Source organism: Eublepharis macularius, chromosome 1, assembly GCF_028583425.1.
Source record: "Eublepharis macularius isolate TG4126 chromosome 1, MPM_Emac_v1.0, whole genome shotgun sequence".
NCBI lineage: Eukaryota > Metazoa > Chordata > Lepidosauria > Squamata > Eublepharidae > Eublepharis > Eublepharis macularius.
Window position 1 is genome coordinate 13,090,338 of NC_072790.1, and position 262,112 is coordinate 13,352,449.

The 262,112-nt window shown below is 45.4% G+C and overlaps 1 protein-coding gene across 1 annotated transcript; it reads left to right on the forward strand.

Annotated features, from left to right (window-relative positions):
- The first annotated feature begins 57,909 nt into the window (after positions 1–57,909).
- On the forward strand, positions 57,910–212,075 carry PAK5 (p21 (RAC1) activated kinase 5). The gene is made up of 9 exons (XM_054995493.1): positions 57,910–57,947; positions 120,300–120,514; positions 162,088–162,873; positions 181,940–182,434; positions 187,555–187,688; positions 197,128–197,254; positions 203,970–204,095; positions 209,085–209,219; positions 211,644–212,075. The coding sequence occupies exons 2-9, from the start codon at positions 120,311–120,313 to the stop codon at positions 211,797–211,799; spliced, it is 2,163 nt and encodes a 720-aa protein (XP_054851468.1). The 5' UTR covers positions 57,910–57,947; positions 120,300–120,310; the 3' UTR covers positions 211,800–212,075.
- The last annotated feature ends 50,037 nt before the right edge of the window (positions 212,076–262,112 follow it).

A 262,112-nucleotide genomic window follows, 5' to 3' on the forward strand; every position in this document is an offset into this window, starting at 1 on the left:
GTGTTTCTCTTCAGCTTTATTCTGATTTTCGATATTAGCAACTCATGATCTGTATCACAATCAGCTCCTCGTCTTGTTTTAGCAGAGAGAATAGAACTTCTCTGTCTTCTGCTTCCAATTATGTAATTTATTTTGTTCCTGTGTTGGCTATCCTGTGATTTCCACATATACAATCATCTATAAGGTTGGCTGAAGCATGTGTTAGCAGTGAACAGGTTGTTGGCTTCACAAAATTCTGTGAGTCATTCTACTGCTTCATTTCATAACCCAAATTTTCCAACAATGTTTGATTCTGCTTTGCCTCCTGCTTTTGCATTCCAGTCACCTTTGATTTTCAGTGCATCTTGTTTAGGTATGTGATCCATTTCTTCCTAGACACTTGCATAAAATCTCTCCGTTTTTTCCTCTTCTGCATCTGCAGCTGGGCTATAGACTTATATCATAGTTATGGTAAAATGCCTTCTATGAAGTCTGATTGATATTAATCGGTCAGACTTTGCATTTGAAGTCTTGACCATTTGTGCTAGTCTCGCCTCACTATTAGAACAATGCCGTTTATTCTGAGAGCCAAGCTACAAGTGACGCCTGACACAGGTTGGACACTTGTCAGCTTCCCTCAAGTTTTGATGGGAAATGTAGGCGTCCTGGTTTTACAGCTTGGCTCTCCACTACAGCTGCAAGACCAGGACGCCTACATTTCCCATCAAAACTTGAGGGAAGCTGACAAGCGTCCAACCTGTGTCAGGCGTCACTTGTAGCTTGGCTCCGAGTTTGTCATTTCTGAAGTAAAACACTTTGTAATTTTCTGACTGAAAATGCCCTAATCCAGTCCGCATTAGTTCACTCACACCCAGGATTACAATGTTTAAAGATTCCATTTCTCGTTTCATGATTTCAAGATTACGTGGATTCATGTTCCTATTACATGTGAGTAACATCTTTGGACTCTCCTTTTGCATCTGTCCAAATCAGCCACTGGACGTCCTTTCGGCTTTAATCCTGTCTCATCATTAAGAACAGTGCTATTTGTATTTTTCCTCTGCAATTCCCCAGCACCGATTAAGTGCCTTCTGACCTGGGGTTCCTAGCACTATATCTTTTTTTTTTCATTTCAGATTGTCTCACCCCATGGTTTTCAAGGGAAGAGATGATCAGAAGTGGTTTACCCTTGCCTTCTTATGCACAGAACTAACCAGGGTTAGCTGATGTGACACTGCCGTGTGAAAGATTCTCCACAAGTGTCACTTTCCACGACTGCTGCTGCTCTTCTCTTGAGTCCAGTGGCACCTTAGGAACCAACAAGATTTTCAGGGTCTACAGCCTGCAGAAATCCCCAGTAGCCGGATGTGTTGCGGCTGCTGTTCCTACCTATCCATATTTAGGCAAGTCCGGGTATGGTTGCTTTGGAGAGGCCCCGAGAGACTATGAGCCAAGCTACAATTGACGCCTGACACAGGTTGGACACTTGTCAGCGTCCCTCAAGTTTTGATGGGATCTGTAAGCGTCCTGGTTTTACAGCTTGGCTCTCCATTACAGCTGCAAGACCAGGACGCCTACATTTCCCATCAAAACTTGAGGGAAGCTGACAAGTGTGCAACCTGTGTCAGGCGTCACTTGTAGCTTGGCTCTACAAGAGAAGGCAACAACGAAGGGGCAGGAAGAGAAAGAGGTGTCAGAGACTAAGGAAGTCTCAGGTTAGACAATGAGATTAACCCTATTCAGTAAGGAGATAAAACACAAAACCTGATTCTAATGCAAAGAGAACTACAGTGCCCTTCCCCCCACCCCCGTGTCCAGTCATGCTGAGTCGACTTTACTCCAACATTGTGGTCATGCATTATCATGGCTAAGAACGCAGGTCAGTACTGCAAAAGCAACGATCCACTGCTGCCTAGGGGTGGACTGGCCATTTACAGGGGACTTTACTCGTGGGACACAGCCCGAGAGGGCCGCTGGTGGCCAGCGGCAAGCAGAACCCAGCCCTAGCAAACCCTGCCAATGCCTGAGGGACCACTTGGCCCGGATTATTTATCCAAAGATTAAAGAAGCTGTTACTCTTGAGAGCACCACCACTTAAAGGTACAACAAAAAGCACTCTCGTGGACGCTATTAAGCAACAATGAATTTAAAGTGCTCAGTGCTCAATGTGCAAATTCCAAAGAATTATACAGTTCTTTGGAATTTGCACATTGAGCACTGAGCACTTTAAATGAGAGTAAATTAGTTCATTGTTGCTTAATAGCGTCCACGAGAGTACTTTTTGTTGTACCGGATTATTTTTTATCAGCAATGCCAGTAGGTGTCAGCTCACAAATTGTTTCTTCCACTCAGCTGCCCAAGTGGGGGGGAATGCAGTGGGTGAGCTCACGCCTGCTGGTGGCCCCACTGAGTTGAGTGGCCCCGAATTGTGGCTTCTCTGGAAGTCTGACCATTGGATTGAACCTGACTTGTGGCTTGTCTGGAAGTGTACTGTAACCGCAGCTTAGAAAGCCTCAGTATCTGAGTAGTCAGAACTATGTGCTATCCCTTTAACAATTGGTACTCATGGGAATTGTAGTCCCCCCCTCCAATATAGAAGTTTATTGTAGGCTTCCTGTGGAGGTGTTAAAAGTTGATGGTCCTCTTCCTCCCTTTGTTCGGATCTTACCCCCTCAAGCAAGGATGCAACAGCTATCATGAATTCACCGCTAGTCTACAAATAAATCTTGCTTCTGTATCTTGCTTCTGATTGAACCATGTGTCGTTCACTGGCTCTAACTGTAAATAAGGATTCCTTTAATTCTGGGTTGAAAGAGGCAGCACATTAGAACTACCTGGAAGCCAGCATCTTTCCCAGCTGCTTCCAGAATAGGAAGTCTGACCCTTGGACTGTACTGGACTCTTGGCTTCTCTGGAACGCTGACCCTTGGACTGGACCGGACTTGTGGCTTCTCTGGAACGCTGACCCTTGGACTGGACTCTGCTTATTCTTTGCTTTCTGGTCGTGACTGATCCCTGCACTCTGGCCCCTGGCCAGTACAATTAGAAAACAATGCAATAGAAAAGAGGATAAGAAATACATTAAACAGTGTAATAAAAAGTGCTTAAATTTTTTTTCACAGACATTTAAACTACAGCGCTACTCTGTTGATAAAAATGCCCTCCTGAATAATTCCATTCTACATCTGCAGAATGCTACAAGTGCACTATCATTGACCGCACTGGGCTATTCCACCAAGTAGCCCCAGCTGGGTATGACCAACTGTCAGGAAAAGTACGTCACAAGGTTAATTAACCGCCTGGCCTTTTTCAAAAATGAGCATCACAGATGCTGTTTTGTCTGTCTGCATTTTTGGTTAATGTTACCTTCTGTGATAAGCAATGTGCAAGTGGCGTACCTTTAAATAATTAGCAAATGCAAACAGCACACCCTCATTTGTTAGTTTCTTTCACGCCATAGTGCCGTCTGTGGCTCGGCTAAAAGTCATGCTGTTTTTCATGACATTGTTTACAGGTGCACAGTTCTGAGCTCTAATTTCACCGTCTTTGAGGGACTGCTTTAAATTTGGAAGGGAGGTAGTCATTTTCAAAAGGCATTACCAATCTTGCAGAATAAAAAGAACAACAATAAAAAACTTGCACTGAGATGAGAACTACTTGTACAGGTCTCCGTTGATGAATGTGTACATCACAAGTGTTGTGTGGCATCAACCTCCAGTGCTGGCACAAGCAGACAATGTTAGCACCACAAGAGAACAGCCATTATAAGCAAAGAGACAAGAGACAAAGAAGCTGAGGTCGAGTGCAGAAGGATCTGTTTGATGCACTGAAGACCTTGATTCTGAATGGGTCTTCTCTGCCCCCCACCCTGCCCAATCTTTACCAGCTGGTTGACCGTAAGAAAAAGACACGGTGTAAAGTTTGTGAGCTGAGGTTGAGTAAGTACAAGTTTATTAGGGTATCGTATTAATAGGTTTATTAGGCGTGGGGTGCTATTTGCGTTATATTTGTATTACAGATTTTGAGAATTTCCCCCCTGAGAAAGTGGTGACGAAACAGGAGAGTCGCTAGCATCCTGTCGGGATTCTGGGACTCTTTGATGAGTACTAATATGAAATAACATCAATTTGATTGGATAACTCATATACCACAGAGGAAGAACATCATTCGCCTCCACCACCCCTCTCTGGAATTGTACACGAACTGTGGGATTTTCTGAAGTACTATAGTATATTCATTACAAAATTGTATACCCTGTATTACTGTTTCATTGATGTATATTTATTATTGAGCTATAGCCAATAGGATGGTTTGTACCAACTCTTTAAATAAGCTCCGAGTAATATGAAATATTGAAAAGTATTTGTGAATTGGCACTTATCTTTTGCACTTGCACTTTAGTAGAGTTATGAATATTGCTGCATGAAAGCTATTTGTGTAGTGCAGGGGTGGGCAATTGTTTTGGCTCGGGGGCCACTTTGTGGGAGCGGAGGTTAGCGGAGGGCTGCACCTTTTAAAATGATTGCATTCATTAGTTAACTTTGCATTTCAGAAAAAGGTATAAATTGTATCATAAAAATCAATAAATATAAATTAAAATAGTGGTAGTTTTATTCAATTTATTTATTGTGCTAATTTCATATCATCTATAGCTGCAAGCACATTTAATTTTAGGAAATCTCGGTTCAAGGTGGATTTTTCTGACTGTCTTGGCGGGCCACAAAAAACTCTGTAGTGGGCCGCATGTGGCCCGCGGGCCGCAATTTGCCCACCCCTGGTGTAGTGTGTTAATTACGGGGATCAGGATCTTTGTTGGTTAGCATTCACCTGTTTTTTGCATGAATATTGCAGAATATTGTTTTGCAGAATATTGTTGACAGAAAGGAGCTGAACTAATTTTCCTCTGTAGACAACTGCTTGTATGTGACTTTAAGACAACTTCCCTTTTTTCCTTGCTGCACATCGGGAGGGGAAAAATACCTTTGTGTCATTCCAGTAAGTGTAGTATAAATTTATAATTCATCCTGGTATTCCACAGTGTTGGCCACTAGATGGCACCCTTTTTGTTGAGAGTAGAAAGCAAGATTCCTTTGGGTTACTCGGAGCTGGGGGAGGGGGTCATTAATGGACTCAAATTAATTTCTTATCTCCATGATCATTTTAAGAAGCCTCATTCATTCAATTATGCCATCAGCAATGGAAACTTCCATTCATATGCATCTCTACTCGTGAGTCATAATAAAGCCTCAAAATTCTTTCGGGGGGTGAAGGAGAATTAAATTTAGGGGGATTTTCCACAGCTATGGAGATACATGCAGCACAAAGAAGGACATTATCTTGCACAATCCCAGCTACTCTGATTTCACACTGCTCAAAATGCTTTATAGCTCCATACATAATTACTAAACGTTAACAATAGTTCCATTTAAATGTATTTATAAACAAAAAGTTTTAATTATGACCTCAAAAGTTCTACCAGTAACTACACCAGATGTCTCAGAAAAGGAAACATTTCACAGAATCACAGGGTTGGACGGGCCACACAGACCTTCTGGTCCAACCCCCTGCCCAATGCAGGATGAGCCTAAAGCATCCCTGACCAATATTCATCCAGCCTCTTCTTGAAAACTGCCAGTGAGGGGGAGCTCACCACCTCCCTAGGCAGCTGATTCCACTTTTGAACTACTTTGACCGTGAAAAAGTTTTCCCTAAGATCCAGCTGGTACCTGAGTCCCATGTGGAACTTCTCACTCAGCAGAAGGTCTAGATGGTGGTGGCCATGTGTGATCTGTGGAGCATGGACCGCCTTTCCGAGCAGGCCAGCCAGCGTGAGAGACAAGTTCCCTTGGTGGGCTGAGCATTTGCAGGCAGAGAGCTGCACCCTGCCAACAGAGAGGGAGGAGCTCTCCTGTTCCACTCCACTCCTCCTCTTCTTGGCAGGGTTCCCCCACAGCCAGATGTCTAAGGAGATGGAGGAGATTGGGGTGGCAGTCAGCCCTTCTGGGAACGCAAGACGCACGATCCAGGATTCAGCATAGCCAGAGTCTATCTCTTGGAGCCCTGTGAGTTGTGTGCCACCTGTCCTCTGAGCCAAAAATTCACCAGAACAGGAAGACAGAAATGTTAGGGAAAGCAGAGAATGGGTGACATGTACATATCAATGTATAAAAACAAGCAAAAGCAAAAGCCATGGAAACACCTAAAATGAAACGAATGCATGCTGTCGTTGGCTTGTTGTTGCGTTTCCTGTTATCCTGGTAGAGGAGGGAAAGAGCACCAGTGATGAAGAGTAGCTACAGCTCTTCCTCTCGGCTCCACCAAGATAGTGACAGTACAGGCAGCAGATTGTAGAGAGAGAAGAACTTGGGTGGGCACCCCCAAAACCCCTCCTCCTCATGTTCTGAGGCCTTATTTTCTCTGTGTGTATTTCTGTGACTGTCTTGCTTGCCCTTGCCAGGTCTGGCTCGTTGTGGTACTACTGGGTTCTGCCAGGTTGGTTCTGCTGGTACTTTCTGGTTTGGTGCAGGCTCTGTTGTGTTGCAACATTTGCCTGGGATTCTGCCTGGCTTCTGTGAGTGGCACTGGTTCAGTTGGGCTTGCGACACCCTCCTTTGCTTCAATTCATTTTGCTGGGATTCTCTAGTTCAGAGTGGTCACCGATCCACAGACGTGCAGCAGAATGAAAAGACAGAATACACCGTACCATTTCAAGCTGTAGTGGTGGTGGTGGGGGTGCTATTTCTGAATACTTTCAAATATACAAATCATCCTGCAAGTAAAACTCAAGGGATAAAGGGTTTACTCGAGACCACTCCCTACTATGTTTAGTGTCCACTGCTTTTTTTTAAACATAGGAGAACATAATAAATATGGCGCCCCTTCCTGCCCTGCATTAGCACAGTCCATTCTGACCTCCATAAACAAGAACCACACTGGTGAGAGCATGTGCTCAGATGTGCCAGTTCCAAGTCCACCTGCAATTTATTGAACTAGCCCGAACTAAATCAAGGGGCACACATGGAAAAATGGCTTTAGCCGCTCCCCCCTGCCGTTTTCCAGCCTGAAATGGTTCTGGGGGTGCTGCTTATCTCTTGGGGGAAACCCGCTTGTGTCCCAGGGTACATAACACACACACACCCCACCCACACACACAGAAACATACACCATTTCAGGTCAGGAAGATGGTGCATGAGGTGGGAGCATCATAGTTGTCATCCAAATCAGGTACCACACGAGAAAGGAAGAGATCCCACATGTCTGATAGGCACTCAGGTGGGGGCGCCAGGCCCTCCTAGCTAACCTGTAAAATGTGAAATGACCCTCATGACATCCAAAGGGGCAAAGGGATCAGATGCTGCTGGATCCTTGGGAAACTATGGGAGCGCGTCCAGCAAGACACCTGCAGTGCAGGAAGCCTGCCAGATCTATGCTGATTCCCCTGGCAGCCTTGGCCGCTTCCACACACGTCGGATAATGCACTTTCAATGCACTTTAGTTATCCTTTAGAAGTGGATTTTGTGTTTCACACACAAAAACCCAGTTCCAAATGATCACTAAAGAGCACTGAAAGTGCATTATGCAACGTGTGTGGAAGCAGCCAAGAGTCAAAGTGTCTCTGCAGACCAGCCCTTGAGCTTTACAGCTGGCTTATAACAACAACAACAACATTCAGTTTATATACCGCCCTTCAGGACAACTTAACACCCACTCAGAGCGGTTTACTAAGTGTGTTATTATTATCCCCACGGCAATCACCCTGTGAGGTGGGTGGGGCTGAGAGAGCTCTGGAAGAGCTGTGACTGACCCAAGGTCGCCCAGCTGGCTTCAAGCGGAGGAGTGGGGAATCAAACCCGGCTCTCCAGATTAGAGTCCTGCTGCTCTTAACCACTACACCAAACTGGCTGTCATGAAGACTCCAAGGTCGAGAATCATGGCTGCAAATGGATTCTGTCTCCAAAATGTAATAACGCTGCAGTCCCCTTTCACTCCCTGACAAGCAGCATTTGGAAGCATCAGAATAAATAGTTGTACTTTTTATCACCATGACAACAAGACGGACAGGATGAATGAGCTTTCTGGGCTTCACAGTTCCAGGCATGCAGCACTGCTTTGCCTCCGATTGCCTGTTAGTACCAGGCAGAAATACTGCTAGTGATGTTTCCGGGGAGAAAAACAGGCTGTCTTTCTCTGTGGCATGCTTCTCTTACCCCTTGTAAGCCCCCCCTTCGTTCAATCCCTGTACAGAATCTCTTTTTAAGTTAAAACACCCTGGATCTTTTTAAAAAGTTACATTTCTCAGGTCCACGGGGGCCTGATTCAGAGCGGTCCCACAATATGGAATGAAGGGCCTCCCCCCATTCTGTTTCCCCTACTTGAAAAGTCCACGGAAGTGCGTAGGGGTGTTCATAAGCTGAGCCCAATGAAGCAATGACTGGCTCCCTTGCACTGTTTTTGATTTTATTTATTTATTTTACTTCATTTATATCCTGCCTTTCTTCCCAATGGGGACCCAAAGTGGCTTACATCATTCTCCTCTCCTCCATTCCCCCCTCCCCTCACAACAACCCTACGAGGTGGGTTAGGCTGAGAGTGTGTGACTGGCCCAAGGTCACCCAGCGAGCTTCCATGGCAGAGCAGGGGACTGAACCTGGGCCTCTCACAGCCTAGTTTGAAACTCTAACCACTATGCGGCATGGATTCTCAGTGTGATTTTGATTGATGGTTTGGCAGGAGAGGGGGAGGGTTCAGCCCCTTCTCCCAATATGTTGTGTCCCAATCTGAATGAAATCTAAATGCAAAAAAGACAATGACGTTTTTTTTAAAAGGCTGCACATGTTTCTGCTCTCCCACACCAATCCACAGGCAGGTGTCAGCATTTTGCACCAATGGCTGCTTCTGGGTAGTTCTCAAGGGCAGCCTCGACAGAAAGATCATGGCAGGAATCCAACCTGGAAGGGACAGAAGCATGGGTCAGCATGCCCAGGTGGGCCGATATAAAGAACAGGACACCCGATTAATCTTCTAGTAGAGCCTTCTCCAGAGCTTTTTTTCTGGGAAAAGAGGGGGTGGAACTCAGGACAGCACAATGATGTCACTTTGGGTCAGCTGGAACAAGGGGGGAGTTTTTTAAAGTTTAAATCGCCCTCGGTGAAAATGGTCACATGGCCGGTGGCCCCACCCCCTGATCTCCAGACAGAGGGGAATTGAGATTGCCCTCTAAACTCCCCTCTGTCTGGAGATCAGGGGGCGGGGCCAGCGGCCATGTGACCATTTTCAAGAGGTGCTGGAACTCCATTCCACCACGTTCCAGCTGAAAAAAAGCCCCAGCCTTCTCCAGCTTCCTGGGCAACCACTGACTGCCAGCTCCTCCCAGGGCGGCTTGCTTATCCTTCGCCAGGGCATGTGATTTCTCCCTTGTGCCACCTGTAGAATGTCCTGCCAGAGGAGGTTAGGGTTGCTACTGATGGGCAGATTTTAAGAAGAGGTAGAAATGCAGCCTGCTGTCTAGAGCTTTTAATGTCTGAGTTCCTTCTCCACCCACCCCCCTCCAATTTATATTGTTGGCTGTACTATTTGGGTGTGATAAATTATTTTTATTGTTGTTCGCTTTGATTTTATTGTTGGTGCTGTTTTATGGGTACTGTAAGGTGTTCTTGTTGTCAGCTGCCTGGATCCCATCTGTGTAAACAAACAAACAAACAAACAACAACAATATACTGCCCTCCCCGCAAGCGGGCTCAGGGCGGGTCACAACAGAAGATAAAATATACTTCAATTTGCACAGCATTTTTTAAAAAACTTTGAGCATGTTTAGTAACATTTCTACATTACTACATCTTCTGACCGACAAGGTCCCCTCATGCCCCCCTTCAACCACTCACCCCCACCCACTCTTCCAAGGGTTAAGGCACAGTGGGGGGGAGCAGACTCATACCCATCCCCGGCTCAGCTGAGATGCGCCGAGACGTGGCTTGGTGGGGGCACCCGCTCTCCTGCTCTGTGAGCTGCCCCAGCCAAGCCCCGGCTCGCTGCATGCTCAGCTGAGATGCACCAAGCCACAGCTTGGCTGGGTCGCCCACTCTCTGGGTCTGCAGCCTGCTGTGGAGCAGGAGAACGGGCACCTCAGCCTAGCCACAGCATAGTGTATGTCTGCTGAGCATGCAGCAAGCTGGGGCTCAGCTGGGACAGCTCTTCTGCTCCACAGCCAGGCTGCAGAGCAGGAGAGCGGATGCGCCCAGCCAAGCTGCAGCTCAGCACATTTCAGATGAGCTGGGGGTGCATATGAGTTTACTCCCCCTCACCGTACCATACCGCTGGGAAGAGTGGGGTGGGGTGGGTGGTTAAATGGGGCATGGGGGGATCAGAAGATGTAGTAACATAGAAATGTTGCCACACATGCCGTCCTGTCTTACCACTGGGAAAAGTGGGGTGGGAGTGGGTGCTTGAAGAGTGGGCATGAGGAGGGGGCCTTGTCGGTCAGAAGATGTAGTAATATAGAAATGTTACTATGCATGCTCCAAGTTAAAAAAAATATGGCGACGTGCACTGCAATGCCCCAAAAACCCAAAACTGAACAGAGGCTTTGAGGCAGGTCTGAAAGGAATCACAAGAGGCCAAATCGAAACTGCTGGGAACAGTGTGAAAGGAGCGGGTGCCGAGACGATTGCCCTGACTGCTCAAAAATGGCACTTGAAACTGTAAGTGCGAAAGGGACCTCAAGAAAGGGATGGTTGTTGTGGATTTTCCGGGCTGTATAGCCGTGTTCCTGGCATTGTAGTTCCTGACGTTTCGCCAGCAGCTGTGGCTGGCATCTTCAGAGGTGTAGCACCAAAAGACAGAGATCTCTCAGTGTCACAGTGTGGAAAAGATGTTGGCAGGTAATTTATATCTACTCAGGAAGGTGGGTTTGGGCTGAGTCGTCCTGTAAGAGTTTCCCAGGGTGTGGAATGCTAACGTCAGGAACGACAATGCCAAGACCACGGCTATACAGCCCGGAAAATCCACAACAACCATCGTTCTCCGGCCGTGAAAGCCTTCGACAATACTTAAGAAAGGGGATCCATCTGAAAGCAGGGAGTCAGTCCTTTCTCGATCATCTGCCTTTCCTGCCAGCTTCATCTCCATTTTGCTCAGATTTGATTACTTCCAGGCCTTTTTTTCAGCTGGAACGTGGCGGAATGGAGTTCCGGAACCTCTTGAAAATGGTCACATGGCTGGTGGCCCCGCCTCCTGATCTCCAGACAGAGGGGAGTTGAGATTGGCGCGGAGGGCAATCTCAACTCCCCTCTGTCTGGAGATCAGGGGGCGGGGCCACCAGCCATGTGACCATTTTCGCCGAGGGCAACCCACTGAGTTCCACCACCTCTTTCCCCGGAAAAAAAGCCCTGATTACTTCCATCCACTATCCTGAGCAGAGCATCCAGGCTCCGGTTCAAGGATATCAAGGGGAGTATTGTTGTGCGTTGCCTCCCTAAGAAGGCCTCCCCACACCTGGGAAAGTAGGAATGACTCAGTTTCACTTCCCTGCCGGGAAGCGGCACAAACTGTTCAGAATCAGCCCAGGATAGTCCTGGGTCGATGGACAAAAACAGCTTTTAGTTTATTGTTATTGCTCCTTTTTCAAGCCAAGTTATCTGCCCTGAAGTTTCGGTCTTAATTTAAAAAAACCCAATAAGTGAAAGGAAACTGGTTGTTTGTCATTGACCTGTGCATGAGCTCCAGCTCCAGAGCTCCAGATGTTCTTACTCAGTAGCCCCAAAGATATTAAATATCATTGTGGATAGCATTGAAGCTTGAGGAATCCTGCATCCTACATCCCAACAAAAGGAGCCGTTTCCACACGACTTACCTGCCTGTGGAACATTGCGCAAAAGACCTGGAAGACAGCGTCTTCTTGCATGAAATCACGCCAGGAAGACACGATTTCGCGCAAAACTCCCAGATGACAGCATCTTCCTGGTGCAATTTCGCACGAGAAGGCACTGTCTTCCGGGTCTTTCATGCGATGTTCTGCAGACAGGTAAGTTGTGTGGAAACGGTCAGGGTTCCGCATCTGACAGGAATCTTTGTCCTTTTAGATAGAAAAGACTGAAAGCGCCTTTGCCAAATGCTTCAAATGATGCCAAAAGATGATACCTATCTGAAGAAGTGAGCTACGGCTCAGGAAAGCTCATACCCTGCCACAAATTTTGTTAGTCTTATAGGTGCTAGTGGACGCTTGCCCTTTTCTACTGCTAACACAGCTAGCAGAACAGGGCCAGGATAAGGATCCCAGATCCCCTAGTGGGGGTGGGAGCACCCCCCACTCCCACCCTCTGCCCCTGCCACCTCTCACCTGGCGGGCAGGGAAAAGGTGGGGAAATAGGCCTTCTGAACACATTCCTGGGGCAGCGCGATGTCACTCCTGGAGTGACGTCATTGCACAGGGGCTGGGAGTGTTCCCGCACTTCGCAGAGGGCCGACTTGGGCCCCAAACATTGAAGAAGATGAGTGCCAGCCCCCCCCTTTCACTGGGAGGATAAGGGGACCTTAATTTCTTTTTCTAACGTGTTGAAACAAACAGATAAGCAAGGAGGAATTTGCAGTGAATATTTTGTTGCTCAGGTGTTTTATGGTAGTCTTGCTTTCAGTCAGGGCCGGATCAAGGGGGGCAGGGGGGTAGTCTACCCCCGGTGCCACCAGGGAGGGGGTGCTGGGAGCAGCTGCCAGCTGCTGGGAGTGTGCGGGTGGCAGCGCGGGCAGTCTTGCAGCCCCCCCGCGCTGCCTTTCGCCTGCCCCACAGGACAGGGGGTGGCCGGCTTGCCGCATGCCCCCTGTCCTGCAGGGCAGGCAAAAGGCAGCATGGAGGGCTGCAAGAACGCCCGTGCCATTCACTTGCCTTGCAGGACAGGTGGTGGCCACCCACCCCCTGTCCTGCGGGGCAGGCGAATGGCGCGGGTGGCCTCGCAGCCCTCTGCATTGCCTTTTGCCTGTCCTGCAGGGCAGGTGAAAGGCAACATGCGGGGCTGCGAGGCCACCTACACCATTTGCCTGCAGGGAGGCAAATGGCGTGGGCGGCTTCCCAGCCCCGCACACTGCCTCCACCACTCCGCCCTGTGTGATGACGTCACCAAAATGACATCATCACGCAGTGCTGGGAGCATGCACGCACTGTATGTGCGCCAGAGGAGTCGGACTAGGGTTGCCCTGTGCACCAGCAACCCTAGATCTGGCCCTGCTTTCAGTTATTTATATTGCTTTGGAAGTGTACCTGGAAAAGTATCGTGAAAGCTTTGATACAGCATCTAGTTATCCACAACCCTTCCAAAATATTATCTTTTGCACAGAGATAGGGCAAATATTTCCTGTGCCTGCAAGATGCCTATGTAATGGAAAAGAAATTATAGCAATATTAAACCAGGGTGGCATTTGTGTGTGAGTTCAGTCATGTTGGGCACAATTCATGTTGTGAATGTACAATCAAATATTTTTTGAAGTCAGATTTGCTGCCAGACTTTTAAGCATTGAGTTAGTAATTAGATTACAGGGCACATAATGCATGGTTACAGTGGACCTAAACTGCATATTGCAAAACCCAGTAAGATTTGCAAAGCAGCTCTAAATCAGTTTCTAGAAAGAATTATGTAAAAATATGTTCTTGGCACTGAAGTCAAGATTTTAAAAGTGGGAAATTACTCTCTTGATTATGAAACAGGAATATGACCAAATCTACGTTTGCGTGAATAGATGTTGTGAAATGAAAGCACTGTTTAATGTCTCCGTGTAGTGGGGAATTTTGGTTGGTGGCATTTGAGTCCACATGTTGCAATGGTTAGAATGTCAGACTAGGAACTGGGAAGAGAGTTGTCAACCTCCAGGTGCATCCTGGAGATCTCCTGGAATTACAACTGATCTTCAGACTACAGAGAGCCGTTCCTCTGGAGATAACGGCTGCTTTGAAGGGTGGACTCTATGGCATTATACCCCACTGAGGTCCCTCCCCAGGCTCCACCCCCGCCACCCCCCAAATCTCCAGGAATTTCCCATTTGAGGTTGGCAGCCCTAAAAGAAATGACCTTCAGAGCATTCAAAATTTCTGAAGTGTCTTTGTAACCTGATGCCCATACAGATTCTTTCAGGAACACTAGTGTCATCAGACTAGGTCACAAGTCACCAGGAGACCTGTCCACAGGGATCATTTGGAGGGGGAATGCACCGGAATGGCATTCCGGTAGAGCTGAAAAGTGGTCACATGGGTTTTGGCTTCACCCACGTGATTCCTTTTCCTCCCCTCTGCCTCCCCTCCAAAGGAGGCTAAGCTGCTTCAATTCATTCTGCTGCTTTATTTTCATTCGTGACTCATGAGAGAGAGAGAGAGAGAGAGAATGAGAGTGAGTAAGTGAGTGCAAGCTGGGCTACTGGGCTTGGATCTCCAAAGGAAGGTAAGCTGCTTCAATTCAGTCTGCTGCTTTATTTTCATTCATTCATGAGAGAGTGAGAGTGAGAGAGTGAGTGAGTGCAAGCTGGGCTTGGATCTCCAAAGGAAGGAAAGCTGCTTCAATTCATTCTGCTGCTTTATTTTCATTCATGAGAGAGAGAGTGAGAGTGAGAGAGTGCAAGCTGGGCTTGGATCTCCAAAGGAAGGAAAGCTGCTTCAATTCATTCTGCTGCTTTATTTTCATTCATGAGAGAGAGAGTGAGAGTGAGAGAGTGCAAGCTGGGCTTGGATCTCCAAAGGAAGGAAAGCTGCTTCAATTCATTCTGCTGCTTTATTTTCATTCATGAGAGGGAGAGGGAGAGGGAGAGAGTGAGTGAGTGCAAGCTGGGCTTGGATCTCCAAAAGAGGGTAAGCTGCCTCAATTCATTCTGCTGCTTTATTTTCATTCATGAGAGAGAGAGTGAGAGTGAGAGAGTGAGTGAGTGCAAGCTGGGCTTGGATCTCCAAAGGAGGGTAAGCTGCTTCAATTCATTCTGCTGCTTTATTTTCATTTTGTGTGTGTGTGTGTGTGTGTGTGTGTGTGTGTGTGTGTGTGTGTGTGTGTGTGTGAGAGAGAGAGAGAGAGAGAGAGAGAGAGAGAGAGAGTGAGAGAGAGAGAGAGAGAGAGAGAGAGAGAGTGTGAGTGCAAGGTGGGCTGCTTGTCTTGGAGCTCCAAAGGAGGGTAAGCTGCCTCAATTCATTCTGCTGCTTTATTTTCATTCATGAGACAGAGAGTGAGAGTGAGTGCAAGCTGGGCTTGGATCTCCAAAGGAGGGTAAGCTGCTTCAATTCATTCTGCTGCTTTATTTTCATTCATGAGAGAGAGTGAGAGTGAGTGAGTGAGTGAGTGAGTGCAAGCTGGGCTGCTCGTCTTGGATCTCCAAAGGAGGGTAAGCTGCCTCAATTCATTCTGCTGTTTTATTTTCATTCATGAGAGAGAGAGTGAGAGTGAGAGAGTGAGTGAGTGCAAGCTGGGCTATGGGCTTGGATCCCCAAAGGAAGGTAAGCTGCTTCAATTCATTCTGCTGCTTTATTTTCATTCATGAGAGTGAGTGAGTGAGTGAGTGAGTGAGTGAGTGAGTGAGTGAGTGAGTGAGTGAGTGAGTGAGTGAAAGCTGGGCTGCTTGTCTTGGATCTCCAATAGAGGGTAAGCTGCTTCAATTCATTCTGCTGCTTTATTTTCATTTGTGTGTGTGTGTGTGTGTCTGTGTGTAGATCGCTGAAAAGCTACATTTAGAATTTTGACCCTATTTCTGTCATCTTTTGCTTTTGCTTCTCGTCTACCTTTAGCAATTTTAAGAGTCTCCTCAGTCATCCATTTAGGCTTCTCCTTTCTTTTGGCTACAGGAATAGTCTTTGCACATTCTTCCTTGATGATACTTCTGGGTTTACCCCATAGTTCTTCTGGCTCATGATCAATTAAACTTAGTATTGCAAATCTGTTCTTTACCTGGTCTTTAAATTCTTCAGGAAAATTATTTAGATTGTTTTTTGGCACAATGATTCTTTTAGTCTTTATCTTCGGCTTTATTCTAATTTTTTATATTAGCAACTCATGATCTGTATCACAATCAGCTCCTGGTCTTGTATTAGCAGAGAGAATAGAACTTCTCCATCTTTTGCTTCCAATTGTAAGGATCTACCAAGTAACTTCCAAAAGACTCCACTGTTTGCTAGTAAGAGCTTTATTGAAAAGTTACTAGTTCATGATTTTACTAGGTTCATTATCAGGAATGAGGCACACCCAAATATCAAGAACATATATCATTTACAGGTTAATATTCCCGTCTCCCCGACCCCTTCCTAGAGGCTGGCTAATTCTGCTGGGAACTATCTGTACAAGGGACAACACATGGGCTCTTTTCCCAGTGCCTAGGAGCACGAAGAATTCACATCCTGGGAGAGTAAAGAAACACAGCTGCAACAAACAGTCATAACATCATAACCTCCAGCCCCAACCCCCCAGGTATGGGTATGGCAGATGCAGCCAGCATCTTTACAATGTAATCTATTTGGTCCCTATATTAGTCACCTGGTGATTTTCACATATACAAAGGGAAGGTAGCAGAGAGAAAGCGAGAGCTGTCCTACTCCTCCCTCCATCTTGGCAAAATGGATGCAGGCCTTGCCCTGCCATCCATGCCCATCCTTAGACAAGATAAGTAGTTAGGATCTATTTCTCCTCCTTTCCTATCAGAGTATGGAGTTCCTGCAATAAAGAACTCTTATTACCTTTCTAAATATAAACCAAGTGTATGCTTTTATTATTTTCATTCCTGCACAACAGCCAGCAGAATGAGCTCACAACCACCTATAATCACGCTTCCTATGCAAAACGATAGACTCTGCTAACACCCCAAACAAGGAATCCTTTAATTAGGTTTCTGGGGCCTCCATAACCATTTATTTATCACAGTGCTTGTAAGGAAAGGGTTAAAAAAAGCTAAAGTTCAGTATGAGCTCAAGGCTAGCAAGAGATGCTAAAAACAACAAAAGGGTTCTTTGCTTATGTTCAAAGTAAGATGAGCCAGATCTCATCAGATCTCAGAAGCTAAGCAAGGTCAGCCTTGGTTAGTAATTGGATGAGAGGCCTCCAAAAAAAGACCAGGGTTGCAGAGGCAGGCAATGGCAAACCACCTCTGTTAGTCTCTTGCCATGACAACCCCACCACGGGTTGCCATAAGACAGTTATGATTTGACGGCAATCTCCACCACCACCAAGAAAAAGAACAAGGACTCGGTAGGCCCATAGCAGGGACAGGAAAGTGAAATTGTAATAGGTGATAAAGAGAGGGCAGAACTGAGTTCTAAAAGTTAATTAATTATCATGTGAAGAAGGGATGCTGTCAGTTGGTCTGAATTCAATTGCCCATCAACTTCATCGGGTGTCACCAAGTTCTAGTCTTTTGTTCATGTTCTCTGTACTATGAATAATTTTATAACCTTTGATCATGCCCTACCCATCCTATTAACAAATGGCCATGTGTGAAACATCGGGCGAGAAGTTCTTCACTTTTCAACAGCTGCAAGTCTGAAGGGATTGACAAGTACATAAAAAGAGGAGGCTTTCCCATGCCCCATGGCGCAGAGTGGTAAGCTGCAGTACTGCAACGCAAGCTCTGCTCACGACCTGAGTTCGATCCCTGCGGAAGCTGTGTTCAGGTAGCCGGCTCAAGGTTGACTCAGCCTTCCATCCTTCCGAGGTCAGGAAAATGAGCAAAGGCAAACCACCTGTAAAAAGTCTGCCAAGAAAACGTGATGCAATGTCCCCATGGATCAGTAATGACTAATGACTCAGTGCTTGCACAGGCGACTACCTTTACCTTTTTAATAACATTTGATTTATATACCGCCCTTCAGGATGACTTAACACCCACTCAGAGCAGTTTACAAAGTATGTCATTATTATCCCCACAACAATAATCACCCTGTGAGGTGGGTGGGGCTGAGAGAGCTCCTAGAAGCTGTGACTGAGCCAAGGTCACCTAGCTGGCTTCCAGTGGAGGAGTGGGGAATCAAACCCGGCTCTCCAGATTAGAGTCCCGCGCTCTTAACCACTACACCAAAGTGGCTCTTAGCTTGCCTCCCTTCTGTTCTGAAATGTTACAATTGTGGGAGAAGAAAAATAGCTGTTAAATATTATGGCATTCTGTTGAATAACAAAGCAAATCTTGTTATGATTTTGTTCATGTTCATGTAGCCGGCTCAAGGTTGACTCAGCCTTCTATCTTTCCGAGGTCAGTAAAATGAGTACCCAGTTTCCTGGGGGTACAGTGTAGATGACCAGGGAAGGCTATGGCAAACCGCCCTGTAACAAAAAGTCTGCTAAGAAAACATGGTGACATGACGTCCCCCCATGGGTCAGTAATGACTCGGTGCTTGCACAGGCGACTACCTTTACCTTTCCAATGCTAAACTAGGATAGCTTAACAAATGAAAACAAACGAAGGGATGTATAGTTCAGACTTTTAGAATTCCTGCCCTGGGGCGGGGGGGAAGCCAAGTGAAGGCACAACAGCTTACTATTGCATATGGCATGGCCAAGCAGTGTGTGCAGTGTGTGCACACCTTTACTTGCAATATGGCATGGCCAAGCAATGCATGCACACCTTTGCTTGCAATATGGCTGCTTGCAATATGGCATGGCCAAGCAGTGTGTGCACACCTTTGCTTGCAATATGGCATGGCCAAGCAGTGTGTGCACACCTTTGCTTGCAATAACTGAGCATGTTGCCATGATAAGGCAAATTTCTTGCCTGCACATTTTTGCCAAGGGATGCCAAAGATTTTGTAGGAGCCATGCCAAAGAGATAAATAACTAGCATGACTTAGTTCAGTTCCTCTCAGGGTGACATTTGTATCATAACATAATCTGAAGGTTTAATGCACAGAATCATAGAATCATAGGGTTGGAAGGGATCTCCAGGGTCATCTAGTCCAACCTCCTGTGCAGTGCAAGGAATTCACAACTACCTCCCCCCCCCCACACACACACAGCCAGTGACCCCTGCTCCATGCCCAGAAGATGGCAAAAAACCTCCAGGATCCCTGGCCAAACTGGCCTGGGGAAAATTGCTTCCTGACCCCAAAGTGGCAATCGGCCTTACCCTGGGCATGTAAGAAGGAGCCACGAAAACTAAGCACTGATGTAACCCTTCCTGCCCTCCCTCTCATGATCTGCATAGGAGCTAAACTACACGAGACACTCGGCGATGTTCTTCACATGTTGGGTTCCCACAAGTTTACCTGGGAAGTGGTGTTGGTCCCTGCCCCCAAGCTCCTGGAGGAAATCCGGAGCATTGCTGTCAGAGGGCCATCTAGCCTCTGCTTAAAAACCTCCAAAGAAGGAGAGCCCACCACCTCCTGTTCCACTGAGGGACCACTTTAACTGTCAGGAAGTTCTCCATGAGCCTCAGAAGATGCAGAAACCATCCATATGCAAATATCCAATAACATTTTTTGGGTAAAGGGGTCATTGTGGGACGATCAGCATCCCAAGTGACAATTGGACATCGAGGTCATCAGGGAGAAAGTGAAGTGGGAGCCACAGAAGGGGTCTCAAAGGGGCAAGGGTCAGCTTCCAGGTGGTGAACAGAGCCATGTTTGCACAAAGGCAAGGCAAGGCTCAGTTCCCCTCCAGGCACCAACCTGCAGCCAGACAGGCCTTGAATCTTCTAGCCAGAAGCTGCTAAAACTGAAGTTGAGGTTTTACAGGACCAAGTGAAGCAGCGTTTGTTTCCTAGTCCACTCAGCTGGTAGGCTTCTAATGCCAGCTATGTGGCAGCCCTGGGGAAGTACAGGTTAGTTAGCAGAGACGGTGCTTCAGCAGGGTAGGGCTGTGGCTGAGTGGCAGAGCCTCCGTTTTCCATGCAGAAGGCCCTGGGTTCAGTCCCTGGCATCTCCAGATAAACTTGGGTGATGTGAAAGACTTCTGCCCAAGACCCTACAAAGCCACTCGCAGTCAGAGCAGACTATGGATCTTGACAGACTAAGGGGCTGACTCAGGAGAAGGCAGCCTGCCTGGCTTTGAAATGCCTGCCTGTCACCCGTGGAAGGCACAGATGTGGCACTAACTGAGGAGACGGGCATTGGCCCCACCTCAAGGAATGCTGCCCAGCAGCGGGTTCACTGGATCCTGTTTGGTTCTGAAACACGTCTTGTCTCTTGTCATTTTCAGACTAGGCTTTGGGAGACCCAAGTTCGAATTCCCACTCAGCCTTAAAAGTCACCAACTGACCTTGGGCCAGTCCTCCTCTCTCAGTTTTGCCTGTCTTGTGAGGATAAAACAATTCTTCAACCAAACAACTTCACAGGGAGAATCTGTTGTGAAACTACTGAGTCAAAATTCATCAAAATATCCAGGGGTTTTTTTCAGCTGGAACGCGGTGGAACAGAGTTCTGGCACCTCTTGAAAATGGTCACATGGCCGGTGGCCCCGCCCCCTGATCTCCAGACAGGGGAGTTTCGTGGCGCGGAGTGCCAGTGGCGCGAGGGCAATCTCAACTCCCCCCTGTCTGGAGATCAGGGGGTGGGGCCACCAGCCATGTGACCATTTTCACCAAAGGTGATTTAAACTTTAAAAAAACTCCCCCCTTGTTCCAGCTGACCCAAAGTGACGTCATTGTGCAGTCCTGAGTTCCACCACTGAGTTCAACCACCTCTTTTCCCAGAAAAAAAGCCCTGAAAATATCTGATTGTGTTTCCCAAGGCTCAAAGGTCGGGGGGGGGGGGATATCCAGCTGTAGGACTCTTGCCTCTCCCTCCCACTGCTGCCCAAAGGGCTCCCCCCATGCTGCTTCTGGGGGACAGGGAGTCAGAGCTCTGCAGCAGGAGGAGGAACTTAGCAAAAAAACTCTTCCATTTCCATCAACGGAAATTTTCTGGTGGAATCCAACCCAAGGAATATTTCAGCAACTGCAAGTATTGATCAGCTTAGCAAAGCTAGAATGACTTGTGTTATCACCAGGCCAAGGCACAATGCGACACCGGCAGCATCCAAAATCTGCATCGCTGTTCCGCATTCCATGCAGGATCCTTGCAAGAGACAGACCTTAAGCTCATATTCTGAGATAACTTTCTCTCCCCCTCCTTTTCACAGGCCCTCTGGATGAAGGAGAGGCGTATTGGTTTTTGCAAATGAGGCCTTTTTTGGTCTTAATATTAGATGGCTTTTGTTTCTGGATTGCATCACCAATTATCACAATTGTGAATGTCACTAAGCTTGAACTCATTAGAGTATTACATAATAACCTTATGCAATACTCGAATGAGTTCAAGATTAGCGACATTCACAATCAGTCAGTGATTGTGGCGTAGCTTCTCGGAACAGGGGTGTGTCGCAAATTGCCTGAAGTACCTGTAATGAGAGAAATGAGACATCGACACACCTACCCTTGTGGCAACTGTTTTCCATCTTCCAACCCATGGAGTACATGCCTGAGTTTACCTAAGACTTGGAAGAAGAAGAAAAAACAGCCAGGGGTGTGCCTCCAAGCATATCCAGATAGAAGGCAAAAGGGCCGTTTACATGGTGAAGGCTGAGGCCACACATGGTTAACTCTGGACACAGGACTATACACCCAACTATAACTGGCAAAGGGGATTTCCGGATGTGCTGCATGAAGAATAGCAATTTGTTGTTCAGATCATTCACATGAATCGGTTGTTAATATTTATATGAACATGTTTGTATAGCTTGTGAATTACACTTTGTATATTTGCAACTCTGTTTGCCATCATTATTATGTGTCTAGATTACTGAATAAGTTGTTCGATATCTAGGTGGATGATTGATTCCGGGTGACTTCGGAGGGCCACCCCTGTCTCAGCATAACCTACCTCGCAGGGTGAGGGGAGAACAATCTTCTAAGTGGCCTTGGGGAATAAATACATAAGTGAGTGCTGGTTCTGCCCCTGCGGGTGCACATTGGCCGACCCCAAGGCCTGGTTCCCACCCCTCGGCGCTTCTTGCCTGGCCTCGGGGAAAGGGGGGCGGCATTCGAGGCTCCGGAACCGACGAGCCGCTCCCGCTTTGCAAGCTCGCGCGGCAGGTCTCGGGCTCTCCAGGCGCCGCTTCTCCCGCCGCCCCCCGGCCTCCCGCCGCCTCCCGGCCGAGCCGCGCGCCGCCGCCCGGTGCTGGACGCGGCGAGGCGCTGTGGAGCTCCGCCGGCGGCAGCCCGGATGTAGCCGCTCGAGCAGCGGCGGCAGGAGCGGGGCGGGCGCGCCGGCTCTCCTGCACCGCTCGCCCGCCAGTGGCGCGCAGCGGCCGGCGGCGAAGATGGCGCTGCGGGCGCCCTGAACCCGGAGGGCGAGGCCGGGCCGGGCCGCCAGGTAGGACGCGGCGGGGACGGAGGGAAGGAGGGCCGGGCCGGCGCGCCGCTTTGTGGCGTCTCCGGTGCAGCCGCGCCGGGCTCCGCAGCGGCGGGTGGGCGTGGGGATGGCGCGGAGGGGCGAGCCGAGCCGAGCCGAGCCGCGCCCCTTCCTCGCTGCCCCCCAGGCGCCCGGGGAGGGACCCGCGGGGGGCGAGGGCTCGTTCCCACGTGCGCGGCCGCGACCTTGGCCCCGAGGCGAGGCGGGGCAACGGGGCTGCCGGGGCGCCGGGATGCGCGGCGGAGCGGGGCCGGGCCGAGCGGCAGGTCCCCGGCTGGCTTGCAGGGCGCATGACCGGCCAGCGCGCCGGAGGGAGCCGCGGGAGCCGGGCCGTCTCCCGGTCCTCGGGGGAGAGGGGTGGGGCGCCGCGGAAGAAGTTGCCCGGCCGGGCCGCCCCCCTTGCGGAAGCCCCCCGGGACCCTCCGGGTTGTGTTCGCCCCCCGAGATGCCGCCCAGCCGAACAAAGCAGCCAGACAAAAAGCTCCTCCGACGGCACAGGTGCGGCCGCGGGGACTTGGACAGCCGTGCCCGTTCGCAGCAGCCGCAGCCGCCCTCCTCCTTTCCCCAGCTCCTAGCCTTGTGGGTCTGGGTGCCAGGAGAGAAGAGGGTCCTCCCGATGACATATTGGCTCAATCGCTGCTTAATGGGGGCCTTCGTTGCTGCCGGAGATCATCTTGCTTCAAGAGCCCCGTCCAAGAATAGCGATTGGGAGAAGCATCTTGTCCACACCAGGCAAGAAAGCTGGGAAACTTGCCAGTGAAATCGAGGGAAGGCCACGCCAAGCCCCTTGGGTTGCACTGGCGGGCGGTGTGTGTGTGTGTGTGAAGCTTCTTCCCAGCCACCTATTTTTGTATCTGTTTTTATGAAAGTGGAGGGAGGGCGTTTGAGGTGGTCGCCGGCGCTTGTCTTGCTCTCGAATACATAAATGTCACTCAGTGCAATTGTTTGGGCCTGACACCTTTGCCAGCTGAAACCCATTCTGGTCCCCCATATTCTGTCCTGCCAGTAGCTTCTGGTCCAGAGTACAGGTTGCACATCAAAACAATCAGATGTCACTCGGTGCAATTGTTTTGGTTTCTTCTTGTTTGAAGAATATCCAAGGTGAGCAACTCACAGTTGCATCACAGTTGACCAGGCTGTGGCATGGAGAAAGCGTGCAAGACGTTACGCAGGAACGTGATGGAACGACAGGAAGAAAGTGTTGCTAGGAAAGGAGTTCCCTGCTGATTTCCGTAACCCTAAGTCTTCCAAAAACACCTGGGGAAGGGGGAGAGGGTACATTTCTTGTGGGGAGGGGAATCTCCATAACTAGGAGAGGACCCCCACTTTTGCTGGCCGCTTGCAGTGATTAACGTACATGAAAGTAATCTTGAAATAGAGCATCAATTCAATACTTAATGCTCCATTACTGAAGGAGCAGAGCTAAGCTCTGACTTTGTAAGAAAGATCCTGGAAATGCCAAAGTATAAATAAACTGTAATTTATGACCCAAAATAATAGGCTGTACTTGACCATATTGGTCACTAGAAAGGGAGGAGCCTTATAAAACTTATGCAATAAACGCATCCGTTGCATTTATCTCTGTGGAGCTCACAGTGACATATGTCAAAAAGAGTCCAGCAGCACCTTTAAGACTAACCAATTTTATTGCAGCATAAGCTTTCGAGAATCAAGTTCTCTTCATCAGATGCATAGTACAGACATATGCGGTTCTCCTCTACTTATTTTATTTTCACAGCCACCCTGTGGAGATCAGTTAGGTTGAGAGACAGAAACTGTCCCAAGTGAACTTCAAGGTGTGAGCTTTGGACCCTAGTCCAATCCTTTAGGAGTTTCTTTTTGGGTTAGTTTTGGGGGTTTCTGTATCATTTGAGATGGATGTCTGCTGGACAATCCATTGGTTTTTCTGGAGTCTGAATGTGACCCAGATGCACGAGTGATGATTGAATGGTCGCTGTACCATGGGGGAGGCAGAGTGGACTGCAGTTTTAGAGGTGGTTCTGCTGGTTCTGAGGGAGAGTCGTTGAGATGGAGAGGATGGGAGACAGAAGAAATTGTGAGGTGCTGGAAGCAGAAGGAGGAAGTCTGTGCGTTTTTTCTTGTGGTTAGTGTTAGCCTAAGTGGAATCTGAGGCAATTAAGTCATTGTGTCTAGGTCTGTTCAGAAAATGTGATGCAAACCTGGATCTCTCTTGCAGCTAGTTTTATTGACACTATTACACTTATGAACTACTCTGAAACCATTGCACATATGTACTTATAAATAAACTCTGTTTCTGTTTAATTAAAAAGTCTATTTTATCTAGAATATAGGATCCCATTATACCTCACAGCTCCCTCCATGTGTTGAACTTTCTGTCATTCTACTACTTAAGCCTTCCTGTACTACTGGTCAAACTGAGAAATAACTTAGGTGAGAGCCTTTGGTGACAGCAAAAATCTAAGGGAGGGAGGCAGCATAATACAGGTCTCATAAAGGGAGCAAAGCACCACACTATGATTCTCCTTTCCTCCTCTCTTCTTATTTTTATTCTCAGAAAACAACCCTGTAAGGTAGGTTAGAATTGAAAAAAGTGGCTGCCCCAAGGCCTTCTGCATTCTGTAGCAATTTGATAGAGGTTTAATAAAGGCAATTTAGCTGTCAGGTGAGGTGGTAGTTGCAGGCTGTGGCCCACAAACTTTTGAATGCACACATATAGTTATTCCCCACACACAAAAAGCTAGCATATTAGGGATAAAGCTAACTTGGAACCCTCCTTTTCACTACTTAGTTTTTCCTTGCACTTTTTAAAATGGAGAATTTAATTATGGGAGCCACACTTACAGTCTGAGAGGTGCAGTTAGACCCAAATTTCCCACCTTGGGGAGAAGTAGGCCACATTCTGCCCTAAGATGGGAAACAGTGCTGGGGTATTTATTTTTCTTTTGCATTCAGGGCCTTGTTTTGCTGTTATTTTCTGGAGGTCACCTAGGAGGCCAGGAAAGCAAATCATCTTCAGTAGTGAAAGCTGAGATTCAAATCCTAGCAGCTGAAACCTAGATGATAGTTCCCCCTATACTGTGAGTAGAGGAAGGAAACAACTATGATCACCAGGCTGCCCACCGAGGTTCATATAGTTGCTAGAATTGATATAGGCCGTTTCCTCACGACTTACCTGCCTGCGGAACATCGCGTGAAAGACCCGGAAGACAGCGTCTTCTTGCGCGAAATCGCGATTCGTGCAAAACTCCTGGATAACAGCGTCTTCCTGGTGCGATTTCGTACGAGAAGACGCTGTCTTCCAGGTCTTTCGCGGGATGTTCCACAGGCAGGTAAATTATGTGGAAACAGCCATAGTCTCTCCTAAATCCAAGCTGCCAGCAGGGCCTTGGCTTTCTATCCTAGCCAGGAATGGTCAAAGAGAGTGGCCCCTTTCAGACACTATACCCCACATGTACAGGTTTGACCAGCAAGTGTGCAAAGATGTCCAGATGTGATGGTCACCATGTTCTCTGCAACTGCATGGATTTTTAGGTCCCGTACACGTGGACAAGAACCCTGAAACACTGAAAACAGTGTTTTCAGTATTGTGTATAGAGTCTGTAAGCATGTTCTTTTAAAAAGTGGAAGGAAAGTGAACAAAAGGGAGCACAGGGTCTGGTAAAAGAAGTGAAAGTTAATAAGCATGCAAAATGAGAATTTGAGGAGCAGATTGTTAAAAGCATCAAAACAAACAACAAATGTTTCTTTATCTATATGTCCAGAGCAGGAAACCAGCCAGAGAAGCGTTTGGGTCTTTGGATGACCAAGGGATAAAAGGAATGCTAAAGGAAGATGGGAAGATGGCAGAGAAGCTTAATGAATTCTTTGCATCTGTATTCACTGTAAAAAGTGTGGTGCATAGACAGACAGACAGACAAATTTGATTTACAATCTACTCTCCCCATGAATGGGCTCAGAGTGGATAACATCAGTATTAAAATGTTCAATAAAACTTACTATAAAAACCATACACATATAATTCAGGAATAAAACAGTTCTTGATGGTGTTCCATATTTCCAACCCCAAACAAACGTTCTGTGGGGTGGGAGAGAAGTGGCAATGGTCCAGCTGGTGGAAAAAATCAGGGTGGGAATTGCACTAATCCCCCCCCCCCCACAACAGGAGACCGGTAGGAAGGCTCGCCCATAGCTCAGCCTCAGCCATAGGCCTGGCGGAACATCTCTGCCTGACAGGTCTGGTGAAAAGATAATAAATCTCGTTATATCCATGACCCAGTCATTATTTTCAGGAAGGGAGTCTGAAGGACTGAGTCAATTGAAATGACAGGAGATGATGTTCTAGACTAAGTGGGGAAATTAAAAACCAGAAAGTCTCCAGGTCCTGATGGCATATACCCGAGAAGCCTTGGGGAGCAAAAATTGTTATCACAGAATCACAGAGTTGGAAGGGGCCACACGGACCTTCTGGCCCAACCCCCTGCCCAATGCAGGATGAGCCTAAAGCATCCCTGACCAATATTCATCCAGCCTCTTCTTGAAAACTGTCAGTGAAGGGAAGCTCAGCACCTCCCGAGGCAGCTGGTTCCACCTTTGAACTACTCTGACCGTGAAAAAGTTTTTCCTAAGATCCAGCCGGTACCTTTCTGCATGTAATTTAAGCCCATTGCTTCGAGTGCTATCCTCTGCTGCCAACTGGAACAGCTCCTGGCCCTCCTCCAAATGACAGCCTTTCAAATATTTAAAGAGACCAATCATGTCCCCCCTCAATCTCCTCTCCTCCAAACTAAACATTCCCAAGGCCCTCAGCCTTTCCTCGTAGGGCTCAGTCTCCAGACCCCTGATCATCCTCATCGCTCTCTTCTGCACCCTCTCCATTTTGTCCACATCCTTTTTGAAGTGGGGCCTCCAGAACTGCACACAATACTCCAGGTGCGGCCTGACCAAGGCAGTATAGAGAGGGGCTATGACCTCCTGCGATTTCAATGCAATGGCCCTTTTGATACAACCCAAGACTGATTTTGCCTTTTTTGCCACCGCATCATACTGGCTGCTCATATTTAGTTTACAGTTCACTCTTACTCCAAGATCTCTTTGCATACAATACTACCCAGAAGTGTAGGCATATTGATGTGCTTAACCTGTATCTATAACTTATCACTAAAATCATACACTGTACTAGAATATTGGAGAGTAGCAATTGTTACACCAATTTTTAAAAAGAGGTCCATACGGGAACAGGAAATTGCAGGCCAGTTAGCTTAACATCTGTCCCAAGAAATTAGTAGAAACTACAACCAGAGATAGAATTATTAGGTGCATAAAGGACCAAAAGGCTGCTGAGGAAAAATCAGCACAGCTTCTGTAAGAGGAAGTCCTGCCTCATCAGCCTTTGAGAAAATGAACAGTTTTGTAAATAACGGTGACCCAGTAGACAATATATAGATACTTCACCAAAGACTCCTGAGTAAGCTCAACAGTTCTGGGATATGAAGATGCGTCCTCTTACAGATTAAAAGTCAGTTAAATGACAGGAAGCCGAGAACAGGAATAAATTGACAGCTCTCGCAATGGAGGGAAGTAAGTAGTTTGGGGTCCCACAAGGATCAGTATTTGCAACAGGGGTATTTAATTTGTTCATAAATTATTTGGAATTGGGGTTGAGCAGTGTAGTATCCAAGTTTGCAGATGACACAAAACTATTTAGGACAGGGGTGGGGAACCTTTTTTCTGCCAAGAGCAAATTGGGGAGCGCCCTTTCCCCTGCGCGGGTGATGTTCTTGCTCCTGGAAATGACTTCTGGGAGCGACATCATCACGTGTGCGGGAGAGAGGGCACTTGTTTCCCCTTTCTCCCTGCCACCATCACTGCGGCCTGCTCGTGGTGGCGGCTGTAGCAGCTCGCTATCAGCAGCACCAGCACCACCCGCTGTTGCCGTCGCTGCTGCTTGCTCTCACTGCTGCACCGCCAGCGCAGGCTGCTTGTGCCACCACTGCTGCTTGCTCTTGGTGATGGCGGCAGCAGCGGCAGCTCTGTCGCCAGCACCAGTGCCCCCCGCTATCACTGCTGCCACCGCTTTCTCTCACCGTGGCAGCTTAGGCTGCTTTCGCCAGTGCTGTGGGTCGCTCTCGGTGGCGGCGGCGGCGTCAGCGGCAGCGGCAGCAGCAAGCAGAGCTGGCAACAGCAGGCGGTGGTGGCAGCGGGAGCAGCCTGCTTTCACTGCCACTGCCTGCTCTCGCAGTGTGGGAGCATGCCTCCCGGGGATGGGGCACCCCAGGGAGCGTGCCCCCTGCCAAGTGGGTAAGAGGGAGTGGGGGGGAGGGAGGATTGGGGGATCCGCCCACTGCGTTCACCTGCAGCACCACCGCCGCACATCTCTTTCCGCAGCATCTCCCCACCGGCACTGGAGCTGCTGGGCCTGTTGTAAGCTGGACATCTAGGGCCAGACCAAATGATTTTGCGGGCCGTATATGGCCCGTGAGCCGGACGTTCCCCACTCCTGATTTAGGATGATGAAAACCCAAGCTGACTGTGAAGGGCTCCAGGAGAATCTCCACAAATTGGGTGACTGGCCGCAGTGTGGCAAGTGAAGTTCAGTGCAGGCAAGTGTTAGGTGATATACACTGGAACAAAGAATCCCCAAGTCAAGAATAGGCTAATGGGGCTGAACTTGCCTAGACTGAAAAGGAAAGAGGCCATGGGGCCATAGTGCACAGCTCAATGAGAGTAGTAACCCAGCCTGCCACAGAAGTGAAAAACGGCAAACTCCGTCCTGGAGATTATTAGAAAAGGGATTCAAACAAAATGGCCAATAGTCTAATGCCTCTGTATAGATCAATGGTGTGGCCTCATTTATTTATTTATTGGGATATTTGTTTAAAACATTTAATAGCTGCCTTTCCACCAAAAAGGAGCTCAAGGCAGCTTACACTATAAAAGCTGCCAGTTTGGTGGTGTGGTTAAGAGCGGCAAGACTCTAATCTGGAGAGCCAGGTTTGATTCCCCACTCCTCCACTTGAAGCCAGCTGGGTGACATTGGGCTAGTCACAGCTCTCTCAGAGCACTCTCAGCCCCACCCACCTCAGCGGGTGATTATTGTGAGGATAATAATAACACAATTTGTAAACCACTCGGAGTGGGCATTAAGTTGTTCTGAATAATAACTGTTATTATTATTATTATTAAAATATAAACATAATTTTAAAAAATTGGATTACTGTGTGCAGTTCTGGTCACCATATCTCAAAAAGGACATTTCATAGCTGAAAAATACCGAAGAGGGCAACCAGGCTGATTAGGGGATTGGAGCACCATTCCTATGAGGCAAAGCTGAAGAGGCTGGGGGACTTTTCAGTTGAGAAAAGAGATGATTAAGGGGAGGCATGATAGAAGTTTCTAAAATTATGCATGGGATAAAAGAGGGTGGACAGAAAGAATGTTTCCTTCCTCTCTCATAGTACTTGGATTTGAGCACATCCGATAAAGCTGATGGACAAAAGGAAGTAACTCTTTACTCAATAAGTTATTACACTGAGGAATTCACTGCCAGATGATTTAGTAATGTCAACAAACAAGGACGGCTTTAAAAGGTGGATTGGACCGCTCGTAGAGGTCAGGTCTTTCAGTGACTACCAGCCACAGTCCCTGGAAGGAGCCTCCATATGCAAAAGCAGTCAGCCTCTGAATTCCGGTGCTTGGAGGCAACTTCTGGGAAAACCTCAGCCTCGCTGCCCTGTTGTTGGCCCTCCGAAGTAACTGGCCCCTGAGTGAGACAGGGTGCTGGACGAGATGGACCTCTGGTTTCCTCCGGCAGGGTTGTTCCTTGGTTCAAAATCCATACACTGCTCCTTGCAGACAGCATGGCAACCATACCCATTGGGAGGACTGTGGGTAGCGTGTGCTCCTGGTGCATACAGCTGGCAGACACCCTGCCCATGTGATCCTAATGCCTGAAAAGAGAACCAGCTAATGCACTGCTCTCTTTTAAAAGGCACTGGGGTGGTCTTTCCTTGTCCCACTGCCACTGCCTTGTCCCACTGCCTGCTGCTTGAGCGATTCCTCTGCTTGAGTCTTTCATGCATCCGCACTCCCTGCTCTTCCTGGGCATCAGATTCCAGGGCTGGTGCTGAGAATGGGCAGGGGGGGGAGCATGTTTTCCTTCCCCCACAACCCTTGTCCCCTCTCCCATACAGGACCTCTTGCTGGATCTTGGCTTGAAACCAAGGGACACATTTACTTTCCAGCATTCAACATCCCTCCCCTCGCCTTCAGACTCTTCAAGGTTGCTTTAACCGGATTTACCCATCAAGCACAGATGCATTTCTTAGCAAACAGCAGTTGGCATTCTTAAAGGGTAATACGTTGCCTTCTGTTTTACTCCAAAAGTGATCTTTCCAGACACCTGCAGAGGATCTTTTTTCATTTGAGTCCTGAACCAAGCAGGGCTGTTTTAATCAATGGGTAAAAGGGACAGCTGCCATCCAGTGTCAGAGATCCAATGCTGGGCCTGTAGTAATACCCCCTCTAGGAACGTCCCCCCTACCTCCCCAAATTCCCAGCTTTCCTCCTTCCCCGTATGGGTTGACGGGGTGGCACTGTGCACAGCCGCAGAGAGGAGGAGGACAGCACAGGCCGGTTAGCTGTTGTTGCAGTCGTGTGTGTGCGTGTGTGCGTGCTAGCCAATCAGATGCAGGGGGTAAGGCGGGCTTCAAACGGCCTGCGCCCACCCCCTTGGCAACTGTGCAGCTGTCTTCTAGCTGGTAAAGCCAAGACTGCGGCCTTAGCTGGCTGGGCTGAGGCTGTACAAGAGCCACAGCTGGTGTTGAAGGACACTTAGGGCCAAGCTACACATGACGAAAGACACTTGCCTGGCAAGTGGATTGAGTGGAGGGCAAGTGAACAGGGAGAAATACACTTGCCATTCAAGTGTCATTTGTCACTTGTAGCTTGGCCCTTAGTCTTCCCTCAGGCTGGTCTGGCTTAAGTAAGTAAAGGACCCCACTGAATCTGTGGATATGGAAATAGATTGGCAGGGGGGAGCAAAGACACCATTTCCCAGACAGGTAATGGGTCCACACACACACACACCTGGAACACCTGTCATCAGCCTACCTTACAGGGGAGGGCAGAAATGGAGGCAATGTCATCGGAGGGCTGAAGAGATGAGATTACCACGTCCCAACTCGATTTTGACGCATCTTAAATAATATGGAACAAAGTGGGGTAGAAGCCGAAACGTGGGCCAAGTTCATCTTCTGGCTGAGGTATCGAGCAGACTTCGCACTCTCTAAGTCACTTTTAATTCCATAAATCTTAGCGCACATATTGTCAAACAATCATAGTATATTTCTCAGAATTAATGGTTACCAATTGCCTCAGAATTCCTTGAGAACGGGGCTTGGGCTTTTGTGAGCGACAATAGCAAAACATTTGGCATGTTCCTCGTTGCTGGGACAATGAGTCCTTAATCTTAGAAGCCTGTTAAATTTGCCGTCTTGTTGAAGGCAACCTGTCGATGAGAGGCAAATGGAGTTTTGTTTTCCAACATAGACCATGTTTCCAGTTGCTTCCCGTCAAGAAAGGGTAAGACAAGGGAATTGTTCATTTATACGTCACCTACAGCCCACTGGTGCTATCATATGGCTACCTGTGATATTTGTTACCATTGATCCCAGGGCTTTTTTTCTGGGAAAAGAAGTGGTGGAACTCAGTGGGTTGCCCTCAGAGAAAATGGTCACATGGCTGGTGGCCCCGCCCCCTGATCTCCAGACAGAGGGGAGTTGAGATTGAGCGGCACGGAGGGCAATCTCAACTCCCCTCTGTCTGGAGATCAGGGGGCGGGGCCACCAGCCATGTGACCATTTTCAAGACGTTCCGGAACTCCGTCCCACCGCGTTCCCGCTGAAAAAAAGCCCTGATTGTGCCAACCCAAAGGGGCAGTCCTGCTATTAGTTCTCCTGTCAGCGGTGGCATAAAATTGTGTATTTTAAAATGCCAGCAATTCCCTCTCTTTCATGCACAAACACGCACATTTTTAGGTCTCACACAAACACACTTGGCTTTCCCTCACATATGCTCTTCTGCCCTCACACACACATTCTCATGCACACTTATTTTCTGTCTCTCCTGCTCTTCTTTCTTTCTCTCTCCCACATAGAGCTTGCAATCATAGGTTTAGTTCTGACCAAGCTTGTGCCATCAGTTCCAAAGGTCTCACCTTCATGATGTGAAGCCGATTGTGGAGATAATTGTTACTTTAAAAGGGGCTCTGCGTAAAAACTGTTCGATTTGGAGAGCTCCCCTTGAATTTGGAAATTTTGTGCTCTGTTTGTTAGTTCCTGATTACCAGAAACCTTTGCTGCCAAGTTGCTTCCTCTTCTCTGTTTGAAGTTTCTTGGCCAGAATAGCTGTAAATTCTCTGCTTTTGAGACATGTATACCCCTTTTACTTCTTGACTTCACACCTAACTTTGCATTTACATGCTAAATTTACATGGTCGGCTAGCACAGATGTCTGTCTGAAATATCAGGACCAACTTTGCCAGTAAACTTTGAAATGATGGAAGTTGTAACATTTGGAGACTGAATATTGTAACAATAAAGGAAAAATGCCAAGGTTTCTCAGCCCTGGCAGGTATAATTAGACGAGAATATTTCGAGAGGTTATTTGGTTTGTTCACTGCTGCTAATGTAGAGCAAGTGGGCCTATTTTATCTGTCTAGAGTTGAAGGGCACAGAGATCTGCTGTAGATTCAAGGGGACCCTCTCACACACACACACCCCACCAATGTGACTGATGTGTCTTATCTCCCTGCCTCTGCCTGGGCTTGCTTTCCCATGCAACAGCTCGCAGCCTTAACCTTTCCCCCTCAAATCTGTTCTTTCCTTTCTGAGCTCTGCTGCTGCTTTCAGCTTTCCCTTTTTCACTCCTGCCATGTGCTTTGCTCTTATCTGCTGTAGCCACTTTGTTGGATGAATGCCGAAGGTGATGGCAGCAGCTGGGAAGAATGGAAATACACAGGGGTTGAGATCGGGGTGGTGTACACCTACGCCGCCTAGTCGAGCACCGCCCTGCTGTTGTGAGTGCTGGTCAACTCGTGGTGTAGTGAACCAGTTGCCACTTGCTGCAAATGGTCCAGGGCAGAATGTAGGGCTGGATCCAGCCACCTTTCTCATTCATTCGTAACCTCCTTCCTTGCTACCACCCCTTTTCCACCTGCTTTTTATCCATGCAGGTGGGGGGCCCCTTCTTATGCCTGAGACTTACCGAGATACTTGGGGGGGGGATGCAGGGTGCCATCCTGCAGGCGGGACCTGAAGATCTCCCATAATTACAACTGAACCCCAGATGACAGAGATCAGTTCCCCTGGAGAAAACGGCTGCTTTGGAGGTTGGACTTGAAGGCATTATAGCCTGCTCAGGTCCCCCCCCCTCCCCAAACCCTGACCTCTCTAGTCGCCATCCCTCCAATCTCCAGGAATGTCCCCACCTGGCAACCTTAGATGTTCCCTTTTGCTTGCCAGGTGGAAACAGGGCACTCACTCGGTCCTCCTGTTGGTTTCACACAGCAGTGACAGATGTGCTCAAAAGAATATCCATTTATTAGGACAAAGGACCTCATGCAGTCTACCATTCTAACTGGCAAACAGGACTAAGCTGGAACTCCACCCATGAGACTAAACCAATGCACACAAATATCAGAAAGGGAAAGCTGACTGTTCCTTTGTAATGCATACAATACATACGCCGCACAGGAGTAAATGTCAGCCAGTACGGGACTGTATAGAGTAGCGGTAATAAACTGAGCCCCCATCTCCTGCTATGAGCCCCCAAAGACTGTGCCAGTAAGAAATGGAAGTTAATTTCACCCTGGGGTGTCTGGGTGCTCTTGGCCTGCATCACTTCTATCTTTCCAGTATGATCTGGTGGGGAAAAAAATGTGGATGCAACATCAACTAATTTGTTGTTTTTCTCCTACTTTAAGACACAGCTAATGAATTGAAATGGGCAGGGCTTTTTTTCAGCAGGAACGCAGTGGAACGGAGTTCCGGCACCTCTTGAAAATGGTCACATGGCTGGTGGCCCCGCCCCCTGGTCTCCAGACAGAGGGGAGCGGCGCGGAGGGCAATCTAAACTCCCCTCTGTCTGGAGATCAGGGGGCGGGGCCACCAGCCATGTGACCATTTTCGCCGAGGGCAATTTAAACTTTTAAAAACTCCCCTCCCCTTGTTCCAGCTGACCCAAAGTGACGTCATTGTGCGGTCCCGAGTTCCACCACCAAAAGTATATGCTAGAATAAAAAATGTGGTGAAGGTGCTACACAATTCCTGCAAGGTTTGGATTGTGAACTGTGTTTGTTTCAAAAACCCTGGTTGTAACGATGACATCAGAAGGTCGCCCTGCTCTTCACGAATCTGACAAAAATGGGGTCATTTTCATGTGGACAATGGTACCATGAAGAGAATGGAGCACACACCTTCTTGGCATTGTAGAGCTGAGCTTTTAGAACAGATTCGGCACCTGCGCCCACCAAGTGTGCGCCTTAAGTTGTGGTGCACAGCAATTGCCGTGCCGGTGAATTTCTCATGTCCCTGCTCACAAGGGCAAGTTTGAAAACAGGCCTTTCACCCCAGGAGCTGAAGTACCAGCTCTGATCAGCTCATTGAGTGGAAAAAAATAGTTTGAGATAAAAATATCCATTGTGCTTTGGGCCCTGCTGGCACTAGAGAGGTGAAAGGGAACCGGCTGTGGTGTCCCGGTTCACAGCAGTCAAAGCTTAAGTCATTCATTGTAAATTTCCCCCATCCCCTTAAAGGAGTCCAAGTCCTCTAGTACAAATTGCTGACTGTCAAGTTCGATCTTCAGTGCATTTTCATGGTGCTGCAAGCTCTTTGTGATGAACTCTGCCAATGAGTACTTTCTAGAGAAGGACTGCACATTTTAGTTATGTTTTTACTTGATTTGTTTTGTGAAAGGGGGGCGGCCCCTCTCCTACCACTCTGCTGAGCAAAGTTCAAACCCTTCCCCCAGCCTAAGGAAGCTTCCTCGAACTTATATGGCTCTTCCTACAACTTAATTTTATTTATTTACAAAATGTAAATGATGTACCCCGACTTTCCGCCATCATTAAGGCCACTGAGGCAGCTAGCAGATTTAAAAGCAATGTAATAAAGTCTGATTCCGCACACGTTGGATAATGCGCTTCCAATCCTCTTTATAGATCATTTGGAACGGATTTTTTCGTGTGCGGAACAAAAACTCCACCTCAAATGATTGATAAAGTGCATTGAAAGTGCATTATCCAACGTGTGCGGAATCAGCCACAGACGCATCTTTAAAAAACATTAAAACCAAACAAAAACGCTTCATCAAACCAATTAAAACCATAGCTTAAAAATATATACAAAAATATTAAAAAGAGCAATTAAAACACAAGGCAAGGAGGAGAGATCACTGAGAGGACAGACAAAAAGAAGTCTTCACCGATTGGTAGAAGACGGCAAGAGAAGGGGACAGGTAAGTCTCTGGGGGCAAGAGTTCCAGAGTTTTAGTATCATGACTGAGAAGGCCTTATTGCTTGCAGGGGTACCCGAAGCAGGCCTTTGGATGGTGACTCTAGTGGTTGGGTAGTGGTCAGATGAGTCACTTAAGTTGGAGGAAGGCTCTTTGGATTATGGTCAGTCCCTGACAGCTTGGTCCCTCAAGCCCTCCACAGTTAACACGCAGGTGTTCCACTTGAAGCAGCTTTATTGAGATCCATTCAGTACAGGTGTTCACCCGAAGGTGCAGAAATTGGTAGAAGTGACCATTCAAACTAAAGTCTGGCTATTATTGGAAAACTTCCCACCCTCCCGGGTCCATTTGCATTCTGGCGCGAAACCCTAAAGAGATTGCATGGGAACAAAGTAGTTTAGACTACATGAAATACAAAGAAACTCTGTCTCTGTGAAAGTTGCAACGTTTGCAGCTAGCAGCTCCTTCAAGGACACTAGCTGTGAAAAGTGAAAGCACCTATTTGCAACTGATAACGGAGGGGCCCACTGGCTCTCCTGCACTTTATGTCAGAAGTTAAGATACTCTCAGATGAGCACACAGAATACAATATCTTTGGCAAACAGAATATAACTCTGGTAAACAGCATTGATCAATACAAAATGCAGAATTCAAGCATGACAGGTATGCTGGCATACATGACAATTACGATGGGTTCCATGCCAACGTATGTTCCATAAAAGTTCCGTATTTGATATTGGAACAAAGCAAGAAGCACGTATACACACATGGGCATAGAGTACTTAAGTTGGTGGTGCACCTTTCTTATGCATTAGGGCTTAGATACACACATACACCAAGCCTGGCATGTATTTCCATCAGAGGAGGTGCCAGTGTTCATACCCATTAACTTGGCAACCACCAATAAGGGAGGTTCCGGGTGGGAATTAACATAGTGATAGAAATACTAGAGTAACACCCCCTTCCCTTGGTTTTCAGTTTGGTTTTGGAAATCCATTGATCTCTGCCTGATTTGCCTTCTTCATGAGGTCTGCTTTGCTCCTAGCAGCAAAAAAAGAAAGGGTCATGAATTACCACATGGGACTGGCCACGGTCTGTGGCATGCACTGCAGATTGGGCAAATGCAAGGATCCTGTCATGCACTATTGACACTATAGTTGGATCCAGCGCAAAATGTCCATGTGCACTAGAGAAAGGATTGCCAGCGCTGTCTAGGTGGCCTAGTTTGTTGCCTGCCTGTGCCTGAAGTGAAGGCATCACACAATATCTTGCGCCAGCAGAACTGCACTAAGTCCATTTACATTTCTGCATGCACCCCCAAATATGAGAGTTCAAATAATCGGGGTCAATGCCATTTTGCACATTAAAAAGTGATCACTCCACATTTGCCACTTGGCAGTGTGCACTCTGTTGGGAGCTGAAGCCTGCTATGGTCCCTTGTGAGTGTATCTTTACCACACCCGTTTGTGAGCACATCTTAGTTGCATTGCCACTCAGCCTCAATATGCAAGCTCTGTGAAATGACTCTCAGTTCGGTGCTGTCTGTGTTTTTGTATTGACTTGATTGGACTGAGCACGTCTGCCACGTGACCAGTAGTGGTTCAGACCCCGGTTTGCATGAAGGGATCTCCCAAAATCAAGGGGAAGGATTGTGAGAGCATCTTCCGTGCGTTCTAAAACATCACAAGGAAAGTTGGCCAGTTGGTGAAATTCCTGGCATTCGTTCACCTGCAGCCGGGATTTGGCAGATGGTAGCAGCTAAACCAGCAGGGATGAGTCCCTTCCAAACCAATGAAGCTTGAGCATCTTGTTGCATAAGCCTTGTTTTGAAACACAATGAGCAAATGTTTTGCGTGCTTTATTTATTTTATTTATTTACTAGCAGTAAGGCCCGTTGTTTGGAAAAATACAACGGGCCTTAGCAGTGCTTCCTCCACCGCGTCTCCCCCTGTGGCATCAGTCAAGGGGGGGGATTGGGGAAGAGATCAGGGGGGCTCCCCCCTCCTCTGGCACCTTGGTCGCCGCTCCCGAGGCCCCATGGAGGCAGCAGGGAGCCCCGCCCCCTGGCCACTGCAGGACCTTGGGAAGGCCTCGCTGCTGCACTGTGCCTTCCCACAGTGGCGATGGGCTCCTTGGGCTCCATGGCGGTGGGCTCCTCTGCAGCAGCAGAGCTCCCCAGGCTGCAGTGGCGGAGTTCCTCAGGTGCTGCAGTGGCAGGCTCCTCAAAAGCATCCTTGGAAGCTGTGAGGCAGCGGGAAATCTGATTTTTGCATCGCTTGCAGAAAGCTAGGAGAGTGAGGCCTCTCCTGACCTCCTCAAGCAGGCCGTTCCACAGGGCAGGGGCCACCACAGAGAAATCCTCTGTGTGGGCTGCTGTTGATCATGTGCAGGAGACCCTGTTCAGATGAGAGTGGAAACAGAGTCAAAGGAGAGCAGGAAAATTCATTTTCTTGAGAGTTCCTACCCCACTTCTATTCAATAGGAGCCCAGTAGCACCATGAAGACTAAAACAATTCATTCAGACATAAACTTACCACAGTGTGGGAGCTGGGTCTGTCATGCTTAGTACTGGGATGGGAGAGCCCAAGGAAGACTGGGGTTGCTATGCAGAGGGGGGCACCTCTGAACATCTCTTGCCTTGGTAACCCCATAAGGGGGTCACAAAAGTCAGCTGCTCTTTGATAGCACTTATTGATTATGAAGCTTTCACGAACCAGGGCTAACTTCCTCAGATGCAGGAAGTGCACATCCTTCCAGAATCGTGGCCCTGCTTCTGAATAATTGGTTTGTCTGAATGAGGACTGCAGAGTAAAACCTCCCTACCTGTTCCCTGGACCCTTCCTCCATCATCTTGTTTCCAGGCTGCAACCCACCCACCATGAGCGGAATCCCTTCAAATAACTGGAGCAAAGCAGACACGGGGCAGCGGCTGAAACTCTCCGGGCTTTGGAGGGGCCTGCCACTGCACACTGGCAGCAGCAATCATGCCTTGTCCCCCTTTCCTTTTGGGTGGTGGCCCCCCCAGATTCAAACCCATTGCCGCGATGCCCATTGATGCTCCCAAATAAAGATAAATGTAGTTTTCAATCAATTTTCTTTTTGTCAGCTTTCTTCACCATCCAAATTCCACATCCATACATATTAATGGAGAATACCATATCTGGGTGAACTTGGTCCCCAGAGAGACATTCTTATCTTTAAGAATCTTTTCTCATTCCCTCACGGCTGCTCTTCCAAGACTCAATCTTCTTCTGATTTTTTGGATGCAGTCTTCCTTTTGGCTGATGACTGAGCCAAGGAATAGAAAATCTTTTAACAATTTCAGTGTCTTCATTGTCAACTTTAAAATTGTGTAATTCCTCAGTAGTCATTATTTCTGTCTTTTTGATGATAATTGAGCAGAAATGTTGCACACAGGTGTTTTAAATAAATAAAAGAAATGAAAGAGACAATCTTTTCTCTACTGCGCTGGATCAGGAGGTGCTTCAGAAGATGCTAGGAGGCATCATAATTGGGTCTGCAGGGAGTACCCATCCCAGTATAGCTGCCCCCACTTTTGGAGGGTTAGTGGCTTGCAACCCCCTGACCCTTTGTCATCCCCAGGGCTTTTTTTCTGGGAAAAGAGGTGGTGGAACTCAGTGGTGGAACTCAGGACTGCACAATGATGTTACTTTGGGTCTGCTGGAACAAGGGGGGAGTTTTTTAAAGTTTAAATCACCCTCGGAGAAAATGGTCACATGGCTGGTGGCCCCGCCCCCTGATCTCCAGACAGAGGGGTGTTTAGAGTGCCCTCCACGGCGCTGTAGCGGCGTGGAGGGCAATCTAAACTCCCCTCTGTCTGGAGATCAGGGGGCGGGGCCACCAGCCATGTGACCATTTTCAAGAGGTGCCAGAACTCCGTTCCACTGCGTTCCAGCTGAGAAAAAGCCCTGGTCACCCCCGACCCATGGCAGCCATTTTATGGTGGCGCCCACTACTCTTTCTCAAAATTTCATAATTGGCCACAGTTTGCACCAGGTTGAGAACCCCTGGTTTATGGGGTAGGTGTTAAAGGGGGTGGCCCCTGAATTCTCTAGCTCTGGAAGTCAAATGAAATTTGCTTCAAGCAACTAATTGTTTCAGGTCAGGCCTCTAGTTTTGGCAGACGCTTGCTTTGTGCCTTTTGATCACTTGGATGTGCCTGTGAGGAAAAGGTATAATTTGCCTGAGCAGGTAAGCTTTCTGTATAAGTATTCAGTACTGCATGTAATAAAGATTTTACACGCCTGGTTGTACATCTAAATTGGATTCACAAAATGTTGGGGAAGATACTTTGCACCCACAATTAGACATGAATTTTGCATTTACACAGAAGTGTCTTGCCTCTTACTATTCTAACATTCCCCTTTTTTATGCCTCATTTATTGAGTGTAAACAGGAGCTTTCAACACCAAAACAAAAAGATCCATAGGTGGGGGTACAGTGAGTAGGAGAATGTGGAGATTTAATGCCAAACAGGGTTTTTCCCTACACACTGCTATTGCATACACCTTTGTTTGGGTTTTAAAGGTGTAGCTTGGATGTGCTCAATGTGTGGGTGCGATCTCAGGCTAGACGCAACTGTTCTAGGAAACCTGACTAGACTGTATATGCCAGCTGTAAGGTGCCAGGAGGCAGCCCCTGGCAGTGGTGGAGGGAAAATGATGGGGAAAGAAGCCTCTTTGATGTGTGACATCACTTCCAGTGCAAAACTGGAAGTGGCATCATCACGTTGGGACAATGTGCTAGGAGCCCACCAAAACCATAGAGTTTCGAGGGAATCCTAGAGTATCACCTCAAAGTGATGACATCGCTTCTGATTTTGCACATTTCAGTTTCCCTTGCCCCGGAAACCACCTACACCTTGCCAGCACGGCTGTCAGCCCTAGTCAGGTATGGTGTTAGAAGGGCTTCTGTCTCCTGCCACAAACTTCTGCAGATGCCCCAAGCAGTTGAAACTTAGGGTGGTATATTTTTCCAAAGCTTTTTGCCCTCATTTTATTCCTGAGGAGCCTTGGGGCCAAAATTCTTTCATGAAAGGCTACTTTGATGTGTAGCATTTTTGCTGGGGAAGGCAATACTTAGCTAACAAGCAGGTGACTTTTAGGAGCAACCAGATACAAAATGTGCAGCTCAGAGGGGGAAAATGTGCAATCCCAAAATAATGTTTGTGTAATGCAAAGACTCTAGTGACATGTATTGTGAAAACTGGGTGCTTTATTCTTGTTCAGAATGTGTTGAGTTAACTTAGAAAGCACAAGTAACTTGCTGCCCCAGCCAGATCTCTTGGCTCCTTGCAAAGCCCTCTGGGATGTGTAGAACCTGTTACGCACTGCCCACTTAAAGTCATCGTGTCCTCACAGAGGTCCCCAACCTTTTTGAGCCTGCGGGCACCACTGGGATTCTGACACAGGTTGGTGGGTGCAGCCACAATATGGCTTTTGTAGGAAAAGGAGGAGCCATCTACAAAATGGCTACTGCAAGAGGTGGAGCCAACCATAAAAGGTCGGGGAGAGATTAAGGACAATTAACAGGAACTTTTCAAATTTCAGACAGGAGCTCTTTTTAATAGGATGTGTTTTAAAATGAACATATTGTTTCAAAACATTTTCTTGCAAAAACACACAGTAACACAGTGAAGATCCCTTTGCTGTGCTCAAAACTAAAGCTGTCTTGGATAGGAAGAATTTCTGCAATTAAAATGAATATTTTATCAAAACTTAACTTTCTATTTCAAATGTTACCAAGCAGTATAAAAGATAAGACATCCCAAAGCTGGCAAAGACAGATAAATCAATTTATCTGGAATGGCAAAAAACAGAGAGTAAGATTTAAGGTGAAAAAAGAAGAGGAGGATTGGTGGTCCCAAACATCAAGTTATATTATAAAGCAGCCGGCCTGGTTTGGATCACAGACTGGATTAAAAACCCAAATGACAGATTAATACAACTAGAAGCAGCTGACTTACCTGAAGGTTTACATAATTATCTTTGGGTGAAGAGAAGATCAAGGACACAACGTAATAGTCATGTGATAAAAGACAGCTTGATTCAAATCCGGGACTCAGTAAGAATGAGGATAAGCCCCCCATTATCACCAGTAATGTCACCAATTGATGCATTTTGTGATAAGAATCAGAGAAAGTGAATGATTTTATAACTTATCAAGATATGATAAATTCTCAAGGAAAGAAAATCATGACAAGAAAGTTGCGATGAAGGAAAAAAAATACAATGGCTGATATACCTACAGGTGATCTCTAGATTAAAGGAAGCTGTCGAGGATTATAGAGGCCGATTGAGGGATCTTACTGATTTTGAGAAGATAATTACACGGAATAAAAATATTTTGGGCCAAATGTATAAAACTCTTACTTCAATATGATACAGAAACAGAACAAGTTAAAACCTGTATGTTAAAATGGATGCAAAATTTTGGAGAAGAAATAACATTTCAACAGTGGGAAAGCTTATGGACTAAGGGCATAAAATGTACAGCAAGCCAAACACTAAGAGAAAATTGGTATAAGATGTTCTGTAGATGGTATGTTACACCAAAAGATACTGAAAAAATGGATAAGAAATATGTAGGGTCATGTTGGAAGTGTAAGGAAGTAGATGATTCTATCATATGTGGAGGACACGTAAAAAAAAGTAAAAAAAAATTCTGGAAAGAGATACACACAGAGATGCAGAAGATTTTGGAAACTAATTTTGCCATGAAACCCCAGACTATGTTGTTGGGAATAATACGAGATAATGTTGATAGAACATTACATGTCCTATTTCAGTACTTATTGACAGCAGCAAGAGTGGCAATGGTGAGTAAATGGGTAGCAAGTAAGTTGTCTTGAATGCGCTTAGCGTTTTATATAATAGGATTAGTTTTATAAAGATAATTGGAAGAATAGACTGTATAATATTGAAATATTGGCAAAAAGTTAACATGGTTATTGTTAACTAAAGTATAAGTAGAAAGTAATGATAAACTGAGGGGAAATTAGGAACTTTTCCCCCTTTAAGATGAGTTAGAAATAGTTTAGAATCTTCAATAGTACTTTATATCAATACTCTTAAAGGCTATGATAATCAGTTACATTAAGTAATAAGCATTGCTATTGTTAATAACTGTTATTGTTTAAAAAAATTGAAAGGATAAGTTGGAGCAATTTTGAAATAATGAGTTTTTTATCATTAAAATAACAAGTAGAAATTGTTTTGAACCTTGTATGTGTAGTATAATAAACTAATCAGGCTTAAGTATTATTTTAATTACTATTCTAATATCGACAAAGGTTATGATTTTTGTACTCTGTACTTTAACAAGCCTTGTAGCACACAACTTTATATTTGTCTTGTTTGTCCTTCTTTCCCCCTCTTTTTTCTGTTCTTCCCAATTGTTTTAATAATAATAAAAAAGATCTCTTTGCTGTGGGTGGCAACAGTGGTTAAGAGTGTGGGACTCTAATCTGGAGAGCCGGGTTTGATTCCCCACTCCTCTGCTTGAAGCCAGCTGGGTGACTGTGGGTCAGTCACAGCTCTCTCAGAGCTCTCTCAGCCCCACCCACCTCACAGGGTGATTATTGTGAGGATAATAGTAACACAATTTGTAAACCACTCTGAGTGGGCATTAAGTTGTCCTGAAGGGCAGTATATAAATTGAATGTTATTATTATTATAGCCAATCAAAAAGTCTTCTGAGCAGAAGCCCCGCCTGCCCTGCCCACTTTCTAAAAACATTTGGTCCGCCCCAGAAAATGTTCCTGAGAACCTCGTTTAGGCAAGTTGGGCTATCCTTTGGTGGACTGAACCTGGAAACAGCCACACTGATCCTTACTTACCAGGAACGCTTTTATTGTTTTAACGAGCACGGGCTCTGGGAGTCTCTAACCCCAGAAGCAAGGAGCAAACTGCAACAGAGCCTTTTATGTACATAGGCAACAAAGATGCGGGAACAGAGAACCAATAGAGAACATAGGCGGGAACAGAGGTCCAATCAGAAACTTACGACACGGCTTATTTCTAAATATGGAGCGTGGGGTGAGTGAACATTACCATAATACCGTTTACTTTACCTGAGGGCTTGGCACATCTCCTTATATGGGATTGTTTGCTACTTTACCCAGGACCAAATGCTTGCAATTCACTTTTGCATTCAAGGCTCCACAAAATTCTCAGGACAAGGGTCTTGATTCCAGTAGAGAGATCTGGTATCCATTGGCAGCAGGCAATTTTGTCTTAAAGCCATATACTTTTAAAAATCACGTTATTTGGAGAACATATGAAATAAAGGACCCTTCAGACAACTACAGTCCTCTCTTTAAGATTCAAGATTCATAAAGAAAAGAAGGCAGAGAGAAGAAGAGAGAGAGAGCTGTTGCATATTGACTTCCTAGGCAATTATAAATAATTTAGACAAGAACAAAACATGTCAGCTGAGGAATGACTCTTCTCCCTGCAGATTGTGCTTGGGTATAAATAGAATTCCCCCTCCCTGCACAGACTTAGCGGAAGCGGGATTCCAGATGAGTGGTGATCTTCGTGGCCGATTTCTAGATTCTGGGGCCGCTTCAGCCGGCAGTCGTGGCCCCTGCTGTACAAAAAAAGCCCTTCCCTTCACTCTGCAGCTGATTGGTTGCTTGAATTTTAATGTATATTTTTTATAACTTTAAGGAAAGGCGCCTTTTAAAAAACATTTTCCACTCTTTAAGCATAATGGCATGTTTCGAACCATCCGCAAACTTCACAGAGTAGGACTTGTATTTATTTAAAATTTTATACCCTCCTTCTCTTCCCGGTAGTGACCCAGGATGACTTACAACCTCCTTTCCTCCCCTGTTTTATCCTCATAGCAACAGCCTCATGAGGTAGGTTGAGGGTGAGAGAGACTGACCCAAAGACACCCAATAAACTTCCAAGAAGGATTGGGGATTCGAACCTGGGCCTCGCAGATCCTACTCTAATGAATACACCATGCTGCCTGTTTCCCTCTTCCCCCTCCTGCTGCACCCCACTGAACCCTCCCAAATTTTGTTCCTTTGGGTAAGCAGGAGGCAAAGTGGTTTTCTTGTGTGTGTGTTTGTGCGTGTGTTCGCATTTGCACATGCGTGGGTAACCTGTATTGTATAGTTAGATGTTTTTACCCTTTTGAAGCTGGTAAAGATGCTCACAGTTTTGTAACTTTTTGTGTAAGATCTGGGCTCAAATCATTCAGTGTGGGGATGGGGGAGCAAAACTCCATGCTTGGAATAAATCCATGTACAATTGTATGTGTGTATGGCTCTCAGCTTGTGAATAGGAGCCCCACTTTTTTTAAGGTTACCAATTACAGGGGAAGAACGTGTGTATGTGTATATGTGCAAATCCTGTGTGCCAAACCTTTCTTCCAGGAGGATTTGGAGGTTGGAAAGCAACATCATTTCTGGCAAAACCCAGCAGTGATGTCATGACATTGGGAATGACGCTCTGGGATTGGCCCAGAGTATCACTTCCAGTGTCAGACATTCTGGGTTTCGCAGGAAGTGATGTCACTCACTGGTGCGCTGCCTTCCCCCCGGCCTTTGAAATGTTGGGGAATATTGGTAGGGATCACCATACCAGGAGACCTGGCCCCACTAGTGTGTGTGTGTGTGAGTCTCCAACCTTGTTTAGCCTGTGGGCCTTTTTTAAAAAGGCCATCACAAAATGGCTGCCATTGCGGGGCACTTGCAAAATGTCGAGAGGTTCCAAGTCCAATTTCCTGCTTCAATGGGCAGCAGGTATTTCCAATTCAAACCCAAGAGCGATGCCTCTGCTCCAGTAGGGTGGAGGAAAAACAGGATTGGCTCTTTTTCTTTCCCTTCCTTCCTTCCTTCCTTCCTTCCTTCCTTCCTTCCTTCCTTCCTTCCTTCCTTCCTTCCTTTTGGATGAGAGAAGAAGAATTTGGGGGAGACAGAAGCGAATCCCAAGAAGAATACTGGTAGGCACTTTGAAGCCTTCAGCCGCCCTGCTGGAGATCAGAGATGCAGGTTGTATTCTCATCTCCCAGTAAACTCAGAGGTTGGGGGCCTGAATGTGTCATCCCGTCTCTTCCACATGGAAAAGATGTAATGTCGGGGAACTTGTATCAAACTCTTTGTCAGCAAAATTTTAACTCCAATTCAAAACCACAGCTGCAGCCCATCATCTATTAAACATATACGCATACGTTGTCTGTTGAACGTTCAAGTGCAGGTTTGAGTCTAACAGCATTCTGTATTGCTTTTGCAATTAAAAACAGGAAAAAAAGTATAGCATTCAAGATGGAATCCGGCTACTTGATCAAGTGTAAATCCTTTGTAATTATTGGTGGTATTGCAGCCTGCTGGCAAATGTGCTGAATCTCCTTTAGTGAAACTAATAAAATTTTTGCCAACTGAAGGCCTCTCTTCAGTTTGCTGGAACTGGATCTTGGACCTGACTCATTCCATCTGCTGCTGTCAGGCAATGCACTGGGGGAGCAGAGACAGGTGGGGGGAGTGCTGTGAATTGGAGCCTACTGGGTAATTTTTGCTTTAATCAATATATGCTTTGCTTCAGTTCAGTTTCAGACTTCTGGTTGGTCCCAGATTTCTACAGCCCCTTTTGCATATTTATTGAATTTCCCATCCTCTTGATTGTATTGACTCGCTCTTTGTAATCCGTCTTGAGACCCAGATAGAAAGGCAGACTTAAGAATAACATAACTGATAAATAAAGAAGTTCAGTCAAAACATGAGGTGGCAGCAACAAGTAGGGAGTGATGTAGGGTTGCCAGCTCCAAGTTGGGAAATTCCTGGAGATCTGGAGGGAGAAACCTGGAGAAAGGGGGGTTTGGGGAGGGAAAGGATCTTGGCATGGTATAATTCCATAGAGTCCACCCCCAAAAGTAGCCATTTTCTCCAGGTGAACTGATCTCTGTGGCCTGGAGACCAGTTGTAATTCCAGGAGATCTCCAGGCACTACCTGGAGGCTGGCAACCCTAGAGTGGTGGGTGCCTCTGAAAGAAAGCATTACAATTGAGCAAGAAGCAGTGGAAGTAATGCAGGTCCAAAACAGCTGAGCAGTCTAAGATACCTCCAAACAACTTACTGCTTGTGTGTGTGGATGCTTGACTATTGACTATTGACCTCAATTACTCCGTGATTTTGCTGCTTGACTGCATGACTTTGTCCAGCAGACAATTGTTTAAAAGGGCACTCACAAATCATATACGCTGGTCGTAAATAAATGCTGAGTTTTAATCAAATCCTAACTCTAGGTGTTCTGCTAAGGAACATTTGCATCCCTCAGTGGTGCTAATGGCTGCTGATTGGTTTGAATCGGCAGCATCTTTGCACAAGCTCAGTTTTGTAAAAACCTGGTGCAGATCTGTTTGGCAGGCATGAGTGGCTGTTGATCATGGGCCAAACGAACTGGCTGATCTGCTCACATTTGACCAACACCTTCAATCACTGTGAAATTCTCAGCATCCCCATCTTAGACTGGCAAGCAGATCAAGAGCTGCACCAGTTAGTGGTGGTTCATGCTGAGTTCTCTTCATGTAAGGATACTATACTTTAAAAAAAATAGTCATAAAGGGAATTTTCTTGCATGGGGGGTGTTCTCCAGAGATGTTCACTCATACAGTTTCCCTCCCCTCAAAAGAAATGACTACACTGTATACACTTCCAAAATGAGACCGCTGAACTTGGTTTTCAAAGTTGGATGGCAACCTATTACTTCAATATATCCCCAGTCTATACATCCCCAGGTTAAAATGTAAAACCCCACCATAAATGTAATTGGGGTCAAAATGACCCCATCATTTTCAAAACAGTTGGGATTTTGATAAAAGACAAGACATAATAGACCCTTGGGATGGAAAGGAGGATTCCATTCCTGCCAGTTAAAGGATTAACAAAAAGAAGAAATATTTTGCACTCTTTCTCCTAACATTCCTGTAGCCTGACTTCAGGCTGCACTTGTAAGATTCTTGTAACTAACAGCTCTTTCTGTATAACAAAGGGAAACAATCAGCTCAGTTTCAGAGATGGCTAGGGGTCCTTTGAAGTTTTCTGACTGGAAGGTGCCTTTCAACCTGGAAATATGAAGAGCTTGGAAGGATGTCGGCAAATATCTCCAGGCTTTTCTTGTGGGGGACAGAAAGACCCCGCTGAACAAAATTACAATACACTTCAGTTTGAGCTTTTCTCTGTGGCTATGGCACATAAGGGAAGCTTTGATGGAGCACAAACACAGGGTTTTTCTGCTACTACGTACTCAACAATTCAAGTTGCAAACACTGATTTCCCTTGGGGCACTTTCAACCACCAAAACTGAAAGTACTGTAAACCTCAAAGCCAAAAGTGTGATTTTTTTTCCACCACAAATATCTCTATATAAAAATTATGGACAGATGTTTTAATTTCCTCTCTTTGCTCCACCTTCTTATAAAAACAAGATAATAGGTGTTAGTCCCTCTATTTACATGTAGAAATGCTGCTAAAATAATTTTGCGGCATTTGTTGGAGTCACTAGAAACCTCAAATATGATTATTTTTTTAAATCTTTTTATTTTCGTCATTTATAGTCCACCTTTCTCGCTGAGACTCAAGGCGGATTACACAGTATGAGGTTAATACAATCAGTATCAAGTAAGTACGTTTCAATACAATACCATAGGGTAAACAGATACACGTTCAAAGACATAGCATCAGCAAGGATCCAAGACATAGTAGAAAATACTGAAGCAAAACATAATCAGTCCTACGACTAACATGGAGCGCTGGTCGTACATAGGAGTACATATTTAAAGCAGCAGATAATATGTAAGGCAAAAATGGTGATGAAGCCTATAATCCCCAACTCGTTAGCAAAGCATCTGAGACCCCCTCCCTACAATACAGCCTTCCCATTTGAGTAAAAAGCCTTTTTAAATAGTTCGGTTTTGCATCGTTTACAGAAAGCCAGGAGAGTGGGGGCTCTTCTGACTTCCTCAGGCAGGTCATTCCACAGGATAGGGTATGTACTTTCCGTTTAAGCCAAGTCTTTTGGGGGTTAGAATGACCCCCATACACCCTTTTGATGAACCTCAGACTTAAAACTAATTGGGGAGACCGGGGTTCATACCCCCACTCTACCATGAAACTTACTGGGTAGTCTTGGGACAACCACCCACTGTCACTTCACAGGCTGTTGTGAAGATGAAAGAGGTGAGCAAACCATGCGGTCCCTAACCTTGTTGAACCTGTGGGCACTTGTGGAATTTTGAGAACAGATAACGCATGCCGGATCAAAATGGCAGCTACAGATAATAGGTAAGGTCACAAAATACTGGGCAATCTCAACTCCCCTCTGTCCGGAGATCAGGGGGCGGGGCCACCAGCCATGTGACCATTTTCTCCGAGGGCAACCCACTGAGATCCATCACCTCTTTTCCCAGAAAAAAGCCCTGGTCAGGACCTCTGCTTCATGTTCCTCGTGACTAGATCAGAGCATTATCTCCTAGCATCACATTGGCCCCTGCTTGGGCCTCCTTATAGCAAGTGTTGAATTCCTTCCCACATTAACAAACACCAGGTTTATGGAGCACTTTTGAGCAACTATAAGGCAGGAACGATGCAGATATAAACACTGAACAGAGCAGATTTGTACTTGGTTGCCACGGCGGCTTCCCTAGCAGTACAGCGTGTCCTCTGAAAAGCAAGCTGATGGGAGTTCTGTGCCAGCTAATGCCAGCTTTGGAAGCACATGGCATGGGAACAGGCAAGGAAAGAAGCCAAACTGTGACAGGGATAAGGCATGCTCGACTCCGTAGCACAGTAAAAAGGCAGAAGTTGTGTATCTAGCAGAGATGTTCTTTCTGCTTTTATAGCCAAACAAGAAAGTTGGTATAATGACAAAATTTCCTACATTCAGTTGCATGTTTCCTTCCAAAGAGAGTTAGGCTTTTTGCTGCTTTTAGACAATAAGATCCGGTCCAAAGACGTTGAGGATTTTAGAAAGAGGCTGTGTAGTGTAGTGGTTAGCGTGTAAGCCTAGACGGTGGGAGACCCAGGTTCACACCCATACTCTGCTGTAGAAACTCGGTGGTTGATCTTGGAACAGTCATTCTCACATTGTCTCGCCTGCCTCTCAGGGTTTTTGTGAAGATCAAATGGAGGATGGAAGAACTACGTACACCACTGGGAGCTGCTTGGAGGAAGGGGGGGCAGATAAAAATGCACTAAATAAATAATCAAAATAAACAAATATAAGTAGGTTTGCTGAGAACTTGAACACAAGGATGATTGGTAGGAAAAAGTATCTCCATTGAAAATATGGGAGGTGAAGTTCCAATTGAATCCCTTGTCTGAGAGCCAGTTTGGTGTAGTGGTTAAGAGCAGCAGGACTCTAATCTGGAGAACCGGGTTTGTTTCCCCACTCCTCTGCTTGAAGCCAGCTGGGTGATCTTGGGTCGGTCACAGCTTCTCAGAGCTGTCTTGGCCCCACCCACCTCACAGGGAGATCGTTGTGAGGATAATAATAACACACTTTGTAAACCACTCTGAGTGTGGCATTTTGTCCTGAAGGGCTGTATATAAATCAAATGTTGTTGTTGTTACTGTGTGTGTGTAATGTGCTGTCAAGTTGCCTCCAACCTATGGCGACCCCGTGAATGAAAGACCTCCAAAATGTCCTATCATTAACAGACTTGCTCAGATCTTGCAAACTGGAGGACGTGACTTCTTTTATTGAGTCACGCCATCTCATTTTAGGTCTTCCTCTTTTCCTACTGCCTTCCACTTTTCCTAGCATTATTGACTTTTCCAGAGAATCTTCTCATGATGTGACCAAAGTACGATAGCTTCAGTTTTGTCATTTTAGCTTCTAGGGAGGATTCAGGCTTGATCTGATCTAGTACCCACTTATTTGTCTTTTTGGCTGTTTTTAGTCTCCCTTTGGGTTGATGATTTCAATTTCCTCATTAACTTTAAAATTGTGTAATTCCTCAGTAGACAATACTTTTGTCTTTTTGATGTTCAGATGTTGTTGTTGTTGTTTACATTCCCTGGCCCATAGGCTTGCTGGATCCCCGAGGGGCCAAAGCAAAGGGCAGTGGTGTATTCACCCCTTGCATGCAGGTGAAGTGGGTATGGGCGCCTGTGCTCCCCCATTGTCCTGAAAAATGACAGAGTAGAGTGGGAATGTGCGCACTTTACTCCCCCTCAGGTGCCTTTCCCCTCCACTGGACAGGTGAGCAGATGGGGTGGCAAGTGGGGGCACGGAGGCTGGCAACCGACTGGCCAAGTTTGTCTTGAGCATAGCGCCCCACTGAACAGCTTTGCACGTGCTCAGTAGCGACTTGTGCTACAGAGCCAGGGGCATGCCACACGGAGCTTCTTTTGGTCAATTGGAGAAGTAAGCCATCTAATTTACCAGACAGTAAGTAGGCAGTGCACTTTCCTGGAAGTAAGCCCTTTTGAATAACATGGGGTTTACCTCTGAGTAGACATACTTAGGACTGTCCAGTGTGTTATAAAGCATTTAGTTACTTGCAGTCAATCCCCTCTTTTGGGATTGTGTAAATAGCCCACGTTCATCCATTGAACTTCATAGGTGAGTGGGGATTTAAGCTCATGCTTCCCAGGTACTAGTCTCACATTCTCTCCACTACACCGCACTGTCTACACAGAGTAGCATGCTTGTGCATGGGAGCTTTCCCAATAATCGTAACTGCAGGAAGTCCCACGAGCAGAAGAATTCCGAGGAGGGGATAATAAACCCTACTAAAGGAAGCCCATCTTTAGCCTGTGAAACTCTGCAAAACTCTGTAAATGGTTATGCAGAAACCTCATCCAGAAAGTTATAGGATTCTCTGTAAATACTCTACCAAAATGCAAATAACTAGCTCTCGTATTGTACTTCATCTTCCCACAAGGCTATGGCATGTGAAAGAGCTTGTGAGAAAGTTACAGTCATTTGTAGAGAACAAACAAGCACATTTTTTGAGCTGTACAGTGTTGCTGATCGCTATCGGATATTCTGGTGCCCTGCATTTTGTACCGGCTTTATAGGTTCTTGTGGGAGGGTTTTTTCCCCTTGTTTATTTCTGTGTAGGTTAGAGAACATCAGGGCTCATTTTGAGGGGAAATGCACAGGAACGCAGTTCCAGCAGTTCCCCAAAGAGGTCACATGTCAGGTGGCCCTGCCCACCTGACTCTCGGCCATTTTGGGCCTGGTTCAACCTGGATTGGGGCTGAAACTGCCCGGATCGGGCCTCTGACGGGTGGTGGATTACTCTCCCGCTCAGCAGCGGCCCGATCCTGACCATTTTGGGCCCCTTTTGGCCATTTCCCCCCTTTTGCCATTTTGGGCCCAATTTTGGCCCTGAACGGCCAGGATTGGGTCCAAAACAGCCAGGATAGGTGATGTCAGGGGGTGTGGCATATGAAAATTGGTTATACTAATGACACGCTTCCGGTGCTGGCAAGGGGCATGGCATATGCTAATGAGTTGTGCTAATGAGTTCCTCCAGCTCTTTTTCTACGAAATGACCCCTGGAGAACATGAAGTCTTTTAAAAGAAATTCAGATATATCAAAACTTTTGAAATTCAGTACACCAAGACTTTTGAAAAATGGTCTTGTGTAGAAAGCCACCCTATCTTAGTCATGGATGTGCATTAGAAACTTACTTTTCACGATACTTTCACATCAATCATTAATGATTCAAATTCAAGATGAATTATTTCCATCACTGGGAAGTGTTAATCTGGCAAATCACTGTCCCGTTTTCTTTTTCAGGGTAGTGGGATTCAGGAGGGATGAGAATGACTCAGCAGATATGTGCTTGACAGGGATGTCATCCAACCAGAGCAGTTAGCCGATCTCTCGAGCAATCAGAATATCCCAGTTGATGATGTGTGTAAGGTTTCATTTCTTGCTAATCATTGTTCCAGCTTGTTTGGAGGACTTTTTGATTCTATATAAACATGAATCTGTCCATTGTTCTCAGTTGCTTACCCCACTGTCTCCTAATCAGGATCAAAGTCTCTGCACATGCTCTAAGGTGGGGCAGAGTCAGAGGCTTTGCCTGAGATGACATTCCCTCCCCCACAATGATGGAAAGCCTGCCTGTCACAGGAGAAAGAGACAAAGCCTTTGTTTGCACACCCAGACAAAGCTAGGCTACAGAGACCAGCGGGAAATCGAGGCAAGACTTTGTGTTAGCCTGTGTGCTTTGCATACTAAGGTGGGGAAATAGTGGCAGAGACTTAAGGTTTCCAGCAAAATAGTAAAGAGAAAGCAAACAGGCCACTTAAGCAGAGAGTACTCTGGAGGAATCATTGAACATAAGAAGAACCTTTCTGGATCCAGCCGCCTAGTTCAGCATCCTGTTTCTCATGTGGCCCACCAGTTATTCTGTAGGGCCAATAACAGGGCATAGAGGCCGAGGCCTGCCTCTGATCTTGGCCCCAAGCACTCGGCTTCTGAATATGGAGGTTCTCCTTTATTTATAACACTAACTTGATACCTGTGCTTCGCTATGGTATTTAACTACTTTAAATCCAGTTATAATATTTATGGGTATGTAACATTTTTTGGTTTGTGTGTGTGTGTGTGTGTTTTAGTTGGTTTTGTAGTATAATAGCATAGTACCCGAGCTTCACAAAGGTGTTTGAATAAAGTGAAGCGAGTTATCCCTATTCAGGAGTCTTGTACTGTCTTTCTTCAACTGTCTGCAGTTTCCTTTACCTGATTTTTACCTCAAAACACAGAGTTCCACAGCTGAACAATCAGAGAGAGGGGGGTGCAAGCAGGCAGGAGTCTGCCAGCCACACAGGAAAGCCAGGCCCCCCAGGGAGATTGGCAACCCTCATGAACTTTGAGGGGGGGGGCTGGGAGCGGCATTTGACCTCAGAACACATTCAATGGCTCCCAATAGCAACTGCATACTGTTTTGAATGTGGGTGGTGAGGACCAATCAGACTACATATGCAAATGACCTCTGTGTTCCAGCTGTCTCTGGGGGGGGGATGAGGTGTGGAATGTCGTGGGTCCCCAATCAGCCCGCAGATGCAAATAACTTTGAAAGGCTGGCCCAATCAGGGAAGAGTTGCCAAACTGGCAGTGGGTGGGGACACAAGCAGGCAGCAGCCTGCCAGCCACACAGGGAAGCTGTATCCCTTTGGGAAAACACATTTAACCCCTTTTTACCCTCTTAGGGGGCAAATTTCTTAACATCCCTTCTTAGTGGGTATTTACATCATGAAAGGAATGTTCTCCCCAAATTTCATGTTTCTAGGTCCAGGAGTTTGGGCTGGGTGTTGATGAGTCAGTCAGGACACTTGTCTTTATATTAATATATATAGATATTATAATCCTATTATGTAAAAGGCTAAGCATATTCAAGACAACTCACTTGCTACCCTGGTGCACTTCCAGAGGGTGCTGCTGTGGAGAGAATCCCAGATGAGGCAGCCGGACCTCCAGAGAGTGTGCCATGGCAGGAAGCCCAGGCCAGGATCAGGCGCGGAGCAGGCAGCAATGCCTGCCCTTCACCTTCACCCAGCTGGGATCAGGAGTGGAGCAGGTGGCAATGCCTGCCCCCCCCCCCACCTTCACCCAGATGGAATCAGGAGCAGAGCAGGTGGAAATTCCCATCCTCTGCCTTCACCCAGCTGGGATCAGGAGAGGAGAAGGTGGCAATGCCCACCCTCCGCCTTCACCCAGCTGGGATCAGGAATGAAATGGGTGGCAATGCCCATCTTCTTCCGTCAACCAGCTGGGATCAGAAGCAGAGCACGTGGCAATGCCCACCTTTCACCTTCACCAAGTTGGGATCAGGAGCAAAGCAGGTGGCAATGCCCACCCTTAGCCATCACCCAGCTGTTATCAGGAGTGGAGCAGGTGGCAAGGCCCACTCCCCATCTTCACCCAGCTGGTATCAGGAGCAGAGCAGGTGACAAGGCCCGTCCCCTTCACCCAGCTGGGATCGATAGAGGAGCAGGTAGCAATGCCCACCTCCCAACTTCACCCAGCCAGGATCAGGTGTGGAGCAGGAGGCAATGCCTGCCCCCCTTCACCCGTCCTGGATCAGGCACATAGTAGGAGATAATGCCCACCTCCTCTTCACCCGGCTGGGATCAGGTGTGGAGCAGGAGGCAATGCCTGCCCCCCTTCACCCGTCCTGGATCAGGCACATAGTAGGAGATAATGCCCACCTCCTCTTCACCCGGCTGGGATCAGGTGTGGAGCAGGAGGCAATGCCCACCCCTCCAATTAACCTGGCTGGAATCAGTCGAAGAGCAGGAGGCAATGCCCCCTCCTACTTCACCTGGCCGGAATCAGGCGCAGAGCAGGCAGCAATGCCTGCCCCTTCACCCAGCTGGGATCAGACACAGAGCAGGAGGCAATGCCTGCTCCCGCTTCACCTGGCTGAGATCAGGTGCAGAGCAGGCAGCAGTGCTCACCCCTTCACCCGTCTGGGATCAGGAGTGGAGCGGGTGGCAATGCCCTCCCCCCCTTCACTCAGCTGGGATCAGGTGCAGAGGAAGTGGCCATGCCCACCCCCTGCCTTCATCCAAGTGTTATCAGTGACGGAGGAGGAGGGAATGCCCACCTGCCTGCCCCCCCCCAATTTCTAGAGCCCATTGTATTTTTTCTGACATTGGACATTCTGACATTGGACATTGGACTTCATTTGCTACATGGATGCCGACTCACCCAAATCAGAGAGATCCTCCTGCAGCTCTTCATAATCTATTTTGGTTTTCATGAGTAATTTGGTGATGAGGGAAGTGTTAAAAGTGGAGGATTTAACACTGTCCCTTCCTTCAGGTTTTAGAGGCGGAAAAACCAGAAAGTTCGAAAAATAGAGCGCTCAGGGCATCTGTTTACTCCTTACTGCCCTGAACTATCCTTTGATGTGTACATTGCTAATCTCAAAACTTCCTCCTCATGACAGCCTTCTCTTCCTCCTTTGTCACACAACTATCTCTTCTCTTCATCTTGCATTTGCATCTTGAGAGCCAGTTTGGTGTAGTGGTTAAGAGTAGTAGGGCTCTAGAGAACCAGGTTTCATTCCCCACTCCTCCGCTTGAAGCCAGCTGGGTGAACTTGGGATTGTCACAGCTCTTCCAGAGCTCTCTCAGCTCCACCCACCTCACAGGGGGACTGTTGTGGGGGTAATAATAACATACTTCATAAACTGCTCTGAGTGTGTATTAAGTTGTTCTAAAGGAAGGTATATAAACTGAATGTTGTTACTACTACTGCTGCTGCTACTGCTACTGCTACTACTGCTACTACTGTGGATGCAGAACTTATCCTGCAATCCATGCCCATCCTAAGACAAGATAGGTAGATAGGAAACTATCTCTCCTCTTTTCTATCAGAGTATGGAGTTCCTGTAATAAAGAACTCTTATTTCTTTTCTAAACCAAAGCTAAGTGTAAGTTTGTTATTTTCTCTCTCACACACACACCGGCCAGCAAGCTCCAAAACAACCATCATGTTTATTTATGCTGCTCTGCAACCTTCCTACTACTAGTTTATGGAGGCCTAGTTTTAATAGGAAGAGGGGCTGTGGCTCAGTTAGAGCAGGCGGGACGTCCCCGGTTCAATCCTCACATCTCCTGTTCAAAAGAATCAGGGAGTGGGGCATGTGAAAGACCCACCCACACTCTCTTCTGCCTGAGATCTGGGAGAGCATCCACCAGTCAGAACAGACAATATTGCCTACTTGTGACAGCTTCATGTGTTCAAGGAACAGGTCTCCGTTTTACAAAAGAGAACCAACAATTCAAGATCTGAGATCTCTATGATGTCATCATTGTAAGAGCCATGGGGGGGGGGATCAGGGGTCATTTTGTAGAAAAAGAGCTGGAAGAACTCATTAGCATAGCTCATTAGCATAGCTCATTAGCATATGCCACTCCCCTTGACATCACCAGAAACATGTCATTAGCACAATTGATTTGCATATGCCACACCCCCTGACATCACTTATCCTGACTGTTTTGGACCCAATCCTGGCCATTCAGGGCCGAAAAGGGGCCCAAAATGGTCAGGATTGGGCCGCTGCTGAGCAGGAGAGTGATCCACCACCCGTCAGAGGCCTACTCTGAGCCGTTTTGGCCCCAATCCAGGATGAAACGGGCCCCAAATGGCCGAGAGTCAGGTGAGTGGGGCCACCTGACATGTGACCTCTTTGGGGAACTGCTGGAACTGCGTTCCTGTGCGTTCCCCCTCGAAATAAACCCTGGGGGGATCAATGTCCATAACTCTGGGCATTCACACAGAAAGGGAGAGGTATTTATAACAATACTGGAGCCCACTGTGGAAGTGAGAATAGCTGATAGAACAGGAACTCTTCCTTCTAATGGCCTGGAATATGGGAGGGAAATCCCTTCAATGAGGGAGTTTCTATTCCAGCTAGAGTAGAGGGTTATGTCTGAAAATGTATTTTCCACTGAAAAGAATAGAACAGATCACTGGGTTGATTTCATAATATGCAGGGCTTTTTTCTGGGAAAAGAGGTGGTGGAACTCAGTGGTGGAACTCAGGACCGCACAATGACGTCACTTTGGGTCAGCTGGAACAAGGGGGGAGTTTTTTAAAGTTTAAATCGCCCTCGGCGAAAATGGTCACATGGCCGGTGGCCCTGCCCCCTGATCTCCAGACAGAGGGGAGTTGAGATTGCCCTCTGCACCAGCAGCACGGAGGGCAATCTCAACTCCCCTCTGTCTGGAGATCAGGGGGCGGGGCCACCGGCCATGTGACCATTTTCAAGAGGTGCCGGAACTCCGTTCCACCACGTTCCTGCTGAAAAAAAGCCCTGATAATATGACTGTCTTGAATTCTGACATTAAATAATCTAACCCCCACCCATTGCGCACCCCTATTATTGCCCACTTTCTCCTTACTTGTCATAAACTGTGGTGTGACAGACGGTCCATTTGAAAAGGAAGACGGTTGACAGATCATCAAAATGTGCCCCGTAGCTCCTTGCAGAACCCTCTCCTACTCCGCCTTCCCTCGTGTAATACTGTGTTGGCTTATCCTTCCCATTGATGCTCCTTTCAGATGCAACTATTCTGGAGGCGATCCCAAAGCATGGATGCAAGAGATAAGGAGGACCAGGGATCTTGAAACACTTACCTTTTCATTGTACACGGTAGGTAAGTTTCCTTCCCTCGGTTCTCAGGAAATCCGGGAAGGGGGGAGAAAGTGGTGTTGCAGCAGAGTGAGTTTCACCTAAAGGACGCACACCATTTTAAGTCTCTTTTTTTTAATAAAAAAAGTGCTTGGGCTTGACTGTTTATGGGCATTGCATGTGCTGCACTCACCTTATTCCTAACCGGGTACTATTCCATCCCACCGGTATTTTATGGGCAGCATGTGTCCTAACAGGCACAACCCCCTGCCGAGCCTGCATGATCTCAGTTTTCTCGAAAAAATGCTATTGCAGTCCATCTCTTTGCCCTAATGCATCTTAACCACTAATATCCTGAAGGAAGTATTGGATATCACGAGTGGAATCCCACCTAGATATCTGCAGGCTCAAGGAAGCCGTGACGATTTTCATAGGTTGCCCCCTGCTGCAGCAGGAGCCCCCAAACACCCTCCAAATACTGCTGCTTGGAAGGTAGGTCACCCAGGAGTAGCTTGGGAGGATTCAGTAGATTGCACATCTGGCAATCTAGATGGGATCCAAGCCAATGGATCTCCAAGACCTGCCGTCCAGTCAGTAGTGGATATCCAACTACCTGTGGACTTTGTGGTGCAGGATTTTCCCACTTGTTCTTCCTGCTGAAGCTCACTGGGCCCCCCCAGTTTTGTTCTTGGGTTCAGTGGGCTTTCAGGAACAGCATGGTAGGAAATTACCAGTGTGAAGTAGAATGGGGGAGTTGGTAGAAACCACTCCCTCCTGTGCTGTAACCGAAATAACATCCCGTCAGTTTCAAGTGGGTAGCCATGTTTGTCTGCAAGATTTGAGTCCAATAAGATTTCCAGGGTATAAGATTTCAAGAGCTCAAAGAGACATCTGACTCCAGAATGCTTATACTTGGGGAATCTTGTTGGTCTTTAAGGTGCTCGTGGACTCGAATTTTTATCGTTCTGTCACAATTCTATGTGGTTGGATAGAGGCCATTGACTGATAGAGGTTGGTTGGATAGAGGCTAGTGTATGAAGTCAAAGGCATTGCCTTTTTGATCTCAGGTCAACCCTCTTAAGTATCCAGAACAGCTTCCTTAAGCAGCACCAGCAAAACCATAAAGGAAGTGGGCAAAATGTCAGTCCCTAGCAGTTAGATCCCCAAGTTCTCCATAGTTAACGCGCAGGTATTCCAGTTGAAGTAACTTTATTAGAGATCCATTCAGTACAAGGTGCTCAGACAGTAGAATTGGCAGAAGTGACGTATATGGGCCAGCAGTGTTAGTTATAGGGAGTATTCCCGCCTTTGGGAAAAAGGACTGTTAGCAAGGGGTGAGACCTTGTTTTAGACTAGACAGTGAGAAGGGTGAACTTACCTTTCGTTCTCAAGAAGGATACATTTCGAGCCAGTTTCAGCTGGCAGCCAAGGACATTGGCTCAGTGGAGCGAGAAAGAGAAAGTAAACATTTGCAAGATAACCTACTGGCATTGCAGCAATAAAGAACTTCCCATACTCTCAGAGACCAGAGTTAGAGACAACCTACATTCATGGCAGATGTGCAGGAGGCATATATGACACAATCCTAGCCTGAGAAACGGAGGAATGTGCCAGGCGTTTCTGAGTGATTACCGTGCAGGTGAGGCTGGGACGAACAGATGCAATATGGTAATAGTTCTGCAGAGCCTACTGATGAGAAACAGTGGTTCTGGTTACAGAGGCCGTAGTGCTTGAATATTCAGTTTGCTGCCACATGTGATGAATGCAGCTGTTCGTGGTGCTGCAAACTCCAGTCTCTGGCTGCTGAAGCTCAGAGGTTCCTTGCCTAGTGGCGTGCAAGCAAAGCAAATAACAGATCCATCACTGTACAAAGTTAATCCCAGGGATCATGCAGGCCAATGCTGTGAATGTTCTGCTCTGCCTATTGACATACATTATCTTCAGTAGTGGCTCCATGGTGCAGTTTGAGGACGTAAAAACTCGTGTGTGTGTGTGGGGGGGGGGTGTTACCCAAATAGGTGGTCTCCTTATTGGTTGGGGGAATTAGTTTTAAAGAGAAGCGAGAGAGGGTAACTGGGATTCTCTACCTGTGTTTACGGGCTTATTTATTCCCTTAGAGAACTCTCAAATAAGCCAGGCAGATGTTCAACCGGAGAGACTCATTGCTTAGAAACTGTTCTTGGGTGATAGTAAACCAACATTATACAAACAAATATGCACAGCCAGGAGCAAAAACTGAAGAATCCACGAACAAAACGTAATTTGTATAAACAGAAATGATATAGGGAAACTTTGCTTGTCCCTTATATTGGAAAAGCTATTTTTCTAATTATGGGTCCAGCACACTGGATCCTATTCCTTTATATATCATGTGGACAGAACTTAATTATTTTTCAGGTAACATTTTTCAGGTACAGAAATATCATGCTGATATAATCTCACTGTTGACGTTTCATTAAGCTTCACTAACCTTGCTACAAGGGAAGTGAGGAGTCATTTGTTATTTTAAATCTTTCCTCCTCTTTCAGTTGTCAAATGAAATTAAGGAAATGTGTATGGTTTCATTGGGGAAAGGGCAACTAACAAAAATGTTTGTTTTTGTGTTTTGTGGATTTTTTTTTAAAGTCCAGCTGCTGAAGTATAATGATCTCCAAAATTACCCAAGGCAGCAAGCCACTGTAGAGTGTTCACATAGTGTAGTTGTTTACATATTCCAGTTAGAGACTCAGACTGAATTAAGAGAAACTCAGTTATGCATGCAAACCTGGGTCTGAGTTCAAAGCAGGATTGAGAAAACAGAAATTGTCAAACAACCAGAAAGAAGCATTCTGCATGACTGTACGGGTGTGGATTTGGATACACCTGAGCCAAAATTACACCTGAAATTGGCTGTTTGGGGTCAGTTCAGGGATACCCAAAATGAATGAAAACTCTTTACCTGACTGTCTCTCAAGAATGTTACCAATGCACTCGGGTCATTTTGTAGAAAAAGAGCTGCAGGAACTCATTAGCATAACGCATTAACACAACTCATTTGCATATGCCACACCCCTTGACAATCACTGAAAGTGTGTCATTAGCATAACTGATTTACATATGCCCCACCCCCTGTCATCACCTATCCTGGCTGTTTTGGACCCAATCCTGGCTATTCAGGGCTGAAATTGGGCCCAAAATGGCAAAAAGGGGCTGAAAATGGCCGAAAAGGGGCCCAAAATGGTCAGGATTGGGCTGCTGCTGAACGGGAGAGTGATCCACCACCCGTCAGAGGCCTGATCCTGGCTGTTTTGGGCCTGATCCTGGCCATTTTGGGCCCGAATTGGGCCGTTTGGGCCTGAATCCAGGCCGAGAACTGAGCCAAGTAAGCTACATAGGGTCTTGGCTGGGAGGCTTGGCAGCTAAACGGTATGTGACTCTATACTCAATGCAAGCCCCAGAACTGGGGAGCGTGGATGCGTTCATCCAGGCACTTAAGAAACAGTACGAGGACCCTTTCAAGGAGGAGAGCGTGAGGACCTGCCTGAGGCAGACAAGGCAGGGCAACCGTCCAGTCCAAGAGTACGCAGCAGAGTTCCGAGAGTGTGCAGCTAAACTGAGGGACTGGATGGAAGGCATGAAGACAGAGTTTTTCAGAGCTGGCCTGAACTCCAATCTGGTGGCCAAAGCGATGGTGCAAGATGACCCTCGAACCCTCCTGGGATGGATCCAACTGGCTTGCGAAATCGAAAATCAGGAGCAAATAGTGAAGTTGCTGAAGTTTCAGCATCAAACCAGTCAGTGGAAAGGATTGGAGGACGCCTGACCCCGGGAGCAGAGGAGACCACGAGCCAACACTTCCTTGAGTGAGAGAGATCGGAGAATGAGACAAGGGCTGTTTTTGAGATGCGGGGAAGCGGGCCACTTTGCCGCCGAGTGTCCGAGTGAATGAAAGAGCGGCCTGAAAATGGATGTGAAGCTTAGGAGGCTACAAGAAAGGCACTCAAAGGGGCAGCCCCGACCTACTTCCAGGAAGGAAGCCGTGGCGGCAGTGCCAGAGGATGTAAGGGAAACCGAGAGTGAAGAGCTCTTGTCAGACAATGAAGAGGAGCCACAATTGCCGACAGGAAGCAGTGGAGACCTGCTGTGAAGGGCACCAGCTGGCGGGTCGCAGAAGTCCTGGTGCCGCAGAGGGTGAGACCAAAGGGAGTGTTGTTTTTCATAGTGGTCACCTTGTTAAACCCGCGGAAAGGGATGAACATCAGGGTAAGGGCCTTGATTGACTCAGGGTGCAGCAGAGACCTGATTGCCCCTGTGCTTGTGACGGGGTTGGGCCTAGAGGTGACGAAGCTATCTGAGGCTCTGGTGTTTCAACAGATGGATGGGACAGTGATGGAGGGGACCCCCCCCCCAGTTACGAAACAGAGACTGCCCCAGTGGGAATGGGGGGCATTGGAAGGAAAGGACTTTTGTGTTCAGCCCAGCCACCAAGTTCCCTCTGGTTTTGGGAGTAAGATGGCTGTGGGACCACGATTCCTACGTGAAATGGAAGGCCGGGGAGCTGTCTTTCCCTTTTGAAGTTTGCCAAAAACATGTATGGGACGTCAAGTGGGGCTGAACAGAATTTGGTGGTATGAGATAAAGAAGCAGCAGTGGTCAAACTGGCCCTAAGTACATGGAGGCACTGGTTAAAGGGGGCCAAGGTGCCGTTTGAGGTATGGACTGATCTTAGAAATCTGGAGGCATTGCAAGAGCCTCAAAGACTGGGAGACAAACAGCTGCGATGGGCGGAGTTTTTCTCCCGATTCAACTTTGTACTTAAACATTTCTCTGGTATAGCAAATTTTCTGGCAGATGCCCTGTCCCACCTCACTCAACATGACAGCCAACGGGAGGAAGTGGTAGACAAGATGTTTTCCCTCACCCAAATAGGAGGTGCCATGATTACCAGGAACCAAGTGGCAAAGATGGACTGCTTTTCCCTTTCCCCGCCCCCCAGAGTGGGAAGAGAAAATTAAGGCAGAACTGGAAAAGGAGGGGGGGACAATCAGCCTGAGGACTTAGAGAAAGGAGAAAATGCTGGTATAAGAACAACAAAATGTACATCCTGCTGGGACTGAGAGATCTTGAAACACTGTCATGATACCAAATTGGCCGGGCATCTGGGTTATTTAAAAATACTGAATTTAATAAAAAGACATTTTTGGTGGCCAGGAATGCGGAAGGATGTATCGCAGTACATATCCAAATGTCAGGCCTGGCTAGAAGACTCTCTCAGATTCTCCACTATGTCAGACACAGCTGTATAAGTTGAAGGTCTTTATTAGGAATCCATATTAGTAAGGCACGGTACAGAGTAATTGCCTGGAATGCCAAAGCCAAGTCTTCCCTGAGAGGTCATACCTCCAGTCCCCCCAGTCCAAACAAGAGTCAGTTGAAGTTGACGCGAAAGTCCTGAAAGAGATGCAGAGCTGAAATTCCCAAGGTCTGTTCCCACACTGCTCCAGCTGCACTGCTAACACCACTCAGCCCAAGCAAAGCAAGATACAGTGAAGGAGGAAAGCTACCCAACTATCCATTCCTCCAGAAGCAATACATTTACAGGCATGGCAGGCAGGCTGGTTTGTCTGCCTGACAAGTAGTCATAAAAAGTTTTCTGGGACATTATGGCAAGTATCTTAAGTATTATCCAAGGGAGAATTTTCAGCAGGCAGAAGGCTTTTGAGGGAAAGAGTATGCCATTTCAGAAGAACTATAAAAGTGCCAAGATTAGCTGGTTGTACATTCTATCCTGTAGCTAAATCAGGTGCCAATAAAACAACAACTGTGGTCAGTGTCAGACTGTGGCATTCCAGTTAGCTGTCAGACTTGTGGCTAGATAATGTCCTTACTCCAGACTACCCTCTGCAATTAGACAACAGTCCATTGTTTCCAAAAGGTTTTTACTGAAGAATTAGTTCATTATAGTCCACTAGCCTGAATACAATATTCAGGATGGTACATATGCATTGTTACCAATGACAGGCAAAGCATGAGGTACAAAGTAACAGATCCCAGCAGGCCCAACCTCCCCCCACAGTTCTCAAAACAACCCCTTTGAAGTTAGGAGAGCGAAAGTTTCTCAAGGCCGGTTCATGGTGGAACATCGGTAGCCAAAACAATCCTTTTCTGTGAGATAGCTGCCTGGGAACCTTGGCACCTGTGAAGAGAGCACTTAAACACTGAAAGGATTAAAAATGGAGTCGGTTAAGCAAAGGCATACAAGAAAGCATTCTGGACCTGACATTAGCTAGCTACTGCTCTATCCCTTCTGCAAGACGACCAAGTCTCTTGATTTGAAAAGGTTTATTAGAAAACAGTATACAGGCCCTGGGTCCACATTCCAGAACTTTGACAGTTCTGGCTGACCATAGGCTTTGCTAGGAATGAGGTACCTGAGGAAAGCAATTACATTTCAATGGTTGTTGTGGGTTTTCCGGGCTGTATTGCCGTGGTCTTGGCATTGTAGTTCCTGACGTTTCGCCAGCAGTTGTGGCTGGCATCTTCAGAGGTGTAGCACCAAAAGACAGAGATCTCTCAGTGTCACAGTGTGGAAAAGATGTAGGTCATTTGTATCTACTCAGGAGGGGTGGGGTTGAGCTGAGTCATCCCGTAAGAGTTCCCAGGGTGTGGAATGCTAATGGCGGGAGGCTTCACTGTATCCTGAGGAGGTTCTTTTGCATATGGATTGGTACTTGATGTGCTAATCTTCTCTGCAGGGCTATTGTCGGGGATAGAATGTTTTGTTAGCCTGGTGTTTTTCAGAACTGGAAACCATGCTCTGTTCATTCTTAAGGTTTCTTCTTTCCTGTTGAAGTTTTGCTTATGCTTGTGAATTTCAATGGCTTCCCTGTGCAGTCTGACAAAGTTTTGAAATTACATTTCAATCCTTGGGTTCCCATCCTCCCCCCTTGGAGACGAGGAAGCGGGAACATCAAGGTCAGCACTGCAGACATAAGATAACTTGCATTCTCTCCCACGGAAGGAGCTGTCCGGCAATGCTAGGAAGGAAGGAGAGGCTAGCAACTAATACATTAACATGGCGTAACTGTCGTTCAGTACTCAAAACATGAAAAGGAATAAACTAGATGGCTATACAGTTTAACATAGCAAATTCTAGACAGAATGTATAGGAAAGACACCACATTGTTCAGGTGAAGAACTCTGCCAATGAGATCCTGACAGTCAGCCCCAGTCCCAAAATGCAAGACATAGTGGGCTGGCCAGCATTTCACTCAGGGCCAAGCTACAAGTGACTACTTGATCGTGTGGAGCACAAGTGGAGCACAAGTGAACAGAGAGGAATACACGTGAGTCTGTTCACTTGCCGTTCAAATGTCATTCTTCACTTGTAGCTTGGCCCTACGTCTTGCTCCATTCCTCTCCTTACTACAGCTTCCCATTCCATGTGGCTTTTGTCCACATCCCCGGTATCACAGCCTTTTGGGATTGTGAAAGGGGAACTCTCCTTCCTTTTACACCAGCAGAAAAGCCTGCTGGATCCAGCCTGGTGAACCAAAGGGATGGTGGGGCATGGACTTCTTGGAAAGAGTGGAAATTAGTATGTTCTAGCAAATTACTCGGGACTAACGATATCGCCAAAATTTGTGATTACCTGGTAGAGATTTTGATATTTTTTTATATATAAAATCAACATTTAATATATTTTTTTAATTTTTGGATTTTCTACCCCTCACCATAGCAGTACTCTAGTTCAAGTGGAAAATTTTAAAAATCATTAAAATATATATTTTAGAACTCTTACCCTGAAGAGACCATTTTTCTTCGCTACGTATCCCCGGGGAGAAATGCGCCTAGCGCAGTCAGCATAATGAACAGGAAGAGAACGTGTTGAGACCGAGCCCCTTCCCCCGTGAGCAGAGAGGAGTTTGCCCTTCACTGCCATAAAACACAAGAGTGGCACCTCTGCCCTTCCTCTTCCCTTACTGCCCCCGTGATAAACTACTGGGTCATAATCACACAGAGCCTGAACTGCATTGCAACCATTTATTCGATTCTTTGCTTCTCCTGCTCATTCCATTCCATCTTTTCCAACTGGTATATTCTTCAGTAGAACAAAATATGCTGCAGGCCAGATCTGCACTGTTTTCTTGCTCGAGGTATAATGCCCTCGGGCTGTCAGTGAACGTCGAGTGCCACCAGCTTTTGTTTTTCATCCTCACTGAGTTTCATAATCAATGGTCTCTAAAGCTGCAGTGAATGGTCCATTGCATGCTTGGCTGGCGTGTGGTTGTAACTGCTGAAACAGGCTCTGTTCTCTTCCTGCTATTAGCATTTAGATTTCCCAGGCTGCTAAGGAAACTGCAGCCCACTGTTCTCGTTCCCCCGTTGTTCCCCCTAGAGAAGAAATAGGATAGAATCCAAAGTATTGTTCCCCTCAGGCCAAACTAAGTACGAGATGGTGCTAAACAGCCACACATCCTCAGCTGCATTAACGTGAAAGCTCTTGCCTTGCCTTGGATCCTGCGGCTTCCTTCCCTTGCACTTATCTCTGGCCACTGCTAAGGCCGTCACTTCCCCTGCCCCAGCCCTTCCGCTTCTGCAAAATGCATGTTTTCCAAGGACCTTATCATACGGACAGAAGTGCCAGTGGCACTACCCTATAGAGGAGAGTCTGTCAGCGGCTACTAGCCGTAATGGCAAAGGGGAACCTCCATATTCAGAGGCAGTGCCAGGAGGCAGCATCAGGGGATGGCTGTTCCCTGTTTCTTGGCCCTCCAGAGAAACTGGTTGGCCATTGTGTGAGACGGGTTGCTAGCAGAGCACTTCTGAAGTTCTTACGTTTTGGGGGATGATGTCATATGATCCAAGCCTGTATCTCCCCATGGCACTTGATAACTTGGTCCCATGTGTCCAAGGGATCTTCTAATTTCTCAGACATCAGCACTGCCTGCCATGTGACAAATGGAGAGCAGTTTGTCGTATGGCATGGGGGAGGGGGCTGGAAAGACATGGGATCAGACCAAGAGTCTGTCTGCAACATGTCACAAAATAGGGGGTGTCAAAGGCAAACCCACTTCTTGTTGTAGCCCCCCAGCAACTAGCAACCAGACACATTTTGCTTCTGTAGATGGGGTTTCATTTAGCCGTTGTGGCTAATAACCATGGATGGCCTACCCTTCATGAAAGAACATCAGCCGTCCCCTTTAGTTCAAGGAAGCACTTATTGACGTACTTCCTTTGTAGAAACCCAAAGCAGCTTGCATCATTTTCCTCCATTTTATGTCCACAACAATCCTGTGAGGTCGGTTAGGCTGAGATTGTCTGACTGACCCAAGGGGTATGAACCTCAGGCTCCCAGATCCTAGTCCAAGACTCTAACCACTACACCACGCCACACTGGTACTTCACTGCCCCATAGCACCTCTTTAGATCAAAGTACTTACAGTATCCGCTTCTCTTGCTCATATGTAAAGAAACTGGTTATCAAAGTGTATATAATGTTTTTTCTGTGAATGAGCTAAAATAACTTGGGTTTTGCGGGGCAACTCTAAACTAAGGGCCAAACTACAAGTGACGCCTGACACAGGTTGGACCCTTGTCAGCTTCCCTCAAGTTTTGATGGGAAATGTAGGCAGCTTGGCGGAATGTTGGACAAGTGACAGTTGAAAAGTCCATTGGACAGCAGTCGGAGAGCCAAGCTGCAAGACCAGGATGCCGACATTTCCCATCAAAACTTGAGGGAAGCTGACAAGTGTCCAGCTAGTGTCAGGCATCACTTGTAGTTTGGCCCTAAGTTACTCCCTTCTAAGGCCAGTGACTTCGGTGCTTAAGAGTGCTGTGTAAGTCCCGTTGGGGCCTTCAATCTAGTCATGATTAACTTGCTCCAATTCATCGCAATTTCAGAATGCTGTTAGTCATTACTACTTTGAGCTAGGTTGGGGCATATTATATAACTATAAACTCTACACGAAATACTCAGTGTCAAATATTGAAGGCTGTCGTATCTCAAATTGCCAGATAAAACTGAGGAGAGGAGAACAGTGTAAGCTGTTTTGGGTGCTCGTTGGGGAGAATGGTGGGGTATAAAAGAAGTGAAATTTTAAAAATCTAATTTTGGGATCATAAAATTCACAGTGGAATCTGATTATCTCAGCATCTGTCTCCCTCTCCCTCTTATTGTTTTCAAAAGATCTGAGAACTGTGAATACAGAACCTTGGATAAAGGACGCTGCTTGGATCCTCTGCATTGCTTCGGCTCATGCAGTGAAATCTTGCATTACAGAACTCAGTCCTAAGGTTCACAACCCCCACCCCACCTCAAAACCAGGGGACGGGGGGCAGGCGGTAGCCCCTATAATCCAATATCTTGTGCTCACAATTTGTGCACGCTGCTCCAGAAGCCCTCCACTGATGTCACTTCCAGTGTTTGGGGTCAGATTGACCCCAAACATAGTGTTTTTCCTATGTTTGGAGCCATTTTGGCCCCACTGAGACTTCTGTTTTTCAATGGGAAGTGACATAATTGGGGCCTCTGGAATGCACATTTAGTTGTATACTCTGGAGCTTCCAGCCTGCCTCCCCTCCCCTCTTCTCCCTCCGTCCCACCCCACCAGCCGGATGAGTGGGATTGGGGGCCAAAGATGAGGACGGGGGGCAGTACTCTAATAGCTAGTGGTGGAGGGCTGCATTGCAAAAGCCACAGGAGAGCCAGTTTGGTGTAGTGGTTAAGAGCGGCAGGACTCTAATCTGGAGAGCCAGGTTTGATTCCCCACTCCTCTGCATTTAATTTAATTTAATTTAATTTATTATATTTATATTCCGCCCTCCCCGCTTTTGCAGGCTCAGGGCGGATGAAGCCAGCTGGGTGACTTTGGGTCAGTCACAGCTCTCTCAGAGCTCTCTCAGCCCCACCCACCTCACAGGGTGTTTTGTTGTGGGGATAATAATAACATACTTTGTAAACTGCTCTGAGCGGGCATTAAGATGTCCTGAAGGGCGGTATATAAATCGAATGTTATTATTATTATGTTGTTATAAAATGTAAGAGCCAGGCTTACAATGAAATCCTTGGTAGAGTTCCATCCTTTTAAGTCCATTGACTGCAGTGGTCGTAGAAGAGTGTGTCTTTTAATTCTCATAAGCTTTCTGAAATATTTGGCATATTTTCAACCTCCATCATAATTATAATAAAATCAAGTGACATTTCAAATAAAACCAGGACACCCTTAGTAACTGGTAAGCCAGCTGAAATGTTGGATGTGTCACCACTGAAAAGTGTGTTGATTTGAGTCCAATTGTGTGTGTTTTTTTTAAATGTTACCATTTCTAGAAGGCAAACAGAAGGACCTGCTCACAGGCCCCTTCTTTACCGCCCAAGAGCCGTCTGCCTTGGAATGATGTGGCGTCTGTCTTTTGCAAATCAATATCAGGATGCATTTCTGCTCTTTTGAAAACATGCCTGTCCGTCAGCACTGATGAAAAGGGTTTTAGGGTTGGAACTGTGGCTCAGTGAAAGAGCGTCTGCTGAGTATGCAGAGGATCTATGTAGAGTCTCTGGTGGCATCTCCTGATAAGGATGTGGGATACTTCTGCCTGGGGAGCCCCAGCGAGTCACTGCCCGTCAGGGTAGAGAGTAATGACCTTGATAGACCAATAGAAGGCAATACCATGGGTTTAATGTTAATTTTTCAGTGAACCCATCTCATGATCTGGTTAATTCTGCTTCAAATCTTTTTAGAGAGGAGTCTTTCTAACTCGATTTGTTTTTGTTTTGTTTTTTTGTTTAGCCTTTTTTAAGTCCCAAAAGTTCAGCATATTTTGCAATCATAAATTGTAGGATTCTGAAATTATGTCTTGCCTGGTCTACACATTCCACAAAATGGTGCTGGAACCCGGAGGTTGTAAGAAATGGCCCATCCACTTCCACTGTAGGTGAGAGGTGCCATTTTTGAACACCCCCTCCCTTCGCAACCTGAGTTTGATCCCGGTGGAAGTCAGGTTCAGGTATCCGGCTCAAGTTTCACTCAGCCTTCCATCCTTCCGAGGTCGGTAAAATGAGTACCCAGTTTCCTGGGGGTAAAGTGTAGATGACTGGGGAAGGCAATGGCAAACCACCCCGTAAAAAGTCTGCCAAGAAAACGTCGTGATATGACGTCCCCCCATGGGTCAGTAATGACTCGGTGCTTGCACAGGGGACTACCTTTTCCTTTACCTTACCTCCCCTGGTACAAATTGCCTTGCAAGAGGGCATGTAAAAAGTGAAGGGCTGTTACGTTGTCCCTCACCTCAGGATTCAGAGGGGTACTATGAAAGAGACAGAGAGGTCAAGGGTCTGTCCATCCTTCCTTTCTACTCTCCGGGAGCTATCAGTTTGAAGTATATACTGTGTTTTCAGGGATTCCTTCCCTCCCTCCCTTCTTCTCTTTGTCCTCCTTCTCCCTCTTGCCACCATGAGTGCAAGACATGCTATTCTGCAATCCATTGGCATACGAGCTAGAAAGAATCCTCTCTCTCTCCTTTCCTATCCACAATGTTCCAGCAATAAAAGCACTTGTTTCTTTTCTAAAGCATAAACCATGCTCCGTGTGTGTTTGTTCCCCTCCACGCATGCACTCAGGGCCGGTGCTACCATTGAGGCGGTGAGGCGACTGCTGTGGGCGCCGGAGGGTGCGCATGAGGGGCTGCTGGGGGCGGAGGTTCGCGCCACGGAGCTGGTGTGCCTGTCCCGCAGCTGCTTCAAGCTGGCCAGCCCTGCGCCGCTGCCACCGCCACATGCCCCAGCCAGGCGCAGCAGCCACAGGGCAAGCACGGCAGGTGGCCAGGGCGGCGTGCAGAGCACGGGCAGCCTTTGCGCGCCACCCCAACCACCCGCCGGCCAATCGGCCCAGCTGTGCCACGTGATGACATCATAACGTGATGACATCATCATGCAGTACAGGGGGTGTGCGTGCACTGCATGCGCGTGCATGTGGGGCTGGCCACGGGCAACAGAAACCCTGGCACCAGTGGTGCATGCACTCTGCCATGCAGGCACACACCCCCACACTTCGCTGCAACTTCTATACTATTCTGCTTATGGGCTCCAGAGATGAACAAGTTGTTGGGTGCCAGGCTGTAGAAGCATGCAGAGTGATTACTAAACAGCTCCAATAACTTCAAAGTTAAATCTAGCTTCAGCAGGCTTACTAGAGAAACAAGCTTTGACTGAGGCAGTTTAACTCACAGCGAGTGGAGTAAGTGGAGAAAGAGAGCAAACAGTAGGAAGCTTGGCAGAGCAGCTGAGGAAAGAGGAAGGGACGAGCTCACAAAATACTGCCACTGCAAGTGGCGCTGCTCCTACCGCTCCCTCCCTGGCTGGGGACAGGCAAGAGCAGGGAATCCACCCCCCAAAGGAGGCTGACATTGACCGACCACACTAAAGCCAGGGAAGTGGTGCCTGGAAGGCACGGCTGGTTATGGTTCTCAAAGTCGAAGGGCTGTACGAGAGTCAATTGCGGAGGCACCCCCAGCGGACCCCAGTCAGAAGTTGGGATTTAATGGACACAAAAACAATTTATTATATAATGTCTCCTGCGTCGGAGGGTTGTTTATCATCTGACACAGATGGCCAAAGAAAAATACCAACTTGTGGAAGCATCCCACAGATGAGGTGGGTGAGCTGTAGCAAGGCAGCTGCAGAGAGAGCTGGCCGTGGACTCTGTATGCAGGTGGAACCAACTTCGAAGTGCGTGCTGCAAAGCTTGCTTGCTCACTTGAGAGACTGTGAGGTTGCTTTTTTTTCTCAGCCTACCCCCTTCATTCACGCACACCATTCGCTACCTGGAGACCAGGGCAACCGTGTCTTTTCAAGATGCTGTGGTAGAATTGCATCAAGCCTACAGCCAGAAATGAGAAAGATTTTGTGCATGGAATTTGCACACAGGGCTGTTGCGAGAGGCAAGTGTTCAAGCCAAGCTGCGCACAGACAAAACAAAAGTGGAAATCAAGTTACTTTGCGACTCCTCAGAGGGACTTTTCCTGCCAGAGCTTGAAATGTTTTCTCGTGATAATTTTGGCCACAAGATGGAGCAGTGAAACCAGAAACCTGCTAGGAACTGGATTCAGAGCGGGACCACAAGTGTCGCCTGACACAGATTGGACACTTGTCAGCTTCCCTCAAGTTTTGATGGGAAATGTAGGCATCCTGGTCTTGCAGCTTGGCTCTCTGATTGCTGTCCAATGGACTTTTCAACTGTCACTTGTCCAACATTCCGCCAAGCTGCCTACGTTTCCCGCCAAAACCTGAGGGAAGCTGACAAGTGTCCAACCTGTGTCAGGTGTCACTTGTGGTCCCGCTCTAAGAAGAAATCTTCCTTTGAGCATAGATCCAGAGGAGTGAGCCGTGTTAGTCTGTAGTAGCAAAATCAAAAAGAGTCCAGTAGCACCTTTAAGACTAACCAATTTTATTGTAGCATAAGCTTTCGAGAATCAAGTTCTCTTCGTCAGATGCATGGTACAGAAACTGGTCATATTTGACCAGTTTCTGTACCGTGCATCTGACGAAGAGAACTTGATTCTCGAAAGCTTATGCTACAATAAAATTGGTTAGTCTTAAAGGTGCTACTGGACTCCTTTGAGCATAGGAGCTATTGAATGATTCATGAGAATAAAAAACACAATTTCATTTTAGACTCACGACCTCTTATGTCATTAATTATAAAGCTTTCTTTACTGAACTGCAAAATAAACCAAAAGAGACTATATTCAACACAGAAGGAAAAGCGCGTGACGTGTTTAATAGAGGAACTGGGATATTATATTGCAAGCTTTACAAAAAAAGATGGCTCTTGTGGGCTGATCCAAGGGACAGCAAGAGGGGACGTAACAAGTGAAGAACTGTTATATTGTCCTACACCTCAGATTACAGAGGGGTCCAGTGAGAGAGACAGAGAGGTCAAGGGTCTGTCAGTCTTTCCTTTCTACTATCCTAGAGCTATCCCTTTGACTGCACTCTCAAGGCCTTGCTTCCTTCCCTCCTTCCTTCCTTCTTGCACCACACCTCCCTCTCTTTGTCTTCCTCCATTTTGCCATCATGGGTGCAGGGCGTGCTGCAGTCCATCAGCGTCCGAGCTAGAAAGAATCCTGTCTCTCTCCTTTCCTATCCACAGTGGAGTTCCAGTAATAAAAGGACTCTCATGTTTCTTTTCTAAAGCTTAAACTAGGCTCTGTGTGCAAGGTTATTCTTCCCTAAGCATGCCCTCTGCCATGCAGACACACATACCCAAACTTAGATGCACTTACTATGCCACTCTGCTAACAATACATAAGCCACATCCATCCGTAGTCTGCAGTGGTACGATCTTTTCACGTTACCACCTTAGACTGCTGCATGCATAGACCTAGGTCTGTGTCTTTGGAGAACTGATATCTGAACTTCTAGCTCCCAGACAGCACAATTCAAGATGCTCAAGGTCTTAAATGAATGCAAAGAAATGAGGAATAACTAAGTTACTGAGGTTTAATAAAATGAGCTTATAATACTATATACATCAGAAACCCATATAGAGAGAATGCTTATTGAATTTGCAGATGATGCTAAATTGGGAGGGGTAGCAAGTACAATAGAAGACAGAGTCAGAACAATCTTGTCAGGCTGGAAAACTGGGCTAAAACAAATAAAATGAATTCCTATAGAGAGAAATACAAAGTTCTGCATTTAGGTAGGAAAAATCAAAGGATGAGAGAGACTTGCCTTGGCAGTAGTACATTTGACAAGGATCTAGAGGTCTTAGTAGACCCTACGCTGAACATGAATCCGCAGTGTGATGTGGTAGCTAAAAAGGCAAATGTGGTTTTGAGCTGTATCTACAGAATAATGTCCAGATCATGCAAAGTGATGGTATCGCTCTACTCTGCTCTGGTTAGACCTCACCTAGAGTATTGTTTTCAGTTTGGGGTGCCACAATTTAAGAAGGATATAGACAAGCTGGAACGTGTCCAGAGGAGGCCAATGAAGATGGTGAGGGGTCTGGAGACCAAGTCCTATGAGGAAAGGAGCTCGGAATGTTTATCCTGGAGAGGAGAAGACTGAGACGTGATATGATAACCATCTTCAAGTACTTGAAAGGCTGCAATATAGAGGACAGCGTGGAGATGTTTACCACTGCCCCAGAAGCTCGGATGAGAACCAATGGCTTGAAATTAAATCAAAAGAGCTTTTGGCTAAACATTAGGAAGAACTTCCTGACAGTTAGAGCGGTCCCTCAGTGGAACAGGCTTCCTCGGGAGTTGGTGGGCTCTCCTTCTTTGGAGGTTTTTAAGCATAGGCTAGATGGCCATTTGACAGCAATGCTGATTCTGTGAACCTGGGCAGATCGTGAGAGGAAGGACAGAAGAGATTGCATCAGTGCTTGGTTTTTGTGGCCCAGGGTAATGCCGATCGCCACCTTGGGGTCGGGTCACAATTTTCCACAGGCCAGTTTGGGTAGGAATTCTGGAGGTGTTTTGCCATCTTCTGGGCATAGAGCAGGGGTCACTGGAGCATTTGGGGGTGTAGTTGTGAAGTTCCTGCATTGTGCAGGGGGCTGGACTAGATGATCCTAGAGGTCCCTTCCAACCCTATGATTCTAGCAGTAACTACAGAAGGAATAAGGGAGAGCTTGAGAGGGAGGGCAGGAAGGGTTACATCTGTATTTAGTTCTTGTGGCCGCTTCTTACATGCCCAGGGTAAGACCAATTGCAGTGTTGGGGTCAGGTAGCCATTTTTCCAGGCACGGTTGGCTAGGGATCCTAACAGTGTTTTGCCATCTTTTGGGCATGGAGTAAGGGTCACTGGGTGTATGTGGGAGGGGGGAGGTAACTAAATTTTCTGCATTGTGCGTGTGGTTGGACTAGACCCTAGAGATCCCTTCCAACACTGTGACTCTATGATTCTATAAAGTTTGCAAAGATATAAAGGGAAAGGCACATCTCTTCAACAAAAGAGGCTACAGATTTGATTTTTAAAAAAATTAAAGCTAGGAATTTGGAGAAACGAACCTGGTGCACAGACTCTTATAACATTATAGCGACATAAGAATGTTCAGTTGCTGATTTTAAAACAATAAAAGCCTCCCTGTGGTAGGAGGAGAACACAGACACCGAGGATCAGGGAAAATAGCTGCCACAGGAGCAGCAAAATCTAAACATTCCCACCCCCAGAGAGCAGTCATCCAGACTTCACTGTGATCTTTTTCCAAATTTTACAGCATAGCCGGTTTGAGAAACATTGGAGAAAAACTGGGAAAGCCCTGGGAGGTACACAAGGTGTCACAACACTGTGGGCAAGCAGTAAAAATGCCCCCCCCTTCCCAGTGGCATTAAAGGCAGGGCAAACAACCCACGTTGAAATAGCCTGTGACAGATGACAGAAGGAATTGTTTGCAAGAGAGGGGGGGTCCTGTCGCTGCTCCAATGCGGATGACTTTTAAGTTATATCCAGTGCTTTTTTTGTCGAAGAAAAAGGAAGAAAAAGAACAGAAATTGCCCTGTAGAAAGTGGTACTGGTTCCTACCAATTCCTCCTCCCTCCGCAGCTCCCCGTGAGCCTGTTTCTGAGAGCCCCCCCCTTTCTCTGCGGAGTGGGGCAGGCTGGCACATGAGGGCTCTTAAAAAGAGGGGGCCGGTACTCAGAACCATCACCCCAAAGGCCTGATGATATCAATTTCTTTAATCCAAATCAGAATTCTAATTTTCATGAGACTATCAGAACACATGCAAATAGAGAACAAAGACTTGCAAGGGAATTGGGGGTGAGGGGAACAGACAGATCCTGGACCACTCTGTGTTAAGGTTTCCAATACTATAGTTTTCTGAAGATGGACTGAAAAATGAGTTATCTGTGGCTATCCTGTAGCAGCTTTGTAGAACACTCAGACTCTCTCGGATTTATAAAGCTCCTTCCCATTTCTCTCCATCTTCCTGTAACTACCACACAACCATAATCAGTTTTTCTCTGAGAGAAGAGATGAAGGGAGGAGGGGAGATAGTCCGGCCTCCAGGCTTCCTGGCGTTGATCTGTCAATCAGTGTCAAAATGCAGCAAACAGAGAAAGGACTCTGGGCTGTGCCTTAGGGCCAAGCTACACATGACGAATGACACTTGAACGGCAAGTGGATTGAGTGAAGGGCAAGTGAACAGGGAGAAATACACTTGCCGTTCAAGTGTCATTCGTCATGTGTAGCTTGGCCCTTAATCATCCTGGTCAGAGGGAGTGAATTCAATTTGCCAAGACCTGCTCTGCCTGTAGGCCTTTTATTGGTGGCAGGTACACTGAGATTAGTCAAAGAGCACCGAGTCTTGTGTTTGTTTATTTTATATAGGTTGCGGAATGATTTACAGCGGAGTCCTAGGCAGAGTTACTTTGGCCTAAGCCCATGGAAACAAATAGACGTAAACTGGTGTAACTCTGTGTAGGATTACACTGTTGTTCTGCCAAACTATGAAGCCTTGTTGGGGAAAGTGAGAAGAAATTGAGTGGGGAAGGTCAGTTTCAGAATAAATCAACCAACAGAAGGAGGGCTGCCAAGTTTACCGCTATAGCAGGAGACCCCCGACTACCTGGTGCTTTGCCCTCCAGCACCTGAAGCACAGCAGGAACAAATAGAGAGGGGACTGGGATGCTTGCCAGCTTTGTTCCACCATGCTGATGTCACTTCCAGTTAAAACTGGAAGTGACATCACAGTCGCTTTAGAATTTGCAACCTTTGGTGTTTCCATAGAGTTTTTGTAAATCCTAGAGCATCCCATGGTGTAATTTCCAGTTTTTATCTGTTTTACTAGTGATCATGACATCATTTGCAGTTTTTTATCACATTGGCATGGCTGGCAACCCTAAATAGAAGCTAAAGAGAGTTCCCTCTTTCAACTTGTTGATTCGCACAGTGATCCCTGATAGGCTATGATTGATCAGCACAGGAAGTTCTTACCCTAATGGGCTTCATTTGCCTTTGGTGCTCTCCATACCCAGTTAATCTGATAGGCTATGTAGCATCTTGTACATAGTGCCTGACTGGCAGGGAACACTTCAGGAGGAATCCAGAAAAGGTCGAAAAGGGCCAGTGAAGCCGTAGCTGTGGCTTTGAATGTGTATTCTTAGGATTGTAGTGTTACCGGCTTAGAAAAATATATTACATTCTGGGGGATGGGCCAGTACCAGGAGCTACCAGGTTCCCGGTGCCAAATTCCCCCACAAGCCCCACAAGTGGGCTCAGGACAGGTTACAACAGAAGATAAAATATACAAAGATAAAATCACAATCAATTAACACAGCTTTCTAATAAAACACCTGCTCACCGTATAAAAACCATATAGCATCTGACGGAGGTGAAGGTGCAGCTTAACCATCTTAACTTATCTTCCATCACCAGATTGCTTGGGCTGAAGCATGTTTTGTAATTGTTCCTTCAAATGTCCTATCTATTGGAAGAAGCAAGCTTTGACTCAATCGGAATGCTGCTGCACGGTTTCTGTGATTGGAGATTGTCAAATATGTGTGTGTGTGTGTGTGTGTGTGTGTGTTATGTGCCGTCAAGTCGCCTCCAACCTATGGCGACTCTATGAATGAAAGATCTCTAAAACATCCTATCATTTTGGGTCTTCCTTTCTTCCTACTGCCTTCCACTTTTCCTAGCATTATTGAATTTTCCAGAGAATCTTGTCTCCTCTTGATGTGACTACAGTACGATAGCCTTAGTTTTGTCATTTTAGCTTCTAGGGAGGATTCAGGCTTGATTTGACCTAGTACCTACTTATTTGACTTTTTGGCTGTCCATGGTATCCACAAAACTCTCCTCCAGCAACACATTTCAAATGAATCGATTTTTTTCCTGTCAGCTTTCTTCTCTGTCCAACTTTCACATCCAAACATAATAATGGGGAATACCATAGTTTGGATTATCTTGATCTTGGTTCCCAGAGAAACATCTTTATTTTTAAGGATCTTTTCTAGTTCCCTCACAGCTCCTCTTCCAAGTCTCAATCTTCTTCTTATTTACTTGTTGCAGTCCCCCTTTTGGTTGATGATTGAACCAAGAAATAGAAAATCTTGAACAATTTCAATTTCCTCATTGTCAGTTTTAAAATTGTGTAACTCCTCAGTAGTCATTATTTTTATCTTCTTGATGTTCAGCTGTAATCCTGCTTTGATGCTTTCTCTTTTAACCTTCATCAGTAGTCATTTCAAGTCTTCACTGTTTTCTGCCAGTAATGTGGTGTCATCTGCATATCTCAAATTGTTAATGTTCCTTCCACCAATTTTTACTAGAGGCGGGCGCGAACTGAAATAAGAACTGAAGTTCAGCACGAACTGGGCTGATCTCTGTCTTTTGGTGCTACACCTCTGAAATGCCAGCCACAGCTGCTGGCGAAACGTCAGGAACTACAATGCCAAGACCACGGCAATACAGCCCGGAAAACCCACAACAACCAACGAAGTGGGCTGGTTCGGCATTTGCGAACAGGCAGTTTGTGGGGCCACATTTTTGATGAACCATGACAACTTTGGGGCTGGTTCATTCGATTCGTATTCAGTTCATGAGTCCAGACAGTCTGGAACCAGTCACTCAATTCCCTAGGCAATGGAGGGGCTGGACATCTGCAGACCTTCTGCAGCCCTGGGAACACCAATCTTAGCTCTCAAAAGCTTGTTAGGCAATTCTGGCTGCCAACCAGAGAGCTCCCATTCTGCTCTATGAGAGCACGGAATATATGAGACAGTTCTTAGCATCTGGTTTCACTTTCCAGTGGGCAGGGAGAGAGGCAGGAACTGCTGTTGGAAGTTGGAGTGAGAGAGGGAGGATTTTGGAGCGTTTGGCTGGAGTTGCTGCTGAAAAAGAGACTGACAAACAGTCTCTTTCTTCTTTAGAGCAGCTGTCCTGGCTGGAAAGGTGTCTGGGTGCTGGGTGCTCCCCCCCCCCCCGTCTCAGGGCTACTGCTAGGTTCTGGGGCCCAGCTTAGTGAGTTCCTCTACTGAGAGCTCACAATTTTTTTTCTGTTTGTTTCTTAATTAGTATTATTATTCTCTTGAGCATCTCTCCTGGCTAGGAAGGTGTGTGGGTGCTGGCTTAGGGCTCTTCCCCCACCCCAGTCTCAGGGCTACTGCTAGGTTCTGGGGCCCAGCTTAGTGAGTTTCTCTGCTGAGGGCTCAAACTTTTCTTCTTTCTTTGGCTATATTATTATTATTATTATTATTATTATTATTATTATTATTATTATTATTATTATTTTGAGCACCTCTCCTGGCTGGGAAGGTGCTTGGTGGTGGGTTAGGGATGGCTCTCCTCCCATCCCAGTTTCATGGCCACTGCTAGGCTCTGGGGCCCAGCTTACTGGGTTCCTCTGCTGAGGGTTCACACTTCTTTCTTTAGTTTCTCAGTTGTTGTTGTTGTTGTTGTTTTGAGCATCTCTCCTGACTGGGAACGTACCTGTGTGGTGGGTTAGGGCTCTCCTCCCATCCCAGTTTCACAGCCACTGCTAGGTTCTGGGGCCCAGCTTACTGGGTTCCTCTGCTGAGGGTTCACGCTTTTCTTTTTTCTTTGGTTTCTTTATTATTATTATTATTATTATTATTTAAAGCACCCCTCCAAGCTGGGAATGTGTCTGCATGATTGATTAGGGGAAGCTGTCCCCCACATCAGTCTTAGGGCCACTGCTAGGCTCTGGGCCCCAGCTGACTAGGACAGGCTTTTGTCAATATCACATTACCCAGGGGTGGTGTCCTCCTCACTCCAAAAAGGGCACTGCCAGTCGCCTTCTCCAAAGGTGGGGAAGGCTTTCATTCCCTTCTGTTCCATTGCAGCCACCCCATCTGTGAGGTGGGTTCTGACGATGGCCACCTCTTCTCAATGGGGGGTGGGCGCCATTACATCTCCATCGTGTGTTAGGGGAGGTAATAGGACCTCCCCCCACAAGGGGAATTAAAATCACCTTCCCTAAAGGTGGGGAAGGCATCCATCTGTTCTCTTTCCATTGCAGGCACCACTGCGTCGGTGAGGTGTCTTTTGCCAGAAGAAACAAGTGTGAACACACCCTCCCACAAGGGTGAGGGAAAGGTTCTTATTTTGAGCACCTATCCCAGCTGGATGGGGAAGGCATCATCACAGGCCCCCTGTCAGCGAGGTGTGTTTTATTGTTGACCTCCACTCCTCAATAGGGGGGATGGACCTGCGTCAATGTTGCGTCTATGGGTGGTGGTGACCCTCTCACGAGAGGACTTAGAATAGCCTTCCCTGAAGGTGGAGGAAGGCAGGTCTCATACATGCCTGCCTGCATATCTGCCATGAATGTATTCTGTTTGCATATTTCCGTGAATGTATTCTGTGTTATGTACTGGTCCTCCGGGGGCATGAGGAATTTCTTATTGATGTTAAGGCAGTAGTTTATCTCTCAAGTATTTACTTTCTCTTTCCCTGCTGCTTTCAGAAGCGGCCTTGAAGGCTGGTTGCGGCCAGCTCGGACTGTATCTTTCTTGGAAACGTTGATGATTTCATTCTTTGTTCTGTCCAGTCTAAACCTAGCTCTTCCCTGGCAACCCCCCTGGCTCTTTCGCACCCAAAAACTCCAACAGCCCTTATCCTGAAGGTGGGAACGTTCCCTATAACTAACCTCACCAACCCTAGTTACATCACTTCTGCCAATGCAGTTGTCTGAGCACCTTGAACTTGCTGAATCTCTAATAAAGTTACTTCAACCAATACACCTGCGTGTTTGCTGTGGAGAACTGGGGGATTCTACCTGCCAAGGACTGACATTAGACGTCCCACATGGCCCTTTTTCCTGGGGACTTAGACTAGCCTTCTCCAAAGGTGGGGAAGACGTACATTCCTTTCCAGCCACCCCATTGGCAAGGTGTCTTTTGTTGGTGACCACCAGCCTTTCATCAATGTCGCGTCCCCCACAAGGGGACTTAGAAAAGCCTTCCCTGAAGGTGGGGAAGGCAGGCATGCCACACATCCCTTGTAGATTGCTTTCTGCGTGGTGTGGAGGGCAATCTAAACTCCCCTCTGTCTGGAGATCAGGAGGCGGAGCCACCAGCCACGTGACCATTTTCTCCAAGGGCAACCCACTGAGTTCCACCACCTCTTTTCCCAGAAAAAAAGCCCTGGAGACACCATACCACCCTCTGGGTGGACCCTGTTTGACAAGGCTCATCAGTGCAGCGCAACTCTTCCCAGAAGTCTTGGTCATAAGTGTCTGCTGAGGTCCTCATGACATATCATGCAATCCAAGTGTTTTCTGACAACTGGTTTATCATTTTTTCGCCCTGTAAGATAGAAGAAGAGAAGAGGAGTCACATTATACTTATATACTCACATAAAGAGACTGACAAGAGCAGGAAGGCTGTCCTCCCCCTTGGTTCCTCCTGTTAATAATGAGATTGCTTGCCAAGCCTGAGCCAAAAGAGGGGTATGTCAAGCCAGGCAGGCTTTTAGAAGCAAGCGCAGAGATAGAGAGATAGAGAGAGATCAAATACAGATACTTTAACATTTTAAAAATGCCATCCAAAAAGTAAGACCTCTGGCAGGCCAACAAGCCCAGGGCGATTAACCTCCATAACAACAAGTCCCCTCAAGGTCTCTAATTTCCATATAAACCGCTAGTAGTTAGAGGGCAGTTAAAACTAGAGTGTCGTCAACTGGCTAATATTCATGTGTAGACAAAACACAAGTTGGTTACATTTGATCATTCCTTACTCAAGTTCTTATAAACAGCACCAGGAGTAGGTCGCACAGTTGCAAAGGATGAGGCAGACATGAGGGTTGTGTAACGTGTAATGAGGACCTGATGTAATTTGTCCTCAATGACAGCATCACAAAGTAAAATCTGTTTTGCTATGTAACGTGATCATTTCACACCATTCGCTGTGTGATCCCAGGTTGTCTAGGCTCATCCTTATGACTAACTCAGAAGAAAAAGGCAGTAACCAGGAGGGGAGCAGAAGAGGGTGGAAAATGCAGGGAATTAGATTGGAGCAGCAGGAACAAAGGAATCACTTGTACAACTTGTTTTTTAAGGAAATTTTTCCTTCCCTCCCAGAAATTGCCCCAAAACAGAAAGCGGAGGAAATACTTGAGAGCTCAAAACCCCTGTTCCTTATACTGCAGAGAAAACAGAAACCAATATGTATAGCTGGTGCTATTGAAAGCAGTCGAGTACAGCCTGTATGGGTCCTGGTCCCCCCCCCCCAGTGTGTTTTAGTACAGCTTGCCAAGATCAGCATTGAGTGAGTTCAATTAATATTTAGAGTTATTCTAAAGGATCTGGAAATCATAACTGGAAATATCCAAAGGTTTAGTAATGCTTATTACATTCGTCACATGCAGCAAAAATAATAGTTGACATCTTGTCTCTTACCACTTTTAAAATCCCTGATGAGAGACACCGCCGAGGTATGTTTCCTCTTGTGGCTTGGGAGCATAACAAAATTTTTGAGTCGTTTTGGGTGACAAGTTGACAGTTTTCTGCCAGAAAACTGCCATCAAAAACAGAGATGTTGAAATGGGTTCACTGTTCCTTCAAAAGAGATGGCCAACGATTGGCTGAAATTTAGCCAAAATAAGAAAATTGCACATTCAGCTGATAATAATGAGTTTTAGCTACTCAAAACCTTGTTAGTCATTTTAAAGCAGCAAACTGGGTGAATGCATGTATGTACTAGTTTGCAGAGGCTTCCGCCTTCGGTACAGCAACAAAATTCTGTTTGCGGTTTCTCCATTTCTGTTAATTTGATATTTGTGTGTATTTGGCCTGAAGTATTTTATTTATTTATTTATTTATTTATTTATTCATTCAATTTTTAGCCTGCCCTCCCCATGAATGGGCTCAGGGCGGGGTACAATAAAATGCTCAATGAGCATTTAACATAGATAGATAGTTAGAGAGAGAGAGAGAGAGAGAGAGAGAGAGAGAGATTTAAAATCAAGGAAACATAAATACATAAAACAGCACATCAGATGGCGGCCCCCTCCAATTTCCCCAGTCGTAGCATAAACAAACCAAGGGGAGTGGGGGGGGCATAGTTTGATGATATTCTGGTGACTGTGCTTAAAGGGGGCAGGTGACTTTGTAGGGAGGCTCCTAAACAATCAGAAAGTCAAGGACTGGCCTCAACCATATGCCTGGTGGAACAACTCCGTCTTACAGGCCCGCCGAAAGGACATAAGGTCTTGGTGGGCCCGACAGAGAGTTCCACCAGGTCGGGGCCAGGACTGAAAAGGCCCTGGCCCTGGTCAAGTCCTGGCTCTCTGGGGCCGAGGACCACCAGCAAGTTCATATTTGCATATCTTAATGCTCTCCAGGGTACCTATGGGGAGAGACGATCTGGTCCCAGTCCATTTAGGACTTTAAAGGTTAAGACCAAAACCTTGAACCTAATCAGGAACTCCACGGGAAGCCAGTGCAGCTGCTGCAAGATGGGAGTAACATGTGCCCTGTATGGTGTGCCCATCAGGACACGTGCAGCAGCGTTCTGGACCTGCTGTAATTTCTGGGTTAAGCCCAAGGGAAGCCCTGTTTCCCCCCAGCTCTCATTTTGTTCTGCTCCCCACAACTTTCTCTGTCCTGCTGGGCCCCTCACCTCCCTGTGCCCCCCATATCTGCTGTCTCCAGCTCCACCCCCTCCTCCCACCTTTCTGGATACCCTTTTTTCTCATCCCCATCCTTGCTAGCTCCTGATGTCTAGTGAGGGTCACAACTGAGTGTGGATGTCAACCCAGCTGTCCCCATTCCTAATCCAATACTCTAACCACTGCATCAGTCTGCCTCTCTCTTTACTCTAGCCTAAGGAGCCTTCCTCCAACTTAGTCTTCTTCCAATGGAAGAACCTCTTAATTTAGAGGAATGCACTGGAGGAAGGGCTCAAACTTTGCTCCGTGGAGTTGAAGGATCCATCTTACTATAACTTGTAGCCTGGTCAAATAAAAAGTCAGTATATATATATATATATGAGAAAATATATAAGGCGGTTGGGAGTAGGGAGTTGTGTATGAATCCTTCCGTTGCAGTACAAAAGGAGGGATGATTATATTACAGTTGGCTACCTTCAAGGTATTCCCACTCTGGTTTAGACATGTAGTAGTTGCCTTATTCTTTCCATAATCAACTTGGAGAACAGCACAAGCGTAGGATTTATTTCTACTGTCATAATGAAGAAAATGAATACATTTTTAAAACAGGTAGATTTTGCTTTATTGTCTTTTCAGAAACAGAATCCCCTGCTGTGCATAATTAAAAACTCAGTGAGTTGTATTCGTTAATGTATGTTGACAAGCCACTTAAATCCAAAGTGGGCCTTTTAAAGCCTAAACTGCAGGACGCACACATTTATATTATGCAAGCTGGGAAACCAAATTTAATGCTTTAATAAAAGCAGCGATAATGATGACAAATGGTAAGATAATAGAACTCTTGTCCTAGGACTGCTCCTTACCAGCAACTTGATGCTGCTGCCATTTGTGATGTGACCCAGGCAAGTGTTGGGGAGTTCTCTCCACCTCCTTCTCAGGCTCAGGTCTTGTAATCATGTGTTTTTACAGAAAAAGCCAAAGTTCACATTGGTTTGCAATGCTGGGACACTTTAGTGGTTATAGAGTTATGAACGAAGCCTATATGTACAACCTGGGATAGGTAAGCGAGTCCGTGCCTTCCCTTGTTCTTCAAGGCCCTCCTCCTGGAGGCCTTGAAGATGATGGACAGAGGCTCTGCAAGTTCTCTAGAAAGTTCTTTGAGCACTCTTGGGTGCACCCCATTCGACCCAGAGGATTTGTATTTGTCCAGTGCAGCAAGGTGTCTCTCCATAACCTCTCTGTCAATGTCAACTAGCCACCCAGTTATCCTGTCATGTCTTCTACCATCTCTAGATGGGCTCGAGTTCTTCAAGGAGAAAACAGAGGCAAAAAAGTCATTAAGCCTGTCTGCTTTTTCTCTGTCCTCCATCAGAGTTTCTCCTTCTACTCCCAACAGCGGTCCAATTGCCTCTTTCATCTTGTGTTTGCTTCTCACATATTTGTAGAAGTTTTTCTTATTGTAGCGAGCCCCCCCACCCACCCACCCCCGGCCAGACCCAGCTCATACTGAGCTTTGGCTTCTCTGGTGGCTGATCTGCAGTACCTAGTAACCCCCATATATTCCTCTTTAGAGCTCTGTCCTTCTCTCCATTTCCTGAACATTTCCTTTTTCTCCCTTAGCTTATTCTGGAGCTCTCTGTTAATCCACATTGGTTTCTTGGAGCCCTTACCATATTTCCGTCTTGCTGGAATAGTGAGGTCTTGAGCTTGCAAACGCTCATGATTTGAGAAGCGCCTACCCTTCACTTGCTCCTTTCCCTTCTAGCACACTCCCCCACGGAATGCCTCTCATCAAGCCTCTGAGTTTTAAATTTTTTTTTTCAATTTTCAACAAAAAAGACACATATCTACAAGAACCGTAAAATCTATCACACCTCCACAACATACAAAGTAAATAAAGTATACATTCTCCCAGAATAGAGAACTATGTCCTTATCCAATTATCAAGTACAAACGTTAGGGCCATCTATCTCAATTCATAATTGTCTTTACAATCAAAGTCAGAAGTTCATTCATAAACACAACAATTTCCGATAGCTCATATTAAGAGGAATAATGTTTTGTTCAGCCATATATTTCAGAACGGGAAGCCAGGTAGATTCAAAATCAGATTGATAATCTTCATAGTCTAATTGTTTCAGATTATCATTTGTTTTTTCCATAGCGATCTGATCCCAAATTTTCCCATGCCAGTCATCTAGAGTTAACAGGTGGTTGGATTTCCACTGAGAAGAAATAGTTAACTGGACAGCTCCTAGCAGAATAGCAATAAGGTTCCTTTCTTGTTTTGTTGTTTTAAAGTGTTGCCAATAGAAAAGTAGCATCGATTCTGGGGTGAACGGCAGTGTCACTCCCATAATTTTCCTAATTTGTTCCGCAATTTGTTTCCAGAAAGTATTTATTGTTTTACAACTCCACCAACAATGGAGGTAATCTCCAGATAAACCACACTGTTTCCAACGTTCATTTAGGTTGGAGTGGTTTATTTGATGTAAATGCATTGGGGTTAAATACCATCTAGTCATTAATTTAAAATACTGAAATCTAATATTAAAAGTTTTCGACTTGCTGTTTGGTGAAGATCAAATTTCTTCCCAGATGTCATCCAAGAGTTCTTTTTTGAGGTCCTTTTGTCATAGTTTTTGGTATCGCAACATCCCTGTATTATCTAGTGAGATTAAGATTTTATATATTTTGGAGAGGACCCCCTTTGGAGCATCCTCACTGTCTTTAAGCATGAGTTCAAACTCCGTCAATTGCTTATTAAACATTCCTGATTTTTTTAAAGTCTACAAACAGGTGGTTTATTAGATAATATTGAAGGCAGGGGATAGGACATTTTATTATTCTTTCTAATTGGTCTTTTTCAAGTAAACAACCCTTGTGTGTCAGATCCTGTATACGATAAATTGCAGCCTGTTTCCATTTTTTAAAATCATCTACTTCCATCCCTGGTGGAAACCAGGGTTGATTATAAAAGGGTTCATTACATAACTGAAATACCTAGAGCCAAGATTTTTTTTTTAGCATCCCAAATTTTTATGGAAGTGTGTAGAAATGGGTTATCTTTTATCTGGGTTGCTCGGAGACTCGAGAGTTCGCCCATATAGTTTCTAGTAAAGACCATGGTTTGGCCACTTCCTGTTCTATTTGTATCCAGTTCTCAGAATGATTTCTCTTTAACATCGTAATTATATTAGTTAAATTTGTGGCCTTGTAATAGTTTTTCAGGTTGAGAAATCCAGCTGCTGGTCGGAACAAAATCTGGCTTCTAATGCATAGTTTTTTATATGCCCACACAAAGTCATTCAGAGTTTTCTGCCATTGCTGTAATTCTTTATCTGAGAGCATTATGGGCAGAGTTCGAAACAGAAATAACAATTTTGGTAAAATAAATTTTTTAATTAAATGTAAGCAACTGGGCCAAGATGGATTCATCTTGTTCCATTCTTTCAATTGTAGAAAAATACCTTGATGTAGCTTTTGAAAACTGAGGTTTTTTATATCTGATAAATCAAGAGGGACATGTATCCCTATCGGCCTCCAAGAAGTTTGAACCCATTTGTATTGATATAATTGCTTAAGAGTTGAACATGTTTTCTCACATAAAACTATTGGAAATAAATCTGTTTTGTATTGATTCATTTGCAAACTTGTTAGTTGACTGAATTGTGAAATAATGCCTTCTGTTGCCGGTAATGAAAGAATGGGATTAGTTAAGTCATCTGCATGTAGACTGAATTTATGGTCTTTATTGCCTATTTTGACACCCCGTTTATTGGTGTTCTGTTGTATAGCCTCTGCCAGGGGTTCTAGGGCAAGTGCAAACAATAGAGGAGATAGAGGGCATTCTTGTCATGTACCACGTGAGAAATAGAATTTAGAAGAGCGAAGGTCGTTAGCTCTAACCTGTGCTGAAGGATTCTCATAAATTGCACTTATTGCCCTTAGAAAATGATTGCCAAAGCCCATTTTTGAGAGCAGAGATTAAAGAAAGGCTATTTCTAAAGAATCAAAGGCCTTTTCGTTGTCCAAGGCTAGCAGTAAGGATTCCAATTTCTTTTGTCTACAAAAATGTATTATATTAAGCGATCTGCGAATGTTATCCGTCAGTTGTCTACCTGGAATGAAGCCTGTCTGGTCAATATTTATGTAGTTTGAAATGATTTTCTTAAGTCTATTAGCAAGTATTGAAGTAAAAAAAATATTATCCTGGTTGAATAACGCAATTGGTCTATAAGAAGCCGGGCTGGTGAGGTCTTTATTTTCTTTTGGGATAACCACAATAGTGGCTTCCTTCCGTGAATTACGTATATTACCAAAGTTTAGAATATTATTACAAACTTCTATTAATGGAGAGGCCAAATGAACTTTGAATAATTTATAAAACTCTGAGAGCAAGCCATCATTTCCTGGGGTAGTAGTATTCCTTAGATTTTTGTGTCATGAATTTCCAAGGAGGTAATTGGCTCCTCTAAAATTTGTTTGTGAGCCTCAGAGAGTTCTGCCAAATAGGAATTAGTTTTCAAATAAGTATCAATTTTTTCCATATGGAGGCCTTTTGTTTTATATAGAAGTTCGTAATACTGTGCCAATGTGGTTATTATATCATTGGGAGCTGTGACAGTCTTTCCTGAGGAGGCCCTCAAAACATAAATATGTCTGTTAGTTTTCTGTTTATTAACTTTCCAAGCAGATAACTTCAAGGTCTTAGCTGATTTCTGCCAGTTTCTTTGTTTTACATTGATTAAATTTCTTTGTATTTGTTCTGTTTCTATTGCTTCTAACAATTTTATTTTCACTAATAATAATTTATACATCAGTACTCTGATATATAACCAGTTCTAATTCTGATATATCTTTTATGGTTTCCATTTTCATAGTGGTCTTTTCTTTGGCGGGGGGGGGGGGCTGCTATTGAAATGAATTTCCCTCTTACTACCATTTTCATTGCATCCCATGTAACTGCCGGGGATATGTCCATAGTGTTATTTTCAGCAAAATAATCTGTAACAGCTCGGGCAATTTCTTCTTTCACCCTTGTATTAGATAAAAGATTTGTATTAAGTGACCAGGTATGTTCTCGCGTTAATGGTTCTTTACTAATCAGATCACACTCCATCCATGCGTAATCAGTCCACAATTTTGGTCCTATCACAACTTTTTAAATTCTGCCTATAAGTGATTGAGAAAATAATAAATAATCTATTCTTGTTTGGGTGGTATGTCTGGATGAGTAATAACTAAAATCTTTTTCATGGGGGTGTTGTAATCTCCAGATGTCGTAAAGCTGAAATTCATCCAATAACTTATATAATTGGGTTTTTGGGTTTTTAACCAGTTTTTAAAATGTATGTGTTAGATCTATCTAAGGTCTGATCAATAATATAGTTTAAGACCCCGCAATAAGCAAGTCGCCTTCCTGAAATGTTTGTAATTTATGGAATACTTCTTTCAAGAATTGAATTTGGGCTGAGTTTGGAGCATAAATGGATGCCTTAGTTATTTTTTGGTTTTGTAACACCCCTTTAATAAAAATAAAATGCCCCTGTGGGTCGATTTCCTGGTTTTCCAATGTAAAACGTGCATGTTTTGAAATCAAGATTGCCGCACCTCTGGCTTTGGAAGCACCAGGAGCTTGGAATTGAGATTGGAACCAAGGAGATTTTAAAACTTGTTCTTCATGAGACTCTTGTATTAAGAGAATGTCTGGTCTCAATTTTAACGGAGAGGACATAACCCGTCTCCATTTTATAGTATTGTTTAATCCTCTGACATTGATTGAGATCACCTTAAAAGAATGAATCATATTACTCTGCAACAAGATTTTTGTGAATTAAAAAATAAAAATAAAAACTCTTATATTTCCCAGTAATAATAAAATCTAATAACAAGCAGACTTTATCTAAAATACAAATTACAATAAAAATTAATTGTAAATTCAATTTACTAAGTCTATATCAAGCTAACTACATAAAAATTAAATTTTAAAAATCTACCATAAATAAATATTACAAATGTTACAACTAACAGTGCTTCCAATTACAAAATATCCTATTATATGTACAGAAAAAAGGGGGGAAAGTGGGGGGGGGTTGTAATAAAAAAATTAGCAAACAAAATATATAACTATAACGACCTCCCCACCCACTCCCGAAAATCATCTTCCTAGAAAGAAATTTTAAACCAATGTATTATATAAAGTGACTAAGAATTCTAATCCCCACTTTTGCTAAAAACTGGTTACAGCTTCCAGACTATATAGACACAACTTTACTTAAAAATGTGTCCGTTTCAACTTTACTCTTAGGAATAAAATGGTGAATTTTTAACATTACTTTAAAAAAATAAAGAATATAAAATAGGGCCACCAGTCTCTGATATAAGGCCGAGAGGAATTCTGTTTGCCAACAACAATCTCATATTTTAAACTTCTATATTATTGACGGTCTGTTTTAGGTTCTCTTCTGATATAGATAAAAAAAACAGGGGTTTTTGCAGAGACCACAATGTTTGATACAGGATTTCCCTTTTTTATAATGACTGTTGGTTCTAACGGTAGTTGGTTTTCTCTTAGACATTCTGCATGTTCCATCATATCATCTTGAGGGACAGGGTGTGAATTCACTGCTTTAGGCTTGATAGAAGAGGTGTGCTTTATTTTCTTTAAAGCTGATACCAGCTTATTCAGTCTACTTATCAAGGAATCTTGTTCTTGTTTAGACAGATTTCCAAAAGCCGATAATAGATTTGTTTCAATCTCTTCTTCTGGCTCCTCTAAGACCCTTGCTGCTCCATGAAATAAATGATTAATATTCAGTGATGATTAGTTGTTTGTTATAACAGAAGCATTCATCAGCAATGGTAAATTTGACGGAGCTTCTTGTCTTTTCTATTGTCTTTTCTGTTGTCTTCGTCTGAGTTGCAAAGAGTTTTTTAGAAGTCTTTTGTCTATTGAGGTTTGTAAGTCTAATTTTGGAACTATGGTATTTCTAAAATGTATTTGAATTTTAATCCAAATTTATTAAGTCCCTCAGCATCTTTGAAGGAATTTTGTTTGAATGGAAATGTAAGAGAAAACGTTCACAGCACTGGCACCCTGGGAGCCTTTCTAGTTTAGAAATATCAATTTTCGATGGCGTTACCAGCTGTCCCCACTGGACTCTTCACTGGGCTCGTTTGTATTTGATCTTTGATTGCTTCAAGTTGGGTAAAAAAAATTGAATTGTTTGTGCAATCAAAAAAACATTGATGTCCTAAAATATCCAGTTCTGTATTGATTGTGGGTCTAGGTTTAAATCCAGATTCCAAAACAGGCAAAGCGCTTGCTTCTTGGTTCTCTTCATGAACGATCTTTGGAGTTGTTTGTTTCAGTAAACCGTCTTCTCCATCTTCTGTCTCAAGACAAGCATATCTGTTTTGTAAGTTCGCTGTAGTAAAATAGTCTTCCAGTCTAGATTGCTTATTCACTGGAGGAGACCCGTCCCCGTCCCCGTCCCTCCCCCCCCCCCCTGCCGGCGCCCATTGTTACAATAGCAATCCAAGGTAGAGGTAAAAGTCAGCTTTCTTCTTTTATTCTCTCGCCTCTTATCCCTGTTTAGTCTCTCTCAGGGCTTTTAGAGTGTGTTGTTTAATTAACTAGGTATTGGTTGCTCTCTTCCAGTCTTTACATACGCTGAAACATTTGCTCTCTCACAGTCATGTGTTGTCTCTGAGTTCGAATTCAAATGTATTATTACAGTCAAATGACCAGCAAGAAAAAGATCACATAAACAAACCACAGTTCCTATCTACATAAAAAGAAAGGGAGAACAGATTTAGTTAAAATTATTACCATACTCTGCAGATAATAAATCCTGAAAGGTAAAACTATCTTCAATCTCTCCTTTTGTTAAAAACTTCCGCTTGTTTATGACCACAAAACAGTATTTTGCTATTGTCAAGGATACAGTTTTCTTAGTATCTTCCAGCAAATATTTCAGTAGCACAGTAACTGCAGGATTCCAAATGATTATCCAGAGATTTAAACTTGGAGAGTAATGGATTTACTAACTGCTGCCTCTCTTCGGAATACAACTTACAGTGTAAGAGAATATGAGCAACGGATTCAACTTTCTTCTCTGGGCATATGCAACATCTTTGACGAATAGGCCTGCGAAGAAACCTTCCCTACAACACATTAGAAGGGAAGGCATCAAAACGTGCTCTAGAAAAGGCCCATCTGTACTTCAATGGACCTCTGAGTTCATTGAAGTTGGCTCTACAAAAATCTAACCTACGAGTCTGGCTACGAAGTTCCTTGGCCCCCCACAGCAACTGGAATTCAAGGAGGACATGGTCACTTCCCCCTAAGGTCCCCACCACCTTTACCCCATCTACCAATTCTTCCCTTTTGGTTAATATTAAGTCTAGTATGGCCGAGCCCCTTGTAGCTTCCTCCACCATTTGAAAAAGGACATGATCAGCCAGGCAGGTCAGGAAGTTGCATGATTCTTGTTGCTTTGCTGAGCTTGTCTCCCAGCACACATCGGGGAAGTTGAAGTCACCCATAATTATAATGTCTGCATACTTTACCAAACTACGATGTCGGGCCGCTGTCTCTTCTGGCGGCCCAGTGAGCAGTGGAGGTGGCCGGGCCCCACTTGTTCTCCCTGCCTCTTGTGGGGGCTCAGTTCCAGCTCCAGTAGGGCACCCTGAGGCTCACTGTGGCTGCTGGGGGGGGACAGTGAGTTGTCTTGTAGGAGGGCATCCTCGAAGCCGGCGCGGATGCTCGCATTGGACATAGAACAACAGATTAGAAACGATCCCTCTCTTCCCTCTGTTTCCAGTTGTAGACAGCTGAATTATACCAGGGAGCTCTTTGAAAGAATGATCTCTTTTTCTGATAAATGATTTTCTCTGATCTGTTCACACTTAGTATGTCACATCACCCTCGACTGTTTTTTCTCTAAACTAGTTAAAGACTCATTCGGCTACCTCTTCACTCAAAACCTTGATTCTAGCCTCTCAGCTGCTCTGGGGCATGTCAAGGCTCCACAGTATAACGGCAGTCGCAATTTCATGAGACTGACCCAGGTTTTATTGCGCCACCCCCAGTGCGCACACATGAAAAGGACACGTGCCTGATCTACTTTTCTCTACCAAGACTTTTGCTGGTGGTTTAGTTAAAGGGGTTGATCAGGGACCTGCTCAGATCTGTACCTGTTTATTTATTTGTTTTATGTTATTTATAGCCCAGCCTTCTCACTGGGACTCAAGGCAGATTATGCAGTCAATACTGAAGACATTTCAATGAACGTGTAATGAGCAAATACATGCACAATTGCAACCATTTAAAAAACAGCAGAAATTCAGTAACAGAGTTTAAGAAATGCTGAAACAGAGAATGAACAATTCTAAAACAGATACATTAAACAGCAATAAATAACATAGAACTACCCAGTAGGATCATATCCAAAGCAACTGATAACAAACATGAGTATATAGTATTAAAGTCTACAGTCCCTATCCCTCTACTGATGTATCCCTCTGAGACCACATCTTTACAGTCCAGCCCTCCTCCATTAGCAAGCAGAAATAAAACTCAAATTAAATACATTACATGCAATATGAGTCACCTTAGAGGAGAGACCTACATACAATGTATTACAGTAGTCAAGTCTCAGTGTTACCATGGTGTGGATCCAGCTGGGCAATTTTCCAGGCTAGACTAGTTTGTGGAAAGCATTTTTTGCAGCTGCCTTAACTTCCTTTCCTGTAATAGAGCTAGATCCAGTATAACTCCTAGGCTCTTAAGTGAGTCTGCAATTCTTGTCTGGGTACAGTTTCAATTTGTTTGCTTTCAGCCATTTCAACACAGCTGCCAGGCAGTGACCTTAGGTTTCTACTGCAGCCAGAGGTGATTTGGATAGTGAGATAGAGAGCTGGGTGTTGTCTGCATATTGATGGCATCCAATTCCATAGCTACACATGAGTTCTCCTAAAGCTACACATGAATTTTCCTAATGGTTAAATAACATGGGAGCAGGGCTTTTTTTCTGGGAAAAGCGGTGGTGGAACTCAGGACTGAACAATGACGTCACTTTGGGTCAGCTGGAACAAGGGATTTTTTTTAAAAAAAAGCTTAAATTGCCCTCGGAGAAAATGGTCACATGGCTGGTGGCCCCGCCCCCTGATCTCCAGACAGAGGGGAGTCCAGTTTGCCCTCCGCACTGCTGGTGCGGAGGGCAATCTAAACTCTCCTCTGTCTGGAGATCAGGGGGCGGGGCCACCAGCCATGTGACCATTTTCAGGAGGTGCTAGAATTCCATTCCACCGCGTTCCCGCTGAAAAAAAGCCCTGCATGGGAGATAAGATTGCACCATGTGGAACCCCACAAAATGTTCCATTCTGGAGAGAGCTGGTCTACAGCAGCACTCCTTTGAGTTCGTTCTGTGAGAAAACAGTTTAAACCAGTCCAAGGCACATCCTTTGAGACCCACTTATGCCTCCAAAAACTCAATAAAATGACATGGTCTGCTGCATCAAAGCCTGCAGTTAGATCCAGGAGGGGAAATAAAGAAGTACGGCCTTTGTCAATATTCAGATGGAGGTCATCTACTAAAGCTGCCAACACTGTCTCTGTCTCATAGCCTGGCCTGAAACCAGAGTGAAAAGGGTCCAGAGCTCCAGAGCTATCCAAGAAGACATGGAGTTGGTCAGCTACTGGTCTCTCAATCATTTTGCCTAAAAAGGGCAAATTAGAGACTGGGTGATGATTAGCCACTTTATTTGAGGAACAGGTGGCTTTTCTGCTTTTTCCTCCTACAACTTCTCCCTCAGAGTGACTTGCTTGGCTCCTATTCATTTACATGCTTTCACTGGAGTGGAACGAGCTCCCTCTGGAAGTCTGTAAGAGTCCGTCTTGTGCTGTTTCGAAGTGGTCTTTTATGCAGTTTTGTGTGAAAGTTTTTGATGCATCGGTTCATAGGTTTTGTGATCAGATGGGCTGTTATGTAAGGAAGAAGGGAGGGCTCACCAAGGCAAAATGAAGATGGAGAGACAAATGGTCCGCACCGTTTGTCTCTCCATCCTGGTTATGCAAGGGCCAAACTAGATGTTCACTTTTTAAAAGAGATGGATCCTGGTAGACTGGACCCAGCTTGGGTTCCTCACAGCCAACACAGGAGCTGTGGGGAATGGTTTGGGTTCACAATGCCGCAACATGGGGAGGAAGGCTCCTGCCCCCCCCAGCCATTTTCTACATCAGAACACTGCTGTGGTATTATTTCCCTCTTTTTCGGCTCCTTGTGCATAGAATACGTCACACGGAGCAGCATAACTGCTCCTAGTGTTATTTTGGCATGGAAAATGGCAAGGGGCAGGAGCCCTGGAGCCGATATTTACCTCTTCAGTCCTTTCAGCCCTTTAGCACTGATCCCACTTTTTTTTTTTTGAGGGGGGAGTGAAGACAAGAGTTCGACTGTGATTGTTCATTTGTGAATAAAAAGCATGATCAGAGGCATTTATTTATTTATTTATTTATATGACACCTCTCCACCATATTTAGTGCGTGAGGCGGTTTACAGCATGATTTCTTTACCTAAGTAAAGTAGTTTGCTACTAATGATTGAAATCAGATACCAAGCTGAGTGGAAGTGGGCATTCATTTTTCTAACCCTGCTCACCTCCCATGCCCCCCACCCCGCTTGATGTTAGTTGCCGCCATTCCATGAAAAGTTTCTACTGCCCATCCCTGAGAGCGGGACCACAAGTGACGCCTGACACAGATTGGACACTTGTCAGCTTCCCTCAAGTTTTGGCGGGAAATGTAGGCAGCTTGGCGGAATGTTGGACAAGTGACAGTTGAAAAGTCCATTGGACAGCAGTCGGAGAGCCAAGCTGCAAGACCAGGATGCCTACATTTCCCATCAAAACGTGAGGGAAGCTGACTAGTGTCCAACCTGTGTCAGGCGTCACTTGTGGTCCTCCTCTTTTCAAGGGACAGAACATGTTTCTCTGGGCTTGTTGGCAACCCTACTTGAATGTAAGTGGCGGGGCATGACCTATTTTGGTGGGGCATTGCCCACAGATCCCCTTCCCATAACTACAGGCCTAGCGGTTTATCTTCTGAGAGCTGGAAAATGTCCAGTCCTTGATGATACAAAATTGTCCACAGAATATGGAGCTTTTGTTTTGTGCCTTCCATCATGTAGAGGCTATTCCTCAGAGCAAAGTGACCAGCCTTAATGAAGCCTCCCCCCCCCTCCAGAAGCCGAACCAATGAGGCCCGTGCACAATTGATAAAAACACAACTTCTGCATATGAACTGTACTGCCTGAAACCTTCCTGCTCTTCTCTCAGTGGCCTGTGGCCCTTCACTACACAGCCAGTTTCCCCCATGTTAATTCAGCTTATGCGTAGTGGACGCATGAGAGATCCTTTCCAAGTAGATATGCATGTGGAAATTGATAGCGCTCTTTTTTTTTATTGGGAGGTAGAAATGCTGAAACCAAGCCAGGACTATAAATATGGATTCTGTTTCACCTCTCACCTGAAATCCATGTTTCTCATTTTCAAATATGTGATCCTACATAGTATATTTATTACGGTCAGAGACCAAAAGTAATAACATACAACCTACAATCAAGGTAAGTCATATTATTTACAGAGCTGTCCAATAAAATTCCAGAATTCAGATTCTTAAAAAATATTTAAAACCTTAAGACCTGAGTTCCCTAAAACCAAATTGTTAAATACTTGAATCCCTAAAGTTATAAAATATTTAAATATTTCCCCCTGTAAAATACTTCCTGATCTTTATGGCCTTCACAGCAAATTTTGCCACCTTTAAAGTACAAGATTTCCAACAACACTCAGAATTTTGTAACCTGCTTTCTGCCTGTATAGGCGTAGGGTGCTGCATAGCACCACCCTTAAATACAATACTTCCTAAACAAAGGAAGGCCCTAACTGGATTTGTCCAGCCAGTGGAGATGTCAGTTTGCAATCGCGTTTCAGTTTTGCTAAAGGCGCTGTGTTTTCAGCAGGAACTGTGCACATTTGTATCATTATTTTGTCTTTATCTTATACTGAGTTGCAAATAACTGCAAGCTAAACAAAGGAAAGAAAAATAAGAGCTTGTAGCGTTCATTTTGACCCCTGCTGTGGCTGAGGCCAGTACAGAGACTACTTTGATCGAGAGCCACAAAGTGGTGTTCGGCGTTTTCTGATATGGCTGCCACCCACCAGTTGCCTCTAAGTCTAGAACCTGTAACTATTCAGGAGGTAAGTAAAGAAAAAAAGAAAAGAAAATGCCCACCACTTTGAAATAGCTCTTTCATCCCACTCCGCATTTCATTTCCTGAAATAGTCTGTGTTTGATGTCCTGCCTGTAGGTAAAATTATTTCTGAAGAGTTCATGTCTGAGAAAGTTCTTAATTGTTTTTGGCTGGAATTCCATCTCACCAAACTGGCAAAGGTTGTCAAATTAATAGAGTGAAGATGTTTTTGTCTACTTTGCTTGACCTGTTTACAGAATGCCCCCATTTTTGAAAGTTTCTAAGTGAATCTAGTCCCTTAAAGGTGTAAAAGTCACGTCCCCTCATCAAATCAAATATTATTAGCATGAACTAAAATGATTCCTGTGAGGGAAATGCTACCAGATTACCCAATCATTTCACCTATGGAAAGAGGAAGGGAGGGGAAACAAAGTTGCAGCGAGTATCTTAAAAGGCGCCAGACTAAGATGTTGGTTTGAGAAAACATACACAAAAGTAACTAACTTGGCAAGATACTATGGCCCATTCCGCACAGCACACTTTAAGCCAGCTGAGCGTTCACGCCAATCAGTGCTGAAATGGCTTGGGATCCCATCTTTCTGCACTGCACGACCTCGAGGCAATTTGGTGTCTACTAATGGGTTGAGATATGTGTTTGCAGCTGCATTTTGTTTTTATTTTTTTAAAAAAAATTTGCCTGTGTTGGAACTAGGGCTGCCAGTCTCCAGATGGTAACAGAAGTGGTAGCTGCAGATCTCCTGGAATTACAACTGTTCTCCAGGCAACAGAGATCAGTTGCCCTGGAGAAAATGGCTGTTTTGAAGGGTGAACTGTATGGTATTCTAACCCATTGAGGTCCCCCCCCTCGCCAAACCCCACCCTTTCCAGGCCCCACCCCTCAAATCTCCAGGAATTTCTCAACCTGGACCTGGCAACCTTAGTTGGAACATATCCCTCTCCCCCGGTATTTGCTGATTGGGCTGTCCTGTGCCCACTGGAGAGGCATTTGGTGGTGGAGTTCTGGGTTGAAACGTACTTTTTATGCTTGTTCCAGTCTCATTAATTTTTTTAAGCCAAGCCAGGAAAGGGTTCAAATACTGCTGCTTCATTCCTTCCATGCAGCTTCTCTGCCTCTCTGTTTTGCAAAGGGCTGTGCAAAACTCTTGGGTTTTTTCCTCTTTGGCATTAGGAGAAGACACCTGGAGGGAGGGGAAAGCAGCCATTTAACCCTTTCCTGTCTTTTAAAGCCAGCAGGGAATAAGCAGCAACTTTACAACTCATTCCTGGCTTTAAAAAAAACGAGTGTGTGCTCATACCACTGAGGGAGGAAGGGAAAAGCAGCCATTTAACCCTTTCCTGGCTTCTAAAGCCCACGGGGAATAAGCAGCAACATTAGGACTAGTTCCTGCCTTTGGAAAAAAATAAGAGAGCGTGTGCATATCTGAGAGGAAGAAAGCAAACAGAAAAGCAGCCTTATGACCCTTACCTCATTTTACTGATAAAAATGGCAGAAAAGGAGTTCAGAGAGCTGAGAAGGGTGGGAGTGGTTACCAGGGGACAGACCAGTCAGCTCCTGAGAGCAATGAACGGGGGGGGGGGCACGAGAAACAGAATGGGAGTTTTTGATTCTGCACAGACATAGTACACGCCGGCAGCGACTAGGCAGTGGCTTAAAAAAAAAATTCATGGAATGTGTGCCGGGGAAAAAGACAGGGAAAAGACAGACAAAAACTGTTTCTGCTTCCCATGACTCCTTTGCATGTGCAGAACTCTGAAGAACATGAGAAGCAGAATAGATTCTGAAACACTGTAAAGTGACCGTGTGGAAAACATCTAGGTTTAAATTGCAAAGAAGCTGGCGTAAGACTGCAATGTTTGTGCAACATATTGGCCCCCTGCCCTGTTCTTCCTTGGAGGAGGGGAGGAATGCCACCCCCCCCCCAGATCAAAAGAGAAACCCTATTACATGATTCAACCTGAGCAGTAAAGACTACAAATTGTTGTATGTGCCATTCCATCTCCTGGATAGAACAGGTAATGAATGGAAACAAACAACCTCTAAGCCTACAATTACTACTCAAAACCTTTACTGCATAGTGGTTGTAACTATATGGAGAAGCCATCTTCTCTAGTATGCACACATGGAAACTCCACTGACCTGTATCCGGTTGGTAATCCATGGAAATTGAATATTTATTTAAATATTTATACTTTTCACCCCAGTGGGGACCCAAAGCAGCTTATTGCATCATTTTATTTATTTATTTGCAAAATTTATTGGCTTGCTCTGTGAAATCTGCCTGGAGTCTCACTAAGAAAGGTGAATATAAATATATATATATAAATAAATAACCCACCTTTCCGCCCTCATCAGGGCCGTGAAGGCAGCTAACAAATTAAAAACATACATAATGAAACATGTCTTAAACACCATAAAACCAAACAAAAGCACATCATTTAAACAATTAAAACTAAGCTAAAATACACATACAAAAACATAAAAACACTCAAAACATAGGGCAGGAAGGAGGGATCACGGAGGGAATGCCAGGTGAAACAAAAAAGTCTCTCTGCTTGTGGAAGATGGCAAGAGAAGGGGACAGGCAAGTATCTCTGGAGACTTTTGGTGCCATGACCTAAGAAGTCCTTCTCCGAGGTTGTATGTGTGTGTGTGTGATGTGCCATCAAGTCACTTTCAACCCTATGAATTAACAACCTCCAAAACATCCTATCATTAACAGCCTTGCTTAAATGTTGCAAACGGAAGGCTGCAATTTCCTCTGTTGAGTCAAGCCCTCTCGTTTTAGTTCTTAATCTTTTGCTGCTCCTTTCCACCTTTCCCAGTATTATTGACTTTTCCAGAGAATCTTGTCTTCTCATGATGTGACCAAAGTTCAACAGCCTCAGTTTTTGTCATTTTAGCTTCTAAGGAGAATTCAAGCTTGATTTGATCTAGAACCCACTTTGTCTTTTTTTCGGCCAACATTTTTCACCAACATCACATTACAAATGAATCAGATTTCTTCCTGTTCACTTTCTTCATTGTCCAACTTCCATATCCATACATAGTAATGGAGAATACCATGATGTGGATTATCTTGATCTCGGTCTCCAGCGACACATCCTTATTCTTAAGGATCTTTTCTTGTTCCCTTATGGCTACCCTTCCGAGTCTTAACCTCCTTCTTGAGTGCCGTCTTCCTTTGGGTTGATGATTGAGCCAAAGAACAGAAAATCTTTTAGCAATTTCAATTTCTTCATTGCGAACCTTAAAATTGTGTAATTCCTTGATAGTCATTACTTTTTTCTTCTTGATGTTCAACTGTAATCCTGCTTTGACATTTTCTCCCTTAAACTTCATCAGTACTTGTTTCAAGTTTTCACTATTTTCTGCCAGTAATGTGATGTCATCTGCATATCTCAAATTGTTAATGTTCCTTCCACCAATTTCTGCTCCATCTTATATACTCATAACCCCATGGCCCAAATCTGTGTATGCTTAACTCCAGAGACTGGCACCAAGAATGGACAAGACACATCTTCCTACACACTTGAAAAATGCCCCAGCGTTGTAGAAAAATCTGATTTTTTTAAAAAAAAGATTAGGGGGTTTAAAAATATCCTAAATGGTAAAAGGAGCACTTGTAGTTTTAACCAGATATCCTCAGTGGTGTCAGTGGAGTTACTAGGCAACCATAACAATTTAGCCAGTATTCCAGGCTTGGTTTCTGTCAATAAACGATGGGAGGGGGCAGATTCCAGGACTGTTTTGGCTTTGAGGGGGGGACTCATTCAGGCCAGGTCCAGAAGCAACCACAAGGTAGCTTGCTATGTTGATTTACATTATTCACCTGGGCCAGATGCTTGCTACTGTTCAACAGCAGTCCCCACCAGCACCAAAAGTCAGCATTGTGTAGTGGTGAAGATTTCAGAGTAGGATGTGGGAGATCCAGGTTCAAATCTCTACTCTGTTTTGGATTCTCACTGGAAGACTTTGATCCAGTCACAGACTCTCCGCCTAACCTACTTCTCAGGGTTGTTGTGAAGATAATATAAAGGCAAAGAGAATAATATCAGCTGCTATGGGTCCCCACTGTGGAGAAAGGCAGTATACAAATGATGTAAATTAAGAACTATATATGAAGATGGGGGGGCAGATAAAAGGTCAATTGTTTAGAGGGTTTGAAGAAGCGCAGGATGTAGGGAGAGGTGAGCATATGCCAGGAGAGGGAAAGAGGAAATAGTGCTGGGAAAGGGATACAGGGGCAAGTGAAGTGCCCCTGCAAGTCCTTGCAGGTTCCCCATCGTGCAACTGGGCTTAGCTCTGCCACCACCATGCAACTGGGCCATAGGGGAGAGCTCGCCAGCGGGAGGGGGGAAAGGTGAAGATGAGGTGGGCAGACAACGGGCGAGAAGAAGAGAATGAAGCAAGGAAAGGGGGAGAGGCTGTGGGGGTCAGGGAAGTGAAAGAGGACATGGTGGAGGAGGCGAAACGGAGATGCCCCCCGCAAGTCCTTGCTGCTCACTCGTGTCTTCATCTAAATCTAATACAGCTTTTCTTATGAGATATTCTGCATGAAGGTTAAACAGATAAGGAGATAATAAACATCCTTGGCTGATTCCGCACATGTTGGATAATGCACTTTCAATGCACTTTATCAATCGTTTGAGGTGGATTTTTTGTTCCGCACACAAAAAAATCAATTCCAAATGATCTATAAAGAGGATTGGAACTGCATTATCCAACGTGTGCGGAATCACTCAAAGTCTGACATCTTTGCCAATTGAAAACCATTCTGTTTCCCCATATTCGGTCTCAACAGTAGCATCGTGTCTAGAGTACAGGTTGGACCTCAACACAATCAGATATGCCTAATTTCAGAAGACAGAGACACCCGGATGAGGGCCTCAGGAGATGATCACATTGGTTGGGGCAAAGGTAGTCCTTCATGTGTGATGGTCCCAGGGCACATAAAGCTTCCAAGGACGACTTCAGCATCTTGAATTTTCCCTCCATTTTATTTTCACAACCACCACCCTGTGAGGTGGGTTAGGTTGAGGGAGAGTGATTGGTCACCAGGGCTCAACAGAGTGGGGAGCTGAAGCCTGGGTTTTCCAGACTGTGATGCTCTAACCCCTGCACCACACTTAAGGTTGCCAAACTCCAGGTGGGGCCAGGAGCTGTAGGCTATGAGAATTATAACTGGACTCCGGACTACAGAGATGAGTTTCCCTGGAGGATGGTCTCTGTGGGATCACAGCCCTGCTGAGCTCTCACCTCCCCAAACGCCACCCTTCACAGACACTGCCCCCAAATCTCCAGGAAAGTCACAAGCAGGAGCTGGTAACCCTAACTACACTGGAAGATACAGCAATGCTCAGCTTACTTGGCAGGACCAGTTTTACCAGCCGTTTAAAAAAAAAAAATTCCCCTGAAGCAGGAGAGAGTCAGGAATCGCTGGATGTTGTTGACATTTGTATTGCTTCCTTGTACATCAACACCATCAGGGAGACAAAGGCTACTCTCCAGATGTGATTGGCTGATCCAAGGGATGGTCTCTTTCTGTCTTCTCACCCCCTCCCCTCCCCAACTAACCCAGAATTTTTCAGTTAACAACAGGCTCTTAATTAGGTTTCATTACAGGCTGCATTTACTCTTTTTGTACTAACAGCGGAACCACAAGTGACAAAAGGCACAAGTTGGACACTTGCCAGCTTCCCTCAAGTTTTGATGGGAAATGTAGGCAGCTTGGCGGAATGTTGGACAAGTGACAGTTGAAAAGTCCATTGGACAGCAGTCAGAGAGCCAAGCTGCAAGACCAGGATGACTACATTTCCCATCAAAACTTGAGGGAAGCTGACAAGTGTCCAATCTGTGCCCTTTGTCACTTGTAGTTCCACTCTAAGTTTAATGACAATGGGTTCTCCAGAAATGAGGTGGCTGAGCAGAGCAGCCATTCTGTGAATGGACCATCTTGCCTTGATCTTATCTATCTATCTATCTATCTATCTATCTATCTATCTATCTATCTATCTATCTATCTATCTATCTATCTATCTATCTATCTATCTATCTATCTATCTATCTATCTATCTATCTATCATCTCTTTTATTCGATTTATACCCCGCCCTCCCCATAGATGGGCTCAGGGTGGCTAACAACATTAAAAATACATTAAAATCACAAAAACATAAAACCAATCATATATTTTTTAAATCATTAAAATAGTCCAGGAGCAGGCTATTTAAACAAATATTGGGAGTCCGTATACGGGCATAGCAGCCCCAGAAGAAGTTCTAGGGTTCCCAGTCCCCTGGTGGGAGGGAAAGATCCCCCACTCCCAGCCTGTGACCCCTGCCGCCACTTACCTGGCTGGGAGGTGGGGAACATGGGGAACGGGCCCCGGAGCTCTGAAGTGTGCGCTCAGGAGCTCTTGCTTGTCATGCCGGAAATTACATCATTCCCAGTGGGACAAGTAAGAGCCCAGGAACGTGAGCGCACGTTGTGCACATGCAAGATAAGTCCCCCCCTCCTGCGCACCTCCCCATGACCTCCTCTTCTTCCAGGTTGGGTTCCAGAGGACCTGGCAGCCCTGGTTGGTACAGACCTGTGGAGTAGATCAGGACTGTGACTCTCCGTTCCTTTCTTCTCTGCTTCAGTGAACGCAGGAAGGCTGGCGTTTGGGGAAATTAGTTTGAGGACAAATCCTACCAGGGCCTCTGCCGATCTAAAACGACCGATTTTAGCAGAACCAAGCCTCTTTTTCATCACCTGGGCCCCCTTAGTGTCGCAGATGCCACCCAAGTGAATTTTCAAGACTGCTTTTTTTACAGCTTGAATGCAAGACAAATTGATTTCCCGCTTCTGCAAGCAACTGTTTTATAATCATTTCAATTATAGCAAGGCTCAAATTAATGCTAATGTGTTTCATTAGTGCAGAAATGACTCTCAGACGTCTAGTTTAGATTGCCCCCACCCCAGGAAACTGCAAACTGCAAACATGTATTCACCCCCATCTCAACACATGCATGCACACTTCTTGTTCTCCTCTGATAAATGTAAGTGCTGTTCTTGATGCTTCTGTAAAATGAATGTAATTTTTTTTTTGTAATGCAAACCAAGAAAAAATAAAGAACAGCTTCTGGGCTTATGTAAGGGCATTCTGTTATGTTCCACATAGCACAGTGATTCTAAGGCTAGAGTTTTGAAGTGAAAAGTATTATATTATTTTTTTCAGTAAGGAGAGAGTAGTTTAGGAGAGCATACGGATAACAGTAGAGACAGCCCCTCCCTTGCATACTTTCACATCACAGTCAGGGAATAGCTTCAGCCTTTAGTTATACCCATATTATTAGAGCACAAACATTACACAGGATCTTGTTGGGTATGACAGGTGATGCACTACAGGTGATGCACCTGACAGTGAGTCTCAGAGGGTTGCCAGGCCTCTGTTCTTGACCCTCAGGAACTTTTGAGGGCGGGGCACAGGAAAGGGAAGCATCAATTAACATCATGATGTGACTTCCAGAATTCACCTGGAAGTGATGTCATGGCGCTCTAGGGATTCTCTAAAATTCTATGGTAAAACCATAGAATTTCAAAGACTTCCTAGATCGACCTCACTTCCTTCACCCCCATTTAACTCTCACCACTCATTTAAGGAGTGCCAGCAGCCTTGAGGAAGCAGCAGGCATTCTCCCGCTTTTCTAGGTAAGATGGCAAGCCTGCCATTTTCTGTGGGGAGGACATGTGCTTTGCTTCTAAAACCAAAGTGAAACCTGCATATCTGCTATGTAAGTGCTTCTTCTCTTTTCTGTGCAGACTCCATTGCAGAAACAGTACCGATTAGAGCTTTTTATTGCCATGGCTTCTTAATAGGAGAAGGAAAGAGTGAAAGGCCCACCCGCTTGCCTGTGGGGAGCCTAAATTCAGTCTGGAACCCCCTTCACAACCAGAGGCCATGCTGGACAGGGTTGCCACCCGCTTTTGCTTTTAAAGACCACTTACCTCCTTGCTAATACCTGCCGAAGTATTACAATAGCGAATTCCTGACAAAAGCAGCTTTCAGGACAGAGAAGGGACACGGTGGTTCCCGGAATGACAGCTCTGTACTTTTGGTAACTCTGCCCGCTTTTACTCATGCTGTACAAGCCCACGTTGTGTTTGATTTCTTTTATTTCGTTGTACTTATTTCATTGTGCATCTCTATTAGATGTTTCTCATGGGCCAGCCATCCCGAGACACCCTGCTGTGTTGTGGTGTGACCAGTGAAGGCATGTTCAGCAATAAACAAGGTATTGTGTGCTTTAGAAGAAACATTGGCAATGGCAAGATGCAGATGGCTTGGAATTGTCTCAATGTGTTCTTCTTGCCACAGGGCTGCTTTTCTTTGAATGTGCAAAAAAACACAAAAATGTGTAGTTCGGGGAGGGGGGGTGGGTGGGAATAATGTGCAGTTCCAGAGTTCATGATCATGGGGAAGTTGTATTATGTTTGTGGATGTAAAAAGTGTTTAATAACAATGGGAAGAGTAACTGTGGAAGTGCATTCCAGGCTCTTGTAGCACCCCAGATCCAGGTCTGACTTGAGACTCGCTTGGTGGTCATTCATGGTACAAATATACATGTGAGGGGGCTTTGAGATAGCACCCACTGGCCCTGCCCCCAGCATGACAGTGTATTCAGTGCCTCACTCGCATAACAGAGTACGCATGTCCAGGTGATCACATGTAGGTTCTGTCTGTGTGAGCCCTACCTTCCATTTAAACAGGATATGAAGGCTACATAGGGAAGGAGACCAAGTCTTGAATGCACCCAGGAGCAGGGTTAACAGGGGCATTCCAAATCCCCCCTCCATATGTTCAACCATAGACTTGATGGATATCTGCAATGTGCCTCTCAGGTTGCCCACCCTTGCTGGCTTTCCGACACTCTGCCTGCTCTCGCAGCAGTAGAAAAAAGAGGGAAGCATCACAGACACGATGACATCACTTTTGGCTGCTGCATCCACAGTGCTCCAGGAATTTCCTTAATTGCTATGGTTTTTACCATAGAGATGTGAGGGAATTCCTAGAGTACTCCATGACATGGTGTCACTATTTCACGCAATGCTTCTCCTCCCCAACCATCCCGGAATTGCCAGATGCAGGCCTGGCCCCCCTAGTCTGCACAGAGCTTAATTCTTAAGGCTTTGAGCAGAAACTGAGGGCCAAGCTACACATGACGAATGGCACTTGAACAGCAAGTGTATTTCTCCCTGTTCACTTGCCCTCCACTCAATCCACTTGCCGTTCAAGTGTCATTCGTCATGTGTAGCTTGGCCCTCAGCCATGAACTTTCCTACTGCGTCACATCAGCCTCTCCTCCCACACCGTTCCGCTCACATACACTCCATGGAAAACCAGGGTACACATTACAATAAAAAGGGCTTAAAGTGGAAAATTCTATGACTGCATTGCTACAATTCATCAGACAAGGAGATTAGAGGAAGAAGAGCGTTCGTTCTTCCATACAGACATTCTCTGAGCTGCAAGCCAGACTCAAAGGAACAGTGGAATATAGGGTAGTACATTGTGGGGCAGAACTTCAAGAGCTGACTGGTTTAGGTAAATGTTATCCCATAGTTCTCAGGTAAGAGAATTTGCCATGCGTCCAAATGGTATATGACTCCTAAGACAGATGGGGAATTATTTGCCCAGAGGCGTTTGGTTGAGAGTAAATGGCTTTAGCTGTTAACTGAGTTTTAATTCTGTTTTGGTTGAGACCTGTTGGGCCCTTGTGAGGTGTGTGTTCCACAGCTTCTGCTGTTTTGTTAGCTGCCTTGAGTTCACAAGGATAAAGGTGGGGCATAAATATTTTAAATAAATGAATGAGAAACTTCCTCTGCAAGTGGTATATATGCCCTGTCATTTGATTCCTCCCAGATTATCACCCCCCACCCCGTAAGTTTTGATCACATAACTACATCACATAACTGTGGCATGCATGGAAATTGTCATAATTATATATCTGAAATGACTGTGTTGATTTCCCCCCTCCCCAAAGTTTCAATGTTAAATACACTTACCCCTGGCCCTTCTCCGTGCCCCCAGAGGCTGGGAGTCCCTGAAAGAGTTTTCCTTTACTCTGTCATCCCTGTTGGGGGTAGGAAAGAGACTTCTATTCCATAGTGAAGGGCAAGCACTGTGCACATGGGCCAGCAGCTCTTCTTATCGTTGAACAGTTCGTTCAGCTGATGAATTCCATGCCACGGAGGCACTGACCAATGACAGGGGAGCAACTTGGTGCTTTGGCTGCAACACGGGACTGGCGTTCTCTAAATGCTGGAAATGCAATTGAGTGCGTAGGCATGCCTTATACACGTGTTGGCTTCTTCTGTTTGTAGTAGTAATAATAATAATTATTATATTATATTATATTATATTATATTATATTATATTATATTATATTATATTATATTATATTATATTATATTATATTATATTATATTATTCTGACATAATACCTACAGAAATGCAAAAGATGGCGCTACTTGGAACAGCGTACATATTACGTTGATACCTGGTTCATACTTGGGACTCAGGTGGAAGCTTGTATCAGCTTAGCAAAGCCAATCAATAATAACATGTAACCTCTGCTTATTGTTGATTGTGTTTCGAATAATTTGAAGAATAATATTATTTATTTATTTATTTTATTTGCTGCCCTTCAGGATGACTTAACATCCACTCAGGGGGGTTTACAAAGTATGTCATTGTTATCCCCAAAACACTCACCCTGTGAGGTGGGTGGAGCTGAGAGAGCTAGAAGCTGTGACTGACCCAAGGTCACTCAGCTGGCTTCAAGCGGAGGAGTGAGGAATTAAACCTGGCTCTCCAGATTAGAGTCCTGCCGCTCTTAACCACTACATCAAACTGGCTAGCTGCAGCTGCCTGCCTGGACCTTCAGCTTGGGTCACAATTCAAGATGGAGTGAAGTGGCCCCGGTCTTGTCCACCAGGCATTGCTGCTCTGCCACCAGACTCTACCCTAGCTCCGCCCACTCAGGCATAGTAGTGCCCCTATCGTCCGCTGTGAAATGTTGGGGAATCTGCTGTAGAATAGACCAATCCCAGAATGTAACATGAAAACGGAGTCATAATCAGTTTAGGAGATGCTGTTGCTTGGCTGCTCTGCTGGCAAAGCAGAACTGGTGACCTTATTTATTCAGTTCACCTATTCCCGGCCCAATGGGGGCCCAGAGCAGCTGACATCACTCTCCTCTCCTCCATTTTATCCTCACATCAGTCCTATGAGGTAGGTTAGGCTGAGAGCACCCAGCAAGCTTCCATAGCAGAGTGGGGATTCGAATCTGGGTCTCCCGGATCCTAGCCTGACAGTCTCACCACGACACTGTGCTGACTCTCCTCAATGACTCCATCTCAGGGCCAAGCTAGAAGCCACAGGGTCACGCTACAAGTGACGCCTGACATAGGTTGGACACTTGTCAGCTTCCCTCAAGTTTTGATGGGAAATGTAGGCAGCTTGGCGGAATGTTGGACAAGTGACAGTTGAAAAGTCCATTGGACAGCAGCCAGAGAGCTAAGCTGCAAGACCAGGATGCCTACATTTCCCATCAAAACTTGAGGGAAGCTGACAAGTGTCCAACCTGTGTCAGGCATCACATGTAGCTTGGCCCACAGCTTCTCGGGGTTGATATCCATGTGTGCTGCTGACACCATTTTGAATTGATTTTTTTCCAGAGCCATGAGGTCCCCCCTCCAGAACAGGCACTCAGAGAAGCAGCCCTAGATCTGCAGGCTTGCTGGCCAGAGGTGTTACTTTGCTGCCTTGCCCTGGCGTACCAGGTCGGGGGGGGGGGAGGAGAAAGATTGCACCTCAGCCCTCCAGGCACTGCCGCCCCACTTTCCTCCTGCTCTCACCTTTCAATAGGAGGAAGACAGCAACCCAAGTGGTGAGTCCGTGCAGCCCAACCGCTGTCTTTCTGCTGTTACCTACACCCACCAAATGTGTCCAAGGCACAAGAGACAGCCACGCAGTCATCACTGTATACAAAAATGAACAGATTTTGTGTTATGAGCTGCCTTGTATTTCTTGCATTTGAAAAGTAGGGTCAGAGTGTTCCTCAGGAACAGCGCAGAGTGATCCACGAGCATGTAGCTACCTGGGGAAGGGTGTTGCATTGTAAAAAATGCCAAAACGAAAGCACAGATTCTGACCTTGGCCGTTTTCACGCTGCTTACCGGCCACAGAACATCGCGCAGAGCTCCCACAACAACAGTGTCTTGGACGGCAGTTCTCGTGCGAAATCGCGCCAGGAAGACGCTGTCGTTCCAGGATTTCGGCGCGATGTTCCGTGTCCGGTAAGCAGTGTGAAAATGGCCCTTGCTGCCCACCTGCACAGGGACTGGGGAATGCTGACAGCACTGGATTCAGAGAACTTTCCAAACTGGAAGGAGCCGGGATTGGGGGGGGGGGACTTGGTGCCTCTGGTTCCTTGTGCCCACTGAAGCCCAGCGTGTCTGCCCTGCCCTCCCTCTCCCTGGCCCCTCTGCAAAGAAGCTCCACCAAAGCCGCCTCCAAGCCTTTCTCTCCCTGCACATAGATTCAGCACTAGGCTGGGCCAGGGCAGGCAGCGCGCATCAACCTTTGGATCCGAGCAGGCATGCATATCTGTGGTATGATAAAGTAAAAGCAGACTCTTATGTTTTTACACCATTACATTCGGAGAAGCCTCTTCACAATTTGGAAGAAGTATAGAGATTACCTACAGGAAGGAATTCCCTCCTGGGTGGTTCCTTACGAAGTAATAGACCCGAGAACTGTCGATAATGAACAACAGCGCTTAACGTACAAGGAGATAACACGAATAGAATTTTTTAAATTAAGAATAAAGACGCAAGATGAGTTGTCTCCAAGCTACGATTGGTTTCAATACAGACAGATTAGAGATCTTTATAAATCGGACTGTGCGAAAGGAGGGGTAAGAATGGAAAATTCGGAATTAGAGGAGGTAATTCTACAAGAGGACAAAAAGGAAATCTCTAAGACTTATAAAGTGTTGTTAAAATGGTATACAGAATATGAGACAGTTAAAGTGCAAATGGTGAAGTGGGCTATAAACTTTAATAAAGAAATAACAATGGAGGCGTAGGAATACTTGTGGAAAAATACGTTGAAGATTACGACATGCACTAATATTAAAGAGAACGTTTACAAAATGATTTATCGTTGGTATTTGACACCAAAGAAAATTGCGCTAGGGAATTTGAACACGTCTAATAAATGCTGGAAATGTAAAAAGCATGAAGGATCTTTGTACCACATGTGGTAGACCTGTGAGGTAGCTAGGCAGTACTGGGGGGAAATAATAAGAGTGATGAGTGAGATTTTACAATTTCAAGTTAATAAGAACCCAGAACTCCTGCTACTGAACTTAGGAATGGAGGATATTCCAGCACAATACAGGACATTGTTATTTTACATGACAGCAGCGGCTAGACTTTTGTATGCGGAAAAGTGGAAAGTACAAGAAGTGCCAACTACTGAGGACTGGATTTACAAATTGCTGTACATGGCGGAAATGGACAAAATGACAAGGAAACTGAGAGACCTTGATCCAGGACAGTTTTACATGGATTGGGAAAAGTTGAAGCAATATTTGGTGAAAAAATGGGAGGTGGGAGGAGAACTATAGCAGTTTGAAAATTACTGAAATACAATAAAAGAAGAGGGAAGTGACTTTACCGGGGGGAGGAAAGTTAAATGAGAAATTCTAAGCAACTACTTTATTTGACTACTATATATAGTATTAAGTAATAGAGGTGTTATTATAAGAATTATAAGGATAGAAACTAACTAATTTTATTTCTGGCAGATAATTGTATAATGGAGAAATTATATAACTAAAATAGAATGAATATAAGAAAGGCGGGGAAAAATACATAGTAACATATAGAATATAAGTCAAATTGATTGACTTATGCCGAATGTATATTGAGGTTACAGAAATATTTAGAAATATGTAGAGAATGTATACAATGTTTATAGAAGTACTTAAAGTTATGTAATAAGGGACAAATTGTTTGACGAGACTAGAATGAATAAGATAGAATATAGAGTACAAAAATTAGACAAATGATTTACTGTCGAAGGCTTTCACAGCCGGAGAACGATGGTTGTTGTGGGTTTTCCGGGCTGTATTGCCGTGGTCTTGGCATTGTAGTTCCTGACGTTTCGCCAGCAGCTGTGGCTGGCATCTTCAGAGGTGTAGCTCCAAAAGATAGAGATCTCTCGGTGTTATTGTTATGATTGTTATTATGAAAGAATATATGCCAGGAATGTAATACTTAGTTGATAAGTTAAGTGGGAAAGGGAATAGAGATAGCACTGTGTTATAATAGATAAGCTTAGAAGAGAGTGAAAGTATATGTGTAATAGAATAAAATAGGTTTGAAATGAGTAGGGGAAAAAACGGATAAGGGGTTGGAAAACTGTTGGAAGTCAACAAAAGGGGGGGAAAGGGAGGGGGTTAGAATTGGAATATTTAAAGGAAATTGATTGTAATGGATACTATAGTGATTTCTAATCCAATAAAAAAATTTATAAAAAAAAAAACCTTTGGATCCGAGCAGAGTGGCAAAGAGCAGTAGGCTTGCCATCCTCCTCCTGCGAAAGGACGTGAGAGCAGGAGGAAAGCAGTGGCGGTGGCGCACAGTGGCCCAAGAGGCTATCCTCCTCCCCCACACCTGGCATGCTGGTGTGAGGCAGTAGGGCCACTCTTCCGGGCAAGCTCACTGGCCAGCAAACCTGTGCATCTAGGGCTGCCCCACGGAGCACCTGTTCTGGACGGGGGCCTCGCAGCTCTGTGTTAAAAAACTACAAATCAATTAACAATGGTGTCAGCACACATGGGGAAGCCATTACTTCCAGCTTGGTCCTCCTTCTCATTACACAGCACTCAACGTGTTTATCTTATTTTGGCCCTGTCAATCAAATCATTTCCATAGACAGTTCATAGGATTACTTAAAAGTATATCAGCAACCAAGCAGTACACGTTCCTTGACAGGAATAGAAACTTGGAGAAAATGCATCTCTATTAAACACTACCACTCCTTCCCTCCTCCCAACAGAAAACATATTTTTAAGCGCGAAAAGATCTGGGAACTTACTGTAAAGTTTACACAGCATTCCAGACATTATGGAAGGCATAATATTAAACTGCAACACAGCATAGACAGTCCAAGGGCGAGTTCTGTAGCTTCAAAGGAGGGAGAAGCTGAAACGAAGGGAGGAGGGAAATAAGCCCCCTGCGTTCTCGGGACGAAAGTGAAATGAAAAGCAATTATGGCATTTGTAAAATGCATTAAGGCACAGCATCGGTATTGGTTCACAGTAACATTGGTTCACAGATAGAATAAAACAATGGCGTGGATGTAAGGGGTACAGACATGACTGGCACTGTTGTGTATCACTGAGATGATCTCTGCTTCTTACCGTCCACCTGCTGAAGTACTACTAAAGGGGCAAAGGTGCAGCTGAAACGTGTGAAGCAAGCAGTCCGTGTCTCTTGTGTCAAGTTCCTTGCCACCAGCGCAACCTTTAGGCTTTGTTGCAAAGTATGAGCAGAGCTCACCTATCTAGATGTGAAGCAATATGAAGAACTTTCCCCCATTTGTAATGGATGGCTTTCCATTGGCTCTGGAAGATGGTCTGCTATCACAAGTCTCTGGGTGGCAGGACATTAAAAGAGTAGCTGGACATGCCAAAGTATTCACAATCAGGTTATATAAAAATTGAAACCCAATGGGTAGGCTCTGACAAAAACACAAACATTCAAAACAATGTACAAAAGGACATATATGTGTAAGGATGCCAGGCAACTCTCAAGAGACTTCACTTCATGAGTAAAAGTTCTTTATTGATAAGATGTCAGTATTATACACTTATGCCATCCTTGCTAGGACTGGTGGCTACAGACAAGTATCAAGCAGATATAGATTCCCCGAGGCTTTCCTTTAAAACCTTGAGTCACTTGGAAGGGTGTTTTCGCTGTGGAGCTGTGTAGGCTATTATTGTAGCAGTATTCTGCATAAGGCAAGAACTCCACCCAGTCATCTTGTTGATAGTCTATGTAACATCTCAGGAACTGCTCCAGTATCGGATTAGTATGTTCTGTTTGTCCATCCATCTCTGGATGATAACTGGAGCTTAACCCCTGCTCAGTTCCTGTTACCTTAATGAGCTCCTGTCAAATGTTGGCAACGAATTGCCCCTCCCCCTCAGAAATTATCTTGTTTGGGAAAGAATGTAAACGTACCACGTTCTGCATGAATAAATTGGCTAGTTTCTTTGCTGTGGAGAGTTCGGAGCAGGAGATGAAATGTGCTTGTTTGGAGAATAAATCAACTACCACTAAAATTATAGTTTTTCCATGGAGATGGTAAACCAAGATCGCAGGGGGGGGGGTCTCTACTGGTTATAAGAGACCTGGAGGTTTCCCCTCCCCTGTCTTTTCCTCATCAAACAAATGGGGCAACTGGATATATATTGAGATATCATTCCTGGCCACCAGAATTGCCTCTGTGTTAAATGCAACATTTTTACGAACCCGAACTGCCCTGCTGTTTTGTCATCGTGACATTTTTTCAACACCTCCCTCCTGAGGGCTGCTGATACGTACAATTTGCCCTGCCAGTACCAGCATCCATCCTACCCCTTCTCCAGAGAATCTTGCAAACTCTCCTCCCCGTTCTTTTCCTGTTGTGTTTTGACTGTCTCCAGCCAGGAGTTCAATGGGGAAGTGAGGAGTTTTTGTGCTTGCCTGCATGTCAGCACTGCCTCTCCCAACTGTGGGGGTGTGAAGATACTGTCAACAGTTTCCTCTCTCTGACTTAGGTGTTGAGGAAGACGGGACATAGCACATGCTAAGAAATTTGACTTCCCTGGGAGATACTTGAGTGTGAATTGAAACTTTGAGAAGAACTCCATCCACAAGAGCTGCTCTGCCCCCAACCTACAGGGTGATCTAAGTGCTTCCAGATTTTTATGATCAGTCCAAACCTTGAAGGGTAATTTTGCCTCTTCCAGCCAATGTCACCAAATGCATAGGGCTAACTTGATGGCTGCTGCTTCCTTGTCCCAAACCAACCAGTGTCTTTCTGTCTCTAAAAACTTTGGTCACATAAGCACAGGGGTGTGGCTCTCCATTAGAGCCCTCTTGTAAAATCACCCCCCCATTGCCACAACACTTGCATCTACTTGCACAATGAACTTCTTGTTTTCTTCTGGGTGTCATAACACAGGTTCAGAGGTGAACAGGGTTTTTAACCTCTCAAATACCTGCTGGCATTCATTTGTCCACTCCAGCTTAGCACTTGGTTTTATTCCTTCTGATCCTTTTCCTTTCATATTTAACACGTCTGTTAAAGCTAGCACAGTTTGGGCAACATTTTTAATGAATGGTCTGTAAAAATTTGCAAAGTCCAGGAAGGATTGTAATTGCCGTCTCGTTTTAGAAGCCTCCCATCCCAACACATCTCTGACTTTAGCGGGGTCCATCCCAAGTACCTCCTTAGACACTCTGTATCCCAGGAAGTCCAGCTCAGTTTTGTGAAACTCACACTTTGACAATTTTGCACACAGTTTGTTTTTATAAAGGGTGCTCAGAACTTTTTGTACCAGCCTCACATGTGAGTCATAATCATTAGAATAAATCAGAATGTCATCCAAATAAACAACCACCCCTTTGTACAGATATTTATGAAACATTTCATTAATCAGATTCATGAAGACTCCAGGTGCCCCTTGAAGTCCGAATGGCATGACTAGGTACTCAGACTCTCTCAGGGTGGCGTTAAAGGCTGTTTTCCTCTCGTCCCCCTCCCTGATGTGCACTCTGAAGTAAGCATCTCTTAAGTCCAGTTTGGTGAAAATCTTTCCTTTGGCCACCACACCCAGCAGTTCCCTAATGAGGGGAAGCAGGTATGCATTTGATATTGACACTGCATGAATCCCTCAATAATCCGTGCACAAACGTAAGCCCCCATCCTTCTTTTTGCGAAACAACACGGGGGCAGCATGAGGGGAACGTCCGGTTCGAATAAAACCCTTTTCCAAGTATTTTTCAATGAACGTACGAAGCTCTGTTCGCTCAGCTGGGCTCATGGAATACAGCTTCCCCTTAGGAAGGTTCTGCCCAGGGATCAGTTCAATAGCACAGTCTGTTTGTCTGCCTCTTGTTCCCCAAAGACCTGACTTAAGTCTTGGTACTCGACGGGGGGGGGGGGGGGGAAATATATCAATTTCTTCTCTTGTTAGGCATACATTTTCAGGTATGGGAGGGGGAGAGGCACCCCATTGGAGGTTCCACACATGTTTCTGGCAATCCTCAGCTGGGGAACATAATCGCCCTATCTTCCACTGTATGTACGGGTCATGATCATATAGCCATCTGACTCGTAAAACTGCTGGAAATTTTGCAGTTGGGCTTACTACAAAAGTTCTTTCCTCCCAATGACTCCCCATTCCAACTTCGGTCAGTTCAGTCTCATAGGTGCAGGGAGCCCCTTTCATAGGAGAGCCATCCATTTGCTGAAATCTATTTGGCTCTGTTAATTTCACCAGATCCAGTCCCAGACCTGTGACTAGGGCTCGGGCTATAGGGTCCCTGCTGCACCTGAATCGATCAGAGCTCTCACTGTAATGTGTGTCCCCCTTCTAGGGTGTACTATCGTAATGGGGAGGAAAAATAAGGTTCCCTTTTCTCACACCTTGCTTGGCACCTGCTCTTCTTTGACCTGCTGACGGATGTCTATCATAGCAGGTCCGCATAGTTTCCCACCAGCTCTTCCTCCTCAGTGCTAGAAGGAGTTCACTCTCCCGGCCTCTTGGGTGCTTCTCCCATCCTGGCCACTGCTGCCTTCTCACACACTTGGCATACTGCTCTGCCCTGACTCAGGCAAGCTGGGGGTGCTGCTCCTCCTTACCTTGGCCTCCCAGCCAGGCTGCTCCAAGGCCCGGTCTTTATCTCGGAGGGATTTCTTCTCAACCCTGGCATTCCATGGCGAAGTGGCACACCCCACCACAGTTTAGGCACAAACCTTGATTCCTCCTCCTCTCCCTCTTGCACAGCGGAATCAGTCCTTTCATTCATGGCTTGTCTCCTCTTCCTCTCTCAGTGGCTCCCCACAGTTGGCCAGCTTGGTGTTGCAAGCAAAGTAGCTTTACAACCTCCTCTCTGTTTTCAATCTCACACACCAGTTGTATCAACCCCAGCAGGATACATGGGTCATCTTGCACCAGGTCTTTGGCGCTAAGTCTGAACTCAAGCCAGCACGAAAACTCCACCTTCACCAATTCAGTCCAGTCTTGGACTTTGGCAACACACTCTGTGAACTTGGCTGCAGACTCGCGCACCAGGTGCTTCCCTTGCTACAAGCACTTCAGTTTAGTTCTTGCTCTCTCCCTATTGAGGGGATCTTTGTACTGCACCCGCATTGCATGCATGAAGGCTGTCACGCTCTGAAGCTCCGGAGCTCGAGCTGTGTAGAGAGTCACATACCATTTGGCTGCTTCTTCCCCCAATTGGGAGCCCAAGTAGCTCACCCAGCTGGCTTCATCAGGGAAGGTGTGGCCCCATTCTCTCAAGAATTCTGCCACTTGCACTAGGAAGTAATTCATCTCCTCTGGATCCCCCTCAAAGCAGGCTTCTAGTTTCCATAGCACCCACGGTGGCTGTGGTGGAGGTCCAGGGAGCAGCCCAGCCGGGACTCCCTCTTGGTGTACGAGCTGGGCTGGTAGGCCAGCCGGCACTGGGGCTCCTTGCCGGTCTGGGCAAGGATAGACACCTGGCCTTGTGGTACCGGTGCTCCTTGCTTGTCTTGGGTGAGGGACAAGTGGCGGGCCTTGTGGCACTTTAGCGGCTTGACTCAGCTGTCCGCCTTGGCCTCCCGGGGGACCAGGTTGAAAGGCCGCTTGCATCATCTGTTGTATATTCTCCATGAAAGCATACATTTCACACCTCATCTCCCCCATCTCGGCTCGGATCTCTTGCACTTCATTGGTGGGGGGCACTTCCAGCGTTCCCCTTGTTCCTGATTTTTCATCTCTTCCCCCTCCTTCATCAGAGAAATCATCCCATTGGATCAAGGACAGTCTATGGAGCTGAGCCCTCCAACCATCTCTTGGGTCTAGCTCCCTCCTGGCCAATGCCACTCATGAGGTTCACTCCACCAGGGTCCCCTCCATACAACCTCTGTAATCGATAGACTGCCAGGAAACACCTGTGTGGGATCTTGTTCCAGCTCCAACTCCAGCCAATGCTCCTGCATTGGGCCCATGCTCCTTGGCAGGGTCTTTAAGGCTTCCCTTGGTCACCTCTGCTGCACCAGTCCCCTTGCATCCCTCAGCCGCCATGGCTCAGAGTTAGGAGTCTACAGTGAGTTAGGTCTGAGGATTAAGAAAGGCAGTCCTAGCAATCTGTAAGGATGCCGGCCAACTCTCAAGAGACTTCACTTCATGAGTAAAAGTTCTTTATTGATAAGATGCCAGTATCATACACTTATGCCATACTTGCTAGGACTGGTGGCTACAGACAAGCATCAAGCAGATATAGGTCCCCCAAGGCTACTCCTAATTCCCACCCCCTTTTCTCCTAACAGTCCTCTAACTCTGCATTCAGGAAAACAGGCTGTGTGATTCATGCACTGCTCAAGGTCAAGCAGGCTCCCAGACTTGGGAGAGATTACAGCAGGAACAAACACCTCTTGTTCTCAGTTTCTCACCCCAGGTTCAAATAACAGTATCACCCCAACAGCATCAGCTTCAGCTACAGGGGGATATTGAATATGGCAGGTGATTCTGAGCACCTGACAGTATGTAGGGGACTTATATAAGTAGGGGGCATGGCTCAGTCAGAGAGCATACTTAAGTTGGGGTCATCCCTTCTGTTCCTAAATCAGAATGCCTCCCTGCTCCAGGCCCCTTGGCGAAATGTATAAAACTGACAGCCCGCTAATGCTTAACCACAGCGACATTTTAATGCACAAAATGTAAACTTCACCAAAGACCCCGCCTATCGTTACCAGCCAAAAGATATAACAGATGACATTGCTCAGTGGTAGAGCGTCTGCTTTGCATGCAGAAATCCCCAAGTTCAGTCCCCAGCATCTTCACCTTAAAAAGAAACAGGTGCTGTCAGGGCTTTTTTTCTGGGAAAAGAGGTGGTGGAACTCAGTGGGTTGCCCTCAGAGAAAATGGTCACATGGCTGGTGGCCCTGCCCCCGATCACCAGACAGAGGGGAGTTTAGATTGCCCTCCGTGCCACTGAGTGGCGTGGAGGGCAATCTAAACTCCCCTCTGTCTGGTGATCAGGGGGTGGGGCCACCAGCCATGTGACCATTTTCAAGAGTTTCCGGAACTACGTTCCCCCGCGTTCCCCCTGAAAAAAAGCCCTGGGTGCTGTGAAAGAACACCTCCAGAGGCCCTGGAGAGTCGCTGCCTTCAGAGCAGGCGCATTGGTAGAATGGTAGAACCAAGAACTGCTAGGAAAACACTGAAAGGTTTTTCAAGGCCACAAGCAAATCCTTTGTAAGTGTGAGCACCGCGGGAGGGGGAATCTTATTTCTCCCATAATTGCAGAGCTTATCCAACTGCTTTTCTTCTACAGATATATCTATTGTATTCATTGAACATAGTGATTACAGTTTCCATTGTGTAAACAGGGACAAGTGGTAGACGGAGGAGAGTTATGTTGCCCTTGGTTCATGGAAGTGCTCAGTGGAAAATGTGAAAAGAACATGCAGCACTAGGCCGGAACTTAGAGTGCTGGACAGGATCTGCAGAGAGGTTCAAATCCCACTCGAACCATGAATGTACAGGCTGGTCTTTGCTGAGACATTGTCTACAGAGGCAACAATTATTTTTCCAATTATTTACTTCGTTCATCCCCCACATTTCTCCCCAGTGGGCTCCCAAAGCAGCTGACATAATTTTCCTTTCCTCCGTATTATCCTTACCACATCCTTGTGAGGTAGTATAGGATGAGTGTGTGTGACTGACGCAAGGTCACTCAGTGAGCTTTCATGCAGAATGAAATCCTGAGATCCTGGTGTGACACTCTAACCATTACACCATGCTTACTGGTGTGGGGGATAAAGGTGGGAAGACCAAGGTGATAGCAATTTGGACTGTACCCCTTCAAAGGTGTGAGAGAGTATTTCAAATGTTCACCGATACTGAACAAAAACCAAAAACACCTTGCAATTTTTTTTAAAAAATCATATTAATGAAAGGGGTATGCTAAACAATTCTCCTTAATGAGTGAATTCACTGATTTTTACATATGGAGAGGTTAAAAAATCGAATCTTGCTCACCTACATGTTGATGTGGTATAGCCCATTCTACCACCTATGTACTCTTCTGCCTCTTGTGGTCTTCGTCGAATAAGGTGGCATGGCAGACTGCTAAGATGATAGAATGGACCACTTCACCACTTCAGATGAGGGGGAGAGGGTACATGCTTGTATGATCCTGCTACATTAAAAATGTACATTAAAATGTACATTAAAAATTCTTTGTAAATGGAAAACTAGCATAATGTGGAGAGGGAAGAATTTTGTGAGCCCTACTGATGAGAAAATGAATTAAATAAAATAAATACCACAAAGAGCTAACCTGGAAATTTTCTTCCCGTGGTGTGATTTTTCTTTTAATTTGAAGAGGGATGGAGGGAATCTCCCTGCCCCTCTTGCACCGGGCCACAGAAGCCCGGCGGCACTGGGAATCTCCCCGCCCCTCTCACACTGGGCCGCAGCAGCCCAGTGGTGCCGGATCTCCCGGTGCGAGGGACGGAGGGAATCTCCCTGCCCCTCTCGCATTGGGTTGCAGCAGCTCGGCAGCACCAGCTCTCCCAGTGGGTGAGGGAGAGAGAGAATCTCCCTGCCCTTCTCGCACCAGGCAGCAGCAGCCCGGTAGCACTGGGGTGGGGCAGGGGGTGGGGGTTGTGGGCCCTTTAAAGTATCAGCTGGCAGGCAGCAGGGGGGAATCTTTAAAGGGCCACGAATAACGAACAGTGAACATGTTCAGTAACAGGTCAGGTTCATCAATGTTCGTTATTCGTTGTTTGTGGATGATAACGAACAGCATGTTCGGGGGGGTTTTCCGTTCATGCCCATGTCTAGTAATAATCCCCCCCTCCTCACTGCCTCTCTTATGTTTACAGCCACATGTATACATTGCAGCTAGTGGAGGGTAACATAACACATCTGAAGAAGTGCCACAGTACATTTGTTAATCTTGGAGTTGTTGCAAGATTTGCTTTGGCTGCCAGCACAACTAACTTCTCGCATCCATTGCTAGTCTGCTGTCACAAATTTCCAAGTTCCATTGCAAAATTTCTCCTTCCCAATATGTTAATCTTGGTACTGTTCTATTGTAGAGCAGGATATATAGTCCTGGAACTGCCCAGAATCAGAATCCGTTTCATCCACTATTACAAAATTGTGTGTTAATAATGCCTTACAATATTGTAATGCAAAGTTGTTTCCCTCCCTAGGTTTTTCCACCATGTTTGGAAAGAAAAAGAAAAAGCTTGAAATCTCCAGTCCTTCCAATTTTGAGCACAGGGTGCACACGGGATTTGATCACCGAGAACAAAAGTTCACCGGACTACCTCAGCAGTGGCACAGTTTACTTGCAGACACGGCCAATCGGCCAAAGCCGATGGTGGATCCTTCGTGCATCACCCCCATCCAGCTTGCTCCTATGAAGGTACTCCTCAGGCTTTGAGCTCTGTAACAGTTGTCTGCTTCTGTGACGATGGGCCGTTCTCATCTCCAGCCCCTCTGAGACAAGCACAGATACAGACAGTCATTGTGAGTCCTCAGTTTCGTAGAGGGATGAAAGCTTCCGTGTACACTTTCCAAAAAGTGGAAAGTGCAGGCTCCTCTTTCCAAAAAGGGCTGCTCTCATTTCTGCTGGAGACATTGGCCATTTCCACACGGCTTACCTTTGCTCATAACGGAAGATCGCGTTTTCTTGTGCGAGATTTGCACAACGTCACATGACGTCGCACAAACCTCGCGCGAGAAAACGTGATCTTCTGCGTTTTTTGCACGATGTTCCGGGTCGTTACGAGCAAAGGTAAGCAGTGTGGAAACGGCCATTGGAGTGGATCCTACCCCTGTCCCACCACTCTTGTTCTGTCCGAACCTGTATTTGTTTGTAGCGTTCGCATTCTATCCGTTTCTAGCTCTAGCTCAGTTTAGCAAAGTTGAATACCTTCCCCCAACCCAAAGGGCTCTGCCTATGGAAGAACCACTTAAGTTGGAGGAAGGCTTCTTAGGCTGGACGAAGACTCCTTGGCAATGTTCCCTCTAAGGTGTGCACTGTGCAGTGTTGAGAGCCAAAAATTTATTTTGTGAGCTGAAACTTGCATAAAAATTTATTTTGTGAGCTGTCTTGCATAAAAGTGTTGAGAGTGCCTTTTAAAAAAAATTGCAATCTACAAACATACAAACATTTGACCACCATGTAAATCAGTTTTAAAGCTTATAACCACAACCTTATAAATATCTGAGAATTAATTTTTTAAACTGTATTTTAAGCATGTTTTTAAAGAATGTTTTATACATTATACCTGTAAACAGAATCAAGTCACATTTCATTACAGAGACTGTTTCAATTTAACTTCTCTCTTCTTCCTTTTTCTGTTTCCCTGAACTTGAAAACACTGGTTGTGCATGCTTTATTGATATTGAGCTGAAGGAGCCTGGAGCAGAGGGTCCAGAGAAGTTAGCTGTGTTAGTCTGTAATAGCAAAGTAGTAGCAAAATAGTAAAGAGTCCAGTAGCACCTTTAAGACTAACCAACTTTATTGTAGCATAAGCTTTTGAGAACCACAGCTTTCTTCATCTAACGCCATCCTGTGCCATCCTTCATTCCTGGGCCCTCATTGTCACAGGCCCAGCCTGCCCTGGCACCATCCTGAGCCAGCCTTCATCCCCAGGCCCTCAACGTCATGGATGAGGCCTGCCCCAGCACCATCCTGCGCCATACTTCATCCCTGGGCCCTCATTGTCGCAGGCCAAGCCTGCCCTGGCACCATCCTTCACTCTGAGCCCTCAGTGTCACTGGCCAAGCCTGCCCCAGCGCTATCCTTCATCCCCAGGTCCTCATTGTTGCAGGCCAGGCCTGCCCCGGTCCCTGTGCCATCCTTCATCCCCAGGTTCTCAGCATCGCAGGCCAAGCCTACCCTGGCGCCATCCTGCACCTCAGGCCCTCAGAGGTATGGATGAAGCCTGCCCCAGCACCATCCTGCCGCATCCTTACTGTTCAGAGGTCGCCAGCTGAGCAGGAAGTCGAGACCATCAGAGAGGAATCACCTCTGCTCGCCCAAAGCAATCATGTGTGCACCAAGAGATGATATTCCATGCGCAATTGCACACGAGCACACGCTAGAGGGAACACTGCTCCTTGGAGAATGTTTGGATTAACCTAGATGGAGATCTCTACTCAAATCCATGAGACTGTTTTGCATGCAAGAGCTCCTTGAATGAGGACACAGCCCCCATGCACCCCCAATCTAAGGCTCCAGAATCCTGAGCAATATTGCTTCGTAATGCAGCAGCATTTACTTCCATGTAAAGGTGCTGTGGAAATCTGACAGATCCAACATAGATATTGTAGTTCTCCTAGTCTGGGTGGTTATCTCAAATCCGTCTTCTTTTCAGTTCTATCCGGTAGACTTGGTATCAGGGAGAAAAATTATCAATGGCTGGATAAGCAAATTCGTAGGCTACAGAAGTAGGCATTGAGATGCACGTTCCACTGCAAGTAGTGGACAAGCACCTCTGCGCATTGGAATGCTCACCATATGTATACCTTCAAGAATATCTGAAACATTCCGTGGCATTGGAAAAAAGGGGTGTATAAAACCCTCCCTGTGAAGGCTGTCCACCATCTTGTTTTAAATGTGTTGTTTTTAATGAATATGAATTTTTAATTGTATTTTAATTGTATTTTAACATGTTGTTATCCACCCTGAGCCCGCTTGCGGGGAGGGCGGAATACAAATTTGAAATAAATAAATTTCTGTGGATGCCTAAGTGGGAAAGTGACAAGTTCACTCACTCCTACTTCCATGGAAGTTTGTGATAAGTGGGGCTTGCCGGGATAACTATTTATATCACTCCCTGCACACAATTTTAATGCTTCATAAACAGGCTAAAATAGATCTTCATATGAATAAAACTGTCAAGAGTAAAATCAGAGGGTGTATAATATGCAGCATGAAGCTGCCTTTGATCTTGAAGCAAAAAGCAACAAATAGGCAAGTAATGGGGAAGTACCGGGAACAACGTAAATTTGTTAGAGAAACAACATTAAAATGTTAATACTTCATTAGAAAAGCCAAAAATAGATCTTCTCATGCATAAAAAATGTCAACACTACACAGGACTTACTTTGGCGCCTGTCAAGGCTATGCGCAAACACAGTGGCTTTTTCCTGTGCACATAAACATTTTATCTTTTCTGCTATTATAGAATTCCCAGCTATGAAGAATCACAGTCTATCAGCTTGTCTTCTCTGTAGAAATTGTTATTTACCCTAAATTCTCAGACAGGCTGATTTAGGTGTCATAAGCAATAACAACAACCATTAACTCATGTGCTATGAACGTAATATAGTAGCATTAAAAAAAGAGAGAGATTAGTTAAATATTGGGTCATGATCCTATATGTATTGAAGTCTACCATGAATTATTTTACTTACACAATTTCTGAATGCGACAACCGAGGACTATATTAACTGGTAAATATTCGTGTTATTTCAAGGTGTGGAAGCAGACAACCAAGAACCAATCAGTAGCCACTTAAAAGTTTTATCATATGGCAGTAGTAACCAGACTTAATTGTAGGGGAGGGGAGAAGAAGCAAAGTATATTTACAAAAATACAATCCAGAGATGCCATGTAGGAAGGAGGTCATGTATTCCCTCCAACTACACAAGTACTGCATCAGACAATTGGTTTTCAAGATCACGACTGCCTGTTCTGGCTGGCAGCAGATTTCCAGACAAGTTTTTTACATCACTTATTAGCAGGGCTTTTTTTCTGGGAAAAGGGCTGTTTCCACACGGCTTACCTTTGCTCGTAACGACCCGAAAGATCGCGCAAAAAACGCAGAAGATCGCATTTTCTTGTGTGAGATTTGTGCACTGTTGCGCAAATCTCGCACGAGAAAATGCAATCTTCCGGGTCGTTAAGAGCAAAGGTACCGTGTGGAAACGACCAAGAGGTGGTGGAACTGAGTGGGTTGCCCTCAGAGAAAATGGTCACATGACTGGCGGCCCCGCCCCCTGATCTCCAGACAGAGGGTAGTTTAGATTGCCCTCCGTGCTGCTCAGCAGCGCAGAGGGCAATCTAAACTCCCCTCTGTCTGGAGATTAGGGGGTGGGGCCACCAGCCATGTGACCATTTCCAAGAGGTTCCGGAACTCCGTTCCACCGCATTCCCGCTGAAAAAAAGCCCTGCTTATTAGTGATGGAAAGCACAGTCAAGTCGTAGCCAACTTATGGCTACCCCTGCTGGGGTTTTCAAGGCAAGAGAATAACAGAGGTGATTTGCCGTGGCCTGCCCTCGTCTTGGGAGGTCTTCCATCCAATTAGTAACCCAACCCAACTCTGCTTAGCTTCCGCCTGATATATTTAGCTGGAGATGCTGCAGATTGGACTGGGATCTTCTGCAAAGCAAATGCTTCACCACAGAGCCATGGCCCCATCCCAACATTTGCAAGTGGAGTAGTAGTAGCTTTTGGTGGGTGGTGTTAGTGGGGAAAACAACCCACCGTTTCTCCGTGCTGTATGCTTCTAAATTGATATTGCATGATTTGCAGACTACTGTTAATGTTTCTGCCCTGAGGCAGGGAGAGTTGAAAGAGTCTGCCATTTGGCTGTTAAGCATCCAGCAGACTCAGTATTCATCCTTGTTTCTCCCTTCGGCTGACAGACAAGTGCTGACAACCCACAGGGCTTGCACTAGTGGATGGGTTGACCCAGCAGTGCAGCTCTCTCAAGCCTCAGCCTGAGCAGGCAGAGCGGTGATCTGGCTCAAGCGCCTGTGCTGGCAGGTGTTGGGGCTCAGGAGGCTGTTTTGCTCTGGCCGTCGTCCTGCGAGGAAGTGACCCTCTCACTACAAAGTGGAGGCTGTATTGGACGCTAAACTAAAACGTGGACAGCTTTATTACTTGAACCTATAGAGTTCATTTTAATAAGAGTAATGTGGAGTGGGTTAAAGCTTCTGATGTGACTGCTCCCAAACTAGTCTGCCAATTTCACAAGGCATACCCGGAAAAGCCAAGGGGCTAGATGGTTCTTGCGGGGGGGCAGAATGTCAGGTAAGCCTCCAGCGTTTACTGTATGTGATCTATCTGAAAACCCTTTGCTGTTATTTTCCTCTTGACATCTGTGCAAGGTGTTTTCATTAGGAGTTTCTGGCAGGCCTGGGAACTCGGCCTTGAATTCCACGTAGAGAATGCACCAAGCTACACAGAGGCTGAGCCGAGCTCATCTCTCGCCTCCTCCCTTCTTCCCAGGCTCTGCGTGCCAAAAATCCTAACGGACTTTCTCTCCCACTGGGGGCGGGGACATCCACCTATAATTAACCTTGCCTTACTACCTTTAGGCATCCCAGCCAATTCCACTGTTGTAGTCTCTCGATACTGGTATCTTTCTTTAATAAAAACAACTTTAACTCATACACCTGAGTGATGCAGTGAAGAGTTTGGGGAAGTACCTGGCAAGACCTGACATTTTGGCTGGAATCCTTAACTTGTCTTCGGAACCAGAGCCCTGAACCTTGTTACCTGCAGCATGGCAGATGGAGCGGATACAGGAGCTCATGAGAAGACTGAAGGACTACCAAAAGACCCCGCAGAACCACGTGAGCCTGGTGCTGAGGCACCGATGGGACTTGGATTGACACTGGAACGAGGGAGTAGTGCTCCACCGTGGTTGGCAGTGACACTGGACCCACGCTGGACCCTGCGTGGGGTAATGGCGAGAAGCGAGTGGGGTGCAACAGAGTGTTATGCCAGCTCACCTCTGGGGAAGGCCAGTTACCTACCCTGGTTGGAAGACACTCCGCCTGGAACAATCCTGTACGTGTTAGCAGACCACGAGGCGAGGAGACGGCGGAGGAGTCGATGGAGGAGTATTTGTAGACGGAGTCTATTCTTAGACAGAAGATCCCCTTGAGGGGAAGGGGAACCGGTGCCGGAGGATGAGGAGGTGAGCACTATGGCAGCACTTCAGGAGGAGTTACAGATGATGAGGTGCGACCTACTCACCCTAACCGGACTTATGTGAGGCCTGCTGCAGGCCGCCGCCCAAGCCCCCCAACCCAGAGGGCAACTAGAACCACCTGCACCCGCAGAAGCCTTGCAAGGACCGAGAGCACCCGGGCCCTTGCCGGAGGGAGAACCGCAGGAGGGCAGAGAGTTCCCGGCCCCACTGCTACCTGTGTGGCACCATCTGGAGGCTCAGTTTGACAGTGATCCTGAGAAGCTGGGATATTTCCTGGTGCAAGTGGTGGAATTTCTCAGGGAGTGGGGGCACACCTTCCTGGATGAGACCATCTGAGTAAGCTACCTAGGATCCCGGCTGGAGGGCCCCGCAGCAAAGTGGTATGTAACCCTGCATATCGCTCAAGCTCTAGAGCTGAGGAACATGGAAGCTTTTGTCTGAGCTTTGAAGGAACAGTTCAAGAACCCCCTCGAGGAGGAGAAGGAAAAGTTCAAGTTGAGAAGTTTGAGGCAGGGAAACCAGCCGGTGCAAGAATATGCCGTGGAATTCTGGCAGTACGTGGCTAGGACCGAGGGGGTGAAGATTAAATTCTTCCGGGCAGGTTTGAATCCAGACTTAGTGGCAAAAGCAATGGTACAAGACAACCCTTGAACTCTGCTGGGATGGATCCAACTCACCTGCGAGATCGAGAACCAGGAAGCGCATCAGGTGGGACAAGGCAGGTCTCCTTCGGAGATCGCAGCCCGAGAGAAAAAGTGCTCCTGGAGCCTCCTCTCAGTGGCGGAGCAGGCCCTCCGTCTCAAACAGGGCCTTTGCCTGAAGTGTGGGGGAGCGGGCCACCTTGCAGCCAGCTGTCCAGGGTGAGGAATGGAAGCCCCAGAGCGAGACAGGAGGAACAAGAGGGCCCCAGAGACCAAAAAAAGACCACCAAGCAGCCGATGCGGCCGAGGGAGGAACCAGCGGCCGGCTTGAAAGTGGAGGATGAGTCGGTGTTGTCAAGCAGAGATCCCTCTGGACCCACAGAGGACAAGCGCCTGCTGGCAGGAAACAAGAACAACCTGCTGTGAGGGGAGTCCACCAGCAGGTCACCGAGGAGCCACCACCCCAAGAGGTGAGAACGAAAAAGGCCCTGTTCTTTTTGCCTGTGACTTTAGTAAACCCCTCGAAGAGGGACTCATATCAGGGTAAGAGCCCTAATTGATTCAGGAGGTACCAGAGACTTAATCACCCCAGCGTTAGTGACGGGGCTGAGGCTGGAGGTCAGGAAACTCACCAGCCCCATCATTTTTGAGCAAATGGACGGGTCCCGAATGAAGGGGACTTCCACGAGTTACGAGACCGAACTTGCCCCTGTGGGGATGGGGAGCCATTGGGAATCTTGGGCGTTTGTAGTCAGCGCAGCAACTAAATTTCCCTTGGTACTGGGAGTGCGCTGGATGTACGACCACAACCCTTATATACGGTGGAAGGGTGGAGAGCTATGTTTCCCGGGAAGGGGGGGAGTGTCAAGATCATGAGTGGGACGAGAAGTGGAGGAAAGCACCCCATCGACCCCTGAAGCGGCTTATCTGCCCCAGGAGGAAAGAGATCGGATACCCCCCGAGTACCGGGACTTGAGTCAAGTATTTGATGAGAAAGAGGTGGACGAGCTCCCCCCTCGCAGAGCCACAGACTGTGCCATTTAGCTGATCTCTAGCCAGGAGTTGTGGAAGGGAAAGTTGTATTCAGTGAGCCCAGGGGAGCGGGCAGAGCTGCGAAAGTTCATTGACAAAAATTTAGAAAGAGGTTTTATTAGACCCGCGAGTTCCCCCCAGGCCGCTCCTGTACTCTTCCGTAAGAAAAAGATGGGGGGCTAAGACTGCGTACGGACTATAGGGGGATCAATGCGGTATATGTGCTAACTTTTGAGATCTCCAGAACTCTTCATCAGCACGTTTGAAAGACATGCAGGAATGGGAGAATCATAATGAAACAAGTGATCTGAGCATATAAAGTGGAGAAAGAATTAACAGGATTTAATTCCTTGTGAGCGCCCTTAAGATCATCATCATTCTTGCTATGCAGTACACGTGCTCAATAGAAAGCCGTATGTGCCTTTGACAGTGCTTAAAAGAGCCAGACACAGCCAGGTGAAATGCATCAAGTTCCAAGATAAGGAAGGAAATCTGAGCAGGAGGCATGAGTGGCAAGAAATCAGTTTCCTCTAGGGTTGCCAACTCCAGGTTGGGAAATTCCTGGAGACTTGGGGTGGACCCTGGGGAGGACGGGGTTTGGGAAGGGAAAGAACTTCAGCAGATACAATGCCAGAGCATAGACCCTCCAAAGCCAGCATTTTCTCCAGGGGGACTGATCTCTGCCGTCTGGAGATCAGTTGTAATTCTGGCTGGTCGCCAGGCCACACCTGGAGGTTGGCAACCCCAGCTAACTGAAATGTTTTTTTATTCTTTTGCTATCTTATCAGCTTCCTTTATAAAATCTGTACTCTTACAAGACTGCAATCCTAAGAGCATTTTTCTGGGAATAAGGCCCGTTGAATAAAGTGGGTTTTACTTCTGAGTAGACCTCCCCAGGGTTGCTCCCTTAGTATATTTACACTGCAAAATTACCCCCTTCTATTAAAGTCAGTGAGCATAGAACGGTATAAGTCTGTGTAGCCTGGCACTGTCTACTTAATTGTATCAAATGTAAATGCAGGAATTAATAGCTGCTTTTTTCCATTCTTGCCCAGTCACTGTAATTATTCATAAAATTATTTTAAGCTTTTCCGTTCTTATTTGCCTTGAAATTCAGTCTCATGTCTGTATTCTCCTTAAGTTTTTCTGTGCAGTACTGGCAAACTATGAGCTACATTTTCTATTAAACTACGTCAAAAATTAAACAGTAAAAAAGGTATAGCTCCGTTTGCTAAGCGGCTGTGTTGATTTACATAGCTTTTGCAAATGTAGGTAATTCATATGCAAAGAGCAAAAAAAATTGGGCTTGAGTTGGTGGTTCGTGGGGTTTAAATGCCCCTTTCCGGCCTTAACAGTAGCAGGGAAAGGGGCGTTTAACATTTTTTTTTTAACTTCATTCTTTTACTTCTTTATCACCAGTGCCTGCACACCAGCCATTTATCACTTAGGGTTGGGAACAAGGATGTTGCTGGTGGGACCATGGCTCGGATCCCGTGATCAACCACCACTGAGGGAAGGGGATGTCCGTCAGCTAAATTGGACGCTGTCGCCTCCCCCCTGCTGCTGCCAAACTTATCCTTGAAATGCTGGTTGTGGGGGGCACGGGACCCCAAGGAGAAGAGACTTACAGTGGTAGGAGGGACTCACCCTTCCTTCCAGAGGGAATTTTTTCTGGGCTAACCAAGCCAACGTCTTGACCAAGCCTAAGGAACTTTCTTCTAACTCAGGGGTTCCAAAACTTATTTGGCCTAACACCCCCTTTTCAGAAAAAAAAATTACTCAGCCCCACCTTGGAAATCTACCTTCAAGAAGTGGACAAAAAGATGCAGTGACAAATTTGCACACCCTAAGCAGGCCACCTAACCTAAAGTTAAAGGGACACTAATTTAAAAGGTCCTTTTACTAATATCCTCCTTTTAAAGAAAATGTGTATTTCCCCCAGATCTTACCTTTTAGATGTTTTCTTCAGTCCAGGTAGAGGCCACCACGATCCACGCAATTGCACCCAAGGCTCCTACCGCCCACCTGGATCATTCCAGCGCCCCCAGGGGGCGGTATTGCCCACTTTGGGAACCAATGAAAGGGCTCTTCCAGTGGAGGAGCCCCTTGAGTTGGGGGACAGCTCCTTAGGCTGCGGAAGGCTTCCAGTTTTGCTCAGCAGAGTGATGAGACAGGTTGGATCCACCTCACCAATACTATAATAATAAGCAAGTACTTCCTCGCCAGCGATATCATCATGAAGTAAGCCGTCCAGAAGAAGAACGTTGCACAATTATACACCTAAATAAACAAATGTAACTTTTCCCTCACAAAGTATCTGAAGAAGGGAGCTCTGACTCTCAAAAGCTCAGACCCTGAAAATCTTGTTGATCTTTAAGGAGCCACAGGACTCAAATCCTGACAATCACCCTGTGAGGTGGGTTGAGCTGTGAGAACTCTGAGAGAGCTGTGACTAACCCAGAGTCACCCAGCTGTCTTCAAGTGGAAGAGTGGGGAATCAAACCTGGCTCTCCAGATTAGAGTCTTGCTACTCTTAACTACTACACCAAATTAGCTACCCACCTAATACTACCTAATAACCACCCAAAGTCATCAAAAGAGAACAAGCCCAGTTAGCTTAACTGATTCAATCTGATTTGATAATCTTGCGGTTTCCCACACTACCTTTATCCAAGATCTTATATTCAGATATTTTGCAACCTTCTAGCTCTGCATAATTAAAATTCTTGCACCCATCTATGAACTTTAGTAATAGGTTCTAATAGAAGTCTGAACAAAAAGTGGGGGTCTTTTACACTTGTTTTTCTGCATGCCAATCCAACGGCCCCTCTCTGTAAGCTCAGGTTGCCCATCTGTCTCCTGTTTCCAAGAAGTACAGCCAGGTAGATTTCCAAATGATCAGCAGAAACACTGTGAGAAACTCAGTTTTAGTTTTCAGATTGGGATCTTGGGGCCCTGGTTCACAGGTAGAAGAAGGACTGCCAGGTCTCCTGCTATAATCTCCTGCCATCCTAGAGCATTGCATGAATAGCATGACATCACTTCGGGGTTTGTCCCAGAAATGACATCATGCCATCAATGCAATGGCACCCCTCCGTAACCCTCCCCCCCCCCAGTCTCCTGCTGGTGCTGGATGCCCAAGGTTAGGGGTGGGGAACCTTTTTTTCTGCCAAGGGCCAATTGGGATATTTATAACCTCAATCGCGGGCCATACAAAATTATCAACTTAAAAAAATTAGCCTGCTATATTTGGTCAAACATTTAATTAACTTACCCCTAATGTAATGACTGGAACTGATTCTCTTTGGTGAGGCATGTGATGTTAGCAGGGTCCATCGGTGTCAGGTCTGGGAGGCTGGCTGTGTTGGCCTTGTAGCGTGGGTCCGTCCAACCATCCCTACCCTTGGCCGCCTTTTCGGCCTGCACTGATGACCTTGGGGGTCAAAGAGAAAGGGCTCCCCCCACAGGCCTCAGAATGGGGTTCCTCTGGTGTGCGGTGGGGTACTCCAGTATTCACTCCCCTAGGAAGCTGCCCTCTCGACCTCCAATCCCCATACTTCTGGTGGGCTGTGGGGGCATGCCTGCCCTGGGGCTGGGCCTTCCTGGCCCAGGCGGGGTTGGCGTCTGCCACGGTGGCGCATTGCTGCTGTTGCTGCGGGGGCTGGCGCGTCGACCCGCAGCTCCATCATGCCGCCGCTCCTCGTCTCCCCCGTCTGGTGCCTGCCCCAGGCTGTTCCACTGCGGCTTTTCATCTCGCTGCCTCTTGCGTAGCCCCTAGGCCAGTCGCGGCGGTGAGCGAGGCCAGTGAGTCTTGCTGGGTGGCTGGTGGGCCTCCTCTGCAGCAGCCTCACCTCCTGGGCCGCTGCATTTGCCCGCAGCGCTGCCTCCGCTCATCTCTCTCCACGGCATCTCCCTGACGGCACTGGAGCTGCTGGGCCCGTCAGAAGCCAGACATCTTAGCAGGGCCAGACCAAATGATTTTGCGGGCCTTATACGGCCTGCGGGCTGGACGTTCCTCACCCCTGCCCTAGCTAAAGCCAAAGATAGGCTGCTGGCCTTTTAATTCCAGTGGAGACCAGTGACTGACTCTGTGGAAGTAAGAAGTGAACATGTTCACCCTGTACCTGCTCACCATTTTCCTGACAACCCCCAAGAGTTGATACTCATTCTTTTGGGTAAATATACAGGCACCATATAGGCATCCTATGTATATACCGCAATGGAGCAGAGAGCTCCTTGGGGGGGGCCATATAAGGTTGGGATAATGGCACAGGGTAGGAAATTAAACTATCTCTACACCAGGATCTTAATCCCGACTGAGAGCTGCTCAAGCTGCTAGTTACCCCCCACACCCAGCAAAAAACACTGTGGATTGTGTCACGTATCTTCTATGCCCCAGGTTTGGCCCTTAGAGAATAAATATTGGAAGATGTTATAATGTAACACAAGGGCAAAATTCAGCTCAGGTGGGAAAAGGTAATCGAGATGCTTGATTTTTTGCTGCCATCTACTGGTCATGGTGCATGGAATATTCAGTGGTCAAGACTTATTTCCCCATGGGGATTGTTTGCTAACTGTTGTTGGTAAAGGTAAAGGTTCAAGCACTGAGTCGTTACTGACCCATGGGGGGATGTCGCATCATGACGTTTTCTTGGCAGACTTTTTACAGGGTGGTTTGCCATGGCCTTCCCCAGTCATCTACACTTTACCCCCAGGAAACTGGGAACTCATTTTACCGACCTCGGAAGGATGGAAGGCTGAGTCAACCTTGAGCCGGCTACCTGAACCTGGCTTCCGCCGGGATCGAACTCAGGTCATGAGCAGAGCTTGGGCTGCAGTACTGCAGCTTACCTCTCAATGTCAATCTTTCTTTATTACAGTCAGTAATTCTTTATTACAGTACAGAGAGGAATGAGATAAAAAGCGACCAGAATATAACATACGTAAAATATAACAAGAGTGTAACAAATCTAGACGTGGATACATAACATCATAACAAACGCTAACTTGCAAAATTAAAAGAAGTCCACCAGGACCAGGCAAAACTAAAACCATACTAGTGCAGTACTAACTAAAAGGCCAATGTATGCCAACTAACATCTAGCATTTAAATCAGGACTTACTACGAGTGTAGATGAGGGTTTACACAAACCCAGGCAAAGTATGGCTAAGTTGATGTATTAGATATTACAATCAATTCTTCATCAACATAGCGTGGCAAGATGTGAAAAGAGCAAAGTTTGATTGCTTGGGAGCAAAACTTGGCTACCTGCTGGGTGATCTCTATATTTTCATCAGACAGAAGCCTATTTATGTTGACCAGATCAGAAGTGTCTGTAGAACGTTCAAGTCGTGGAAGGACATGTGCGGCGTGGATCACATTGTAGAAAGGGCAGCGAAAGAAACATACGGGCCATCGTCTCTGTCTCACCACTATTGCATGGGCGTAGTCTCTCTGCCCAAGGGATCTTGCGATATCTGCCCTCGATGATTGTAGATGGCAGAGCGGAAAATCTAACCAGAGTAAAAGCTCTTCTTTGGTTGTTATTTTCCAGCGTGTATAAATAAGTAGCCAGGATAGAGAGGTAGTGTCTATGAGGTGCTACAATATAGGTGGGAGATCTTGAGAGCCAGTTTGGTGTAGTGGTTAAGAGCGCGGGACTCTAATCTGGAGAGCCGGGTTTGATTCCCTACTCCTCCACTTGAAGCCAGCTGGGTGACCTTGGGTCAGCTCTTTCAGAGCTCTCTCAGCCCCACCCACCTCACGGTGATTATTGTTGTGGGGATAATAATAACATACTTTGTAAACCACTCTGAGTGGGTGTTAAGTTGTCCTGAAGGGCGGTATACAAATCGAATGTTGTTGTTGTTATATCAGGTTGCCATCCAGTGTCTTCAATTCTCTGCCTCAAAGCTTGTCTGGCTGAGTCTCCACTCATGTGGAGGAGAGCTGAAGAGGAGAATCCAAGTTGCACGATTCTTGCTTGAGTAGCCTTAAGGCAGCTGGATTGGAAGTCATCTAGCAGGATGAGTGGAAGGAGGCTGCGAGGATGTAGATTTATTTTGAGCCAGACGAAGGGTGAGGAAAGTTATTTTCTGGCAGCAACCATTAAAACCCCAGTCTCCAGGCAAAACTTTGATTGAACCCGTTCGAGAGGGGTGAAACAGGAAACTGGTAGACAGCTTACCACTCTGCGCCACGGGGTTCCTCTGTTGTTGAACATGAGAGAAGTTGTGTGTGTTTTCAATCCAGTATTTTTCCAGTAAATTTGCCTTTAAGAACAATACCTCTGTTGGCCACAAACTCCCTCATCTCTTTTCTGTGGACTGCTTCCTCTCCCATGGCAGAAATGGAAAGAAATTAATTAATTCAAATGTATGGAAATGCCTAAAGGATACCCAGAGAAGAGAATAGGATAAAAATGCAAGTTACATTGAGCCAAAACACACGAGAAGAAATACCTAGATTCAGCACGTGTTCTCTTACCTCAAGGTTTGCCGAGACCTGTAGGCGTCCTGGAAGCTTAAAGTTTAGCATTTACAGAGCAGCAGGAAGGGGAAGGGAAATACAGGTGCCTGTATTTCCCTTACTGCTGCTCTGTAAATGCTAAACTTTAAGCTTCCAGGACGCCTACAGATCCCGGCAAACCTTGAGGTAAGAGAACATGTGCTGAATCTAGGTATTTCTTCTAGTGTGTTTTGGCTCATTGTGGGAATATTTTTGGTTGCTTAATTTCAACAATTGGGAAATTCCTGGAGATTTGGGTGAGGAGTTTCGGGAGGGTGGGATGAGGATTTGGGGAGGGGAGTGACTTCAGTGGGGTGTAATGCCGTAGAGTCCACCCTCCGAAGCAGCCATTTTCTCCAGGGATTAAGATCTCTGCGCTCTGGAGATCAGTTGGAATTCTGGGAGACCTCCAAGACCCAACTTAAGGTTGGTAGTTATAATGACTAGCTAGGTAGGGATCCATGATTCCAAATGACCTTTTTATCCAAGCAATTCTCTTTGACATAGGAGGCGCAAGTAAACTGATCGATATGGTTTGGAATGCAGTGTATGTGCTCATTCCTTGAAAGTGGTGTGAAGGGTCTTCGTAGCTCCTCTGTTGAGCACAAACTCCATACCCACAGAATACATGCCGGTCAAACAACCAATCCTGGTGCTCCTTTCATACACAGTCTTTGAGGGCCAGCTCCACACTTTCTGCTATGAATCTCTCTGCAGTGATGAAGGCTGCCATAGAAAGCTTTAAAAGATCTTTACTTTTCAGTGTGCCCTGTGCTTGACAAACACCTTTGCTCTCAAGAACATATGAAGCTGCTTCATTGTGAGTTAACCCCTTAGTTGACATGAACTGGTATTGTCGGCTCTGATGGTCAGTGACACCTCCAACCCCTCAGGCCAGAGTCTTCTCCAGTTCTGCAGTTTCACATCCTTCAATTACTGATACTAAAGACCAGGGCTTTTTTTCTGGGAAAAGAGGTGGTGGAACTCAGTGGGTTGCCCTCGGAGAAAATGGTCACATGGCTGGTGGCCCCGCCCCCTGATCTCCAGGCAGAGGGGAGTTGAGATTGGCAATCTAAACTCCCCTTTGTCTGGAGATTAGGGGGTGGGGCCACCAGCCATGTGACCATTTTCAAGAGGTTCCGGAACTCCATTCCCCCGCGTTCCTGCTGAAAAAAAGCCCTGGTTCTAATTGTGCAAATGAGTAGAACTGTGGAAATGTTACAAGAAAGCTCCCCAGTTTACTTCTCTGCTCGGTATCACACTGCTTCATGGGCCTAGCAGTCTTGAAGCTCCTGTCGACTAGAAGTTTTTCTGCATGCACTTTTTGTTTGACATTGTGTGTGTGTGTGTGTGTGGGTGCGGGGAGGGGTCATTCTGATTTTCTTTCTCCTTCCCTTCAAAGGGGTGGGAGTGAACAGAAGTGCAATGGGTCACCTCTGGACAACCTGAGACGCCTTGCCAGGCCGGTCTGCCTGGTCGCCTGGCTGTGGATTTAGAGCTGAGTTCTAAGGGATTAAAAGAACACAAAGATAACAGAAAAACAAGCGGGGAGCAGCACTTCTTAACTGGAAATGCAAAAGATTCAGTAAAATCTATGGATTTCAGTGAGGCTGCCTCCAATGGGAGAGAGTCGTGTTTTCAGTCCAAATTCGAGTAAAGACTCTCAATCCCAAAGAAAACTTCTGCCCAGAGACCTTTTCAGCAGGCAGTTTAAATGTTTGTTCTTTCTTAGCCGTATAAGAATGGTTATAGTGCACCACCCAGTGGCCATGAATAATATTACAGAAGAACTAAGTGCCATGCAAAGTAGAGTACGTTTCTCTAATCCTGTTGACTTCAGTGGATTTAGAAAAGGGTAACTCTGTTTAGGATGAAACTGTAAGTTATGTAAAACCAGGAATGAAACTGATAGAACCTCCCAGACTTCATTGTGGCATATGTTCCCATGGACCAGAACCCATTAGAATCATAGAATCGTAGAGCTGGGTCATCTAGTCCAACCCCCTACACAATGCAGAAAATTCACAACTACCTTCCCCCCCCCCCCCACACACACACACCCAGTGACCCCTGCTCCGTGCCCAGAAGAAGACAAAACACTGTCAGGATCCCTAGCCAACCGGGCCTGAGGAAAATTGCTTCCTGACCCCAAAGTGGCGATTGGCATTATCCTGGGTATGTAAAAGGGGCCACAAGAACTAAGCACTGATGTAACCCTTCCTGCCCTCCCTCTCGAGATCTGTCCAGGTTCACAGAATCAGCATTGCTGTCAGATGGCCCTCTAGCCTCTGCTTAGAAACCTCCAAAGAAGGAGCGCCCACCACCTCCCGAGGAAGCCTGTTCAACTGGGGGACCGCTCTAACTGTCAAGAAGTTCTTCCTAATATTTAGCCAAAACTCTTTTGATTTAATTTAAAGCCATTGGTTCTGGTCTGACCTTCTGGGGCAGTGGAAAACAACTTTGCACCGTCCTCTATATGACAGTCCATCAAATACTTGAAGATGATTATCATATCACCTCTCAGTCTTCTCCTCTCTAGGCTAAACTTTCCAAGCTCCTTCAACCTTTCCTCATAGGACTTGGTCTCCAGACCCCTCACCATCTTCGTTGCCCTCTTCTGGACAGATTCTAGCTTGACTATATCCTTCTTAAATCGTGGTGCCCAAAACTGAACACAATACTCTAGGAGAGGTCTAATCAGAGCAGAGTAGAGCGATACCATCACTTCGCATGATCTGGACACTATGCTTCTGTTGATACAGCCCAAAATCACATTCACCTTTTTAGCTACCACATAACAATGCTGACTCATGTTCAGTGTATGGTCATCATCATTGCTGTCAGATGGCCATCTAGCCTCTGCTTAAAAACTTCCAAAGAAGGAGAGCCCACCACCTCCCGAGGAAGCCTGTTCAACTGAGGGACCGCTCTAACTGTCAGGACGTTCTTCCTAGATTTTTTTTGAAGTGTACTATTTCCACGACAAGTCTCCCTCATCCTATAATTATAAATTTGATTTTTCCTACCTATATGCATAACTTTGCATTTATCTCTGTTGAAATTCATTTTATTTGTTTTAGCCTAGTTTTCCAGCCTGTCAAAATCATCCTGTATCCTTACTCTGTCTTTTACTGTATTTGCTACTTCTCCCAATTTAGTATTGTTATGATCTTCACTTTCTTTAGGGTGGATTTTGCTTTAAATCTCCCCCTTACACCCTCTGGGTAGTTTGCTGCCACCAGGAATATATTATTCCAAAATGTTTTATTTAAATTTTCCCTTTTGTAACGTGTTTGAGCGTCAGGCTCCTTCGTGGTTCTATGTGGCCCTGAGGATAGGAATGGGAGATAACTCTGGGATATAACAAAACAAAGTTTATTTTTTAAGAAGCGTGTTGGTTACATAAAAGTCGTTCTTAGTTCTTCTAGTTGCTTCATCCAACCTCATTCACACAGATCTCTTGTAAGGCTTCACACACAGTTAGCCTCTTTCTCTCGGCTCTATATTTCTCTCACAGAGAACTCCTCAGACAGCACACAGCTAGCCTGTTTTCTTTTCACTCTCAATCCTTTCTCTCTCAGGCGCACACACAGTTTGCCTGCTTCAAACAGAGTGAATATATAGTCTCACAGACACACTCAGTTCAGGCTTCCACTCAGGTTGCCTTTCCCTCACAAATACAGGAACACCCTCAGGCTGCACACAGCTCGCCTCTCTGGCCCTAACTGAACCTTTTTTTTTTTCTCCCTCAATAACTGAAAACCGCCTTCACCCCGCCCACTCTCTGTCATCTACCAATCATATCACTCACTCATCTCTCTCTTTCACCCCCCCTCTTCACCTATCTCACCAAACATTTAAAGACACATGCACCCATTTCTTGAAATCATTACAAATATCATCTGCAAATTTAATAAACATCCCTTCTATTCCTTCATCCAAATCATTAAGAAAAAATGTTGAACGGAGCAGGTCCCAGGACCGATCCCTGAGGCACTCCACTTGTCACTCCTCTCCAAGAGGATAAGGAACCATTAACAAGCACTCTTTCGGTGCTACCATCAACCAATTACAGATCTACCTAACAATAATAGGATCTAAACCACATTTTACCAACTTGTCAACAAGAATATTATGTGGAACCTTATCAAAAGCCTTACTGAAATCGAGATAAACTATGTCTACATCATTCCCCTGATCCAGCAAGGTAGTAACTTTCTCAAAAAAAGAGATAAGGTCAGTCTGACGTGACTTGTTCTTGAGAAACCCATGCTGGCTCTGAGTAATCACAGCCATCCTTTCTAAATGCTCAAGGACTGACTGATGATTTGTTTTAAAAAATTTCCAGGTAGAGACGACAAGCTGACGGGTCGGTAGTTACCCGGATCCTCCCTTTTCCCCTTCTTGAAGATGGGGACAACATTTGCCCCCCTCCAATCTTCTGGCACATCGCTTGTTCTCCAAGAATTCATTATGTGGTTGATCAGAGATTTTTACTATAATAATAAGAAACAGTGGCTGGAATCCAAAGAGACATTCCCAATGCTTTAGGCAGGCCCTGAGACCCAAAGAGTGCAGATCCTACCTCTATAGTCCCACTCTTGTGAGAAAAGTTTGAAGTTTTCTTCCAGCCCAAGGGACCTTCCTACAACTTATTCCTTCTCCTTATACTGGAGATGGTTGGATCCACCCCACTGTCAGTCAAAGGAGAAAACACTGACTGATATACCAAGGGCCTGACTCTGTGGAAGTCCACTTCATATATTCATGTGAGAGAAACATGACCAAAGTCCTTTGGGCACACAGAACTAATTCTTTCGGTTAGATGACTCAACTGGGATTCATCCTCTTTTAAAAAGGTGGCAGCTTCCCCCCAGGTAACTCTTTCACAAGCCCAACTAACCCTTTTCTAGGACGAAGCCCTGCTGAGTCCCATGTGGCTTGATTCGGAGCATTCGTAGCATTCTTGCGGAAAACAGTCCTAACCCTGTGTTTTTGTTTTTGAAGTCAAAATTGAGGGTCAGCCTCTCAGTTACAAGCTATGAAATCATGACAGATTTTTGAAAATTTCCAAATGCGATTTGAGCTCTGCCTTGCTGTTAGTCAGGTCTGAATGAGTACAGAATTTGCAACACTTCATCACTGCTTATTGTCAACAGTCAGGACCCAACACAAGGTGGCAGCAGAAAGTATGCAAACATTGGCATAGAAACTGTTTGCTGTGATGAAAGGCTAAAGAACCTTGGACTCTTCACTTGAGGGGAAAAAGAGGGTGGAGGGGGACAGGAAAGGATTTAGGTTGATAAAATTATGCATGGGGTGCTGAAAATGAATAGAGGGGACTTTTTCTCCCTCTCCCATAATACTGGAACTTGAGGAGAACCCAGTCAAGCAGATGGACAACAGAAGATGCTTCTTTACTCAATAGATCCAGAGGTGTTAGCCGTCTGTAGTTACAAAATAGTCAAGACTCCAGTAGTATCTTTAAGACTAACCAACTTTATTGTAGCATAAGCTTTCGAGAACCACAGCTCTCTTTGTCAGATCCATCGTCAACTTTCGAGAACCACAGGTCTCTTCGTCAGATGCATCATCAGATGCATCTGATGAAGGGAGCTGTGGTTCTCAAAAGCTGGCAATGCATCTGACAAAGAGAGCTGTGTGTCAGGTGTTGCCAGGTATTTCCCCAATCACTCCAGTGTATGAGTTAACGATGTTTTATTTAGGAAAGATACAAGTATCAGGATGCTGTAACAATGGAATTGACTGGAATGACTAAAGGTGGGAAAGTTAGTTCAATTATAGGTTAATGTCTCCTCCCCCCCTCTCCAGCAGGAAGAAGAGGCAGTTAGGAGTTTTGGCGTGTATCACCTGGGAAGAAGGGAGGGGGAAGAAGAGGAGCTCAGTTCAGTCTCTGTAGTGGACTCAAGGTCACATTCCAAGGCTTCTGCAGGAACTTGTAACCAAAACACCTTACCTGGAAGATACGCAGTTAGCAACAGGTTCACACAATACTGGTACTCTCTGCACCTACTCAGAGGCACTGAGACAAAAGACATATGATGCTTTTAGCCTATCTGACACTGTGGCTCTCAAAAGCTGGCGATGCATCTGACGAAGAGAGCTGTGGTTCTCGAAAGCTGGTGCTACAATAAAGTTGGTTAGTCTTAAAGGTGCTACTGGACTCTTTCTTTACTCAATGAATAATTAAATTGCGAAATACACTGCCAGTGGAAATAGCGATGGCCACCAGCATAGATGGCTTTAAAAGGAGATTCGGCAGATTCACGGAGGGAGAAGAGGCCCATCATTGTCCACTAGCCATGGATAGTAAAGCGGCGGTGGAGGAGAGTGCCCTCAAGTCATAGCTGGTGACCTCTGATGTGGTTTTCATGACAAGAGACTAGCAGAGGTGGTTTGCCATTGCCTGCCTCTGCAAGCATGGTCTTCATTGGAGGTCTCCCCTCCACTTACTAACCAAGGCTGACCCTGCTTAGCTTTTGAGCTCTGATGAGATCAGCCTCTCCTGGGCTATCCAAGTCAGGGTGGATAGTAAAGTGAGTCTCCAGCAGATCTCTGAAGAGCAGTGTTGAGGGAAGACCTCTGTGCCGCCTTTGCTGGCACCCAGGGCAAGTGGTCTGGCTGCTGTGTGAAACAGGATGCACGGCAGGGTGGGCCACTGGGTAGATCTAGCAGGGCTCTTCCGTTACTCCTTCCTATGAGAAGGGCTCGCATATCTGAAAAGAAGTGTAGGTTGTTTTCAGCACATCCTGAACTGAGCTGCGTGTGGTGGGGGAGCCATTTGTACATGAATGTCTTGTCCAGAGGAATAGAGAACGGTTTCCTCACATTTTGATCCAAGATTACCCACCAGCACGTAGCATCCAAGGTATGGCAGACTGACCCAGTGAATTTGGGGGATGTGTGCCATCAAATCAGTGCTTCCCACGGTGAGCTTTCAGACAGCAGATTGCCCGTAGTGTGCTTAGGGGAGAGGCCGTGGCTCTCCCCTAAGCATCTTCTTGGCATGCTGAAGGTCCCCAGTTTGATCACCAGCATGTCCAATCAAAAGAATCAAATAGCAGGTGACGTGAATGTTTTCCACACAGAGAGTCACTGCCTGTTAAATAGATAGTATTGACCTTAATAGAGCAAGGGGCTGACTCAGTCGAAGGCAAGTTCACGTACTTGGGGAGCAAAGAACTAACTCAGCTCCTCTGGCCATGGTTTCTGTGAGAAGGTCAGGGCTGGATCTAGGGTTGCCAGCACCCAGGACAACCCAAGTCCGGCCTCTTGCGCGCACAGTGCACACTCGCTCCCGTCACTTCTGTGATGTCATCATGCACTGCAGAGCATGCCGCCCTGCGTGGCAAGCTGGCTGCCCCGCTGAGGGGGCGGCCGGCTTGCCGTGGGCCCCGTCCTGCGCGGCAGGTGAATGGCGCAGGCGGCCTCCCAGCCACCTGCGCTGCGGCCGCCACTTCCACGGTGCTCTGGGGCAGCCGGCTTGCCACACGGGTGGCACACTGACGGCCGCCACTTCTGCGGTGCTCTGGGGCAGCCGGCTTGCCACACGGGTGGCACACGCCACACAGGTGGCACACTTGCCACACTGGTGGCACGCGGCTGGCTTGCCGTGCATCCCCTGCTCTCGCGGCAGGCAAATGGCACAGGCGGGTGGGCTCCCACTGCCCTGTGCTCAGCCACCCGCGTGCTCCCGGGGGCTAGCAGCTGCACCCAGTGCCCCCTCTTTGACGGTGCCAGGGGCACACTATCCCCCCTGCCCCCCGTCGATCCAGACCTGGAGAAGGTCTATACTTGGGGTAGATGGAGAGAGCAGAAATGTATTACTATATGATACCATCTTACTCCATGCCTTCCTCCCCCAAAAAACCATGGCACCATCTCCTATCGTGATGTTGTCAGAGGCTTTGTCACAGCATCTTCCCCTCTTAACTCTCCTCTGTGTTAGGTTTACTCTTTTGACTCCTGCATTTATATAAATGCTCAGGGCCGGCATTAGGAGGGCCGAGGTGCCATTTCTGTGTTAGTAGATGTCCTACTGCTATCGTTTATGTATTTGTTTAGAAGATGTGCACAGATTGGCCTGCAGAAGCTCGCACAGTAAAACATGGTATAATCATAAAAACAGAATAAATTCCTTCAAATTAACAAACCATAAAAAACCCAGCCATCAACAAAAAAACAAAAAAACCAGCAGGGCATTTCAAAAGCATAATAAACATTTCAAAAGCCGAAAATGATGATCCTTGTAAAACAGCCCTCAGGCTAGAAGTAGGCTGTGAAAATGACCAAAACTTTTCCCTCTTAACTTTTTGCTAGCCTACTTTTGTCTCTGAGCAATTAAACTGTGGAGAATCTGTTTATCAAGCTCACTGTGAAGGAGCTCCCTGTTTCCCCCTAGTTTCTATTGACCCACCTGAGGCCGAGAGATCACAACGTGTCCAAGGCCATGGAGAGTCCATAGTAGAGATGGGCACAAACTGAAATACGAACCAAAATTAAGCACAAACCAGGCCGGTTCGTGGTTCGCAAACCACGGTTCATCAAATCCCATTTTTGATGAACCGCCACGAACTTTAGGCTGGTTCGTTTGGTTCATTTTTTAGTTTGTGACTGCAGACAGCCTGGTGCCAATCAATCAATTTCCTAGGCAACAGGGGATAGACTTCCTGCAGACCTTCTGCTGACCCGGAAGTGAACTTCTGCTGGCCCAGAAGTGACCTGCTGACCCGGAAGTGATGGTTTTCTGACCCAGATGTGACGTTTTCACAAACCAAATGAACCAGTTCGCGAACCAGGGCCAGGTTCATGAAAGTTCGTGGTTCATGAAATTTGATGAACCACGAACCGCATGGCTCAGTTTTTTTCTGGTTCGTGCCCATCTCTAGTCCATAGCAGGTGAAGCAGCCTCCCAAATGCACATTCATCTGCTGTACTTATTGGCGCACTGCTAGTAGAACAATCTGTTTTGTGACATCACAGTGGGAATGCGCTCAGCAACCTTGCCCCCTTCTTGCCACTTAGCACAAGCAGGACTACACATCTTGAACACTGTTCAATATTTAAAAAAAAAAGAAGTGTCTTGCTTCTAACCTGGATATCAGTTCTTGGATATTAGAAATTTTTATTTATTGACTTAGATGTTTCTGTGCTGCTTCTGTGTAAATCCTGGTGAGGGTGACTTACAAATAAAAGAACGAAAACACCATCAAAGTCTACTGTTAGTAACCCCTCCCCCACCTCCCATCCAAGGCATATTTGACGAGAGTCCTGATTAGAGCCTTTTCAGTGTGGCTACCCCATGCCTCTGGAGCACCTTCCAAGAAGAGGTCAGGGGGGCTCCTACCCTCCTAGCATTTCGGAAAAGGTTGCAAAACAGGGCTGTTTTGGAGATCTTTTAAGGCAGTCTAGCCCTGGCCAGAGCTGATCCTGCACTGGGCAGGGGGTTGGACTAGATGGTCTGTATGGCCCCTTCCAACTCTATGATTCTATGATCATAACCACAGGAAGCTAGCATAAGGCAATTTTGGACTGCGTTTAATGCTTTTAATGCTTGTTTTATACAATCATTTATAATATTTGTTTTTGTATCATTACCCTGCTTGAGTCCTGAAATGCTCAGGAGATCATATAAAAATTTTAAATAAATAAATAAATAAATAAAATAAACTTCACTTCTTTTAGGTCACTGACTTGATGTCTGAAAGCCAAGCGTTTTGTGTAATGTAATATACCTAAGGAACTCCAAAGTACCGCACGAATGTGATTATAATGAAATGTTGCTTCTGTTTGTATGGCAACTGACTTCAGACACCGCAACAAAAGCTAGAAAATAACATACTAGAAATGATCTGTATCATCTTATAAACATCTGTATTTTATCACCTGGAACAAACAGACAAACAAACAAACAAATATAAAAATACGTAATTTGTACATTTGCACAGCTAGATATTTGATAGTTTTCTTAAAAATGTTTCTGTGTTAATGGCCTTTGCAATTAGATGTTGAAATCTCCCTATTGGCTCCTGATGTATGTGATGTAATTCAGTGTAGTGAAGGACGAATATGAACTCAACGAAACGAAAAGATGAGAGACGTTGTCCATTGCTGCTCAATGAGGAGCAGAGGAACAACCCCTGCTAAAAAAAAGAAGAAGAAGCAAGGACAATATGGTCCCCCCAGCTTTTCAATCGGCGTTCTTAAGTATATGAACCTGCCTTCTGCTAAGAGAGATGATTGGTCCATCCAGCTTTGTGTTGTCTTCTCTGACTGGCAACAGTTCTTTGAGCAGGGAAAGGCCTTTCCCAACTTCTGTTACATAAGATGCCTCTCCAGGGACTGGGACTGGCACCTTCTGTATGCAAAATGAGGAACTAACACATAGTCTCTACTAGGGCTTTTTTTCTGGGGAAAGAGGTGGTGGAACTCAGTGGGTTGCCCTCGGAGAAAATGGTCACATGGCTGGTGGCCCCACCCCCTGATCTCCAGACAGAGGGGAGTAGAGATTGCCCTCCGCGCCGCTCGGCGGCACGGAGGGCAATCTCAACTCCCCTCTGTCTGGAGATCAGGGGGTGGGGCCACCAGCCATGTGACTGTTTTCAAGAGGTTCTGGAACTCCGTTCCACTGCGTTCCCGCTGAAAAAAAGCCCTGGTCTCTACCCTGACTGTTGTCCCTAGCCATGACACCTACTACTGGTGAGGGCAGGGGAACTCTGGCAATATTGTGGAAGCCGGGCGCGGAAGCTTCCATTTTAGGGCATGCATCTGCCCTGCTGAGGAAGCCTGACATTCAGTGCCTGGGAAGTAAGAAGACAATTCTTCCTTGAATTCTACTCTAGAGTGGGTTTGCTATTGCCGCTCCCATTTGGACTCACCATTAGCTACACTCTCACCTTTCCTCTTGCTGATGTCAGATAGGGTTGCCAACTCCAACTTCAGAAATTCCTAGAGATTTGGGGGTGGTGTGTGGGGAGGACAGAGATTTAGTCCATCCTCTGAAATTTTCATTTCCTCTGGGGAAACTGATCTCTGCAGCCTGGAGGGTTGTTGTAATTCTCAGAGAACTCCAGACCCTACATGGAGGTTGGTAAACGGAATGTCAGATGGTTGTTCTGGGTTTTCCGGGCTGTATTGCCGTGGTCTTGGCATTGTAGTTCCTGACGTTTCGCCAGCATCTGTGACTGGCATCTTCAGAGGTATAGCACTGAAAGACAGAGATCTCTCAGTATCAAACTGTGGAGAAGATGTTAGCAGGTAATTTATATCTACTCAGGAAGGTGGGTTTGGGCTGAGTCATCCTGTAAGAGTTTCCCAGGGTGTGGAATGCTAATGGAATGCTAATGCTTCACTGTATCCTGAGGAGGTTCTTTTACATATGGATTGGTGCTTGACATGCTAATCTTATCTGCAGAGCTATTGTAAGATGTAGAGTATTTTGTTAGCCTGGTGTATTTCAGGAACTACAATTCCATGGACCACGGCGATACAGCCTGGAAAATCCACAACAACCATCGTTCTCCAGCTGTGAAAGCCTTCAACAATATATGGAATGTCAGATGCTGGGGGGGGGGGGGAACAGACAGATGCAAGGGTCTGCCAAGCAACTCTCAAAAAGACCCACTGTAGCAGTAAAAGCACTTTATTGAAAAGCTGCCAGTATCAGGATCTTACTCCATCTTTGCTAGGAATGATGTTCACATGCAAGCATCAAACAGGTTTCTAGAGCATGGACAATTTCTAAGAACTCCCCCTGCCTCCATTCTAAGGGTCAGCTGAGCTCAGAGGGAAAACATCTATGCAAGGAAACAGTAGAACTGATGTATGGGACTTTCAAGGTCAGGGCATCTGGGCAGCCGCCTCTCCCCAGGAGAAGAAGAGAAGCCCTGAAGCAGCTCAGAGTATCACAGAGATAACAGCCAGAACAAAGCCTCCCTTGCATATTGTCACATTGTGGGTTCAAAAGACAAGAGGAATAACATTTGCAAGCCAGTAAAGAATAGCATTCAACTACAACCATAACATGAATCATTAGACTACAGTTATGACAGCATTTCCCCTTTCCCTATTTTCTTTTCCTCAAATTCACTAAACAACTTATCTTTTATCTGCCCCCCATCTTCATTTATATGCTGCTTTTCTCCACAAAGCAGTTTACATCACTCTCCACTCCTCCATATAATCTTCACAACAACCCTGAGAGGTAGGTTAGTCTGAGAGTGTGAGACTGGCCCAAGGACACCCAGTGAGCTTCCAAAGTAGAGTGGTGATTCGAACCTGAGTCTCCCACATCTTACTCTAAAACTCTAACCACTACACTACATTGGGGGGGAGTTTTGGGGGGAGCTTCTGTTGAACAGTAGCAAGCAGCCAGGCCTGGGTGAGTCATGCAAATCTTGTGGTATCAAGTCGCTTTGTGGTTACTTCTGAGTCTGGCTCCAATAAGTCCTCCCTCAAAGACCTGGTAGAGACCCTGCCCCCCCCCACCTTTTCCTGACAGAAACCAAGCCTGGAATATTGGCTGAATTGTTATGGTTACCTAGGAACAGCCACTGAGGACATCTGGTTAAAGCTACAGGCACTCCTTTAATCATTTTGGGGTTTTTTTAAATGTATTTTTTACAGATTTAATTTTTTTCTGCAAACCTGGAGCTTTTTTGCAAGTGTGTAGGAATATCTGTCTTGTCCATTCTCTGGATCCAGTCTCTGAATTTAAGTAACCACATATTAGGGCCTTTTGGTGATTAATATTTATTATTATATACTATATAAGAAGGTTGACATGAGCTTGGATTAAAGTGATGGTAATATATAAGCTGCATACCCTCACAGGTCTTATTTGAGACCCTGATAGAATGTTGCTTCAGTTATTTATGAGGCTATTTATGAGGTAAGTAGGAATACATTTTCCATAGATATTAGTCTGGACAGATGCAACACTAGAGATAAACAAGTTTTTAATTATCAAAAAGTAAAGTATTTAACAGGGAAAATGTCTTTTAGTTTATAATTGTTTAGTTTATAAATTGAAAGCGGCTCTCAACTGCACCCCAGAAGTTTCAGTTCTCTCAATGAGAGTGAATACTTCGTAACTGAGACTCAGGGCCAAGCTACACATGACGAATGACACTTGAACAGCAAGTGTATTTCTCCCTGTTCACTTGCCCTCCACTCAATCCACTTGCCGTTCAAGTGTCATTCGTCATGTGTAGCTTGGTCCTCAGTTAACATGAATAAACACAGAGAGGGACATTTGGTTCCCCTTTCTCCAGTTTACCTCAGCTTAAGAGATTTCACAGGAACCTGTTATCACAGCCAACAGGAACTTCTCACAGGTTCAGGGTTGCCCTTTCAAGACACAGTCTCCCACCCCCAGAACCTGTACAAATTAGTTTGCTAGTTTGGGCCCTTAATGAGAGGCTTATTTGTCTCAGTAAAACAAGCTTTTCCCCCTAAACCGACCTCTAACACTGCCTAAAAGCCAAATCAATCCCTAGCTAAACTGAGAGCCAAACTAGAAGAGATGCCTGACATTTGTTTCCTGAATTGATCTCCTTGCGAGTAAGAATATTGTGGGGAAATTAGCAAGCAAGGGAGATGGCTATGTGAGAGGTCGGTAACTACGGGATCTTGTCCATCAATTTTGACGGGGTCCCTTCCAATTATAGCAAACGAGACTAGTGCCTAAATTCAAAGAGCAAACTTTTATTGAAAAAGGAGAATGCATGCACGCACACACAGGGTGAATATCAAAAATGGTTACGCACACACAGAGTCCTAGGATGCTAAGCAGAAGTTGGAATAGAGTGAGAGAGGGCAAAGTATATCTACCTATCCTGAAGAGTAGTCCAGTCCATGGGGGAAGAGGGCAGCTTCAGATGCCAGCATTCTTGGTCAGGAGAGCAAGAGGCTTAGGGCAAACCTCAAGGGAACAGTGGTTTGGATCCAGTAAGCGTGTACAATTTGAATGGGGCCAGGGCACTACTCTTATAGGGTAAAACGTGCCCTGAGGTGGGAGATCCCACCTAGCAGTTGGAACAAAGACTCCAACACTCGGTTTCTGGGAGTAACAAAAGGTTTGATTACCTTGATTGGTAGCTGCCGGAGCATGCGAAAGGGAATGCAAAACTTGTCCTGGCTCTGCACAATAAGGCAGTTTGTATTGTCGAAGGCTTTCACAGCCGGAGAACGATGGTTGTTGTGGGTTTTCCGGGCTGTATTGCCGTGGTCTTGGCATTGTAGTTCCTGACGTTTCGCCAGCAGCTGTGGCTGGCATCTTCAGAGGTGTAGCACCAAAAGACAGAGATCTCTCAGTGTCACCAAACACACCAAACAAATAAGGCAGTTTGTTAATGAAGTCCACTGGAACTAAGTTGATGAATTTAGTTGATGAATTTAGCTGGTGAATGTACCTTCCCAGGAATGAATTATAAATACTTATGAATGCTAGTTGATTTTCTCCTCAATCATGGACAGGACATCTCATTACGGAAGGAGGGAAAGGAATATGTGAAGTGGGACGACTCTGCGAGAACTTTGTTGTTCTGGATTCCTTTACAGGTTGGGGAGACTGCAAAACTAATCACCGCTGATCTGTCTGCATTTACATGCAGCATTCCATTTATGCCTGGGTCTCCTGGGCGGGACTCGGCAACTGTTAGTTGGAATTCCCCTGGCTGCAATCCAAACTGCCATTTTAAATCCATGGTCCTGGTGACATTTAATATCACAAGAAGCCATATTAAATGGCTATTTAAAATGGTGGAGGCCGGGCCGCCTGCTTACACATGGAGGACACATATCAGTTTCCTGCAAGTTCCCACAGGAAATGTAGTGAGAAAGAGCCTCTGTCAGGGAGAAGAGAGAGAATCCCCCCTCTCCCTGGCAGAGGTTCTTTCTCTAGGCATCTCATCTAGTCTGCTCAGCTCCCTCTCACTGCTGCCAGCATGCTTGGCTCTCAAGTGCATGTAGGGGAGCAAGGGGAGCGCGCTGGCAGCAGTGAGAGGAAGCGAGCTCCCCTTGTTCCTCTAAATGCACTTGGGAGCTGAGTGCACTGGTAGTGGCAAGAGGGAAAGCGAGCTGCCAACGAGATCAGCTCCCTGTCCCTCTCACCACCAGCAGCGCACTTTGCTCCCGAGTGCAAGGGAGCAAGGGGAGCATGCTTCCTCTCACTGCGGCCAGTGTGCCCCCCCTTGCTCTCCTAAATGCGCTCAGGAGCCAGGTGAGACGCATAGAAAAAGAATCTCTGCCAGGGAGCGGGGGGATTCTCCCTCTTCTCTCTGACAGAGGTTCCTTCTCACTGCATTTCCCGTGGAAACTTGCGGGAAACTGATGCATGTCCTCCACGTGTCAAGCATCTCTTCCAGTTTGGCTCCAAGGCTCTTACTCAGGGCTCCCAATTCATTGGCTGAGGAAGAGTTCCCCACCCTCATTTTTTAAAATGGGGCTTCCTCGTCTCTTCCCAGCTAATGGATCTCCACTGGCTCTGATTGGCTGATCAACACTGGGATTTGCAAGAGGCCAAAATCACAAAGATTGATTCAGCGCCCAGGAGAAGAGGCAGGTCTTTTGGGGATACTAAAACATAATTCAAATTATATCAGTGAAGCAAAGGGAAGCCAATTTCTGAGTTGGTGATAGATAGTGCCTTTGCTCCTCTCTCAACATGCTGTCTCTGTGTCATCCCCATTCTAGACACGCTGACTGCTAACGCTCTAGGTGCATTCCTTACACACTGGACACACAGAGGTACACAGATTTGAATGGTACCACTTCCACTTTAATGGTATAACTCTTTTTAGCAGTGCTGCATAATTGAGATAGCAGCAGACAGAAAGTTGTTTTGAGACCATTGTCCACACCAACAGAACTACAGTAGCTGCACTGGAAATCATTCGTGCCCACAAACCTGTCATGTGAAGATCACATGGTGTAGCGACCTTGCTGAAGCAAAGTCAGTCTGGTAAGCACCACGTTCTGTCCCACTCCACTGAGCAAAGGTTGAAGCCTTCCTTCCCCTGAAGTGGCTCTTCCTCCAACAACAAAAAGCCTCCTTAAAACGGAGGTAGGCTCCTTAACCTGGAGGAACACCTTGCAACCTGGGTTAGATACATGCTAACAGCTCTGTAAAAATCCTTCTTAGAACCTTTGTACATCTGTCACTGTGAGATCGATGGAAGAAGAGCTGGTGGTCAGTAAAACCTTTGTAAATACATATTGGAAATGCTTGTGAGGTGGGGATTTCTTTCCATTGCAGTCTGGGAAGATGCCCAGTCAGGCATGATTGTTTACACTTGCAGTACACAGTAACACATTATACTTAATCTTTTTTTAAAAAAAAATAATTTTTATTGGATGAGGCAATATACAATAATTGATTAATACATTAAACTTATCCAAATTAACCCTTCTACTTAGATATATACCCCACCCCCTCCCCACCCCCTTTTCTTTGTTGACTTCCAACAACTCTCGAACCCCCCGTTTATTCATAACTATTATTATTACACTATATTGCTACCATTTTTATCATGGTAAAGATCTTGATATGTTTTTCTTTCGTTAAAGTCTTTTAATATAAAATTTAAAATCCCTCCAGAGACCACAATTGTCCTTTAACATCGCATTTCTTTTCCAAATATTTCTTAAGTTTCTTCCAATCCTCCAAAAAAGTTTCTGGATCTTGCTCATTCAAATTTCTAGTTATTTTATCCATTTTGGCCATGTACAACAGCTTCCTTGTCCATTCTTCCACATTCGGTATTTCTTCATTTTTCCAATATTGAGCATATAGAATTCTTGCTGCTACTAACATATAATATAACAATGTCTTATCCTTTCTATTAACCTCTTCTAAATGTAAAGATAATAATAACATTTCAGGATTTTTAGCAACATTATATTGTAATATCAAAGACATTTCAGCACATATTTTAGACCAGAAGTCTCTAGCCTTTTGGCAAGTCCACCACATATGAAACAAAGAACCTTCATGCTCCTTACATTTCCAGCATTTGTTTGATAACTGTTTGTTAGCTATGGCTAGTATTTTCGGTGTTAAATACCATCTATACAACATTTTATATCCATTCTCTTTAATACTAATACCAGTTGCAATCTGAGAAGATGCCCAGTCAGGCATGATTGTTTACACTTGCAGTACACAGTAACACATTATACTTGGTTTATCATTAATAAGTGCCTTTTCATCAAGAGAAAAAAAAACAGCTGCACGTTAAACGAATCGATGAGCTGGTTATGCTATCTTCGTTGGCTCTGGCCATTTAAAGAAGTCAGTTATACAGACGGATATTTGCCTCTGCTTTTCTCCTGCTATTGTAAAGCGTTCTAATGCACACTTAGTAATATTCTATTAAATTTTAGGTTGGGCAGAAAATGAATGAATGCTTAAGAAGGACATAAAATAGCGAATTATTCACTGGATGTGCGGTCTTACTGGGGCAAGGCAGTTAATTACCTACTTCATTATCGTCAGAGTTAATACCGTGGTTTGGGGAACGGAAGCCGTTTTTCATCATCTCTTGGTAACGCAGCGAGACAGCTGTTCTTACCAGTAGATCCATTATGGCTTATCACCAGAGGACAGACCACTAATACAACGCCGTGAAATATGGCTGTTGTCTCTGGGAGCCAGAACAAATGCCAGAGCTCTTCAGAAAGCCACAGGGAAGCCGAGAGTCTACTCTTCTGGGAAAAAGAGGGCCGTTACCTCAAGCAGACTGATTTTCATTGATTTTAATGTATGGCAGTTGAAGCGATACAACAGCCATCCGCAACTCCTTGATGCAAAATTGATTTCTCCCAAGCAGTATTCTGCTTTGTGTTAATATATGCAACGACATTCATCAGATAGAGCAATTAGCTGTTGAAGTTGGATGATTCTATTAAGTTTTGGGTTTTGCTGTGTGTGTTGGGAGTGGGGCTATCAGGGCAAAGCATCGTGCTCCAGTGTTTCAAATTGCATGATTTTTTCCCAAGAGCAACTGGACCTCTAGCCAACTTGCTGGCTTGGTTCAAATATCTAATGAAGCCATGATTTATTTTCAGTGGCGATCCTGTTCACAAGTTCAGTCCATGTACAATGTACACTTGAATTTTCCTTACTGAGTAATTGAGTAATTCTCATGTTATATTCAATGCACATATAGCTGAATGTGTGATTTAAACCCCACATTTATCCAGGTAATGCTCCCCAATTTCCTTTGTAAAGTGAACCCATGTTGGTTCTTTCTTTCATACAGATATGCACAAATGCAGGACATATGTGCGTTCGCTGTAAAATGTGGCCAGGGCTTGCACTTAACTTGTGATACCAGGATTTGGTTCACAGACTCAAATCCTGGTTGGCCTTGACAATTGCCTTGATTCTGACTGGGCGTCTCAGGATCTAGTGAGCGCAGGGGGTTGGCCCTTGGAAACCAGCCAGGAAGCCAGTGTCTCTGCCTCACACTGAACCATTGTTAAGATTAACTGTGGCTAATAAAAATAACTTCAAAACCTGGTTTCAGATTCTGGTTCTATAGAGCCATAGTTAGTGGAGTGACCTGCATTGGCTGATCATACAAACTATTGTTAAATCAATTGGAATTAAGCCACTAGATGTTCTAGATGTGAAAACTGTTGTTCTAGATGGGACTGATCTGTCAGTTTGAAATGGAGAGGGGTGCATCTGTTGGTAGATGCAATGAAAACGTGAGTACTTCTGCTATTAAAGAAGCATGTTGATACTGTTAGAGAAGCATGTTGATGCTATTAATGTGCACCTGTTAAAGGTTTTCTTCCATTCTGGTCTCAGCTGATCGAGCTACACTAATCTATGCTTCAGTAACCTCTAGTCTAGATTACTGCAGCACATTGTTTGTAGGGCTGCCCTTGAAGACAATTTGGAAGCCTCAGTGCAAAATCTGGCCACACATTTGTTGATGGATATGCACCATTACAAACGTATTATATTAGTCTTAAACAGGGGTCATTTCGTAGAAAAAGAACTGGAGGAACTCATTAGCATAACTCATTAGCATATGCCACGCCCCTTGACATCATCAGAAGTGTGTCATTAGCATGACTGATTTGCATACGCCACACCCCCTGACATCACCTATCCTGGCTGTTTTGGACCCAATCCTGGCCATTCAGGGCTGAAATTGGGCCCAAAATGGCAAAAAGGGCTGAAAATGGCCGAAAAGGGGCCCAAAATGGTCAGGATCAGGCCCCCTCTGAGCGGGAGAGTGATCCACTACCCGTCAGAGGCCCAATCCAGGCTGTTTCGGTCCCAATCCAGGCTGAAATGGGCCCAAAATGGCCAAGAGTCAGGTGGGCGGGGCCACCTGACATGTGACCTCTTTGGGGAACTGCCGGAACTGTGTTCCGGCACGTTCCCCCTCGAAATGAGCCCTGGTCTTAAAACAACTGTACATGTTATTTGTGTGCTTCTGGCTACGGTTCAAGGTTCTAGTTCTTATCTGTAAAGTCCTTTGCAACTTGGGATCTACCTGTCCGGAGAACTGTCACTCCTTATAGGAGCTGCATTTCTTGCAGCACTTGCCACTTATTGATTCCTTCTCACCAGATAGTATGCATAGGTGGCTTCTCTGCTGCTGCACCAACCCTGCAGAATGGTCTACCAGGAAGGGTGCAAAGGGCACCTTTGTTGCCAGCCTTTAGAGGAAGGTGTCAGGCAGTGCTTTGCCGTAGGGCATCCTGTTGACCTGGTTGCTGCAGACCGGGTTTGCTTGTTGTTGTATTCTTTTACTATGGCTGTGCTCATACTTCGCAGGAGCTGCTATTGGGTGGCTTATTTTGCTGGTTACTGCTTGTGATTAACCTGATTTCCAAGTGTGTTGGCATCCTTTTTTTTTTTTTTTTTTAAATTTTTATTATTATTACAATTAAACCATTACAACATACCAACAAACACTTATGAATCGAAACATTAACCATTACAAAACTATTTTGATACAGGAGGGAGATAGGTACATACAGTCAAATATTATATAGTTTGACAAGGCATATAAGTTAAAGCATAAAAGTTCTAGAGAGAGTAATTGTTTGAAGTATTTTTGATTTAGGTTGAATATTATTTGTATCAACATACTCAAAAAAAGGAAGCCATTTCTCCAGAAACTTGGAGTTTGCAGGAAACTGTTCAGCTATGTATAAATCGTTATGGGTTTTTTCCATTATAAAGTGATTCCATACTTTTTCAAACCATGAATCTATGGAGGGTGCATGATCTTTCTTCCAGACCAGCGCTATCTCAGTCTTTGCTACTACTAAAAGAGTTGCAATCAATTCTTTTCTAATCATAGGTATAGGTAATTCTTCCCACTGATCTAAAAAAAGAATTTTAGGGTCGAAGGGGACTTCATATCCTGTAATAATTTTGATTAAATCAATTACTTTCTCCCAATATCTTTTAATGATAGGGCATCCCCACCAACAATGAGCAAACGTGCCCACCTCTCCACAGTTTTTCCAGCATTTTGGGGAAGCTGATGGGTATATATAGGATAGTTTCTTGGGCGTGAGATACCACCTATGAATAATTTTAAACGTTTGGAATTTAGTTAAGGTAACTTTTGATCTGAATATAACTGAGGTCCAAATCTTGTTCCATGTCTGAGGTGATTGTTCTACATTGCAACCTTTAGCCCAGCTAGATTGACAAAGAATTTGCTTTTTATTCTGTGTATTCAGCAATGTAGTGTATAATATGGATATCATTCCTTTCTTTTGAGTTGTATAAGATCGTAATATCATTTCAAATTCCGTCAAGGGAGTTTTCATTATTGATTTTATACCTATTTGTTCCATCATGTTTTTAATCTGTAAATATCTAAACCACACCAGCTTTTGCTTTAAATTGTCTTCAATTTTTGATTTTTCCATCAGGCCTGAATTTGTAGCAATATCAATTAACTTTGTCATTTTAGCCTGTTGGAATAGTTTTATAAAATCTGCTTCTTGACCTGGAGGAAACCAAGATTGATTAAGGAATGAGGAAAATCTGGATTTTTCTGGGATGAGTTTAGTCCTGAATTTATCCCATGTCTGCAAAATTGCTGATAAAAACATATTTTTGTTAATGTTTTTGGGTCTGTTTATTTGTTTGTTCCATATTAAATCATTAAAAGAGAATTTATTTAGATAAGTATTAAAGAGGGTGAGCCATTCTGCTGTAGTTTCCACGGAGATGAGTTGGAGTAAGTTTAGAAGTCTAATTGCTGCTTGATATAGATTCAAATCTGGATAATTGAAGCCTCCATCTTTAGATTTTCTTCTCAACGTGGAAAATGAGATTCTTGGATGTTTATTTTGCCATAAAAAACTATTGATCATTGTTTGCCATTGGATAATTAGTTTTATAGGAATTATTACTGGAATTGCTCTAAAAATAAAAAGAAATTTGGGTAATATAAATGATTTTATTAAATGGAACCTATCATACCAGTTAAGTTTTAGTTTGTTCCAATTGATAATTTCTATTTTAATCTGGTTTGCTATTCTTTGGTGGTTTAGTTTAATGAGGTCATTTAATTTGGGAGTAATGTTGATGCCGAGGTAAGTAAGATAATTTGAAGCCCATTGATATTTATACTGTTTACAAATTAGTTTTTCAGTATTTTTAGAGAGGTTAATAGAAAGGATTTGTGATTTGGATTGATTTACAATCAGGCCCGATATAGTACCAAATTCCGTTAGCAAGGGGTGAAGATGTGTCAAAGAGGTTGTTGGGTTAGTTAAATAGATTAACATATCATCAGCGAAAAGCGAGATTTTATAAGAGCTACCTTTACTGGGGATTCCAAATATATTTTCATTTTCCCTTAATGCAATTGCAAAAGGTTCCAAAGCTATGGCAAAAAGCATGGGAGATAGCGGACAACCCTGTCTAGTGCCTCTGTTAATTACAATTTCTCCTGAACGTAAACCGTTCAGTCTAATGTTAGCTGTAGGTTGCAGATATATAGCTCCTATGGTGTTTAAAAAATTTTCACCAAAGCCTAGGAATTGAAGGGTACTACTTAAATATTGTTTCTCAACCGAATCGAAAGCTTTTTGAATATCTAATGAGAGGAACAGTGCTTCAGTGCTGTTGTTTTTGCAATGCTCAATTAGGTTTAGCGTTTTATATATATTATCTGTGATTTCTCTTTTGGGTATAAAACCTGCTTGATTATTATGAATATATTTGCTTATGAATGAGTTTAAGCGTCGAACTAGGATTGATGTAAATAATTTATAATCATGATTGAGAAGTGATATTGGTCTATATGATTCAGCTTTTGTTGGGTCTTTCCCTTGTTTATGTATAACTACTATATCGGCCATGTTCCAAGTAGGGGGTAGTTTACATTCATCCAAAACTAAATTGCAAGTATTAGTTAGATGTTGAGCTAGTAAAATAGCATATTTTTTATAAAACTCTGATGGGTATCCATCAGGTCCCGTGGCTTTATTGTTTTTAGCTAACTTAATTGCTTCTAGGGTTTCCTGCAGGGAGATAGGTTTTTCTAAAAGTAATCTATGATTTTCTTCCAATTTCTTTACATTTTTAAGTGAGTGTAAAAAATCCATAATCTTAATTTGTTTGGGGTTTGTTGATGAATACAAATTTGTGTAGAATTTTTTAAATACTTGCAAAATAGTTTGGGAATCGTGACAATTTGCTTTATTTTCATCTTGGAGTAGATGAATATTATTTTTCAGATTCTTCTGTTTTATTTTATTCGATAGAAATCTTAGGGCTTTAGGGGTATTAAACCAATATCTTTGCTTAGATTTAATTAAACTTCTATGTACATTATTGCTGTCAATCGCTTCTAAAACTTTACGTTGGGTGGTTAATTTTTGGTATATTTTTTTGCTTCCTGTCAATTTATGTTCTTCCTCCAAATTTTTAATTGAGTTTACTAAATCCTGTCTGTGTTTTAATTTTTCTTTGTTTATGCTCGCTGAGAGCGCTATAATATGCCCTCTTGATACTGTTTTAATCGTATCCCAGAGTATATTAGCCTTTATTTCTTCAGAGTTATTATCAGCTATAACTCTCTCTAAAATTTTTTCTATTTCTTTGGCTGCTTGGTGGTTATAAAGTAAGTGTTTCGGTAAGCACCATTGTTTGGGGTGTGTTGGCATCCTTGAGCTCTGGGGCAAGACATGATATAAATATTTTGAGTCCATCAACTGCATATGACACATGCAGGGGTCATTTCGTAGAAAAAGAGCTGGAGGAACTCATTAGCATAACTCATTAGCATATGTCATGCTCCTTGACATAACTGGAAGTGTGTTGTTAACATAACTGATTTGCATATGCCACACCCCCTGACATCACCTATTCTGGCTGTTTTAGACCCAATCCTGGTCATTCAGGGCCGAAATTGGGCCCCAAATGGCAAAAAGTGGCTGAAAATGGCCAAAAAGAGGCCCAAAATGGTCAGGATTGGGCCACTACTCAGCAGGAGAGTGATCCCCCACCCATCAGAGGCCTGATCTGGGCCGCTTTGGTCCCAATCCAAGCCAAAACGGCCCAAAATGGCCGAAAATCAGGTGGGTGGGGCCACCTGACATAAGACCTCTTTGGGGAACTGCCGGAACTGCGTTCCAGCATGTTCCCCCTCGAAATGAGCCCTGGACACATGTAACAAAAAGCCCTGATGCTCTTCCATGCTTTTTCAAAATAGCCCAACTAGAACAATAGCAACTGGTTGTACCGAAGAAGCAATGGATCCACAGATCTGTTTATTTACAGCCTTCTGTTTCACAATCATCTCTGCAAGTATGGGCAGTAGAGTCAGGATAGGCAAGAAAACAAAACCCACCTTCACACAATATAACATCAGGGTTTTTTTTCAGCTGGAACACAGTGGAACAGAGTTCCAGAACCTCTTGAAAATGGTCACATAGGTGGTGGCCCCGCCCCCTGATCTCCAGACAGAGGGGAGTTTGGATTGCCCTCTGTGCCGCTCCAGCGGCACGGACGGCAATCTAAACTCCTCTCTGTCTGGAGGTCAGGGGGCGGGGCCACCACCCATGTGACCATTTTCTTCAAGGGCAACCCACTGAGTTCTTCCACCTCTTCTCCCAGAAAAAAGCCCTGTATAACATTAATCTGTAATTAGAATTCTTGGCTGTTGTCAAATTAGCTTCTCAATCTAAGTAATTATATGTAGATTATAGAATCATATCATAAAATCAAGAGTTGGAAGGGGTCTTACAGACCATCTAGTCCAACCTCCTGCCCAATGCAGGAACAGCCTAAAGCACCCCTGACAAACATTCATCCAGCTGCTCCTTGAAGACTGTCAATGAGGGGGAATCCATCACATCCCAAGGCAACTGATCCCACTGCTGAATTACACTTAACATGAAGAAGTTTTTCTAATGTCCAGCCATTACCTTTCCTCCTGTCGTTTAAACCTATTGTTTCGAGTTCTATCTTCTCTTGCCAACAGGAACAGCTCCCTTCCCTCCACTATGTGACAGCTTTTAAAATACTTATAGTCCAGAATCGTGTCTCCCCTCAGCCTCCTCTTCTCCAAACTGAACATTCCCAGGTCCCTCAGTCTTTCCTCGTAGGGCTTTGTCTCCAGGTCCCTGATCATCCTGGTTGCTCCCCTCTGCATCCAGTCCAGTTAGTCCACATCCTTTTTGAAGTGAGGCCTCCAGAACTGCACCCAACATCCCAGACTAGTAACAAAGCCCGTTGTAGGAAAACATACAATGGACTCTAGAGAGGAGAGGGCAGGCATGTGGGCATTGCCTTCTCCTCCATGACTGATCCTGGTTGGCTGAAGGCAGGAGGCAGACATTGCCACCTGCTCCGCTCCTGATCTCGGCTGCATGAAAAGGAGGCAGGCATTGTCTCCTGCTCTGCGCCTGATTCTGTCCAGGTGAAGGGGGCAGGCATTGCTGACTGCTCCGTGTTTGATCTCGACAGGGTGAAGACGGGGTGGGCATTGCTGCTTGCTCTGCGCCTAATTCCTGTGGGTTGAAGGGGAAGTGGGCATTGCCACCTGCTCCACGCCTGATCCCTGCCGGGTGAAGGTGGGGGGCAGGCATTGCCACCTGCTCTGCTCCTGATCCCACTTGGGTGAAGGTGGGGGCAGGGCATTGCCACCTGCTCCATGCCTGATTCGGCCATGTGAAGAGGGGCAGTCATTGCCACCTGCTTCACATGTGATCCCGGCCGGGTAAAGGGGATGGGCATTGCCACCTGCTCTGCTCCTGATCCCAGCCGGATGAAGGCAGGGGGAGGACATTGCCACCTTCTGAGGGGCAGAAGAGGGGCAGTCATTGCCACCTGCTTCATCCCATCCTGGTGAAGGGGATGGGCATTGCCACCTGCTCTGCTCCTGATCCTGGCTAGGTGAAGGGGGGTGGTCATTGCCTCCTGTTCTGTGCCTGATTCTGTCCGGGTGAAGGCGGCGGACATTGCTGCCTGCATGGCGACTGATTCTGGCAAGTTGAAGGGGAGTGGGTGTTGCCACCTACTCCACTCGTGATCCCAACTGGGTGTAGGGGGAGCAGGCATTTCCTCCTGCTCCACACCTCATCCCAGCTAGATGAAGTGGAGGGCGAGCATTGCCACCTGCTCTGCTCCTGATCCCAGCTGGGTGAATGTGGGGGGCAAACATTGCTGCCTGCTCCATGCCTGATCCCAGCCTGGGCTTCCCACCGCGGCGCACTCTCTGGAGAGATGAACTGCCTCGTCTGGGCGTCCCTCCATGGCAGTGCCCTGTGGAGGTGCACCAGAGTAGGATGTGAGTTGTCAGGAATACTGTTTGCCTTTTATATAGCAGGATGTTACACTCTATCAGATGGGCAGATGATTAGGCCAGATATAACCTTAAGTACAGGAAAGTCTGGAAGAAGGCTGAGAGAGGACCCCTTTGAGGAGGTGTCTGTCCACAGTTTCACAATACTGTGTTCTAGTGAGTTCTACTGATCAACAGCTCAAGCTTAAATCAAGCCAGCCATACTGCATGCTGAGCTGCTGTCTGCTGAGTAGAATCATGGAGTACAGAAATGTTCCTAAACATTGCGCCTATAGATACTACATTGTCCATCTGTTTCTCCCCCCAAAGCACTGGAGCAGAAAAAACAGAAGACCCCTGTAGGCATCTGGAAATATCTGCCCCCACTACATGAAAATTCATGGCTTGGAACCTTCCAACTTTTTACATCGTCCCATTGCAGCCATTTTGTGATTAATTTCACTGCCCATAGCAGCCATTTTGGTGGCACCAACTGTCCTTTCTCAAAACCTCAGAAATGCCCAAAGGCATTTCTCAAAACCTCAGAAATGCCCATTTCTAGGTTGGGCAGAGGGTGTCAGTGCAATAAACTCATAGCCTTGCAAATATAAGGAATGGCAGCCAATTGTTAACACAAATCTCCCAATCCTAAAAGCAGAAGTGAATTTAATTTAAATAAAGAAAATTGGGGGGAATTAAAATGTATTTAAATCGATGTTTACTTTAAAATCTGTCATGTAGAGTCCATGTCTGTGTTGCCTGTGCATTGATAGATGTGTCAGTCTCATGCCAGACTTGAGTCCAATAGTTACTGGACCCGAAACTTGCTTTTCTGTTACAGACCAACATGGCTATCCACCTGAAACTAGGGTTGCCGGTCCCCCGCTCCCACCCTCCACTCCCCACCCCCGCTTACCTGGCCAGCAGTGGGGAATGCGCCTCCCGGGGCATGCAGCTCTATTCAGTATTTCCACACATCACAGCAGCCAGATTTTGGCCACTTCATGCCTGATTCAGCCTGGATTTGGGTGGAGCACAGGAGTGCTCCCAGGGTGGCACTTGGCCTGTGTGATGATGTCACTTCCTGGAAGTGACATCATCACATGGGCCAGGCACAAACACGTGCATGAGGAGAACACTGAAAGGTAGGTGCCGGGCCTCCGATCTCCCACCCGAGGGGGTTGAGGGATCTGGCAACGCTCCCTGAAACTAGTGCCAGTCACATCCCGAGACAAAGATCACTTTGTCTGCTTCCCCCGCTTAGTATATCTGACAACTATAAAATGAGATTGTCCTGGATTTTAAGGCATTTTTACACAACAATTAACACAAAAATAACATTTGAAGTAGCACTTTTTGGAATATTGAACACAATATAGAGTCAGATAACTGATCCGTCTAATCCACCATTTAGCAACAATTGTTGAACATGTGAACAGTCTGAGATCCCTTCAGTGGAGACTAGTGATGGAATGGGGACCTTGAACATACGAAGTGCTGAGCTCAAGTTTCCTGCTGCCAATCATGTCCCCAGATAAAATTCTACCTCACTGATACAAAATGATTATAGTTTAGACTGAGAAATTATGGCAACTGTATAAAGTTGGGGGAAATGGATCCAGGTGTCTCCTTTGTGCCTCTCAGCACATGGGCAGTGTCACCTTACATGAACTTTTTATGGAAGAATAAAGTGCTCGATAAGAAGCATACCAATTTCCATTCAGCCATTTTTTTCATAACAACCTGTATCAGTGAATCCAAACCAGAGAGTAATTTCATTCCGCTATTAAGGAACAAACTAGTTGTTAACATTGCACAGGCTACCATCAAATGGTAATTTATTGTAATAGTCTGTCATTGTGTAGAGAGTTTGCAAGTGTATGCCATAATGCATCTTTAAGGAAAATGACATTTTTGCCCTCCAATGATACATTATATGGGACTCAGTGGACTGTCAGTATTTTCCTTGCTGTATCATTCAAATTGCTCTGCTCAATAATTTCTATCAGTATGACATTAAATCTACAACAGTCTTTAATCAAAAGCTATCTTCTGTTCCCAGACTATTGTTAGAGGAAATAAACCTTGCAAGGATACTTCAATCAATGGCTTGCTAGAAGAATTTGACAATATCTCGGTGACACGATCCAACTCCCTCCGGAAAGAGAGCCCGCCCACCCCTCACTTTGGACATTCAAACCACGTAGGTAGTCACCAGCAAGAAAATGGCTACATCACGTACTCTCAGTACTCAAGTGAGTCAGAGACAGCAGCAGACTTTGTTACTGAAAAATACAGAGACAAGAGCACTCACGGGGAAGAATTAGACAAATACTCCAGAGGCAGCTATGCCGCAAAACAAAATGGACATGTCATGAAAATGAAACCCAGCGATATGTATTTTCCGGAAGCCAAAACTCTGAAGTCTGATATATCTAGATTCTTACCAGATTATCATGCTCACATGGACACAAAAAGCAAACTGAGTGACTACGGTGGTCTGAAGTTGGAATACCAGAGGGCGACTAGTGGATCTTCTCTGGATTACAAAGAGTCTTTTCACTACACTCCCTCTAGAACTTCAATTCACAGCCAGTGCTCAAGGGAGAGACTAGAATACGGGGACAGCGAATGGGGCAAGAATGACTATGACAAAAGACCCAAATCATCCTATGTAAACCCAGCAAGCCCTCAACCGGCCATGAGACAGAGGTCCAGGTCCGGCTCTGGTCTCCAAGAGCCGATCACGCCCTATGGAGCAAGTGCTTTTAAGTCCAGCCAGCAAGGGCATTCGTATAGTTCATATACCTACCCTCGCTTATCAGAAACTGCAACAGCCATTCCAAAGGTAAACATTTCTAGGTCGACCTTTTCAACGTTGGGGTCAGTCCACTATCTGGAGTTCAACACCTATTCGCACTCCAGTATAGTCCTGGTATTTCAGAAAAAAATAGATTCTCGCTTTGGTTGTTGATATCACAGAGATGGAAACTGGAAAAGGACACTTCCATAGAGGTCCTGAATGTGAATAACAATATCTCACCCTAGACCTGCTATTCTGTACTCGCAGCTCTACTCTTCCTGCCCAGTGGGTTAGATCCAGTGATCATCTCACATAGAGACTATGGATCTTCTCTGTTTTCTCTTCCCATCACCAGTCCCTTCTGATTCTGGGAAAGGTGATTTCCAAGACCATGTATCACATGTGGAGATCGGTTGGCTGCAGTGAGGCAGGGGAAGGAAACAAACAGCTCAATCCTAAGAGGAGTTACTCCTGTCTAAGCCCGTTGAAATCAGTAGGCTTAGACTGGAGTAGATTGATTGATTGATTAGATTTTTAGCCCGCCCTCCCCACAAGCAGGCTCAGGGAGTAACCCTTTTTAGGATTGCACTGAAAATCTCTCCCTCCTCCATCTCTGTCACTGGAGCTCTACAAAAGGCAAGAAGGGGGATTTCTCCCCTTTACCCTCCTCCTTATTGCAGGCTGCTGATTTGCACTGCTGTTACTCCATGCAGGCTCTGCGACTCTGGGAATCACCTCTCCCCAGTAGGAAATGGCTCACTAGAGGGATGGGAAAGCAGGGAAGATACTTGGTCCCCAGAGTTTTCCACTGATGAGTTGCTGGATCCAATCCAGTATTTGAAAGTAGGACTTCTCTCATTGAGTACTAAAACTGTATAAAATCATATATTTGAACAATCATTTTAAGGCCAAAGTAGATATTAACTAGGGATGGAGTGCGCCATTCCTATTTTTTTTTCCCAATAGCATTTTCATTTTTGTATGCTGTAGTTTCTTGGCGATCTGCAGAAACTCCGTGAAATGCCTTGAATATCCTTGTGTTTAGTGCATTCCGTTATGGAAATCTTCTAACTACCACAGCATTTACATTCAATTGTGCATGCAAATGTGCACCCCAGATGTAGTCTTCATTGTTCTCAATGGGGGTGCACATTTATATAAGCATTTACATGGCACATTCTGTAATTATTCTCAGTTCCTCCTTCAGTCGGCGTGTGTAGCAGTATGCACCAATAGTCCCCCACTCCAACAGAAAGTAAAATCAGATAGAACTGGAGGGAAGGTGGGATTGAGAAATTGTATGTACCAGGGGAACTCTAGAATCTAGGCTAGAAATGGAACCAGTTCAGTTATTGTAGTGTTCCTAGACACTTTACAAAATAACAGCTGCCATCAAAACCAGTTTACTTTTTCTCTCCCTCTTATGAAGAATTTTCCAGCGTTCTGGCATGAAGGTATTCTAAACCTCCTGCCTCTCGCTAGCACCTGGTGATGTGGGACAGCGTCAAGGAAATACATAGAATCAGGGCTTTTTTCAGGGGGAACGTGGGGGAACCGAGTTCCGGAACCTCTTGAAAATGGTCACATGGCTGGTGGCCCTGCCCCCTGATCTCCAGACAGAGGGGAGTTGAGATTGCCCTACGCATGTAGGGCAATCTCAACTCCCCTGTGTCTGGAGATCAGGGGGCGGGGCCACCGGCCATGTGACCATTTTCTCCGAGGGCAACCCACTGAGTTCCACCACCTCTTTCCCCAGAAAAAAAGCCCTGCATAGAGTGTCCCGAGGTGAGGTTTTTGAGCAGGAGAGTGACACATTTAGTGTGTGTGTAGATTCTAAAATGGCCATATTCTGCAAGCAAAACTCTGGCCCTCCAAATACCAAGACACTTTCTCCCTTCCTCCGCAGGGAGGATTTGAATACATAGCAATAAATCCCATTTAATTTCAAGATCACCTCTCACATTTGGTAGCTGTCTTTTAAAATACTGTTGATATTTCAGCCTCTTCTGTCTTCTAAAAACAATCTTTTGTGGGACAGCTAATAAGGCTAATAATAACAGAAGTATTCTTGAGAAAAGACTGGTGTTTTCTGTGTTATTCAAGTGTGTGTGTGTGTGTGTGTTATGTACCATCACTTCTGACTTATGACAACCATATAAATTAACAGAATCCTAACATCCTATCAATAACCTTGCTCAGCCTTACAAACTGGAGTCCATGGCTTCCTTTACTGAGTCCAGCCATCTCTTTTTTGCGTCTTCCTCTTTTCCTACTGCCTTCTTCCTTTTCTAACATTATTGTCTTTTCCAGAGAGTCTTGTCTTCTCATGATGTGACCAAAGTACAATAGCCTCAGTTTCATCATTTTAGCTTCTAGGGAGAATTCAGGCTTGATTTGATTTAGAACCCGCCTATTTGCCTTTTTGCCAGCCATGGTATCCATAAAACTCTCCTCCAGCACCGCTTTGCAAATGAATGAACTTTCTTCGTGTCAGTGGCCGTTTCCACACGTCTTACCTGCCTGCGGAACATCGCGCGAAAGACCCGGAAGATAGCGTCTTCTTGTGCGAAATCGTGCCAGGAAGATGTTTTGCGAATTGCACAAAACTCGTGAATAACAGCATCTTCCTGGCGCGATTTCGCACAAGAAGACGCTGTCTTCCGGGTCTTTCGCGCACTGTTCCGCAGGCAGGTAAGACGTGTGGAAATGGCCAGTGTCTAACTCACACATCCATGCATAGTAATGGGGATAATGGATTGTCTAGATCTTGGTCTCTGGTGATACATCCTTAAGGATCTTTTCCAGTTGCTTCATGGTTGCCCCTCCAAACCTCAATCTTTTCTGATTTCTTGGTTGCATTTTTCCTTTTGGTTGATGATTGAACCAAGGAAAAGAAAATCTAACCATTTCTTCTTAAAATTGTGTAATTCTTTATTGGTGTTTATTTTTTCTTCTCGGTGTTCAACTGTAATCCTACTTTGGCACGTTCTCCTTTAACCTTCATCAGTAGTTGATTCAAGTCTTCACTGTTTTTTGCCAGTAACATGGTGTCATCTGTATATCTCAAATTGTTAATGTCCCTTCACTAATTTTCACTCCAGCTTCTTCTAAATCTAATCTAGTTTTCCTTATGATATACTCTGCATATAGAGCAGATGAGATTATATAAATCCTTGTCTGACACCCTTTCCAATTGGAAACCATTCTGTTTCCTCATATTCTGTTCTAACAGTGGCCTCTTGTCCAGGTTACAGGTTATGCCTCAACACTATTAGATGTTGTGACACACCCATTTCTTTTAGCACCATTCATGGCTTTTCATGATCTACACAGTCAAAAGCTTTGCTGTAATCAATAAGACACATTTTTTCTGAAATTCTCTGGTGTGCTACATTAGCCATCACAAATTTGCAAAGTGATCTCTAGTGCCTCTTCTTTTTCTGAATCCAGCTTGAACATCTAGTATTTCTTGTTCCCCATATGGTAAGACTCTTCACTGTAGAATTTTGAACATCACTTTGCTTACATGGGAAATTAATGCTATGGTCCAATCGTTACTGCAATCTTTAGCATCACCTTTTTTAAAAAATTGGAATGTAGACTGAGCATTTCCAGTCTGTGGGCCATTGTTTTGTTGTCCATATTTGTTGACAGATTTTTGTTAAAATTTTGATGGACTCAATTTCTAGCTTGAAATAGCTCTATTGGTATTCCATCTATGTAGCGGGGTGTGGGGAGGACCTGGCACTTACCTTGGTGATCCTCTCACACATGTCTGCTGGCAGGCATGATGGCATCTATTTTGGAAATGACATCACACCTGGAAACGGGCATGTTCCTGCCCTTCTCAGGGAGCATGCCTGGCACGGCCACGATGACATCACGTCCGGAAGCGGGGGGTGCTCCTCCACTTGAAGCCAGCTGGGTGACCTTGGGGCGGTCACAGCTCTTCCAAAGCTCTCTCAGCCCCACTCACCTCACAGGGTGTTTATTGTTGTGGGGATAATAATGACATACTTTGTAAACCGCTCTGAGTAGGTGTTAAGTTGTCCTGAAGGGCAGTATATAAATCAAATGTTATTATTATTATTAATTTTTTTAATTTTGATATTAACAATTTGTGGTCTGTACCACAATCAGCTCCTGGGCTTGTTTTAACAGAAAGAATAAAGCATCTCCATCTCCTGCTTCAAATTATGTAGTCTATTTGATTCCTGGCCATTCAGTGATGTCTTCATATACAATTGTCTGTCTGATTGCCTGAAGCATATGTTTGCAATGAACAGGTTGTTGGCTTCACAAAGTTCTACATGTCGCTCTTTTGCTTCATTTCATAATCCAAATTTTCCGATATTGGTTGATTGTGCTTTATCTCCTACTTCTGCATTCCGAAATAGCAAAGAATCCAGTAGCACCTTTAAGACTAACCAACTTTATTGTAGCATAAGCTTTCAAGAGCCAGAGCTCTCTTCGTCAGATGCATGGAGGGTATGAAGAAACTGGCCAGAGATATATAGGTGGTGAGGGGAGGGGGGAGAGGGTGCAGGGAGTAAGGGTCATGTAAATGTAAATAAGTTCATGAAAGAGGTGGAAATCACAATCCAGGCTGGGTATGTCCCCTCCCCTCCAGGGCAGAATCTGAATAGAATGCCTGAAGGCAGTTACTTTTTGTAATGAGATAACCATTCATAGTCTCTATTCAGTCCAAGTCCGACTGAGTCAAATTTACATATGAATTCCAATTCAGCAGCTTCCCATTGGATTTTGCATTCCAGTCACCTATGATTTTCAGTGCATCTCTTCAGGAGTATGATGAATTTCTTCCTGGACACTTGCATAAAAGCCTTCAGTTTCTTCCCCCTCAGCACCCGTACTTGGGACATAAACATGAATGAATCATTCAATTAAGAATGTATTATGAAACTTTCCTCCTGAGTTTTACTTGCATTTGTGGACTGCACCACACACACACACAGTTCAAAATCTGTACTCCAATAGTAATCACAATATGTTGAGCTGTCCCAATTTTTAATTTTACATTGCTAGTCTTCTAAAGACAGAAACTATTATCACTTAAACATTTAAACAAAAATGTATTTAATGTCTTTGCATGATGTATATAGGCACGTAACCAATAGATGAGCTTCATTTAATACCCATACAAAAGAAGGAGAATCCTTAACAGTAATAACATTCAATTTATATACTCCCTTTCAGGACAACTTAACATCCACTCAGAGCAGTTTACAAAGTATGTTATTATTATTTCCACAGCATTCACCCCGTGAGGTGGATGGGCTGAGAGAGCTCTGAGAGAGCTGCGACTGACCCAAAGTCACCCAGCTGGCTTCAGCTGAAATGCCCAGGGTCATGCTGATCGCTGCCTTGGCATCAGACAGCAATTTTCCACAGGCCAGTTTGTCTAGGGATCCTCACAGTGTTTTGCTATCTTCTGGGCATGGAGCAGGGGTCACTGGAGCAGTTGGAGGGTAGTTGTGAATTTCCTGCATTGTGCAGGGGGTTGGACTAGATGACCCTAGAGGTACCTTACAACCCTATGATTCCATGATTCTAAGGGCCAAGCTACAGGTGACGAATGACACTTGAACGGCAAGTGGATTGCGTGGAGGGCAAGTGAACTGGGATAAATACACTTGCCATTCAAGTGTCATTCGTCACTTGTAGCTTGGCCCTAAGTGGAAGAGTGGAGAATCCAACCTGGTTTTCCAGATTAGAGTCCTGCCGCTCTTAACCACTATATCAAAACAGCTTAGCTGTGCCAATGAATTGTCTTAAGAAGCTGCAGTATTTCAGTCCCTGTTCCCACATTAGTTTCACTGAACTCAATAAGATTATTCTAAAGAAAGCGCCAGTTCACTTGACCTGCTTAATATTTGAACAGTGGCTAATGCATGTGGATTCTACACGTGGTTCTGTTGCATTAGGTCTTAGAGAGTCCCATGCTTCTAAGAGCCAGGCTACAAGAGACAAATAACATGAGGAGGAGCACAGGAAGGGAGTCGCAGTGTTAGCTGGGAAGCTGAGTTTTAAAAGAGATCGGAAGGCTTTGTCAATTTCCCCTCTCTACAGAGCCAGGGAGATCCCTGCTCAGAAGGTTTGTTCATTTCTTCTTTGCCTCCCAAAGGCTCTGTCAGTTTCACTTCCCCTTTTAAGAGGCAAAGAAGAAATAAACCTTCTCCCTGGCTCAGTAGAGAGGGGAAATTGGATCTCCCTGGCTCTGTAGAGAGGGGAAATTGACAAAGCCTTCCGATCTCTTTTAAAACTCAGCTTCCCGGCTAACATTGCGACTCCCTTCATATGCTCTTCCTCGTGTAATTCGTCTCTTGTAGCTTAGCTCTAAGTCAATTGAAATCAGTGGTTTTAGAAGAGTGTAACTGTGCTTAGGATGGCACTGTCTAGACCACCATCTTTTTTCGGCTGTGGTTTGTGAGATGCCTCTGAAAAGCCCACAGACAGACAACTGTTCTCCCCAGTTGTGGCTACCATACCATATCCCCAAGGTATGCTACGTTTAAACTATTCAACGGCCATCACGAAAAGCTGTGGAGAGCCCTGCGTTTGTCTCGTTCCTTTTGAAAGCCGGCAGCACATCTACACTTGAAAAGGTGCTTTCTTTTGGGCGTCCTGAATCTATTCCATAGTCCGGTTCAGCCTGACATGAAACTCAGCGGCACAAATCTAGGACCCTTTCAGCACAGGCTGAACCTTAACAAGCCGTCATTCTTCATTTCAACACTCAAAATAAGTCAAGTAATCAGCTGTGGAGTGAGTAAATGGCGCTATTAATTTATTGTCCTGCATATGTGATTTCTCCATTGTTTGATGCTGGCTCAATTTTTGTGCAATTCTGATTTAATAATCCACTTACTCTACATGGGCTGAGATTGTAGGGTCAATACCCTTATTTGCATTACAATAAGCATCACTTCCTTTTCCCCTGCCACATTTATAGTGAACACCTTTTATAGCACAATCTTAAGCAGTTACCTTCTTCGAAGCCCTTGTGACTTCAGTGGATTTAGTATTTATTTACTTATTTACTTAATTTTTGCCCCACCTCCCCCCACCAGTGGAGAACAAAAGCTGCTTACTTCAGTCTCCTCTCCTCCATTTTATCCATTTTATCTAAGCAATTTATGTAATTGCTTAGAAATGCACTATTAAAGTCAAACAAAATGGCTGGCTTAGGGATTTTTGTTTGGGGTTTTGGGGGGGGGGGGTTGCATTACTGTCTTTTTACTCCTCGCAAATAAAAATCCACTGGAAAGAAGTTTTTAAAGTGGTCAGGGTCCCCTTCTTAGCAACTACAAGGTCCGTTGTCCCAGAGGGAGAGCCATTTCTGTTTCAGTGGCATTAAAGCTTGTCCTGGCAGATGCTTCTACAGCAGCCTGCTCCATTTCACTACGGTGCGTTTGATGGATTTCTTGTCAGAACTTAATCTGCTCTGCTGTACAGATGAGAGAATCTCTCCTCCTCCTCCTTTTTTTGTTTTTTACTCATTAAAAGAATTTCCTTTGGGAGATTAATTGAAATGCAAATGTAAATACGCACAAAAAGAGAACAAAACCTTTCCTATTGCATGTTTATCTGACTTCATGATGCTACAGATATCTATTCCCAGACTTTATTAGATATTAGGTCATGTCAGGTTTACTGAGTGATATTTTGTTATACATCTTGGAACAAGCAAAACATGGATCATCTTGCATTATACATATGTGCAAAATGCATGCATGAATACCTTTTCTAAAAGTGTGTTTTGTTTCTCTTCTTTGTTAAACCTGTATCTTTTAGTCTTAACATGCAAAAAAAAGGAGGGGTATATTCATTCAAATAAATTTCTAGTCATTGACACTGAAAGGTAATTAACTTCTGTCTAAAATCTGAGCAGCCCATGGGACACTTAAAGCAATAAGAATTTAAAGGGATAAAAAATTACCATTCTACCTCTTGTTCCTTAGATGTTTGCCAAGAGCTCCCTCCTTTGTTTCTGGATGCTTTTTCAGCAATCACTTTCTGGCACGGTTGCAGCATTTTACAGCACTGTAACCTGACAGGGACAGGCTGCTTTCAGCTTCACATTGTTTCCCCATGGGGACAATCCCGTTCTTTCCCCTCACATCTTGTATTCCCTACATTCATCTCCAGCAGGTTTTTGGCTGGATGTTTTTAAAATTGGTTGTATATTGCTATATTGTTTAAACATTATGTACCTCCTATCAATAATTCTTTTTTAAAAAAGCAAGAATCCTGCCCACAACGAGGTGCCCCCGGGGGGGGGGGTCAGGCAAGAGTGGTAATGGTGACAGATGTATCATCAGATGTGGGGGTAGGAAAAAATCCCCCCACAAACCTTCCCCAAAATTGCTTTGGGTATAATCTTTCAAGAAAGATCTTACCAAAGCAAGTTTGGAAAACCTGCTGTGGAGCCAGGGAAAAGCCAGAGCTGGCTGATGGAACCATACAGGTGCCTCCTAACCAAGTGCTGCACTTTGGGAGGGCAGGCAGAACATAAGGCCTCAGTGAAGCCACTTCCAGTTGGTCACTCCATTGGCTAGGTCCCAAAGCAAGCTGAACATAGATAATGCTTGTTTTCTGTAGACCTCTAAGTCTTGCCAGTTCTTTCTACATAGTTTACCAGTAAACAGGGCTTTTTTTCTGGGAAAAGAGGTGGTGGAGCTCAGGACCGCACAATGACCTCACTTTGGGGCAACTGGAACAAGGGGGGAGTTTTTTAAAGTTTAAATTGCCCTCGGCGAAAATGGTTACATGGCCAGTGGCCCCGCCCCCTGATCTCCAGACAGATCTGGAGATCAGGGGGCGGGGCCACCGACCATGTGACCATTTTCAAGAGGTGCCGGAACTCCGTCCCGCTGCGTTCCTGCTGAAAAAAAGCCCTGCCACTAAATAAGGGGTGGGGCCTCGCCTTACTGGAAGAGCCTGATTCAGTCCCCAGCAGCTCCGTTTCAAAGGACCAGAGAGTGGGCGATGTATCGGTCCTCTGCCTGAGATCCAGCAGGGTTGCTGCCAGTTTGAGCTGACAATACTGACCTTGATGGACGGATGGTCTGCACATGAATGCAGCTTCATGTGTGTTCAAAAATGCTTTATAGCTGACGCTTCTTTTATGCTATCCTCACAACTCTCTCCTTCGGGAGCAGGAAATGGGTGCTGGGTGCAGGTGATTCCCCACCCTCAGCAAGTAAATGGGAGACCTAACTCAAAGTATCATTCTACCGGTACAATTGCAGCTCAATCTGGGGCCATGCGCTAAAAGAAGAAGTGGAGAATCAGAATTCTGTGCGCTTCACTTTCTTTATCTTTCAGTATTCTATATTGCATACTGATGACAAGCTGGAAATCCACAAAAGAGCGAGGAGAGGGAAATTCTGTTCACTAAAAGCTTCCCCTTCAGGACTTGCTAAGCACTCAGAGGCTTAAGCAGGCCAATTCCCTCCCCCCCCCCCTTAAGCTGATACTCAACTGCTCTCCATATTCCATTCTGGAACATAAGTAGCTGTCATCATTTTGCTTTTTCAAGCCCCCTCCCCTTTTCTTTTGGTTGATTTACAAAATCCTTTCTCCTCCCCCCCCCCCCGCATTCCCGCAGAGTCTCCTGCGTTGGTAGAGAACCCGACCTGCTCTGTGGGTGGCCTCACTGTGCAGTTTTCCTCATCCAAACAGTGGCCAGCCATTTCACTATTCTGCACCCCTGGTAGATCCAGGCTGTCTCGTGTGGGAGGTTCGGTGCACTCTTCCCAGCAGGTTGTATTCAGCCAGCACCATAATTACATCTGCTTTTGTTTAGATCAAAGTAATTTATAATCTTAAGAGTCTGCTGCTGCAAGATGCGGTAGGCGGTACTGCCGTTGAGTCAGCACTTCCAAAGCCTTTAGAAGAAAGAAAAGCGGCTCCGAGCCTCAGAGGAGGGGCCTTCTGAGAGTGAGCAAAAACATATTTTGCATCAAAGCTCTCAGAAGCTGAAAGGATGGGAAAGCGCTCCGAGTGCGGGGGGCTGGAAACCCCTGGTCTGATGCTGTACTTCTGACTCTGCTCTGATGTGCATCAGGACTACAGTGACAAATGGATGCCGCAGCAAGAGGTTTCATTCTCCCTGCAGTCTTCAAATAAAATGGTCAAATGATGTTCCACTGCAGAATTCAATTTCACAGTTCAGTTGGGTCCTTGATTACGCTGCCAAATTCAGATTAATGTGCATTTAACTAACATGGATCAGGCAGCTGCTGGCTGACAGCCAGCGGGAATACTAGCAGTGAGAGCTGTGTAGCGCTTTCTGCCCTATCCACCCCTGTACTCCTCTGTTGAAAGTGATTGATTAAATAAATTCACTGCTATAATTATTTGTAATTGTGCTACATCGTGAGCTTGTGTCTAAACCCCCCACCCACTCCGAGATGTTGCATGCTTTCTCCCAAGCCCTTTTTTTTGTTTTGTTTGAAGGGGAGAAGAATGGTTCTTTTTCAGGGTTACAAAGGCTCGGAGGAACAGCGGAGAATGTCAAGAATGCATGGTCTGAAAGCCAGGCAAGGCATTAGTTGAATAGTATTTTCTTATATTATATTCTTACAGAATACAAACGCGTGCATGTATGAGCCAGACTGAAATCATTACAGGACAAGTAAAACTTCATTGCCGAAGCAGTCTTTTAAGGGCGGCTACTGATAATTCCCTTGAAGACAGATTCTTATCATGGATCTAAATCTCCCTTTTAAAAATTAGCTTGTCGACATGAAAACCGTTCTGCAAACAGGAAACTGCTGCCTGTATCTTTGCAAAATGAAATCTGCTCTAAGCTCCACCAAGACTGAAACTCTATTTTATATGCCCATGTTAGAAATTCTCAGTAGGATCTTCTATACCAGGGGTGACCAAACTGCGGCTCGGGAGCCACATGTGGCTCTTCTAGACATATTGTGTGGCTCCCAGAGGGCTCTGAGTATCGCCGTGGCCATACATTTTATTTTTAGTTTATTTCCCTCCCTTCCCTTCTTTCCTTCCATGTCTTTCCTTCCCTCTTTTTCCTTCTTTCCTTCTTTCTTTCCATGTCTTTCATATTTTCAATAAAAATATTGGGGTTGCCAGGTCTGACTCAGAAAATACCTGGCGACTTTGGGGGTGAAGCCTATCAAGGATGTGACATCATTTTTATGATGTCACTTCCTGCATACTGCACCAAAAACCCACCCCTTCCTGTGATGTCACTTTCAGGACACTCCCCCAAACCCACCTCTTCCTCTGAAGTCACTTCAATGCATCATGTCTTGTGGCTCTCAAACATCTGACGTTTATTCTATGTGGCTCTTTCATTAAGCAAGTTTGGCCACCCCTATACTATAATCCCCTAATCTATACTATATTCATGGTTTATTTCCAATTCTACAGAGTGCCGTCATTCAAGTTGCATGCATGTTCTTGATGAGAGCAACAAAGTACATACATGCAGCATGATAGCCTTTTGAGGCTATGAAAAGGGAATACAGCTTCTCTTAAGGGAAGAGCCATGATTCAATGGTAAAGCACGAATTTGTTCACGCAGAAAATCATAGGCCCAATCTTTGTCATCTCTTGTTAAAAAAATTCAAGTAGAAGCGCCAGAATGGACCTCTGCCAAAGGTATTACACAGCCACTGTTAATCAGGATGGACAACAGCAGGGCTTTTTTTTAGCTGGAACGCAGTGGAATGGAGTCCTGGCACCTCTTGAAAATGGTCACATGGCCGGTGGCCCCGCCCCCTGATCTCCAGACAGGGGAGTTTAGATTGCCCTCTAATGTGACCATTTTCGCCGAGCACGATTTAAACTTTAAAAAACTGCCCTCCTGTTCCAGTTGACCCAAAGTGACATCATTTGCAGTCCTGAGTTCCACCACCTCTTTTCCCGGGAAAAAAGCCCTGGACAACAGGAAGTAAAATGAGAAGGGAATTTGGTGCCATAATCCTGAGGTATTAAAATTGAAACTCAGTTCAGATAAGACTGAGGCCTATTCTATGCAAGAGGTGCTTGTGTGTAGAGCATTGAGGGGGTAGAATGGGCTTGACCACTTCAGAATGCAGCAAAAAAATGTACATGTTTCCAAAGCACCCATGTTAATAAGGCTATGTACAAGGAAAAACTGGCACAGCATTGTGTGCTGGGAGATTTTACACAGAACAGTGTTAAAAATGTGATCCCACGTGCACACACTTCAGCCATCTGAAACGGTAAAGCCTGCTCCATCATGGTTGCTGTGGGTTTTCCGGGCTGTATTGCCGTGGTCTTGGCATTGTAGTTCCTGACGTTTCGCCAGCAGCTGTGGCTGGCATCTTCAGAGGTGTAGCACCAAAAGACAGAGATCTCTCAGTGTCACAGTGTGGAAAAGATGTAGGTCATTTGTATCTACTCAGGAGGGGTGGGGTTGAGCTGAGTCATCCTGTAAGAGTTTCCCAGGGTGTGGAATGCTAATGGCGGGAGGCTATGTTAGGCTATGTTCAGCCACTGCTGATTTTTCAGGTTGTCCAAGTCTGCAGTGTCTTTCATGTTCTTTTATTCTTGTCTGGATGCTACGCTTTGTGGTCCCGATGTAAACTTGTCCACAGCTGCAGGGTATACGGTATAAAAATCAGCAGTGGCTGAACATAGCCTAACGCAAACAGGGCACAGTATCTTATTCCAGGACACCAAAATACTGGACAACACTTCCAACTACTTTGTCAGACTGCACAGGGAAGCCATTGAAATTCACAAGCATAAGCAAAACTTCAACAGGAAAGAAGAAACCTTAAAAATGAACAGAGCATGATTTCCAGTTCTGAAAAACACCAGGCTAACAAAACACTCTATACTCGACAATAGCCCTGCAGAGAAGATTAGCACATCAAACACCAATCCATATGCAAAAGAACCTCCCCAGGATACAGTGAAGCCTCCCGCCATTAGCATTCCACACCCTGGGAAACTCTTACAGGATGACTCAGCTCAACCCCACCCCTCCTGAGTAGATATAAATGACCTACATCTTTTCCACACTGTGACACTGAGAGATCTCTGTCTTTTGGTGCTACACCTCTGAAGATGCCAGCCACAGCTGCTAGCGAAACGTCAGGAACTACAATGCCAAGACCACGGCAATAGAGCCCGGAAAACCCACAACAACCATCGTTCTCCGGCCGTGAAAGCCTTCGACAATACATCGAACACCTGCTCCATCATCTTATTGGTCTGCCATCTCATTTGGCTGCAAGTGCTGTTCTTGCCAGATTTATTCATTTAAAAACATTGTCTAGGCGCTACCAAGTTACACACAGTAACATATTCAAATACTAACAAATTTTATTCAAGCTGCTTTTTAAAAAGATGCTGGAAGGAAACATTCTCCACAAAGCCCAAGCCCAAAGTTAAGGTACTGATTCTCCAAAACCTTATACTGGAGAACAACGCGATGTTTTGCTCTCCATGCACTTAAGAATAGCTTGTAGACAAAGTTATTTCTGGATTGTTCAAGACAATGTAGAATATCTTGCATCTGGCTGAGGCAGGAGAACTTTTCTCATGGTGTACAATGGATGTTACTGAATCATTCCATGATCAAGATGGGCTTCAGTCTGTTAAGGAACCACATTCTTCACAGACTCCGGAATATCAATAGTTATAATAGAGCAAACATCATTGAGAATGAATCATGTACACTCACCGCATGGGAAAGGGCACAATGTATATTAAAAATACATACGTATTTCACATACTCTACATGGCATCCAGATTGTCTTTGTCAGTCCCTGGCAGTTAGACCCCCAAGTTCTCCACAGTTAACACAGGTGTTCCAGTTGAAGTAACTTCATTAGAGATCCATTCTGTACAAGGTGCATAGACAGTGGAAATTGGCAGAAGTGACGTAGGTGAGGCTAGCAATGTTAGTTATAGGGAATCTTCCCGCCTTTGGGACACGGACCATTAATGGGGGGGGCGGGGGGGTGTTGGAGTGAGACATTGTTTTACAGTAGACAGAGAGAAAGATGAACTTATCTTTGGTTCTCAAGAAGGATACATTCCACGCCAGTTTCAGCTGGCAGTCAAGGACACTGGCTCAGCAGAGGGAGAAAGAAAAAGAAAACATTTGCAAGATAACCTACTGGCATTGCAGCAATAAAGAACTTCCCGTACTCTCAGAGACCAGAGGCTGAACCCACATACATTCATGGCAGATATGCAGGAGGCATATATGACAGTCTTCAGCTTGAGTGGATGGCAGCAGTAACTTAACCAGTTTGGTGTAGTAGTTAAGAGCGCGGGGCTCTCATCTGGAGAGCCGGGTTTGATTCCCCACTCCTCCACTTGAAGCCAGCTGGGTGACCTTGGGTCAGTCACAGCTCTTCCAGAGCTCTCTCAGCCCCACCCACCTCACAGGGTGTTTTGTTGTGGGGATAATAACAACATACTTTGTAAACTGCTCTGAGTGGGCATTAAGTTGTCCTGAAGGGCGGTATATAAATCGAATGTTGTTGTTCTTGTTGTTGTTATTATTAACTCTTAATCATGCTCAAGCCCTAGCCTAGCTTTTAGAACAATCTTGCAACATCCCACCAAGACTCAAACCGTCCTATATTCTGTCTCAAGCAACATCTGCCAGATGTCCTCTGGCTACTTATGGCATGCGCATACGTACATGGCTCTATAAAAGTCAGGCGTGGTATCTGCTGGTGTGCTTTGCATCTGACTAGGGGCTGGGACAACTGGGTCCAAATCCCTGCTCCGCCATGGAAGCTCATTGAGTAACTGTAGGCCTGTCACAGTCTCTCAGCCCAACCTACCTCAAAAGGTGGTTGTTGACAGGATAAGGCAGACAAGTGGAGAATGAAGTAATAAGCCCCTTTGGATCCCCACAAGGGAGAAAAGCAGGAGATAGATAAAAATAAATAAGCCCAGAATTAATGGTATAAAGGACAGAATTAGAAAGAGGCCTGAGTTGGTAGCTCTTTCCTTGTTTTCTCCAGAGATTGATGCCACTGGGATACTATTTAGACTGGGGAAAAGTGTAAAAAAAATCCAGTTTGCTTTACAGAGGAGACTTGCTCTCTTATATGTCCACTGGTTTCTATGGACTTAGAAGGGCGTAGCGGTTGGGATTGCACTGAAAATGAAAGGTCAGCTGTCATTTGTGAGAGTGGCTGATATATTTGATCCAGTTTTGGAAAAGGCAGTTGTTATTTTTCAGAGAATACCTGTTTATTCTGGCATTTAGGTTTTAACAAGAGTAACAGCTTGAGCCATATTGCTGTACACAACAGATCCCCTTAAAGCCCACTGAGCAAGATCCAGGTCCAATAGGCCCTTAAAGACCAACTAGATTTCCAGGGTTTGAGCTTTCATGAGTCAGAGCTCCCTTTGTTAGATATGAGGAATGGAAAAAGAAAAGGGTCCTTATAATCCAGGCAGATGGTGGGAGGGGTGTTGCAAATTAGAGTATCAGGAAGCTGGCTATAATACATGTTGTAATTAGCTTGATAGAGCAGGGGTGTGAAGTGCAGAAAATCAGCATCTGTAATGGAAGAAAAAATCCTATGCCCCAGTTCATTGCTCCAGATTTGCAAGTAAACTCAAATTTCAGCAATCGCGCATTGTAATTTTCCTCCGACGTTTCTCTGCTTGAGAACTTCTACTCTTAAGTCAGCAATGGAATGTCCTGGAAGATTAAAATATTCTCCTACTCGTTTTTGGATGTTGTGATTTTTGATACCAGATTTAAGCCCATTCATTCTTTTGCAAAGGGACTGACCTGTTTGTCCGATATAGAGAATTGAAAGGCGGTGTTGACCCTTGGAAGACGAACAAGAAAATGAGCCTGAGATGGGCCGATTCCACATGGCTTACCTGAAGCCGGGACGTTGCGGAACAAGCCGGCAAAAACGCAGAAGATCGCGTTTTCTCGCGCAAGTTTTGCGTGACATCGAGCAAAACTTGCGCGAGAAAACGTGATCTTTCGCGGTTTTACCGGCATGTTCCGCAACGTTCTGGCTTCAGGTAAGCCGTGTGGAATCAGCCATGGTGTAGCTGGTGCTCTTAAGTCCAATGATTGTGTTGTTGAATATGGGGGCGGAGTTGACATCTTGACTTATTGCAGGCTCTGTTTGTGTCCCTGTTGGGAAGTGCAGTGGGAAGCTCACTGAAGTCAATGGGACTGAAGCAGCCTTATTAGTGCACGAATCGCTGCTCCGATCTTGATGGCATTCTGTGTAATAGTGCAAAGATACTACCAGGAATAGACGGGGCCCATTGCAGCAGGAAGGATTCCTGGACAAACTCTGTTGAAATGAATGATACCTGCAGAAGAAGGCAGCAAGGGGTCCACCGTGCTTCTGCATGTAATCTGGATAGAGTCTGCCCAAGTAAGAGAATTGGGCAATTAAGAAAAATAAGAAGTAAGAAACATAACTACATTATGAAGTTGCCGTGCTGAATAGGGTGTACATCACAAAATTCCCAAGCTATATAAAGAAATATACAAACATGGCTGTGATGTTCCGGAATGCTAACACCAATCCAAGATGTTTGGGATTTACAAAACCCCTCTCCCAAATAATCTCCCCCTACCCTCCCCGAGTTTGAATGCTTACAAGCATGAGCTCATGATTACCTAGAAAATGGCATTTCTCCCTTCCAATCAGATCCTTGCAAGGGAGAAGCACAGAGTTCTGTTAGCCAATCACCTTTAGATACAAGCTGCAGAGGGCTGGCATTCTCCTTCACTCCCTGTTTTGTGGTGGTAGGGCCCTTTTTTCTCTGCAAATAGTAGCTGGAAGTACGTTGCTCCGTGGTCCATAGAACTGGAACTTTTGTTCCAATTCTCTTGAAACTTGGGGGTTCTTTAAAAGACAGTCAGCAGTAACTTTCCTGCAAGTTTGCTGCCATTTGGTTGAAAAATAGCCATTCCAGCCCTCCCCCCCCAAAGGTACCTTGTTCAGGGGGCCGAATGGGTACCCTTAGTTCAATTCACTTGAAACTTAGAGAGACTTTAGTAAACAGGAAGCCTTAACTCTACTGCAATTTTAGTGTCATTTGTCTGAAAAACAGCCACTACAGCCCCTCCTAAAAGCTTCCCATATGGAATAATGACAGAACAATGAGATGGGGGGGTGTCTGCAAAGGAATCCTTTTTTTACTTTGTGGGGGGGGGGGCAGATCACAACAAGGAATAATGACAAATGCAGAGCTTTCAGCAGAACGGTTAAAAATGATTATCAAGTCAGTCACTGTAAGAGTAGGAAAATAAAATTAACGCAGACAGGGTTTTTTTTTAAATGCCAGTGGCTGGCTAGAGCTCTCCTGCTAGGCTCCCACTTCGCCTCCCTTTTAGTACTCAGTAGTGAGAACTGCAACTGTGCAGAGAGAGAGAGACCTAATTCACGGGTCTGAAAAATTGACTGCATTTGTTCAGCCTGCTTGAAACTTGGGAGTGGGGTCTTTAGATTAGAGGGGAACTGTGTTCTGTGTAAATGTGGTGCCATTATCTTTATAAACAGCTGTCCCAGACCCTCATATACATTCCCCATTGAAAACAATGGCCCCAGACTCTAGAACCCAGAAAACCACACAGATTTGAATCTCAAACTGGTAATGTTATCTGGAATCTGGAAATAAGCCATCATGGTAACCCCCACCAGCACACTGAGCCTGGATTCAAAATTATAATGAAATTTTTCTCAGCACGCATCCCTACTGCTGAATATGAGATCCATATGAGATCCATGTAGTGTGCATTGCCTGGCAGCAGCTCTCCGAAATCCTCGGCTGAGATCTTCACCAGTCTTACTACTTTACCTTTAGACTGGTGCTTAGGCTGTCCAACATCCCGGTGGGGTCTGAATATCTCCCAGAATTACAACTGATCTCCAGCCCACGGAGTTCCCCTGGAGAAAAGGGCTGCTTTGGAGGGTGACGTCTGGCATTACACCCCACTGAGGTTCCCCCTTCCCCAAACCTCGCCCTCCCCAAATCTCCAGGAATTTTCCAACCTGGAGTTGGTGACCCTACCTGTGATTGAACCTGAGAACACACCTGTATCACATCTGTCACTGAGCCACAACCGTTCCAGAAAGGAGAGGGATGTGCAAGCTGCTTCTGTTTGTGTTCTGTCGGACGATTCAGTCCTCTGCCTGGGACACTTCTGGTGTATCACACTCCTAGCCAGTGAGTGACAGCCTTTGCCCTGCTACTTGGCAGGCATGGAATGCACAAAGGCAGTTCTGTGACTGGGACTACTTTGAACCAATTGAAACATTTGGGAGCTGATAAGAGACCCTTCAGAGATGTCTCTGGAAGGGAGTCCACCATGCCCCATTAGTGAGCTGCTCCCCCATGAGAAACATAGGAACATAGAGCTGGAAGGGTCTCCAAGAGTAATCTAGTTCAGCCCAAAAAACCTTCAGGAGGAAAATTCCTTCCTGACCCCAAAGTGGCGATTGGCATTACCCTGGGCATGTAAGAAAGGGCTACGAGAGCCAAGCACCATGCCCTCCATCTCAAAATCTGCATTCATTCATATTAAGTCAGAGGCATCATAGCTGTCATAGCCTTAAAAACCTCCAAAGAAAGATAGCCCACCACCTCCCGAGGAAATCTGTTCCACTGAGGAACTGCTCTGTCAGGAAGTTCTTCCTAATATTGAGCTGAAAATATTTTTGCTTTAATTTTAGCCCATTGTTTCTGGTCCAACCCACTGGAGCAACATCCTCTATGACAGCCCTTCGAATACTTGATGAGGGCTATCATATCACCTCTTAGTCGCCTCCTCTCTAGGCTTAACATACCAGCTCCTTCAACCTTTCCTCATAGGACTTGGTCTCCAGACCCCTCACCATCTTCATTGCCCTCCTCTGGACACATTCCAGCTTGTCGATATCCTTCTTAAATTATGGTGCCCCAAACTGGATACAATACTCTAGGTGAGGTCTAATCAGAGCAAAGTAAAGTGATACCATCGCTTTGCGTGATCTGGACACTATACCAGAGCAAAAAAAATATGTGTCTCCTCATTATTTTCAGCTGCTCATGTGTGCAAAACTGTGCTGACTTGTTTACTTGCCTCTCTTCACAGCTGGATTATGATCGAGCACAGATGGTAGTAAGCCCACTGCTGTCTGGATCAGACACTTATCCTAGAGGCCCAAGCAAGCTACCTCAAAGTCAGAGCAAAGTCAGCTATTCAGGCAGTGGCTACCAGTACCCTGCAGTCTATCACAAATTCTCTCACTATCACCACCAGCCTTCTCAGCAGCCGAGCTCTCCTTACATTTCCACAGCTTCTTACCCCACCTCCCCGAGTGTCCCTTCAAGCACGTACCCCCCGCCAAGCTGGGGCTCCTCCTCAGATCAGCAGCCCTCCCGGGTGTCCCACGAGCAGTTCCGAGCAGCTTTGCAGCTGGTTGTGAGCCCTGGGGACCCTCGAGAATACTTGGACAACTTCATTAAAATTGGGGAAGGCTCCACAGGTATTGTTTGCATCGCCACCGAGAAGCACACGGGGAAGCAAGTGGCTGTGAAGAAAATGGACCTCAGGAAACAGCAAAGACGAGAGCTGCTCTTCAATGAGGTAAGTTGCTTTGGGCACATGGGACCTTCCGGGAAATCTGGTTACACGTATTGTCCTGGAGAGCAGGGCTTTTTTCCAGCTGGAACACGGTGGAACGGAGTTCCGGAACCTCTTGAAAATGGTCACATGGCTGGTGGCCCCGCCCCCTGATCTCCAGACAGAGGGGAGTTGAGATTGCCCTCCGCGCCGCTACAGCGGCGCAGAGGGCAATCTCAACTCCCCTCTGTCTGGAGATCAAGGGGCGGGGCCACCAGCCATGTGACCATTTTCAAGAGGTTCCGGAACTCCACGGAGGGCAATCTCAACTCCCCTCTGTCTGGAGATCAGGGGGCGGGGCCACCAGCCATGTGACCATTTTGAAGAGGTTCCGGAACTCCACGGAGGGCAATCTCAACTCCCCTCTGTCTGGAGATCAGGGGGCGGGGCCACCAGCCATGTGACGATTTTCTCCAAGGGCAATTTAAACTTTAAAAAACTCCCCCCTTGTTCCAGCTGACCCAAATTGATGTCATTGTGCAGTCCTGGGAGCGTTCGTGCACTTTGCGCACACACATGTGATACCAGGGGCAGCACCTCCCACCAAGAGTTGCCCCCTCTGCTGTCAACCCACTGAGTTCCACCACCTCTTTTCCCAGAAAAAAAGCCCTGAGAATAACTAAGGACAAATGCATTCACTCCTACCAGCTTTTTTCCTCATGGGTCACAGGAGGCGAAGGTTTTTTGATGGTCCAAAGGGGTTCCTTCTGCTTTTGACAGTAGGAAACCTGGTAATTCCAGAGCGGTAGCCCAATTAGTTTGTTACAGCAATATGAAGCAGTCTTGAGGCATCTTAAAGACTAACTGAACTTTAGTCCAGGAAAAGCGTGTGCTAGAATAAAATGTAGTATTTAAGATGCCACAAAACTTGCTTGTGTTTAAGGCTGTATAGACTGACAGGAAAGGATTTAGAACAGATTAAAGATATTTGCTGCTTGAAATACGCACAGTGTCGTGGAATGGACCGAGTGCTAGACTGGGATCTGGGAGTCCCGGGTTTGAATCCTAACTCTGCCAGGGAAGCCAGCCCAGTGCCTTTGGGCTAGTCGCTCTCTCTTAGTGTAACTTACTCCATGGGGTTGTTGTGAAGATTACATGGAGGAGAGGAGAATGACGTCATCCACTTCAAGGTCTCATTGGGGAGAATGACAGGATATAAATGAAATAAATAAATAAAGGCCAGAAGTTCAGAGGAAGAAGAGCAGGGGTTGGACTAGATGACCCTGGAGGTCCCTTCAAACCCTAAGATTCTATGAAATAAGTGAAAATCCCTAATGGCAGCTGAATTCCAGAACATGAAGAAATCCAGAACTAGTCCATCAGCTTGGGTGCATCTGTTGATGTCCCAGAAGAGAGTCCTAAATTCAGGAGTCCTAAATGCATCTGACAAAGAGAGCTGTGGTTCTTGAAAGCTGACGATGCATCTGACAAAGAGAACTGTGGTTGAAAGCTTATGCTACAGTAAAGTTGGTTAGTCTTAAAGGTGCTACTGGACTCTTTTCTGTTTTGCTACTACAGACTAACACGGCTAACTCCTCTGGATCTAAATTCAGGATTGAAGCAGAGGCATCCCCTAGAAAGGCCCCCGTCCTTCTAACCCTTTTCTCACCAAATGGAAATCTGGCTTAGTTTTACATCAAACCGAATACCAGCATTAATTGATTGCTGTTCAGAATATTTGGTTTTTGTTGCAACTTTATAGAAAGTCTAAAATTTCAAATCTTTGTATACACAGTTTCAAAATTATGATCACTGACACTCTAAACTCGGAGCCAAGCTATAAGTGACTCCTGACACAGGTAGGACACTTGTTGTCAGCTTACCTCAAGTTTTGATGGGAAATGTAGGCGTCCTGGTTTTACAGCTTGGCTCTCCATTACTAGGTAATAAAGAGAATGGCCGTTCCCGTAACAAATAGCTGCACAACAAAGAGGGAAAACTCCCACGAAAACCAAACGAATCACCAATTGGTTTGTAGACTAGTGAAAAATTTTTAAAGTACAAGTGCAATTACTATTGTAGTCATTCCATACAAAATGTACAAAATTCATTCAAATACATTCACAATCAATTATATAAATATCATATTCAATATCCAACACTCATATGAACTCTACAGTTATAGTAGTTACACCATAAACAAACTGCACCCGGGTGTATGTAAAGACTTTAAAGATAAGACATCTTCTAATAATGGTATTCTTTATGTCCTTTAGTCCATATTCTTTCTTCAGTAATACAATTCCTTCAGTAGGATGAGTGAGAATGCAAAGATGCTAAAAGCCTCTTCCTCCACGCTCAATCTGGGGCCGGCTACGAATCACAGATTTCGTGCCCACTTCATCAGGAGCGTGCTTCACATCCCATAAGATAATCTCATTCACAATATAGATTGCTAGTTAGTCAACCCGGAGTCTGGCGGCTGCGTGTTCTCTTGCTCTCAGAGAAAATGCAATGTAGAATGCCCATAATCAGTTTGCCACCAGATTCGCTTTAGGTAAAGAATTATAACTGGTAACCATTGGTACTTCCAGTTAGAAACCCCTGATGCTTTATTACTCCAGGTTGAAGGCAAGCAATGGTGAGTGATAAACATGACTTGGAGGTCACAGCAAAAAACAGTTGCTAAGTGTGGAAGGGAATCAGTGTGAACAACAGTATGAATGATGTCAAGGAAAACATACTAACCTAAAGACAGAAGGTTAAATCATGATTTGGCCACTAAGTGAACCAAAAACACACCCCCTCCCAGGCAGACAGTTGCTCAGAGGTATTAAGGAGCAGCAGAGAACTGCTGGCCACAGCACCAATCTAGGTTTACCAGCCCCCAGGTGGGTCCTGGAGTTCTCATAGGACTCCAGGCTACAGAGTTCCCCCTGGAGAAAAATGGCAGCTTTCAAGGGTGGACTTTTTGGTATACTATAAAGTTTAGGAAAAACATGAGTCTCCCCAGGAACACACACACACACGAATCCTAAATCTCCAGGAATTTCCCATGCCAGAGTCGACAACCCTCCTAAGGCCAAGCTACAAGTGACGAATGACACTTGAGTGGCAAGTGAACAGACACATGTATTCCTCCCTGTTCACTTGCGCTCCACTTGCACTCCACTCGATCACTACGTAATCTTTGCTCACTTTGGCTTTGGTCACGTCTCTGATCGAAGCTGGGCTGAACTCAAGCCGAACTGCCCACGCTAACAACACAGATCTGCCTCTTCTCAGGCAGGAGGAAGGCAATATGTGTGCGTCTCATGCTGCACCCTCAAACACGCCTGGGAGTTAGGAGTCCACGGGCTGCTTCCACCTCCTCCGGCTGCTCTGGCCTACTCTTCTTCCTCTGACTTCTGGTCTTAGCTGCTTAGCATGCAGATTCAATCCCCGGCACCTCTGGTTAAAAGACCCGGGCAGTAGGTGAGGAGAAAGACCTCTGCCTGAGACCCTGGAGAGGCACTGCCAGTCTCAGTGGACAATACGGACCTTGATGGGCCAATGTTCTGATTCAGTGTAAGGCAGCTTTGTGTGTCCATGTGTTCGTCTTAGTCTCTCAGTCAGCTCCTCCGGAACCAATTCTTTCCTCTTGCACAGGGAACGCTGTGCTTTGCTTGACCCTTCCTCCCCACACCGGCTGTTAGCCTAGCATCCATATCCCACGGTGCTTTTGCCTGTCTCATGCAGCCCTGGCTTTGGTCACAGTGCGCCGCTGTGGGGATCAGCCCAGAAAGAAAAAGGAAGCCACCCCCTGCTTAGAGAAGTCCTCTTCTCAAACTGCCGCCTGCCTAATACTCACCCTGGCCCTAAACCTGCCATTACAGCTTTCACATGGAGGGGAGCCACGTGCAACTGAAATTATAACGTTGATTACACTATTCAAGAGCTGAGAGTGATATATGTATCCCCTTTAATCCTCACAACAACTCCGTTAGCCAGAGAGAAATTGACTAGCCAAAATTCACTTTGTGAGTTTTGTGTCGGAACAGAGATTTAAAATTCGGATCTCTCCAATCCTAGTCCAGCACTCCAGTGGACCCCCCCCCCCCAACATGGTGCCTGCGGGTGTCACGGTACACACCAGTGACTTTCTAGGCACCGACTTGCTTCTGCCCTAGAGGATCTTCCGCTAAAACAAAGAGCTAAACCTGACATTTTCCACCCCTTCACTGGTGCAGAAGGTGCTTCAAAAGAGCCTCACAGACGTCACCTTTGTGTCTGTGGGGCACACCCCTTGGGAAACAGCTGCCACGATCATAGAGGGATGGAAGATTTGGAACCCTCTCCCAACGTTTTGTGATTGGTCCAAGGCCCTCGTGGTAGCCATTTTGTGTTGGCATCAACTACCCTAGAAATTTCCCATGGGCTCAAAAATTGTGCACACACACACACACACAAGCACTACTGCAGAAGGGCTCCATTTGATGAACCGATGCAAAAAGAGTCAAATAGTTGCATGGATGGGGAAACATCGTATGTGCCAACTTTTCTCACTGCTGCCAATCAAATCCCACTCTTCTATATAACAATTACAGTTTCCTCGTTGCTTTTTCCAAGTCTTTGTGGCCTCGCATGGCAGGGTGCAGGCCTGCAAAAAGGGACACGCAATGCCATCCTAAACAGAGTTAACCCCTTTTAAATCCATTGATGTAAATGAGCTTAGAAGGTCATAACTCTGCTTTGGGTTGGCGCTGTGAAATCCCAACTTCTCATTCAAATGGTGATCTATGGCAAAAATGCATTTGTTGTTAGTAGAACAAAAGGCTTTTTGGTTGTTGTGGGTTTTCCAGGCTGTATTGCCGTGGTCTTGGCATTGTAGTTCCTGACGTTTCGCCAGTGACACTGAGAGATCTCTGTCTTTTGGTGCTACACCTCTGAGGATGCCAGCCACAGCTGCTGGCGAAACGCCAGGAACTACAATGCCAAGACCACGGCAATACAGCCCGGAAAACCCACAACAACCATCGTTCTCCGGCCGTGAAAGCCTTCGACAATATATAAAAGGTTTTTTCATTTGGAAAATGCTTCTTCAGAGAGAAGGTGAAGAGGCGTCTTTTAACCATGCCAATTTGTTAAGGGATCTTTTGTTCTAGGTTGTCATAATGCGAGATTATCATCACGAAAATGTAGTTGACATGTACAACAGTTACCTGGTGGGAGACGAGCTGTGGGTTGTTATGGAGTTTCTGGAAGGTGGCGCTTTGACTGATATAGTGACTCATACGAGGTAAGTGCAATGAAGCATCCTGCAGGGGCACACCTCTGCAAGCAGCGGGTCTAGCAACCCGGGCTGTTTTCACACTGCTTACCAGCCACGGAACAACAACGTCTTCCTGGCGCAATTTCGTGCGAGAACAGTTCTCGCGCAAAATTACACCAGGAAGATGTTGTCGCTCCGGGAGCTCGGCACGATGTTCCGTGGCTGGTAAGCAGTGTGAAAACACCCCCGGTAAGAAGTCAGCCACCTGCAGGGCTTTGAGGGTTCACTTTAATGGAGGGAACTGATCTGGGGTGAACTCTCAACCCTTCATGTAAGAGCACTAAGAGCTAAGCTACAAGTGACGAATTACACTTGCCTGGCAAGTGAACAGACTCACGTGTATTCCTCCCTGTTCACTTGCCGTTCACTTGCGCTCCAAGCGCATAGCTTGGCTCTATGTCTTAACTTCTTGCAAGGAAAGGAATCGGTAATTATGCTGCTTTTCTGTTGTTATCAGCAACAGAGAAAGACTAACTGTAGGAGTAAGAGCTAATAAGGTACATCCTTTAACGCCTCTTAATGCTTTCAATTATTTCCATGGCAACCTATGGATTTACCAGGCAAATTTCTCATGTTCCTCCTCAGCAGATGCTCCTAAGAACAGACAAGCTGGATTTGTTTGTTTGTTTCGACTTTTATTCTGCCCTCCCCGCACAAGCACGCTCGGGGCGGATTACATCGATACAAAAGCACTTACAATAAAACTTATGCCTTAACGATTTTAAAGATCAATAAAACACAGCAGTAAAAATATCAGTTTAAAATAATACAGATAACAGCAATCAACTAGACAGGGACCAGACTAATGCAGAGGAATGTCAGCCCTACACCAATGGTCCATCTAGGCCGATTCCAGACGGCCCTCTGCCTCCCGAAACGTCGCGTGTCATCGCGTTTTCCGCATGACGACGCGCGACATTTCGGAATGCCCTAGTTAGCTGTCCATTTTCACTCAGAGTCTCTCTACAGAAGTCATCTTACACCGGGGGGGGGGGGGGGCTCAAGTGACGGACTGACTTTCTGTGTGGTCTTATATTCAAGTGTACTCTGTCTCCCTAGTCGTGCATGTATTTCCACATTGGCAGAACAAGGCCATTTTCACACTGCTTACCCGATTGCACAAAACTCCCAGAACGATGCGCCTTCCTGGTACGATTTCCCATGATGATTCCGGTTATCGTGGGAAATCGCACCAGGAAGGCGCGTCATTCTGGGAGTTTTGCGCAATCGGTAAGTGGTGTGAAAACACCCCAAGTGTAAGATCTTTCATTTGAGTGTCCTCGTGTAAGATGTCTTGTGTAGAGAGACTCTCAGCGGCCAATGAGTTCCCCTGTAAGGTCTCCTTGGGAGCCAGCGTGGCTCCTTAGAAGCCAGATACAGACCCCCAGACTATAAGGATGCCAGGCAACTCTCAAGAGACTTCACTTCATGAGTAAAAGTTCTTTATTGATAAGGTGCCAGTATCATACACTTACACCATCCTTGCTAGGACTGGCGGCTACAGGTTCCTCAAGGCTACTCCTAAATCCTCTCCTTTCTCCTAACAGTCCTCTAACTCTGCAGACAAAAAAACCGGCTGTGTGATTCATGGACTGCTCAAGGTCCAGCAGGCTCCCAGACTCGGGAGCGATTACAACAGGAACAAACACCTTCCTGTTCTGTTTCCCACCCCAGGTTCAAATAACAGAACAGAATCACCCCAACAGCATCGGCTTCAGCTGCAGGGGGGTATTGAATATGACAAATGATCCTGAGCACCTGACACAGACCTCCATGAACCTCGTCAGGTGATCCCGGGCCAGTATCTTTATGTTGGCCTAGCCTATCTCATGGGGGTGTTGGGAAGATAAAATGGGGGGGGGGGGAAGAATCATGGACCCTGGCCTGTGCTCAGCTGTTGGGCATAAAGATACTGACTGGGCATGGAAGCCAAACATCCCTTGGTTGGTGCCCCCTGGAGGGTTACAGCCTTTAATACCTGTCAATGGACCCGTCCTCAACTATGTTGCCTAGAGGCCTTTTAAAGCCATCTAAACCAGTAGGGCCCTAGTGTTTGTCCTCTGCTAGTGAATTCCACACATTAATTACTCTTCGAGTAAAAAAGTACTTCCTTCTCTCTATCCTTTTCCTGCCTATCAGTGTCATTAGGTGGCTGTGAATTCTAGTGTCATAAGAGAGGAAGAAAAAGTCCCTTCTGTCCTGTTTCTCCACCCCAGGCATCATTTTATAACCTCCTATCATATCCCACCCTGTGCTGAAGGAAGGCTCTGCAGTCAGCTGAGCAGTTGTGCCAGACCTTGCTTCTGGAAAGTGCTGGGCAAAAAGAGCAAAAAGACAGAGGTTTTGGACGCATAATGGTTTTATTTAGCTGCAAAAACCAATGCATTTTATTTAAGTATTTGTTTCATTTACACTCCATTGGGGACCCAAAGTCCCCTTCTCCGCAACATTCTCCCCTTCTCCGTCTGATCCTCACAACATCCCTGTGAGGTAGGCTAGACTGAGAGTGTGCGACTGGCCCAAGATCCTCCTCCATGGAAGAGCAGGGATTCGAACCCTGATATCTTTGTCCGAAACTCTAAATGCTACCAGACTGGCTCTGTTTGCTGGAGGCATCAGAAATATGCTTGTTCAGAAGAACAAAAGAGAACAAAATAGAAATAGAAATAGGACTAGAAAATGGAAATTACTGCCTTGCACCCTTTCTGTTCAGCCAGCTTTTCCATTGCATCTCACGCAAGGCCCTTGTCTTGCATGGCGGATGCCCGCTCTTTGTCGTCAGTGGAAAAGCTGTTTGGATTCACACCAGTGAAAACAGGTGGGAAGCTTGGCAGCTTCCAGTCAATGCTCTGGAACTCTCAGTTTGGATTTCTGCCTTGCCCTTCTCCTTTCTTGAACATCCAGCTTGAGGAAGAGTTCTGTGTAAGTGGGAAGTTTGCGTACTGCACTTTGTATACTAATTGGCCCTAAACTGTCCCATTATCTCATTTGTTCAGTGACTTTTCTTGTGTTGAACTGCAGCTATTTTTATTTTTCACCCACAGTCCACAAAGATTCTCAGAGCTTTCATTAACAGCTATTTTTTGAAATGTTAGTCACCATGCCAAATATTTTGACAGGAACTTAATTGCAAACAGATGCTTCCAGAAAATTCTTTTTCAAGTGCTGTCATTGTGGTTGGATGTATTAGATCATTCCTTAATCTTCTTTTGAACATTTTTATGCACCTCTTTCTAAGATTTGTGTAAAGGGTTTGCAACGTGTACATAAATAGTGTAAGCTGAGAGAAAACATCAATCACAGTCAATTGGTTGACCACAGGCAGGGGTCTCAGGAGTGGTCTTAGCCACAAGGCAATCGGGGCAGCTGGCCAGGTACAGCACAGGGCCCCAAATCATGAACTGCCCTGTTTGGGAACACCCCAGCCTGCCATGAGCCTCCTCCAGCTGGTGAAGACAGCAAAGTTTTAATTACACTATCATGATCCAAATACAAAGATATACACAATTTCATACAATGTTACAATATTACAAAGACTCATTCCATAAATACAGTTACATATTATACATTTACAAGGTGCTGTAATAGACAGAAGCCAATTCTGTTGCACAGTTAAATCGTTTCCTATGCCAATGGCTTGAAAGGAAACAAATCACTATAGTCAAAAGAGGTGTGAATTCCAAATAGCTGCAAATTTCATAGTAGAAAATCTAGATGGCAAATTCCGGAGTACACCATCCGGGTCCCTCCCCGGTTCTCCTGGTTGTTGGCAATGAGCCCGCCAGCTAAAACTGCTCGTTTCGGATTCCCTTCTTCTCAGCCTCCTTTATATACATAACGTCCGAAGTCACAGTCTCCAACTTAATGTGCTCACAGCAAGGCTTTCTCCTTCCAATCAGTGATAATACACAGCAGGTCTCTGCTAGGGGATTCTCCTAGACTGCTCCACTTCATCAGACCAGGCTGGATGAGTTAAACGTCTTTATTAAGAGATTACCACCATTACAGCACAGAACAACGTAATTGCCAGGAATACCAGGGGAAGGCCCAGTGGGCTAGTTATACCCTCCTTTCTCCTCCCCCCTTTTCAAGCAGAAACCCGTTAGTCTGGGCTCGCAGTTTATCACGAGAAAGCTGGAAGGAAAAGAGGGGCAGGCACCAAGGTCATTCGGCTGGTTCCCAGGTGCATTGAGATAAGACAGCTGAGTGCAGAACAGCAACAGCAAAGAAAATAGTAGAAGAATAGTAGACCTATAATCTATCCCCCCCATCCCCCACAGTAAAAGAAATCGCTGAGTATGGCCTGTGACCTGCCTGACATTCTGTCACCCCCAAAATCAATCCTCTTTTGGCTTCTCTGGATGCCGTTTATGAAAGACTTTGACTAGTCTGTCATCCCTTACATCCCTCGCTTAAACCCATTCTTGTTGACTCTGGTTGAAGTACTTCCACCGAATGAGATAAAACAAGCATCCCCTGTTCCATTTTGAGTCCAGAATTGCTTCAACTTCGTGGTGAGGCTGTCCGTCCACCATCAAGGGGGGGGGGGGACTCCCCAGTCTGGGTGCCAATGGTCCGGATCTGGAGCTTTCTTCAAGAGGCTACAATGGAAAACAGGATGTACATTCCTTAGATTCTGTGGCAGTTCTAGTTTGACAGCTACTCCATTAATCACTTCTAATAATTTAAAGGGTCCCACAAATTTCCATCCGAGCTTCTTGCTCAGTTGCTCCCCTCTCAGGTTCTTTGTTGACACGAACACTTGGTCTCCAGGTTTTAGATCCCACTGGGGAGAACGTTTTCGGTCTGTCTGTTTTTTATAATCCTCTTTGGCTTCCTCTAGAGTCCTCTTAATCACCTCCCATTGTTCTATTAGGCTGCTTCCACACACGTTGGATAATCCACTTTCAATACTCTTTAGTGAACATTTGAAACTGATTTTCCATGCGTGGAACAAAAAATCCACTTCTAAAGGATTATGAAAGTGCATTGAAAGTGCATTATTCAACATGTGTGGAAATGGCCTTATTGCCTTACACCAGCTACACAGGTCCCCCCCCCTTTTCCTTTCTCTTTCTCTGAAGGAATGTCTTTAATGAAGGGCAGTCCTTTGCCCTCAAACCCTTGGGTGATTTTAAAAGGGGAGGCTCCTGTAGAGCTGTGGATGCTGTTGTTATAGCAATACTCAGCAAATGCGAGATATTCAGTCCAATCATCCTGCTGGTAATTCATGTAACATCTTAAAAATTGCTCCGAAATCTGATTAATTCTTTCTGATTGCCCGTCTGTCTCTGGATGGTGGGCAGATGACAGTCCTTGGGTGATGTCAGTCACCTGCATTAGTTCTCTCCAGAATTTGGCAATGAATTGTGGGGCCCTGATTCAAAATTATCTTATCAGGAAATGAATGGAGCCTTACTACATGATGCATGAATAATGTGGCTAGTTTCTTAGGTGTGGGTAGCTTGGAGCATGGGATGAAATGGGCTTGTTTAGAGAATAGGTCCACCACTACCCATATCACTGTTTTCTCTTTACTGGGGGGGAGGTCCGTGATAAAATCCATAGATATTACTGACCATGGTTGGGGGGGGGGGCGTTCTTAAGGGTTGTAGTAGTCCCTGCAGTTTTCCCACCCTCCGTTTCCCCATCAAGCAAATTTGGCAGGTAGCAATACATCTTTTCTCATTTTTGGCCACCAAAACTGTCTTTGCACCAGATTCAATGTTTTCAGGTAGCCAAAATGCCCGGCCAATTTGGCATCATGACAGTTTCTTAACACTTCCCCCTCGCAACCCTTGCGGGGTGTACATTTTTCCGTTCCTATACCAGCAGCCATTCTCTCCCCTCTCTAGCAGCTCCGGCAGCTCCCCCTCCTCTTCCTTTCCCAATTCAGCTTTAACTCTTTCCTCCCATTCCGAGGGGGATGAGGGAGGGTGATCTGCTCATTGACCTTGGTTCCTGGTGACACCAGCCCTTCCCAGCTGTGCAGGGGAGAACATTGTATCCACCACCTCCTCCCTTTGACTGTCATTTTGGGGGAGACGAGACAGAACATCAGCCAGGAAATTGGACTTCTCAGGGAAATGTTTGAATACAAAATTAAAACAGGAGAAAAACTCCACCCAGCGTAGCTGCTTTGCTCCCAGTTTACAGGGCTCTCACAATGCTTCCACGTTTCTATGATCAGTCCACACTTCAAAAGACACCTTGGCCCCCTCTAACCAATGCATCCAAGTGCAGAGAGCTAATTTAACTGCTATCACTACTTTGTCCCAGACTGCCCAGTTCCGCTCTGTCTCCGAAAATTTCTTTGACACTGGGGCGCATTTTCCTGTCCTCCCCCTCTTGCAGGAGGACCCCCCCCCCCATGGCAACGTCGCTGGCATCCACCTGTATTACAAATTTGCAGCTCTCTTCTGGATGGCAGAGGATGGGTTCAGATGTAAACAGTCTTTAACTCCTAAAAAGCTTTTTAACACTCCTCCATCCATGCCAGCTTAGAGGTCAGCTTGGTTCCACTAGGGCCCCTCCCAACATCAGGCAGGCAAGTTGGCCTGCCTGCCATACCTGTGAATGTATATCTACTGGAGAGGATGGGTAGTAGTGTAGTTGCTTTCTTGCTTCACTGTGTCTTTGTTTGGGTTGAGCGGTGTTATCAGTACAGCTGAGACTGAGTGTCTGGGAACTGACCAACCTCGAGAAACGGCTCTGCATCTTTTCCAGGACTTCCCCGCTTCACAAGTCCGTGCCAACTTCAACTGACTGTCATTTAAACTGGGGGGAGGAGACTGAGGGTATAACTTTTCTGGGAGGACTTTGCTTTGGCATTCCAGGCAATTACTGTGTACAGTGTACTTCTAGGGAGCAAATCTCTAATAAAGATCTTTAACTCATACAGCTGTGTCTAATGAAGTGGAGAGTCTGAGAGAATCCCCTAGCACCTGACACCTCTTGGTTTTCAATAAGTCTGTAAGCAGCAGGGTAGTCTGAGCAAAGTTCTTAATAAAGGGACGGTAGAAGTTTGCAAATCTTAAAAAGGACTGCAGTTGCCGCCTAGTTTTAGGGGCTTCCCAGCCCAGTACCATCTTGATTTTGGCCGGGTCCATTCCCAAGCCCTGGCCTGACACTCGATAGCCTAAAACATCCAACTCCTTTTTGTGAAACTGGCTTTTGGAGAGCTTGGCAAACAACTTGTGGCAGCACAAGGTTTTCAACACTTCACGTACTTGTTTTATGTGGGAGGCATAGTCCTGAGAATATACCAGAACATCATCTAAGTAAATGACCATCCCCTTGTAGAGGTATTTGTGTAGAACTTCATTAATTAGATTCATAAAGTCTGCTGGAGCCCCTTGGAGCCCAAAAGGCATTACCCTGCATTCGAATTGCCCCAACGGGGTATTAAAGATGGTTTTCCATTCTTCCCCCTCCCTTATCCTTACTCTGAAGTAAGCGTCCTGTAGGTCCAGCTTCGTGAAGATCTTCCCTTGAGCTGCCACTACCAACAGATCCCTGATAAGTAGGAGAAGGTAGGCATTAGACATGGGGGTAGCATTGATCCCTCAATAGTCTGTGCACAGTCTCAACCCCCCATGTTTCTTTTTACAAACTAGGACAGGGGTGGCATGGGGGGAACTCACCGGATGGATAAAACCCCTTGCCAAATTTTTATCAATAAATTTGCGCAGCTCCACTCTTTCCCCCAGGCTCATCGAGTACAGTTTGCCCTTAGGTAGTTTCTTCCCTGGGATCAGTTCAATTGCACAATCGGTGGGTCGGGGGGGGGCAGTTCATCTGCTTCCTCCTCCTTGAACACCCAACTCAGATCCTGATATTCCGGGGGGATCCTCTCCCTCTCTTCCATGGTTAGACACACAGTCTCTGGGGGGGGGGGGACTGGGGCCCCATCGGCTATCCCACACATGCTTCTGGCAACCTTCTGAGGGGAAGCATAGCTCACCCGCCTTCCACTTGACGTGCGGCTCGTGGTCATATAACCACCTCACATCCAAGACCAGAGAGAACTTGGTGGCGGGGCTGACTACAAAAGTCCTCTTTCTTCGCAATGTTGTCCCATCCCCAGTGGGGTCAACTGCATCTCGTATCCATGGGGGGTTCCCTTCATTACTACACCAGGGCTTTGGCTACCAGATCTGGATTCAGGCCAGTTCTGAAGAATTCAATCTTCACACCCTCCGTCCAATCTCTCAACTTGGCTGCATACTTGGGGAACTCACGGACGGGACGGTTGCCTTGCCTCAGGCACTTCAAGCAGGTTCTCACCCTCCCTTACTCTAGAGGGTCCTCGTACTGCTCTGTGAGCATGCGTACGAATGTTTCCACACCTCTCAATTCAGGAGCTCGGGTGGCATACAGGGTTACATACCACTTTGCGGCCAAGCCCCTCAGCCAGGACCCGATGTAGCTTACACAGCTGAGGTTGTTCGGAAAAGTGTAGCCCCACTCTTGCAGGAATTTCCCCACCTGCACTAAGAAATAGGCCAGCTCTTCGGGATTTCCGTCAAACCGTGCTTCAAGCTTCCACCAGTCCAGAGGGGACTGACCCGGGACCCGTGGAGCTGGCAACCCACCACCACCAAATGGTGGCCTTGACCTCAAGGCTGGGGGGGCCATGACCTGGTCAGGAGGCAGGGCGTATTGGAGTAGCTCTCGCAGCCCCTCCATGATCTCCACCACTGCATGCTTGATTTCTTCCACCTCCTTTCGTAACGCCTGCACATCAGTGCTGCCACTGGATTCGGGGGGTTCCTTTCCCTCGTCCACCTCACACTCTCCTCCCCCCTTCTCCAAGGGGGATTCTTCAATGTCACAATCCTCTCCCAGTTTCTCCGGGATGGTCGCCTCTCCCCCGAGGCTCTGCTGGAACAGCTGGGCTTTTTGCTGCTCTTTGTGCTTTTTGCCCTCAGCCGTAGTTGAGCGTGGGGTCCGTCCCCGGGGCATTGCAGTCAGCTAGTGTAAGAAGCTGGATCCAGTTTTAGTTATTGCCCCACTCCCCTCGGCTTCTCTGTAAGTTTTTTAGTGGTGGTCTCGGGTTTCACTGGGGTTCCATCGCCCGTTCCTTCCGCCATGGTGTAGGTAGAGTAGCAGCTCAGGTTCTCCAGGGGCCAAGGTATAGGGATTCCTGGCAAAATGTCAGGCTCTGCCAGGGGATTCTCCTAGACTACTTCACTTCATCAGACCAGGCTGGATGAGTTAAAGGTCTTTATTAAGTGATTATCACTATTATAGAAAAGTACAGCGCAATTGCCAGGAATACAGTTATATGACAAACATCTTTGGCAATCATTGTTTTCCTGTCAAGTTTCTCAACTGGTACTTCAGACTCAATTTTTACATGTTCTCTCTCTCTCTCTCTCTCTCTCTCTCTCTCTCTCAATTCCAGAATGAACGAAGAACAGATAGCCACCGTTTGCCTGTCTGTCCTAAGAGCTCTGTCCTACCTGCACAACCAAGGGGTCATCCACCGAGATATAAAGAGCGACTCCATACTTCTTACAAGTGATGGGCGAGTGAGTATTGGATGCTTTCTGTAGCTCTGAGGGTGGTGGGAATGGCAGAAAGGAACTGTGCCAGCGGGTGGGATATTGACTGTAAGGAGCTGTGTGTGAATGAGCCCTAGAAGACATAGACCAGGATGCAGCATTTACCTATTCCTCTGCACAAGAAGGTGCTTTTCTGTAACTTCAGACTGAATGTTTTGTAAAAGAGCCCCTGGATAACCAAGGACTCTTGCCTCATGTTTATGATCACATCCAGGCAAGATCTCTCGCATCAGTAAAACAATTTGGACCTCAGGCAGGCAAATCTTTACTCTTTTTTTCAACAAGCTCAGAGTCCAACACAAAAGCAAATGCTTATTCTCTGTGCTTTTAAGGTCAATTTGCAATAACACCCCTAAACAACTTTATTTATTTATTTATTTATCGATTTGATTCGATTTATACCCCGCCCTCCCCGCTATAGCAGGCTCAGGGCAGATTACATACAATATAAAACACGAAAATATGTATATACACTTTAAAACAGAAATAAAATCACATTCTATAAATATTTAAAACAATGTGGCAGCACTTCTAAAAAAAAGGGTTCCACCACCCAGTCCTCTCCACAGATGTTTAACAGAGAGGCTGGGTGGAGAATACATCTGATAGGGAGGGCAGATTTTCCTCTATTCGGCTGGCAGAGAGGCCCTAAACAGTGTCAACCGTATGCCTGGTGGAACAGCTCTGTCTTACAGTCTCGGTGGAAAGATAGCACATCTGGCTGGGCGACAGAGCATTCCACCAGGCTGGAGCCAGGACTGAGAAGGCCCTGGCTCTGGTTGACGCCAGGAGGGCCTCCTTGGGGCCATGGATCGTTAACAGCTGTTTATCGCTGGATCGGAGCACCCTCCAGGGCTCATATAGGGAGAGGCGGTCCCGCAGATACGTTGGTCCCAGTCCGAATAGGGCTTTATAGGTCAATACCAAAGCCTTTATAGGTCAATACCAAAACTTTGATTTCTTTTATTGTGTAGACCCATATTTGGATCAGAGAATTCAAATTCAAATTCCTGTATATAGTGTGAAAAATCAGAAGACAGAAAATGAAATTAAACAGGGCCATGTTATTTCTAAAATGCTCAGGTGCAAAATGGGGGATAGACATGGCACTGCAGAGGGTTTTTCTGCTCTTCCAATTATCATGCACAATGCCAGGTACAGCACTGTTACGAGGAATGTAGCTGCTTTTTCTGAAATTCACCTTTTAAATATATAACCGTTGATTCCTCTTACTCTCTTTCCAAAGAATTTCTCTTTGATTTCTCTTTGTAGTTTTCTGTAATGCATCCTTTTGTAACTTTTTAAAGAATTTACTTTAAATAGGCCTTTCTTCCCAGTGGGGACCCAAAGGGTCCTACATCATTCTCCTTGCCTCCATTTTGTCTTCACAACAATCCTGTGAGGCAGGTCAAGCTGAGAGTTTGTGACTGTCCCAAGGTCACCCAGCAAGCTTCCATGTCAGAGCGGGGATTCGAACCTGGGTCTCCCTGATCAGCATTCTAACCACTAGACCAGACCGGCTCTCCAGTGTCCAGTCGGGTCCACTTCAGCCTTTGCAGATGTTTTTTGCTGTTACGCACCCCGGGGAGTTCTAACGGAACGGGAGGAAGGTTTGGGAAGACATTGCCTGCCTCTGAGCACCTGCAGAAGGAAATTCTGAAATTTTGTAGAACCTCTCTTCCTGCCCTTCGTCTCCTCAGATTTATCTTTTGTCAAAATAGAATCGAATTGCTAAAAAGTAGAACAGAAAGAGATTGTTGGATTTCAGGGAGAAGTTGGGTAAAGAGGAATAAGGAGAATTCCTCTCGCCAACATTAGCTAGGAAACCCTTCCAGATGCAGAGGCCCTGCAGGTGTGTGTAGTGTGGCCATGCACTGCCCACAACAGATGTGGTGACAAAGAAATATATGTGGAGTCGGAGCCTATGACTCCCTCCCTCCAGTTTTCCTCCAGAAGAAAATTATTTCCTTCAACAAGGAAGAACATTCTTCATTAGACAAAGCCTTCGTACATCAAATAAAGTCATTCTGCGCTGGAGTAAATCTTTTTCTGTTGGCAGAAGGCTTAGGTCCAAGCTAGAAGTGACGAATGACACTTGAATGGCAAGTGTCATTCCTCCCTGTTCACTTGTGCTCCACTTGCACTCCACTCGATCATGTAGGGCCAAGCTAGAAGTGACGAATGACACTTGAATGGCAAGTGTCATTCCTCCCTGTTCACTTGCGCTCCAGTTGCACTCCACTCGATCATGTAGGGCCAAGCTAGAAGTGAAAAATGACACTTGAATGGCAAGTGTCATTCCTCCCTGTTCACTTGCGCTCCAGTTGCGCTCCACTCGATCATGTAGGGCCAAGCTAGAAGTGACAAATGACACTTGAATGGCAAGTGTCATTCCTCCCTGTTCACTTGCGCTCCAGTTGCACTCCACTCGATCACGTGATCGAGTGGAGCACAAGTGGAGCGCAAGTGAACAGGGAGGAATGCACGCGAGTCTGTTCACTTGCCGTTCAAGTGTCATTCATCACTTCTAGCTTGGCCCTTAGTGGAAGAGAATCAAAGGAAGAAGAAGAGAGTCCATAGCATAGCAACTCAGTGTTTCCTCACTGGGAGAGAAGAATCAGCCAGTCTGCTGTGCTCTGCTTCCCATTCCAGGTTACTGTAGATCCTGTTGAGATGCGAGACAGTAGCATTCATCAACTCCTGGTGGCAGTCCTTCTGTGCCAGCTGTCGTATGGATGATCGTGACAGCTTACTGGAGGCTCAAGTCCTAGCTGAGTTGCAAATCTCTGGACTGTTAGTCTGTCAAAGTGCTAGGAACTCCTAGGCTGGGCAGTTATTGTCCAGCTACCAACATTGTATTATTCTCCTTCAGAAGTGCAGTGGAAATCCAGCAGTGCAGATAGTGTGCCTAAATCCAGTGTCTGGAACAGAATTTTATCACCCTAACAGTGGGTAGGATTGCAAACTTGGGCTGCCATTCTATGCACACCTACTTGGGAGTACGACCTATGCGATTCAGTACATATGCATAGGGTTGTGCATTGATCTCTTAGAAATCCATCTCATAATAGGGTGACCACTTACCTCCCATTCCCTATAGGTGCTTCCAAGGCTGACAGAAAAAAAATGGAGGAAATAACCATAGAGTTTTAGGCAAATCCTAGAGCATTGCCCCAACCAGAATTGACTTCACACATCTGTTCTTGCCCCCTAATTCCTCTATCCCATACTGAGATGTATAGTTGAGGCACAGGAGTGGCATGCCTGCATCAGAAAAAAAAGATTCCAACTTTCTGAATGTTCTTTCATCTCTATAGTCTTTGTTATCTTTATAGTGCATCACTAAAAAGGCATGACTTGATCTCTGCTTTGTATATGTGCAGACAAAGCCTCATTATGCTTCCTGCTCTTGTTCTTATTAAGCGCAGCGCACACTTCTATTGTGGAGAGGTTGTATAATCATCTTATAAGGCATGCATCTCTTATGTGAGCAAAATGAGATACGCAAAAGCCTCTTGCACTCCCCCCAAATGGATACGGCATCCAATATATGCATCACTCCCATCTATTCTTTGATGCACAAAAATACACTTTTGCAGAAGTTGGCTTTGTTTTATAAATAGCAACAATTATTTCTCATTTTTCTTTCCTCTGATGTTGGAGTTGAGAGGTGGGAGAAGTGGGTAAGAAGCATTTAATTTAAAGTAACATCCACGTTTGTGCCAAAACAAGATTGACAGGGCTGATAATAAAAATCCTGGTCTCCACAATCCAGTAATTTATGATGCGTCCTTCTTAACTCTTCCTGCAGCTTCTCATTCTAGATCCAAACTGCTTCCTGACATGACAGATGGGCTGTTTCTCTGAGGTGCTGCAATTTCCATTTCTGATATGCAAACTTGGAGTCAGGGCTCCACCAACAGCCCCTAAGCTATCTTGACGTACAGCTGCAAATAGATAAAGAATGCCTCCTTAATGTACTTAAAATGCACAGTTATTTCAGCCAAGCTGGTCAGTCTACACACAGAATAGTCGGAGCACCTTAGAACCAGCAGTGAAAAACACAAAGGTTCTCTGATACATTTTTTTCACAGAGTGGGAGAATCATAGAATAGAATCATGGAATCATAGAATCATAGAGTTGGAAGGGGCCATACAGACCATCTAGTCTAACCCCCTGCCCAGTGCAGGATCAGCCTAAAGCATCTCTGACAAATATTCATCCAGCCTCTTCTTGAAAACTGCCAGTAAGGGGGAGCTCACCACCTCCCTAGGCAGCTAATTCCACTTTTGAACTACTCTGACCGTGAAAAAGTTTTTCCTAATATCCAGCCGGTACATTTGTGCATGTAATTTAAGCCCCTTGCTTCGGGTCCTACCCTCTGCTGCCAACTGGAACAGCTCCTTGCCCTCCTCCAAATGACAGCCTTTCAAATATTTAAAGAGAGCAATCATGTCCCCCCTCAACCTCCTCTTCTCCAAACTAAACATTCCCAAGGCCCTCAGCCTTCCCTCATAGGGCTCAGTCTCCAGACCCCTGATCATTCTTGTCGCTCTCCTCTGCACCCCCTCGATTTTGGCCACATCCTTTTTGAAGTGAGGCCTCCAGAACTGCATAATCAAAAATCAGATATGCTGAAGCCACTTAAACTCCCATTCTCAAACTCATGCCTCTGTCTATTCCTCTTCTAATGCCATCTGCATTCGTTAGGGTTCTCCACTGGAGTCAACCAGCAGGAGGCTTACCTGAGGGGGTGGGGCTCACTGGCAATGCCGTGCCATTGCTGGTGATGTAGCAATGTTTCTTCCTGTATGACCCGGAACTGACATCATTGCATAGTAGTGATGCTTTAGCATTTGCACCAAACTCTATGATGCTGGTTGACACACACACCCTCCCCCATTTCCTCCAAAATTTCTACCCAGTCACCCAGCTAGGTAGCAGTGGGCAAAACCAGCAGGAGGCAGGACATCTCCCACCAAATTGGAAGAGCCGGCCTCCTTAAGCCCGAGTGACCATCGGGCTGTGAGTTCCTCAACTTAATTACTATTAACTTACGCATGGGATGCTCTCCTCGTGTGTTATTAATTAATTTATTTATATCGTATTTGTATTCCGCCCTCCCCGCAAGCAGGCTCAGGGCGGATAACAACATTAAGAACATTTAAAACATTCCATATTAAAATATTTAAAAGCATCATACAAAAATATCATGAAAAATAGCAGCACTCTTTTTCCTGATGGCGGCAATACAAATAATACAACAGTACAATTGAATATAGCAGCAGCTTAAGAACAGTGGTGGGCAGCTCTCACAGGGAGGGGGGTAGGTGTTGTATCCTCCAGCCTGTGGAGGCCCAGCCTCAGCCATAAGCCTGGCGGAACAACTCTGTCTTACAGGCCCGGCGGAAAGATAATAGATCCTGCCGGGCCCTGGTCTCGGTAGACAAAGTGTTCCACCAGGTAGGAGCCAGGACTGAGAAAGCTCTGGCTCTAGTCGAGGCCAGGCGGGCCTCCTTGGAGCCAGGGACTGATAACAATTTCTTTCCTCCCGATCGGAGGGTCCTCTGGGGAATATACAGGGAGAGACGGTCCCTCAGGTACGCTCGCCTCAGTCCGCACAGGGCCTTATAGGTCAATACCAAGACCTTGAACCTGATCCGATACTCCACTGGCAACCAATGCAGCTCGCGCAATATTGGTGTAATATGAACCCTATTTGGTTTACATATGAGGTGCTGGATTTCAAAGGGTAGTAGAATAGGATGCATTTCAGATTGCAAGTGAATAATGACAAGACTTCCAGGCACAGTGCAGCCTGCAAAGTTTGAGTGTGGCAATGGCAAACCACCTCTGTTAGCCTCTTGCCATGAAACCCTGCACTTGAAGGCACTCTACGCCTCCAGTCATGGTTAGTAGAATGATTCGTGTCCAAATAATCACACTAAACATGGTTTGTTTAATTAAACCATGGTTTTGCACAATGCCTCAACGAATCCAATGTGATCATGTTTATTTTAACTATGGTTATTTTTTTGAGGTCAAGAGTTATCACTCAATTCCTGATTTGCCTCAACCAATTATTACTTTCTGTTAGCAGGGAGAGAGAAATCAGTATTAAGCCTGGATTAATCCAAGATGTCTTCATTCCCACAGCCATGAAACTATGTTTGGTGTAGTGGTTCAGAGCAGCAGGACTCTAATCTGGAGAGCCAGGTTTGATTCCCCACTCCTCTGCTTGAAGCCAGCTGGGTGACCTTCGGTCAGTCACAGTTCTCTCAGAGCTCTCTCAGCCCCACCCACCTCACAGGGTGTTTGTTTGTTGTGGGGATAATAATAACATACGTTGTAAACCACTAAGTTGTCCTGAAAGGCGGGATATAAATCGAATGTTGTTGCTGCTGCAGCTGCTGCTGTTATTATTATACTTAAGACTCTGGATAATAGCCTATCTTCAGATCAGTCTAAGGGCTCCTTCAGTCACCGGGTGGGCTTGGGCTCTCTCGCACATTGTAGTTGTGAGGACCCCACCTCACATAGTAGTTGTGAGTACACAATATATGTCACACAAAGCAGAACCTGGCATGAACCAAGCAGAATTATGGAACTCTGATAACTTTGTAAGTATGAATTGTATTCCTGGCCTTTTGTTGTTTTCCTAATGTACTATTTATTTTTCAGATAAAACTATCAGATTTTGGGTTCTGTGCCCAAGTTTCAAAAGATGTTCCAAAGAGGAAATCACTCGTCGGAACCCCATACTGGATGGCTCCAGAAGTGATATCCAGGCTGCCTTATGGCACTGAAGTAAGGGGGAAAACGGCTACTTGTAACAAATAGCAACATATATTGATTCTCTCTCTCTCTCTCTCTCTCTCTCTCTCTCTCTCTCTCTCTCTCTCTCTCTATATATATATATATATATATATATATATATATATATATATCCTCTCTATCTATCGATCGATCGATGGATAGATAGATATAAAATATCCTATTATATAAAAAGCTAAGCGTATTCAAGACAACTCACTTGCCCAGATGAGGCAGCCAGACCTCCAGAGAGCACACCACAGCAGGAAGTCCAGGCCAGGATCAGGCACAGAGCATGCAGCAATGCCTGCCCCCTGCCTTCACCCAGCTGGGATCAGAGGCAGAGCAGGTGGCAATGCTCACCCCCGCCTTCACCCAGCTGGGATCAGGAGCGAAGCAGGTGGCAATGTCCACTCCCCCTTTTACCCAGCTGTGATCAGGAGTAGAGCAGGTGACAATGCCCGCCCACCACTTTCACCCAGCTGGGATGAGGAGCAAAGCAGGTTGCAATGCCTGCCCTCCGCCTTCACCCAGCTGGGATCAGGAGCAAAGCAGGTGACAATGCCTGCCTGCCCTTCAACCCAGCTGGGATCCGGAGGGGAGCAAAGCAGGTGGCAATGCCCATCCCCTTCACCCAGCTGGGATCAAGAGTGGAGCCGGTAGCAATGCCCACATCCCAAATTCACCCGGCCAGGATCAGGTGTGGAACAGGAGGCAATGCCCACCCACCCCTTTCACCTGGCCGGGATCAGATGAGGAGCAGGTGACAATGCCCGCCCCTTCATCTGGTTGGGATCAGGAGCAGAGTATGAGGCAATGCACGCCCCCATTCACCTGGTCTGGAGCAGGAGGTAATGCCCACCTCTCCTTCACCCAGCTGGCATCAGGTGCAGAGCAGGTAGCAATGCCCGCCCCCTCAAGTTCATTCAGCCGGGATCTCATTCCCTCTCCTTAGTTACTTATACCCAAACTTTAATATCAACTATTTTTAATTCATCATTTCTCCCGAGTATTTTTTTCTCTTTGTATAGAATTACCTTAATTTATCTTAATTTTGGCCTAAGTAGACAAAAGAAATCTATCAATTTTCCCCAGAATTCAACTGTTGATCTATTATGCACAAAAGTAGTTAATTTGGCCATTGATGCATATTCGTAGATCATATATTGATTCTCTCAACAAAAACCATATTTCCATTATTTGTTTTTTATTTTCCAGCGTATACCCTGCTTTTCTTCAAAACATGGAATGTAATTGGTTTCCATGAATACCTGCCTAGCTTCAAATGTCCCAGTTTATTTAATGCACTAAAAACACAATCTATAATCCATAATCTCCAATCTATAATCTACAATCCAAAAACTCTGCTCAATGTGTGCCTGAAGTCATATTCTTATTCATTCATGTGATATGTTGAAATACTACATAAATAAGGAAATAAGATGGATGCCCACCCTCACATGTTTTTAAAAATGAGAGCAAATTGCTTTGTTTTCAAAAGCTTTCAGTGATGTTCGGGTTCATTTTTCTGGGTTCTGTTCTGAAGGCATTGATTTGGTTTTGTGGATACCATAAAAGTTTCCTCATCATAAAGACACTTCCAGTCCATTCAGGAAAAGGCAGACATGTAAAATCTTAACTTAAAGAATCCCACCTCTTCTACAGCTCAAGGAGATTTTCAAAGCTACAAAAAGAAAATTCTAAATCCAATCATACTTTAAACAGCAGCAGTGGTGGATCTACACACTAATTCACTCCCAGCAATGACAGTGGTTGATATTCCTTCCTTTTCTACCAAAACACCACGTTACGGACATTCCAGAAGCTCATCAAAGAAGCCCTACCACCACCTCTGAAAGATAGCAATGCCTTGCGGCCACTAGTGAAGAGGCCCTGCTTCTTCCATCCTTCTGATTTCTCTAATCGAAAGGGTTTTGAGTAGAGCCTCCCTAAATCTTAGAGGTGGGTGTGTATACGGTCATTCTGAATGTGTGCTCTATTGTGAACTGGCACTTCCCCACAGACCTTGAAGGTTTCTTACGGCTGTTGTTCAGCCCATCCCCTCTTGAGGCAAGCGAGCCCATCCTCTGAGCTGCAGCCAACAAATACTGCTCAAACCTTTGGAAAGGGGGCTTCGCTTTTCCCACCAAGATTTGCTGATAGTTTGCTTACCAACCTACAGCTATTTTTCTCTGAGATTCCTCAGGCCCTTGTTTTCTGCTTTTTGTCCCTCCTTTTGTCCTTGCTTTGTGCTTTCTCAAATCAGAGGAACGTGGTTCGAGAAAGAACAGAGAAACAATAGAGAAAACACGGAAAGACGACAGATGAAGACAAAGAGAACCAGGGTGATGAGGCCCAGGGTCAGCAGCCAACTCAACGTCGGTACCGTCGCAACTTCAATTACCGACGCAGACGTCCAGAAAACCCTAAACCACAAGATGGCAAAGAGACAAAGGCAGCCGAACCACCAGCTGAGAACACGTCCGCTCCCGAGGCCGAGCAGGGCGGGGCTGAGTAAATGCCGGCTTACCATCTCTACCATCATCCGGTTTAGTCATCAAAGAAGAGAGAATAAGAAATAAAGAGAATATGAAATTCCAGCAATAAGAAATGAACAGAAGAATTGGAACTGAAGACCTTAAGTGCTTGCTTTTTGCTGTTGACCAGATCACTCGAACTATCTGCATTATCTATGCATGGGATTTTTATTATTTTTACCTAAAGCAGTCTCCTTTTGGGAGTGACAAACATGTTTTTTAAAGGCCTGTTTTTTCTCAATACACCTTTAAAGGTTTTTAAATTGTTTCATATCTGGTCAAGTTGGGATATTTAAGAACCTCATTTTTAATTTGTATGAAAGATACACCTGATTTTTTCAAGTCAAACTGCAAGCATCTCTTAATAAAGGTCTTAAGAATTGGAAAAAAAAAAAGAAAAACGAGTACAAGAGGAAGCTGCAGGTTGGCGGCCAAGCCAAGGAGAACTCCTGTTTGAAAAGAACCAAAAGCTACACTTACTGGATTTTTCAGGACTTGCTTGTTAAGTCCTTCCACGCTGCATTCCCACTCTGCAACACTGAGCAGGTGCCTCAGTTAACACTAAACACATTTATATTGATTTTTCATATTGGTGTATATACAAAGCTATAGGTCAAATTTCATAGCTGTTGCTCTCCTACTTTATGAACAAAAAGGAGTTTTGTAGCATCTCGGAAACTAACAGAGGTACTGCACCATAAACAAAAGCAGAATAAATCATTCTCTGAACTGGAATTTAACAATAGGCGTCATTGTTTTGACCAAGATTAAAACTGTTAAGACTATCATGAATGGTTCACAGTCAAATCAAATCAAATTTATTATTGCGGTCCTAGACCAGCCAGAAAATTACAGGAATGAACAGTATTTCAGAAATAAACAAGAGAATACAGATTAAAAGATACCTCAGTAACGTAATAGATTACATTGCCTTAAAATGTTTAAAATTTAAATTTCAGTATATCATAAAAACCAGATACCATAAAACAGAACTGTCTTTAGTTGGTAATGAATGATCTCCTCTTCTTTATTGCCATCCAACCAAACTGGGCAACCTTATATGTTATATCCTGGGATCTATCCGAGAGCATTTTTGAAAGTCAAAAAGCTCTATGTCTTCCCGGATGGGCAAAAAGTATAGGCCTTATGTCAACTTCTCGTAGTTGCATGTGTATTTTACAGTCAAAGATGACATGTTCTAGGGATTCTATTTTCCCATCACCATAGGGACACAGGCGTTCTTCTAGTGGCGTTCTTTTGTATCTGCCTTCCAGTAGAGCTGATGGAAGAGCGTCCCAACACATTAACATATACAAAGCTATAGGTCAAATTTCATAGCTATCGCTCTCCTACTTAATGAACAAAAAGGAGTTTTGTAGCATCTCGGAAACTAACAGAGGTACTGCAGCATAAACAACAGCAGAACAAATCATTCTCTGAACTGGAATTTAACAATAGGCTTCATTGTTTTGACCAAGATACTATCATGAATGGTTCACAGTCCCTTTTGCAGCTAAATTTTCTCCATGCAGTAATCTTTGAGCATGTTTGTGTCTATGGCAACAAGTGCATTAATTTCTTTGCCGGTATTTCCGGGTTCACAGAAGCTCACAGAAATTTCTGCAAACCTTCTACCTGTTTACAAGGTTATGTTTCCCCAAACAATGGCATCCCCGGGAATAGGGCTTTGCGTGAACAAAAAAACCCAAAAGTCACTTGGGAAGTGCCCCCATATTAAAATCCAACAAATCCTTTAATATGTTGGCTCACCAATCTCTGAGCTTCATTACACATTAATATGAAGTATAGACCCCTGCAGTATATTGGCTTTTCTTTTTATTAGGCAAAGAAGCCACCTGAATTTTACAGGAAGAAGAAACCAGATCTAAATATTATCAACATGCACACTCCACCGGAATCTTTGTTTTTCCCATTTGTTGCCAAGTATTGAAACAGAGGCCAGGAATGCATTAAAATGGGAATCTTCTGTCACCGCCATGACGGTTCCAATAGCATGAAAAACCGCAGGGCATTTTAATGGTGGCTGATTTGTGAAACCCAAGTTTCAGCTCACATATTGCTCCAATCCTGATTTTCCTGGACAAATGCTGGTTTCATGGTCCTCTTGCAGTCTGGGTGGGCATCACCATGGGCCTGAGCCAGAATGTCTAAGTTCATACATCATTTTAAGGCTAACTGTGGTTAATAAGCCAGCTTTAGACCCCTTCTTCATGGACTCAGCCCCATCATAGAGAGTGATCTGACCTGCATTCAAACAACCATATTGACTATTGTTAGAGTAATTAAGCCATGTGTCTGTGAGATGTCTGAACTGAGCCAATGACTCTACCTCTTCGGGCAAAGGCCCTTATCTGTAAAAGCATCTGTAAAGGGCATTTGGTATTCAATCTATTGAACCTTTTTGGTCAATGGGTTTCTATTGCAGGTGGATATCTGGTCCCTTGGTATCATGGTAATAGAAATGATAGATGGAGAGCCACCGTATTTCAATGAGCCACCTCTCCAGGCAATGCGCAGAATACGAGACAATTTACCACCAAGAGTGAAGGATCTGCATAAGGTGAGACCGTTAATCATCTCCTGTGTATTCCTGGACAAATTCATCCTAAGTGGAGGACCTGTGTCTGTTTAGACCACAAGCTAAGATGATAGGAGGCTCTTCCCCCCCTACACACACACCTTTCCTGCTGGAACATCCACATATGGACGTGTAGATAAGGTATAGATGCATAAAACCCATGTATTTAAACAGCACACTCAATATCCCAGATAACATGGAAGCACTTAATTCTCAGTGTGGCCCTTCTTCATATATGAAGCGCATTGCCAGACTGCACAGTCAGCACACAGCCAGTAGCGGGATCTCCCCCCGCCCTATCTGTCCTTTCCTCCATCTAGATGCCTTCTCCAAAGACTGCATCTTTGCAGGGATGAACGGCTCAACAAAGCATGCCCCTGGCAGGCTTGCTCCTCAACCAGGCATAGGAAGGAGATCAAGGGATCGCATTGCTCTCAGCAGGGCCAGATTTACACATCTTTTACCCTTCTGATTTCCATACATTTAAGCCTGTGTTGGATTGTGCTCTTAATCTACAAATTGGCTCATTTGGAGGGGGGGGGGGACGTGTTCTCTAAACATCACTAAAATTGAATTCCAGTGTCCTCATCATTTCCCAATGCAGCAGATATGGAACATCCAGCCCCAAATTAGCCATGTATTAGCCTCAGCACCCCCTGAGCATCATTTTTATTTTTTCTTTCCAACTTGTCTTCTCAACTGCCCTTATATTTACTGACAGCTGCACTTGCATTCATAGAAAGGCAGGCATCACTTTGTAGAAAAAGAGCTGGCGGAACTCATTAGCATAACTCATTAGCGTAATTCATTAGCATGTGCCACACCCCTTGACATCACCAGAAGTGTGTCATTAGCATAACTGATTTGCATATGCCACACCCCCTGATATCACCTATCCTGGCTGTTTTGGACCCAATCCTGACCATTCAGGGCCGAAATTGGGCCCCAAATGGCAAAAGGGGGATCAAAATGGCCAAAAAAGGGCCCAAAATGGTCAGGATCGGGCTGCTGCTGAGTGGGAGAGTGATCCACCACCCGTCAGAGGCCCGATCCTGGCTTTTTCGGCCCCAATCCAGGCTGAAACGGGCCCAAAATGGCTGAGAATCAGGTAGGTGGGGCCACCTGACATGTGACCTCTTTGGGGAACTGCCGGAACTGCGTTCCAGTGCATTCCCCCTTGAAATGAGCCCTGTAGAAAAGTATTGCATAGTTCTTCTGTGGGTGTAGGTGTGAGATGAAATCCTTAAAGCACTTTCTGTGTGCTTCTTGTGGACATTATAAGGTAGTACAGTGGAGTGGGCCACTCTTGCCCACAAGGAGGGGCCACACACACACTCATCGGAAATGAAGGGTCTAACCTAGGGCTACCAGGTCCTCTGGTGGAGGCGGGGGATCCCCTGCTCCCACTCTCCACCCACCCCCCACCATCACTCACCTGGCCAGCAGGGGGGAAAGGCGGGGGAACAGGCCTCCCAGGTGCGCTCCCGGGGCAGCGTGATGATGTCACTTCCAGGAAGTGACATCATCGCACAGGGCCTGGGCCAAGAAAGGTGAGTGCTGAGAGAGTACCGGGAGAGTAAAGGGACCTGGCAAACGTAGTATGACCCGATGGCTTTCTGCAACATTTCTCCTCTCCATTCTTTTATTTACAAGTGAGGCTTTCAGAAATGCAGCCCCCCCAACCCACCCCCAGCCTCATTCTGCCTCCTGCCATGTCAGGCCAGGAGGCAGGTCATCCTGTGTTTGGCAGAAGTGCTGACAAAGCTGCCTGGATTATCCGTGAAGATGCTAATGCAAATGAACCGCATGGGCAGGAGAGAGATCAGGCTTTGACCGAACCGTGAATGCCTCCGGGGTCACCTCGGACAGAGCTGGTGGTGTGGTGGCCTCAGAGATGAGAATGGTATAGACATAGCCATCGTTTCCATCGGCCCCAGCAATGCTGCTGCTACATCAGGGGTTGACTTGGATGGCTTGGACAAAAAACTGTCCCTGCCTGTCCAGCAAAATGGTCTGGCGTGCCACTCCTGGGCGCACACACTGGCGGTTGTCTACTCCTGCTCTCGAGGGCCCTCAGATGTCCCCTAACCAGCGACCAAATATCAAGTATCATAATCACGGCTTTTTTCCAGCTGGCACCGCTTGAAAATGGTCACATGGCTGGTGGCCCCGCCCCCGATCTCCAGACAGAGGGAAGTTGAGATTGCCCAGCAGGGAGGGCAATCTCAACTCCCCTCTGTCTGGAGATCAGGGGGCGGGGCCACCAGCCATGTGACCGTTTTCTCCGAGGGCCACCCACTGAGTTCCACCACCTCTTTCCCCAGAAAAAAAGCCCCGATCCTAATTATCAGACGATTTCAGGGTCCAGGGTCAATAATGTACATGTTACCTGATCACCCTTCACAGGTCTCCTCCGTTCTTCGTGGCTTTTTAGATTTGATGCTGGTGAGGGAACCTTCCCAGAGGGGAACAGCGCAAGAACTGCTGAGGCATTCCTTTCTGAAACTGGCTGGACCTCCGTCGTGCATCGTGCCTCTCATGAGGCAATACAGGCACCGCTGAATTCAGCAACTCTGTCTCTCTCTGGCAGATTGCACAGAAACCAGAGGGGGAAACTGTGCACTGAGCTGAAAGTGCCAGCAAGCAGAACCACCGAGAAACGGCAGACATGAGCTCAACGCTATGAAGGAGACCGCTCTGTTTCTGTGCTTGTTCAACAGATGTGTTGGCCGCGTTGGAGCCATCCTCCACAGTCAGATGATGTTTCAGCCGACCAACTCGCAATGCAGAAGGAAGGGGCCCTGCTGGGAAACCAGGCGGTGGTGGGCTTGTAGCAAACAGACGGAACACAAGGGTTTTTATTTAGAATCTGTGAAACTGCTTTCTACTTCAGAAGAATACTTTTCTGATAAAAAAAAAGAAGAAGCACCTTTTTAATCTCAGTTGTAGCAGTGTGACGTATTTTGAAATGAATTTGTAATTTTCTGTACATTGCTTTTGATAATTTACAGTACTTTGATGTCATAGAAGTAGTGCCAGGTCAATCGGTGTAAACTTAGCAAGCATTTGAGCAAAAGCTTTTCCTACTTTTTGTATGTCTTTTGATGAGAAAGGAACTCAAGAAAACTTTCAGCGGCTCAGAATGTTGACAATATTTTTTTTCCGCCTAGTCAAGCGGACATCTTCACTTTGTAAAAGTTTAAATTGCAAAGTACATTCCTCCTTCCTAAAATAATATTTAAGGATTTCAGTGTTGTTCAAGAGAGCTAAGGACCTTGAAAAAATGTGAAGGGCTGTTTCATATCAATGTCTTTATCATGCATTAGCCACAAAAAGGTAGTTAGTTGGCACCAAGTGCCACACAAATCAGCTGCCACAGAAAGAGCAGAAATGGAGGCCTGGTTGTCATCTGGTAAGATTATTACTTGCTAACTACATCCACCAGGGGTGGTGGCAAGAATTGGTTGGGTATAGCAAAATGCTAATGCTCACAGCCTGCTAACTATGAGTGGTTATAGGCTCACGTCAAGAAAGGAAGTTTGTGTAGTTGCAGGTGGCCTCTGGGGCGATCACCCTTTTCATGCTGGAAGAAATGCTATCCAGAGAATGGAGTGCAATTCTTTTGCTCACTTCATGGGCTGATTCCACACACGTTGGATAATGCACTTTCAATGAACATTATCAATCGTTTGAGGTGGATTTTTTGTTACACACACAAAAAAATCCATTCCAAATGATCTATAAAGAGGATTGGAAGTGCATTATCCAACGTGTGCAGAATCACTCATAGCTTTGCCAGTGCTAACGTGGATTACAGGGGCTTGGAAGAGTCACTGCACAGCTTTCTCCAGCAGACTGTGAGCATGCATACGTGTGATGGGGCAATGCACTTAGTGGGGGGGAGGTAATGGACATCTTGACCAGGGCCATCAGGAACCTGAAGCCAGTCATGAACTCAGCTCCAATTGTATACAGCAGTCCATAATATTACCAGCAAGGGTTCCAGGTGGGTCATTTTGCTTCCATCTAGACTCCCACCCTTCCATCCCACCTTTAGGATCAGCCCTGCACATTACCCCGTGAAGACAAATTCATCCTACCAAGTGCTTTACCAGGATTCAACAATCCTGTTGTCACTGCCTATTGGGGACTGCAGAAATATTTGGAGTGTATGTGTGTAAATCATATAGCAGAACACGGTACATAACTATTGGAATGCATTCAGTTTGGTCGTTCACATACCAGTTATTGGTCTTCTTTTAAGTCATGGTTTTGAAATTTGGGCAGTAAATGCATTTGTGTGCAAAAGTAAGGGAAAACATCCAGGTGCACACACGCGCATACGCAAAACGCACACTACTGTCTATCTCAGCTCTTGAGATTCAGTTGCTTGTCACTGTGTACAATGCGATACATAACATGCATACTCATCCAAACAAGTTACTGAACTGTGTTGAGTAGCAATATGGACATTTCTTCATGTGTGAGTGTGCTGACCCAGTGGCGCCACCGTAGTCTTCATTGCTATATTCACGCTTTGGTGAGCATACCCTGGCTCTAGAAGGTCAGCTGCTGTGTGGCCATTTTCCAAGCTGAAATCAAAGTGTTGTAAGAATATATAGATGTGTTTGCTGGTGGGGGGAGGGGATGTCTAAACCCTTTGGGAATGTTAATTTAGCAATGACTGCTACAACCCATTTTGTGTTGCTTGTTGGATAGATTTGCATGTTAGAGATTTGTCCTTATAAGGGCTCCACAATTATTTCATCAATGGAAGAATTAGTTTAATAATGATTCTTCCCCCCACCCCTAAAATGATGCATAATATGAAAGCCATGTATTTTACAATTTTTTTGTTATTTCTGATCTCACTTGAAAATTATATCTGACTCTGAATTGGACATATTATGTTAGATCATTTTTCTTTATCAAGTTGGATCCCTCCCCCCCCCTTAAATAAGTTGGTTGTTATTTATTTTAATAAAAGAGGAAGAAAACCAGAATTCAGAATGCTGCTGATTCAAGACCCATTTGCCATCGGTAATAAAGCTCCTTTGCTCCATTACAAGTAAGTGCAATGACAAAAATTAGAAATGAGAACAGCACACAAAGGAATGATCTCTGCAGTTTGTGTGCCACACAATAACGGGGGTCATGCCTCCGCTTACCTGCCCTGGCAAATATCCTGCCAGAAACACTCACTGGGATTTTTGAGTCTTTTTGTTTGTTTTCTGTCATCCCCTCCCTTCAAGGAGCTCAGAGCAGTGGGCAGGATCCATTCCAACCCAATGAGGAAGCTTAAATTGAGTAGAGGGGCTATGGCTCAGTGGCTGAACAGATGCTTGACACACACATGTTCCCATGCAAACAGGACCTGAGCTTTTTAATAACCAGTAGAGATAAAATGTTGTAGATAGGCTAGCCTGATTTTGTCAGCAAGCTAAGCAGGGTCAATCCTGGTTAATAATTGGATGGGAAACCACCAAGGAAAACCAGGGTGTCTATGCAGAGGGAGGTTACCATAAGCCAGCTGCAACTTGACAGAACTTTACACACATGCACACAGAGACTGAATGCTGGCATAACATCATCCAATAAATGGGTGGTATGTGTGCATTCCTCTTGCCTTGCACAGTTCAGAGGTGCATAGGCTCCTCTCTTTGCCACATGCTCTTTACGTAATAAATAGAATGGTTAGGGTTTTAATTGGGGGTGTGCACTGAGCAAATTTCTGTTTCAGATTCAAATTTGGGGCTTCCAAACAAAATGTACTTTTTTGGGTGTTCTCTGGGTTGAACGTTGCTGATTCAGATCTAATCCTTTTGGGTTTTTTTCTGTTATCCTGCATTTCAGCCCCCTTCTTTGCAATATGGTCTCTTTCCAGGCTCTTTGGGGCAGCTGTTTTTGCACTTAACAGCACCAAAACCATACAGAACACAGTCCTCCCCCTAAACCATCACCCATCAGGTTTGAGCACACACAACAATGTGGTTCGGTGTTTATGAATCCCGAAGAATGCTTTGGGAAAGGCTCCAAGGTGAGTGTTGGGTGGCTGTGCACTTGCACACTGTTCTTTTCAAGGGGGTTGCAGAAATGAGGATCTGGGGCGGCTGTTTCTGCACTGAACCAAAAACGGAACCAACCATTAGTCCCCTCACTCTAAACCATTGATTCACCAATTTTTCCTCGAGTACATTCCACAAACAACAAACTCCGAAGAAGGCGAGTGTCAGTGGGTGCATATTATGGTGGGAAACTAGTTGGCAAAGAGGTAATAGGGTGGCAACGGTGGCAGGAGAGCATGTCAACCAGTGCAGGGCAGTGACTTTTTAAACACCCTGCTTTAAGTTCATTTTTTCTTTTTCTAAGTGATGGTAAGACCACTAAGGGCCAAGCTACAAGTGATGAATGACACTTGAACGGCAAGTGGATTGAGTGGAGGGCAAGTGAACAGCGAGGAATACACTTGCCATTCAAGTGTCATTCGTCACTTGTAGTTTGGTCCTAAATTACTGCCTTTTGTTCTGCTGTTGCCTGTTGCGGCCATGTTTTCTAGTGCTTTGCCATTTCATTCCCATGATGATGCTTTTGTTGCTCCGTGTTCAGCTGCAAAACAGGGCGTATTTGCATTAATCACTGCCAATCCCCATTGCCCACCTGCAGGCAGCATAATTGTCTGCATCGACCCCCCCCCAAAAAAAACAGATCTACGTTTGCCCCCATAAGTTTTCCTTTTGCACTGGGATGGCAGGATTGTTTTGAAAAAAGCAAAAAAGGCCCGTGGTTTGCAGGGGATTGACTTAAGCTCAATGTGGAAAATTTATTTTTAAGTAATGGTTTGGCAGATGCGGGGTGGGGGGGGACGTGCAGTAAGATGGAAACCTGAAAAGTAGATTGTTTATTGCTTAGATGGGAACTGTGAAGTAGCTGAGGTTTGATTGGGGGTACCCGTTTGCCATTTGACTCAGAAAAAAAAAGACCACCGAAAGATTACGGAAACAAGCCTAAACAGGTCTATTCAGATGTAAGATTGTTATTCAATAGTGCTTACTCCCAGAGAAGTGTCTTTAGAATTGCACCTATGATTGAAATCCCCCAGAGCTTTTTATGCACCCTGCCGAGTGGCACTTTTCCTCACAGTGACCAACTGTCCAAGTGCCCTGATGAGGGTGGGGGAGGGAGAACAGTGCCCACAAAGAGCCACAAAAAAATGCACTAAGGTGCACATTCTCCCTTTCCTCCAACAGAGTTGATTCAGTGGTATACCAATTGGATCTCCCTTGGGATCCAATTGGTAGACTTCTGTTAAGGAAAACAAGATGTTGCCATGCCGACCCAGTGCCTGCCTACTGCCACTGCTGCATGGTAAGAACCGAAAAGAAACACACGAGCTTTCGGTGGGAGGGTGCCATTATGACTCGGTTGCCTGGATTTGGTTCACCGTTCTGGAAGCTGCTTTAACCAAATGAAATGGTGAATTCTAGGTGTATTTCCAGCCCTTTTGTTTCAGTTTGCACACCCCTAGAATCCAGTGGCTATTTGCTTCAGAAGGAAGCACATGCACGCCTAGCAAACTGTGTACCAAATACTTGACCGGCTGAGCTATGCAAAAAACAGTGCAATCCCGAACACAGCTTCTAAGTCCACTGAGTTCAATCTTCTCCCATTGATTGATTTCGTGTAACTCTGCTTAGCATAGCATTATAAGGGTGCAGGAAAAAAACGCTTTTTTTTTTGTTTGTTTCAGGTGGGTAACTGTGTTGGTCTTTAGAATAGCAAGGTTCGAGTCCAACGGCACCTTAGAGACCAACAAGCTTTTCAGGGTATAAGCTTCAAAGTGCCGTGGTCATCCTCTGTGCTCTGCCTTCGTTCTCTGCAATTGGCTAATGCCCAACAGATACATTTTTCATCAGCTTTTGTGAAGTCTCAATTGCTTACTCAATATAAAAATGATTTTTCCTTGATGGATATGTTTTCAAATATGCAGATTTGGCCACACGTGAATTTTCTGCCACAGGTGCAGCATGCTTCCTTGGTTGTGGCTCCACGGTGGAAAAAACATTCACCAATCCATCCTCTGTATCCGCTTTCTAAAACAGATCGTTCCTTTTTCTGACACGAAGATTTGCACCTGAAGAGCTCTTGACTTGGGCAGAAGAGTGTTGCCTGGATAGTTTCAGTTTCATTCCTCCCATGGAAGCAAACGGGCAAAGCTTTCATGAGATGAGGTCACCGTATATGGATCAGAGCTTATATGCTAGCAAGAGTTCCAGAATTCACAATCGAGGTTTTGTTTCTATCCTTGCTGGTGGCCAAGGAACTGTTTCATTCACCAAAACTCTCATGTTTTGGAAGCAATAAACAGCAAAAGGAGCATCCCAGAGTCTATAAAGAAAATGGTGGTCATAAAATAACACACATTGAAAGAAAAACCTGTAATTTTCTGCTCTGTCCACCCCTCAGTATCCATCACACTAAAGCCAGTGTTTCCTTCAAAAGGTTATATGCGTGGGGAGAATGCACAAGCAAATTTTTAAAACACCCATTTAAAAGTCTACTGTGTTGGATGTATTTAATTTGCATAGCTCATGGACAAATATACTTAGGGAAGATGACATCATATTTCGAAACCGGGGCTCTCTCAGGCCTTCCTTTCTTCTTTCCTTCCATCAGCTCACAAACATCCAATTTGATGCCATAACTCACAGAAGCGTGTTACTACAGGCAGCAATCACTGCTGTTCCAGAGCCTTAACTGAGCTGTGAAGCAGTAATGTGATGTCAACCACTGGCAGTAGGATCTCCCTCCACTAACATCATAGCTGCACACAGCTGTAAGGATCTGCTGAGTAACCTTCAAAAGACTCCACAATTTGTTAGTAAGAGCTTTATTGAAAAGTTGCAAGTTCATGATTTTATTGGATTCATTGTCAGGAATGAGGCATGCCTACGTGTCAAGCACCTATATTATTTATAGACTAACATTCCCCCCCCCCCCCTTTCTAGAAGCTGACTAAATCTGCTGGGAACTAACTGTACAGGAGAGGACATAAAGTTCAAGGTTAAGTGGGCTCCTTTGCCAGCGGCTAGGAGCAAGCATAGTCTAAGGGCCAAGCTACACATGACGAATGACGCTTGAACGGCAAGTGGATTGAGTGGAGGGCAAGTGAACAGGGAGAAATACACTTGCTGTTCAAGTGTCATTCGTCACTTGTAGCTTCGCCCTCAGAGAGGTAAGTCAAGAATTCATATCTTGGGAAACATAGCTGCAATAGACAGTCATAATATCATAACCTCCAGCCCCAACACACACCCCTCCCAGGGAAGGGTATGGCAGATGCTACCAGCATCTTGACATTCTCTCCCCACCCCCCCCAATTAGTCTCTCCTCGGTTTTTCTGGATATTGCTTGTGAAAGTTCCTTATTAGTTTGGGAGCTTGGATGTCCGTTGATCTAAGCCATTCGGCTTGGCTTTTGGGGAAATACTTCAATTGGACGAGGTAATACAAGATTCCTCGCTTTAGTTTAGAGTCCAAAATCAGTTCAATCTCATGGTGGGGCTGTCCTTCCACCATGATAGGAGGTGGAGTTGCCAGTTCACAGTGCCATTTATTCAGCCCTGGGTCTTTTTTTAGAAGGCTGAAATGGAATACCGGGGGTACCCGTCTCAGGTTCTTAGGTAGTTCCAACTCCACAGTTAATTAGACAGACCACCTTGAAGGGCTCTAAATAGTTCCACCCCAACGTTTTATTTATTACTTGGTTGGGCCCCCTTGAGATTCTTTGTAGACACATACACACTATCTCCCACCTCCAACTCCCAAGGGGGAGATCTCTTTTTGTCTGCCTGTCATTTATAGTCCACTTTAGTTTGCTCCAGAGTTAGCTTTATAATGTCCCATTGCTTTATAATGCCAGTCCACCATTGCTGGTCACACACACACACACCCACCCCAGCTGGGTCAGGTTCCAACAGTGGCATGGGTTTCCCTTAAAATCCTTGTGTTACTTTAAATGGGGTGGCTCCAATAGAACTGTGAACACTATTGTTATAGCAGTATTCTGCATAGGGATGAAAGTCCATCCAATTACCTTGTTGATAGTTGATATAGCATCTTAGAAATTGTTCCAATATCTGATTTGTGCATTCACGTTGTTCATCTGACTCAGGATGATGGGAGAAACTTAGTACTTGTTCTATCCCAGTTACCATTAGGAGCTCCCACCAGAAGGTGGTAACGAACTGGCTCCCCCTGTCTGATATTATCTTGGTTGAGAAAGAATGCAAATGAACAATATGTTGTATGAGCAGGCTAGCTGGTTTCTTTGCTGTGGTATTTTAGAGCAGGGAATTAAATGAGCCTCCTTAGAGAACAAATCTATTACCACTAGAATCACTGTCTTCCCTTTGCTAGGGGGAAAATCTGTGATGAAATCCATGGAAATGGTAGCCCAGGGTCTGGAGGGAATCTCTAATGGTACAACAATCCTGGAGCCCCCCCCCCCCCCCGTTTTTTTACCATCACACAAACTTGACAGGTGGAGACGTACTGAGAAATGTCTTTCCTCATTCCTGGCCACCAAAATTGCCATTGAGCTTGGTGTAAGGTGCCCAGCTAATTTGTCATCATGACATTTTTTAAACACTTCTCCCCATAGTGTTTCAGGAATATACAAACGTCCTTGACAATACCAGCACCCATTGTCTCCTTTCACTAACAGTTCTTGCAAAGTCTGCTCCACCTCTTTTTCAGTTTTTGCTTTCACTCTGTCCAACCACGAGTTAGGAGGGGTTGGGGAAGGTTAGTAAGAGCTTTATTGAAAATTTGCTAGTTCATGATGTTACTGGCTTCATTGTCAAGAATGAGGCATGCCTACATATTAAACACCTATATCATTTACAGACTAACATCTCTCCCCCCGCCCTTTTCTAGAGGCTGACTAAATCTGCTGGAAACTAACTGTACAGGAGAGGACATGAGGTTCAAAGCTAAGTGGGCTCCTTTCCCAGCGGCTAGGAGCAAGTATAGTCTAAGAGAGGTAAGTCAAGAATTCACATCCTGGGAAACACAGCTGCAACAGACAGTCATAACATCATAATCTCCAGCCCCAATCCCCGCCCCCCCGTATGGGTGTGGCAGATGCTGCCAGCATCTTAACAGCTGTCTTCCTAGCATACCATGGACCAAGACTGCTAAAATGGAAGCACAGCAGGTGTAAACTGAGCAAAAGTGGCAATCATTTGCTGCATAGTCAATCTTTACTGAATGATTTAAGACCTTTACATAATTGAAGTCCTAAACAGAGTTGCACTTTTCTAAGTCCATTGTCTTCAGTGGACTTAGAAGGCTGTAACTGCTTCAGAATGCACTGTCTGTATATTAGAAAACTGGGCCCACCATTTCTAAAGACCTCTTTTTATTGTTTCTCAGATATTACAGCCACACATACCTCTCATGTTACCCACAAGTACACAGTCATCATGTTAAGCAAAGAGAGATAACATGTACAGTCTTGATGTGCACAACCAAACTCCTAGATTTTTGTGTTCATGTGTACCAAGGCTGGCCACATGGCAAATACATATGTTGCCCTAGCTCATATAACACGATGACCAAGGCTATCAGAAGGAATGTGAGTACCATGTACTTCCATTACATGCAGTCCATGCCTTCCCAGTAAACATCATTATAACATCTGAAAAGGTCTCTTATGTTCCATCAAACTTCTCTCTGACTGAAAGTAGAGAGTTGTGCAGAACCCAAATTTTAAAAAGATCAATATTGCATCCTTACTTCTCTATATTCCTTTTATCAGGAGGAACATTTGTATTTGTTAAAGAGTTTGGAAGCTTTTGATTTGGGGGGGAAATGTTAGCGTGGGCAAGGATTTTACATTCCATTCACGTATAAGGCTCGCCCATGTGAATAATGTCTGCTAGGGTCCCAATTGAAAGAGGAGTTAAAAGGATTGTCCGCTGGCTCTCTAATATTTTGAATGAATTGTTTGCCTCTGCAATTAGAACTTCAGAAAAAATTAAGGGTATAGAAATTGGTTCATTTCATTATAAAATAAATATGCTGACGATATAGTATTATTTTTAACTAATGTAATGGAATCTTCTATGGAATTAAAAAAACATAATAGACTCATGTTCTGTTTTTCTATAATAGTTTTATTTATTTCAAATAATAAACTCAAATACATAAAACATGAACTACATCATATAATCCATCTAATTCATATCTCTACAGCCATCCACTACTTCAGTCATCAGTAATCATCTAGATCATATATGAACCTAAACACATCTAAATCCTATAAATCATGATGAATAAATTTCTATCATTTAAATCATATCATCATCAATTAAATCATATATCTATATAAAACTTGATTATATATATTCTTAGATTTTCACTTCTATTTAAATTTCTTTCCAACTATCTTCATATTTAATAATAATTGTTCTTAATTATTCTTAATTTTCAATTACATAATAAAAAAATACTTGCCTTTTTTCTTGGAATTCTGAATTTGGCCTATTATGTAAGATGTTAATTTTGACATTGACGCATATTCATATAGCTTATTCTTCTGCTCCATCAAATCTGGATATCGTTCTGCCTTCTGTTCTCCTGCATATACTACTCTTGCTGTAGTCACCATATATTTGAATACTTCACTGTGTAATTTTGTAATATTGCTTGGTAAAATATTTAATAACATATGTTGGAGGTTCATCATAAACTTAAACATTAGTATCTTTTGCGTTTCTTCATGTATTTCTATTCAATATTTCCTTGTTTTCTGGCAAGTCTACCAAATGTGATAGAATGGTGCATCTGTGTTTTGGCATTTCCAGCACTTTCCATTATAGTCCTTATCCACTTTTACAATGTCCTTGGGAGTAATATACCATGCGAAGAACATTCTATACCAATTCTCTCTTAAGATTTGACATTTTGTAAATTTGATTTCTTTGGTCCATACATTTCCCCATGTATTTCTCCAAAGTTTCACATTCAGTTTATCATACTATTTTTTACTTCCTCTGATTCTGTATCATATTGCAATAATATTTTATATATTTTTTCTAATAGGTGTTTGACCCTTTATTGATTAATTGTTCAAAAACTATTTTCTCTTTTAATCAGCCTACTTTTTTGGTGAATTGTTTTTTTTAATTTAGTCATCATTTGATAATACAACAACCATGGAATGTTTTTTCCTTCAGCTTGAATTTCACATGTTTTTATTTTCCCTTGTTTGTCTGTCATATATTCAAAATTTATATAATCAATTTTATTTCTTATAGTAATGTCACAATAGGCATTAATTGGAGCTGTCAATGGCAAAATTGGTGGGCTTATTCTCTTTCTGCATTGAAACTATATTCTCAGTAGTCCATCCCTCAAAATATGAGTGGTGTCTTGTCTTTGAATAGTTTTTTATGATTTCTTAATCCATAAGTAGTTATGGATTCCTTCTTTAGTATCAATTATCTCCAATTTTATATTTCTTCTGTTTGGGTTTATAATCCAACCTGATATCCAAACTAGTGCAGCTGCTTGGCAATGCAGTTTAATATTTTGCACCGCTAAACCTCAATTATTTTTCATCTTGTGGTATTTTAAATCTTATTCTTGGCTTCTTCCCATTCCATGCAAAACCATATATCATTTTCTGCTATTTTTAAAGACTTTTTCATCTATATGGATTGGTAACATTTGGAACAGAAAGTCCAGCTTTGGTAGTGTGATTTTAATAGCAGAAATTCTTCCTAGCCATGAAATTTTCAATCCTTCCCATCTTTGCAGACTTTCAATAATACTTGTCCAAACTTTTTGATCATTAGCTTTACATAAATTATCGGTTTGCCCCATTACCTATATACCCAAATATTTGATTGGTTTTTAATAACTTAACATTCGATTTATAGACCGCCCTTCAGGATGACTTAACACCCACTCAGAGAGGATTACAAAGTATGCTATTATTATCCCCACAACAAAACACCCTGTGAGGTGGGTGGGGCTGAGAGAGCTAGAAGCTGTGACTGACCCAAGGTCACCCAGCTGGCTTCAAGTGGAGGAGTGAGGAATCCAACCCGGTTCTCCAGATTAGAGTCCCGCACTCTTAACCACTACACCAACACCATCAGCTATTTTTTTCTGTCTTTTTGATCTGTTTTGGTTGCTGCTAATAACATTATCTTAGTCTTCTTTTTATTCAGTTTATATCCAGAATACAATCCAAATCAGATTATTTGTTCTATTATGTACTTCAGATAAATGTTTGGTTTTATTATTGATATAACAACATCATCCACATCGCTTTTCATCTTATATTATTTTTGTCTTCTTTTATTGCAACAATTCTGGTGCCTTTTCTAATTTCAATAGCCAGTATTTCCATTGCCAAAATAAACAATAGTGGTGATACTGGACAATCCTGCCAAGTTCCTTTTGCTATTTCAATTTTCTCCATTAGGGAGCCATTAACTAAAATTCTGTCTTGCTGATCTATATAGACACATTGCACCTAATTTAAAAATTTGGTCCCACAGTTCATAATTTGTAGTACTTTCATCAAAAACTGCCACGGCACATTATCAAAGACTTTCTCTGTATCCAAAAACTTAAAATGCCATTCCCACCCACCCCTTCTCCTTGAATACTCAATTGCATTGAGCAGATATCTGACACCAATCTTTCATATATCTCTTTGGAGCAAATCCTGTTTGATCTTTATGACTTAAATCTGGAATGCATTTTCTTTATCTGCCATGATTGTTGTAAAACTTTTATAATCCACATTAAATAATGAAATTGGACTACATGATTGTGATAATAATGGCTCATTCCCTTCTTTATATATTAAGGTTATGTTCATTTCTTGCTGAGTTAGTGGTATTCTTGTATTCATTCATTAGGGTATTGCTAATATATCTTCAAAACATTTATAATATGTTGCCATCAATCCATCTGGATCAGGTACTTTTATCTGTTTTTAGTTTTTTTAACAGCATGATTAATCTCTTGTATTGTTATCACTCAATTCAAAACTCTTCTACGTTCAGATATAAATTCTTTAATTGGTACCTCAGACATATATTTCTCCACCTCTTCCTCATCTATAGATTTTTCTTTATAATAATTTGAAATGTTTAAAAATTTGTTCTTTCATTTCTTGTTCTGTGTAGACTACTTGATTTCCTTTCCTAATTCTTTTTTCTATATCTTTTCTTAGACAGTTCGCTAAATATCTTACAGGTTACTTGCAGCTTCAGAATATCTTTGCTTTAAATATGCCAACTTTTTCTGCATTTCTTCTACTTCCAATAAGTCTAATTGATTTTTAAAAATTGTTTTACCTCCTTCATATTTTTCCTTACCAGTAATCCTATGTTCTTGTTCTAGTGTCTTCAATTTCTGTTATCTTCTTTATAGTCTCTTGCTTTTCTTTTTTCTTTCAAGCAGCTATTGCCACTAGAGTTCCTGTGCTACAAGATTTTGCTAGCTTCCCATATTGTTGTCGTGTTGTTGTATTGTTCAGTTTAAAATACTCCATCAGATCTTTCTTATACTTTTGTACTACTCCATCTTGTGATAATAGTGTCAGGCCGTTTTCACACTACTAACCTGCTTCCGTAACGTTGTGCAACGTTGCACAAAAAACACGGAAGATAGCGTCTTCTCGTGAGAGTTTTGTGCAATGTTGCACAAAACTCTCGCAAGAAGGCACTATCTTCTGCGTTTTTTGCGCAATGTTGCACAACATTACGGAAGCAGGTTAGTAGTGTGAAAACGGCCTCATTTAATCTCCATCTTCTGTCTTTCTTACTTCCATTCTTCCAAATTATGTTCTGCTAAAGCCTTTGGGAGAAACTCTGCTTTCTCAACTTTTGTGATTAAGATTTTTAATAGCCAACACATATCTAGTCTGGAATATGATTGGTGTCTGTTCAAGAAATACGTATAGTCTCTTTCATTTGGATGCAATAGTCGCCAAACATTAATAAATAAACTATGTGGAGTCAAGCCAATAAAAATATCTGAATCAGCCTCCAAATGCCAGATGAAACATCTCTGCTTTGCAGGCCCAATACAGGATAGGAGGTAGTTGATTTGTGAGATAACAGGCAATATGAACAGGTTTAATTTTTTTGAATGTGTCATGTATGAGGATTGTGACATCATCTGCAGGACGCCCTATCTGACTACTTGAAGACTTCGTTTTGTCTATGGATATTGATTAATGTTGATTACTATTTATTGTTTTGGTGGAAACACTTCGCCCCTGAAGAGGTTATTAACACGAAACAGCAGATCCAAGCCGGCGCTGCTTGTAGGGCATTGTGGGCTCTGCTATCGGCACGCCACCTTCGTCATCTCCACCTGGAAGACAAACTGAGTTTATTGGTATTTGTCAGACTTTTCGTTGTTCACTGGAAACTTACCTGTCGGATGTTTTCCTTATTGTGACTTTTTTGTGATTTACAGTCGTTCTCCATTGGAAGCTTACCTGTTGGATGTCTTCCATAATGCGACTTCTCTGTGACTTACTGCATTATCCAGTGTTGTTGCTTATGTATGTTTTTCACTGTAATTGATTTCTTCAACTTGTTGATTCTGCTGAGAGATATATTCTCCAATACACTGTTTTGATTTTGTTGTTTTGTTACTTTGTTTTGTCATTACCCCACTCACATGTATTCTCCTTCGCTGGCTTTATTTGAGGGGATCGTTTTTGGTTTTGTATAACAGCTTAGAGGTCAAGATAGGCACAGGAAAATGTAAGTTTGACAGCTGATGGTCCGGATCAAACAGCATCCAGCTGTCATCCCCCCACCCAAAGCTCTGTAGAAGGCAAGTCATTAGGCAGTCCAACAAGGGAGATGCGCATGTGCAACTGATGCACATGTGCATTGGATGTTCTCCTGGGGCCCCATTACATTTGTCAGAGGTTACTGTTGTCAGCTTGAGCATCCCCATCTGAGTTCACAGGCATCAATAGGAATGCCACGAATTTCACATGAAACATGTTCAACAGTCAAACTTACCACATTCAACTGTGATGATCAGATGTGAGCTGATCACCAGACCTATCCAGCTGGGTGCCAAACATTTTGAAAATATGCCCACCGGATTCTTCCCCAAAGCTATGCATGCATAAAATTGTTGCCAGTCCAAACAGATCAGCCGGCATGAATGTTGCAAAAGGCTACCCAGAAGGGCACTGAATGGTACGAATTTTTAATGCAGCATTTATTTATGATTAATATAGTTTGTGATTGATTGTAACTATTTAAACAATTGCCTGCCAAACCGAGCAGTGAAGTGGAAAGTAGAACTCAACTGGGGTGTGCAAGAATGAGTATGTGTGCAAAGCCAACTGCTCTATGCTAGAAAGGAATACAGAGAAGCAACTTGAGCTGATCGACAAATAGAGGGCCAGGCCACTGAAAAATTGGCTCCCTGTTCACCACTGGCAAGCAGAACATGAGCTAAACTGGTAGGAGTTGGAATATCCTGTAACTTCATGAAACAAAATATAACTAGATGTGGATCAAGGCTAGTTTCTCACAAAAATTCCAGCCTTCCCTTGGCAAAAGAAGTGCTAAAAGACATTTTTGCAGAAGCTTCAAATATTTTATTAACATCCCTTTATTTGTAGAGAAGCTGAGGTCATTTCCAAGTGAATGTCACCAAAATATTTTAAATATCTTTAGATTTGCATACATTTTAAAAGTGCTCTGCATTAATCAACATAGTTTGGGATTGATTGGTTTTTCCTGCCACATATATTTATACATATATATACACAGAGAGATATTTATAACACCTGAAGATATCTGCATAGTTTCATGAACATTTTGTTGCTGTTGCTTTGTGAAATCATCATGTTGCAGTAAGTATTTGTTAATCACAGTACATGCAAGGTGCCCAGCCCAGAAGCATTTCTCAGTTGGCTTACAATAGCGTAACATTCTTATGCGCAGTAAGGGTCATGAAATTGCTCTGATGCTAGAGCATTCCCCAAAATCAAAATAAATAAAAAAAATAAAAATCTTCATGCTAAAATTGCAGAACCTTATTCGCCCAACAGATCAAAACAGAATTAAAGCTGAGATCAGCTGAAATGGAATGGTGACCATGTCAGGTGAGCAGAATTTTTGACTAATATTTTTCAAAATGGTGTTTTCCTTGGGGAATTAGTGGAAAGGGGGCAAGCCTACATTCCTTGCTTATTATTCTTCTCTTTCAATGTCTGTTGCTTTGAGAATACAGGGTCTTCTTTATCACCTCAACCAGTTTCTCAGAGCAAACTGTGAGATCCAGCATAGCCGAGTGTTTAGAATGTTGGACCAGGATCTAGGAGAGCCGGGATCCAAGCCCCACTCTGTCCTGGAAGCTCTTTGGGCAGCCTGTAGCTAGTCACTCTCTCTCAGCCTAACCTACCTTACAGGGTTGTTGTGAGGATAAAAAGGGGGAGGAAAGAATGATGTAGTAAACTACTTTGAGTCCCCGTTGGGGAGAAAAGAGGGGTATAAATATCTAAATTTAGGGGAAGGGAGAAAGTGAGGGGGCAGGAATATGGCACACGTAGGAAAAGATTTGATTTGCACTGGTTCTTCTCCAGGTAAGGACTTTGCCCTAAATATTAAACAGTAGAGAAACCACCTATTTGGCCATTAAACAATAGATAGTTTCATACTGGGGGGCCCTGACCTATAGAGGAAAAGTGCTTTTGCTCCAGCTGCCTCTGTGGGCTACCCCATGTGTTTATACTCAGATCTGTCTCGTGGAATTTGGACTTGACTAGCAGCAGTCATTTTGAGATGGAGATGGTAAATCCCGAGAATTATCACAATAGCCAGTCCCAAAATCAATCCCAAAACAAGTGGGAGGGTTTCTTCTAATTGCTCTCTTTGGTCCACGGGACATTTATGTTCTGCAATACAGGGGGAGGAATAGAGAGAGAGAAAGAGAGAGAGATTTTGTTATCATAAGTGTCTCCTTTGAAACAAACCAGGACTTTTTTTCAGCTGGAACGCGGTGGAACGGAGTTCTGGAATCTCTTGAAAATGGTCACATGGCTGGTGGCCCCGCCCCCTGATCTCCAGACAGAGGGGAGTTGAGATTGCCCTCCGCACCGCCGAGCAGCGCGGAGAGCAATCTCAATTCCCCTCTGTCTGGAGATCAGGGGGTGGGGCCACCAGCCATGTGACCATTTTCTCTGAGGGCAACCCACCACCTCTTTTCCCAGAAAAAAAGCCCTGAAACAAACTATGACATACCAGATGCTATCAAAAACCCAACTCTAGGCATGTAACAAGGTGAGGAGGAGGGAAACTTTGTGTTCGGAGCACCCAAGATCATCATCCAAATCTGCTATGGTGTTCCTCTATACTTCAGAGTCTTGAAAATGAAATACTTGGGTATGAAGCTTTCAGAACTGCTTCAAGGTATTTTTGTCACCACAAGCAAGGTACAATTTTATAGCAGCTTAGGACATTAGACAGATTCATAGAGGACAGCGCTGTCAATAGCAAAAGGAAGCACGTGCATGCAGTTGCAATACTTCTGAACACCAGGAGGAAGAGACAACATCAGGGGACACCCTGATTCTTGGCCCTCCAGGGTGACTGATTGGCCACTGTGTGAAAAAGGATCCTGGACTACATGGACCACTGGGCTGATGCAGCAGGGCTCTTACGTTCTAAGTGAGGCCTTCTGAGGCGTCTATCGGGATGATCTGCTAACTCTTCTGGTGGGAACACACCCCTGTCAGATCAACGGCTCTCACCTTCTTGGTGCCCACTCTACTGCTTCACCTCATGCAACAGTGAAAAGCAGACAGAACAATTTCTGAAGATTATTTTAGCTATCATGTTTATCATATTACACCCATTAATGAATAAAGACAACTTGGTCCAGTTTTTGATTAATTTCTGAATGCACCATTGATTACTGGGGGCAGATTGAACTGCCCCCACTTTTGTTCCTAATTTTGCATCCCAGTTTGCTAAAACTTTACTTCTTGGAAGGAGACATCTGGCTGCTGATTTGTCCAGAGAGAAGATTTTAATGTTACCAACTGTGACAGTCCCAAACAATATAGCTTAACCTTCCTCCTCAGATGAGCTTAAAACCAGTTGAAATAAATGTCACAAAAAGCAAAGAGAATGGATATTTTAAAAAAAAACCAAGACAACAATGAGAAATGCACTGATAGAAATGCACTGCACATGAGGGTCCCACGTGTTTGAGAGATGCAGTTCGGTCTCGTGGCACAAAAGAAGCCATCTAAAACACCCCAAATCATGTTGAGGCTTGCTTTTACCTCCCTGTTGTATCCCACTGCATAATCTCTTGCTTGAATTGAAGATTTTAAAAATGCCAATCTATCTGTCATCCCAAACCACTTTTCAGAATCTGTTGTCACATCAGGCAAAGAAACTGGAATATCCAAGCAGCAAAAGGCAGTAAGCCGGACGCCGTGATGCTATTCCACTAGGCATCATTGATTGAGACTGAGTGATGATGAATTAGCTCAGGAGAAAATAAATGGTATATGCATGTCAGCTTCCTTGTTCCCTGTGCTGAGGTTCATATTTACACATTTTGTATTTCACACATTGTGAAGCCACAAGATCAAGCACTCCCGCCTCCAGAGCAACAAAAGGCAAAAACATGAATAGAAATAGTAAGCAGAAATGGGTGGGTGGGGACAGATGGAGGCAACAATCACCACGGATGTTTAGGCAATTCCCATGGCCCAGAATAAACTTGTGCTTTCTGCCCTGGGAACTGCCACCGTCACAAGATGTAGGATTGTGAAATAATGCCAGATAAAGTCTTGGTAATAGGACAAAATCAAAAAGAGTCCAGTAGCACCTTTAAGACTAACCAATTTTATTGTAGCATAAGCTTTTGAGAATCAAGTTCTCTTCGTCAGATGCATGGGACAGAAACAGTTTCTGTCCCATGCATCTGACGAAGAGAACGTGATTCTCGAAAGCTTATGCTACAATAAAATTGGTTAGTCTTAAAGGTGCTACTGGACTCTTTTTGATTTTGCTACCACAGACTAACTCCTCTGCATCTATGGTAATAGGACAGAAATACTGCTTTTTAAAAATGCATGAATAAAAATGTTTCATTAAATTAATTTAAGAACAATCATGGCCTGTAATTGACAAACTTCAGACATAAGAGAAGGGAGTGGACCTAGATTGCATATATATTATTTGCTCCAATGCAAGAGTAGTTTTTTTTCCCCAGATATGCCATCAAAAAAAGGAGTGGTCATCTTACATACATATACAAGTTGAAATTACGACTAATCCCTTTTTTTGGATACACACCTTAATGCGGTGAGGGGGTTTGAGTGTGTCAGTGAAGCTGAGAGCAACACCGCCAGGAGCACAGGCTTGGTCAAGAGTCTAAACTTCTGGAAGAGTCACTCAAGGCGGAATGGTCAAAGTTGAGACACCTGACTAAGATGCATCCCGCCCCCCTTTCAGGAATCAACGGTCACATCAGCAGAAGTGAACTGAATGTTCCCATGGCGATGGGAGTGGAGGAATCCTTGAAGGTTAGCTACTGGGCAGCAGCAGTAGTGGAAGGTGACACTGGCGGAAGATCTCTCACAGACAACGGCAATGTCACTTCAACTAACCCTGGTTAGTACTGCAAAGCGGAAAAAGGCAATGGTAAACCACTTCTGCTAATCTCTTACTTTGAAAACCCTATGATGAGACAGTCCAAAATGAAAAAAGATATAGTGCTGGAAGACAGGACCCCCCAGGCCGGACAGCACTCAATTGGCTACTGGGGAAGAGCCGAGGACAAGTACGAATAGCAGTATTCTTAATGATGGGACTGGATTAAAGTTGAAAGGATGTCCAGTTGCGGACATGAATAGATGCAAAAGGAACGTCCAAAGCTGTGCGACACACATAATAGGAACATGGAACGTGAGAAGTATGAAAACAGGTCAGCTAGAAATTGTAAAACAAGAAATGGAATGTTTAAACATGGCAGTCCTGGGAGTGAGTGAACTAATGTGGACCAACTCAGGACATTTTCAGTCAGAAAATCACACAGTGTTTTACTGCGGAAATGAACTCAAACGAAACGGTGTTGCTCTAATTGTGAGGCGAGACATAGCACAAGCAGTCAAGAGCTACAATGCAAAGTCTGACCGAGTAATATCTATCAGACTTCAGGGAAAGCCTGTTAACATAACCATCATTGAAGTTTATGCTCCCACTACAGCTGCTGAAGAGGAAGAAATAGAAAACTTTTACGCAAGTGTCCAAGAAGAAATTGACCACACACTGAAACAAGATATGCTGATAATCATAGGCGACTGGAACGCAAAAGTAGGTAATAAAACAGAATCAAACATAGTTGGAAAATTTGGATTAGGATCACGAAATGAAGCAGGAGAGCGGCTCATAGAATTTTGTGAAGCCAACAACCTGTTCATTGCTAATACATGCTTCAGACAACCAAAAAGACGATTGTATACGTGGTAATCACCAGGTGACCAATACAGGAACCAAATAGATTACATAATTGGAAGCAGTAGATGGAGAAGCTCTATGCTCTCAGCTAAAACAAGACCAGGAGCTGATTGAGATACAGATCATGAGTTGCTAATATCAAACATTAGAATAAAGCTGAAGAGAAACACTAAAAGAATCATGGTGCCAAAGTACAATCTAAATAATATTCCTGAATAATTTAAAAACCAGGTAAGGAACAGATTTGCAATACTAAGTTTAATTGATCGTGAGCCAGAAGAACTATGGACTGAAACTAGAGATATTATTAAGGAAGAATGTGCAAAGACTATTCCTGTAGCCAAAAGAAAGGAGAAGCCTAAATGGATGACTGAGGAGACTCTTAAAATTGCTAAAGATAGACAAGAAGCAAAAGCAAAAGGCAACAGAAATAGGGTCAAAATTCTAAATGCAGCTTTTCAGCGGCTTGCACGCAGAGACAAAGAAATCTATTATAATAACCAGTGCAAAGAAATAGAAGAGAACAACAAAAAAGGAAGAACAAGAGATTTGTTCCAAAAGATCCAAGAAATCAAAGGGAAATTCAAGCCACGGCTTGGGATGCTGAAAGATCAACATGGAAATACAGTATCTGATCAGGACAAAATAAAGGAAAGATGGAAACAATACACTGAGGAACTATACAAAAGAGATGGAAGGATGACAGATACTTTTGATGAGGAATCTTTGATGAAGAACCAGAAATCCTAGAAAGTGAGGTAAAAGCTGCACTCAAAGCAACTGAGAGAAACAAAGCACCTGGAGTAGATGGAATACCTAGATTAAATCAAGCCTGAATTCTCCCTAGAAGCTAAAATGACAAAACTGAAGCTATCGTACTTTGGTCACATCATGAGAAGACAAGACTCTCTGGAAAAGTCAATAATGCTAGGAAAAGTGGAAGGCAGGAGGAAAAGAGGAAGACCTAAAACGAGATGGCTGGACTCCATAAAAGAAGCCACGGCCGCCAGTTTGCAGGATCTGAGTAGGTCTGTTAGAGACTGAACGTTTTGGAGGTCTTTCATTCATAGGGTCGCCATAAGTCAGAAACGACTTGACGGCACATAACACACACATAACACACTTGGCCTATATTCTAAAAATAGGTATAACTTTTTCTAGGGTGGTCGTTTTAAATTCAAGGTCACCTTCCTTTGGAGTGAATACAATATTTTTATAACATTGTCTTTGCCTTTAATTTTTAGACCTGCTAATAAATTCTAACTCCAACTGCGCGCTTGAAATGTTTCCCAGTATTCTGTGGTGACCCAGAAGCATGAAAGTTCCTTTTTGTTCCTCTCACTGCATTCATTTCCATTTTGATTCCCTCCTGCTCCCACAGCTTGTGGAGGGCCGCATGCACAATTGCCATCAACCAAAAGAGCCACTTTTACATCCGTCTCTGGCATGAGGCCTGCACCTTAAGGAGGCTCAAAGGTTCCTGCCAATCACATGCCCCACTGGGCAAGGGCCTTTGCCCCCTTTCCTGAAACACAGGACATGTGCCACATCGGAGGAAAGTGCCAAGAATAGCCACAGCTGTCAGGTCAAAGAGCCACCTGTGGCTCCGTCCTGAGCCACCGAGTGAGAGCCAGTGCCCCAACGACATGGCTCATTAGCATCTTCTGCATATGCTAAATACTAACTTGGTTCAATTTAACAGTGCAAGTCATTTGCCACTGCATCTTTACTTATTTATTCTATGTTCATACCGCTTCTCTTCTCGAAGCAGTTCACAACAATTAACAACAGTTAAAAAAACAGTACAAAAATATAATACTCAGTTTCAGGGAGAATATCCTTGTCTAAATTGCTATCTGGGAAGCAGATAGTTCCAAATGCAAACTAATAAAAAAAACCACAAAGGCAATGATGAAATTAGTCCCCAGATTCCCTTCGAGGTCTGAGAACCTGCACTGTTGCCATGACCCTTCACGCGGCAAGTGACTTGCAACGGAAAATCGGATGTATCCCCCAGTGTATCCTGGCTGTGTCAGCAAGAGTCCAGAAGCTTTTATTCTGCTTTTGGATATGGACAGGGCTTTTTTTCAGCAGGAACATGGTGGAACGGAGTTCCGGAACCTCTTGAAAATGGTCACATGGCCAGTGGCCCCGCCCCCTGATTTCCAGACAAAGGGGAGTTTCGATTGCCCTCCGCACCACTGAGCAGCGCAGAGGGCACTCTAAACTCCTCTCTGTCTGGAGATCAGGGGGCAGGGCCACTACCCATGTGACCATTTTCTCCGAGGGCAACCCACTGAGTTCCACCACCTCTTTTCGCAGAAAAAAAGCCCTGGATATAGAGAGGGAAAGCAGCTGAGCCAAGCCCATGTTAGAGTAACTTCCTACAGTTCAAAACAAAGAGGTGAATTTTGTACTCCAGCAACACTTCAAAGGGAGGGAGGCTTCTTTGGACAGGAGAAGACTCTTTAGGTCCCAACTCAATGTTACGTGCGATCTGGGCCCCCAACCCGACTGGAGGTTCACGTAACAACCAAGAATTCCTGTTCCCAAGTACTGCAGGGGCTACTTTCTGTACATGGACACAGTGTGTGCGCGTGTGCATATGGGCGCTTCAACCTTTCATCCTGCTGAAGCATTTTACTGAGTTGAAACAGCTATGGGGGGTGCTCTTTGCCTCACTCTGAGGCCCCAAGGGTTGCAGTCAGTACAAGTTGAGCCCCGGAGCAGTGAAAACAGCCCCTCGTGGCCACTGAGAAAACAGTGGAGGGTGCGTGGCTGAAGCCCCTCTGTTCTCCTCCACTGAGATCACGCCAGCTAGGGATGCCAGAGGTCCAGAACAATACCAGACCCCAGGGAGGGGAGCAGCACTAATCATTTTAACCTTTGTAAAACAGTGAGTTTTACTGTTAGATATATATACATATATATGATTTTATCTTTTATGTATTTACCCATTTTAAGTATTTAAAAATTGCTCTTTTTATCTGTACTTTACTTGGCTGGTTTTGTGACTGTAATAAACCTTTGACCTTTAACCTTTGTACATGTGCTTCCCCTGTGCGCTCCCAGCCAGAGCAATGAAGTAAGTGATGTTCCCATGCCGACCCACTTCTGGACAACTGGCCATTCCTGGGCAGAGACACGCCGCTGCAGGCTACTTCCTAGGCCGGTGGCAACACCACGCAGGCACAGGAGGCTGGGTTGGGTGACAGGGGAGGTGGAGGGGAAGGGGAGGGGCCTGGTGTCCGGTATTTGGGGAACGTTTCCCCCAGACGGCCCCCCCCCCGAATACCTGACTGACCAGGTAAATATTGGACACCCGGCAACCCTGTGAGCAGCCCTGCAGGATTTGGGAATCAGAAGAATTCCCGGATGTTCCGTGAACCAGCCCAACTCGGCTCCGATATCTTTTCTTCGGACCCTTAGGGCAGAGAAGCCCCCCCCCCTCTGCTGAGCAGAGTGGCTGTATTCATGCTCTCTTGTTTCAGGGCAGGAAAGTATGCGGCTCCCTGCTTTGGGAGTTCAGCTGAAAAGACAAGTGACTTGCGCCTCTTTTGGCCAGATTGTATTGTGCAAAATCTGTTTCGTTTAGAACAGCGATCCGCAACCTTTTGGGCACCAGGGACCGGTTTCATGGAAGACAATTTTTCCACGGACCGGGGGTGGGGGGAGATGGTGTGCCAGCTGGGAGCAGGAGGAGAGACCCAGAGACATGATGGAAGTCAGCCGGGGCGCATGCGCAGTATGCTGCTGCCTCTGCCGGGGGCAAGTGTCCAGGGCCAGAAAGCAGCTGGCAAAAGTAAGTGATATTTCTAATGAAAAGCGCAGAGCCGGCCAGGCGAGGTGCGGCCACCCCTCCCAAGACGGCAACCACCTAGCTCGCCTGCTCCCTGGAGCCAGCTCTGCACTCGCCCGCCACTCACCTCCTGTGTGGCCCGGTTGCTAACAGGCTGCGGACTGGGACCGGTCCGCGGCCCAGGGGTTGGGGACCCCTGGTTTAGAAGATACCAGAACAGGCTCTATTAGCCATTATACATAACCACATTCAAATGCACAAGTGCCACCTATGGTGCGGATCTGGAACTCTTCAAGCATTTTTTTAAAAAGTAAAAAAATTCAAGTTACGAAAGACCCTGGCTTGGTTCCAACAGAGATTTCTTTGGATGGAAGGGATTTCAGCCTCCAGAAAGGGAGCCCACCACACACCGCAGTGCAATCCACCCTGAAAAGCTGAGCTGCGGGGGGTGGGGGTGGCTTCAGGAACGAACAGCAGGAGGAAGGAGGAAGAGGTTTGCAGCTGGTGGGGGAGGGAATCAGCAGAAATTGCCCCTCTTCAACTGCGGTAATCCAACCCCAAGCCAATCAAGGTCGCACTGAATCTGTCCCTATCCAGGACGAAAATCCCACATCCTAAGTATCTAATGGCCACTCTGATAACTGGGTGTGTGGAACAAGGGGCTCCTGATGACCTAAGGACTCTTCCAGGAGCCCCACACTGGATAGCACCAGGGCTTTTTTTCAGCTGGAACGCAGTGGAACAGAGTTCCAGCACCTCTTGAAAATGGTCACATGGCCGGCGGCCCCGCCCCCTGAACTCCAGACAGAGGGGAGTTGAGATTGCCCTCCGCGCCACTTGGCGCGGAGGGCAATCTAAACTCCTCTCTGTCTGGAGATCAGGGAGTGGGGCCGCCGGCCATGTGACCATTTTCACTGAGGGCGATTTAAACTTTAAAAGACTCCCCCCTTGTTCCAGCTGACCCAAAATGATGTCATTGTACGGTCCTGAGTTCCACCACCTCTTTTCCCAGAAAAAAAGCCCTGGATAGCAGGGACAGAAGACAATTCTCCAGCCTCCTCCGCCCTTGCTGTCAGCTTCAGCAGGAGGGCACATTGACGTAGGTGGGGTGAGGTTTGGTCTGATCTATGTAGATGGAGAATGTTTCAAGGAGGAGCATTTGTGCCATGGCCAGCCATGCTGGATTAGCACATCTATGGCATGCAAGCCACATGGGAAGTGTGCGGGTTGCAGCTACTCCAACCAGACCTGCAAAGTTGGCATTCGTGGCACACCCCAATCAGCCAATGACATGACAATATACCAACACTTCCACCCTCTTGGGTGAATTTCCAGACCGCTGCCACATCAACTAGGGGTGAACGTGCTTACAAAATTATCCTGATCCCCCCACTTCTCACAACCTTTCGGGGTTTCCCAGTTAACTGATCTTATTTTCAGAACATCATAATTACTTCATATCCAAGAGAGTAGATGAGATACCTTAAGGGTACTTTTTTTTTTAAAAAAAAGGTGGATTTTGTTCCTTTTCTGTCCCATCTTTCCACCAAAGCCTCCTCCTGTCCTGTTCAAGAATTGCTGCCTTATCTTTCCAGATTGTGCACAGATCATTCCCAGTGTCCAGTAGCACATTTAAGACTAACCAACTTTACTGTAGCAGAAGCTTTTGAGAACCACAGCTCTCTTCTGATGAGGCATCTGACGAAGAGAGCTGTGGTCCTTCAAAGCTTATGCTACAATAAAACTGGAGAGTCTTAAAAGTGCTACTGGACTCTTTACTACTTCCCAGTGTCCATAACCCACTTACCTTCACCATATTCAAAATCAGAGCTGATATCAAAGGGCTGAAGACGAACCTCGGACAGCAAGAGGACTACTGATTTTTGATGGTCACTGGAAGTCAAGGTGATTGTTTGCTGAGCCTGGCATTCATAGGCCTTCCCAGCAGGGGTGACTAAGGCTGAAAGATGATGAGTGGTGGAGGTGTGCTTTCCCGCTGCCAAAAGAACAGACATGTCAGTGAATGAGTACCACTTCACGTATCGGACAGCTGTCAGACCAATGGTCCATCTAGTCCTGCATTCGGTTTCCAACAGGGCCAGTCAACTGCCACAGGGAAGCCCTGAAGCAGGAGGGCCAGATCGTGGCTGTGGCTTGGGTGGCCTTTTCCCACCTTCGGCAGGCCCGGCAACTGGCGCCCTACCTCTCGGCCCAGGACCTAATGACAGTGATCCATGCAACGGTCACCTCCTTGTTGGACTACTGTAACTCACTCTACGCAGGGCTGCCCTTGGGCTTGATACGGAGACTTCAACAGGTGCAGAATGCTGCTGCGCGTGTCCTAACTGGAGCTTCATGTAGGACTCACATTACACCCATCTTGCAGCAGCTTCACTGGCTCCCAGCAGAATTCCGGATCTGGTTCAAGGAGTTGGTTCTGACCTATAAAGCCCTAAACGGACTGGGACCAGCATATCTAAGGGACCATCTCTTCCTGTATGTGCCCCAGAGAGCACTTCGTTCAACCGGAAAACATCTACTGGTGGTCCCTGGCCCTAGGGAGGCTCGGCTGGCCTCTACCAGGGCCAGGGCCTTTTGAGTCCTGGCCCCAACCTGGTGGAACTCTCTGTCTGAGGGCACTCGGGCCCGCCAGGATCTTGTATCATTTAGGCGGGCCTGTAAGACAGAGATGTTCCGCCAGGCATATGGTGGAGGCTAATTTTTAGCCCATCATTGCCGAGCCTTCCACCGGTCTCCCTCTATGAGGGGTTATGGAGGGTCCACTGCTGGCTACCCCAAAAAGGGGTACAGCATTCTATCTGTCCGCTACTACCTCCCCTTTTTGTATGAATGAATTCATGAATTTATTTGCGGTCAGAGACCATTACAATGGCAATACATCCTTAACAGTCAATAAAATGGTTAAATCCAGCGTAAATGTGTAAAGGACATAGAAAAATATATTTAGCATTTAAAATCTTATCTTAAAATGTATATAGTTCTCTGGGAACCACAGTATTCTAATATTTAAAACACTGACGTTAAAATTGTTAAAATGCTGACGGGCAGGAGTGCAAGACTGCCCCATCTTGGAATGGTTTTATTGATTGCTGTTTTTATGCTGTGATTATTGTTTTTATGTTGTATTTTAATCACTGTTGTACCTCGCCCTGAGCCCGCTTACAGGGAGGGCAGGTTAAAAAGATTATAAATAAATAAATAGATAGATAAATAAATAACACACACACCCCCGCTGACTCCTCCCCAGCATTGATCAGCCAGAGGAATTCTGCCTGTGAATGCACAGCCTCTATTCAGCTAATGTGGCCAACGGCTAGCGATAATTCTCTCCTCTAGAAATGTGTCCAACCTCCTTATAAACACATCTAAGCCACAAGTCAGCTCACCAATCAACACACTGATCATTTTGCAAAAGATACCACGTGAACACCTCACGTATCGATGCGTTCAAAAATCAGTGTACCAATCCTGATGTTGCTGAATTTAGGGAGGCTGTCACCCGATCCCCCTCCCCTCCCCATCTCTGTGTCAAGGAACTGGATCCAGACATGCTTCTGCAGAAGGGTTACACCCAGAGATTTCTCAAAACAAGCAGCTGAAAAAAGGACAAGGTGATCGACGTATCTTTTTATGTTGCTTGGAGAGTTTTTGTTCAAAAGCATGGTGAAATGCAATAAATGCTGATTCCGCACACGTTGGATAATGCACTTTCAATGCACTTTATCAATAGTTTGAGGTGGATTTTTTGTTCCGCACACAAAAAAATCCATTCCAAATGATCTATAAAGAGGATTGGAAGTGCATTATCCAACGTGTGCGGAATGACGATAAAGAAGTATTGAAATAACGCACAAATGGCACAGTACAGCCCTATCACAGATGCAGGTGCCCACCAAGAAGGGTTCCATGGGGCAGAACAAAAGAAGCTCCTTCCTCACTTAGCTCACGGTCCTTGACAGAGTGGAGCGGGAGGGCTATACAGGGATGGGGGAGATCTGCCCATTCCCCATAACAAGGGGAGAGAAAGGGGAGCACGGGATTTTCTAACATCCTATTGGAGTCCACTGCACCCAGGGTACAATGGGACTAATGTCACCATGCTTGGAAAATCCCCTCCGTACAGCTACCCGAGAGAGGCGTAGAAATCCAAAGGAGTTTCATCACCCTCTCCAGTCACTTATTTAGATACTTATACCCCACTTCTCTGCTCAATGGGGACCTTACAAATTCTCGCTCCTCCTTTTGGTGCTACACCTCTGAAGATGCCAGCCACAGCTGCTGGCGAAACGTCAGGAACTACAATGCCAAGACCACGGCAATACAGCCCGGAAAACCCACAACAACCATCGTTCTCCGGCCGTGAAAGCCTTCGACAATACATCTCGCTCCTCCACTTTATCCTCACAACAACAGCCCTGTGGGGTCGGTTAGGCTGTGTGTGTGCAACTGGCCCAAGGCCACCCAGCAAGCTTGCCTGGCAGAGAGAGGATTAGAACCCGGCTCTCACAGTTCCTGGCCTCAAAAACCCCCACCATGGACTGCGATCAGATTATTATTGCTGGCCAATCCTAAGTGAAGTCAATGGATTTAGAAAGGTGTAGCTTTGTTGAGAACTGCACTGTAAGAGGGTCACCAGAAGGTTGATCACTTTTAGAACAGAGAGAGATCGGAGGCAGAACCTCAACGGCTCTTCACCGTGGATTGTTTATACTCTGGAAAGATCAGAATTCAGGGACATTTGGGTAATTTGGGCTTGAGAGACAGGCAGGAAAACATTTCCAAAGGGCTTCTCAACGTCAAGAAAACATTTGTACAAAGGATTGCCATCATTTGGGGGGATGATGGACAAGAATATTCTACTTTTGCCTTCAATTTAATTTGATGATTGTTCAGTGGGGGAATGGAAGTCTTCATTTTACAGAATTTTACCTGTTAGATGATTTGAGCAATTTATTGCCAAAGCATGATCTTAAATAACTTTGGCGTTTGTGACCATGAATTCTGCATTAGGGGGTCGACATAATGTAAAAATAAACTGCTGTTGCATGCGTAAGTCAACAGATGCGTAATGCATGCCTGAATTTCCACTGGCTACCAAACATGTTCAAGGATTTTTGCTTTGGACGCAAAATATGATTAGCACACTAAGGTGTGGCAGTTATTCAACAAAATGCAGCAGACAGAAGTGAATTTCAAGCACTGATCTCATCTTTACAGTGCAATGTATCTGGCATTTCTGTTACCATAACTGCTAATAGTTACCCACTAATTAGTGAGAATTGCCGTCACTTTCTCCTGTCATTGAGGATTATTGCATTTTAATTATTTAATACATTTTATTCTAATTCCACAGAGCTCACGGTGGCATCCATTCCTTCCCTCCTCACTACAACAACCCGGCAAGGTAGGTTAGGCTGTGTGTGCATGACTTGCCCAGGGTCATCCAGGTTTCATGGCAGACTGGGAATTCGAACCTGGGTCTTCCAGATCCTAATCTGACACTCCTTACTCTTTACTTGTTATATCATTGTACTCAGGGCAGCATTTCAGCCTCAATAGGCTAGACTTAGGTTTGCTCATGCCTGCCAACTGTGTCAGCACCAAAGACGGATCTGAACCCGGGACTCCCATTCACTAGCTCATGGCTCTAGGCACATTGATTAGAGTAGCTCTCATATCAAAAGAACTGCGGTGAATGAGAGCAGAACAGATGTGGACGCTGAGAGGGGAATACATACGACATGAAACACAAAGCTTCAAAATATTTGTACCTGTGCAGAATTATAAGTAAAACAATGCACCAGCGAAATCTGCAGGGCTGTTGGTGTGAGTGAAGCCCATGCAGAAATCTCAGGAGGCAGGGCCGTGGTTCCGGAGCAAAAAGCCCAACGGGCTGAAAGGCGGCAACGGCTTCTAAGCACCTTGCCGTGAAGTAACTTTCCCCTGAGCTGAGCCCCTGGTCTGCCTCGTGAAGGAGAAGCATTTGGGGGGATGAGTTGGGTATCCCACACAGCTGCAAAACCATGGCATGTGACATCAAATCCTATTGAACTCTCCACAAACTGGTGCCTTTCAGATCACCCAAGAGACACATTGCTCCCCCCCCCCCAACACACACACAATTTGTACATTTACATTAATATGAAAATAACTTCTCTCCAATCATCTACTTAGAAGAGAAATAAATAAAAACTGGGTTGAAGCAATCCACAGTACATATTCCGGTGCAAAGTTCCTCCAGTCCAAGCCCACCGATTTGGGTCAAATCAATCAAATCAATGGGTTTTCGATGGGCGTAACCCTATGCAAGACTGTGCAGCGAACGTTAAACTCGCTTCCAGAAAATGTGCAGGGCGGGGGCGGGAATTTATAAACAAGGGGATGTGGGTTTTGTGTGCTTCAATGCGACAAACACACAAATGATCCTGCAGACGCTGCCACAACAAACACGGATGGTGTGAACCTCTCCAAAGAACGAGGACAATGGGAGGAAGGGCACAACGGCCCTTCCCTTCCCCTTCCCCAAATATGAGCAACCTGCAGATGAACAAGATTCGCTGCAAAGGAGGCCGTCCTGTTTTCCGAAGGATGGGGCCAGGGTGGCTTTCTGTGCTTTTCCTCCTGAGGCCAGCCTCGTTTCTATCGCGGTGCAGAAGGTGAAATTCTCAGATTCTTTAATTTCAACAAAGAGCACTGAAACGTCTTCTCAAGGAAAAGGGGCGCTGTGAGCTTCCGAGTGCGCAGCACCCACAGGAAGGCTCCAGATGCAAAGGCCTCCAGCCACAGCCTGGGGAAGGGGTTGGCTAAGAGGTGCCCCAGTGGGCTGTGGGCACCCTTAGGTCCCGACCCGATGTGGGCCCTGAAAGGCTCTTAATTTACGGTCTTAAATGGTATGAACTATCCAATGTCATTTTAACCTTGTGTGTAAATTGTGATCCTCCCCTGAGCCTGCTGTTGCGGGCAAGGTGGAATACAAATCTAATAATTAAATTAAAATTAAATTAAATTAAAGGCTAGAATAGGGGCCCCCTAGCCGGCAGGGGGGCTCTCCGGTGTAATCCTTTGCCTCTCTACTCCGAGGTAAGCCCCACTTCGTTCAATGGGGCTTCCCCGCAGCCGAATCGCGGCCTCCAGCCAACACTCTGGCTCGTTTCCTGCAGCCCTTCGGAGGGGGCGTCTCGGCCGGGCTCTCCGAGGCACCGCCCTTCGCCTGCCGCTCACCGAACAGGCACAAGCGACGGAGGCGGCTTCCCCGTCCCTGGCTCGGAAACCCGACGGCGGCCGGGCGGAGGGGCGCGGGCGAGGCCGTCGGAGAGGCCGGCCGAGGCGGGCCGAGCCGGGAAGGGCCTCTTGGGGGCCCGCCCTCCCCTGCGCGGCGCTGGGCGGCACTCACGGTTGACGGCGTCCTTGAAGTAGGTGCGCTCCGAGCTGTCGTACACGAACTGCACCTGGCTCAGCTTCCACCAGGCCGCGGCGCCTCTGCTCGCGTTGCGGCCCTCCTGGCGAGAGAAGGGGCGCCGTCAGCCCAGCCGCCCGCCGCGCCCCGCCCCGCCCCGCCCCGCCCCTTCGGAGCTCCGGCCTGGAAGTGCCGCGCGCGGGAAGGGAACCCGCCAGGCCCGCCACAGGCGCCGCTTTCCCGGGAAAGGCCTTCCAGACGCCGTCGGGCGCGCTTTGCTGCAGGGAACCAGCGCTCGTGAAACAGCCGCCCCGTCGGATCCGCCGGGAGGGGCGCCTCCGCGGGGCTCCGAGCCTCTCGCCGCCTGCGGCTCCTGCGGAGGGAGCCCCCTCGCTCCTCGCCCTCCGGCCCGGCTTTACCTTGACGAAGTTCAGCCGCAGGGTGTAGGCCCTCTTCAGCCACGAGATCTGCAGCTCGGACTCGTTGGCGCCGCACTTGCCTCGCTCCTCCGCGCCTCGGGACAGCGGGATGGAGGCCTGCTCGGTGATCAGCTGAGGGCAGCAACGGGGCGCCGTCAAGGGCCGAGCCCGGCAAAGAGCTCCGCGGCGAGCGCCTGGGCCCAGCCAAAGCGACGGGCGGCCTGCGGCGGCTCACCTCTTTGCAAAGAAGTGCGTCGTCGGGGGAAGCGGCGCACAGGCCGCGCCCGCACTCCCCCCGCAGTAGTAACCACACACACACGCACACACCCCAGCCTGTGCAGCATCGCCGCTCTTCGGCCCAATGCGCTCAAAAGAAGCGACTGGGGTTTGTGCTGCCGCCCAGGATAGAATTGCCCCTAATCGACTCTCCCTCCGGCCCGGGCAACGGGGAGGAGGAATGAGCGTGCCGTCGACTTCCACCCCCACCCCGTAAGGAAAAGCAAAGTTTCCGCACTGGCAGAAGCAGCGAGTCGAAGGATCCGTCCCAGCGCAAAATGCAGCTTCGGCGGCTTCCTGCTCCAGCCTCGACTATTTGCAACCAAGACGTGGGTGGCTTTTTAAAATGTTTGTGCGGAGTGTGTGTGTGAGGGGCGGGGGAGGTGATGCGTTGCCTCGGCAGTTTGGCAGCGAAGGGGAAGCTCGCAAAGAGCGGGATCTTCCCGGGGAGTCTCGGCCTGAGTCCCGGCAGGACAGAGGAGATGCAGTTGCGCCGTCGCTGCGCTGCAAGCGATCATTCGCGGCTGGATTCTCTTGTCCGCACCGGGAAAATTCACCTGCAAATGACTGCCAATGGGGTGTGGACGCACCCCATCCCTCCCCCCATTTAAGCCAACCAAAAGACCCGCGGCTGTGCCCTTTGCCCTTTGCCGTCCCTTTGAAAGAGCAGCTCTTACATCCACAAAATTGCTTGCCCACACGTCGTAGGGGACGATGAACTTGGCTGCGAATTCCGCCATGAGGCACGTCGTCTCGTTCTCACGAACCGCGAAGATGACCTTTTCGGGGTTAGAGGAGAGGCCCGAGAGGTTTTCCACTTCTTGCTCGGCCACGTTGCCGACTAGCGCACCTGTGGGAGACGACACGGGCGGGGCGGGCGATAGAAAAGGGCATCGCTTGCAAAGCACGGCAGGCAGGGAGTGCCTGCCACCGGCCTGGGGGCCCCAGAAGCCCCTAGTCGAACCCGGGGGGCAGGAGCGGAGCCCACTGGCACCCCAGAGACCCACCAGAAGTTCAGGGGGCCCGCTTTCCAGAGCCAGGGCGCCCTTCTGCAGACCTGCAAGACTGGGGTCCAGCGGCACCTTCGAGACCCACAAGAGGTTCGGGGCAGAAGCTTTGGAGAGTCGGAGCCCCCTTCTTCAGCTATCCCGGCAGCAGCTCCCATCCTGAAACTCTCATTGGACCCCAATCCCGCTGCTCTACTGCAGACCCAGAGGAAAAGAGGCTTTTTTCCTACCCTCCCCCCATCCCCATATGAAAGAGGGCGTCTTTGGGGCTGCCCTCCGGCGATCTGCGGAGCGGAGCCGGCCGGCCGGGGCAAGCGAGGCAAGCCTCCCGCCAGACTGCTGGGCTGGCGCGGCCGGCCAGGGGTACTCACCGCAAAGGAGAAGCAGCGCCCGGAGAGGCGGCCGAGGGCGCGCCATGCCTCCTCCGCGGAGCTGGAGACGCGGCTGCTCCTCCGGGGCTTCCCTGCGCGCCGAGCGCTGCTGCGCGCCCACGAACGCGCCCGGCCCTTCCCGGCTGCAGCCGCGCGCCGCAGGAGCTGTCCGGGAGTCCCTGGTGCTGAACTGCAACCGGCGGCTTCGCTGGCGCCGGCGGGCGGCGAGGAGGCAGAGCTGACGCGGCTGGCGAGACTATCCGCGCTCGCCGCGCAAAGTTGGTCGTCCGGAAGGGCGCTTCTCGCCGGACATTCCGCGGAAGGCTCCGACTTGGGAATGAAGGGACCTCTGAGGAAGGCGGCAGATGTTGCTGCCTCCGTCCGTCCCCCCCTCCAACCTCTGTCTTCATTGGGTAGCTGGGATTGTCTAGCCCACTTCCACCAGCGCTGCCTTCCCGCTGACATTGTTCCTCCGGAGGAGACTTGGGTTGTTGAAATTAACACGCTGAGGGCAACGTGGAAGCGCTTCTTCTTTCCAAGACCCTGTTTAATAGTGTTCTCCCCAGCCCCCAACCATTTCAGAGTTGCTTCGTGCTTGGTAGGACTGGAAATCACCATCTGCCATCGAGAGATTCAAAGGTACTCCTTTAACAAAGGGTCGGAGTGTTACTGAAGAGCCTTTATTGTAGCCCTAATGAGCAATCACTGCACCCTTGAGAATGGCTGGATTTTTTCCCCCATAGAAGATACTAAACACTCACCTCTGGCCAGATTGTCCAGGCTATTTGGCCAGATCGCAAGCTTGTAATACTATTCGGTAATGCAGTAAAATGAGGATTTATGAAACGGGGAAAAGCTTAAAGTAACAAAGATGAGCCTGAACCCCCTCCTGCTAAATACCCCCCTCAACTAAAGTCCAACCAGCGACCCTCCCTTCCCCTTTACAAGCACATACCTACCCACCCACAGTCCAACCTGGGCTGCAATAATCATTCTCTTTAATAATAATTATGTTGTAATAAATTCAATGAAGCAATAATCAGCAAGAGGCATTTGTGAAGGCAAATTTGAGGCTGCAGTATTTTTAAACCACATTCCAGATTCCTAATGAGGTACTTTGAAATAAATGCATCACACTCCGTATATTTCGGCAAACTGGAGATCCATCATAATCAACGGTAGTTTTTCTATTCATTTCAACGGGCAGCAGGTGATGTAATAAAAAAGCGGCCAGGCTTGTCGTTTCATTCGTCCGACCTGAATTTCAGTGAAAAATTGGGCTATAAATAAAGGGAATAAATAAAAATAAGGGAAATTAATATCACCACCCGTGATGGCTTACTGAAACATAGAGACAAATCACAAAATGGGACTGAGAGGCATAGCGTGCCAAGATACTCGAAAAGGCTGTTTCCGTTTAGAGCTGGTTTTAGTCACTCTTCAAGATGGTGGCCACATCATAAGGCACGGCTGTTCTTGTGCCTCAATTTTCTCAACACAAGAAAAGAAAGCTAAGGGGACCATGTGCCTTAGATCGATTCTAGGACTAAGGGGTTGCTCTAATTCCTACATTGTTCTCACCGTAAATACTGCAGGATTTTCAGTACTATGTGAGGACAACATTCCACTGAATTTCTTTAGTTGTCAGAGAATCTATTTTGGTTCAAGTGGGACACGTAGAGTATGGGTACATGTAGTCCATGTAAATGGAAGCCCCCCAAATGCAATTTTCTAAAATCTCAGATGAGTGCATGAAATTTCTGAAGTAGAATGCAAAGAGTTCTTTAATGGATATGAAATCCCGATGAAAGCAGTTGTAATAATTATCCTGGATTAAAATTGGTGCAGCAGTTAATACAGCGTGGACACAACCACCGTTTTTTTTAAAAAATAGAAGAACATTCGATAAGTAATATGCATGGAGCAGTTCACAATGAATGTTTAGAGTTGTATAACCACAAAATACTACTGTGTCTGAAATAAACTTCTGATTTGACAGATGCCTTCTGCAGACGCTAATGTGAAGCTGCTGTGAATTGCGGCAGTGCATGGTTGCAGAAGAGCACGTCACATGCATTTTCAAGCTCATTGATTCTTTCCCCAAAAACATACTGGATTATAAGTAGTTACCACAGTAACAATTATTTGGCAGCACATACCTATATATCTTGATGGAATGTACTTGTTTATCTCTGTCCAAAACATACATTTTAAAAGGAAAAACGGACCCACTGAATCCATTCTCTAAATGATCACAAAGCTTTAAATAGCTAGAGAAAACAGTACATGTGTTAGAAAACATATACACAGAGTAGGTCTCGTCGTCACATCAGTTTTGCTTTCCCATTCAATATGCGCAACAAAAGGCATCAAACTTCTCACCTCATCTTATTTTATAACCAAAACATGGATTCCACAATGCAAAAATAACAGGATCAAACACATGCTCATCCCCCCTCCCCCCCAAAAAACCATAATGACCACAGTATGTTGAATTAAAGGAGGGAAATCTAGTGAACATTTATTTCAATGTGAGTTTTGTAGCTCAGAGCCCACTTAGTCAGATAGATGTGCGATGGAAAACCATACTGAGGAATTGTTATGGAAAGTTGTTGGGGACGGGGTGTGAATTGGGGACGGGCTTGGTGTGAATTACATTGCAAGCATTTCAAGTGTCAGTCTCCATGTAAGGGGGAAACGGAGGCATTGATGTCAAAAGGGTTCATTTTAAAGGCCCATGCTTGATTTTGCCTAGGTTTGGGTTAGTGCAGGCAAACATAATGCTCATTTGCACTTCTAATGAGGCAGATGGAAAGGAAACACAGAGAACTACACCTGAGCCCGTTTGAGTTCTCACTCACCTGTATTAAATAGCGATGTGAATTTGTAGCAAATGCATTGTTTTGTTTTTGGTGCATTTCAAGAACTGGTGTATTCATCTTTATCACTGTGGTAACCATGGTTCGTTTTCTTTTATTCTTGATGGTATTTGTTGAAGAGTTTCCACTGACTTTTCAAGGGGGACATACTTACCCACTGCAATTCCCACCCCCACCCCCCACCATACAACAGTGATGAAATTCTCAGGCACCTCTTTATTAAGGAACCCTCCTGCTTACTAAATTAAGAGGGGGAATACCATTTGCATCTCATAGGCAGATGAATATTCTGGCTTGCAGAGCAGGTAGAGGGACACACAACACCATTTGCAAGAGAAGACCCCGCCCATGATCCTCAAGCAGGAGAGATCTGGTTTTTTTGGGGGGGGAGTCTATTTTGAAACCAAACCTTACTGCTCATTGTTGAGCAGTGTTTTTCTCTTATCTCACCCTGACTGGTTTCTGTGTTGGCTCGTCTATATGTCTGTGTAAAAATACTCTCTTCTCTTGTCTATATCAGGGGCACAAGCAATGTGCTCAAGCACGTTGTGTCCCAGGCTGGGGGAGAAAGCACCAGAAAATGCAAGCACGCGGGGATCACGTCTGCTCCTGTCCTTGTCGGGCAATACTTCTTTACTCAATGACAAATTCAACTGGGGAATCTGCTGCCCGTGCGTAGAGTGATGGCCATGAGCATAGGTGGCTCTAAAACAGGTTTAGGTGGATTCACGGAGTCCATCAATGACTACTAGCCATTGTGCATAGAGGGAATTAGGCAGCCAGAGGCAGAAAAACCTCCCAATGCCAATACTAGGTGGCAATAACCAGGGAGGGTCTGACTGTTTAACTTGTGACTGTCTAACTTGTTGGCCCTATAAGGCAGTTGGTGATCACCATGTGAAACAGCATGCTGGACTAACTAGGCAGAGCTGTGTCTGCTGGGTTGGGAGGAGCAGCACAGGCCAACAGACCATTACCCATTTGTGATGGTCCATATGAGGGGAAAATGGCACACCCATGAACACCATTGAACATAATAGGGCTGGCTATGAAGTCCTTGGGATACAACTGAAAGGAATGGAGGCACAGGTGATATTCTCTTTGATCCTGCCAGTCAGAGGAAGAGGAAGGCAACAGGAACAGAAGATTATGGAGGTGAACCACTGGCTGCGTTCATGGTGCCAGCAGGAGCGATTTGGATTCTGGGACCATGGCCTACGTTTTCTGGAAGATGGCCTGCTTGCACACAATGGACTTCACCTGTTAAGGACAGGAAAGAATGTGTTTGGAAGGGACCCGGAGAGGGCTTTGAACTGACATCACAGAGGAATACAGACAACTGGCACAGGAATTTCATAAAAGAAGGGGAGCAAATAGCAGAGGCCTATCTAGGAAGGGCAGGTCAAACTGGTGGAACGTTGCAAGGCTTCCAATGCCTATATAAGAAGGAGGATCTTGAACTACTAATGCAGACAGAGAGATACAACTTACTAGGCATTACACAGACCTAGTGGGATGATTCCCATGACTGGAATAGAGTAGTGGATGGGTATGAGTTACTCAAGAAGAACAGGAACTGTTGTAGAAGGAGTGGTGTGGTGCTGTATCTGAGGTAAGGGCTTGATTGTCAGGAAATACTGGAAGAGGAGAGTGACAACCCAGTGGAAAGTGTCTGGGTGAAGATAAGAGAGCGAAGGACAAGTAGTATTGTGGATGGAGTCTGTTATAGAACACCTGACCAAGGAGATGAGGTGCATTCTGCTCTCTGTGAGCAGCTTAATAGAGTCCAGACTCTACTATTTTGCAACTACAGACTAACATGGCTAACTCCTCTGGATCTATGACCAAGTATATAATGTACACTGGGACTCTGTTATATATTTGCTTGTTGGCATTCTCAAAAAATTCCCAAAGGTTAATGAGTCAAGACTTTCCTTTGCAGAGGCCAGGCTGATGTTCCTTCAGCAGGCTTTGTTCCCTGACGTGCATAACCAGGGGTTTTTTTCTGGGAAAAGAGGTGGCAGAACTCTCAAGAGGAAAATGAGGAAGAAGCACATGGGATTCTTTGAAATCATATTATTTTCAAGCACTATTGCTGAGTATTTTCAAGAGGTGCCGGAACTCCATTCCACCACGTTCCCCCTGAAAAAAACCTCTGTGCATAACAATTCTCTTTAATATGGGTTTCTACTAATTTACCTGGAACAGATGTTAGGTAAACTAGTCTATAATTCCCTGGATCCACTCTGGGCCACCTTTTAAAAATGAGGGGGGGTTCCTACTTGCTAGTCATCTGTCCAACATCCTGTTTCATGCACAGTGGCCAACCAGTTGCTCTGCAGGGCTCACCAGCAGGGCCGAGGGGCCCAGGTCCCCCCCCCTGAAATTGCCTCCTAGCAGTGGTATACTGCCAAGAAAACGTCGTGATGCGATGTCCCCCCATGGGTCAGTAATGACTTGGAGCTTGCACAGGGGACTTCCTTGACCTTTAATGGTACGCAGCGGCTTACTCCTTCTGAAGGCCAGTCATCACTGATGGACTTCTCCTCCACGGATCTGTCTAATTTTCCATTCAAGCCACATCGCTATGTTTACTGGCAGTGGATTCCACTCTTTCATTAGTTGTTGAGCATGTCAAGGCTTCACTTGGTCCATCCTAAACAAGACCCTCCAGCTCACATTCTTCAATGTTCTGGGGGTGTCCTAGTTATCAACATCACATGATTAGGAAGGGGAAAGAGTCAAAATAAAGAAACTATCAGAATCACAAATAGGTCCCCAAAGCAATGGAAGAAGACCATTTCAGCTCTTGGGGTTCACATTCATGTTTGGGTCTGGCCCGAGCGTCCTGGACATTGCCCTGGGCAACCCTCTTTCCTTCCTTGTCCTTTCACAAGCAGCTGCTTTCCGAAGATTCTGCTGTTCCCAGAGTGAATCTAATTCTGTCAGAGAGAAAAAAAACCAGACCAATAAAACAAGCCATTTGATGGCTGCTTTCCGTGCTGGCAACAAAGGTTCAGATGGTTGCGCTCTGCGGATCAGTAGCATTTGGCTTAAGAAAAGCAGCTGCTGAATGTGCCAATGCAGAAGCAAGCTATTGAATGTGTGGGGCTGAGGAACTCAAGGGCAACCCTCGAACCTGATTATGGAGCTGATTATGAATGGCTCTGTCTTGTTTTCTTCCCAGGAAAATACCCACCTCCCAGGGTTTGTATGTTCGTTGCTTTGCAAAAAACAATTCCCTCTGAGTTTCTGTGCACAAATCGCCATGAAAGAGACATATGCATGCTGGAGAGGGGGCAAAAAGAGGAGGCGGTAGCATACATTTAGAGGAGAAAGTAAATGGACAGGCACCTACCTCTATGTTTAAACCATTTCTTCTCCCAGCAATGCTGGATTGCATGTGACTGGCGTGTGACTGGAGTGGGGGCACCTCTGCCGAAAGTATGACTGGGCAATCACAGATGCTCTGAAAAGTTCCCCTTGAGCTTCAGAAAGGCATATGTGGCTGCCAAGGCTGCTGTGGCACTGCCCTCTTCCCCAATCACAGGCAAGGAAATATTTCCCATCCTGAGCGATTGCTCAAAGCCTGGGGGAAAGAGTGCTTCAACAGGCTTTTTATAAAGTGGAAGATGACGATGCCATCGCTTGGGGTGGCAAGCCTCTTGGAGCTGACAGTGTTTGCTTGGAGTGGGATCTGCCCCCCAGAGTCAGGAGTAAAACTTGGGCTTTTCTTCAACCTCCCCCCTGCCTCCAGCCAACCTGCCTATTTTTCTTTGCCATACTTTAAAAAAAATACCAAGGTGCAGAGAAACCCATACATTGTTACAAATAACCACTATTGATTCCTTATGTCATTTATACCTCCCCTTTCTCCCCCTTTCATTTTATCCTCCCAGCAACCCTGTGAAGTAGGTTATGCTAAGAAGTGTGACTGGCCCAAGGTCACCCAGCGAGTTGCAGTGGCATGGCAGCGATAGGAAGTTGGGTCTTTGGGTCCAGCAGTACCCTAAAGACCAATTCAATTTCCAGGGTATGAGCTTTTGATGGTCAAAGCTCCCTTTGTCAGAGCAGTATACAATGAATGCAAGTGGTACAATCAAAGTGATCGTCAACGTTGAGATTCCTTGGCCCAGACTCTGAAGTTCTGTTCTACAAGTTATGACTATTCTCAGTAAGATTATACTGAATGTCAAGAGACTACCAGCCCAGTTCCCCTTTTCTCCCTTCTGTTTCATCCCCTGTCACAATTTAAACTGTTCCACTCTGAATGGAACAAAGTCAGTTCCATTCAAAGAAAATTTGTATAAAATGTATTTTAGGTGGTATGTGACACCAGAGAAACTGGCTAAAATGTATGTGGATACATCCAATAAATGTTGGAAATGTAAAGAAAAGTTAGGTATGGTCTATCACATGTGGTGGTCATGTAAAAAGGCGGCAAAATATTGGAAGATGATACATGGGTTACTTCAAGAAGTATTAGGCACGGCCATACCTTTCAAACCTGAATTTTTCTTATTGAATATTATGTTGGAGGGGATAGAGAAGGAAAAGGGGGTTTTGATGATTCATGTAATTACGGTGGCAAGAATAATATATGCGCGGTATTGGGAGAAGCTAGAGATACCGTTGAAAGGAGAAGTGATAGGAAAAATCTTAGAAACAGCAGAAATGGATGTCTTAACAGACTTGATAAAAAAACAAAGTAGGGGCAATCTGCAGAAAAGATGGTCACCCTTTCGTAGATGGGTTAAATCAAATTATGGAACAAGAAATTAAGTATAGGATATGAAGACAGGAGAGAATACATACAGGAAATAAGAAGGGTAGACTTACAAGAAAATTACGTTTCGGATAAGGAAAGCAAGATATAAAGAAGAAGGAACTGTAGAGACGGAAAATGAGTATAATACATAGTTTATTGTTATCATCGCTGTCGATTTTTTACGGTTGTGCTTGATATCCCCTGATGTGATGTCTATGTGTATATGTATGTATTCTTTTTGAAATCGATAAAATAACAATAATAAAAAAAACAATTTAAACTGTTCCACTCTGAAAAGTGTCATATGCATAGATGGTGCTATGGTAAGTGAAACAAAGTGTGTGGCAGTAGCAGTCGTACAACACAGGTAATACCCTTGATGTGTAATCCCATCCAAAGTTACTTCAAGCATTGTTCACATTACAGCGAACACACATACATCCTGCATATATGTGTGTACTGTACATTTATCGATAGAAAGAGCCAGGGCTTTTTTTCAGGGGGAACGCGGGGGAACGGAGTTCCGGAACCTCTTGAAAACGGTCACATGGCTGGTGGCCCCGCCCCCTGATCTCCAGACAGAGGGGAGTTTAGTGGAGGACAATCTCAACTCCCCTCTGTCTGGAGATCAGGGGGCGGGGCCACCAGCCATGTGACCATTTTCTCCGAGGACAACCCACTGAGTTCCACCACCTCTTTTCCCAGAAAAAAAGCCCTGGAAAGAGCCAACACATGTTCACCATACAAATGATCCCAAGGATGAGTAGCTGCGGGGTTTAAGCGATATCTTCAGCTCTCCATGCATGGAATATAACCTGATGCTGGTATAAAGAAAAATGAAGAACATTGTGCATCAATTGCACTTGTGTTCACTGTTAACTGGTGAACCGAGTTTTAGTCTCTACTCACTGAAATCAATGGGCTTAGACTGGAGTAAGCCTGCAATGGGTTGTTTGGATCTTTACCTAAGAGAGGTCTGTTTCTGTGTCCCCTCCCCCCCCCCCCCCAGCTTGTTCTGTAGTGCCAACGTGATGGGAGATGTTATGGAGCATACAATGCAGAACGAACGGGGGAAATAACTTTGGACTATTCACAACAGATTTGTTCAAGAGGTGTGATGGTGGCAATGTCCAACTAGGATATGAAAAACTCCAAGTTGAATCTCCACTCTGCTATGGAAGCTCACTGGGTCACCTCACACAAGCATGTTGTGAGAATAAAATGGAGAATAGTGTAAGCCACTTTGGGGAGAAAGGTGGAGTATAGATGAAGCAAATAAAGAGGGAGAGGGGAGAGAGCACTTTCATCTCACTACCAAAATGAGTGGGGGCATCCAATCACAGCCACACTGAAGATGAGCACTCACCAGATTTCCTGTTTGAATCTGTGCTTTTGAAAAGAAGAAAAACTATCAAATTTGTCCCCCAGCGATTGGTTGCCCAGCAGCTTCACTTCCTTTTCCCACTGCAATTCCCATGGAGTTTCTGCCTCCATCTTCGGCAATAAGTTCAGATGGATCCACATCCTCTGACACCATGCAGTCAATAGGGTGACGTTGCACTGTGATGTGACCGATGCCATTCCGCACGTGCCCTTGCTATCAGATGGCACAATTTCAAATATCATTTAGAACACCTGGATGTCAGCATGGACTTCTGCTGTAAGTAATCGGCCCCAGCCTCTGCCATATTTAACATACAGGCCTATGATATAAAATCATAGGGCCCCTGGACTAAATGCAGCTTGATCTGCAGCAGGGGGAATTCCAGCCAGCTGGGAAGCAAGCATTGCTAAGACCCGCCTGGGAGATCAGGCATTAAAGGAATGTTCATGCTAATGCAGAGTGACTAGTGGTGATTGCATTTACTACTTTCCCAGGTATGGGCGTGAGCTGTGATAAGACAGGGTCTTTTTGTGTCACCCCACTTAGCACATTCCAATACCCTCCTTCCATGATGAAACCCCCACCCCATTATCGAGGATCAATCAATCAGCACTGATAAGTTTATAATTTGTTCCTGGAAAGATGCCGTCCCTATCTAAATTCATCAACTCAGCTCCAGGGGAGATTCATTAGCAAACTGCCCCTTTGTGAGGCAGCAGGAGAGACTTTGCATTTCCTTTCACACACCCCAGCAGCAAGTAGTCAAAGTAATCAAACCTTTGTAATTCCCAGGAACTGACCTGTAGGGTCTTTGTTCCAACGGCTGAGGGGGCTCCCCAGCCTCGGGACATGTTTTGCCTATAAGAACCATTCAAACTGTGCATGCTTACTGGATCCAAGTGCTGTTCCCTTGGATCCACTTCCCTAAGTCTCTCTCTGACCGAGAACACTGGACGTTTGAAGCTCTCTTCCTCTGTGGACTATTCTACTCTCCAAGAATGGTAAATATACTTTCTCCCTCCCTCCCTCTATTCCAATTTCTGGCTACTTTCCTAGGACTGTGTGTGTGTGTACCAACCATTTTTAATTGCCTCTTGTGTGTATGTTAAATAAAAATAAATATGTTTATTTTTATGTGTATGTTTTGTGTGTGTTTAAATAAAAATACTCTTTGACCTTAAGAGCACCAAGTTTCATCTGCTACCTTGGGGAAAGGAGTCCGTAAATACTGGCGGATATATCTCATTGTTACCCCTCTAGCATAGCCTTCCTCCTTGCTGCTAATTCCCCCCACTTACTCACAAGGAGGCCCATTTCCGGTAACACTGCTACTCTATGCAGTAATATTACTAGGTTTGAGTATAATGGGGGGAAATCCTTAAATTCTGAAAATATTATAGGGAAATAAGGCTGCAATCCTCCAAATTCCTTCCTGGGAGTAAATCTTACTTCTTGAGTAGGCCTTTTAGGGGCAATAAGCAGGTCCACTTGGAAGTAAGACTCATTATATGCAACTCCCAGGACAGCTTTCATAGTCTTGCAGTCTAAACCATTGACTTCAAGGAGCTTAGAAAGGTGCAACTCTGCTTAGGATTGCACTGAGGGTCTCCCACAATGTCGTCTGGGTGGTGGGTTTGTCCATCAATATTGATTATATTTCTTATCTCAGAAAATGAAGGCCATAGTCATCAGATTGTGCTTCCCTTGTTGAACAAAGAGTGGTCCTGAGTCATTGCAACGATTTCAGCCCAGAAGACATCACACGTACACAGCAGCCTGCTTCTCTTTCTTGCTGCTGAGGACTGCTTTGGGAGGTTGTGCTTTTACTGTGCGTGGTCAAAATGGAACAGGCCGTCAGCAGGGCCCCTCCACTGCGGATCTTTCCAACTGTAAAATGACCTGCAATGGAGCTCTTTCCAAATAGTAAGCTGTTCACGGGATTTAATTATTCCCCAGGCTCTTGCTCTGGGCTAATTGCCAGAATAGGTTTTGGGTCCACGGAAGGAATGAAGAACAGCCTCGGCTTCGCTTGTCCCTTAATAGCTGCTGAATGCAGTGATTGTGACAAAGGCTATTGATTTCTATTGACTGAAAGGTGGCAATGATTTACGGTGTAATTTCCAAACCTGATGGGCTGGAACGGAAGACTTTAGGTATTGCCAGACAGGGATTATTGGGTATTGGAGTGGGAAGATGGACTTCAGCCCTAGCAATGCCCCACTTTAATACAACAGAGAGAAGTTTCTAACAGCCCAGTCCTCCTAAGCAGAGTTACACCCTTCTAAGTCAACTGAAGTCAATGGGCTCTGAAGGCTTTCAAATGCAAATTTGTTTAGCGTGCAAATCTGCACTGTAAGATTCCTAGTAAGAGATTTCCTTCTAGAGATTTGCAGAAGTCGTTCCTACCCCTTACGAGCGCTGCCAAATTTGATGGTAGCACTAAACAACATATCTGGGGATGTATTGCACATAGCAAACGATTACTGCATAGCACCTGTTGTGCAACAAATAAAACAAAAATTGCTGCCCACCAAGCACATCTGAGATCCAGGGGGTAAAAAAAGGCCTTCCTGGAAGGTAAATAACACATATGCAGATCAAGATGAAACACATTGTATTAGCATTCAGTTCTATTTCATTAGCATCAACAACAAAACCTGAAAATATGCCATTTATCTAAAGTGCACCAAGTTCCGCAAGCCCTTAGCTGCCATGAACACAATCATGGACCAAAGCAGCCTGAACTTGGATGTTTATGCAGGAGCAAGTCCTTCTCTGATAATTATGGCTTGCTTGCAAGTAAAGATGCACAGACTTGCTGTCACCACACCACAATAATCTTCATTTTGTGACTGAAGGTAAGCTGCAGGAACCATTGTGTGGCTAGCTCCACCTCCTGTGGCAGCTGTTTTGTACACCCAGCATGCCGTTCTAGAATTTCAAAGGTGCCGCAGGCTCAAAAAAATTGGGGACCCTTGTGTCGAACTATCTTTTAAAGCTATTAATTTCAGCCTATGATCATCAAAGGACCAGAATTTCCCATCTGGATTTTCAAAGTCCCTGTTTTACCCTTGACTTCAACGGACGTAAAGGAGTGTAACTTTGCTTAGGACAGCCCTGCTAATTTTCTTGGCTTGAGTAACTGGTACAATTCCCTTTTATCAACTCTCTGGATTTTGCATGTTCCCCAGATTCTTTTCCAGCAACTGTTTCTGCCGCTACATTTCTTACACTGAATTACACAAAAATGTGAAAGAATGTAGTCTACTACTTTCTTGACAGAAAAAAAATTCAGATTTCGAATAGCCAGCATGCATTACAGAAAATAGAACTTTCCCATTTATTTTTTAAAACTGGTGCACAAGTTTTCTCTGGCATCATCTTTGCAGTCACAGAAATGGCACAGAAGATATATGTGTACTTTAAAGTAGACAAAGGGAACAATACAAAGAGAGTTCCTTGTCATAAAATTATTTTGCATTTTCTCAGTCTAGAAAGGATTTACAACAAAACGGCTTGTAATCTAATGACAAACACCAAAGGGCAAAGCCCCAACACACCTTTTGGAGTGGGGCTGCTGTTCAGTGGTACCTGTCTTGCATACAGCACGTCCCAGGATCAGTTCTCAGCATTTTCAGTTAAAAGGATCAGGGAGCTGGTGATGTGAAAGACCTGAGAACTTGGAGAGCTGCTGCTAGTTAGAGTTGACAAGACTGACCTTGATAGATCAAGAGTTTTACATTATTTAGTTCAAAGCTGTTTAAAGCATTCAATTTGATTGCTTCCTTCTATTTCATACTAGCAACAAAGCCCGTTGTGGGAAAAAATACAATGGGCTCTAGAAAGGGGAGGGTGGGCAGGTGGGCATTCCCTGCTCCTCCATGAATGATCCCGGCTGGGTGAAGGGGAGGGCGGGCATTCCCTCTTGCTCCACGCCTGATCCCAGCCGAGTGAAGGTGGGGGTAAGTCATTGCCACTTCCTCCGCTGCTGATCCTTGCCAGGTGAAGGTGTCTGGCGGGCACTGCCATCTGCTACGCACCTGATCCTGGTAGGATGATGTCAGGTCTTTCCAGGTATTTTCCCCAAGCACTTCACTGCATCACTCAGGTGCATAAGTTAAAGATACTTTATTAAAGAAGAACACCAGTATCAAGATGGTGAGACAGGATCATTGGCTGAAGTGACTCAATGTAGCAAAGCAAGGTTAATTATAGAACAAAGTCCCCCCCCCACAAGTGGGAAAGAAAGTCTGTTAGGATTTTGGCATGCTGAGCCAGGGAAGAGGGGAGGAGGGAAAGGATGAGCTCTGCTCAGTCTCTTAGGAAGTTGGTGCAGTCTCTGCTGGAACTTCAAGGCTACGTTCCCAGGCCGGCCAGGAAATAGTAACCAAAAACACCTGCAAAATAAGCAGCTAGCAACCATTCAGCAAAACAGGTTTTCCTCTGCATGTTCTCGGAGGTACACTACACACTGCAGCAAGAAATCCATAACACTTGACAGATATGCTGGAGACATATCTGACATACTACCCCCCCCAAGATTCTTCTGAATTGACCCCCAGGTTTCTCTGGGTACTTCTTGTGAAACTGCCGTACAAGCATAGGAGCATTCACATCAGAAGCTTTTACCCACTCTACATTACTCTTGTTGAAATGAACCCATTGAATTAAGTAATACAATTCCCCCGTTTCAATTTAGAGTCCAACATATCCTCAACCTCGTAATGAGGTTGACCATTCACGATGAGGGGGTGGGGTGGGACCCCCAGATCTGGGTGCTACCCATCAGGGTGCAGAGCTTTCTTCAGGAGGCTGAAATGAAATACAGGGTGAACATTTTTTAGCTTCTTTGGCAGTTTTACTTCCACTGTCACATCATTGATCACCTGAATGACCTCGAAGGGTCTCAAATATTTCTACCCCCGTTTCTTGTTCAGCTGCTCCTCCCGTAGATTTTTGGTGGCTCCTACTTTTAGACTCCAGTGGGCAGAGCATTTCTGGTCTGCTTCCTTCTTGTAGTCCTCTTTGGCTTTGTTCAGGGTCCTTTTGATCACTTCCCACTGGTCAGTCAATTTAGTCCACCACTCAGTCAGATCCCCCTCCTTGCTCTCACCCTGGGTGCGTATGAATGGCATGGCTCTGCCCTCAAACGCTTGAGCAATCTTGAATGGGGAGGCTCCCATGGAGCTGTGTATGCTATTGTTGTAACAATACTCGGTGAAAACCAGAAAGTCCGCCCAGTCATTCTGCTGATAATGTAGCACCTTAGAAATTGTTCTAACACCTGATTAACCCTTTCTGTTTGTCCATCGGTCTTGGGATGATGGGCGGAGCTTAACCCTTGCTCTATCCCCGTCACCTGCAACAACTCCCTCCAGAATTTGGCCATGAACTGTGCCCCCATCAGAGATTATCTTCTCAGGAAAGGAGTGCAAATGGACCACATGCTGCATAAACAAAGCAGCCAACTTTTTGGCTGTCAGTAGTCTGGAACACGGTATGAAATGGGCCTGTTTTGAAAATAAGTCCACCATCACTAGAATCACCATCTTTCCTTTGGAGGGGGGAAGGTCAGTAATAAAGTCCATAGCAATTGTGGCCCATGGCCGGGCTGGAGTTTCAAGTGGTTGAAGTAACCCGGGAGGCTTCCCTCCCCTTTTCTTCCCCATCAAGCACACTTGGCAAGTGGAAACATATTGCGACACATCATGCCTCTTTTTAGGTCACAAAATTGTCTTTGCACTAGGTGTAAGGTTTTCAAGTACCCAAAATGCCCAGCCAATTTAGCATCATGGCAATTTTTCAGCAACCAGGTTTGATTCCCCACTCCTCTGCTTGAGTGACCTTGGGCCAGTCACAGCTCTCCCAGAGCTCTCTTAGCTCCACCCACCTCACAGGGTAATTGTCATGAGGATAATAACACACTTTTAAACCGCTCTGTGGCATTAAATTGTCCTGATAGGTGGTATATAATTGGGCACATGTCTATATAGAGAAATATTAAGAAGTACAGACTGTGCAAACTGAGTATTTGATACAAGAAATCCTCAGTGGCTGATACAAAGAGATCAGGGGACTTTTTCAGAATCTTTAACAAACCAAAGAGGAGGGCATTTTTGGCGGGAAAACTTTGGCTGGAAAGAGGTGAGGAAAGCTTCCCATGCTCTTTTTACACATTTGTGAAGGATTATATAGATAGCGAAGCCATGTAAATATCGAGGCATATAAACTACTGAATGATGTGAAGAAAATTGAGGCTTCTTTTTTGCCTGTCAGAGTTCATAGTTAACCTGGGCTCAGGGCAGCCAAAAGGAAGTACTGTATCGCGGCTGCATGATCAATCCATTGAATAAACCACTGTAAGAGGTGGTATCTGCTGCTTTAGAAGACGTTAAAAGGCTATCAGAAGGATTTGTGGGAGTGGACAGACCCATGGGAGGCCATTAGCTATGAGGGCCAAACAAAACCTCCATGTTCAGAGGCAGGATGCCAGTTTGGGAGGCCAACTGTGGGGGAGTCGTTGCCTTTATTCTGGCTAGCTGGCGTGCGAAACACGACATTGTACTAGAGAAACCTCTGGGTATGATCCAGCAAGGCTCTTATTTTATTGTTATTTATTATACATGATTATTATTTACATTATTTATACTCTACCTTTCTCACTGAGACTCAAGGCAGCCTTCACAGTATGTCAATATGGTCGTCAGCTGGGACATTCAGTAAAAAACACAATAGGGTACAGATTGCATAAAAAAATTGAAAACAAGCAGAAATCCGATATGGAGCTGAAAACAACGCTGAGACAAAATATAAGCAAACTGACATGATGTATTAAACAAACGTGGAACTAACTATCCAGTAGGAGCAGACTTATAGCAACAGACAGTACACATTATATGCAAGTGAAACAGAAGTAAGCCCCATTGCGCAAAAAAGTTTTACTTTTAAGGAGACCCGTTTAGGAAGCAAACAACATACGGAGAAGTCTCCTCCTTGCAGGATAAAATTGACTTTTCACATCTCCCGTTTTCCTTCCCGCTTTAAGCATCATTATGTTTCTGTGAATTTGCCTTTTTGTTTGGGTTAGTAGAAATATTTTAAAAGTCCTTTTTCAGTTAGTCCTTTTGGAGAGCCTGATGACTCACTTTATTTAATGGGCTTATTTCCAGGTAACTCGTGTCTCACCTGCATTTAATCGCTCACGATGTGCTTGAGTGTTCTGGCTAGGCCCACGGCTGGAGAGTCTCTCTGGTTCTGCTTCCAATTATTATTCTGTTCTCAGTAACAGCAAGCCAACAGATTTATGGTATTTGTTTTAGGTGAGGAGGGCTGTTATACTGAGGAAGGCAATGACAAACCACTTCTGCCCATCTCTTGCCCTGAACACCCCAGGGTTGGCGGCACCATGAATTGGCTGCGACTCAACAGCACAATCTTCTTCATGTTGGGGGGGGGATTTTTGTCTGGCCCTTGGTGGCTCTTGGCAGCCCTGGCTACAGGATCAAGAAAGAACTTGTGTTTGCAACTGTACCTGAAACTGTCTGTATACTCAGCAACTTTAGCCTGCAATTTCTTAAGGCCGTTTACAGAACTACAGAAGACTAATCTGGATCCATGCTATGGTAACATCAAGGCTTGACTATTGTAATGCACTATACATGGGTCTCCCATCTAAGTTAACTAGGAGACTCCAATCATGTGATACATGTGTGAACATTTCTGTACAGTCAGCCTCTACCTTAACCCTCCCCTCTGGTGTTACAAGATAACAGTAAAGACAGTTGGAGCCAATGAGCTAGCAGAGCCCTAGATGATGTCAGAAAGGACTGAGGAAGAACTGGGTGCATCTGCGTGTGGGATAGTAAGGGGAGAGGGCAAAAGAGAAAGAGCAGAGAAGGGCCGGGGCACCATGACATCACCAGCCTTACAAAAAAGAAGATATAATCCAGCAGGGGCAGAGCTTTCCTTTCCATCGTCAAGGGAGTCCTCCTGTTCTGGTAGCCGTTTCATGCAATGCA

Excerpts from the sequence above, each read along its gene's own strand:
- PAK5 (XM_054995493.1), top strand. The coding sequence starts at position 120,311 with ATGTTTGGAAAGAAAAAGAAAAAGCTTGAAATCTCCAGTCCTTCCAAT. Across the intron at positions 162,874-181,939 it reads CTGCAACAGCCATTCCAAAG|CTGGATTATGATCGAGCACA; the intron begins GTAAACATTTCT and ends CTCTCTTCACAG. Across the intron at positions 187,689-197,127 it reads GATATAGTGACTCATACGAG|AATGAACGAAGAACAGATAG; the intron begins GTAAGTGCAATG and ends TCTCAATTCCAG.